Here is a 243,793-nt window from a genome sequence, read left to right as displayed (position 1 = left end):
GGATCTCTTTCACCCAGAGAAGTGGCTTGCAGTCTGTCTAGGGTCAATTTGTGCTCCTTTGGAGAAATGCTCTGGGTGAGTAGATCTCTGTTGGGGCTCTCTCTGTCACAGGTATGGGAACAAAAAGGAATCAATCTGCTCTGCTCCTTTGTGAAGGTTGGAATGAATAATAAGGTTTGCCGTCTCCCTCTGGATCAAGTAGCCTCCGTGATGTTAAACCAGATAGTGTAAGTTTTGATTGTCCAACTCGATTGGCTGACGGCTTCATGTTCAGTACAAATGCCAAGGTAAATATCGGTGTGTACAAGCATTGGTGGCTTGATTTTGTCAGGGTAAAAGAGTCTGGCTTTTGTGTGTATGTGTGTGTGTGCGTGTGCGTGTGTGTGTGCGTGTGTGTGTTTGTGGCCGTTCGAAACATTTTGCGCGCGGGAAAAACAGGACACAGGGAGATAAAGGTTACGACCTACTCACACGGAATTCTCCTATAGGGGAACCCTCTTTTCCCAGTCAACACTATCAAAACACACGCATGCACACATTGACCCAGACGCCGGGTTATGTGTAGGAGAATCACTGCCCCAGAAGAAATCAATGTAGGAAATAATGGAGGATGTCAAACGATCAAAACAGGTACAGGTGCCGGACTCACAAATATATAATAGGCTTCAGGGGTGTTTCTAGCATTCAAAGAGGAATCGTAACAATCAGGAATCAGGAACATTTATATGACATACAAGGAATTTGACATGGTGACAGGTGCATAATATTGGACAATAAAACAATGAGACATTGGACAACAAGACAAATAAACAGTGCAGGAAATACAGAATATTCAATGAATGAATAAATATACAAAATATGAAATAGAAGGATATGTTCATGTGAATGTACATATGGAGTATGAAGGGATGTGCAGGGTAGTGACCTGGGTAACGATGGTGCCCATGAAACAAAACATACAAACCAGAACGCACATATGTAGCATGTTAGAGTTATAAATAACGTATCCATGTGAGAAACAACAGATTAATTAAATGACATTACCAAGATATATATACATATTTTTTATTTTAAACCAATAATGCCAAATTATTTGGGGGTTTTGAAGAATATTTTTTAAATGCCTTACGCCCCTTGTAGGGCATTTTTTCTCTTGGGGAGAATTTTGGAAAAAAATCAAGTAAAATCTTTCAGAAGGGCTTGTTAGATGGTTGCTTTGGAAGTTGCAGACGTGATGAAGAGAAAGAGAAGTATACGCTGCACAGGTAAAGGCATGCAAGAAATGACGCTGAAAATGACAGCCAGGCAGTCACAGTATCTTCTATATCTTCTACATTTTATTTATTGATAGCCAAGCAAGCTTGTTATTTTGCATTTGTCAAACATTTAGTGCTGGAAACCCACTTGTGGATTGCATTCCGTTTTCGTTTGAAGTCTAATGTTTGGTTAACATTGTGCCTTTTAAGGGCGAACCCCACTTTATATATTGCAGCTCTATGTTATCTTTTATATTGTAACTTTCATTCAGTAAAGTTTTATTAGTTTCAATTAAACTCCCTTTAAAAAGAAATTATCCTTAAAATCTATAATAATAATGCACGTCCCAGGAATGTTTCCAATATATAAATACTCCTTTCTCAGGCTTCGAGGCAGCAGTAGGACAGTGTTGGTGCAGCACGCAGTTCAGAGTGGGAGTACAGTGTCCAACCTGTCCTGCAGCCAGGACGGACTATTTGGACAGCTGGCACAGTTTAAGGAGACATGTTAGAGTGTGACTGAGTTTGTGGTTTTAGAGTTGCGCACGAACGTCCCTTGGGTCCGGCACTCTCTGTCTGTCTCAGTCTTGATTTGTTTGATGGCTCCTCATTCTGCATTTCTCCGATTCCTCCCTTTCTTTTCTTTTTCTCCACACTCTCCTCTACTCTCTGCCAAAAAAGACAGCCCTACATTGTAACCATTCACTCTGCAATGCCTGTCCCTCAATTAAAGAAAAGGAAGCCTGGGTCTCTGGCAGGCCATCCCGACAGCGATCCTGTGGCTTTGACATCCTTGGAAAGAATGAGTGAAGGAAAGGGTGGGAGAGAAAGAAAGAGAAAGAGGGGGAGAGATTGTCTCGGATGTTAGAGTTTACCAAAATGCTTCCAACTGACATTCAGCTCCAGAAACGTTCAACTCAACCTTATAATCGCTTTTTCTAACAACCCCTGGACATTCCCTCCATCTCACCAACTCCACCGGTCTGCTCTGTACAATCAGAACCGGGCTCAGAAACGGTGTGTATTCATGTTGCCTTTGTCTTAATGTTCAGCAGCAACCTGTCTGTCTGTCTGTCCGTCCAGGTGGGTACAGTCATAGACCTTATCACAAGTGGACGTTATGATCTTGACATCACCCACTGGTTTGTGGACTGGTGTTATGAAGCCTTGTGTTTGGCAATTTGACCATCACCATCTGTGATTATGTCACTTACCAAATGCTATTCACTACTTACAGACAAGGTTCAAACTGAAATCTTAATAAATGCTAACTCTAAATGCTAAGATCTGCTGGCCACTGACCAATCAGAGCGCACGTTTTTGCTGCACTGTACGGTAATGCAGACATACTAAGGAGGTTACCGAGGTACCACTGGCACGTCTAAGGATACTACCAACATGTCAAACCTAAGATCTGATTGGTTAAAGACTCTGATAATCAACGATATGGTCCCTGTATACTTTAATCTGCAACAATGGTCTAGAGGAGCAGAGAAGGCTCAGCTTACCATGACGGACCACCACTGGTTCAAGCAATTATGGCAAGTTGTAGTGCAATATTTCTATTGATGTTGAACAAGAAGCTGCATTGTACTTGTATAACTTATTATCATCGAATAGCATGTCCATAATGAATGTTGCAATGAGAATCTTTAGTTTCTCAAGCTGTTGCTCAGCCGTGAATGCACACAAATACACAGATATGATTGTAACAGGATCCAGGTGACGACAGCCGCTTCCCACTCTGCTGCTACACACGCACACACACACACACCCACACACACACTAATTATCCACTAGCTGTGTAGCAAGGACCACAGTTTTTCATTGCCTTGGATGCTTTCATTATTTCCCTCATAAAAACTGTTTTAAAGGAATAATATCGTAAAAACCTTTAACATGGCCACCTACAGCTGCAGGAGGCGTTTGTGTACTTTTTTAAGCAACTTCCATCTTCAAGAGGCAACTGATAATGACTTAGTATTAAGGTCAGGTTCAGTGTTGCTTTGAAGTGCTGCTCACTGCTTCGTTTCCCACTTCAACACATTGGAAAACTAGTAAAGCAAGTGTGGTTTATAACAACAGCTTTTATCAGTTAGTTGTAATTTGCTTATGGAATGCCTACCGCTATTAAACAGATAATCACAGACATGTGAATTATATCAACTTTAACAGAAGCAACCTTCCCTTTCATGCATGTTCTCCGAACTGAGGTGGGTGACGTTTTGAATTTCCGAACATGTTGCCAATGACACCATCCTAGATGACATATGTCTGTTGGACTTCAGGATAAAAAATACAAAATAAAGGATAAGATGCAATAATTTCTCAGCAAATCCCATACGAATGAGTCGAGGGAGCAGTGTGCTTTCCATCTCAATACTTGCATATTGCATTTATGGTTTGATTTGCTACATTGATGTCTTATCGTGTCTGGACATTAATAGAGCTATATGACACAGATCCATTTTCTTTTCATGGGGTTTGTTAACTGCAAGAAGAAAATAGATAGAATTCCAAACATCTTCTTATCCAGAAGGCCATTTGACTTTGGGCATTTAGATCTAAACCCTAAATCTAACTTACTGTCTTGCATTAGAAAAGTAATGAAAGTCATAAAAAATAAAGAGACTGACAACCAAGCAGAAAGGCCAGAATTGCACATTAGCTCCTTGTTCAGTGGGCGGCTGGCTTCCTGACTCAAATACAATTTAAAACCAGTGTGAAGGGGGTGGACAAGGCAACAAGGAATAAGACCCTAAAGGAACATTTTAGGGATTTATTGCATAGACGTACTCATTTACAGGCATGTATGGAACCCACAGGACAACAGGACTGTGGCACAGAGAAGATGTTGGGGAATCTGGGCCAATCATAAACTGAGGGAAAGTGGAAACAGGTGAGCAGGTGACAGGGGCAGGTAGAAAACTGAGGGCATCTGGTGGTCCGGTGGAGAATGGCAACAAACAGGGGGGGGGGGGGGGGGTGTAGAATGTTAACATTGTCTTAAATGTTTCAGGTTTATAAAACAAAAGTAAACTGTCACAAGATTTAAAACATTAATGTCAGCAGGTTTGTCCACAAATACATAAATCAAGTCATTGTTTCACAACGATTAATGTGTCTCTTTTTTGTGTTTTTCTCCTGTTCATTGCTCTCTCTCTCTCTCTCTCTCTCTCTCTCTCTCTCTCTCTCTCTCTCTCTCTCTCTCTCTCTCTCTCTCTGAGGTATTCCAGAGGGACACTTTAACAAGGGCTGGAAGAGGCCCAGGCCTCCACATGTCAGACTCTGAACAAATGCCAGCCCCCCCTCTCTCTCTCTCTCTCTCTCTCTCTCTCTCTCTCCCAGTGCCTGACCCTCTCGGTGCTATCGCTCCCTCGGTTCCATCTCAGTCGACACTGCGTGCCGGCAGGAAACCCGGCCAAGTAGGCTTCCTGAACAAGCGGGAGAGGAAGTACAGTAATAAGGGATAAAGGAAGGGGGTGTGGGGTTTAAAAATAACCGCCTATATAAGCCGAGGCAGGAGCCCACTCTGACTCTCACTCTGCAGCGGACAGAGGCTGGCCTCCGCTCTCTTCGCTCTCTCGCTCTCTCACACTCACAAAGAACATCACAGCTTTCCTGCCGTGCGGAGGAAAGTGGAGAAGTCAAAGCAGGTGTTTCCAAGAAGTTTAACAAAGACAAACTATGTGCGCCGAGGAGAGAGACTTTATTCGCAAAACAGGCTGCACCAACTTTGAGAGTCCTCGGTATCACTGCCTTCAGCACATTTTCAACATGGCACGGGCTTTGCTCTCCACCTGAAGAACATTGGTGGAGAATCTGAAAACACGTTGTTGGCTCTTAATGACTAGAGGAAGATCTAAAACAGCTGATCAATCGACTGATGTGAACACATACGGCGCCCTTTCTGTAACAACATCCACTCTATTACACTCTCTCAGAAAAATATATGAAGACCAAAAAGCTGTGGTCATTTGACTTGTTCCTGTAGGCCGGCTGGAAAGCATCCCATTGGGCCCATATTCACGTAAATCAACAAAAGACTCGACGGAGAAGGCCCTGAGTCTTCTGGCGAACCCACTTCTCCTGGAGAACACAATACATGCTTACACCTGCTTTATGTGTCCTGCCACTTGATCACAGTGTGTGTCACAGCACTTATCCGTCCCTTCACTGCAGGGTACAGCATGTCCTGTAAAACCTGTTGAAATTACATAGCTATTAGCTCCAACCATTTAGCATGTTGGCAGATAATATCTAGACACATGATGACGATAAGATTACTAAAAATGCAAGCATGTACTGTACTTTCTTACCTGTGACCTACTATATTATAATAGGTCTGGACTGGATTAGAAATTAAATAAAAAGGCCCTCAGCTTGTGGACCTCAAAGTGCCAAATCAAATATATTTAAGAAATGTCTGTTATCAGAAATCGTGACCTGGGTTCTGGGTGCTTAATGTCACATTGCCAGAACGTTATCTCATAAAATCCTTTTATAATAGAAACAACAACCTGTAGACCTCCAACAACATCAACACTTCCTTCAGTGCTAAGGTTTACTTCAGTTCACTATATTGTGCATGTAGTTGACCACAGTAATTCTCCAAATATTGTTTCCCACTAGAAATTAGTGGCTTCAATGGAGCCTTTCAAATGTCTCGAGCAGAATATACCCAGTGAATGTTTTTATTTGGGAACAGCTTTTAAAGGCAGCTTTGGATTTGTCTAAAGCTCACGTGTTTGCAGCCTATCAGTCGTTGTTTTGCCATGATGAAGCCGAAACGATGACGCAGAGCCAGATGATCGCATGGGAGAAACCCTCTGAGGCTCTCACAGAGAAACACCCAGCCAGCCAGCCGGGACTCACTTCCACATGGAAATGCACACCATGACGTGTGACAACAGGCACACACACACACAAACACCGACTGAGCCTCTTAAACACATGCATACAATTCCATGTCAGATCTAATAGCTTTTGCATGTGGAGTACAGCTGCCACCACTGGCTGAGGAAGCACAAACGACAAGCGGCTCCACTGCTTAACGTCTCAATTAAAGGATCAGATTGCCTTAACGGTGAGACAAAAGAAACAGGGCGCGACGGAGTAAACAGTGCTGCCACGTGTGTGCGTGTGCGTGTGCGTGTGTGTGTGTGTGTGTGTGTGTGTGTGTGTGTGTGTGTGTGTGTGCCGCTTACTTACTTACAAACATAATATTTGACATTTCTGACACTGTTGCCCACAAAAGAAGAATGCTTTTGTGCCTGATGCGTGCATACCAGCCCAGGTTAGGGTGCAAAATTCTAGTATTTTTCCAACCTGGGCCTCAGGTTGGATGGTTCTTTAAATCATGAAGTACTGCCTTGTGTGTCCGGTAAGGAAAGTCAGATGGTTCATCCAATCAGCTGCAAATACATATCTGAAAGGGCCTTCTTTGTTCAACACTGTTTCCAATGGTCGCTTCTCAGATGGTTCTGTGAAACAATCCATCTTGCATTTTAAGTTTGAGGATTCATTGAATATTAAAAAAATGAGAGCCTCATTTATAAAGTTTTTGACTTAAAGCAAAGTTGTGATTTATCAAACGTATGTCTCTTGTAAATGGCTGGCTTATCTATACAAAATAATACAAGGTGATGTGGAAATAGAGTTATAAATGGACAGTTACATTGACTTGCACTTACAATTTATAGATAAGACCTACCACAACGACATCAGCCAAATGACAGTTGTTAGTGAACATCTGGAAGGATATATGTAGATAAGAAGTGGATGTCACCAATGTGATGTTTACAGCACTGAGCAGTTAAACTTTTAAGACAGAAAGCTGTCAGATCGGAAATGCAGCTGCAGCGACGTCACAATCACATGGTATTTTATATAGACCATTATTTTCTAAACATAATGGGGTATTGAAGAAGCCTTGAAACTAGAGGATGAGACCATAAACTCATATTTACAATGTTTAGTGAGGGAATGAATCAAGAGAGAAGTAGAGTCATTAGACTCCTGCTGGTCAGTAAACAGAATGAAGGTTTAAGGCACTTCCTTGTGGGCTTTAGGTTGCAGCCAGATGAGCACATGAATCAGAGCCATACATGGCTTCTCTGATTGCAAAAAACAAAGATGGCACTGGCCCGACCTTGAGATCTTGAGACTTCAAACCAATTTGACACATAACAATAACTACGTCCTCTTGTTATACACAGTCAGGGTTTGCAACCAGAGAAGTCGCCCCCTGCTGGCCATTGCTTTTGGATTTGTCAATTTTTATGTGGAGATTAACATCTCGTAATCCATTCATGGTGGAAGTCCAAAAAAGTCTAAATGAAGTAAATTCCTCAAATCAGAATAGTCCAAATTCTCATATGTGAGTTTGTCAACTGATTCTCGGAAGAGGAAGATGTAAATGGGTTAGTGGCTTTTCAAAAAATTGCTGAGCTGTTTAAATAGCTTTAATACGGACATCTTTGTCTGATAGGGATGGCCAACCCCTAAAAACACTACAGGTACAGAAACATTCATTTCCCCGTACTTGCACTTGCAGGGACAATGGAAGGCCACCAACTCGCCAAAGGGTGCCAAGCCTCAAAAGGTAATTGGCTGATCAAAAGCCAATCATCCTTTAATTAGCATCTCTAATCTGTGTGTACGAAAGCGCAGTATGTGCTTGTCTGCTTCTAACATGGGAACACGGATACTGGCGCTGGCTGCTAATAGCAGTGTTTGACGTTGCCGTTTTTTTTTCATGAGTCATAGGAGGAATTAGTGAAGCCATTGACCTCCATTTGAGAAATACTTTCTGTTTCTCGCTACTCCAAATGTATATGCAATATATATTATCACTAAAACACCACAGGTATAGAGGTTGGGGGCTTCAGCTCCTAGTTTCCCTGGGGGGCTTTAGGGGTCAGTCCTGTCTTGGAGAGAATTAGTCGAAGCAGCAAAAGCAAACTCCTATTCCTGTTCTTACACACAATATAAAGTAAACAATTTTGAAGTGACCGTATGTCTTTGCCAACCACAATGAGCTGCCATTATCGCTTTCAAAAAGTTAACGTTGTTATGTTTACATCGTGGTGATACAATTTATAGTTGAATGTGAACACAAAGTCACAAAAAGACAATGTTATCTCAATTTAATCAACACGCAGATGGTTGGAGATGTTTGGACCACATCTCTTTTTCCACAGCAGTAGGATAGGAGCAGCAGGATGCAGTGAAACCGCCCCCCCCCCCCCTCCACCAACACATTTAAAAATCAGCCTTAGTTATGACGTGTTGTCATATCTTATCAGCAAACCTTCTTATGACATGGAGGTGGCCTCAGCAGTTGCAGCACAACGCTGCGTGCCCACGTGCGTAAAACGCGCGGTCCCGTGCCATTGTATTTGCAGCTTAGTCAGTGGACCCTTTTAGTATCTTCTTTCAACTCCTCTTTGGAGAACAACTTGTTAATGGCGTTTTAGTGTTTTAGTGGTAGATCGTCTGTAGGGGCGGTCTCGTTCTCTTTGCCCTGCCAGTTGTTGGCCAGGTTTGTCGGAGGAGGAGGAGGGCGGGTTCTTCCCTGAGGAGGTTAAGTAGCTGCCCGCAGCGGAGCAAGGAGAGCATTCCGCATCAGTCCTCTTCCTTCTCGACTCTCTCGCCTCCTCTGTCTCTGACTGTCGGGGAAACTCGGACTTATATACCGCTGCTAAATTTAGGGGGTTTGGCCGGTGCGCAGCGTCTCCATCCTGGACGCGCTTCCTTCCCCTGGCCTCGCATTGGTCCGACTTGTGCTGCGAACAATATTTATAAGAAAAGCTGCTCCCTCCAGACGGCACAGCTTGCACATGAGAGAAGACAGCAGCAACTCACCGGACCGCAGAAGAAGCTAAACGCGCTCAATCGATTTGTTTCTTTTCTGAAGACTACGCGGAGATTTACTTTACAACAGAGAAAGTGCATTTTCTAAGGACTTTTACAACTTTTTTCTAAGAACGCATGGAAATGGCCTTGAGTGGGACCATTTTACCATCAATCTCTACATTTGCCATCCAAAAGGAGAAATGTTGGGAAGATGTAAGTAGAGTTTTTATCGTACATATGACATAGTGCCTTCTGTTTTGCTGATGTTTATTACATCACAATTCATACACGGTGTTTGATGCTCATTGATTTTTGACGTTTAAAACAATTTGGAATGATGCAGTTACAGTGAAATGAAAAGTTGTTTTATACTCTGTTTTAGTCGCTCTTTTCCTACACAGTTCTAGAGCTACTTTATCGGGTCAAATGACTTGTTTGAAAGGGGGGGGGGGTGATAAGGTGTACATTTTGAAAGACACTAATTACTCTTAACTCTTCGCTCCAGAGGTGGAAGTGTGACATGAGCGACGTTGCGCTCAACATGGACAGCAGCTGTCTCGGCAGAAAAGACGAAGAGGACCTGGATAAGTTCTTGGATCTTGAGTTTATTCTCAGTAATACTACGGTGTCCGACGGCACGCCGGCCGCGGGCTCGGAAGCAGTGTCCTATCGGCTGCAGGAGTCCGGGGTGTCCGCTTATCAGCAGCACACCGGGATGAGCCAACAGACGGCCAGTTACGCATCTGTCCCAGACATGAACAGCCCGCCGCCGCCTTACAACAGCCTGATGGCGGAACTCCTCCGCTCCGACGTCGACTGCAGCTTCCTCCCCGGCAACTGCGGCGGCATCAACGGGCGTTTCCAGTTCAGCTCCACGCCTTTCCCGAACACTCAGGATTTATTCCCCGAACATCCAATCATTAAAGTGGAGCCCGATTCCATGGACACATACGGACCCGCCATGGGTATGGTACCTCAGAGCTGCGCCAAAGTCAAGCACGAGGGCAGCGTCTCGTGCATGATGTCGTACGAGCAGCAGCCACGGCTCGCCAACTCCCCGCAGGGCGCCGTGGGCAACATGACGCCGCCGCTGAGCCCCGACGACCTGATGAGCTCCGAGTGCCAGCCGCCCCAGATGTGCAACTCAGCCACACTTGCGTTCCAGCAAAGCTTCCACCACGCACAACACCGCTGCGCGTCCGGGGGATTCTCTCAAACACACGCAGGGGTGCAGATACCTTTCCCCGTGGCTCACCACCACCACCACCAGTTCTCCGGAATGTTCGGGGAGGACGCGGCCATGGGCATGCAGCAGCAGCAGCCTTCGGCCGGTCAGCGGGTGCTGCTCACCCCGCCGTCCTCCCCGCTGGATGTGATGGACGCCAAGCCGAAGAGGGGTCGCCGGTCCTGGCCGAGGAAACGCACTGCGACGCACACCTGCACCTTCGTTGGCTGTGGGAAAACCTACACCAAGAGCTCCCACCTGAAGGCTCATCACAGGACGCACACAGGTAAGAATATAGCGGACGCTTCATTCGTTGTGCATGGTTTCACGTTTTGTTTATTTTAAATAAAATATTCTGCTCTTTTTATTTAACACATGTGACATTCAAAGAATGAACAGAAACACGTGCACACAAATGATACACTGTGACGTCACTCACGGCCGTTGTTGTTTTTGTCTACAGGAGAGAAACCGTACCACTGCAGCTGGGAAGGCTGCGGCTGGAAGTTTGCGCGTTCCGACGAGCTTACGCGTCACTTCCGGAAGCACACCGGACACAGGCCGTTCCAGTGTCACCTGTGTGAGCGGGCCTTCTCCCGCTCCGACCACCTCGCCCTGCACATGAAGAGACACATGTGAGGACAGACGAGGACTTCTGTGCGCCGCGTGGACCCCAATCAAAGAACTATAATACACCGATGACGAGCTAGAGGCGGATGCTGTATATAGACGTTCCTGTAGGGATCCCGCCACGGCATAAACAGCATGATGTCTAAACTGTAATGCATTAGAGGGATTTGTATTCCATCGTGTCAAAAGGAGCATTGGGTTGAGATGCAGTGAAATTATATTTTTGTGGAGAGATTTATTTAAATGGTATTTTTATGAGAAACGACAAACACACCACAAATCAAGGAGGAAAAAAACAGCCATTTACGACAGAAACAGTTGAAATCTGTTTGCTTTTTCTTTTCTTTTTTTAACTAGTAGCTGGTACTACTTTTTTGTATGGAATTCTGTTTATATAAATATGACAAATTAATGGATCATTCCACTGAACATGTCAGGCACATGCCTCTGAAGCAACTGGAAGCAGACAATCCTTTTTGAAGAACATTGACATTGTTTTTTTACTTTCATCTACAGGGCCTTTTATAACACATGATTACAAATCCTTACGATTGCCATATTCTCCATGGGCTGAAAAGACAATCAAAGTCTGATCCTGTGTGTTTTAGCGTAAGCGTACTAGTACGCGTGAGATGAGCTTCAAGACAACGTTTTGTTCTGAAACTGCCGTTCATTCTGTCCTCGCTGAAGGCTTAATATAGGAAGTTGCATCCGTGAGTCTTAAAGTCCCACAGAAGTGCAATGCCATCTCAGTGCCACCTGATTGACAAAGGGCTACCCAGTCTTTAGCAAAAAAAAAAGAGAAAAACAAAAACATTTGTTTTTTGTGTCTTGAAGAAATGTACTGCCTTGTAAATCTAATCATTTTTATATAATGTAAATAGTTTATTTTATTGTACATATTAAACTAAATGAACATGATTTCTGAGTCCTGAGTGTGATTGTAAAAGATGAGAGAAATCCATTCATTTAGGGGGATGGGATAGAGGGTTACCACCAGGTAAGCCAACCTTAGAAGCTGCTTCCATCCAGGGGCCCCTGAGACCGATGCTTCCCAGCTGGGACAGAACGGGTGCCAGAGTGCTGCGGCAGTCGCCTATAAATACAAACATTACATTGACATAATTACAGGGGCCCGATATAGATGGAGGCTGTATCGGGGTAATGCAGCTGAAACCGCAATGAGTGGGAGGGTTAGAGGGGTGAAAGGAAAAGAGAAAACCCTGTCTCGACTGAGGAACACCGACTGACAAGGAGAATCTGTACCCTGCTTTTGCTCAAACCGATAAAGTTCTGCAGATGTAGTTTTAAAGCGGCAAACTGTCTTGTTGATTTATGCCGCATGCATCCTTTGAATTGCAAGAAAGACATTAAAAAAAGCATATTCCTGTGGGTAGAGTGCGTTTATTCACCCTCCTGGAAAGCAAGTGTTCGGGTGATCAAGTTTATGTCAGTGCTGTTGTGTTACATAAAGAGAGCCACAGTATGGAAACTATTTCTATGAAAGTCCCTCGGGGGTTAACAGAGGCAATTGAGGGGGAGGATACATCGCTTGATCAAAAGCTGACTTTTCACCTCCTCTTTAAATGTGGTCAATAAACAAGTTGATGTAATGGTTTTGCTGTCATCCGAGCATAACACATCGCACACTAAAGGATGGGTCGGCTGAAGGCCAGCCATTTAACTGAAACAAATTAGGAAAAATCCAACAGTAATGAACGGGGAACTTGACCTTTTCATGCAAGTACACAGGTAGTTCCTTTGTGTTGAAAAACACAACACCTTCACTCCCTCACCGTTTCACACTTGCACACATATAAAAGCCACAGGTCCTGTGTCTATATTTAGCTTGTGAAAGGCCTGAAAAAGGGTGGCCGAGTGCCAGCAGTGAGAAAAAGAGGAACCCCACCCCTCCTCCCCTACCACTATCATTAGTACATTTACTCAAGCAAAAAATCAAGCATTTTCATTTCACTTTTTCAGCAGGTTATACAGAACAGCTGCTGCAGCAGAGCGTGGGAAGCTCCGGCCTGAGGGGGTCAGATGGTGGACAGGTTGGCAGCTGGCAGTGGCTCCCAGAGACTTTTGTGCACTGTGTCTCAGACACAGTGTACCCCCGACGTATCTGAAGAAATTAATATGTGAATTCAAATCAATTAAGAAAATGTTTGGCTAAACTCCTCAGCCTAGCTGCTGCCCACATGTGAAAAATGCTCAATTATTAGCGAGATGAAGAGGTGGTCAGCTGTTGTGTTTATTGCTATAACCGATGTAGCATCAAATCCAGGGCAATTAGCAAGCTATCGCCGCTATATATGGAGTTATATGGAGAGCTCGGTGTGCTTTCCTATGCTGCAAGTGAGTGGATGAATGTTTGTAGATAAAACATTAACTTGTTAGGATTCAATCATTCAGAAGCTGGCTCCTTAGCTGCTAATTCCACCAACCTTCCATACTAGCGTTACACGGGTGAGCCAAACAGCAGGCTTTGTTTCAACTAAATCACACAAAACATGTTTTCTCATTGACTCTGTGTAAATAGCTACGGTCTATGTGTCAAGGTTTTAAGACATCTGTCTGGGATATTTCCACATCCAGTCTGACTGTTTGACTGACACACAAAACAGGTTGATGGGCTTTTATTCTGCACACTTCCAGTGACGGCCACACCTCCGCCTCCACCTCGAGTCTATCAACTCAAACATGTGACATTCCTTAAGCATTCCTCCCTATCCCGATGACTGTTTCTCCCACCCACCTCGCTATCCAACGCTAATATTTTCAGTTGGCAAGAGGCTGTAAACGAGCTCACAAGCCTTTGTGCAACACATCGACTCAGAGGAACTCCCCTTAACAGCATATTCTTCTCAAACTCCAACATAACACATTCAAGAAACCAAAAGTGTGTGGACAGAACTTATAGGGATGTCGAGTCAAACAGTTCTTCTCTGTCGGTGGGGTGCTGATTATTGCAGTGGAAACTTTTTTTCCCAATAAAATGGAGTGAAAATTGGTTGTTCATCAGCTGTTTGATTCTTCTTCAAACGGTTTGCTAGAGCCACGGATGTCTGGCACTAACTAAAAGTGGGAACGTTATTTATGAGAATAGGATGCCATCTACTGGGACATCAGCACAACTGGGAGAAGCAGAACGCACCTGTTGGATTCCATGTCCCTGAACGCATCCTCACACCCCTTCTGGCCACAGCAAGTTCTCCACCAGGTTACGTTCAGATGGATTTCGGATTTTTCCATTTCATCTGCTCATTTCTCTCTTGCTGAGGGGGTTGGGGAGGAGGGTTTCAGGGGTATTAGAGTGATAAATATTTATTTACAAAATACAAACTGAGGGAATGAATGTATCTCGGCTATCTGAACTAAACTAGTTTGCACACAAGGACATGAAACCAATATTTTTGCTGTTTGATAAACAAAGGATATTATGTTTGTGAAATCACTTAATTTGTAACATTTTTACACCACCGAGTTGTCATGTTGTTAGAAAAGGCAGTATGTAAACAAGTGTGTATATGTATAAACAGATATATACTGTACATGTACATATCCATATAGACATACTGAACCCTACCAAAAACACTTCATAGTCCAACTTTCTTCATGAAGGTATTTATTTATTTTAGAGATATAAAGTGTACATCATCTTATGTAGTCTATATAACTGAATGAATGATGAAATGATGGGATCAGCTATGCCTCTCTCTCTCTCTCGCTCGCTCGCTCACACACACACACACACACACACTCTACATTTCTGTATCCATTGTTGTATATCTCACGTCCCTCCCTCCCAACCTGATCATGTCCCCCAGGCTGTGATCCCAACTGCTTTCAATTAGCCCAAGTCAGGAGAGATTTCCCTGTTGCATATGTGTGTGTGTGTGTGTGATCATATGAATACCCACCGTCTAGTCTGGTTTCAGCTCACTTGACAAACTGTTTTCTCTGTATTTAAATTGCTCACAGCCGTGTTGCTTCATGCCGGTTGTAGTTCTTGATGCTGTCTAACACGTTCACTTACACGTGCACATGCAATGGCCCTCTTGTGTGCGTGTGTGTGCGTGCGTGCAAAAAAATAATCCTTTTGCAGCATGCATGCGCTGAATGTTTTTATTCCCACTCTTGTTACAAAAACAGGGTGATTCTGCTCATTCCATTTCTGTGCAAACAGATGAAATCAGATACATGTCAAGTGAGATTTGCACGTGTCTAGTATCTCAAACAGATCGGCTATTTGGGCAGCTGATTTCTGTTAAGCAGCTGGATAGGGTTTGTGCAGACTTTGCAGAGAAAAGCGAGACTGATGTTTGAAAGACCAAGTGTCTGCTGCCACGCTTAGCATCTCCTGGCGGCAGAATGCTAACATTCTTGTGATGACAATTTTAACATACTATATAGTAACATCCAGAGTAGCCTCCATATAAATTACCCAACCACATCAACTTGGTCACCTATTGTAAAAACTAATAGCCTTTGACAAAAGCGTGGTTAATGATGAAGTATTAAGAGTATTTTTCTACAAGGTAAAATGTTGGTTGATAATGTAAAATCGTTTTCTGGACCAATAACACCACCACAGACTGTTGAGAAGTGAACATCTCATCCAGAACAATACATTTTATTTTAAGAATTTAGCTTCAGACTGAAAAAAGCAGGTGTGTACTTTGACAGTGTGAGCGCTTCCACAGCAAAATAAAAATCCTCCAGTTTTATAGCATTTGGTGTGCAAACTTTGAAGTGAAATCAAATTTTTCAAAAGTGTCATTACTTAAAATTAAGCTTTGAATACCTGTTGTTAAAAACACAAAAAATAGGTAAAATATGATTTATATTGTGATTATAAGGTCCTGTTAGATTGCTGCTAGACTCCTTAATACAGGTGACAGCAAACCCAGACACTGCAAGGACACAGTTGGACGGACACAGTGATGCACACAACCACACGGACATACACAATTACAACACAAAATAACATAAGATGAAATACTTGCAACTCTAAAAACAGAAACCAAAAATACAACTACAGTACAGATAGTTCCAGCATTATTATTCTCTTTAAAGAGAGGCCATGGTACGGCCATCATTCCCCCTCTCTGACAGCTGGGTGTACGTTTTCAGCGAATACTGAACGACTCTACAAACACACACTGAACTAACTGCTGCTCAGCGGCTGGCATTACTTTCGGCCGTGTGTACGTTCATGGTCCTCGGGCAGTAAGGGATATCCCACTACTTCCAGGAATTCCCCTTTCGAAAGTGCATGTGTTTTCAGGTTGAAGATAATGGAGCAAGAAATTGTAGATGTGCTGATGAGACGAAAAAAGAAAGCACACTGGTCAGAGGATAGAAGCATCGTGAGGGAAACCCAACATTTATCCGTTAATTCTCTCTGACCTACATTCCCAGTTAAAAAGCCACTAGGCTTTTCATTTCCTCCTCTCCATTACCATAGGGTAAACACAAACCTAGCGGGGAATTTCCTGTTATTCCATAAGGAGACAGTTAGCATTTGCTAACATAGCAGATTGCTTGGGTTTCAGCTAATATCTCCAGAAACGGGCGCTGTGTTTGCACAGCATTCGTTTCACACTACACAGCTGTATCCTTGGAAACGTAGTCGAGTGTAATTCACTGCACATTGTAGCCGTCGGGGAGGGATGGAGCTCTTCGTGCAAGTTGTGTTTAAGTTCTTTGCAAGGCCTTGTCTGCAAGGACTCTTACGAGAACAATTAAACAAAATGTTATATTACAAGACAATACCAGTTCAAAGTAATGAAAAGTGCACGTACAAAGTAACAAATAGTAATTACCGGTGAGAACCAGGCACAACCACACCTGGCTTAGGTCCTCCAGTACACACTTTGCCGTCGTCATCTTCTTGAATGATGACCGTCATGCTGCATTGAGGAATACTTGAAACTAGAGCTTGAGCTAGAGTAGAGAAGTAGTCATTTTATCATTGACTGCTTCACCTGTAACAAATCAAGCAGCAGTCCATTTTCGTTCAACTGAAATGTTTTATTCTAGTAACAGTACAGCACAGAGCGTGTAGAGGATCACAGTTCAAAGTAGACCAGCGTCTGTTCTCTCCACAGCCAATTAGCTCAAACCCTCCTTTTTCTTCTTTTATAGGACAAATATAACAGACATGATACTGCACAGACTGTATACACATCGTAGGCATCTGGATAAGGACAGCTCAGTTATTTGCCGACGTGGGAGGAAGGGCAGTGGAAGGCAGGAAAAACAAAATATTCCACCAAAATAAAGTGAATGAAAAATTTGTGCCGCCTACCATTTACTCAGCATCAGTCAGACAGAACTTCAAGGATTTTCAACCCATATGAAAAATTTACCTTCTTAAAGAAATATAAAATTAGTGTTAAAATTGAGGATAATCAAGTTGTAAATTTTACATTTCTTTATCTATTAATACTTTTAACTGCCAACATTGCTGATAATTTAAATATTCTGAGTAAGGAACATTGTGTTAACATTTTCATTCCCCAAAAAAGTATTTTGAACTGAAAGGATCGTAGATTGCAATCAAAGCAGAAACTTTCCCCACAAGATGAGGGCAGCGGAGTGACCGTTGGATGGTGCATAAATAATCATTATTAAAAACATACACTACATATCAAAACAAAAAAGCAGACTGGTTTCACAGGATACACAAAAATAACAATAAAAAAATAAACATCTATTGCACAATGGAAGTATCAGACAACAGTATAAATGACAGTACCTGTGTAAGCAGTACGCTGCTGACAGGCTGAGGTTAGAAACAGGTGGAGGGTCATATGTGGTGCTAGGCTGGCTGTCCAGTATCAATACAAACTGGTACCAACTGAAAAGTGAAACTGTGGAAAAATAGTACCGTGAGCAGGCATCAAATACCTGGTCAGATCTGTAATACTGTTACTTAGAAAAAATGTAATTTGACCAATTTAAGAAAAATACATTTAAAATGTTGCTTAGTCACTTGTCTCGAATATTGTTTTGGTGTCCGAGTAAAAACAGAAATGTCCAATTGACATCCAGCACTAGTTCTCAAATAGGGTTGAGCATTCTGGAACCAGAAAGTTTGACAAAACATTATTTAAAAGATCCTGTGCTTTCAAATGTCAGATGTGGTTGAATTACTCCTTGAAATGACCCCTGGGAGGTGGGAAGCATTTGGCGCTTTTACATGAAGACTATGAAGCCCTCTGCTTCCTGTTTGGTTTCCATTTACACAATGTGAAAATATCCTGTTGATGCACATACAAACAGCTATGACCACAGAAGGTCACAGTTGAGATTTGCCCTAAAGCTCCTCCCAGAGCCGTTGGTACCATTGCATCCTGTGACTCTCAAATCTTTTCCTACCCATTTGTGTTTGCTTCCAATAATGTTACAGAGTCATCTGAGTTTCTATGGTTCGGAGGTAGAAGGAAGCTCTTAGGAGATGTTAGCTGTGCACAGCTTAGAGAAGCTTACTATACAGGGACACTGCTCTCCTGAGAGTGCACTTTGTAACAGCTAGAGCAAACGGAAACATTCATGATATAAAAACAAAACAAAAATGGCAGGGGAGAAGCCCAGCCCGTAACAGACCCTTAGAAGAGAAAGACAAGTGACTTAAACAGAAGTACATTTACACTGAAGAAATAAAAAAAAGGATGATGCCTTTAGGAGTCGTCGAGGGGCGCCTATATTTAAAAAAAAAAATATTCCAGCCTTCTTAAATTGAATACATGTAAAATTAATTAAAATCTCCAAGTTTCATCAGAAGACCTCCAGCACTGTAATACAGCAAAGTACTGCTCACGGTTCCAACCGGCCTCAACAAATACCAACAATCGCACCAAGTTAAACTTTACAGCCCACTTCTCCACATTTCACAAAAGTTATGGCAATGAAATAATGAGAAACTTCCTACGTCATCCCTTAAAGTTAGTTATGTGCTCCGAGCAGAATCCGCCTGCAGGGCACGCACACGGCTAAACTCTTGTCATGGACAGAATGCAGACTGGCATTTAGAATTATGAAACACATTGTCATATTTGAAACTGGAACACTGGTGTTCTGCATGAGAGTGAAAGTCTTCAGTGACTTAGTTCAGCACAATCTGTCCTCCTTCCGTCCTCCTCACTCAAACACGAGTCCCCGCTTCAAGTAAAAGGGACAAAGAGAGTTTAGTGGTTGTGTCCACGATGAAACCTCAAACTATTGACACATATTTCTAATTCCCAGCTTAACAACTGATCGCAACTACTTCCAAACCTTCCCAAACACTTTTTGCAGCTGGTGCTCGCTGCTCTATGAAGCACCGGATTTGAAATGAGTCAAAATAATACCCAGCTGGTGGAACTGGCATAAAAATCCTCCATCTCTATAAAGAAAACAAGGTCGTAAACATGGAAAAAAGGGATTCCTTATCTCGCCTTTCATGTGTTGATTGTGGTGTGACATCACAGCATCGGGATTGAGAGTCCAGCATAGTTAGCTTTGTCCATATAATATATACACTAGATATAGGGAGGGGGGATGTCAACATTTGAAGCAGTTATTTTAATTTGTCTGGGGAGCGAAACAGTGTAATGGATGTCCATCAGGTCTAGATACATCGTTATATATATCCATATATAACAATATATGTACACGAGGTTGAAAAGTAGTTGCTCTTTGTTTGTTAAACGATTTCCAGAGGAGCCACTGGGAGTGCCTCTCCTGAATGATAAGGAGCACATGCAGTCTTCATGGCCAGAAGCCGGCTCCAATGTATGAGTGTAGTGCCTGGAGGCCCTCATCAAATCCCTTTGTATTGGTAGAAGGTTTGCATATTCATTAACAAATGGGCAATTGAATAAATGACCACAAGTGTCCCAAATAGTGACCACGGAAAGGGTGGATAATCCAACCTCTGGACTTGAGGTAAACGTTTATAATCTAGTAATAGTAGACCCTGGTGTGATATCAAATGAAAACTGATATTTGCTGCTTCAATGTTGAGTAGCATCAGAGAAGTTTAAAATCAATCATCATTCAAGACCCTCAAGTACAGAGTGTAGCCTGTCTTAGCACAAAGCAGAAGGAAACCTTAAGCCTCCAGTAAAAGTAGAAAAAACACCTCTAATAACATGGAGCTTTTCTCTTCTCAACTCAGTCTGGCTTAGTGACAGAATTTCCTGAGAAAAAAAAAGAGAAAAGAGGGATTGAGGAGTGTCAAATCCAGTCAAATCTCCAGAAAAAAATATCCATGTACCACTGCAACTCCATAGCGTTTCCATGGCAGCAACACAACACTAAACGCAGACACAGCTCAAGCCATCAGAAGCTCGGTAAAACTGCGTCGCACTAATCAGGAAGAAATAAAATCCCTTGAGGAAAACCCCCACACAGCTGATAGTTGCTACTGATATTAGCCATAATGCCCACATTGTGAGAGAAGCTAGAAAACCACTCGTTGAAATCCAAACCGTGGAGGTGGTCTGTTCGCTCGTGGGCCCCAGATGGGACCCGTCTCATCACTGTACGGCCGCGTGCATCTGCTCGTTTCCTTCAATCACCTCTCGCCTCTTCCTCCTCTCCTACATGCAGGGTTGGTGGCCAGACTCACCAGGAAGTTCTTTCCGCTCCATTCATTGAGTCACGGCGAGTGGGGGAATGTAAAGTAGTGATGGTGCAGGTCCAGTGTACGTGGGTGGATCAGAGTTTGTGTGCAGTGAGTTGAGTCTACGTGTTTAGTTGTCAGTCATGTTAGTTTGTCTACGCGCTGTGTGTGTGTGTGTGTGTGTGTGTGGTGGGTTGGGGTTCCAGGTCATGCGTTGGACATCTCTGCCTTGCTGAGAGCGATGGCCAGCTCCAGGTCTTCCTGCTCCTGCTGCCTGAGCCTCTTCAGCCGCTCGCGCTCGGCTCGCTCGCTCTCTCTCTTTGCCCACTCCAGCTGCTGAGCCTCGTTCCCAAACTAGAGAGAGAGAGACAGACTGACAATTGGGACTGTGATGTGGCTTTAATCGAATAAAAAGTCTGATGCGTACAGGCCCGTGAGACTAAATTACATTTTAATGTTAGTCCTCACAGTGTGGAATTAAGTTGTGCTGATGATCTCTATCTGCCAATATCCAGTAAAAATGCAATCAGGACAATGTCAACGCCAATCTAATAATATTGGATTGTAAAATCGACAGGAGAGCTGGTAACGGCTAATGGTTGAAGCTCATGGTCACATTCAAGTTTCCCCCAAGAACGCTCTCATCTTATCTGATCCATTTTGATGCGTTCAGAATCTATTCAGTGGAAATAAAGTAAATTGAAATAATGTGTTCAGTTTTCTGCCGTGTATGGACGGAAATCCTTTGGAAGGTGGTTTCTGATAAAAAGGCCGGCTTTAAACAGGAACAAGTGTGGATGTAGCCCTGAGTTTTATCGACTCATTGGTCACTTTAATAAGTTAAATTAACACCTGTTAAATATGAATGTGATTCAATACAGATGTGACTAATTTATTCATCTATTTAGTCTTTTCCTTTACATTCAACATTTATTTTGAGGAAACGTGGTTCTATTAGAACATTAGCAATCTCTAATAGAGAATGGGTGGCAGTAATGAGTCAGAGTGACCCAGCAGCCACTATGTAAAGCATTTTGCACTTCATAGTGTGCTTGTGTGCCAGGCATGGATTAAAGGGTTAATCAAGCATTTTTGCCTTCGTGCCCTGTGAGTGGTAAAAATGGAAAGAATCAGCTCCACAACAATTGTGATATCTACAGTGAAGTAACGTACATTGTTCGCAGAATGTTTGGTGTGTAGTTGCGTGTTCTCTTACCTTGACTTTGTCCGGTCCTGTCAGAGAGGTGGAGTACAGAACAGAGGTATTATAAACAAGGCATTCCTGCACTACATCACACAGACACTGTGAAGGGGTCACCTGCTCTGCTTCGCCTTAGTCCGCTGTCTTCAGCTGCTTTTCATATTGCAAGCTTCAGCCGACGTGCCAATTAGTGTTAATTGAAGTGAGCTACGATGCTATCGCGCTACTGAGATGGGGGTACACACTCGTTGACGAGTGTCACAGGTGAGACGAGGACTGAGGTGAAACGGAACGTGGGGTGAATCCCTTCACATGCTGGCAAACAAAAGCAGGAGCTCGAGGACAGGGCAGCTCAACAAGAGCATCAAACTAGAGGCTAGAATGCTAAAACGTCTGACCATTCAAGGATAAGCCTTGTTGACCTTTATTATGTCCTCAAAGCTATTTACATATACATAGGGCGAAGGTGGCGCATGGAGTAGTGTGATGCGCTGGGAGCCGCAAGGTTGGTGGAATCCCGAAGTGTCCCTGAGCAAGACACCTAACCCCTAATTAGTCCCCAGGCAAAATGTAAGCCATGGGTTAAAATGCAAGGCGCTTTGGATAAAAGCCTCAGCTAGAATACCACATCTCAGTGTTTTGGGAGTGTTAGAAGCCACAAGCTTTAAATAATCAAATATATGTTTGCAACACCTCAAAAGAGATGATTGTGTGGGGGTGGGCTCAAGGTTAGCAGCTTGAATGATTTAATAAATGCACAATAATAATAGTAAAGGCTTCAAGAAGCATAAACTGGTAACGCAGAATGTTTAAATGCAGAGGGCAAAGGGCATTTCTATGGGTTATTGTTACATTTACAGCCAGCAAAGTGGTACAGTGAAGCAGATCAAAGATGTGAGTAAGCTTCACAGTGCACTCTTAGGAGGTTCAGAGGGCTGATGTTCTATCAAGGACCATTTGCTTTTAAGGGAAAGTACGACTAGCGGTACCATTAAGAACCCGATTTATAAGCTTCCCTTCGTGGAATAAATGTGGTTATTAATATTATTTGGTTCCAGTAGGAACCAAAAACTTATTTTATGAGCACAAGCCCCAATTTTATTTCTAAGAGTGTGGTGGTGAGATAAAGCAAAGCGACTTAAGACATGCAGAACAAGAACAGACAGCAGAGTTAAATAGAACACAAACACACGCTCAGAGTTGAGTGGGGATACTGCTGTGTCTCAGGTGAATGGGCCTAAAAGTTGAATTGAGTCGCTGCAGTCAGACTGTGCATTATTAAGAATCAGGTTAGAGAAGCTAAAGCAGGGTGCCACTGTCCTGTTATCAAGTAATTTCATTGTTACGCTCATACAGATGTGTGAGCTGAGCTGTGTGAGTTCACTAAATGATATCATATTTGAGCTTGTTTTCTATCATTTAAGCAACATGATGCTGTAAAAAATATTAAATAATAGATTTTTATTGTAACAAGATGATTTGAAAAACACTAAATATTTAGAAATATTACGCTCCCTTTGCCGCGCAAATAAATGTGTGTTGTCTTCTACCAACAAGGTACCATTTATACATTGTATCAGCTTAGTATTAACATGCAGACTGTATCTGGATACATCGTTTTAACTTAAATTATATAAAACAGGAATCTTTTCTGGTTGACCCAGATAAATTAATAGTTGCAGCCTCCATCTCTATATCGGGCGATGGTCCTCTGCGTTTATGTGGTTATACACAAACTGTGATCAGATGTAAAACATACCTTTCTTAACGGATGGGAGACGAGGTAAAATCAGTGTTTGGACTCATACCCGGTAACACAAAGTCATGCAGCATGGGCTGAGATGCATTGTCACTCCTTCACGCCCTTTAAAAGTGACATGTGGACTGCGGAGTCCACTGGAATGGGAGTTTAGTGACTGTGCAGAGCAGCGTGACCTACAACAGTATCACCCATCTCAACTTACAGAACTGAAGTCTACAAAACCCGAGGCAGGCTCCTTAGGGTCTTTACTTGATGCCGAGGACGGGGCGAAGGGATCTTTGCCGCTGAACGGGTCTCCCGGGCCCTTTTTACTCTGAAAGGGGTCGACGGCGTCCCCACCAAATGGCTGGAAGGGGTCGCACGGTTTGGAGGGGTCCGCTGTGCTCACTGGTGTGCTTTTACCTGAAGACATAAGAGACAGGAGGTAAGCATCGTCCCAGGAAGAGACTTTAAGTGGGTGGTTTCTTTTTCAAACCTTACCGACAAATCCTTGCTGCATAAAACAGAAACTTGTTTATAGCACTCACAAAAAATAACTATTGAGAGTAAGAGCCGTTGTCAACGCGGACGTTTGTAAGCAGAGCTTTAAAGTGGGAGAGACAAGCCAACAGTGTGCAGGCCATCCCAGGCCCCTACGTGTTACAGCACAACATAGACCCATTATGAACAAACAAGAGGAACAACCAATCACAGCCCACAGATGGCTTTTTGTTTCCCCCGTTATTATCCTTCTACGCTACGTATGTAAAGGATACCTACAACATCACAATATCTACTGAGGCCAAGCATCTTGGACAAAAGGAGGAAGGGGCAGGGCTGGTGTTTTCTATGTTTCTACACCCAACATGTGAACTAAGGCCCTAGTGGGAAGAAGCACACAGGAAAGGTGCTTCTGGGATAGCAGAGGAACCATCCGTTTAGTGGCGAAGAAGACGTGCTGGGAGAAAAACGTAAATAGGTTATATCACGGGCTTCAGGTCTCACGTATCTCAAAAGGAAGAAAAGCAAGTAAAAGTGCATGTGTTCACGGATAGCTGGAAGATATAATGACTTAGCACTTTGGTGTGCACAAGTAGTTTTCGCCTCAGTGGACAATTCTGATATCGCATAATCTGATCACGCACACACATATATTTAGTTCCCAAGGCTGCGCCCCCGCCCTGCTTCCCTGCCGCTGTCACCTCAAAGATAGCTAGCAGCTTTAGAAAGCCACACGAGTTTCACCTCCACACGCGGCAAACCAAAGCTGTTTACATCCAACGCGGCGTCTTTCACGTGCGGCACTGACATCCTCCGCTGGGTAGGAAACAACACACAGCGATCAAAAGAGATACTCACAGCCCAACGGCTTCCTGGTTAAACACTTGGGCCCACATTACCAACTGTTGGTTCACCAGCTCGACACATTTCTGTTGTGTTGTTCATGTTCTCAGAGCACACATTCACATTCATGGTAATAGACCACGCTATAAATGCTATATGTACCTGTTGATATATTCCATATGTAGCAGTCTTCTATTTATACCTGTTCATATCTTCTTGCTGCACAGATTCAACTTTAGATTATCATCTACATTGAACCCCAAAATATTCATTTTACAATTTTATAGAGGGAAAAATCTGAAGGATTGGATGAATACAGTTAATGTTTTGTCCAAATGACTTTAACAAATAAAAAAGGGAAAAAGTATAGAGGTATACTCTTAATGGTTGGGATTATAAGGGTCCCATACAGACTTCTTGCTAAAGGGCTGAAGTTCGAAAGCGTAACCTTTGCAAAGGGTTCTATGTGGGACCACGGTTTCAATTAAGAACCCTTTTGATCCAAAGAGCACTTCGGTTCTGCATGGGTTATTGAAAGCATGATGTCAATAGAGAACGTCCACAATACAGACCACAACTCCACCAAAACTGTAGTGGTAAACCATGATTGTTGTGGGTTGTAACTTTGGAGTTCTAGATGAAACCCCTGGAATATAGGAGGGTTCTCTGCAGCCAGTAGCTAGATATCGACTAATGCATTACAGACTCTTACCGAGACCACGTGGTACTGAAGACTTGCCCCGCTGTGCCCGAAGTCTGAACAGTCAGGGACTTGCAAGAACAAATGATATCAAACGCTTTCTAGTCTAGTTTAGTTTATCAGACCTCTGGTTCAATCACAACATTATTGAGCTGTGATGGTATCCGTCATGGTACGTCGGTGTCCTTTATTGACAGAGGGTAGAAGCGGACCCTAGAAGAGGATCGTGGGAACGTTAAGAGCAAACCATGTTGCTTGTAAAGGTGTTAAAACCACAGCACCATGCACATTTAGCTGTTACCCAGAAGCGTTGGCCAATTGGGGTGAGCAGTTCATTTCACACCCTGCGCTGAGCAAAACTGCATGCCTGGCAATCAGTTTTTTCCTCTTTCGGTAAACTGCACACGCGCGCACATACAAACACACTTGAGAAACCACAAACGTGCTCCACCCTGTTGTAAAATAATCCACTGCATCAGTGGCATCAACGTTTAAAGGCCATCACAGGATTCTATGTGAATTTTAACAGCTGCTGGTTCTTCAATTTTGACTGACTGTTTATCAATTTATCGCTGCAGCCGTCACACAGTCAAACCGCTTCGAGTGATGGGAGAAAGTGACAGTGCATTCATATGTTTGTCCATGCGAGTAAAATAGAAGATGAAGCATATCAAGATACAGTTTGCATGTTAATACCAAGCTGAGACCAGGTATAAATGTTAGCCTGACATTCTAAGCGGTGCTTGGCGCGCACACACACACACACACACACACACACACACACACACACACACACACACACACACACACACACACACACACACACACACACACACACACACACACACACACACACACACACACACACACACACACACACACACACACACACACACACACACACACACACACACACACACACGAGAGAGAGAGAGGAAGCTAGTTTGGGTGTGTCTGCAAACAACAGGCCGGGTAAACCACATTATCACTCTTACAACATCACTTTTTATGTGTGCCTACACACAAACATCCGAACAATCATGAAATAAAAGGTCCATATGAAAACCCTTTGAAACAGGATCAAAGCGAACGTGAGCCTGACTGACAGCTGCAGGAGTTTAACTGTCAGCCACGCAGTAACAGACCTTCTTTGCCCCCTTCTACTACCAGACTCCGCTCAGCGTGCAGAGGTGGTGGAAAAGCAGCAAGCAGGGCACCAGTTCATGGAGGAGTGCATTCTGGGAATGTCCCGAGGTGCCGTGTTGTTCCAGGTGGACGTTTGGTCTAATTTTGAGGAAATTCCTTCATGGCAGCTCTGATACACCCCATAGGGACGTCAATAAATAAAAACTTCCAAACTCAAATTTTACTGCATATATAATGAAACTAGTGCATGGCAAGTTAACTCATTACTATCCCTTTAACACATTAATAAATTAACGCCACAATTATTTGATGACGCGCTAGCGCAATTTTTTTTAGACATTTTTACTTTGAAGTCCGTGGCCCTGTGACCTACAAACTCGCAGTGAGGGTGAAATATTAATGGGTGTTGGCTCGGGTGAGGCGTCCTCACGCATTTTTACCTAATGAGAGCATCGAGAGGGCGGGATGAACCCCAAGTAAGGTACGAACTATTATTGTGCATTTCATTTCTTTTTTATCTCTTCCAGATGGTGGAGTTAATAGAACCAAAGTTAATAATAACCACTACTCTGTTTTTAAATACACACAGGACGTGAGAACAAGTTGCTCATGAGTAACTCAGCCATGCCATTCTGCCCCCACCCGAATCCCCCTGGGTCCTAAGTCCCTCCACATCACACATCCACATCAATGCCCCAACATACATTTAAAACAAATACTCCTAGACAGAGACAGCTTATGCTGCTTCTTAATGAAAGAGCAATGTTTCTGCTGGTTCCTGTTGAAAAAAAAAAAAAGATTCATAAAACTTGCTCAAAAGGTGCCGATTACAATATAACCTGTTTTTCTGTAACAAACTAGATCAAACGTTAATGCCCTGGATGTTGCAAAAAAGTTTGCTTTTTTGTTGAAGTTGAGATTTACATATATTTTATATATATATATATATATATATATATATTTTAACTACTACTGGGTAGACTGAATACTGAGGTTAAAAAACACCTTTTTTAAAGAGTACAATACACTATTTTTAATGACCTATTTCATTTTGCAATTAAAACATAATTCATGCTGCCTGTAAACTAGCACTATTGTAATTTGTATACAGTGTCCTTCTATGGTGTGTATCATATGATATGTATGCACCTTGCTTTTCATTGAGGTAAATAAATAATGTATGCATCTAAAGATGAGAGGGAAAGGAATTGAAAAGATGCTGGTGAAATGCATCTAAAGCCACAAAACTCAGTATTCAGTGACACAGGATGGAAAAAGCATCAATAAGGCATGTCAGAGCGCAGTGTGTGACAGCAGTGTCTTCTGAACTCCTCTGTGCCCACACTCAGTCTTTCCTGTTTACACAGCAGAGCAGAGTTTCAAAAAAGAAAAAGAAACTGATTTTTTTTGTACTTTTCATCAGCGCCATACACAACATTAAAGGGTCCATTCAAAAAGGTCCTTTTTGCTGTGATCCAATTGTTGTTGTTTTTTAAATTTAGTCTGGCCTTTTGCATTTCAAACTTTTGAGGTAACATTTTATTTGCAGGATATCTGTTATATATTTTTGATTGCTGAAAAGAAACTAAATAAAAAGAGAAAAGTACTAATATCCTAGGCACCTATCAAAGGCACAATACAAATAATATATACACATGCTTTTTACACTAAATAAAGTTAAACATACAACACCGGAACAATGTATATTTTGCAAACACACACACAAAAACACTGGCACATTATTTTGCGTGACATCTAGAGCCAGATAAGCCGGAATCTTCAACTCCATGTGGCAAAATTTTGGCAGCCAATAACTTGAACATGTCTGTACGTCGACTGTTTAAAAAGTGGCAACGAGAAGAGGCAACTAAGCTAAACTCTCACCTGCCCTAGGGACACTCACCAGTGGGGGGTTTGGGCCTCGGGGGAACACTTTTCTTTGGTGGCAGAGCTGGTGTGTCGTTCTTCCTGCTGAACGGGTCGTCCACAAACGCCGACTGCAAAGAAAGAGTCAGCGGAACATTGTGTGGTTGATTGGCAGTCAGCTGAAATGTCAACGCCACAATCTGACAGTCGGGTACATAACGGCATCAGGAAACACTTCCACTAAAAAAATTCACTCTGGTACCTTCTGGTAGTCAGGCAGCCAGCTGGCCCTGCCTTCAAAAGGGTCTCGGGGTTTCGACATTAGGCTGAAGTCTGCGAATCCAGCAGAGCTGTTGCTGCTGCTGCTGCTGCTATTGAAGGAGCTGCTGCCGAACGGATCCAGGGTACCGAACAGGTCTGAGGAGAGCAACAACGCATTCACATTACAAGCACATCCTCACGCTAACGTCAAATGTTCAAGATGGTTGGGACCACCGCTCTTCTACTTTGACACGTTTGATACCAAAGCTGACTAATATACACGGAGGAGAAAAAGCATGGCAATCGCCTGGCAACGCACAAGCCGCAGCGAAGGTGGCCAAAGAGGGCGACCTGCTGCAAGGAGAGTGGCTTATGTATAGATACTGTACACTCAAAATACATTTGTTGTAGTAAATAAGTAGAGAGAAAGGATGGATTTTACGGCCGAGAGGTCACAGTGACCTTTGACCACCGGAATCTGATCAAGATACCCTTATCCTGAGCTATTGTTTTCACAAAAATGGACGGACCACGACCGACAACCCAAACAAATAATGCCTGATTTCGGTCAGTCGAGCCACCTCTCTGGTTCAAACTGAAATATCTCAACAATGACTGAATGATATGAACTTTGAGTAGATATTGATAGTTCCCAATCAATGAAACCTACTTGAGATTTGTGTCCGGGAATTATGTCCAAAATCTGCACACATTTTGGATCACCATTAAAATGAACGAGCAAATTGGCATGGTAACCCACAAATCTAGGCTGGTGAAAATGGTAAACATTAAACCTGCGAAACGTCAGTGTGTTGTCATTGAAATGGTGAGCATACTAGTATCAAGTGTTAGCATTTATATCTTACTTTAGCATTTAACAGAAGGTTTGTAATTATTCATTACAAGAACATTTTATGTATGGAAGATTTAAAAATCTGTTATGATGATGTTCTTAAGCAGCAACAGCCTGCTAACTGATTTTACTGAATAAGATTCTACGTTACAGTTTTGACCTTAATGACACAGAGTTCAGATCATTTGGACTAACCGGAGTCAGCGTGGATGCTACGTAACTGTAATATGGAGAGTCTGAGTCGGGAAGTGTGTAAGCAAACGTGACACCTTGCCTCTCCAGACGCCGTTCCAACAGGCAAACCAACACGGTAACCTCAGGCTGAGAAAACAAGGGCCCCGGTGTGGTGACAGGCTCCAATTTCCTCCAATCACCGAGGCATTATAGACGACCCACAACGTGCATGTGTTTGTACGGACTGCATTGATATCTTGGAGGAAATGAAAGATCCTGCTGAGGTGAACAAACAGCTGATGCACTGACTGACGTCAGATATTCATTCGTTCAAGAGTCACGCCACCACAAAACCAAACCAAGTCCCTGCCAGAGACAGAAGGATGCCGCAGAACTGACTCCAATCTAACCTCAGAATAGGGCTGGGAAACTCTTGAACCCAGATTCACCACGGCCACACTGACTTTAATACCTATCCATCATTAAGGCATTGTAGCAAATGCTGCAAATCAACGGGCAAGACTATTTTCTGGCAAGATTTCAATTAAAAAAAAAAAAAAAAAAAAAAAAAAAAAGTATGTCTACATTCATTGTAGATGTGAGGGAACACAGAAATAAACCATACCTGGTCCTTTGGGTTTTGGGTTGCTTGAAGGGAATGGGTCATTGCTTGTGAAGTGACTGGTTTGCTGCAGGAAGCATAAGAAGATTGACTACATTAATGAAAATGATTTTATACTGTTGAATGAATTAAACATGGACTGTAGTATTACTCTGTTCCAGTCTTCAGAGCACTGAAAGCGCTTTTACACTACATCTCTTCATTCACACATTCATGCATAGATGATCAGAGCGACAGGAGCAAAGTGCCTTGCCAAAGGACACACCAACATTCGAGAATGGAAACACCAAGCCTTTGATTGAAGCACTCCACTCAGCCACAATAAGCAATAACAACGCATCCATCCAAAGAAAAACGTCAACTCAGTGGGATTGCAAGTGATTCAAATAAGCCAACAATGAGCAGTCATCTGTAAATCTGTAGAGATTTAATATAATTATATGAATCTTGAACTTGTTAATGTAAAACATGCATACACAGCCATAGCTAAATCCCCCCCCCCCTGACTGGCAAATCTTCTTTGGAGATGGCCACAGAAGTTACCACATGTTACACAGTTATGTGTTGACAATAAAAATCTACCCTGACAACAAACCTTACATCACAAAGGAGGTGAAGAATTGTATCAACCACCTACAACTAAAACTCTACAAAAAGGAGTTGAATCAGAGGCAGAAAGAAGCTCGGGAATGCCGCCATAGGGAGGCAATAGAGCACAAGATCCAGGCCATGAACTCCACAAATATGAAAAACACATATATCGCTTACATGTGGTAGATGAACTGACTGAAGCAAATGTGACAGGCAATGACTTCTCTGCTGAATGCAACATGGTGCTCTATGGTATTGCTACTGATGATGTTGACAAATTAGAGATTTACCTTAAATCCATCTACAGTTTTTAGGCAAATCAATGTTCACAAGGTCACTACATCTGGTTGTAGGCCCACAGCTGGACGCCTAGTGGTTTGCATACACACAACAGAGTGGCACCGACGATGCAACCAACAGTACAATGCACCTAGTCACTAAACACCTGGAGAACCCGAGGGCCTATGCCAGACTATTGTTTGTAGATTTCAGTTCAGCCTTCAACACTCTGCAGCCTCATCTTCTCCTGAAAACATCACAGACGATGAATGTTAACCCCTTCATTCCTAAGAGGCATCAATCATTCCTCACGAACGATACCCAGTTGGTCAGGTCAAGGGTCAGGACCTAGTCTGAATCCTTGACCATCAACACTGGCGCGCCCCAAGGGTGCTGCAGTTCACCAATCCTGTTCACCCTGTACACTAATGAACGTATATGCAATGCTGCTAACAATTCCATAATAACGTTCTCTGATGATACAGAGCCATCCTGGAGATTATTTTTGTCCAGTGGTGCGACACATCCTCCTTTCTTATTCATTTATCTTACCTACACGCTACACTACGGGTGTGTTCCACGACGGGGCGTGTGAAACGGTATGATTGCTGGCGACAGCGTGTAGATGTACTGTATGTTTGCTGTATGTTATTGTTTGTATTTCTTAACAGCCGACACTTATTGTCTCCTTCGGGACACTCAACATCTCCCTGAACATGTACCTTGGAAGGCAATGTAGCACTTTTACTGAAGGGGTCGGGTGAGGAAAAGGGATCCATCTTTGTGGTCTTCTTGAAGAAGTCTTCTGACGTGGCCTTAAAGGGATCCGTCTCTTTGAACGGGTCTCCTCCAAAAGGATCTGCAGTGGGAAACAATAGACATCCCAGCTGTAGCGTTTCTTAAAACCTTTTGCTCCATAGACAGATCAGTTTTTCCTCACGCTTTGTGATAGTGCGAGGCCCGAGGAATACTCCCCATTGAGCGCAACCAATGAAATACCAGCTGTTAGTGCAGAGGCAAAATGTTCCTCTTTAACATTAAGCTTTAGGCCCGACCTTGTGATGAGCTCAGACAACACTTTGGATCATCTGTTAAGTTATTGTTAAGTCTGGAGTTTACGTTCACATATGGATGGCAGGAGATTTTTTTGAATGGGCCAATAAGAGGTCACCAATTAAAAACCCTCCGGCAGCACCGAATAACAAATAACTACAGATTTGATTCCAGCAAGAGCTCCAGCACATAATCTCCTCTTCTGCCCACAAAAAAAACAATGTCATGGCTCGGTTTGGAAATTTGACAATAAAAAAATATTTTTGTTGTTACCCCAAGTGGATAGAGTAAAACCTTTAGGAAAAGGATGTGTACTGTGGAGTAGTTTCACTTTTGTGTGAAAAGGGGAGATTTCCATCGCTGAGCTTGTGTGATCCACTGAGCAGAGAAGTGAAACTCCACAATATCGCTGAAGGGGGAAGTGGGCCACAAGGCACGGTTGCACACGCTGGCTTTTCACATAAGTGGAGGGATGTTTGCCAAAGCCAAAGCTCGTGCACGTTACAAACATGACAGAAATGATTACATGTATTTTCAAAGGTCAGGGGAGAATATCGCACAGGTGCTTTAATAAGTCAGCTTTTTGCACCACTATTGGATTATACGTACACTCACCGGCCACTTTATTAGGTACCCCCTGCTAGTAACGGGTTGGACCCCCTTTTGCCTTCAGAACTGCCTCAATTCTTCGTGGCATAGATTCAACAAGGTGCTGGAAGCATTCCTCAGGGAGTTTGGTCCATATTGACATGATGGCATCACACAGTTGCCGCAGATTTGTCGGCTGCACATCCATGATGCGAATCTCCCGTTCCACCACATCCCAAAGATGCTCTATTGGATTGAGATCTGGTGATTGTGGAGGCCATTTGAGTACAGCGAACTCATTGTCATGTTCAAGAAACCAGTCTGAGATGATTCCAGCTTTATGACATGGCGCTTTATCCTGCTGAAAGTAGCCATCAGAAGTTGGGTACATTGTGGTCATAAAGGGATGGACATGGTCAGCAACAATACTCAGGTAGGCTGTGGCGTTGCAACGATGCTCAATTGGTACCAAGGGGCCCAAAGAGTGCCAAGGAAATATTCCCCACACCATGATACCACCTCCACCAGCCTGAACCGTTGATACAAGGCAGGATGGATCCATGCTTTCATGTTGCAGACGCCAAATTCTGACCCTACCATCCGAATGTCGCAGCAGAAATCGAGACTCATCAGACCAGGCAACGTTTTTCCAATCTTCTATTGTCCAATTTCGATGAGCTTGTGCAAATTGTAGCCTCAGTTTCCTGTTCTTAGCTGAAAGGAGTGGCACCCGGTGTGGTCTTCTGCTGCTGTAGCCCATCTGCCTCAAAGTTCGATGTACTGTGCGTTCAGAGATGCTCTTATGCCCACCTTGGTTGTAACGGGTGGTTATTTGAGTCACTGTTGCCCTTCTATCAGCTCGAACCAGTCTGGCCATTCTCCTCTGACCTCTGGCATCAACAAGGCATTTCCGCCCACAGAACTGCCGCTCACTGGATGTTTTTTCTTTTTCGGACCATTCTCTGTAAACCCTAGAGATGGTTGTGCGTGAAAATCCCAGTAGATTAGCAGTTTCTGAAATACTCAGACCAGCCCTTCTGGCACCAACAATCATGCCACGTTCAAAGTCACTCAAATCACCTTTCTTCCCCATACTGATGCTCGGTTTGAACTGCAGGAGATTGTCTTGACAATGTCTACATGCCTAAATGCACTGAGTTGCCGCCATGTGATTGGCTGCTTAGAAATTAAGTGTTAACAAGCAGTTGGACAGGTGTACCTAATAAAGTGGCCGGTGAGTGTATATATATATATATATATATACACCGGCCACTTTATTAGGTACCCCATGCTAGTAACGGGTTGGACCCCCTTTTGCCTTCCGAACTGCCTCAATTCTTCGTGGCATAGATTCAACAAGGTGCTGGAAGCATTCCTCAGGGAGTTTGGTCCATATTGACATGATGGCATCACACAGTTGCCGCAGATTTGTCGGCTGCACATCCATGATGCGAATCTCCCGTTCCACCACATCCCAAAGATGCTCTATTGGATTGAGATCTGGTGATTGTGGAGGCCATTTGAGTACAGCGAACTCATTGTCATGTTCAAGAAAGCAGTCTGAGATGATTCCAGCTTTATGACATGGCGCATTATCCTGCTGAAAGTAGCCATCAGAAGTTGGGTACATTGTGGTCATAAAGGGATGGACATGGTCAGCAACAATACTCAGGTAGGCTGTGGCGTTGCAACGATGCTCAATTGGTACCAAGGGGCCCAAAGAGTGCCAAGAAAATATTCCCCACACCATGACACCACCACCACCAGCCTGAACCGTTGATACAAGGCAGGATGGATCCATGCTTTCATGTTGTAGACGCCAAATTCTGACCCTACCATCCGAATGTCGCAGCATAAATCGAGACTCATCAGACCAGGCAACGTTTTTCCAATCTTCTATTGTCCAATTTCGATGAGCTTGTGTAAATTGTAGCCTCAGTTTCCTGTTCTTAGCTGAAAGGAGTGGCACCCGGTGTGGTCTTCTGCTGCTGTAGCCCATCTGCCTCAAAGTTCGACGTACTGTGCGTTCAGAGATGCTCTTATGCCCACCTTGGTTGTAACGGGTGGTTATTTGAGTCACTGTTGCCCTTCTATCAGCTCGAACCAGTCTGGCCATTCTCCTCTGACCTCTGGCATCAACAAGGCATTTCCGCCCACAGAACTGCCGCTCACTGGATGTTTTTTCTTTTTCGGACCATTCTCTGTAAACCCTAGAGATGGTTGTGCGTGAAAATCCCAGTAGATTAGCAGTTTCTGAAATACTCAGACCAGCCCTTCTGGCACCAACAATCATGCCACGTTCAAAGTCACTCAAATCACCTTTCTTCCCCATACTGATGCTCGGTTTGAACTGCAGGAGATTGTCTTGACAATGTCTACATGCCTAAATGCACTGAGTTGCCGCCATGTGATTGGCTGCTTAGAAATTAAGTGTTAACGAGCAGTTGGACAGGTGTACCTAATAAAGTGGCCGGTGAGTGTATATACATAAGTCATTAGAAAGTATAAGTTTAGCGCTTGGATAATAGTCAAAGTCAAAGTAGTGTATGAAGAGATAGAGCAGACAAACTATGTATAAATCCAGGGACACTAAATAATGATCTGATAAATACTAATAACAAACATATTAGGCAAAGAACAAGGGAGTCAAAACTCTTAATGTTCTGTAAATGTGCTACAACATAATCTCAACTCTAGCTTTATGAATGCTGCTGCGTGCCCCCCTCCCATTTGGAGTAAGTACCTGTTGATGTTGGTGGCTGCTTTGCAAAAGGGTCATGTTGGAAAGGGTCTCCTGTAGGAGAGGAAAACACACAGGACAGAGTTACAGAGCATCTCAAGCTAAAAAAACAACACAAACTGCCTGGAGCAAAAAGACGGCTGACGGTACGGAGCCGTAACCACAGGGACGAAAGGGAGCAGGGTGAAGGATGGGAAGAGAGCAAGGCTCTGTGGGGAATGGTCACCTTTGAAGGGGTCTGTTTTGAAGGGGTCCTCAGAGTGGAAGGGGTCAGTGTGGAGCTCCTGAGGCTGGCTGTTGAACACAGGCGCCTTCACTTTGAATGGATCCTCCTGTGGTGAGGAGGAAATACTTTACAGTCTCAAACACAAAGCATCAGTCAGTCATGATCACATTGGGACATCAACCAACAGAGCAGCCGTCCATTTCGCGCCTCTCTGCTCATCACCACGCACATGTGCAGCATTAAGAGGCGGTTTGGCCTTTCAAGGAGCAGTGCTTCTCACAGCCTCTACCCTCTAAGGGTATCCAGTAATCCTGATCCGTAACTTTTCATCAGGTGACCGATCCACCGCCGCGCCTTGACTGTGCCGACGGACTTCTGTTCACACACTAAGTCCACCCAAAGTTGTAATAAAACACAATTATCCCCAAACAATTTCCCACCCTGAGCCCGATCCTGACGTCGATCCAAGCTGAGGTTATTGTGTTATCAAAAGTAAAGGGACTAGAGAGGTCTAATGATGACAGCCGAGGTTGAGTGAAGACACGGTTGAAATGCCAGAAGAGATGTGGACTTGCTGACTGCTGCTAAGCACCAGTCTAGATGATGATGAGCCTTTCTTGAGCTACGGTCTAAAATGTGTTTCAAACAATTACCAGATAAAAGGTTTGTATAGTTCCTTTCCCTTTTTGATTAAGCTCTTCATGGTGCTGTAAACTGTAATGATGTTCGGGTTATGGATCAGCTATGTCCCTTAACATCACCAGACAGACGGCATGCTTGAATAATTGGATATCCATCTTCTACAACGACAAAAATCCTCCTTGCTATTTTGAACTCATATGATATATGCAATATCTTGTTGACTGACATTTTATGACTACTTCAATACGCGCCAGCATCACCACATACACAACTTTCTTCACAGGCCCTTTTGTGCAGTGCTGAGGGTGGAGCTCTGCTGGAGGTCCTAACCTTTGCTGCTCTCACCATGGCGGGGAACCCCCCGTTCTCTCTGTCGCTGAAGCCCTCGCTCATGTCAGCCAGGTTGGTCATGCTGCCTCCGTGGGTTCCGTTCAAAGTGCTGTTGTACTGCTCGATGCTTTTGGACACTTCCTGTTGGCTGTCCTGAATCTGGGACAATTTGCTCCGAGCCTGCAGGGGACGGACACGCACATAGCTGAGTGACAGTCGGACGCTTGGATACCACGCTGCATGCACTTTTGGTGTGGGCCGCCTGCTGAAGTTTAACTTGTCATTTCAGCTGAATTACAACATCAAAAAAAGACAACCAGCACATACTGGTTGAAAGGTGCAGTCGGAGTACAACCTTAATGCGCTACATATGATGTGCTGTGAATTTAGTCCATCAATTATTGGTCATGTATGCGAGTACAACTGGTAAAAAAGGATACCAGCATAAAACTGAAAAAGTGATTGCTGACCTCTCTTTGTAGGTAGGGAGCAGCAGCACAGTACAGATAAGCTGAGGGTTAATTAAACTCTAAGTACTGAATTACACAGTGCAACGATGCCCCCTGCTGACAATTCTCACACACACAGGTTTCCTACCTGGTTGATCTCGTCCTGTGTTGCCTTCAGGGACTTGATGATGGTCTCCAGTTGGATCTTGCCCGCGGCCAGGCTCTGCTCTAGCTGGTTCTCCTCCTGCTGCAGCCGGCCCAGGTCGGCCTTGGCCCGGCTCAGCTCCTCCTCCTGGCTCTGCAGGTCCGTCTCCTGACAATGTATCTGACTCTGGAGGGTGGATATCTGGAGGCGGAGGAGAGCGGAATCAACGAGTGACAGATGCCCAAAACCGCTTGTACCCTGCTGCCATCATGGGACAAACGACTGGAAACTTCTGCCTCGATTTAAGTTACTCCCAAATAAGCATGTTCTTTGTCCCCTCTGTCCTTTTTACGTTTGGGCCTGCACCCACCATCTGAGACTCCTCCTGACACTTTATCTGGACTTCGTTCAGCATGTCCTCCAGCTTGTGTTTCTGCTGGTCCATCTCCTCCAGGCGGTCCTGGGCATCTTGTTTCTGAGCCTCCAGCTCCTGCAGGCTGGCCGTCTCTCTGTCTAAGTCATTCTGCATCTCCTGAGGAGACAAAAGGGACAAGAAACCTGTGAAGGACAAACACGTTCCGAAGCGAAGTATAATGAGCAAGCTGCCCTCACCTGCACCTCTGCACTCTTGTGTCTGATGGCCTCCTCTGTATCCCGGATGTCTTGCTCCAGAGTATACTTCTCCCTGACACACACACACACACACATTAGAAAAGAGAGAAGAATCATGAAGAACCAGACCACTGCTGTGAACACGTGGACATTGTGAGATTTTGGATTTGATGAAACCTGTCGTCACTCAATATTTGTGTTTATAAAGATAATCTTTTTAAATTTATGAAATTGATCATTTCTAATTGCTATTTTAAAAGGTGCATTTCCACAATTTGAGATTCGATTGCGATCGACTATGTTGGTCGAATAGAAGAAAACATTTTAAAACTTGAACCGGTCAAAAGTATGTGTATATTTTCATTGTTTTTGAAATTGATTTGCCAACTAAGATTTTTATCCTGCTGGTGCAAACGAACAAATGTGAATCCCTCCACGCGGGTAAAAAATAAGGAGGCAAAGCCTGTGCTCCTTCTGTGTGTGTGTGTGTGTGGGGCACAGTAGGTTAGACAAAAGGGCAGCCCAGCAGCCAGGTGTTTACCTGAGAGTATTCCACTGGGTAAAGGCAAGAGTGCTGACGCAGCATGGAGAATAAGTGGTGGACAAACAAAAGGTCGATAAAATACACATATCAAAAGAAGAGTGGTCGGTTTGCTGGATGGATGGACGGATGAATGAAGAGCAATAAAATGAGACCAAGCCAAACATGAGCGATGAAGCTCATACATATGCAATATGACTTAAAATGTACATTCCATTAGTTTTAGTTTTTTGTTTTAATTAGTGATGCTCCACATGCTATTTAAATTATTTGCACTACTGGCATCTAAAGAAAGTAAATTAATATTAAACAGATGTGTTAAGTAAAAATGAGGTTCAGCCCTACGTGCCATTTGGAAGGAGGAGCCTTCACATGATCTAAATCTCAAAATGGCAAAGCCAAAACAAAGCCAAAATGGGGAAAAAGTGACACTAAATGAAATCTTTAAAGAAAACAAAAGCTGCCATTTTAATATTTTAACCTACATGAAGACAAGAATATGCAGCGTAGCTGCTGTTGGAGCAGCACTGTACTAAAGGCACCTTGATTGACCCAATAACATGTCAGCAGAGTAGAATTATGGGACGCACTTGGCGAACATTAGGTAATGGGCCACATACTTTGATCAAGTGGGCCAGACAAGTAAAATCATACGCGATGGTCCACCCGAGGGGGGCACTGTCATGTTCAAGCAAGCGCTGCTGCCTGGACAGACGCGGTCATCAGAAAGTGGCTGGCCTCCCCCAGTGGGCCTGATCCGGCCGTGTATGACACCCCAAAGGATTATGTGTGTTAATAAAATGTTTAAAAGACACAATTTTATCAGAGATTCTGAGAGATTGAAAGGAGCACTTCTGTTTTCTGTCGTCATGTAAAACAAACTGGACTGTAGTTTTAAGGCATTTAATGCTCTGAATAAAAAAAAATTATTTAAACATTTCATTTGGGCTTTTGAAAAGACATGACAGAAGATTCAGGGCGATTCAGTAGCCGAGGATCGCACTGTTGTATCTCATTATGACTACGGACAAATGTAGGAGGCGCAGGGATGCAATTGAAGGGAAAGCTCATGTTAGACTAGAACAGAGAACTTTGTCATATCAAAAACTCAAACTAGTAAATGTCTAGGCATTTACCATTTGATAAAAACACACAAGGCCTACACTGTTGCCATGGTTACTTCATTCATTGATGGCGAAATGGTGTCCTTCAAAATAAAAGTTATGCTGAAAAGTAAGTGCTACTTAAATGCTTAAAATAAAAGTAGTTTCCTGGTGTATCAGCCATTCATTTGTTACCTCTGCAGCTGCGCAATCTCCTGGCTGATGTCATCCAGCTCCTTGATGCCAGTGAACTCCCCTGAACCGACTGAACTCGAGCTGTCCTGGAGAGGGATGTAGACAGCGAGTGGTTGGCAAAGTGACTGTTATCTTGGTGGGAGAAGTGAAGTGGGATAAAGAAACTGAGCCATGGCGGGAACAAGGCCAAAGGCAAAGAGGAGGAAGAGCAGGAGAAGAGAGAAGAGGGGAGAAACCAGTGCTTGACAAGAGGAGCAGCACATGAGGTCATGTCAGTGAGGGGGGGGTGGGGTCGTCACCAACATGTGGAAGAGGTGGGGGGAGGATCTCAATCTTCCCTTGATCGGTCAACAGGGAGAGACAATGTCACTGCACTGGAATGGAGAGGAAAGTCAAATGCTTTCCTGTAACTGTGAGAGCATTCACAGTTGACTACACTGCAGGTCCATGTTACCTACCCACAACTTCAACATTATGGCCTGAGAGAGGAGGAAGAAGGGGCTGTTAGACACAACAGCAGTAACAAACAAGAAGAGTGAAGCCTACATATTTTTGATACAGTTTCCCCTTTAGTGTTAATCCGGTTGTGTTGAACTACAACGCAGAATCTAAATGGATCTTTGGATTTGGATTGAAAGTGATGCAACTGCTCAGTCACGCTTGAAAAAGTGAAAAGGGCAAGAAGAAAACATTGCATCTTTACGTTCACATGTCTCTGTGGGTCACATTTTAAAGTCAGTAGAAGTGTGATGGGGGAGAGGAGAAGTATTGACTCACCCGTCTCATCTCAGACAAAGCCGCCATCTCCGATCCCACTGGGGTCATGTATCCTGACATACTCTGCAGACATAGAGAAATGACCTAGTCAGTGACATATAGTAGTATGTGACCTCTGCAGACATGGAAAAAACAATGATGCGCATGTTATATGTGACCTCTGCAGACAACAATAATGTGCATGTTATATGTGACCTCTGCAGACATGGAGACAACAATGATGCGCATGTTATATGTGACCTCTGCAGACAAGGAGACAACAATGATGTGCATGTTATATGTGACCTCTGCAGACAAGGAGACAACAATGATGTGCATGTTATACGTGACCTCTGCAGACAAGGAGACAACAATGATGTGCATGTTATATGTGACCTCTGCAGATATGGAGACAACAATGATGTGCATGTTATATGTGACCTCTGCAGATATGGAGACAACAATGATGTGCATGTTATATGTGACCTCTGCAGACAAGGAGACAACAAACATGTGCATGTTATATGTGACTAAGAGCAACAGCCCTACAATCACAGTGATCGTACACACTCTCCGGTGTTTCCCTTACCAATGTAACAGGGGGACAGCCCCTTCCTGAAAAAGTGTGGAACCTTTTTTTTCCCCCCACACACGGCAGTGCCATACTGAGCAAAGAGCACAAATGGACCCCCTTCCCCACCTGCTCCCCCCAGCTTTTTTGTTATTTAGCATATCAAGCTTCACAGGAAATACAAATTAGAGGGCTGGGACAAGGACGTCCCACTCCGGAACTTGACTCTACACCAGTGGTTCTCAACTTGTCTGGCTCCGGGACCCACCTTTACACCTTAATGACGAGCCGCGACCCAATTAGATCGGTCAACGGGGGGTGAGGGGGGGGGGGGGGGGGTGCTTCCGCGTTCTAATTGTCGCGCTGACTGAAAACATGCATTAGAGAAAGTCCCTTCAAAATAAAATCCCAGGATGAATTTTTTTTTTTCAACTTTTTTTTTTCCATGCAATGGCCCGCGACCCACTACAAACGGTTGAGAAACACTGCTCTAGCCCCCACCGGTACGCCGGGTTATTACTTAGAAAAGGTTCCATAAGAAGATATCTGTTGAGTCTAGGGCTTTCCACGAATATTCAAAATTCTAATATATATTCGAATAGTTGTTAAAAACTGAATTTCGAATGTGAAAATTAACATTCCAATGTAAAAAAATATTTTTTTTAAACACACACAACAGCGGCTGCTTTGCGGGTGGCAGGATGCTGTACTGCCCTTATATTGCATGAATAAAATAAGACGTTTCATGCCAAAGAAAAGTTCCATGTTTACCACAGCACCGCTCACTCGGAGCGTTCAATGTCGGTTCTATACTATAAACTTCAATTAATATTAATAATATTTGTTTCAATCACTGAATGAAGCCTGCCATATTTGATACAAGAATTGCAACCTTCAATTGCTCGCACAAAACTCTTGATCAGCACTCGGCATTTGTTTATTGTTGTCGTTCAGTTAAACCGCTCTGAGCAGATAGCGCTTTGAGCGATATGAATGTCATTTTTTGGCAATTTTGAGAGCCCTGAGTCTGGCTTTATTTCAGCCATCATCACAATAGGGTGATGGTGCATGACTAGAGTGATCCATTTTGATCCATTCCAGTCTATCATGTAAGAGTGTAATTACATATACAGTACAAACATAACAGAACTCATTTAGAGAGCTGTGGAGATATGAGAGAAATGACTCAAGAATAAATACCATAAAGCAGTGTTTATATCAGGGGCTACCCCTTTCTTTTTGTTTCCTTTTCTCGTGCACGCCACTCTCAGCAGCAGACAGACTTAACTTGGGGCTGAACTGTGTGTGCGTGTGCGTGTGCGTGTGTGTGTGTGTGTGTGTGTGTGTGTGTGTGTGTGGGACCCACAGGTACAGGAGTGCCTCTTTCTGAGGGGGGGATCATGTCGGCAGTCAGAGCCTGTGGGGGGTCGACGCCCTTGCTGACTTTCTGCTGGATGAGATACATGGCAAGGGCAAACTGCTCCCGGGTCAGCTTGCCTATCTGCCTGGTGTCTGCCAGAGCCCTACAGGGAGGAGCACACATACAGAAGATGTGCTTTGGGTTAACCCTGTTACACAGAGCACAGCAAAAAAAAGCCCACCTCAAGAAATCATTAGCAAGGAATCAAACATATAAAACATCTTTACCAAAACTCTTTGAATAAAGCAATCAAACCTGATCCTCTTCAGCCTAGCTTGCTTATTCAGAGTCAAAAAGGCTCATATATTGGTCTTGTTGCATTTCCTCACTTTGCTCACAGTAATGTGTTGTCTAAAAAACATCTGTTAATGATCAGAGCACCAGACGCACAGTTCTCCGGAGCTACACACGAACAATCCGGACAGGCTGAACACAAAACCCAGCTGACCCTGGCCTCTGTCATTTGAACCAGCGCAGTTGGTCAGCAGACACATTTCCATTAAGTCCTTGGAAAGCTGATAGCCATGCTCAGGAAGTGTGACACCTGTCATAAACTGACAGGATGTTCGATTTGAACATAGACCTGTTATGGATAGTTCTTTTGGCACACAGGATTGATATCCAACAGTAAATGGCTGTTCTTTGTGAAGCATTTGTTACAGTCTTAAATATAATTGTACCACTTTCCAAACTGGCAACTCTATCAATGGCTTTTTATTTAGGATCAAGTTTTTGGACCTATTTTAGGCAAACTGTTGGGTTGCCAGATTGTGAAATTCCCCCTGCCTGTTGAGACCAAATGGTCGCTTGCTTAACTTGCAGTAATGGAACATGAGACTGAGCCTACCATATGTGGGCCAGGGCATTCTGAGACAGTCCCGAATGCATGAAGATATCCTTCACTTCATTTCCGCTGACAAAACCGTCCAGATCAGCGTCTGTCTTCAGGAAGATATCGTCATAGCGGCCGCGGTCTGACACTGGGACCACCCAATTCAACGAATGCTGAGACAGAGACGGAGGGATGCATTTGGTGAAGGCGTTCTACAAAAGGTTACTTCTACACAGATCTGTTACCAGTCTGTATGGTTGTTCACAGGAGATCATTGTTACAACTTAAGAGTCATAAGAGAGACATACATGAGCTTAGAATTGTGTTTTTACTGATGTGGGAGTATTGGTAATTACCTGTCCAGACTTGAGGGAGTGTTTGGGCGACAGGCTGCCGGTGCTGTTAAGGGAGTTCATGCTGCCGTGGGAGGGTGTGGAGCGTAGAGAGTCTTTCGCAGGTGGGGGACTTGCAGGCAGCCCGGGCATTGAGCCGGCCACCGAGCCCAGACTCTTCTTCCTCTTTGACAGAGGGATGAGGGCAGAGGGCAGGAGGGCGGGAACGGGCTCCTTCTCTAGGGCCCGGTAGACCAGGTGCATGGCCTAGGGAAGCACACGCTGCTGTTAATGCATACTCACTGGACCAGTGTGAACATTTTGTATATTCTCAGGCGTTAGAGAACCAAAAAGAGCTCACCACTGCAAACTCATCCCTGTCCAGATGGCCATCTTTATCAATGTCACTCAGGTCCCAAACCTGACAGCAAGAAACACACACAAGGCCAGGCAGAGAAATTAAGAGCAGGGACTAAACTAGCAGAGATTGTATGTTGTTACCACAAAGCTGCTTTGAAACGGTTTCACCTGCAGAACACATCTCTGGCTCGAGTAGTTTGATCTTTAGTCGAGAAACCAACGTGCCTATTTTAAAATCTAACAAAAGCTACCAGTATTGAACTTTGTATCTTTACGATTGAAATGCAATGATTCTAAGTTGCTTTGGATAAAAGCGTCAGCTAAATGACATTTAATGTAAAGTCCATACCTTCCCGAGGATATCCAGGGGTAACTTGGAGTTGATGAGCACTGGTTTGACCTTCTCCCCCGACAGCAAGCCGTTGACTGGGGCCAAACTCTCAAAGATCCCATCAAATTTACTCTTCTCCTCGTGCTGCAACGGAGAAGACGCGGCAGTTTTGTAGAAAGATAGATTCAAACATCGTTAGACTTACTGAGCTGTTCTTTGGACCTGATGGAAGAGTTCAAACTAATTCACAAAACGAATGGTTTCCTAAACTGCCACATTGAACAATCCTCGAGGCACGATCAGGGTTTCAATTAAAAACATTTCATGAACATTTAACAGTGTAATCAACAAACTCAGAAAACAGAGTTTGTGTATTCATATTTTTTATAATTATTAAATAAAATTTGTTGTAAAATGGTCCTTTGTCTTCAATGAGCCTAAAGACTGCTTTATCCTGCTGTGTGTGTGTGAGTGTGTGTGTGTTTATAAACACACCCTAACAGCCCAGTGTAAGTCGCCGGAGGCGGATGCTGTGCTGCTTAGAGATGGACTGCTGCTGTCCTTCTGAAATCAACAAATACAGAACTGTCACATGATTCAAAACACTGGTAAAAACACACATCCTTTTTTTTCTCATAATAAGCTTTTCTAGTACAGAGCTGAATAACATGGTAATATAACATAAAAGTAGTTGTAGAGAAGCACTATAAAGAATATCTCCAGCCCTGTTATCAATTCCATGTTAAATGGACTTGAGCTGTCATGATAACATCATACTCACAAACTTGGGAGGAGGGATTGTGAGGTTGAGACTGGACAGACTAACTTCCTGACCGTTCTGGGCACAAGCCACCAGCCGCAGAGCTACGTGAAAGCCCTGAGAAGGAAAACACACAGCAGAAGCCTTCAAGTCCTTCTCTTGTTTTTATTTGAACACTTTAGGAGCATTATTAAAACTGGGGTTATTTTAGTTATCAACTTGAGAATTTGTCATTAAGTATTTCTGCATAATTGCGTCCACAGTAAGATTCTCTTCTCTTTGAGAAGTACACAGAGTACATTAAAGACTTCCCTACCTGTTTGTCCAGATAGCCTTTACCATCAGGATCGGCCAAATCCCAGATCTGAAACACAAGGACAAACACAGAGCATTAAAGACTAAACGAGACCCTAACGAAGGGCTCCTGTGTTTATTTATTAAGTGTTTTTATATCAAACTGCCATTCTTTCATTTTCCCATTAAGCATCATTAAGTCAGGAAACTCAGGGGAGGGTTCATGAAGTGTGGACGGATGAAGCTACAGCAGCTTCACAGCACTGTACGGACTCATCGGTTATGACGCCATCAAAGAGAACCCCATTCGACTTGGGGAACATTCATAAACAGTCCCGTCAGCAGATGAGGGTTGAGGACGCGATCCAGACTTTTTTTTTAAAAAGCTGCCTTTAGGTCAGGGGACGAAGAAGCATATGTCATCAGGACGTCATATGTCAACATGGAGGAGAGACTGTAGGGAGACCTCTACACCAACATTAGCATGTTGAAGGCTCTGAAGACAGCATTTACACAGAGATCATGTCTTCGGACTGTGGGAGTAGGACAAAGAACCAGGAAGGACCCACACTGACATTAAGCACAAGGCGGTCCTCTTTACGGGTCAGCAGGAGAAGAAGATAACGGCCCATTGATATGCCAATACACCGAGAGGTTTAAAATAGACCGTTATGACCACAGGCCAGAGGTGGACCTTCAGTTCAAGATCCACAAACTGATGCACAAAACAAACGCACCTCTTGCGTTCTCTGTGACGTAACGAACCATCATCAGCAACTAGAGAAATAAAACAGTGTGGCTTGAGCCACTAAGTGACCGACCTTCCCCAACGTGGCGTCAAGGAGTCCAGACTTCTTTAAGAACAGGGCAGCCTCCGTTGGGCCCACCCTGCCTGTGTTCCCAGGGTCCACCTGGAAAAAACACACGTTTGAGTCTATTAGAATGTTTTCATGCTTCCGTGTCGTACCCAACAGTAACAATAAGAAACGTACCTGTCTGTAATAGCTCTCGTATACGGGGTTCCCACTCGACAACTGTGAAGAGAGGAAGTCATTGCGCTGTAAACCCATTCCTTCTAGAATGTTAGCTTTAAAAAACTGCCTCATTCCCCCAAAAACGCTCTGTGTGAATTGCACTGATTCAAACGTCTAGATGACGTAAACTAAACCGGACGTTGCCGTTCTTATTCAAACATGCAATATGTTATTTAACGCTAATGTTGGGTTTGCTGAAGGGCAACTAATGAGAAGGCATCACAACCCAACTGCATTAACGTGTTGCGGGACTAAGAGAAGCGCTATCGTGGGATGCCTTGAGCCTGAACATTAACATGGAGACTGGAACAGCGGCATTAATAGAGGCTTAACTCGGGTTAGCCTTCGGTATAGCCTGCATGTAAGAAGCTCATGAGCGTGTTTATCTCCATCCCCTCACTGCTGGGCACCAAGGCTAAGCTAGGCTAGCTCAGGCTTTGCTACATCAAATTTCTAGTGCGTTTTTAATTAAGTATACGCGCACGTGACAGCATGTTTAACGGCATAACGGGTGAGCTAATTGCGTGTTACGCCTCATGTAACGTTGCATAGCTACACGGCTAGCTTTCCTCCAGCTGAGGCTAACGAGCCGCTACCTAACGGTCCTGCAAATAGGCCTTACTCGACCGGCTGACAGCCTTATTTACAACTGCATGTCAAAGCGACCTCGTGGTTTGTTTGAACTGATGTTAAAATACAAATTAAAGCACGAGTCACACCACACCGTGCTAACAAGCGGTTTAGCTTAGCAGAAGTGTGCAATCTTTAATCGCTGCATCTTTACCTGGGAGAGAGATGTGAGAGCTGCCATCTTCCCGGTTGCTGCGGGAACGCGCTCTCTCTCTCTCTCCCTCCCACCCGGGCAACACTCCCCTTAGCGGGCAGCACCATGCCTCACACCCCGGGAACACACCGATGCTCAAACTCATTTTACGTCGCCTGGGTTGTTGAGCAAAATTGGGATTTCTTCAATCAAACATTTATCTGCTGGGTTTCCTTCAGGGCAAGCTGGACCAACCAGACATGGTGGCATGAAAACATTCAGTGACAGCTTAATTTGTTTTATATTTAATTATGTTCATCTGTAGAATCATAAATCGCTTAATTTTAAATATTAGTCATTATAACAAATAAATAGTTGTGTGACTTTTGGAATAACGATAATTTGTAGAATTCACCCAAAATAAATTGAGATCCTGGATTTGACTGTTCACATGTCTGATGATACAAATGCAAACTAATACACAATAGCGCTTTCATAGCTCCATTAACTCATAAAACATAAGTTCATCCAACAGTGCAATTACAAGGTATACATTCACAGATCAATCTTAATAAAACATTTTGTCACCCAATTTGTAAAAGCCATTTATTTTTACACAATGCTAAATAGTTTTTCACAACAATTTTGCTAAACCATAAAGTGTATTTAAAGTCGTAATGTACATTTTTTGATAAATCCCAAAGAAAAGAAATGGGTAAGATAAGGCAACACCACACTGGTGGCTTCATCATTCCAACCCACTGTCATGCTATAAACAGCTGTGTAACAATTGCATGCAACCAAATAGCCCTCACAGCTAAAGAACAGCCCGTACAACATTCAAGTGCTCCCGTTCACCCAAAAGTGTATACAAAACGGCTGGTCATTTCCAGTTCAAACACAAGAAAGAGGAGTCAAGGAAGAGACAAAGTACACGCTAAAAACTAGAAAATATATATGCACTTAAATTCCCTTGACACCACCTTTATAAATAAAACGGTAATCATTAGCAATACTTTGACACTGTGCTTTGCTTTATTGTAAACCATAACTCCTTTTGCAAAATGAAAAGTGTTGAAGTTGTTGACAACCATAAGCCATGAATGAACAATGTCTCAGTGGGACAGCTTTAAGGTGCATAGATGTGACATGAGACTAATAGAACACAAACAGATTGTCTGAAAGTAGTCTTTCTTTGGAGCTAATGACATATTGACAATGACAAAGTTAAAATCAACTTTGATTTTATTTAGTGTAATTTGCTCACAAAGCTTGCTATGTGGCACTTAATAATCACTCTTCAATTTCCTGTATCTGAAGACAAACCCTCCACAGTGAGACCATGCTGACAGTTCTTATGCGGAGACCCTTTCTCCTACAAAACGTATCACAGCACACATTATCTGTGTAGACAACAAGAGATCAAAACACTTCATGTGGGACTGCACAACGAGAACATTGAATGTTCCAAATAGAGTGCAAGGGTTTTTTTAATCAAACTGAAGATATTTGGGTCTGAAAGCCCATTTCTGCCATTTTTTTTAATAGATCAACAATTAACCTGTTAATAACAACCACCACCACCAAAAAGTATACGTCAGGTGATAAAATAAAATACTTTCGGTTATATTAAATGAAAATGATTAAATTCTCCCTAAAAATTGTTGTAAACTACGTCAAATGTTTAGTTTTGCCTTACTCGTATCAAAGCAAAATAGGACAAAGTGAAACAGTCAAATTAAATATCAACCAATAAATCCCCCATTCCCCCTTTTTGGTAGGAGAAACCCTACAGCTCAATTGGGTGAAAAAAAATCTAACTAATAGATATCACCATGAAGCTTCACTAGTTGATTGTTGACATTATCAGAAGTGTTTGAATGTGCATATGAGGAATGATATCATGCAAACCTCTGGTGCATTTAGATTTAGGAGTACGCCCACTGAAACAGACAAAGTAGTAAAATACATGTTTTCTTACCGAGAAGTCTGACAGAAGACATGTTATGGAACCAAAATAGTCCAAAATGTATATGTGGACCATGCATGCATGCATGGGGGGGGGGGGGGGGCTTACCTAAAATCCAAATAACAGCACAAAGACCAAGATAGTCAGAAGAAACAACACTAGGAGTCATTATCTCAACATCTTTCCATTCCTAACATTCCTTTTGTTATGGCAAGAATGGGCGGTAAAGATTGAAATGTATTGAGGTCACCTCGCAGATGTCCCTGCCCTTGGATAGAAGCACACACATACACATCTGCACGGTTGATGAGACGTAAAGCAACCACCAGGATTATTGCTATGCTAAAACATTGGAGTGTTTTTTTTACCAATGGCAAAAGAAGCAGAGTAACTGAAATGATCCACCCATATAAAGGAATGAGTGCTCCTAAACAGCAGTCAACAGCTTGCATCACTTTTTCAGGTGAACTCAACATGCGGGGCTTAACAAACGCACATATTTTCATCGTGTGTTTATACCCGACAGATACATTCATGAGTGCACACACTGTGTGTGTACAGTCAAAGTTGAACAAATGATCTACAGGCAGCATGTGTGAACCCCTTTGAAAACTAAAGCCTGTTAGCCTCTAAATCTGGGAGGCCCATTTCTGCCAGCAGAAGAAAACAACAAGATTTAAGAATTTTGACTTTTTCATCTTGTAATAGTCATTTTTAACTGTTTTAATAACATAATTTTGACTTCATTTATTACTTAAATTATTAATTTTTATAATTGTGACTTTTTGTCTGACAATTCTGACAGTTGTTTCTCAGAAGTAGGACTTCTGACTTTCTATTACGGGCGGGAATGGGCTTTCTTACATAAAGGTGACTCCTGCCTGGACTCTGCCGGACAGGATCGCTGGGCACAAGCGGCGGCGGTAATGATGTCAGCAGCTCGGCTCATCCCGGCTGTGTGGAGGGGAGGCGGCCAGGGCGTCGTCCTTCACACACAGCATTGTACGTGCAGTCACATGGCGTGGACCACGTGTAGTCACCTGCTCTGCGGCCCCAATGCTCCACTACTCGTCGTCGTCGTCCCATGTCTGCTGTAGCAGGAAGTTGGCGGCTAGATTCTCGTTCTTCTCGCAGGCGAAGTAGGCCTGGATGACTAAGCCCTCGGGGAAGCCGAGTGCTTTTAACTGGAAAACAATGCACATGTTCATTTCATGTCTCTCACCCGCACAAGCACACACACAACGATGAATGAACACAATATTGCAAAATGCTGCTCTGCAAATATTCCGCATCAAAACAAATGGTACATTTATTGATTAAAAGGTGGAAACACATTTCCTGCATGAGGTGAGCCGATTTGCAGCCTAAAGCTACCATTAACTACTTGATTGAGTTTACCTTTGGGGGAATGCTCCGAGGGAAACATTAGTTGGTAAAGCTATGAGCGGAAAGAGTAGATCTGGTCTGCGCTGCCTTTGCAAAGGTTGAAAAGAGAAATAGTTTGCCGTCTTGGTTCCCCACCAGACGTCAAGCTCCGATTCTGGGGAGCAATAACCTGCCCTTTCTCTACTGACCAACAGGGGGAGTATGGAAGTAAATCTGTGCCATCGGGGGTTGAAATAAAAAGTTGATTGAATTTCTAGCACTGAATATTTATGCATTGAAATTATGTACCTGAATGTTTTTCAACATTAAAACACCGCAAAAAAATTCAACCTAAAAAAAAAAAATGTTGAAATATTCTAAATGGAGGCTACAATATTCAACCCCAAAAAATTCAACCTTGGCACACCAACATCCGGAGGTAACAATATTCAACCCCAAAAAATTCAACCTTGGCACACCAACATCCGGGACACTACGGAAGAGCAATCGATTCTAGATTCAAGATCAGGAGCGTGCGTCAAGCTAAAGGAGCGAGCACCCAAAACACCTTGGGCTTCGGATTGTAGCCATGTCCAATAATAACGGGGCTGTAGCGACCTGTCTTCAAATAAACAGGCGCTGAGAGGCTAAGTTATGGGTGTAGCGGATTGTGACGCGCTGTACCAAAGAAAAAGTCCGCTCCGATCCAATGATGCGTTTTGACAGGTTTATTGAAGTATTAGTCCAACATAATCCGGTATGCATAACGTGCTCAAAGTAAAGAAAAATCCCAACGTAGCAGCGTAGCAAACAGCGGCGCCGCAGCAGCAAGCAACAGCGTCAATAGCGTTCAACAAGCGCAGATAGCGTTCAACAAGCAGTCAGCAAGCGGTCTGGCTCTCAACAAGCGCAGATAGCGTCAATAGCGTTCAACAAGCTTTAGCGATAGCGGTCAACAAAAATACGGCGTCCCCGTCACTCACCCTCTCTTTCCTTCCTCGCTACTTCCGTCTGTGCCTGCTATTATAACCAGTCCAAAAGTTACCGCCCCCAATTACGGTGATATGCAATTAACAAACCCAACAAAATATAACAACCCAAGTGTCCCAAATATAAACCATTCAACTCATATCCACTATCATTTTATATTAGAAAGAACATATATAATAATCACCTTCGTGGCTCCTACACACCAGCCCCTAATTATTAAACTACTATTTAATAATTACACACAATAGGAGTCATGAAATAATTAAAATAAACAGAATACATAGCTCCATTACATTCTTCTTCTTTTTCTTCTTCCGGTCTTCCTTATTTTGTGAGAAGTCAGTCATTAGGGCCAGAGGTTGCCAGCACATAGCCCTGTGATCTGTGTTCACCACAGTCACTATTAGTCAAACGTCAAAGTAAAGTCATAGGTCTATTCAGAAGTCTAGGCCTTGTCATCTGCCTCACCTCGAGGATCGGCCTCCTGCAGCAGGCATACCTTGGTTATAGGCCGGATCAGGCTGCTACTCTTAGTCTTGACACGCACCTGACGCACAAAGCCCTTTCGGTCCGGAAAGGTTTGTAGGACTCGTCCTACAACCCAGGAGTTACGAGGTGCTGCACTGTCCACTACAAGCACCAGATCCCCAGGAACAAGGTTTCGCTTCGCTCCAGACCATCTCTGCCGCTCCTGCAACTGAGGTAAGTACTCCTTAACCCATCTCTTCCAGAACAAGTCTGACATGTACTGGACCTGCTTCCACCTCCTGCGTGCATACATGTCTGCTTCCTGGAAGATTCCTGGTGGCAAAGATGGTAATGCCTTCAAAAGCAGCAGGTGATTAGGTGTCAACGCTTCCAGGTCATTAGGATCCATGGAAGCTTTAGTTATCGGTCGACCATTGATAATGGCTTCCGCCTCAGAGAGAACTGTGTGAAGTCCTTCTTCATCCAAATTTTGCACATTCAAGGTGGAGTTGAGGACTTTACGCACTGAGCGAATCAACCTCTTGAATATTTCCATATCCCTCTCTGATGAGCGTCGTTGCTGTTCTTCATCCAATCCTGAGTTTGCAAGAACCACATTCAACTGTTTCCTCTTCTGACAGAAAGATAAGAGCAAAGTTTTGAATCTCAAGATCCAGGCTACAGACTTTCTCAGACGGATCCATGAGCTGGAGTGGTGGATCATGCAAGACACTGCATCATAGTCAAAACCAATCCTGATCTTCCTTTTCGTAGGATGGTAAACCCTGTGATGCGGGATGTACCAAACCCCTCCATTACGTTCCAAATCCTCTTCAAGCACGCTTTCTGCATAACCTTTGACGAGCAGATCTTCCATGCGGGTTTTATAGTCCGCATGAAATGAGGAATCCTTCTGAAGCCTCTTCTTCAGATGTAAGGCACGCTGTTCAATGATCGTTCTATTCTTTGGCATACTAACGTCCTTATTCCTCAATGGCAGGTTGATCTGATAATGGCCCTTGACCGGTTTTGCTGAACTTGTAATAAGCTCCATGAAATTTTGTGCCTCTCTCGACATGGCAGGCTGTTCCTCCACGCTGCACTCAGGGAAGTCTGTCTTAAACTGCTGCTGTTCATCTAAAGTCACAACTGACACTCTGTTCACGGTAAACTCTGGCTGCTCACTGCCACAGTCTTCATCCAGAGGCCCATTCACTGTCCAGCCCAGCCTTGTCCTGATTGCATAGGGTCCATCTCCTACACTGCGAATCACTTCCAAGGGTTCCAAGGCTTTGGAGACATTTGTCCCAATCAACAGCTCAATTCCAGCATTAATTTCAGGCAAGTGAACAGGTTTCAAATAAGACCATTTCTGGATATCACTTTGTTTTGGTATGTTTCTTTTGTGAACAGGCAGGTGTGTTTGAGTGTAAGCCTTGGGCAGCTCACAGAAATGCTCCCCAGTCAAGCCGGCAACTTCCAGTCCTGGCACAATGTAACTGCTCACCACTTTCTCTTGGCCCATCGTCCGTAGGAGAATACGGACCCGCTTTCCTGGAACATTAAGTTTTTCCCTTAGTGCCTCTGTGCAGAACACGGCCGTACTTCCTGGGTCCAAGAAAGCATAGGTGGTGACAATCGTGTTGCCCTCCTTGGACTTAACTTGCACTGGAACTATTGGAAGTTTGCAATCGTGATCACCAGCCCCTGTAAGCTCACTTGACATCAGGGCGCTGTCGACGGATACCTCTGACTTCCTGTCAGCTTGGTCCGGATCCTTGTCCTTTTCCTTTTGTGGAATGTGAAGAACAGTTGGGTGTTTGAGACCACATTTTTCACAGGAAATCCGTTTTCTGCAAACTCTGCTCATGTGTCCAACGCACAAACAGCCAAAACAGACACCCTTCTCTCTTAAGAAGCCTATCTTCTCTTTGTGTGCCTTCTTCCCCAACTGTGGACACAAATCCAAAACATGTCCTTCTCCACAACAAATGCATGTTCTCCTCGCAAACTCCACACGCTCCTTTCCTCTAGTTTCGGGCTGAGTCTTGTGTATCACAGGAGCTACAGTGGTGGCAAAGCTGGTTCCCTTAATTCCAGAACGAGTTTGTGAATTTAGCTTGTTCACTCCTCTATTAGTTGTCAGTGATGGAGCGTCCTGTATGCTTCCAAACACTGGGTCAGTTAGAATCCGCACTTGTTTCTCTATGAAAATGGTGAGGTCAATGAATGTGGCTCTCTGGCTGCGTCTATCCTGTAGTTCACAGGCTGTAGAACGCCATTTGTCTCGAAATTTGTAAGGCAACTTTTTTATGATGGTTAGCATGTTAGCAGGTATGTCCAGTTCATGCATATATTGCACCTCTTCCATAACGTTACAGCAACCTCTGAGAAAAAGGCTATAATCGCAAAGAGCCTTTGCATCTTCATTCTTGATTGGCGGCCCTGAAAGAGCCTTTTCCATGTATGCGTATGAAATTCTCTGCTCATTTCCAAACTGCTTCTTTAACAATGCTTTTGCTTTAGCATATCCTCTCTCCGGCTCCATATGCTGGCAACTCCTGATCAGTTCTCTAGGGTGACCCCTTGTGTGCTGTTCCAAGAAATACAGTCTGTCACTGTGATTTGTAGTGTTCCTCTCAACACCGTTCTCGAAAGCCTTCACAAATGCATGATATTTTAATGGATCACCATCAAAGATTGGTATCTCCCTCTTAGGCATAGATGAAAGGCACTGCTGTTGCACCAACAGTGATGTTATTTCATTTTGTTTCCTCATAATGTCCAACATATTGTTTTGATCTTCATTTGGACCAGTGTTTAAAGCATTTCCATCTTGCATCCCTTCTAGAGTACTGTGATTCACTGCATGTAGATTGGGTCCATGTGAATTAATTACCTGAGATGGATTTCTCTCATTAGGTCTTGTTCTTGCATCCAGGTAAGCATAGTTGATTTCATCTGACCTTTGTGGTACAAATGGCGTTGCTTTAGCATTGAGGATCAGTTTTTGTCCTTTTACCAGATAGGAGTTCATTCCATCTGAGCGCTTCGATATCGAGGTTCTCTCACTCAAGATGCTCCCAGACTTTAGCACATCCAGTCTTGCCATGTTTGCTGCAATTTCTTCATCCAACTTAAGTTGTTCCTTCCTTTTACGTAGCCGCTCCTCCTCCTCTTCCAATTCATGTTTATTTTTTAATAATCTTTGTCTTGTCCTTAAAGCTGCCAAATCAGCCTCTGTTTTGAGACGTGCAGAAGAAATCGTGGAATCAACAGACTCTCTTCCTGTGGCAGAACTTTGTGATCTGGACACTCTGCTTCCCACATTTGACACACTGTCATTTGGTTTTACATAATCTTGCAGCTCGTCTGCATCAACAATCAAGGCAGCCAGTTGCTGAGTTTCATCAGGTTTTGGAGGCAACTCCTGTTCCTTCATTTCACCATAATCAGTTTGCTCATGTAACTCAAGCAATTCATCTGGCTCAATCAACCATTGGTTAACACGTTTTTGAAATGTGTTGTTATAGGTCACGATGTCCGAAAACCATTCATTTTGAATCTTCTGTTGCTCTTCAGGGAGTAAAGGAACCAGCAGGTCATGTGACTTGGTGGCCTTTCCACACCGATCAATTAAACTTTCCAAGAGAGATTGTACTTGTGAAACATTTTCCTTATTTGTCATGAATGTTTTCATTTGTTGTATGAACCCTTTAATTTTATCCACACTTTTTCTCCTTTCATTTTGAAGCGTTTCGATTTTGTTTGCCAAAGCCTTTGCTGTGGGCTTAGATTGCCTTTTCTCCATCTCCATTTCAGAACTTGAAACAACCTTTTGACTCTTTTTATTTTTCAGTTACTTCTCAATAAATGTGCATCCACTTCAACATTCAAACATGTACAAAACACGTCATGTACCATAGCAGAGCAGCAGCAATCTCAAAGAGCCAAAGCGGAGGTTCAGTGTAGCATTGAGGTCGGCTACAGTGCATCCAAACACTTCCACAGATCCGGAAACGTCACGCACATTAGCAGAGCAGCGGCAATTTCAAAAGAGATGAAGCGGAGATTCATCATCCAACAGTATGGAGATATACAGCACCGAATCCGCACAATCAATGCCAGCAATCGGTATGACCAACTCAAACGGTGTTCAATCCAATAACGTCCCCAATAGACGAACAACAGCATATGCGCCGCATACCTTCCAATATATACAGCTTAACGCACATGAACACACACGAGTGCTTCTTCCGGATTGAAAGTCAGTGCCGTCTTCCGTCCTTTATCTCCGATGGTCCTTTAACGTCCGCAATTGCTTTCCTAATGCCGTGTTTTGTTGACAAAATGTAGCGACCTGTCTTCAAATAAACAGGCGCTGAGAGGCTAAGTTATGGGTGTAGCGGATTGTGACGCGCTGTACCAAAGAAAAAGTCCGCTCCGATCCAATGATGCGTTTTGACAGGTTTATTGAAGTATTAGTCCAACATAATCCGGTATGCATAACGTGCTCAAAGTAAAGAAAAATCCCAACGTAGCAGCGTAGCAAACAGCGGCGCCGCAGCAGCAAGCAACAGCGTCAATAGCGTTCAACAAGCGCAGATAGCGTTCAACAAGCAGTCAGCAAGCGGTCTGGCTCTCAACAAGCGCAGATAGCGTCAATAGCGTTCAACAAGCTTTAGCGATAGCGGTCAACAAAAATACGGCGTCCCCGTCACTCACCCTCTCTTTCCTTCCTCGCTACTTCCGTCTGTGCCTGCTATTATAACCAGTCCAAAAGTTACCGCCCCCAATTACGGTGATATGCAATTAACAAACCCAACAAAATATAACAACCCAAGTGTCCCAAATATAAACCATTCAACTCATATCCACTATCATTTTATATTAGAAAGAACATATATAATAATCACCTTCGTGGCTCCTACAGGGGCTTTAACTCTTCTTCATGCCATCAGTGTGGCAACGTATGAAGAAATACATAAAAGAACATATAATGTTCACCCTAAACCAAAACGTTTGCTTGCCACTGACGATATACAACTCTTTTAAAGTATACAAATCAACTAAAATCCCATAAGCTCGGTTGGCCGAGTGTGTAGCACAGCCGCTTTGTGGCATAAAGTTATTTTGCGCGACACGGTTCGAATCCCGGTTGTGGCGGACTTTTAATAAATGTTCTTTTATGTATTTCTTCATACGTGGCAGTGAGGTAGTGCTCACTTATACAATCGTAATCGCTGCAATGGATATGGGATGCATTTTTGAACATTTTCAGCACAATATGTTTGCAAATGTCTGACGACTCAAGTGACGGAGGCAGACAAGACCTGCCTGCCGGGGGAAAACAAACACGCACCCGTAGCCAAACCAGTAGTTCAAAAACCAGTAGGCACGTAACACCGTCACTGAAAAATGGGTTCTCGTTTCAGACTTTACGAGCAAATACAGGATCCCTTTGAGATAAATTCTAAAGCCTCGCATTAAGACGTACATCCCTTTATGTAAGACTCTGCGCTACTTGCAGGTCGCTGTGTTGTGTCAGATCCTCAATAAAGTTTACCCATGGCCATGAAGACTCATTTAACGTTACGTGGACTTTGAATGCCGCTTAATACCCAACTGAGATCGGCTTGTGCCGCTCTGAAAAAGGATCCTTCCACCGACGCTACTGCGGTTATTCCTGCATGTCCTGTCGGGTTTATGCATCTGCACGCTCCGTTAAAGCCGCTGCCCCCCCACTACGATACAGCGGCTCATCTGCCTCTTCAAGCGCGTTCCTGGTTTCAAAACTCCGCCAATCACTCCTAACAGCTTGTCGAAGGATCTCAGCATTATTAAATGAATTCAAAACTAGAAGAAGAGGCGTATTGTGAGCGGCTGTACGCTCTCGTTTAACTTCCGCTTAGTTCATGTCCAATACAGTCTGTTAATGTACAAATGTCAGCTGTCTATTACGGAATCTTACAGACACAAACCACACTGATGACATGAAGAAGAGTTAAAGCCCCGTTATTATTGGACATGGCTACAATCCGAAGCCCAAGGTGTTTTGGGTGCTCGCTCCTTTTGCTTGACGCACGCTCCTGATCTTGAATCTAGAATCGATTGCTCTTCCTTAGTGTCCCGGATGTTGGTGTGCCAAGGTTGAATTTTTTTGGGTTAAATATTGTAGCCTCCATTTAGAATATTTCAACATTTTTTTTTTTTAGGTTGAATTTTTTTGCGGTGTTTTAATGTTGAAAAACATTCAGGTACATAATTTCAATGCATAAATATTCAGTGCTAGAAATTCAATCAACTTTTTATTTCAACCCCCGATGGCACAGATTTACTTCCATAGGGGAGACTCCTCTGGTCCTGTAGGATAGTCGCTAACCACAAAAGGTTGGGAACCGCTGGTGTAGAAGTCTATGATAAGATGACTCTACTTTCCTAATTTATTTTCCTCAGTTTCCACAGAGCTATACGGTACCGGTACGGTAATACAGCATCATGTTTATTCAGTAAATTATGGATACAAGCGTGGTCACTTCTGCTCAGTTCACACGATGCACACCTGTGTGTCAAGAAGCTCTCGTCTGTGACTGTGCAACCTACACGTTGACCAACAAGAAAGGAGCCAACTAACCCTCTCAATGGCTTCCTTCTCCTGTGGGGTGACCTGGATGTAGTTTGTCCCTGGGGGGGACCCCTGGCCCTCGGACTCAGCCTCGTCCCCCGCCGGGTCTCCGGCTCGTGGCTCATTCAGCATCTGTACAAAACACTCCTGGTGCTGCGTAATTTGCTGTAAGTCATACATTTAGATGATGTAAATACTACAGTACCAAAAGTTCAAAACACAATTCTTCTTAATCGGCTGAGAGTCTACCCAGAAATGTTCTCTTCAGAGGATCCTTTACCTTGAAGTAAAGGGTTTTTTCTAAGATTAAGGGTTCTGAAGAGTGCGATTTATCTTGTTATTTAGTTTTCTTGTAAAACAATGCTCATGTGTAAATTACAATAATTACACAGTTGGAAACGACAGTCTAGAATTATGTATCATTAACATATAAGAAAACCATATCAGCCACTTAGAAGGGATGTACGCTTACATGGAACGTCGGGATTTTCAGGAAGAGGCCCCACAAGAAATCACATTGGAGGCCACGAGATACGACTGGAGATTTCCTCAGTGTGCTTCTGTTTAAGTCCAACCCAGAGCCAGCTCCGTCCCTGATTAAACACTTTGTGTATTCGATATGTAGAGCCTGGCATAGGGGTACCTGTTGGGCCTGCTTAGAATGTAGTCACTTCTTTGAAGTGTCTGAATGAAATGTGTTTGTTTTACAACTATACATGATATTTCCTGATTAATACTACCTCTGCATTAATGTGCATTCTAACTATTTTATGTCCTGTTGGCTAGTTGGATCTACAGCTATGTATCATATTCTGGAAGATCATCGTATGTCTTTGGCTCAGCTGAACCATGTGTCACTAAAAAGAAAACAGGCGTTTTCAGTGCTTGGACGTGAAACCTTTTAGAGTTTCTTTAGATTAAGAAGTAGAAAGATGTCCTCAAATACAAGTGCCTCAAATGTATGTGCACGTACGTGCAATATATTGTTAGAAAATATTCTTGGGTGTTATGCATTTAAGTCCTTCCTGGTCAAAAAGGTCGATGTGCTACCTGCAGTAGCTGCGGGTTGTCCCTGCCTAGCTGCTGCAGGAGGGCCGGCAGGAGGGCCGGGTTCTGCTGGATGATCTGCCTCATCTGCTGGAACTGAGGCTGGTTCCCCAGGAACTCCAAAGGGTTCCCTGTGGAGACCGAACCCCCCCCGTGGGAGGGAGGCTGGCTGACGGACTCTGGCCCCGCTGGAGAGAGGACGAGCTGGTTATACACAACTACAAACCCGACTGTTCCAGGACAAGCCGGGCACCAGGGGTCCGTGTGGCTGAGAACGGGTATTGTTAGAATTTGATCAATACTGATACTCCTATCAAAACTCTCATTGATTATTTTCCATAAGCAAAAATAAATCTGACAAGAAACAGAATTAATTCATTTGTTTTGTGTTTTTCAGAAAGAAACTGAGATATGAATGAAATAATAAGTAAAGTTAACCAACAGAGATGACACACGTGTGCTCTTACTGTTTGAAGTCACGGGGGGCTGCTGGGGTTCTTGGGTAGCGGGGGCGGGGGGGTCGGATGGCACACTGGGTCCAACTGGCTCCTGAGGTGGCGGATCACTGGCCGCTGCAGGAATGCCCTACAGTTCATAAACATTTACTTCACACACTGGAATAAAGCAGGAATGGACCTCCACCCCCCACCCCCGGGCCCCTCCCCAGGGTGGTTAAATCCTCACCGTGAGCAGGTACTCCACTGCTCGGTCGGGGTTGTTGTAGCTGGCTCTGAGTGCGGCGACTACCTCCTCCCGCTCGTAACCCATAGACATGATCTCCGACACCAGGCTCTCATAGGCAGGACCCGTCACTGTGGAACCCACAGTAAATAAAACTATATTAGTTTGAAAAGTCTCCTATATTATGTCCCTACATTTCTGTTGCTATGCAAACAGTGAGTTCACTTGAGTCCTGTTTTTATAAATCCGCAAAGATCATGTTCAATAACTGATATAAAGTTCCATACCAGCGGTACAGAAAGCCATCCCTCAATGTAACACTCAATGTGGCACAAACAGACACTTCAAAGTAACCAGCTCACTCAGAGAAAGCAAGTTAGAAAACACACTACATGCACGGCCTTTGGATGTCAACCACATCAGACAGACGCTGCTCTGTGTGTGTGTGTGTGTGTGTGTGTGTGTGTGTGTGTGTGTGTGTGTGTGTGTGTCAGGAGAAGAGAGTTGAGCTTTTCACGTCACAATGAGTCTGTTGAGCAGCAGACCTGAGTTTGGGCCTTGAATGGAGTTACTTTGAATGCAGGTCCGTGATTATCTTTCCTTTCATCCAGCTGCTTTGCAGTCACAGCGATACTTTCCCCTCTCTGCTCGCATGTACAAAATAACTAAAACGAGCCAATTGGAAAAGCAATTACATCCATGGCCGGCACATCGGCATTGTCCAACAGCAACATAGATAGAGAAATCCTGTTTCAGTTATCCTCTGCCCCCATTTTTTAAACAAACAGCGTCTCATTCAGCACATCTAGGACCAAACATACAATTGCTTTATCTTCTCATCTTGTTGGAAGACACTGGCAAGTTCATTCACACTATCCACCGGGCACTACATTCTAAAACAACAGGCAAGGGTAAGCAACCTTTACACTGGTGTTTATTCTGTTAAGAGAGAAGGAGATGAAATCCCAGATGCATTACCCAGTATGGACGCTGCTTCTTCTAGGAGACCCAGATCATCGACGAGGCTTTAACAGAAAAAACATACAAACAATTACAATGAGCAAAGAAACAACACCAGACGTCTATCTAGCTCAGAGGCTGCAAAATGCTAAAGTAGAGCTTTGGCTCAATAAGTTTTAAATACATAATTATAGAAATATCTGGTAAAGACACATGCTAATCCTCACACCATGCCATTTGAACTTGTTTAAAAGAAAGGAACTACCTAAACCAGGATTTCAACACGTAAACACGGGTCTCACACCTGGCAGCAGTGGAAAGGACTTCTGCAGGGGGAGATGGTTCGTTCTCAGAGTCGTCCTCTGGCTTTTTGTCCGGGTGGGCCGTCGGTGTGGGAGGGGCCGCAGGGTCCGGTGTTGTCTGGGCAGCCTCGGCAGCTGGGGCAGAGGATTGGGCCGAGTCTGACTGTTGGGCTGCTTCTGAGTCGAGGCCTGCCGTCACTTCGACACAAGCCAGGCCGGTGTCGCCTGTGGCTGGGAGCGGGGCTTCAGGGCAGGGGGCCGACTGTGGGGCCGACGCAGGACCTGGTGGTGCTGGAGCAGCCGGTTGGGGGGTCGGCTGTGGAACAGCTTGAGGTGGAGGGGCAGGTTTAGGCTGTAAAGACAGTGTAGTGCGCACGTAAGGAGAAAATGTCGAAGCTTGAGAGGATACTGGCATCACGTGGCACTAGTGGTACATCCTGTGGTACCGACCTGGTCATTGATCAGGTTGGGGAAAGCTGGTTGGGGCTAAATAATGCTACAAGGTAAGGCTACATTTTAGTCATCTGAAATAAGTAATGTGACTTCCCACCTTGAGATATAAAGAATAGGTTCCACGGGTACCCACACAGCTTCTGACCTTACATCAAAGCCACGCAGTTTTGGTTTAAATATCATTTCAATGTGTTGTGTTTGTTTTTCCCTAAAATAGTGCGATTTATTATTTCTGTATAATGGACACATCAAATGTTGTAATTGCACTCAGGTGCGATGATCTTATTTGTATTCAAATCTAGTGAGAAACACTGCGACTTCATCCATAACTCACAGATAGGGACACATGCACACCTGTAAAACAATATAAAATAATACAAATACAATTGCTACCAAGTTGTAAAGACAGGGCACCATATCATATGGTTGCGCCCAAGAAATTCAAATTAAAGAAGAATAATAAAAATAAATCAAGTAAAACTGATGTGCCATGAATTGTGTTCCAACCACTACACAGACAAAAGAGAGAGAGATAAAGATAAATAGGCTTGTGCTGTCTGAGACATGGTGAGAAGCTGATGTGGCCAGGAAAGGGAAGTTTGGGCTCCTCTGCTGGAGCTGTTTCTCCCGCTTCTCGACATAAGCGGTTGAAGATGTGTGAGGTTGTGTGACTGGTGTAAAGCTCACATCAGATGTCTGTCTGTCCCAGCTGTAACAGGCGCTGCGACCACCACCACAACAATGACACAAGTATGAAAATATAAACGACGAATATCTGTCCCTGGGCTTTATTAGCACTATGGTCGGCCAGGAAGGGAGAGCGCAGTTTGTGAGTGTCTTAAAATAGTGCAGGCAGACTGTATGAAGCCCACTAAACTGGATACAATATACCAGCCTGATCAAAAGAATATGATCCTGCTCTTAAAATGTGGGGAACTACAGAATGCTGTATATTATTGCTCCTCTATTTTCAGTTAAGAATAAAATAATAAAAAACATATTGAAGTAAATCTGTGCCATCGGGGGTTGAGAACCGCTACTGCGGTTATTCCTGCATGTCCTGTCGGGTTTATGCGTCTGCACGCTCCGTTAAAGCCGCTGCCCCCCCACTACGATACAGTGGCTCATGTGCCTCTTCAAGCGCGTTCCTGGTTTCAAAACTCCGCCAATCACTCCTAACAGCTTGTCGAAGGATCTCGGCATCATTAAATTAATTCAAAACTAGAAGAAGAGGCGTATTCTGAGCGGCTGTACGCTCTCGTTTAACTTCCGCTTAGTTCATGTCCAATACAGTCTGTTAATGTACAAACGTCAGCTGTCTATTACGGAATCTTACAGACACAAACCACACTGATGGCATGAAGAAGAGTTAAAGCCCCGTTATTATTGGACATGGCTACAATCCGAAGCCCAAGGTGTATTGGGTGCTCGCTCCTTTAGCTTGACGCACGCTCCTGATCTTGAATCTAGAATATATTGCTCTACCTTAGTGTCCCGGATGTTGGTGTGTCAAGGTTGAAATTTTTTGGGTTGAATATTGTAACCTTAATTTCTGTTGCGGCTGAATATTTCAACATTTTTTTTTTTTAGGTTAAATTTTTTTGCGGTGTTTTAATGTTGAAAAACATTCAGGTACATAATTTCGATGCATAAATATTCAGTGCTAGAAATTCAATCACCTTTTTATTTCAACCCCCGATGGCACAGATTTACTTCCATAAAAACTGAAGTGGAAAAGGGTAATATGTACTTAATTTTGAGACATTATATAATAACAAATCGTAGCACTTAAATTGTAATTATAATGGCACTTTTCTATAACATGTTTTGAAACTGCTTATTTGACGAAATCGTACTGTCTTGTTACTTGTTCTTCTGAGTTTATATCTCTATGTGGAAATGCACTTATTGTAAGTCGCTTTGGATAAAAGCGTCAGCTAAATGACATGTAATATAATGTAACGTAATTAAGACATGACAAATTTGGGGTGGCGAGGGAGGCAGGGGGCCATCAATGTTTCTGTATCATCAAAAGGGGGCTCGACCAATGAATTAATTAATGTGTTAATGCAATATTAATGTGTTCACTTGCCAAAGCCCTAATACACATCTATTAACCTGAAGGAGCTGAAACATGCTGCGATGTGGGAAGTGCAGCGACAGCAGAAAGAACTCATCAACCCAAATATTGTAACAGGACTGCTCGTTTTTTCCTGTTGTCGGTACTTAAGGCAGCAGCTGACGAGGAGCAGTACCAGGAAATAAGCTGGGACACGTTCACAATGTTTAAGTTCCTGGCTTTGAACAGGCCAATACGTTATGACGTGTGAGCACAACCAATCCCCTACCAAACATTTTACAAGTAGAATCGATACTACCTGTACTGGAACAATGCTTACCACTGGGTTTCCACTTTGAACACAATATTTTAATTTGCTCACATGTTTTCAATCCCTTCTACTTTTTTCATTTTTTCAAGCATTGTTAAACTACAGCCATAGAAACTCCTGCACCTCCTGCATGTGTTTCAAGTGCAACGGGATGCCCTTAGGCAGCTGAGTGGCTTTTAATCTGAAAAGTCTACAAATATGTTAGCTTGATAGCAACCATAAACAGAAAAGATTAGACTTGATATATTAGAACATAGAGACTGTATTTCTATTAAGAAAAATGAATCACAGCAGAGTTGAGTATGATATGACAGAAGAAAGAAAAACAATCCAAAGGGACACCAACCTTGGTAACCATGACCACCACAAAGTTTTTCTCATCGATTTTGTACTCTTTCAGCGTGGTTTCATTGTTTAGGATTTTTCCTGTGACATTAAAAGAAAAGAAAAAATTAAGAAGAAAAAAATGAATTGTTTAATTAAAAGCTTCACATGTAAATCTGAAGGTAACAAAGACAATGAAGATCTTAGTTTCAGGTGATTATGGACTAATAAAATATACTGAATGTCAGTCCATTTCCGAATATAAATTCCCTCTAATCCTGCTTACTAGTGCAATGGCTTGAACAGTGTTACAGTAATGCACAGACCTTAACAACAGATGTGACACACGCTCATGATCAAATACGTTCAGCTCTTTTGGGAGTGGAACATCCCCCAAAACGGTGGACTTTTAATAACCACTTAATACTATTAATAACTACTGAATAGTGCAGTGAGTATTTCAGTCTGTGGACACCTCGGATGCATTGAGGCTCTCAGCACGGCAACATCCATGTTTGAAGTCATTTTGACAGGATATTGGTTAGGATAGTTTCACACTTAGGTGCTGCTGCTGCTTTAGCAATTCTTTTTAGATTTTTTTTTAGAAGTTTAAGAGTAAAACATTGAAAGAAAGAAATCATGTTTTGAGTTGTTCTCATATACGATTTTGAAAAACGTGGTTTTGTTGTATTTCTCCAGCTCACCTGCATAGATCAGTTTTTGTCCCGCAGCAGGAAATGCATCTTTTCCTCGGTCCTTCTCTATTTTCTCTTTCAGGGCTTCAACCTGTGAAGAAACATTAATATCAGCATATATGAATATCTTAGAGAGAAGCTTGAGATACATTTGTATGTTATGTATCTCAATCTCATATATACAGTGGACGAGCGGACATCATTATTAGGTACACCTGTTCAATTGCTTGTTAACACAAATTGTCAATCAGCCAATCACATGGCAGCAACTCAAAGCATCTAGGAATGCAGACGTGGTAAAGTTCAAACTGAGCATCAGAATGGGGAAGAAAGGGATTTAAGTGACTCTGAACGTAATTGTTGGTGCCAGACGGGCTGGTCTGAGTACGTCACAAACTGCTGATCTACTGGGATTCTCACCCACAACCATTTCCAGGATTTACAGAGAATGGTCCAAAAAGAAGAAATATCCAGTGAGCGGCAGCTCTGTGGAGGAAAATGTCTTGTTGATGTGAGATGTCAGAGGAGAATGGGCAGACTGGTTGGAGATGATAGAAGGGCAACAGGAACTCCGATAACCACTTGTTACATCGAAGGAATGCACAACACCATCTCTGAACACACAACATGAGAAACCTTGAAGAAGATGGGCTACAGCAGCAGAAGTCACCAGGGCTACTCCTGTAAACTAAGGACAGGAAACAGACTACAATTCACACCACAATGGGACAATAGAAGATCGTAAACCTTGCCTGGTCTGATGAGTCTCGATATCAGCTGAACATTCAGATAGTCGGGTTAGAATTTGGCGTGGTTAAGAGGATAGCATGATAATGTTGTTATTTAACTTTTTAAGGACTAATAACTATTTAGGATAATAAAATGAGACACATAAATCCAATGTTTTTAATCTTCTAAGGAGTACATATCAAAGAGATGCTGTGTAGTTACGGCTGATTTATGGCCTCAGAGGCTGTGAAGTTTTTTTTTTTTTTACTTCTCCACGTTTTCTTTTAAGCTTTCCTGAATCTTAAAAAAAGAGACAGTTCGACCACAGAATAGGGTTTTTTGGTGGTTGGTTTATGGGGTGGTTCTTGCTTTTTGCTGAACTGTGATCGAGAAGATGTAGATAAAGATCTCCGGACTGAACACTTTTTTCTTCATTGAGACTAACCAAAACTTCATCCACTCACTCCACACAGAGATGTACAGAGGTTGGCTATTAGTCGAGTTTTTAATTATCTTCGGTACTGCACCATGTCAGAAAGCTCATATCATCTCAAACTGGTTTATTGAACATGACAATGAGTTCACTGAACTTCAATGGTCTCTAAGTCACTCACTGCAATAGAGCACCTCTCTCTCTCTCTCATATATATATATATATATATATATATATATATATATATATATATATATATATATACACATATATATATATATATACACATACACATATATATATATATAAATAAAAATATAATATATTATCAATTAATATATAATAAATATTAAGAATTCTATCATCACATATATGGTGTGTAATGGCTGTTTTGGGTTTATCACGTGATATCACTTCACAGGTTACTTTATTAGTTAACGTTAAGTAGTCCGTATACGATTTGATAAGAACATTTTTTTGAAAGTCTCTTTTCTACAAAAACTGTTCACTGGCCAGCATTATCATTACTACAAATAGGACGTTTCAAATATCGCATCGTCATTCATGGTGAGACTAAAAAGAAGTCAAACACCTCAATGAAAGCGAAAATAATTCCGGGCAGTGGTTTCAAAATAAACCTCTAATGCTGTGCGTCACAAAAGCGTCTGGGGAACACCAATAATAGCAGTGTAGACAACCAGAGGAATAAGGACCACACATCTTACTGTGCTGTAGGACAGATGAAAACATAACGATGGTTACGTCTTTCTAGAGAGTGCACGGCGTGTTTTGACATGACCGTCATCAAGTTACGCTTTTACTTTGAAAGGAACCTACATTCCCCCACATGAACTCTGCAGAAACACTCACCCCCACCTTTTAAGTGACATAAACGTAACGTTACTTTTTAAAAATAAGCTAAATAACTCATCTATCTTCTACAGAGTTGAGCATCCACTGCCACGGTAGTATATTAATATTAGCTAAACAGCCCGGTATGCTAAAGCGTGTGCGTCTCACTGTGTTTACTTCGGCCCCGTCAACTTGTCCCGTTACTCACCGTCATGTCTGGCTCTATCTCTATTCTGAACGTCTGTTGCTGGAGCGTCTTCAGGGTTATCGTCAACATCTTTCGACGCAAATAAGAGGACTTGAAGGCAATATTCCGCCTGTAGCCGCTCTTTTTTTCTCACAGGACTGAATCAGACGCGTGTGTGACTCAGCTGTCTTAGCGCGGAACAGAGGGGGGCGGGGGGGGCGCGAGCGCCATCTACTGCCGGAAGTGGGGCGCGACACGCTGCCACCTTCAAGTGCAGCCGGAAATACCGCAACGCTGAGAGGATACAATTTGCATTTTTATCTGCTCGCATTTGTTTTTTCTCTCGGCTACTTTGTAAGAATATCCTTAAACGTTGGCAACTCTACTTGATTTTGTCTGTTGTGTAGGTTAAATTACAAAGACAATGGAATTTAATTTTGTGAAAAAAGTAATTCACAGAAAAAGACATCCAAAAACTACAGGACTCTACACAAACATATATTTATATGAGACGTATAATTGTTGCAATGACAGAAACTGACCTGCGGGTTTTCTTTCGCTTTAAGCATCAAGTAATTTTTTTCTTCACTAATCTTTCCTTATATACGTCGTCCTATAGCTCACTAAACGGCGACTTCTCATTTTACGTGAATGGTGTATTGTCCCCACTTATTTTTTCCTTGCAATAGATACTTTAGATAAAACCTAGACTACCCACCATGGATTAGACTACTAACGTAGACATGAATGGCAAAGCCATGCATTGAAGAGGCACTGGAGGAAATGCACCACCCACGAGTACACGAATGAATTCATGCTAAAGGAACCGTTTAGCCATCCAAATTGTGTCAACCAGTGTGAGCCGTTTAAATTAAATTCTCCCGCAACAGACTTGATGTTTTAAGTTATCTCGTACATGGTAGAAATGTAACTGCAAAACTAAGTACTGACCAAAAGTTGACAAAGTGATTCTGAGGCTTGTGTACTTGTTCATGAATCTTCCATAACACCAAAAACATGAGTCAATAAATCAAGTAGGCATATAAAAGTAATCAATTGCCTTTTCTGTCGGTTCTGTCCTGAGCACTGCTGAATGGCAAACAGTGCTGATAGCGTTACCCGAGGTGTGACGTTGTGCTAATCATAGCGCTTTAGATGGGCAATAGTCCTATCCACCTGTAAAATGTTTCCAAATTTATGCAAAAAAAGACACTGAACCACTGTGAAGAGATGTCAGCTTGTAGAGTGGCTTCAAATTTATTCACTGGATGTGAACATACATTCACAATGAGAAAAATGCAGATTGTAAGGATCAGTTTGTTGAATGCAGAATCTTTCACAAACAATTGCACATCGGACATTTTCCCTGAATAGGAGCTGTAGAAACTGACATGTTTTCAGGGAATCAATATAATGATTGAATAAATTATGAATGTGTTATTTAAAAATAAAAAGATCCTACATCAAAGGGGTAATAAAAGTGCATGAACCAGACATCAGACCCTGGATTTACTGGATATCCCAACAAAGACAATATTAACAATGAACTGGCTCTGCAGGATGTGAGCGATCAGTGGGTTGCATTAAATCAGAACACTGCAAACACTAGCAGACAGAAGGAAATAAACACCAGATGAACCCCTCTCCCATCTCATTTGAAAGCTAAAAAGAAAAGCCAAGGTAATCAATAACATAAGAAATAACCTGACCCCACCTTCCATCCATCCATCCATCCCTCCCTCCCCCCTACACCTGAATAAAAGGCTGCTGTATTAAAGGCCAGAGTTCACATGGCTTCTGCAGATTTCCTGTCGTTGGTTTAGAAGCACACAGCAGTCAGTCAACCGGCTTCGCTTCTACAACTCTGTCTTCAACTCTGTCTTCTTGGTGTCCTCTTCTGTCCCAGCGTCCTCGTCTGTCTGCTCGCCCTCTTCCTCCGCATCATCACCATCTTCTTCTTCTTCTTCCTCCTCCTCCTCTCCTTCAGCCTCGTCGTCGTCACCCTCAGTTTCCTTGCTCGTGCTCTTTGCCTTCTCTTCCTCCTCCCTCAGTTTCCTCTCCATGTCCTCCTGCTCTTCCTTCATCTTCTTCTCTGGTCCCTGGAGGACAAAGAAAAGTTGTCTTGAGGTTTCAAACAGGTGTTTGAATTGACAATACTGAAAGGCAGGCATTTTGATGCCAACGATCCTTCACATTTAATTCACTCAAACACTTTTGGGGGATTTGTGTATAACATCTGGTGTTCTTTTCACTAAAAGATGGCCATCTTGTTTAGCATGTGAGCTAGGCCTACTGGGAAGGGGGGGGGCAACCAAGCAGGAAGCAATGCTGCCGGGAATCAGACACACTGCATAGGACCATAGGTTATTTGTGCGTTCACTAGATACTGTAGAGGACCGTTAAAAAGGAAAGAAGGTATTACACTGTTCAATCGCATAGCACCTTGAACATTGAACTCCCAGGTTATCAATATGGCAACAAAGAAAAAATGATGGCTGCAGCTGGACATCCTGGTATTTAGCGTATTACTGTGTAATGGGACTAATCTCCCCTGCCATACAAAATAGTGTGGCTGTATAGAAACCGCAGTGTCCTTGTACTACCTTCCTTCACTCCCAAATGAACCACACTGAGTATTTAAGATTAATAATTTGCTTTACAACATAGTCAACTCTACATAAGGCATTGATAAAGTCCTACCATAGTAGCTCCCCATGTTTGCTTCCCGAACTCTTCTGCCTCTTTGACATCGTCGGTGATCAGAAAGTTGTCAAAAATGGTGCCGGATTTAACCTGAGCAAAGGCACAAACCATGAGCGTTAATTCCTCACCGAGTCCATGTATGAAACATGACTTTACACATGTTCAGTAACTCCGTTATTACAGCTCTCATTACCTGCCACAGGTCCAGGCCCAGCACTCCAATGTTATCAAACTTGTATATTGTGGCGTCCTCTGTGTATTCTGGGTTGTCGATCTCAGGGTGGACCCACGCCCCTTTGTAGTTTGGGTTGGCAATCTGCTTGGGTTTCCACTCCCCCTGCAAAGGTGACACAAGAGAGCTTAGGACTAGTGAATGGTGCAGGGTATTCGATTATTTCCACGATAGCAGCATGTCTCCACGTAACCATAGTCTTTAAGAAAAATTAAAAAAAACACCAGCTTTGTTCTCAGCTATAAAAGCGCCTCACATTGTACTCTGGGTTGGTGATCATGGGAGGTTCCCACTCTCCGTCCATGTCCTCGTCCCAGTCGTCAGGCTTCTTGGCATCAGGGTCGAGGATGGTCTCTGGCTTGTCCCATTCCTGGGAAGGGAGCAGAAAGAGTTCCAATTGAAGTGAAGAAATATTGGCCCCTTGGCCTTGATTGCAGTTTATTGGACACTAGCCTTGATTGCTCAATTTTTTCCCAAATCCTGTGTAAAATAAGGTACTTAAAACTAAACATATGACCAAGCGTAAGCAAACTAGCCTGCGCCATACGAGGATATTTCACATCCTAATGCTAGTTTCAGGTGAGTGACACGTTTGCCGTCTGCTCATCATCATCCTAATTTCACTTTGCTTTGATGCAACAATGGTTACAGGAAATAAGCCCAACACTGGGCAATCTCTCCAATAGTGTTTCACGCAACTGCTGAAGGGGTAAACCGAAGGAAAAATACTGTGAAAGCTCAGAAATACCTGATCACGATATACTATCACCGTGAACTCTATCTGCCTCAGCGAGGTGTTACCTGGGTCTGAAAACCAGCCAGTGAGCTGCTCTAAGAATCCGGACTATGACGTTATGACTACCTCAGGCTTGGTGTCGCTGGGGTCGTCGATCATGGCCTTGTCGTCCCAGTCACTGGGTTTCTTGGCTTCTGGGTCCTTGATCTTCTTCGGGGGGAGCATGTCCCAATCGTCCTCCAGTGTGCCAGACTCCACCTTCTCATTGTCGATCTTCACCTCGTATGTCTGGTCTGGATTCAGGATCAGGGTGTACTGGTGGCTCAGCTCGTCATCCTGGAGAGAAGGGGGTTGATAGAATTTAGGAGGGCACAAGAATCTTCAAATGTATCTTCAAGAAAGTAGATATGTTCACACGGGCTTTACACAGTAGCTACCTTGCATTTGATGTCCTTCTTGATGAGGTGGTTCTGGCCCTTGTAGTTGAAGATCACATGAACCTTCTTTGTGCTGTATCCACAGATGTCAGGACCTGAAGACAATAGGTTACTTATTTAATTCCATTTTCTTAACATTAGCTCAGTCCTAGCTACATTTCAAAACAGCAGATTGTCTCAAGCTTCATTTCAAGTGCACTTGCCTCAAACAGTTGGGTTACTGCTCTACTCACCGAACATGATGTAATACTGAGAGTCTCCGTGCATGTTGCTCTGGTCCAGGTCCGAAGGAAAGACCTTAACGTATCCGCCTCCGCAGTCGATCTTCTGCTCGTGCTTGATGGTGAACTGGATGACCAGGGGCTTCCCCTCGTTACTGAAGGGCTCAAAGCGAGCAGACAGGGCGTAAAAGCGGGCATCCTGGCTGGTCTGCAGACCTGGAAAAAAAAGTTGACAGGGGCAGATTTAGTTGTGACGTTTTTTTCCCCCTCTTGACCAGGTTTTGCATCTAAATAAAATCCTGAAGTTTTTGATTTATTGACTTGGTGTCTTATAGTGCTTAAGTTACAGGATTACTTTGTAAAATGTAAATGAGTGAACATGGGCCCAGGGAGCATTCCAGCACAAAAAAAAATGGGACAGATGCATTAAGGGACGGGGCCAAGGGCGAGGTGACTTGTCAACAGGGGGCGGGGGGGCACCGACATAATCACCTAAATTACATAATCACAAAGGATTCTGTACGATTGCACATGCGTGATTCATTTCAGTCTGGAGAGCGATTTGTGCTTTAATGTCGGACACCAGAACAGTCTCAATAACACCAGGAAGAGTCGCTGGCCACTTATGATCGAAAGTTGTGTTTGTGGATCTCTGGCCTCTTGTAGTTCTTCCTGCTTTGACGTTTTCCGTGAAGCAACGGAATTCCTCTTTTGTAAAATGTTACAACCACGACTGCGCTCTGTGTTGAGGTGTAAAAATAATATCTGCCGTCTGCCAGAGGAGCAACATGTGAAAAACTAATTTACCGCAAGGAATTCTGCTACCCGTTTACCGGTTGAACCCGGTATACCGCCCAGGCCTAGTTAGCACCACTGGTTTGGAGGTAAAGGAAGTTGAAGACACTGCCAACTTAACTGACTGGCCAAGGATCGTCTCAAAGAGGCTTATTGCAACATCACCATTTCTCCTTGTCTTGCTCAAATCTGAATTGGTAGACCCTGATCTACACGATTCACATGGATGACGCGTTCTCATTTCAAAACGGCAAATTTTGCCTTAAAAGCAACACTTTTGCAGGTACGAGTTGTGGATTTGATCTCCAAATGCCTTCTCTTTGAAGCGACTGTCACATGCACAAACCTTTTTTGCCTATATTTGCATGACAACACCCATGTTTCAGTATTGTGTTAATCAGTGGGCTGACATAATTTTAAAAACAAGACTTACCTTTATCAGCCTCTGCGTCCCCGTAGAACTTCCCTGCAGTCAGTTTCCACTGGCCGTAGTCGGTCTTGTGCTTGGACTCGGTCCACCGGCTCGTCCATCCATCTGAAACAGAACAACCCAACAACTTAATGACTGACTTTTCCGGTTAGTGGAGTCACTTCGATGCAATCCTACAACATCCATCGCATCCGGCTTTACAATAAAAGCGCATTTATAACAAATACTGTTTTCGTGAATATATTTTTTATAAAAACATCGAGGTTCTGTTTTTATTTTACCCGGGTTAATACTTTGAGGACGTTCATTATGTCACCATTCGTCCTTTTGAACGGAAAAGCGAAAATACTGCACAATAACCGAATGGAATAGACATGAATATGCCCTCATCACGGTTGAAAGAAATATCAAAAGTGAAAGAATATGTGGACTCGCATTCGAAGGTGTCAGCTAATCCATTCATCTTCGTTACCTATTGTATGCACACAATAATATTAACTACTACAATAAGTTGCTGAGTCGCATACATTGTTTTAACTAACGTTAACCTTACAGCACTTTTAGCGAAGATTACCTCTAGATTGATTACTAGACATCACGTGGCCTGGCCTTTTGCAAAGGATTAATTAAATGCAGTACATTTCGTTTCAAAGAAACGTTTTCGTTTAGAAAGTCCAGATATGGATAATAAACGACCGAGCAGCTAACGTTACTTTTACAACACGACCACACACAGGACAAGACGTGAATAGTGAAGATTACCGCACCTCCGTCTAGAAACTGTTCCTTGAAGTGCACGGTGGCATCAACGGTGACAGATATCGATGCAATAACAGCGAGAATGGCCACTGACAGCTTCATGTTGGAGCTTCTCACCGGCGCCCAGGTCCAAGAGAGCAGGTCGGAGGAGGAAATCAGCTAATAAAGGCTCGACGAGGGGAAACCTGACAATTTCAACGGTGACAAGCCCTGCACAGATGGCCGCGGCTCATTGGACGAGCGCTGCGCCAATAAAATGAGACCACGAGTTACTCCTCGGAGAGGCTCGGCTCGCGTCGGACGGGGATCGGAAAGGGGCGGAGCCACGAGACGTCTGGTCATGAGGGTGAAGTGGTTACTTTGTAGGCCTACCTGGAAATTGCAACATCTCTACAGCGAATAGGCCACAAAAGCGGTTCGCTAGCCTGTAGCCTAAAATATAATATCGGGTTTATAATGATGGCCACCAAATACTACAAGTGTTTGACTTTTGCTGCCACCATATGGATTTTACTATTTATTTATTTTATTCAAAAGCCAGGTATAATTAGTGCGACTCAGGATTCATTCTTTCTGGTTTTTAGAGAGTTTTTAAAGGCCACAGGTTGAATGTAAAGATTCTTTTAAAGGAGTCAGCCTGCTCTTCTCAAATGCATCAAAAAATAATTTGTAGGATTATTTTAAACATTTCAAATGCATCGCTTGAGTTTTGTTTTTCAGGTGTATTATTTTATAGTGGCCTTAATGATCGTGTGGATTTAGTTGTCACTTTTGCTGTATGTCGTTTGTTGTTTATGGGTTACATTGAGAGAGTCATGTTTGATCCTCGCATGAGTTTAACTCGCTGTGATCGTATAGTGGTTAGTACTCTGCGTTGTGGCCGCAGCAACCCTGGTTTGAATCTGGGTCACGGCACTCTTAACCAGAGTCGTTAAATTCACAGAGACTACAAACATTGGCAAAGTGACTGCAATGAAGGTGTTTTATCGGTGCTGTAACCTTAGCGCACTGCTAAAGGAACCAGTAATAAATATGCAAAATACCAGATAATGAAGAAAATATCTCTGACAACGTGGAAAGCCCAAGTAGATATAGAATCGATGTGACATAGTACAATGGAATCGCTTTTCATCATATTTTAAAGGTCTATGTCTTTTTTCAGTAAGCCCGTTCCTCCCACACAAAGTCCTCTATCACTTGACAAAAATTATACTTTCTTGTTACTTATTCTTCTGAGTTTGTATCTCTATGGTGGAAATGCAGTCGTTTTGGATAAAAGCGTCAGCTAAATGACATGTAATGTAATGTAAATTAAGCCTTGAAACTATCCTCTTATTTCTAACATCTTCTAATAAAATAAGTGACTCCTAATAAAATAAGTGACTTGACTCAGGCATACAGTTGAAACCAGAAGTTTACATACACTGTGCAAAAAGACATACTTTTTGTCTCACTATCTGAAGTTAAATCAGACTAAACCTCTCCTATTTCAGGTCCGATAGGATTACACACGACATGTGCACATCAACCCCAGAAAAAAAGCTAAAGACCTTGTTAAGATGAGAAGCTGGTAAAGTGTCATTATCCACAGTAAAACGAGTCCTGCACCGACATGGGCTGAAAGTATGGAAGTAAATCTGTGCCATCGGGGGTTGAAATAAAAAGTTGATTGAATTTCTAGCACTGAATATTTATGCATTGAAATTATGTACCTGAATGTTTTTCAACATTAAAACACCGCAAAAAAATTCAACCTAAAAAAAAAAAATGTTGAAATATTCGAAATGGAGGCTACAATATTCAACCGCAAAAAATTCAACCTTGGCACACCAATATGCGGAGGCTACAATATTCAACCCAAATAAATTCAACCTTGGCACACCTGTCAGAGTCCCTCCCTCTGGACCCAGGTAAAGGCTGGTTTAGGTCTCCCTCTGGTGGATCTGGGAGAGGTTGGCTTCGCACGCACCTGTCTCAGCTCTGCAATCGCACACCTGCACCGGAGCCACAATCACCAGGGGATAAGAGGGAGAGCCTGACAACCGGCCGACGTCGGATCGTCACTCACGTCACGTATGTCGACCTCAGTCTTCGCGAGTCTCAGTGACCAGCACCCAGTCGAGCCGAGAGCCGAAAGTAGTTCTCTTGTCATTCAGTTTAAATCCTGTTACTCACCTCTTGTCTCACCTCCTTGGTTTCAGTTACACCTGTCTGTTCCTGCACGTGGGAGGACCACCGGGCACCGCGCACTGTCAAGGAGATCATCACCCGGGACCCCCTCCTTCACCTGCACCCCTCACGCCCGCTCCTGCTGCACCTCCAGTCGTGTTGATTAATAAAGTATTCACTCACCTCCTGACGGCTGTGTCTGTCCGTTCTGCATTTGGGTCCAGCCATGTCCCAACCTGACAGAACGATCCGACCATCAATGGACCCAGCAAACCTCGACACGGTACGTCAGGCGATCTCGTCCCAAGGAGCCATGTTGGGGCAGCACCAGTCCTCCCTGCAGGGAATAATGGCCAGCCTGGACTCCCTGTCTAACAGTATCGCCGCGATCCAGGCGCACCTCAGCGCACCACCCCAGCCTCCGGTTCAGAGCCCGCCTGAACCCGTTTCTGTGGTCATGTCCATGCCAGACCACGAGCCCCAGGTCCCCACGCCGGAGAGATATGACGGACACAGCGGCCGGTGCCGCTCGTTTCTGATACAGGTGGGACTTGTGTTCGAGCAACAGCCCCGCTCCTACCGGAGCGAGCGAGCCAAGATCTCCTACATCATCGGATTATTGCGCGGGGAGGCTTTGGAATGGGCATCTGCCGTGTGGGAGAAGCAGGGCGCACTCGCCCAGTCATGTGAGTTATTTACCGCGGAGATGCGGAAGATATTCGATCACCCCGTTCGGGGAAAAGACGCTTCAAAGCGATTATTATCACTGCGGCAAGGGACACGCAGTGTCGCCGATTACAGCATAGAGTTCCGTATCCTAGCTGCGGAGAGTGGTTGGGATGAGGAGGCACTACAGGGGGTGTTCTACAACGGATTAAATGAGGGCATTAAGGACAGTCTGCTCTCCTACCCGGAGCCACAGGGACTGGAGGAGCTGATCTGTCTCACCACACGGATTAATAACCGTAATAGGGAGCGGAGGCGTGAGCACGGCTCGGCACCAAGGGGAGCGCCGTGCGTCAGAGTCGACACTCCTGAGACGGTTACAGACCCCGAACCCATGCAACTGGGCCGTTACCAGATTTCGGAGGCGGAGCTTCTGCGCAGACGAACAACTAACAGCTGTCTATATTGTGGCAGGTCGGGTCACTTTCGCTCTCGTTGCCCATTAAAGGGGGGAAACGGCCCCGCTCACTAGAAGTAAGGAGGATTCTAGCGAGCGAGAGTCTATGCCCCTCCCCCCACACATCACGGACTCCGCTGAAGATTTCAGTCAGCAACGGCACTGCAGCAATGGCAGTGGAGGGACTCATAGACTCCGGGGCCGATGACAATTTTATGGACCATAAACTTGTAGACCAATTAGGACTCCGTAGAATTCCGTTAGAGGAGGTTATTGAGGCTAACTCCCTAGATGGCAGACTACTGGCCAGAATCACGGACAGGACGGAGCCGGTCCAGCTGCAAATCTCAGGTAACCATTTTGAGCAGATCAGTTTTCTTGTTTTTAAGTCCCCTCTGGTACCGGTTGTGCTGGGCTACCCCTGGTTAGCAAAGCACAATCCTTCAGTTGACTGGTCCACCAGCTGTATTCTGAGTTGGAGTGATTTCTGTCTGGCTAATTGTTTACAGTCTGCCCGTCCCCAGGGTGCCCAGCGGGGGAGTTCGACGCCTGGTCCCGACCTCACTCTGGTACCACCCGCTTATCACGACCTGGGCGAAGTATTTAGTAAACAACGGGCCCTATCACTACCTCCTCATCGGCCTTACGATTGTCACATTGAACTGCTGCCCGGGGCCTCCCTACCCAAAGGCAGACTCTACAATATCTCCAGACCAGAGCGAGAGGCCATGGAGAATTACATCAGGGACTCATTGGCAGCTGGAATCATTCGCCCCTCTTCCTCTCCGCTGGGCGCAGGGTTCTTCTTTGTTAAGAAGAAGGACGGCACTCTCAGGCCGTGCATAGACTATCGGGGGTTGAATAACGTGTCTGTCAAAAACAAGTACCCGTTACCTCTGATGAACACTGCGTTCGATTCTTTACAGGGTGCCACTGTGTTCACCAAACTCGACCTCCGCAACGCCTACCACCTGATCCGCATTCAAGAGGGGGATGAGTGGCTCACAGGGTTCAACACCCCCCTGGGCCACTTCGAATACTTAGTTATGCCATTCGGGTTAACTAATGCCCCAGCCGTTTTCCAATGCCTAGTTAATGACGTCCTACGTGACATGCTAGGTCGCTTTGTTTTTGTATACCTGGACGACATACTTGTCTTTTCACAGAATCAGGAGGAACACCAGAGGCACGTCCGCCAGGTTCTTCAGCGGCTGCTGGAGAACAGACTCTTTGTGAAAGCGGAGAAGTGTGAATTTAACACCAGGTGCACAAGCTTCCTGGGTTATGTCATCGCCGAGGGAGAGGTAAGAATGGACCCCCAGAAGGTGCAGGCCGTCCTGGAGTGGCCCAGACCCAACTCCCGCAAGGAGTTACAGAGGTTTCTAGGGTTCTCTAACTTTTATAGGCGGTTCATCCGCAACTACAGCCAGATTGCAGCCCCCCTAACAGACCTTACCTCCAATCTTAGAGCGTTCCGGTGGTCTCCTGGGGCAGAGTCCGCCTTCCAGGAGCTCAGGGAGCGTTTCACGTCGGCACCCATTCTCGCCCAACCGGACCCGTCTCTACAGTTCGTGGTAGAGGTCGACGCATCGGAGGTCGGAGCTGGGGCAGTACTCTCCCAGAGAGCCAAGGAGGACAACAAGCTCCATCCCTGCGCATTCCTCTCCCATCGGCTGTCACCGGCGGAGAGGAACTATGACATCGGCAATAGGGAGTTGCTCGCGGTGAAACTGGCCCTGGAGGAGTGGAGGCATTGGCTGGAGGGGGCGGACCAACCGTTTGTGGTGTGGACGGACCACAAAAACCTTGAATATATCCGGAGTGCCAAACGACTAAATGCCCGACAAGCTAGGTGGGCGCTATTCTTTGGACGCTTTGATTTTGTTCTGTCTTACAGACCCGGATCCCAGAATGGGAAGCCTGACGCCCTGTCCAGGGTCTTCTCAAAGGAGGAGGAGACGAGGACGCCACCAGAGACCATCCTGCCATTGAGGCGGGTAGTGGGAGCCCTCCAATGGGGCATTGAAGGAACGGTTCGGGCAGCCCTTAGGAAGGACCCGGGCCCGGGTAAGGGACCTCCGGGGAGGCTGTTTGTCCCCGAGGGGACGCGACCGGCAGTGTTGGAGTGGGGCCATGCCTCCAAGCTGACCTGTCACCCGGGCGTCTCACGTACCATGTCCTTTCTGCGACGACGGTTCTGGTGGCCTGCTATGGGGGAGGATGTTCGGATGTACGTGGCGGCTTGTCCGGTGTGCGCACGGAACAAGGGCTCTAACCGGCCAAGCATGGGGCTATTGAGGCCATTGCCCATCCCTCATCGTCCCTGGTCCCACCTAGCCATGGACTTTGTCACTGGACTTCCCACGTCCAGGGGTAACACGGTGGTGTTAACGATCGTGGACAGGTTCAGTAAATTTGCTCATTTCCTGCCCTTGCCCAAGCTCCCAACGGCCAAAGAGACAGCGGACATTATGGTGAGGGAGGTATTCCGTATTCATGGCCTGCCTACCGACATTGTTTCGGACCGCGGCCCTCAGTTTGCATCAGCAGTGTGGAGGGCCTTTTGCACGGCAGTGGGAGCTACTGCCAGCCTCTCTTCCGGGTTCCATCCTCAGACTAACGGCCAGGCAGAGAGGGCCAACCAGAAGATGGAGTCTACCCTACGATGCCTGGCTTCCTCTGAACCCTCCACCTGGTCTGAGCAGATCCCTTGGGCGGAGTACGCCCACAACACGCTTCCCACCACAGCGACAGGTATGTCCCCATTCCAGTGTGTTTACGGCTATCAACCTCCCTTGTTCCCGTCCCAGGAGAAGGAGCTGGCCGTACCTTCGATACAGCAGCAGTTTCGCCGATGCCATCGGACCTGGCACCGCGCCCGGGCATCCTTGCTGAGAGCCTCTGAGCAGTACCAGCAACAGGCTAACCGCCGACGCACCCCGGCACCCTCATACTCTGTTGGAGACAAGGTATGGCTGTCAACCAAAGACCTGCCCCTCCGCACGGACTCCAGGAAACTATTGCAAAGGTTCATCGGCCCCTTCCCCATCGAAAGCATCATCAACCCCACGGTGGTCCGTCTCAAGCTCCCTCGGTCCCTTCGGGTACACCCAGCGTTCCATGTGTCCTGCGTTAAACCGGTATCGGTTTGTCACCTCCTTCCCCCCCCACCTCCTCTGCCGCCTCCCCGAATTATTGACGGGGCCCCAGCCTATACAGTAAAGAGGGTTATGGACTCCCGACGCCGAGGAAGGGGCTACCAGTTTTTGGTAGACTGGGAGGGTTATGGGCCGGAAGAGAGGTGTTGGGTTTCCCGGCGCCTGATCCTGGACCCCAGCATGATCCGGGAGTTTTATCGGCGGAAGCCGGGGGCTCCAGGTGGACCGCCTGGTGGCGGTCGTGGGGGGAGGGGTACTGTCAGAGTCCCTCCCTCTGGACCCAGGTAAAGGCTGGTTTAGGTCTCCCTCTGGTGGATCTGGGAGAGGTTGGCTTCGCACGCACCTGTCTCAGCTCTGCAATCGCACACCTGCACCGGAGCCACAATCACCAGGGGATAAGAGGGAGAGCCTGACAACCGGCCGACGTCGGATCGTCACTCACGTCACGTATGTCGACCTCAGTCTTCGCGAGTCTCAGTGACCAGCACCCAGTCGAGCCGAGAGCCGAAAGTAGTTCTCTTGTCATTCAGTTTAAATCCTGTTACTCACCTCTTGTCTCACCTCCTTGGTTTCAGTTACACCTGTCTGTTCCTGCACGTGGGAGGACCACCGGGCACCGCGCACTGTCAAGGAGATCATCACCCGGGACCCCCTCCTTCACCTGCACCCCTCACGCCCGCTCCTGCTGCACCTCCAGTCGTGTTGATTAATAAAGTATTCACTCACCTCCTGACGGCTGTGTCTGTCCGTTCTGCATTTGGGTCCAGCCATGTCCCAACCTGACAACACCAACATCCGGGACACTAAGGAAGAGCCATCGATTCTAGATTCAAGATCAGGAGCGTGCGTCAAGCTAAAGGAGCGAGCACCCAAAACACCTTCGGCTTTGGATTGTAAACATGTCCAATAATAACGGGGCTTTAACTCTTCTTCATGTCATCAGTGTGGTTTGTGTCTGTAAGATTCCGTAATAGACAGCTGACATTTGTACATTAACAGACTGTGTTGGACATGAACTAAGCGGAAGTTAAACGAGAGCGTACAGCCGCTCACAATACGCCTCTTCTTCTAGTTTTGAATTCATTTAATAATGCTGAGATAACGCTGTATCGTAGTGGGGGGGCAGCGGCTTTAGCGGAGCGTGCAGACGCATAAACCCGACAGGACATGCAGGAATAACCGCAGTAGCGTCGGTGGAAGGATCCTTTTTCACAGCGGCACAAGCCGATCTCAGTTGGGTATTAAGCGACATTCAAAGTCCACGTAACGTTAAATGAGTCTTCATGACCATGGGTAAACTTTATTGAGGATCTGGCACAACACAGCGACCTGCAAGTAGCGCAGAGTCTTACATAAAGGGATGTACGTCTTAATGCAAGGCTTTAGAATTCATCTCAAAGGGATCCTGTATTTGCTCGTAAAGTCTGAAACGAGAACCTATTTTTCAGTGACGGTGTTACGTGCCTACTGGTTTTTGAACTACTGGTTTGGCTACGGGTGCGTGTTTGTTTTCCCCCGGTGTTACGTGCCTACTGGTTTTTGAACCTACTGGTTTGGCTACGGGTGCGTGTTTGTTTCCCCCCGGCAGGCAGGTGTTGTCTGCCTCCGTCACTTGAGTCGTCACACATTTGCAAACATATTGTTCTGAAAATGTTCAAAAATGCATCCCATATCCATTGCAGCGATTACGATTGTATAAGTGAGCACTACGTCACTGCCACGTATGAAGAAATACATAAAAGAACATTTATTAAAAGTCCGCCACAACCGGGATTTGAACCGTGTCGCGCAAAATAATGTAGTGCCACAGAGCGGCTGTGCTACCCACTCGGCCAACCGAGTTTAAGGGATTTTATTTGATTTGTATATTTTAATAGAGTTGTATATCGTCAGTGGCAAGCAAACGTTTTGGTTTAGGGTGAACATTATATGTTCTTTTATGTATTTCTTCATACGTTGCCACACTGATGGCATGAAGAAGAGTTAAAGTCCCGTTATTATTGGACATGGATACAATCCGAAGCCGAAGGTGTTTTGGGTGCTCGCTCCTTTAGCTTGACGCACGCTCCTGATCTTGAATCTAGAATCGATTGCTCTTCCTTAGTGTCCCGGATGTTGGTGTGCCAAGGTTGAATTTATTTGGGTTGAATATTGTAGCCTCCGCATATTGGTGTGCCAAGGTTGAATTTTTTGCGGTTGAATATTGTAGCCTCCATTTCGAATATTTCAACATTTTTTTTTTTTAGGTTGAATTTTTTTGCGGTGTTTTAATGTTGAAAAACATTCAGGTACATAATTTCAATGCATAAATATTCAGTGCTAGAAATTCAATCAACTTTTTATTTCAACCCCCGATGGCACAGATTTACTTCCATATGAAAGGCTACTCAGCAAGAAGGAAGCCCTTACTCATAAAGAAACATAAAAAGCCAGATTACAGTTTGCAAAAGAGACACCAAGACAAAGACCTTAACTTCTAGAGACATGTCCCGTGGTCTGATGAAACTAAAGTGGAGCTGTTTGGCAATAATGACCACCGTTACATATGTAGGAAAAAGGGGAAGCTTGTAGACCTGAAAACACCATCTCAACTGTGAAGCATGGAGGTGGCAGCATCATGTTGTGGGGCTGTTTTGCTGCAGCAGGAACTGGAGCTCTTCATAAAATAGACGGCATCATGAAGAAAGAACATTATATGGAAATATTAAGACATCTCAGGACATTAGCCAGGAAGCTAAAACTTGGGGCGCAAATGGGTCTTCCAAATGGACAATAACCGTCAGCATACTGCCAAAATAGTTAAAAAGTGGCTTGAGGGCAACAAAGTCAAGGTGAGTGGCCCTGACCTGAATCCCATCGAAAATTTGTGGGCAGATCTGAAATGGCGTGTGTGAGGGAGGCAGCCAACAAACGACTCGGTTACACCAGTTCTGTCAGGAGGAATGGGCCAGAATTCCAGCAGAGTACTGTAAGAAGCTTGTGGAAGGATACCCAAAACGTTTGACCCAAGTCATGCAGTTCAAAGGCAATGCTACTAAATACTAAGGAACTGTATGTAAACGTTTAACCTTGAAGAAAGTAATGAAAATTCTCATTATTGTGACATTTAGCAAAAGTTAAATCATTTTGGTAATCCTAACGGACCTGAAACAGGAGCGGTTTAGTCTGATTTGCAGAGGTGGGAACAAGTCACTGTTATGCAAGTCACAAGCAAGTCTCAAGTCATTGCCCTCGAGTCCCGAGTCAAGTCGAGTCAAAGACGAAGCAAGTCGCAAGTCGAGTCACAAGTCAAATCCAACAAGTCTCAAGTCGAGTCACAAGTCGTACCATTTTATTTTCGAGTCAATTCAAGTCATTTTATTATAGTGGGGACGGGGAACCCTGGGTGATGGTGCGCTGCCTCACAGACCTAAACTACGTAGGGAAGGGTAATGGTGGATGGACTGTGACTGTGTTATAGTACTGTAACGCTCACCCCAATGCTGCAGCGTAAATAAGGAGGCGATGACTGGCTTGCAACTCCGGTGCATTTATTTATATAAAACAACTCAACTTCGGTCACTGTTGGCCGTCACCACGCCGAACGAACACTTCTGCATACACGGCCCCCCAAAACTCGGGTTGTCTCGCGTAACTACAGCTGGTAACAGAGCATAACGTGAACACATGCAACATCTGCATAACTGATTAACTAATAACATTAACTCAGCTCATTACACTACTTTAAAACGGACGTTGACATAATGTTGGCGAGGATTCCCATTGGAGTCTGAATCCGGGTTCAAAAATCCCGATGTTTGTAACCATGAACAAGCTGTCTCGTTGATACGGTCAAATGGACTGCAGTGATTGGATGTCGTGCAGGCAGCGCGCGCTCTCTGCATACAGGTAGCGCACATTTTTTGACAGATGCAGATAAACAGAGCGGCGCGGTGGTGTGAAAATGTTTTCCCCCAGTTTTCATGGGAAGTAGCAAGTCTTCTCGAGTCAAAAGGCTCGAGTCCAAGTCAAGTCACGAGTCATCGGTGTTCAAGTCCAAGTCGAGTTGCAAGTCTTTGTACGTTTTGTCGAGTCGAGTCTCAAGTCATCAAATTCATGACTCGAGTCTGACTCGAGTCCAAGTCACATGACTCGAGTCCACACCTCTGCTGATTTGACTTCAGACAGTGAGAAAAAAAGTGTTATGTGTCTTTTTGCACAGTGTATGTAAACTTCTGGTTTCAACTGTAACTGGCGATATTAGCATTACATATTGTTTCCTGATGACCATTCTTTAATCAAAGCTCTGAAAGCAACTAATAGCAATTTTCCACCCAGTAAATCAGACATAAATATGCAGTATTTGATTAATAATAAGCAACAGCTATGCAATAAGATATGTCAAGCTCATAGCCGGGCAGTGTAATAATATCTGAATGTTGCCACAATATCAAAATAATCCCCTCAAAAACCTGTCTCCAGCTAAAAGATTTTCAGCCAAACCACAGTTTACTGCACACCTTTTATTTGATAATTAACAAAAAACTGTTTTATTCCATTTTGTAATCTTTTTCTTTAGGCACCCAGGCCTGATAGGCCTGTTTACTAATTCATCCATAAATGCATACTGTACTATTACATTCTCATTCAATTCAATGAAAAAGTGTCTAAACTCTTGACTGTTTTTGTAATTATGTATATATAATTATAAGGTAATATTTATATGCAAGAGCTATGGAAGTTAAAGTTAAACTGCAACTTCTATTGTTACCATTCATTTAACATCCAGATTAATACTGCCGGCCCAGAGGTAAAGCCCTTCAGCTCATAACTTAAAATATAACAGATTGTGCGAAGGTTGACAATGATGCGGTTTAGGAACATAAGAGAAGTCTGTGACACACGACTCCACTAACTGAAAGGCACAATTGTGCAAACTCTACCCATGTAGACTGTTAGCTAATCTGACCCTCAAGTGCATCGACACTAGTACAATGATGTACGTCACGTGTGACTGGTTAGAAACTGTGGATATCGGTGCGTTGTCATAACACTTCAATTCAACGACAGAAAATGTGTCGCCACCCGGGAATGATGCTGAGGCCTGTCATGTCACTTCTTTCCACAACATGAGCCCTGACAACTGCCAGCTGTCACAGCAAAGCACTGAAAATAAGAGGAGGCAGTTCAAAACGGAGTGATATGCAAATAGACAGCAGGAGGACAATACTGTGTGATGGTGTGTGGAGGAAGTAGACAAAAACAATGTGTGGATGAAAGAGTCAACCTGACTGAATGGAATGGATAGGGGTTCCAAACGGGCTCCTCCTGAAGGGGTGAGGTTTGACCCAGAACCATTTGCTTTTGAAGACCAGGTTTTACTTGATAGGACCAGGAGTTCAATCGATAACTACTTTCACCCAAAGAAGCCACTTTAGAGCAAAGAGTTTTTCTTTAAAAGCATGGATGTCAAAAGGAAACGACCACAGTCCACTCCAGAACCCCTGAAAGCGGTGACTGTGAACCCTGACCTCTGTGGGAGGCACTGCACCATCACTCCAGGCCCTTAGAGAGCAATAACAAGATGTATGCTTCGACATGAAACCCGTGGAGTACGATTTTCTCAATGCCTGGTAAAGGTTCTAGAGGAAACCCTTGGAGGTTTTTAGAAAGTTGAGTTCCATGTAACCCCCTTGGAAAGAGAAAAAGTTCTGCTGCTGCCATCATGTTGGTTGTCTTTGAGATCTGGGTTCATCCAATCCTTTGTTGGATTTATTTATTGACACATTACAGCAGTAGTTATTGTTACGGAATCACTGAAGTTAAGAAATCTACAAATACAATACTATGCCTGGATTTTCTTCAACATTTATGGACAAGGCAGTTGGCTAGGTGATTAATGTTTAATGGGAAATAAGATATTAAGAATATTTGTTATATCGACATGAACATAAAATAACGGAAGATGCATGTATATTATATCCCACATTAATGGACTATAATACATTCACTGATGCTGCAAAGAGCTGGAAAGAAACAAACCTTTTTCTTTGTAAATACATCTTTGTTAAGAGAAAATTGTGGCGCAGAACTCATGCATTTCACAATATGAGCACAAGAAATTGTAAATAGCAAGTAAATAAAATACCACTTATAGTATAAAGCGCAATATAACGCCATAGATGCATTTACATGTTCAACATGGTTCCCTTGTCTGGTGTCGTCCAATCAAATTCTAAGCTGGCAGAGGTTCTATTCAATGACCACATGGGGTCTCAATTAACATACACGCACACACACGCACACACACATGCGCTCACGTGGCTGCGTGTGTTGTTTGAGCGTTGCTTTCAGATATAAAATAAAGAGAGCTTTGATATTAGCATAAGCTTTATAAATGAATGACTAACTAACTAACTAACTCACTAACAAAGTGAACAAAAAGAGCACAAAAAGATGCCAGAGTTGTGGATAATAATTCAACGGTATGGGGAAAAGCAAACAGAATATCATTTGGAAATATTTTTCCTCCTTCAATATTTCTATTGTTAAATAAGTGTGATGAGCTTAACAACCTAACTGGATTTAAAGGGAAGCAGAGATTAGTGAAATCAGGCCTGTCACATGTTCATGTTTCAGCACTTACAAATTACTTAACTTTATTTTAAATTAGAGATATTTCAACCTCTGGTCCGGGGCCACTGTAGGTCCCTCATGTACAATCGAGCCGGTCATGACGTATTGTCAGATAGATTCAGTTAAAATAACTTTTATTCAAGCAATAAGACGCGACCTGTGTGATCTCTGCTGACCACCAGGTGGCATACATGTTATTTCTAATAAATAATGGACCATTTATAGTCAAATAGACTTTAAAGCAGGGTATGCTTTACCTGTGATTGACAGCTGGCTTCTGACTTCAACTCATCGGTTGAAAAAAAACTACCGCATGTAATCCGAAATTCACGAACTCGAGGCTACAAACCGCCAGTCCACAAAAAGCAAAGTGTGACGTCACCATTAGAAGTCCTCGTTGTACAGTCTATGGTCATTGTTGATTGACAAAGTGTTTAATGTCCTCCTCAATTCCACAGAGACAGACAAATATGTTTACGACTAAGATTAAATGGATCGGACTTAAAGTGGAAAAGCAGTGGGAAGACAAGTCTACACCCCTTAAAGCCTCCAGTGTGATTTACGGAAATGTAACCCTGAATAAATCCCAGTTGGATTAATGCTGGCAGGCGGTGAGTGTAAACACAATCTATTATTTGATTCACGTTATATTGTTTCTCTGTAATTTTAATTAGAATTCCCTACATATTTATAATTAAGTTAAGTACCTCTAGTTTTAGTAGAACAAAATTGTAATGTTTAAGTAGTTTGACTACTGGTTTGTTGGGGGTTCTCGTGCTTTCTCTGTGGTCTCATGGGTTCCATCCCGCCGTCTCCAAGTGGTTATCATCTGTGGTTTGAGTGGGAGGCTCTGTGTTTCTGTGGTAGACCTGCGATGACTGGAAGGCATGTCCAGCTACAGCAGCAAAGCATGCCGGTCCGGCTGCCACCCCATGAACCAGTGATAAAGGTGGACAAACGGAGCCCTGCGCCCGATGCCTTTGATGAGCAATATATTCAAAGCCACATACACAGTCCTTTAAATTTGAACATGAATGCGTCGCGCTTGAATCAAGCAGTGCGCGTTTACCTTTGTATAAAGCTCGCCAAAGTCAGTAAGGCTAACACCGGAAGTTGTTGCATGTTAAGTTCAATTTTAAAATGTACATGCATAATATAAAAAATAGAAACAAAACGTCAAATGTTCACGTATATGAACATTTGTCTTTTTGTTTTTTCGCACATTTGTCCATGTGCATCAACGTATAACTACTGCCAAACTACCCTTTCTCTCTAAGATGACAGTGTAAGCACAACCACGGAGCTGTTACAAGAAGAAAACATGTAAAAAAAGAAAACAAATGTACGCCCTTTTAAGAATGCCATTATTTCCATTAACTGGATAACCATATTAAAGAAATGCCATGTTGGTGTGGTATGGATGATTGCCAAGGTACTGATTTATGTGGTTATGCAAACAAGTCCATTATTGTCTTATTACATGTCTTATTTTTTACCGGTCCTGTATACAACCAACAGGCTATGAGTTTGTCTGCCGAGTCTGAGTATTGTATCCCGTTTTATATTTCCACTCCTATACTTCTAAACTAGGTTCCACTGTCGGCCGAGAAGCTTTTATTGCTAAGGTTGTGACCGGAAGTGGTATTCTTCACTATCGTTAGGTTGATAGCTCGTCTGGGAGGAGTGACTCGTTGACTGCGGCGACCGCAATTTCGGCAACATGGGAGCCGTTCTTGGATTTATTCTAAAGGGATTTTAAAGAACCGACAGGTGAAAATGGCAGAGAGGTGAGTCCGGCCACGTTCACAATGTGTTTCTGTCCTCCCTCTCGCCAATTTATTTGATACATGGTCTCGGAGACCAGAGAGCTAGCAGCGGCTCCTCTGGTCGCCGCGCCGAAGCGAGCGTTAGCTAGCTCGCGACTTATTCGTTCTATCGATAACAACAATTCTCCATCACGAGAAAACACGTCAATGTATTCGACTCTGTTTCCGGCCCCGCTGGCAGGCATGTTGGCATCTGACTCGGCCCATTTCCCCCGTGTGGGTATTTGTCAAGGTGGAGGGAGGCTGTGTGCGGTGCTGGGTGGTGATGCCGTTGCACCTGTCGGTGTAATCGGTGTAAATCGCTCCCTCTTTGCTGGAATGCAGCAGACCTGCTCCTCCAGCTGGATGCTAGCAGCACAGCCCCCCCGATCCCTGCCGGCGGCGAGGCTCAGCTAGCGGGGTCCTCCCTCGCAGCATCCGTGGGCTCCTCCGCGATGGATGGAGGCGCCTCCCATAAGAGGTGGGCATGGGCGAAGCGTGCCACCGTCATGTTCAGCCTTGGGGGGGGGGGGGGGGGAGTAGCATTGGGTACCCGGCTGTGCCCTAAAGGGTGGCAATTCCGTATGAAGTGGTGCACTGGCAAGTCTTTTATAGCCCTTAGCTTTACAGCCATGTTTGGGAATCAATAGCTTTCCGTGGGAAATTGATCCACAACATCTATCAGTGAAGGACATGAAATATTACTGGAATAATGGCCGTTTCCCCGAGCTGCTCGTCGCTATAATCTCCCACCGATGGCGAGAGGTGAAGATAAGCAGTTCCACTTGTAACGTCCCCGTGTTTACAGCTTCTCGGTGGATTTGAGCCGATCGCACACGTCGACGAGGACGAACCTTTCCCCACGTGAAAGGCGTGTTTAACTCGCCCCTGCTCGCGTAAAACAATGAAATCCTCCGGAGTTTGGGTCGAGTGCGGTGCTACAGAGAGGAGCATCTCTCGCGAACCTCCCCCAAAGTGAGTGAGGGTGTGGGCCGCATCTTCAACACAGACAATGACAGTTCCTTCCCAGCAGCTCATAAGCCCGGAGTTAATAATTGATGGCTGTTAAATTCATGTCAGCAGGGGGGGTCAGCAGGCATCGTGTAGACCACTGCTGTGGGTCAGCCCCGCGGGCTCTGCAACACCAAGCCCCGGCATGTTAGACGAGAGGCCGGGCAGAGAATCTGTCCGCTCGGCCCGTGGACCCGGTCACAGTGCACCGTCATCCTTCCAGAGAGCGCAGAAATAATTGATGACTTGGAAGGAAGCGTTTGGACTCGTGATCGGAAGTCGAGGCTTCGCCAGCATAGATGCGTTCCAGACTACACCTGCCTCATGCAGGGAGGTGGTGCAAGGGAGGGTGGAGAGATGGGGATGCAGTTGTAGCTTGTGGTGGAGGTTAGATGATGCTGTGTTTTTACATTTCACTGGCGACAAATTACACTGTTTGAGAGACACCATTTATTGAACCTGTGTTTTTTTTCTCTCCAGACAACAGAATTAGTACGAAACCTCACAACTTCAAACTGATTTGTATTTTTGGTTTGCAAGAAGCAACAGAGGGTCACTGCTTGGTTTAAGTGCAGAATGACCATATATAAGACTGTTAATAAGATGTGGACGTGGTCATTGTGACGTCACTGTTTGTTTTGGGGACTGCTGTTTTTGAAGTCTCCACGTGTGGCGTTTTGGTGTCACCATATTGAATTACTGCCATTGCCGTGTTGTCTTTTTTTGCAATGATGCACAGGTCTCTGTAGAGGCGGCAAATAGGGCTCCGCTAGTGGCAGCAACCTGCCAGTCGCTGTGGCCCCGCCCTAAAGCATACCCTGCCTCATGGTCTATTTGACACTAAATGCGCCCTAGTTTACTAAATAAACATCTTGCTGTATTTGGTTCGTCAAGATACCAAAATTATGACTTCCATGCAATACCTGCCATAAATATCACAATACCCGATACATTAAATACCTCAAATACGATATGATACTGGTATATTTAGATATACTAATAATAGATAAAACACCTTTTTACCACCTTGTTCCTGCCCTGCTTTTTGAACACTTAACATGTGTTATTAATATTAGTATTAGCTTACAGCAGGATATACATTAAAGCTACATTGTGCCATCATGGCATTGACTCTAGACGGCTAGGTAATGGAGCCAAAGTACTTCAACATTTCACTTCTGGCATCTTTTTTTCTAACAACAACAGACGGTCGGCAAGAGCTTGTGCACTTGAGGCCATGGCCAATCCCAATCTCCCCCCTATGCCCTAACCCGATTACAACATTTTATATTTCACGAATAGATGAAAGAACAATTTTTTTGTGTCCATCTTTGATCCTGGATGTTTTATATGTATATATTTTACTATGACAGTCTAATCGCACGTGTGTCGTCGTCTTTGTTTACCTATATTTACACCTCATGCTTTCACTGGTTCTACTGTTTTGACATCACATTGAAATGACTTATGCGTAGTTCCACTGGGCTCAGCATCCAACGCTGATTTACAGAATGGGTTCATAAAGAGCTCAAAATGTCTACCAGGGAGCCCTCATACACTCAACAATTTGACAGTGGGACAGATCTAAACCCTCACAGAGTTAGCAGGAGCGTGCCTCAAAGTCTGTAAGGATGCAGATTTGGATTGGGGGCATGTTTCCCCTGCAATCACGCGCTGCGAATGCGAGCCCCCGCTGCGTAGCCCTGCCTCCTTGAAAGTCAATGCGTGCAGGCAGCATGATGGAGGCAGGAATGGAGCCGTGAGTGCACTCTGATTGCGCGCAATACCAAACATTTAGAGAGAATGCAGCCTTAAGACTATTCAGCACCTCCGTCGCTCTGCAGAACCAGAAGCAGCTGCCTGGAAGGGATGCAGGGTTTATTTGAAGTGAGGATATTTACACCTCAAGTTTCATCACTTTTGATGACTACCCTTGGTCGGATCCTTAGTTATGGGATGCCATTTCCCAGATTTCATTGTCATGACTTGTTTGATTGAAAACTAGCTCGCGAGCTGAAATGGTGTGGGCACCCCTAGTGTTGGTTCTAGGGATTGATTTCACATTATCATTAATCATGGAGGCCGACAACCACTTTCCAACTTTAGCGCAGGGAACCGATGTGTAACTTCAGTAGGGCTGCAACAACGAATCGATGAAATCGATTAAAATCGATTATTAAAAGCGTTGGCAACGAATTTCATTATCGATTCGTTGTGTCGCGCGACTATTATGTTTGAGTATTAAAAGAAAGTTTGCGCGCCGCGCAGAGCTGAGAAAAAAAAAGTTGAGCGCTCGCGCAGCAGAACAGAAGAAAAAAAGCTCCGCCCAGCAGAGCGTTGCTAAGAAAAATAAACAAAGAGCAGCGCTGAGGTAGATGAAAGACCATCGGAGAGACCCGTAATACTGTTCTGAAACCAATGCGATCTAAATCCTCCCAGGTATTTCACACTGAAATGGGGGGTGCGGGTCCTAGCGGGCAACGGGGGGGGGGGGGGGGTGCTGCGGTTTTCTTTGTAGCGCCAGTAGTTTTACGTTCTAATCGCCGCGCTCGACTTCAAGGTGTAACCTTTATTATTGTTCGGTCTGAAACAGCGCGCTCAGTGACGGATGGTGCAGCAATATTGTTGTCCGGGTGGAAATCAGGAGAAAGGTCGGTCCGGGAGATTTTCGGGAGGGGCTTTGAAATTCGGGAGGGTTGACATGTCTGATTGTAAGATATGCAAAAGCGACATGGCCTGGCACGGGAGCACCACGGCAATGATTCATGATTTTGTGCCTAAAATATTTAATTTGGCGGCTGTAAAGTATACATCATGCAATGTGTGTATGTTTTTTGTGTTAGTCCATTTTATTTGCTTACTTAGGGATGTTCAAGGAGCAATCTGTTAGTGCAAAAGATATTTAGGAAGTGCACAGTCAGTTCTATTTTTCAATAAAGGGTTGGAAATTAATGTTTTTACATTTTTTATTTTTTTATCTGATTCATCGATTAATTGAACAAATAATCAACAGATGAATCGATTATTAAAATAATCGTTAGTTGCAGCTCTAAACTTCAGTAATTTATGCCACCTCGCGTTTGTTCTGTGTTAATTGGGTATTACTCAAGACGTGTATCTGTAGAGATACTGCTATGGGCGGGACATCAAGTGAAACTACACACAGAGACAGGCGTCTGCATTAGAGCCAATGTAGCACATTTTAAAATGTTTTTGTTTTATTGGTAGATTAAAAAAAACAACTGCCCCCTGGCAGGTTAATGTATCTCTTGATGCAGCTGCTCAAATCCCCACATGTTCAGTCTGTTCAGTCACTGTGAATGGAGAAATTCTGAAAACTTATTCTGTGCAATTCCTCACAGCAGGATTGTTGGAACAAGGCCCCTCATTAACAGCTCTGAATGAATCTCTTTGTGATTACAGTGGAAATAATATTGGAACCTGTTATCCTAAAAAAAAAAACAGAAGAACAACAGTACATCAACCCAAGCATGAGAGCCGCGCGCTGCACGTGTCTGCGCGTCTGGCAGCCGGCTTGACATCTGATCCCAGCAGAAGGGTGGGGCACCGAGCTTATGTGTGTTGTGGCTGAAATATTCACATTGGCAAGCTCAAAGCACTAAGCCGCCGCCGCATCCATCACACACACTCACGTTGCCCTAAAGAGGGCAGGTTAACACAACTGGTGAGGAGGGGGTCCAGCCTGACTGCACATGGCCGCTCAGCCCTGTGGTTTGTTACGAACTAATGGACAACTTGAAATAGTTAGTGTAATATAATGCTCTACTAACCCATTTTAGCTTAATACAGTTAGCATTATGGAAAACAATGCTTCATAATGTAATTATGGCAGTGTTTCCCCCACCGTTATATTATGGCGCGTTTCCACCGAGCTGTACGGTGCAGATCGGGTCGGTACGGGTCGGGTCTGTTAACCATGATTTGGCGAGCGTTTCCACCGCCAACAGTACCCTTACTTGATAGACGTGGTGTATTCCAGAAAGTAGTGGTAACGTCACTTGATAGTCGTGGTATTGGACGGAAAGTAGATTGACGTCATTCGATTGCTCGACAACTGAAAGCTAACCGCAAACAATGGAGGACATACCGCCGATCCTGTTCTTGCTTCTCGATATGTGGCTGTTAAAGTAATGCTGTGCGGCGACATTATTGAGACGGTGTTGTAGTTTAAAAATAGCGCCTCGTGTGTTGTCTTTCCCCTTGCGACACTCTTTCAACCAATCTCCACCCTTTAGTACCAAACAACTGTGCCAGGTACCCCAACGGAAGGGTACCCAAAAAGTGGTACGGTATGGATTTTTGGTACTTTTCTCAATGGAGACACAAATAAAAGGGTACCGACCCGTACCGTACCGCACCCCTCGGTGGAAACGCACCATTAGGGTTACCTAATACCTGAGCCTTCTCCTGATGGTGTCAATTTTGGAGGTCCACCTGAGCTCCAGGAGGTTGGCGCTTAGATCCCCCGACTCATGCTCATACTCATGCTGAAGCATCCTCGAGCAAGACCCTGATGCTTAATGCTTAGAACAGGTTAAAGTAGAGCTGGTTCAAACCGTATTAGGGTTGCCACCCGTCCCTTACGGAATTGTCCCGTATTTGAGCATGAAATATCGCGTCCCGTTTTGAATAAATACGGGACAGGGTTCGTCCCGTATTTTCCGACTTGTCTTCAATGCAGATTCCCATGCAAATAATCACACCCGAACTCTGAGAAGACTCTTCCTATTGCCCTCTGATTGGGTAATTCTCGCTGCCGTTGTTGGTTTGATTGGCCGTGAACCTGAAACAAACCAATCAGAGTCAGAGGAGGGCGGGTGTCGATCGGCGTAGGCAGTCTGCTGAGCCGCTGCTATTGCCTCTGGTGACAACACTAGCAGCCACGATGAGCTAACATGCTAACAAGCTAACTCGCCGGCCAGTTGCGAGGAAGTTGGCCGGCGAACAGCTGATCTGGTAGCTAGTGTTTACTTACCAATAACATAACAATACCGTAAGAATCTTTTTTAATACCGTGATATGGACTTTTGGCCATACCGTGCAGCCCTAGGTTAAATGCAGAAGTCTGATTTCAAGCGTGTTCAAATGTTGATCAAATTTGTTTTAAAGATACATACATCAGTCGGGGTCAGTTATTACCCCTGTGTTATTGTACCCTCTGCATTCACCGTCATGAAACATGTTCATGACAGGTATTCAAGCTGAATTAAGGGATGTTCCCGTTAAATGTTACTGCATTATTGTTTTAATCAACCCTCATTAAGAGCTTCTCTACTTTGTCAAAGTAACTGCACCTCCAGACAGAACAACTCCATGCTGGAAGTCCAGCTGGCAGGTACCTCACCTCCTACCCGGACATTGACTAGGTTTTCCTGCACTCCCCCGCCCCACCAAGAAGGTCTGGAAGGCACATTGCGACACGTAGCGGGTATTCCTGTTAAAGACAAGCTGTGTGCGTCACACGCAAACCAACCGCAGTAAAGACTACAAACCCAACTCCTCAAATATGTTCCCTTGCTGCATCGATGCAGAATGATCCGTGTCTGCGTTGCAAAGCGTTTTAGAATCGAGACGTTTCCACAGCTCTTCTGTCCTTAGGATGAGCAACACAGGAACATGCGAGCTTCCCAGGGGGCCATCATAAAACACACCACAGAGAACATTAACATTTTCCTTTAAACCTTTGAATCGGGTTTTCGTCATCGCATCCTATTGGAGATGTTTGACCTTTTCTGTCCAATCCCCTGTCAGTAAAAGAAAAAAGTCAGTTTCGCTCCCCAATAAAACTGCAGCACGCCTCTGCAGATGCTTCAAACATGCCAGTGGCACGTCACATTTCATCCGTCACAGTGCACAATCATTTGCTGAAGTGGTTGCAGTTCTAATCTTTCTCGCTGTTAGCTCGTCTGTGTGCTGGCGGAACGCCAAGAGGGAAGGGGGGGTGGGGGGGGGGGGGGGGGGGGGTTGGAGACAGGAGGGTGAGGAAACCAAGCTATGAGGGGATATTGACAGGCAGTACAGCCACCGTCTCTTCCATTCCAGATGATGACCCCCACACACATCTGTTGAGCCGTCTAGCTCTCGGGCCAGTTCATCAGCAAAGCACCGTTTGAATCCGAACGGAAAACAGTGAGCGGAGATAGCAGCATACTGACAGTGACGTGTGCGTGCGCCTGCGTCTGTGTGTGTGTGTGTGTGTGTGTCGGGGAGGTAGGGATTAAAGAATAATAAGCAGCATTGCATGCATAAAATGGAGAACTCAGACGGCAAGTTTGTTTCTTTTTCAAACTGCCAAAGTCGTTGTCAACCAGCACCGGTGAATTATTCTGCTGACTTTATCAAGGTGGAGCTAAAACCTTTACAAATACGTGTCCTTTCGGCCACAGACGACTGAGCAATGTACCATCGCCTACGGTAAGTCATTACTAACTATTAGTTATTTTTAAATGATTTAGTTAGCTAGCTCTTATTAGATATTTAACTAGATATTATCAAACACGTGGCCTGAGGGAAGGACAAGGATGCAGAGATGGGTTGACTGATACGGATTTATTCCAACACTCCACTATTTAACAATACTAGCAGTTAGGTAACAAATGATAATTCTCCTTGGAAACTATGACGCGGGTGTGAATACATTTAACATGCAAGACACACTGGCACAGGACAAGGGGAGACGCAGACTATAAGTATCCATGAGGGAGGTGAGAGAACAGGTGGACACAATTAGGAATCAGGGAAGACAATCAACAGGAGACACATGAGGAAGGGCAAGGCACCTGAAACGAGAGGAGAATTAGACACCAAAATAAAACAGGATGTTCAAAAACAGACGCGACGACAGGACACAAACACAAGCTTGACCTCCCGGTATGACAGACATGAAGGCATGCTAGCCAGCTACCGTCAGCTAGAGTGCAGACAGTGAGAGATATTTCCTCTTCTCATAGGTTACTGCCATCTTTTGGTTATCCTCTATTTGGGTAAAATACAATTATTTGAGACTGCACTTGATTCAAGGTTTAAATGTTTTGTTCTTTGCTTTTACAGAAGCATGGAGTAATCAGCTCAATAACAGAGCCAGCTGTGGAAGCTGTGAATCTGATGCAAAGACAGCGTTCTGGACAATGGTCACGTTGTTTGACATTGCTTAACATATTGTTAAACACGAGAAACTAGAAAGAAATCAAAATAAAATTGAATGATGATCCGTTTTCAGAATCTCGTATTGCTGCCATTTGATGACAATATATTATATATATATATATTGTATATACACAAAGCCCAATAAATTTATTATTTTTACAAAGGTTAAATGTTATACCACAAGTTTAAATAATGCCCCCTAAATAATATGTACATTTCCTACCATGTGTTTCAACCTTCCTGAAGTAAAAAACAGTTGCTGAAATAAAAATTCAGTTTTGGTGCAAACACTTGCTTTAATAGGGATAAAAGGAAGCCAAAAGGATCCCAATTCCTTATATCTGTATTATGTAGCTGTGAAAACATCACAACATCATGGAAATGAGCTGGAATCGGTCAGAGCCATGTGGTCAATATTCTTACCGTGGGGCAAACTGCTGTACCCACCCACCCTACTGGTTAGTGTGTGGGACCCAATGTAGGCCCTAATTAAGGTTCGATTTATGGGCTTTTTTCAGGCCTAATACCAATTCTTAGTAATCACTAATAGATATTTGCAATGAGGAGGTGCAGGTGATTGGACACAGGAGGGAAAAATTAGGGACATAGCAGATAATCTCAAAGGAGGGAAAGCACACTAGGGGAGGAAGTGAAGCAAAAAATGCAAAATAAATCTAGGGCAAAACTGTGAGCGAAGGTATATTAGAAAGCTAAGATTGAAATGACAATTACTATATTTAGTGAATGAAACCTCGGGCTGATTGATAATTTGGTCTCATTTGTCCATCTCACTTTGTGTCCTTGCCGTTGTCTCACTCAGACAACTGAACATCTAGGAACTATGTACTTCTATGAATTGTACTTCCTGCTCCAGCTCGGGGAGTACAGTTTTATTTATTCTTTCTGCTTGCTTTCCTAAAGTTTGTGATATTCATACTAAATAGTTTGATCCTGCCGTACACCTGTTCTGCTACTTGCAATTACTTGTATCATTTCAGTTAGAGAAATTGAATGTATTTTACATCTTTTACATTGTTGATTCTGTACACATGACATCCATTGCAGTTTGTCCATCCCGGGAGAGGGATCCCTCCTCTGACGTTCTCCCTAAGGTTTCTTCCCTTTTTTCCCCATTGAAGGGTTTTTTCATATTTTGGGGAGTTTTTCCTGTGCCGATGTGAGGGTTTCGGGACAGAGGATGTTGCATGTGTACAGACTGTAAAGCCCTCTGAGGCAAATTTGTAATTTGCGATTTTGGGCTATACAAAATAAAATGAATTGAATTGAATTGAATCACTGGTCCCTATAAAGGCACATTGTAAAGTGTTTAAATTAATTCTTATTCATTCCCTATACTGCCGCTTATGCATATTGTACTGTCTAATGTGAAAATCAGCTCCACTTTGCCCAATAATCACATCACACACATGAATAAATAAATATCCTGTCGTCATTGAGACATTCTGTCCTAAGATCCCCTCCGCTGAGTTTCAGCACCGGGGACAGCGTCACTCTTTTCTCTGCACACAACAACCAGAGACTTCCTTCTGAGAATAAATCACCGCAATTCATGTTGACAGTTAATGAATAATGATTCTTTTCATGTATATAAATATACTATGGACGGGTATATGGGGATGCTGCAGACGTATCATCAGTTCAGGGATCAGGGGCATCCTGTGTTTTCATTAACACCACAGGGATCCTGTACCGTCATTGGATGGTTATTGATTGGTTGTGTTGGTGATGCGATGATGTGTAGTAGGCGAGGGGGTGGGGGCTGCATTGTGACCTCTGCTGCAGCTAACAGCTCCATTGAGTTTGACACATGCCGGGGGGTGTACACACTTGATGTGAAATGCTTCAGAATAAAGTATTCATACTTCTCTCAAAGGCTTTAAAAGGTATACGTGATTGAGTCACTTGTGGAATTCTTTGCTGGAACATGGTCTATTCTTGATGGAATCTATAAAATATCAGAACCACAATGTACACAGAGCGCAGAGCCCTTGCCGAGGAGTGCAGTAAGCACACAGAGCGCGCTCGCTCTCTTTTGATTGGTTAGGTCCAGCTTTCCATTTTTTGTCCCACTGTTTAGTTCAAAGCTTTTGTTAATAACTGATAACTGTACATTTAGATGTTATGAATTTACTAAAGAGATGACATGCTGTGTCTTATCTCCTTGGAGAAGGTAGCCAAGTATGACACGTTTAAAGTATTGAGCGAATAGGATTAAAATCCATATTTCATGTAACGTTTTGTGGGCTTTGCAGTGTTGTAAATAATGTTAATACTGTGGTATTTGGGAATGGAGAACTATTCAGTACCACCCTATTCATGTCATGATCATAATCTTTCATACATTTTTGTTAAAAACCTGCATTTCTATTTTAAGTCTACGTTCAATTACTGTATGTGCATTTGCTTAAATTTGTGTGTGTATTTGTGTAACTGACATTACACACACAGTGACACAGTGTAAAACACAAAAAACTTCCACACACTGTTTTGCTACATTAGATTTGTTGAATTTTGTCTCACAGATGAAGCCTGAATTTAGCTCGTCTTGTACCTTTGTTGCCTTGTTAAGTACCGTTGAGGAATGACTTTAATATGTAGAAGAACAAAGCTCTCGTCTGGCACCATGTGTATAGCAAAGCCAAGATGAGCGGTCTTAACTCGGAGTAACACACACAACGTGCATTAGCACAAATCAATTTTTGATGTCAATCCTGAACAACTTGTCGTTGTGTGTTTCAGGCAGCTCTCAGTTAATGGTGAGTCAGCGAAGCCTCGAAGCCCTGTACTTTGACATGCAGCAGGCAATTTAATTAGCCACGCTGCTGCCGAACAACAAATGAAATATCCCCATTAGGAGGGGCCCTTGTGTGTGTGTGTGTGTGTGTGTGTGTGAGAGAGAGTGGGGGGGCAAGATAAACACACACATAGTCTAGCGTCTTTCAGTTTTCTGCTGTGAAGCAGAATTGGTCACTGAAGAATTGAATTTGACTTTCCCCCGGGGTGTTGACATAGATTACTGTATATTTCTGCTATCGTAACACCTTGTTTTTTAAAACCGCTTACCTAATTTACTCTGTATAATACCAGGATATTTCAGTGTTTCCCCTAGAGGTAGTAGTCGGGCAAAGCGGTTCGGCCAAGCTGCAGGGGGTGTTGTCAGTCTGCTGGTGCTCTGCTTTGCTGATGTTTGTATTTTTTGATCATGAAAACACAATTGAATACAAATAATTGTAATTTAATTTATAAAAACCCTCTTGGCATCAGTAGTTTTAACGTGGTATTATGATCTGCTTAGAAGTTGTGTTTATAATTATAATTATAATATAATTAATAATTCATCGCTAATATCTATTTTAATTGCTGTGAAAACATTTCCCCAAAAACCTATATTTATTCAACTTTCTCACAAAATTTTAGAAGACTGCAATTCAACATATATCCCAATAGCTTAATAATGAACCTGTGGTCATGTTTCATTTTTACTGAACAGACCTTTAATGCATCATCATTCTAATCAATGCTACAAAAGGTGCTTACTTACTTTGGACTTATTAGAGACAAATGGTGACCGTTACGTCTTCTTCACTCATGCTGGGAGACTTCCACACACACAGACGGGTTGTGTCTGTCTGTGGCTGTGACGTTTAAGTGCAGCCCGTGTGTGAATGAGGCCGTATGGGACAGCGTATTTGTCCCCTCGAAAGCCCAAACTTTAAAGGCTTGACGATGAAGGGCTCCAGTAAAATGTCCCCTTATCCACCCGGGTGTCCTCCAGCCGGGCCTCTTAATGGAGCCCGTCCAGGTCGTGGCCTGCTTTCCTCCCGCTCTTGGTTCACACGGTGCAGGCTGAGGGGGTTCACGGGGGTCACACACACGTAAGTGTTCTGCTTAGGATTCAGGAAGTTTAAAGCCACTCCAGATCGATTGAGTGAAGAGGAAGTAGCTCACTTTTAATACCTGCAGTGGCCGTGTGTTGTGCTGCTTGTTTCCAATGTATTCTATTTGTTCCTCTTTGTTCAATTAAAGTCCAGAAGAACATCCTATACACACTTAGGACCACTTGATCCAGAACAACAAAGTTGTTTGGGCCGTCTCCCAACAGGTTCCTCCTGTTGTATGGTTAATAACTTAAATTAATTATGAACATTTCTAGTAATAAAGAAAAAAATAAACGCATGCAATGAAGCATACGTTGTGTTAAACACACAATTAGCATTAGTAGCATCAAAGCATGGTGGCTTGCCAACTAGCCAGTTGTCTGCTACTTAGCCGGCTAGCTTGCTGATTCCACCATGCTTCAGTGCTACACCAGTTACAGAGCAGAGATGTCACCTGACTGTTGGCCGCTGTCACGAGAGCATGTGATGCGGTCACCATCGGTGTGTTTACAACGTTTGGTAGCAGGCACTCGGTTTACAGACAAACCACCAGTGTGCCAGGACTCACGGGTCAGAGAATTTTGAGCGGAATGTTGCTAGGAGACCACTTCCCAACGTTTTTTTTTTTTGCAAGCGCCTCCAGAATTAAGTACAGCGTTACACCCACACACACACACACACACACACACACACACACACACACACACACAGAGTGTGCGAATGAAGGCTGAGATTGGGATGTTTCTAGCTTTGTTAAATTATGTACTGAAACTTTTTTTATTATTTCAGTGATTCCCCTACCATTCAATAGGGGGGTGCCTGCCCCCCAACCAGCACAATTATCCATTGATCTCTGCACACGGGGGAGTTTTGTCCCAATGGACAGAGTGCGTGTTGGAAAACGCAAAGTGTCAGCTGATTTGAGCGGTCAGTAGTTCATAAGAGGCCGGATCAATAGATTGCACACTTTAAGCAGCCGGTTATGCTACAGGCAACAGTGGGCTCCACAGAGCTGCTGTTATGAGGCGGTCGGCCTCCAGCATCTAAGCACGCTGCTGCTGTTATTTTTAGTGTGTGGGTGTTGAGAGGTCCAGAACAGTCTGTCTGAGAGAGAGAGAGGGAGAGAGAGAGAGAGAGAGAGAGATTTTTTCTCATAGACTTCTATACAATCAGAGGAGTCGCCCCATGATCGTCAGTAAAGAGAATTCAAGGGTAAGGCACTTTAGTGTTGGCTTAACTCGGCAGAATTGCTGCAACCTGTCAATCACACGCATAACTTGCTTCATGGTCGTTTTTTGCTTCACAGACCGGTTTCAGGTTAGAGAGTATTTTGCAGACCAGTATTGAAGGTGCGGCGGGAAGGGGACGTGGACGCTGCGCACGGCAAGAGAAACGCTTGGGTGGCTCTTGGGAAACAAGGGACAAGGTCACACCCACTCTTTCTATGTAGTTTGTTTTTTTCCAGTGAGCTTACCAGCAATTCCTAGTGTTTTTTTGCCGTGTCTCGATCAGTTTCTGTGTACCTGTGAGTTTTGCCTAGTGGATTTGGATATTGGACAGTGTGACTCACTACCGGTGTACCGAAATTACAGACAAGCGCATGTAATTGAGAGAGAACTCACCCAACCCACCAACTACACAACTGAACCGCACAGCACCTGTCTCTCTCTGTACATAGACCTCAGATATGACAGTGTGTCCTGCTGTGAATCCAGGTTACACAACCTGACTCCGGATCAAATTGTAAACCTGAAAAAAAACGTTCTTGTTAAACCGACATTTTGTTGTCTTTTATAATAGCACGGGCGTTGAGGTCTGTATGCGTCCATATCTGCTCAGCAAGAAGATCATTCTCTTCATTATGCTGCTGTGGAGAGCACAGACGGATAAAGTTGCGAGCGTGGCCTCTTCAGAGTGACTTCATCTGAATATGTCCGGTGTTGAAAATGTACCTTAACTAGGCCTGTCACAATATGCAATAAATTGACATATCGCACACTCTCTGAAATCATGCATTCATTTTTGGTGCTGTACCATTTTATATATACAGTGGGTGAAATAAGTATTGAACACGTCACCATTTCTCTCAGTAAATATATTTCCAAAGGAGCCATTGACATGAAATTTTCACTAGATGTTGGTAACAACCCAAGTAATACATACATACATACATGAAATACAAATACTTTTTCCATGTGTCATTTCCCATTATTACACATAACTTTATTTCTGAACTTCTTTGTTTGGATTTCTTGCATGCATGTATTACTTGGGCTGTTACCAACATCTGGTGAGAATTTCATGTCAATGGCTTCTTTGGAAATATATTTACTGAGAAAAATGGTGACGTGTTCAATACTTATTTCACCTGCTGTAAATGAAGGTCACCAACATTTATGTTGATGCTGCTGCCTCTGTCCTTTCTCCTTGTGGAAAGCGGAGGCGGGGTTTAGGCAGTGTGCACACAGATACAGAGCGGACACGGACGCTGAAGAGAACCAGTGAATCCACCATGTCGTCCTGCCGGCGTTCGAAGCCCCGGGTTAAACCTCGCCGGCGTGCTTTTCCGCTGGACACATTTTCTCGAACCTGACCGCATCGCACCAAGCCCTCAAGTGTCTCTTGCGCTCACAATTTTTTTGTTTCATTTATATTTTTAATATATTTTTTCACATTCCGATTCTAATGTCTAACTACTCTGACGAATAAAACGTTCTTTATTCTTTGAAAGAGCGCACTTCTATTATTATGCTATTATATTGTCATTATGTTATCAGTGGAATAAAATGGTCTGAAAATTGCAATAATATCCCAATAAATGTTTATGCAATAAACGCACAACAAAAAATTGATATTGTGACAGCCCTAACCTTAACTACACATATTTGTACACCCCACAAGTTTGACGTAAATCCAACGAAGGTTGTCCAGATATGGAAAGGATACACACACTTAGTAGTCTCACCTTAAAAGATATAGGGCCGGTTTCGGAGACAGGGCTTAAATCAAGACTGAAGTAGGCCTAAATCAGACTAGTTAATCCTGGCTATTTAAGTATTAACTAATGAATGATATCTGCCTTCATAGGTTCTATGGAAGAACATTAAACTGGGATTAAAAAAAGAGAATGCAGCAAGCAGAAGAGAGCGATTTATTACAGGTGGTGGACCACCAATAAAGGACACATGTGATGAATTGGGTGACTTGCTGTCTGGTATAATAGAGCACCAGCAACCTCTGGATGGTATACCAGACAATGACCATTTGGACAGTGAACATGGAGAACTGAGCACAAATGGTAAATATACCTTAGGAAGTAAATTGGTTACAGGACCATATTAGTTGATTTGAGTTTGGAACAGTGGTCTTTTTTTCCAGAGGAAACCAATCAAGAGCCAGTTCACAACGAGCCTGAACCCTCCACATCTGCTATGGCACCCCTGGGAGATGAAGCTGCTACCATCCAACAGAGACCAAAAAAGATAACTATGCATGAAAAGTTAGCCAGAGAATTTCATGAGCGTAAAATTGAATATTTAAAAGAAGAACATGAAATGAAAATGAGAATTCTAGAGGTTGAACTGGATATGAAATTGGGAGAGAGGGCTATGCTCCAAAAAAGAATTCTGCATACTAGTAGCCATGGTGAATATGAGGAATTGTGAAAAATAAAAATAAATGTATTGTCATTTGGCGTGTGAGTGAGTATTAATCATCACAAACTACATTTTACCCGACTTGGTTCACTAGTTTAATTTTGCTACATTATTGTAATTTTGTACAGAAACAGTATGCAAGCACCACCATACCATAATGGATACATTCCATATTTAAATGCTGAAGTGCTGCACTGTGAAAGCAGCTCTGTGTGCAAGTCCTCGCTGGTCATTGGCTGCCTCTGCCACCATGGGCACATCTGCATCATCCTGATCTTCCATTGGCAGGTCAGGACAGCCATGCTGCTTCAGGTAGTTGTGCAGCACAGCTGTAGCAATGATCACTTTGCAGCATCTTCTTGGCTTGAAACGAAGCGTATTTCGTAAGCACTGGAATCGAGTTTTCCATACTCCAAACATACGCTCGATCATCCCTCTAGTACGGATATGAGCTCTGTTGTACCTTTGCTGCTCAGCTGTTGTGGGATTTAGATGTGGTGTGAATAAATAGTTACTCTGACCATATCCACTATCACCAAGTAGTAGTCCACTATGTTGTCCACTCTCAAATTGTGCACACAATGAAGAGTTGAGAAAAATCCTTGAATCATGGGTTGCACCTTTCCAACGGGCAACAATGTTTGAAAACTCCAAATTAGGAGTGCATACACCCTGAACATTGATTGAAAAACAGTTCTTACGATTCCTGTATTCCTCTGCATCAGGAGTTGATGGACACTTGATGGGAACATGACATCCGTCTATACAGCCAATCACTCCTGGAAAGTGCCCATATTCATAGAATTGCACTTTATAGTTGGCTTGCCCAGCAGCATCAGGGAACTTGATGTAAAGACTCCTCAGTTCACAAATGGCACTGCAGACTTTGTGAACTATTCTACATACAGTTGGTTCACTGACACCACACAAATCACCAGTTTCACGATGAAAGATTCCACATGCCAAGAACCTCAAAGTGATCAGAACTTGCAGTTGATTGGACACAGGCCTTCCTCTTTGAGACAGAGAGGAAAGTCTAGGCTCAAGCAAAGTAATTATCTCCAATGCATTTTCCTTGTGCATACGAAAGCGGTCTCGAAAAGTTATTTCATCAAACTGATTCAATGGATCACTCCTATCCAGCAGTATTCGTCTGGCTGGCCTTTGTCGTGCATGTTGGTCCTCATTTAGATATTCCAAATAGTCCATGCTCCCAAACAATCCAAGCTCAGTTTCACAAACAGTAGCCTAGCCTACTAAGCGGGAGTTAAACCTGCCTCCTTGGCAGATTAGTTTAAGCTTCAATTCAGTCCAATTTAGTCCTGGAGTAGCTCTAATGCTCAATTTTGCAATCGGCTTTGTTTAATCCAGAACAGGCTTAATCCACGAGTATTTTAAGCTACGTCTGTGCAAGTGAATTTCAGTTAAGCCAGCTCAAACAGCATTTTAGTCTGGAACTAGGCTTGAGCCTTGTCTCCGAAACCGGCCCATAGTGTCACGGTTTGGTCTCTCTTCCTGTTTTAGTTTGAAGTTTCATGTTCCTTGTGGTCCTGGGTTAACTTCACTTCCTGCCTTGTCCTGTGATTGCCTGAGTGTTTCCACCAGAGTGTTGAGGGTGCAGGTTGAAGGCAGGCAGGCAGGCAGGACTCAAATGCAGGATTCAGATTTCCGGAATGTGCTCTTTATTTTGCACCAAAATGAACACGAGCCAAAAGAACGTGCACCAACATTGACTGACATTAGACAATGACGCGACCAGGGACAGGCACACGGGGCTTAAATACACAAGGGAGGTGCAGGTGATTGGACACAGGTGGAAACACTCAGGCAATCACAGGACAAGGCAGGAAGTGAAGTTAACCCAGGACCACAAGGAACATGAAACTTCAAACTAAAACAGGAAGAGAGACCAAACCGTGACATATAGTCTTTTAGACAAGAAAATGTCTGTTACCACAGTGATGAATCGCTGTAAAGCCTCTACCCGGCTACACCTATTTCAGTTAATATATATTTATATTATATTGTTTGACAATGTTAATGTGAGTAAAATAATCACTGAGATGAATTGTGAGGAAAAAGTCAAATATAGTTATAGTTAGTACTGTCCGTCACATTAAGATTGGTGACCGAGAGGAAAGTGAAAGAGCGTCCATACATTACCATTGCGCAGTTTGTTGTTTGGGGGGGTTTGCGGCTTCACCCCAAATAAGGTAAACGCACTGTGATGTTTCATCACGCTGGGCCGTTTCTGGTGGTTCAGTCCTGCAGACAGGCAGATATCCCACTGGGCCCTGTGTTTGTGTGTGTGTGTGTGTGTAACACAGATGCAATCTGCAGTGCTGTTAAAGAGTAGCCTTGACATTTCACACTGCTGTGGTACCGCACGCTACCAGACTGAACGCTTTTACTGGGCGTTCAGACCAAAAACGTCACAATAAGAAATAATTGGAAGGAGTTGCTCATACTGTTGTTGATCAAAGCGGTGAACCAGAAGGCTTTGTGGATTTATTCATACCTAAGTAAAGGCAGTTCTGTTGTTTGAGGTTTTAAGACAAACAATAATCTTCTCCTGAGCCCTGTTCAAATTCAAACGATACCCAAACCTATTCCCGGACCAGCAGGTTCAGGAACAGCTTCATCCCTGCGGCTGTCATTCGACTGAACTCTGCCCCCCACCCCCCACACACATCTCCCTCAGTGACTGTACTTCCCCCCTCCACCCTGGCTTGACTGCCACTAGGGTTGGGTATCGTTTGAATTTGAACGATTCCGATTCCGATTCCTTGTTTCGATTCCGGTTCCCAGCGATTCTCGATTCCGATTCTTTTAAGAGGCAGGGTCAAAAAAGTTTAAGTTTAAGATATTTTAAATGAGCTAGCTAACCAAGGGTCTTTCTGAAGGAAATAGTCTGACCTTCTCCATCAATGTTAATTCTATGAACTTTTTATTAACTTTACTATGAATTTCTAACAGGGCTGTTTTCAACTACAATATAAATATCAAACTATGAACTTGATTATTGTATAAACATTATAAATTATGAATATATTTTAACAGGGGTACACTTTCCTCCAGAGAGCTTTATTTTTGAAACCTCACAAAAACACATTTACACGTGAGTGTATGATACTGCAGGTACTTAAACGTTACCTTGCTCCCACCGATGGGCGGTTTAACCCTTGGAATCAGAGGAAGAGGCAGCGCGTCAAACACGGGGCACACGGAGGGAGAAGGGGGGGTGGGGGGGGGGCTGCCAACTCTCCCAACCCCAAATCAGGGACACTTTCGCTGACGGGGGGGCTGCTGGCGGTCGACGCGGGGAGTGCTAGCACAATCTTTTTTTTTTCTTTGCAGCGCCAGCCTCACTGCTCATTTTAACAGATAGGACAGCTCCGCTCTGGCCACCCGGCACCCGCGCGCGCACTGGTCTGATGCATCACAAATTCACAACAACCGGGAGTTTTTTGCCGAGTTTTCGGTTTGTTTTGAGAAGTGTAACCACTTCTTCGATCGCGCTGTTACGCCAACACTACCGGTGGACGCTTCTTCGTTGGTGTTCAGCGGTTTCTATTTCCGGTCGGCGCCGGCGGACTGAGAATCGAAACTAGGAATCGAATTTTAAACTTTTGAATGATACCGGGTAAATCGCAAAGCTAGTTCCGATTCCAATCGATTCTCGATACCCAACCCTAACTGCCACACACCTTCCTCCAGCCACTGAACACTTGCACTGTTACTGCACACTATTTCTTACTGTACATATCTATTTATTCACTATTACACTTTACATATGAACATACTCTGCACTTTTTGCTATTTTTCACTTCTGGTTGGATGTTAAACTGCATTTCGTTGTCTCAGTACTTGTACCCTGTGCAATGACAATAAAGTTGAATCTAATCTAATCCAATCTCCTGAAGTTGTAAACCTAGGAGAAACACGGGTATTGCTGCATTAATAGCACAGTATTCATCTGTTGGTAGAACCTAGGACTTCTCTTGGGAAACAATGTCCTGAGGGTCCTGAGTAAGTGGCCCTGTGTAGCTGCTCTGGTTGAGTCGGGCAGCAGGTGGTCTTAGGGGGGGGTCACACCTTCAGAGCCCCGGAGGGAGTGCCAACAGTCGGTTTGGTATGTGCACACTCATGTGTTTGTGGCAGCTGAGGAGGTGGTGGGTCCTCACAGCAAAGGACAATAGCACATTTATTTTACTCGTTGATCTGCTGTTCACAAGTGATGCGAACTGTGCGGAGTGATCCGAGCCGTTCGGATCCGTCGCACCACTACCTCTTTACCACAACATTTCCCAGCTCATTCTGGGGGATCCTGAGGCATTCCCGGGCCAGTTGAGAGATATAATCAGTCCAGCGTTTCCTCCTAGGTCCCAGGTCACCAGTTTGCCATGCCTGGAAAACTTCCAGTGTCCAGCAGGCATGGTGATTAGATGCCCCAACCACCTCTACTGAGGAGTGACTACTCTAAGGGTTCTCCCAGCACGCAACGGAGGGAGCTCATTTCGGCTGCTTGTATCCGCGACCTTGTTCTTTTAGTCAAGACCCAGAGGTGATGACCGATATTTAAAAATTAAAATATCTTGGTTAGTCTGTATGTAAATTCAGAGCAAGTGACTTTCAAAATATTAATAATTAGGAAAAACTACATTAACCGGCAATAAAATAATCGTAGGCATTGATAACTTGCTGCTAAATTGGAGTGCTTAGCACGTTAACGCATTATTATCACGTTAATGTGTCAAGCAATAACCCTTACCCATGAGGTTATATACATTTTTTTAAACTAAACAACTGAAATGCAGGAAACCCGTCAGGTTAAACAAAACAAAAATAATTGCACATCAGAGTGGGGAAACCAGACAAACCTTAACTACACTGTAAAACACAGTTACTACAGTAATGATAGTTTAGAGAGGTGGAGTTTGTCAACTTTAGACTCCAACAATTGCTCCCTCAACATTATACTATTTTGACAATGGACGATTTGACAACACTTGACAAAAACAATGACAAAGACAAGTTATAAGTTACAAGTTATGTGTGTGTGTGTGTGTGTGTGTGTGTGTGTGTGTGTGTGTGTGTGTGTGTGTGTGTGTGTGTGTGTGTGTGTGTGTGTGTGTGTGTGTGTGTGTGTATATATATGATAATTTGGTATTTGAGGTGGAATTCTAAGAATTCCCAGGGGAGATTCTTCTGCTTGTAGGAATGTCTGGTGTGCACCGGTGACACGAAGCAGGTGGATGTGGGTCGGGGGATTCTGTTGTTTTATTGAAAATCTGTTGGCCCCTAAGACAGATTCTTAACCAAACAATTGACATCCATTATACATTTCCATTTGCATGGTACCCTGTAGCACCTAACGAGTCCTCCAGTCTCCACCTCCTCTGCTCACGACGGGTCCTGGCCCTCCAGCATCAGGCCTGCTGGGCCCTCATGGGGACACGATTAAGCCAATTGAGGGCGGGTGAAGTGAAACAATGGTGGGAATGAAAGGAGAGGCCCCCAGGTCGGACTCATGCCCGGTGGAGTGTGGAGGAGGTCCTGATCCACGTGGAGCAAAGCTCCATCTGCTGAGCTCCCTTTCAAAATAAAGCTTCATGAGACCTCCTTAGATATACGCAACTAAAGGAGGACCACTTGTTACAGTGTGGCTTTAAGAATAGATAAGCGCTTGCCAATTTGTAGAGTTATTATTGTACAATTACAATGGAATCCATCACTTAAATGGCAGCCTGATCCGAGGTTGTTGTTTGATGCTTTTGACTGCTAATGTTCGAATACATTAAAGGCCTGATGTATATCTCATGTGGGCCTGCTTTCTCTGCTGGCAGACCTCTTTGACCACCTCGCTTTGGTCGAGCAAGGAGGCACTAATAAGGGGGCCGGCAATTTGATCCCTTCGCTCTCCCGGGCCTAGTGTCCTCGGGGAGATGCTGAACCCTGAATTGTTTGATGTGTTTATCGCTCCTGGTGAGCAGGTGGCACCTTCCATGGCAACCTCTGCCTTCAGCGTGTGAATGGGTGAATGCTGGCTGGCCTTGTAAAGCACTTTGAGAAAAGCGCTTTTGAGAGTAGTCTATTTAAAGCATACAACATTTGAGTGAATGCTGGACACTCAAAAGGGCTGTGTTTGGGTCCGTGGAGGGCGGATCGGAGCAGAGAAGATAAAGAAATACTAAATAAACAGTAGAGTTTCAGTTTGCTGGCTAAAGTGACTCTATTTCAGCCATGAGGTAAAATAAAGTCCCCCCTGTTCCTCCCCATCACGTCTGTAGACTGGATGAGACTGACATTGACATTTGTTAACACTCTGAACACCCATCACATCCGACTATGGCCTCGCTGTAGGATCTGCACCTCTATGGAAACTATGTCTATGGCTAGAAGACGTTGTGTAGTGTAACGCAGTTACAATGCCGTAAATCTTTTTTTTAAAAGAGAAGTTTAAAATGGGACAACACTGGTAGCTATACGAATAACATTTCTCCAAGTGTCTGCAAGTGTGGGGGAGAAATGGAGGTCTTACAGGCTTTTCATGCTAGACACATTGAGCTATTTAGATATCTTCTGCTTTCCTTTGTGTTCAGCAGAAGTTCGGTCAACTTTTGACACATTCACGTTCATATGCTTTATTTAGAGCCAGATTTTAAATAAGTGCTGCAAAGTCAAATGATTGAAAATAGCATGGTTGAATTCTTGAATGTATTTGATTAAAGCAATACTGAATTGTTTTACTCAAGATTAGCTTTGACGATGTATATATAAATATTCATTGAGTCTAAATGTCGCTTTTCTGCATGATCCCTTACAATGGGCATAAAAAGATATAAGTCATGAGTCATATAACACCAAATCGATCATATTTTCAAAATGAGTTACGTGCAGGCTACCAGCTGACTCAGGATCACAGCTGACATTCAGGGAGGAATTCCAAGAATCCCCTGAGGAGATTCTTCTGTGTAGCAGTTGCAGTTTTTCTAGCCAATCGACACACTGGGAAGTCTCCTATGCAAAGCCCCATGGATGTGGTCACAACTGCTGGTCACATCGGTGCTGTATGCAGTGTTGTGCCTGAACGCGTTCATTGAACGATAGTTGGGTTGCCAGATAGCTATAGAAAACACACCGTGAACGCGCCTTAATAAGAAAACACCCAATCTGGCAACACCAGCCTCCAGCGTCGCACCGCCGCTTGCGTCATCTAAAAAAAAGAAATGCATGGAGGAGACAGCAGCGTGTAGCAAAGAGACGGCGTATAATAATTTAAATGAGTTTTATGAAGTTACTGACAACGTCGGTGAGGATGGGAGGAATCTGACCTTTCTTTGCAAACATTTGCACCTTAATGATAACTGTCGTGTTTTTATTCCTTGTTTAAAAAAGACCATTCAAGCAGCATGTGTTTGAGAATGTACTGTAGGGGTGAACGCTGCAGCTGCTGCTAGTGTGGAGTGAATGGACAGCAACATTAAAGCAACAATGGGGAAATGCTGTCCCCTCAATGCTAATGTAAACCCTGGTTGGATAAGGATTCAAAATTGGATATGAAGATTAAATCTGATGCATAGCTTCAGTGTTAAAACTGATAAAACAATTGCTGTCTGTGGTTCTATATGGGCTGTGGCAATCATTTTGAAAAATAATAGCTTGCAGCAACAGCAGAAAAAAAGAACTGAACTAGTTGGAACTGTGAACTTAGTTCAAATATTTTGAAGTTTGAACCAATAACTGAACTAGTTCATTTTAAAATTTGTGAACTGAACTTTGAACTAGCTCATTTAGAAAGTGAACTTTCCCAACACTAGCTGTATGCCTTCTGAACTCTCTCTCACACACACACACACACCCCCACACACACACACATCTACATAAATGCAAATTGGACCCTCGGTTGCAGATGCGGGAGGCCAGGAAAATATCCATCCTCCATTGTCTTTGATTTCACTTCGGCCTTTCTGTCCTTTATCCTGCCGGCTGCCTCATTCATCTGCAAATAGCAGCTCCCTCCCCCTCCACCTCCATTCTTCTCCAGCAACTCTCTCTCTACCTTTCACTAATTCTCCCCCAGCGTCCTCCTCATCACTGCCTCTCCATCCTGCTTTCTTCCGCCCACCTGGGAAGAAGTAGGTAACAAATTACTAGATGGCTTGTTAAAAATATAAGAAGAAAAGTAACCATTTTAATTACTTCATCAAAGTAATATATTGGATTGCTTCTATCGCAAAGTGTGAAACTGCGCCACAAAGCTGGATGTTGGCTCAGGTGTTACGTGGAGGAGTTTACTTTTCTCCAAGTAACTGTAGAGGGATGTTTGAGCTCAGAAACTCTACTGCAGGATTGAAACACACGCTTCATCACAGCCTTATTCAGTCACAACTTTGTTATTAACGCTGATATTCAACTATTTGATGATGGATGTGGTTTTTCAATCTTTGCTTATGGTGAGAATAAGATGTAACTCATTTTGTCCTGGGTTTTGTTAATATATTTCATTATTGAAAACACAAAAAAAAATGACAGGACAAAGTTAACCCTAACCCTGCTAATAGCACCTCACACATCGCTTGTTGCTCGTGGTTACATTGAACATCGGCGTCACATCAGCACTGTTGCGTTGTACCCTCGCGTTGATCTTGCTCTGTGAGCAAGATCCCCTTCCTTGTCAGTCACTCTCTCTCTGAGCAGAAGGCTGCTCTCCAGTAAGCCGATGAGTGCTCCGGCCACATGTGGGTCAATAGCAATAGAGGCTTCCGGGCTGACGGTGTGTGCTAAGCTGGAGCTGTGTCCGTCCCAGAGACAGTCGGGGGATCCGATCTAACAGCCGACCCCCATCAGGCCTTCTTCCTCTCTGCCAAGACTAAAATGCTGTTAATGGCAGGGAGGGCAGAACGGGGCTCAAGGCGCCCCTGGAGAAGGGCAGTTACCTTTTTTAAACAAACAGTGCATGTCAGTGTGGATGTAACCTATGGGGATAGAAAACTTCACAACACAGGCTGGTGAGACAAGTGGAATGAAAAAGTGCATTCTTAAATGTTTTATCCTCACCAGAATTAGCCTAATAGAAGGTGGAAATGTGGAAAAGTGTTCCTTTAGTTGTGTTAGGCCATCTTCTCTGGCGTTTTTTACGGCATCTGACCAGATAATTAACACCATTCCACTGTGGCTCAGTGGAGAGCAGGGTTGTCCTCCCATTAGAGGATCAGCGGTTTGATCTCCGGGTCTACCAGTCTGCATGTCGATGTGTCCTTGGGCAAGACTTAAGGCAGGTGGCTCAGTGTATGGAAGCTCATTTTATCAGTGTGTGAATGGGTGAATCATGACATTAATACAGCTCTGAGTGGTCGTAAGGCTAACTGCCTCCTGGCATTATTTTAAGCATCTTAACTTACTGTGTACTTAACGCACACAGATTAGTCTATGTGTGGGAAACAATGAACATAATAATAATTGATAGAGAAATAAAGAAAAATACAAATCAGAAAATGTAACCGTGTGTCTCCATTTACAGCAGAGGTCACTAGCTGGTGGACTGCGGTCTGGATCCGGACCCAGAAGCCGCCCCATCCGGACCCAGACCAAAAACTAAAAAAAGACGGTTGTGATTTAAACGTGACTAGGCACTTTTAACGGCTTTGGTCGTCTTTGCAATGGTGGCTTAAAGCACAGACCAACTGCATTCAAGTTAAACCATCCCACGTGATACTACTCGACCAATCGAGTCAGGGCGATATCGTCTCAATACGGACAGACGAGAGAGGTAGCGGCAAATTACAATTGAAAAGACGGTAGGAAGAAAAGAAAGATGGCGATGTTTGAGAAAAAGACGAGTGAGCCGGAGAAAGAGAGAGAAAGGGAGGGGTGAGAAAAATGAGGAACCAATGGATAGCGACAGTAGAGCATTTAATCCATAATGGACGGACATATTTGTGTTCATACTTCCCACTGCAGCACTAAACCAGTGTCTCATATGTTCATAAGCCGTTGAAACGCCATCATGAGGCGCAATGAGCTCCTCCACGTGAGGAAAGTGTGGAAAGGAAAGTATATATATTCTATTCACCTGTTCAATTGTTAAAACGTGTTTAGATTTATTATTTATAATTTTCTGAAACTTTCAAGTCCAAATGTGAAGCAGAAAAGGGGAAATTCAAGCTTTTCTTCCTGGTTGAATGTGCAGAAATTTTGACTTTGTTTATTTATGCAGCCCTACTTTAATTTAGTTAATTGAGAGAACCTTATTTGATTTGTTTGTCGTGTATCGATTAAATGCAAATGTTGATAAAACTCTATCCCTCTATTTGAGCACACTAAGTAGTCACATTATGATCGAGTTTTGCTTTTGAAAATGTTCTCTAACTGGAGCTCTTCACATTTTGTTTGTATTCCCCTGCTTTACATGCATAAGATAACCCACAGTATATGCGCAAACTGTATGTGACAGCATTAAAGTACAAGTTCAGCACATACAAATATATTTGTCAACAATAATCGTCATCAATTTTGACAGGTTGGACTTCTGAAGTGTTTTAAGAGTGATCATTGCTTCCTTCTCACTCAAGAACCGTGAACACACATCTCACTGGGACAGAGGAGGCGGTGGGGGAGAAGCCTGGTTCGGGTCATGGACACTCTCCACGGGAGGAATGTGACTCCCTGCTGCCCTCAGCCCTCCCCCTGACATTACCACCAGGGTCGAAGGTCAGCTGCTGCAGCCGGTTGCACATGTGCGTTTGAAAAAAAAGATCAGATTAATGGCAAGGCAGCAGAGAAGAGCACCCTTGACTGAGGACCTGGTGCTGCTGGGCGGTGATCACCTTCTAATAATTTTGTCTATCACTGAACTGCAGTACACACCACCAGTGTGACCGCAGCATTCAATGTTTACGGCAGTCAGTGTTGACATTTTATTTATTCCTTTTTTCATTGACAGTGTGATTTGGCCTGAGGATGACAAGGACATGGAGCGATTGTGCTTTTTCTCCACTATGCTAATTTAGACAATCCTTGAGAAGGCGCGTGACAGTTACCATGGTTACTCCTCCGGATACTCGACTCTGATAGCTTCTTTTGGTTTGTGTGCAGTGGGCTGTATCTGTCCCTATGGAATAAATCCTAAATAAATAAATGTGTGTTCACTGCAGCAATTTATCTCACAGAAAACTAAAGGAAAACCAAGATTGTAGGTGGTCACCAACATCAGAAGTTTATTAATCTTTTGGCCTTCCTATGATGTTCGCTTACAGAAGATGCTTCACAGCTGACAAGTGAAATATTTAGCCAAACAGACTTCTTTTACAATTTAAATGGGAATCTGGTTATGGCTAATAACTAGTACAAGCAAAAATAAAACTGTGGGTTGATCGCTTCAGTAGTAGACAGGTAACGTGTGGTATGAAAAAATTAAATATGCGCACCAGAGATGTGCACATAGCTTTTTACTAGTGATTGTCCGACGCTGGGCATCCTTACAACCCAGTGAACGCCTCATGGGCAGCAGGGAGGCCATTGATTAGCTGTTATTGATACCTTATCCAGTTACTGACCATTTCTCGAGTCCCATCCCTGCAACACACATGCAGCATTTTTGGGCTGTAACAGGAATTTTTCTATATTTATATATATTATATTTATATTTGAAGTTTAGTACGTGGAGTTAAAAAGAAACAGACGTTGCCAGAATGTCGCAGGTGACTTTGTTCCTTCGTCGTTGATTTAAAAGCTGCATTTGGTCATGTCGTGTTTCTGTCCATGGAATTGCTGTCATTCTACAATATCCTGTCACTTTACCTCAGATTTGGTCTCCATCAATCTATAAGAAGGAAATTCAGTTGCTAAATGCTCCACTATTTCTATATATTTATCAAATATAAATAATAATAGCGGCTTTAAGTGTGAAATAAAAGTCAGTGCGCCCCACCAAGGAGAGGAAATCAGGTAACACACGGTTCCCTGTCTGAACAGAGCAACAAACACTACTTCATCTAGATAAGAATCAGAGTCTGAATACTGCTTAGCAGAGCGGAAAAGAGAGGGAGGGAAGGAGTACAATGACTGGAGAAATACTGCAGGAACAAAGTAAAGCAATTAATACTCACATGTCAAAGATAAGAAGATACAAGACCAAAACATAAAGGAATATAGCCAGGGCAGCCTCACAGAGTCACAAAGCTTTGTGCTGCTTGCATCGTGTTGAGTCGCGATCTGTCTGATCACAAAATGTATAGTTTACTCACCTTTAATTTGACCACTACAGCCCTGATTATATCCTAGTAAAAATAGTACAAAAACAAATAAAACAAACTATAATATAACAAATAATAGCTGACAGTGATTAACACAAAGTTGAAAAGGCCTTCCTGCTAAAAAGCTATTTAATCCAGTCTTAACCTGTAGGAGGACTGATGATATTCCCCGATGATCCTGTATGATGTTCTTTTTATATATATATATATATATATATATATATATATATTACCACCAGGTTCTTGCACAGTGTTTGGTGTGTTTTCAGTTTACACATGCTGTGCCCAAACTGCCAATTGGAACAGAGAAACTCTAGAGACTGATAACCCGAGGGGGTTCCCTAAACTGCTTCCTCAGACAATGACTGACATGTGATGTGAGCATCCATCGTGCATATGTGTTTACCAGCGCCATCACCAACACCGTCTGAGAGGGACCGGGAGAGCACAGCACATGGTGTCTAACCCCACACTCTCCATGGAAAGAAGGAGCTACATTACAATGCATCTATGCCTCCGAGGAGAGAGAGTGCCACAGGAAGGAATGTTAATGTGCTACACCATACATATATATTATAGGGCAGTGAGTCCATTTGTTGTACTTCCCCAGAGGGCTTAGTTTGCATATAAAGGGAGAGGTGTTCCCCGGCCCCTTGTTCCTTCTCATTTCCGTTATAAATTGTTGTTCATTTCTCACGATGCAGCGGTGCCAGTCTCAATCTGGCATCTGAATAGAAGATGAGGTTGTCTGTATGAGGTAGAACTGCAGCACGCTATTTAAGGAGACAGATGGACTGGAGTGGAGCGATGGGTGCTCATACAACACACAGGGAGTTTTTTAAAAGTTGCAATATCCTTCATATTTCAACAACATGCATCTTGTTTATTGTCCTCTTTAAATTCCCTTGGGATAACAGTAATAATGTTGGAAGAGAAATAGAAGTGTCTTAGTTTGTGCATCACTGCTCTACATACATTCGATTTAGCTGATGCTTTTATCCAAAGCAACTTACATTGCATTTTTAACATTATTTTTACATTTTCAACCCATCGCACACAGTTGGAGTAGTGTGCTGCCAGGCGCCCAGGGAGCAGTTGGGGGTTGGGTGTCTTGCTCAGGGACACTTCAACATCGAGCAGCCAGGGTTCGAACCACCAGCCTTGCCTCTCTCGATGCACCCTCTCTACTCCATGCAACACCGTCACCGTTGTAAGTCCCTTTGGATAAAAGCATCGCATAAATGACATGTAATGTAACGTGTGAAAACCGTCAGCTTGTCCAGGACACGGGAGGGTTCTCCGATGGGTTTGAAAGTGAGAGATAAAACAAATAAGCACGGCACCCGGCGGATGAGGAAGACGCTCTCCGTGGACACCGTAGCGCTGCAGGCTATGGTGCGGACACAGAATCCACAGTGTGCATTACCGAGCTGTGAACATTTCCCTCACAACTGAATCCCAAAGGGAGTGAGCAGCTGTCGCAAAAAAGGAGAAGAATCTCCTCCGTGCAGCAGTGTGTGTTGTTGTGAAAGCTGCCGACTGTTCCTGTGACAATAACAAAAGGCTGTCAGAGACTCCTGACAGTTAAGTACAAAATGATATCCCTATCATTTAAGTAAGATGAGGTAAAAGGGTTTGAAGCAGTACCTCTTGTAATTCAAAGATGGAAGTATCTCTGTCACCACGTGGGCCTCCCATCACTGGCACGATCTCATTGGATGAACACTGGAGAGGGTCAGAGTATTTCAGGACAAAGCTGGAAAATGATTGATTATAGCCCCAAATGTCATGCTTCGGTTCAATAAATATCCAGTGTGTGTATGAGCGCTGAGGAAAGCAGTCAGCCATGTTGGATGCATTGTAATGACCTGGTTACCGTACGTCAGTGCTCTACATGCAACAGACCGGCTGCCCCAACCATGGGACCATACACTTGTAAAAGTAAAAGTGCTAACTAAAAGCATGTAGGAACCGTTGCCTTCTACAGGAGAACGCTCTTTGGTGTCGTTTAGAACCTTTGATAAAGGTTCCCCCTGGAACCCTTTCACAGGATTCTACCCACAACCTAAAGTGTTACAGCTAGAACAGCTAGACTGCACACAATCTCCCGATATAAGACTACATATTGCATGGGGATATTTATATAATAATATGCAGCGATTGGCAGCAATACGAGTAAAACCACATTTCTCAGAAGCGTGGTGGAAGCGGTGTTGCCTGATGCCTTATAGTAGCTCAGTGCTCCTATAGAGGTGGGGAGGCAGTGTCATGCTGCGTGGTCCCATAAAGTCACAGGGGTCGGGGTCAGGAGTTGACGTCACTGCAAGGCGTGGCCCACAGAAGACCTTCCTTGTGACTGGGGCATCACGCACCGAGACACACAAGTAAGAGGCCTTGGCAGCATGTATGGCGGTCGAAGGATGCTGGAGATAAGTGTCCACTGATGAATTTAAACTATACTATAACTATATAGTAAGACATCAAGAAAACATGGAGGAAACTTGTGTACACTAGGTAAAAGCTCAGGAATACCCAATTTGAAAGCACTCTATAGAAAGTCATGAAACATCTTGGAGGACCTTGTTGTTTTTTTCTTCAGCTCTCCTTATAAGAAATTAACTGAATCAATTACTGTTTTATTATGATGTTTTTTTTAATGGCAGGTTAATCACACCGACCTTTCCGTCTACCTCTATTCCCACCACTCCCTCTCCTCATCCGTCTGTCTGTCCTTGTCAGAGACCCCCATCATCCTATTACGACTAACAACACAACCCATGCATTAAGGCACCTTGGCCAGTGCCTCAATCAGTCACATAACCCAATAACTTCTCCACCTAACTTCCTGTGGAGAGGGAAGTTTGTTTTGTGTGTTAGGTCTGGGTTAACCACAAGCTGAAGACATCTCAATGTCTTTAAAGACTGAGTCATGTGAACTTTTCTTTACTTCAAGCAGAGGTTCGGTACACGAGTAATCAATCAAGGCAGACGGAGGAATCCAAATTGGTCGGCAAAGAGTCATGGTGGACTAAAACGGGTGAAAACAGGGGAAGGCACACCAGCGTATATCGCTGGTAAGCTTGTGGGCGTTAAAGAGACAACAGTTGCTCTGCCCATGATGCCTTAGGGCAGGGATATCAAACTCATGACAGCTGTCACCAGCGTACGCACTCCAGCGGCGGGCCGCACTGGACGCACCGGCGGGCCGTATGTGGCCCGCGGGCCGGGAGTTTGACATATGTGCCTTAGGGGGTTCGTTACATACACACGTGAAAATGAGCATTAACATCAGAGGCCGCAGAGCACTGCACAGCTCGGTGTTATGTAACGTGTTGGCAGTGATTAGCTTGATAGGAACAGTGTATAAGGACGGACGTAGTCGTCTTCACCTCTCCTGATGGTTTGTCAACTGAAGTTCGCCAATTTGGCCATCGTAGAGATTGAGACCATAAACCTTTGTTTAGTGAGGGAATAAATGATGAGAGGATTAGTCCTTTTCATAGACTTCTATACAACCCGTGGAGTCGCCTCCTGGAGATTAAAGATTGTGTTAAATAAAGATTCAATGAATTCAAACTCATGTAGAGTATTACGATTCTAGTTTGACAATAAACTTCAAGGACTAATACATGGAAATACTTGAAAGCATCTGGCAGCATCCGCCACTTCCCTAATTTCTACCTTCTTCTTCCCGCCCCAATTCTTCGCCTCCCTTTAAACTTGGCCATCACAAGCCTGCATATTTTCAACATGCTAAAATGCCTTTAAAAATGGCAACATATGTCTTGAAAATACAGGCTAACAGCGTTTAAAAAAGAAATACATTTGAAGACCTGCTTTGGGTTTGTAAGCAATTTCCCATCGCCATCAGAATCTCTCCGAGCACAGCGCTAACGGTGCACAGAGCCCCGTCTCTGCTGGTGGAGGGAGGAGGGTCACCAGCTTAACTGGGTCACTTGGAACACCAACACGTCGAGCAATTATGGGCAATTAATCCTACTATCTCCGCTCTGGATCTCTCTATTTAAACCGGCCCGTTCTGCTCCATTTGACGAGCACTCTCAGCGACAGCCAATGTGCCATTTCTTTCTCTAGTCTTTCTCCACCCCTCCTCGCACACAAGTGCACACAGCAGCTAGCGCTAACCGTGGCTGCCCCGACGCTCAGCGAGCATTTAAGAGCAATGACGAGGCTCGCTTTGGTGTGATGGAAAAGTCTGGAATCAGCAAGAAGGCGCCAGTGAAAACAATAAGAAACGTGGGGGTCATGAGGCCTTTGGGTACTTCGCTCCTATTTTCACCATCAACAAGCAATTATTTAAACCATTTAGTCTTACAGGATCAGGTGCATCATGGGTATTGACTTGTCCGGCAGCAGTCGTTCTTAAGTCTCCCCCTGTGGTCCATCATCTGTCAGGACTGCGGTCAGAAGAGGAGAGGATACAGCAGATAAGCCGTGCTGTCAGAGCGGCTCAGGCCCCAGTGGATCACAGGATTCAGACGCCCTTCAGATGCGCTCAGCAGCTGTAGTGTGTGTGTGTGTGTGTGTGTTCACTAGGATTTGTCAGGGGTGGTGGATCTCAATGAAGCCTTCGTCTGTCAGATTAGTCACCAGCTTTTGTTGATATCTGGAGTGAGGCCACGTTCAAACTGACGCAAGCTGAGCTTCAGGGAGGGCTCCAAGGGCCTCCAGGGGGGTCCAGGGACTGCACTCATCTGCAGGGACCGGTTTCATCAAATGAGACTTGGCCATGTTTAGCCAAGTTTTATTGCTCCTTTAAATATCAGGTTTACTTGCTGTAATTGCTCCTTTACCAGCACAAATGGACGCACACCATGTTTTGATGGTTCTACTGTTGTACTGTGCTGTCACTAAATGTTATCAGGGACGTGTCATGTGGGACGCTGAAATTGTCTGTGCACTACGGTGTGTGTGCACCTTTAGTTTTCTTTTCCCTCATTATGCCCATGTTTCTGTGCCTACACTTCATGGATGTGATGACTGAAAGCCAGAGCTAACTCAACAAGTCCACCGTTACCCAACCATACCCAGACTCACTCAGCTTCTCAGAAATGTCCAGTAAACGCCAAGTTCAGAGTCCCAAATGGAAAGTCCCAGTCTAGGGTTCCTAGAAGTCCGGAAAGTGTGTAGGCTCTCAGTGTGGGACCATAGTGCAGGTTGTGTCCTCATCTCAGGCTGCTGGACCAAAGGGCGCAATATCTGTTATTCTTGTAAAAGGAACATTAGAATTCCAACAGGGCATTAGAATATTAAATATACTTCTCTCTGAATGGATTGTAAATAAAAAGTGACAGCTCCATCACCAAGGTACATACATTCTTGGTGGAAGGTGCATGACAGAAGACAGTACAATAATGACGACATAGTGCAAATAAGATAAAAATAAAATAAAAGTATAATAAAATATAAAATATAATCTATGGGTCAGTAAGCTAACAACTAAAGCTATGGGTTAGTAAGTTAGAGGAGATAAGATAAAATTAGGAATAAAAATAAAGATAAAGTGCACCAGCTAAACAAAGTGACAAGTGACAAGTGAAAGTGACACAGTGATGAATGAACATGGGAGTCAGAGTCAGTCAGGGGGGGCCCGGGCTCTGTTGATGAGCCCGACTGCCGAAGGGAAGAAACTGTTCGTGTGGCGGGAGGTCTTAGTCCTGATGGACCTCAGCCTCCTGCCGGATGGAAGGGGCACAAACAGTTCATGTCCAGGGTGGGAGGGGTCGGCTACAATCTTTTTGGCCCGCTTCAGGGTCCTGGCAGCGAACAAGTCCTGGAGAGACGGAAGATTGCAGCCAATCACCCTCTCCGCAGAGTGGATGACACGCTGCAGCCTGCCCTTGTCCTTGGCTGTGGCTGCAGCGTACCACACGGTGATGGAGGAGCAGAGGATGGACTCGATGATGGCCGTGTAGAAGTGTACCATCATCGTTTTTGGCAGGTTGAATTTCTTCAGCTGCCTCAGGAAGAACATCCTCTGCCGAGCCTTTTTCGTCATGGAGCTGATGTTCAGCTCCCACTTGAGGTGCTGGGTGATGATGGAGCCCAGGAAACGGAAGGAGTCCACAGTGGTGACGGGGGAGTCACACAAGGTGAGGGGGGAAGGTGGGGCTGTATTCTTCCTGAAGTCCACGACCATCTCCACTGTCTTCAGGGCGTTAAGCTCCAGGTTGTTCTCGCTGCACCACGTCACCAGGTGGTCAGACTCCCACCTGTAGGCGGACTCGTCCCCACCAGAGATCAGTCCAATGAGGGTGGTGTCATCAGCAAACTTCAGGAGCTTGACGGACTGGTGACTGGAGGTGCAGTTGTTGGTGTACAGGGAGAAGAGCAGAGGGGAAAGAACGCAGCCTTCGGGGGAACCGGTGCTGATGGACCGAGAAGCAGAGACGTGTTTCCCCAGCTTCACGTGCTGCTTCCTGTCGGACAGGAAGTCAGTGATCCACTTGCAGGTGGAGTCGAGCACGTGCAGCTGGGAGAGTTTGTCCTGCAGCAGAGACGGGATGATGGTGTTGAAGGCAGAGCTGAAGTCCACAAACAGGATCCTGGCATAGGTTCCTGGGGAGTCCAGATGCTGGAGGATGAAGTGGAGGACCATGTTGACAGCATCGTCTACCGACCTGTAGGCGAACTGCATGATTATGTGCATGATATCATTTTACTGCAGTTCCCTATCAGGGAACTCGAGCTGCGTAAAGACGCTGTGGGAACGCCCCTGCGTGACCGCGTCATGAAGCACGTGTGAAAATTAACCAATGGCGAGCTGGCAGAGGTGGGACAAAGTCATTGTTATGCAAGTCACAAGTAAGTCTCAAGTCGTTGCCCTCGAGTCCCGAGTCAAGTCGAGTCAAAGATGAGGCAAGTCCCAAGTCGAGTCAAAAGTCAAAGCCAACAAGTCTCAAGTCGAGTCCAAAGTCTTACCATTTTAGTTTTGAGTCATAACCGCATGTTTTATTTGAAACTACTCTTTACTCATATCAATGTTGTGTTAATATTCATTGTCTATTGTACACTAAGGTATACGATAATACATTTCCGTTTATGCAATATTAATAATATTTTCACTACTTCAAAAGCCCTTCCCTCAAGAAACCGAAGTCATTTGCTTTAAAGCAAAGTGGGGACGGGGAACCCTGGGTGATGGTGCGCTGCCTCACAGACCTAGACTACGTAGGGAAGGGTAATGGTGGATCGACTGTGACTGTGTTATAGTACTTTAAAACGGACGTTGACATAATGTTGGCGAGGATTTCCATCGGAGTTTGAATCCGGGTTCAAAAATCCCGATTTTTGTAAGCATGAACGAGCTGTCTCGTTGATACGGTAAAATGCTCGTGAGTTACGGTACATTCGATAAGGTGCTCAGCATTCGTTCAAAACTTACCTTTCCTTGTGCAACTTCAGGTGTCGAACAAAGTTGGACGTTGTGGCAGCTCCGTCTGTAATCTTCGACCCGCATGTTTTGCAAATAGCAACTCGTTTTTTGTCGACTACCTCGTAATTTTTATAGCCAAACGAAACTATCTTCGGTATCATTTTTCCAACTGGCGCGTTGTTGCGCTTCATTGGTTGTCTTGCAATGTGCCTGTTTAGATGCTGTTGAATCAGAACCAGGTGGGACTTCAGTGATTGGATGTCGTGCAGGCAGCGCTCTCTTTATACAGGTGGCGCACATTTTTTGACAGATGCAGATAAACAGAGCGGCGCGGCCGTGTGAAAATGTTTTCCCCCAGTTTTCATGGGAAGTAGCAAGTCTTCTCGAGTCAAAAAGCTCGAGTCCAAGTGAAGTCACGAGTCATCGATGTTAAAGTCCAAGTCGATTTGCAAGTCTTTGTACGTTTTGTCGAGTCGAGCCTGAAGTCATCAGACTCGAGTCCAAGTCACATGACTCGAGTCCACACCTCTGCGAGCTGGTACGTCATAGCGGGGACGCCGGACCAGGGCGCTATAAAAGGACCCGAAGGGCAGGACCATTCATCTCTGAAAGGCCGAATCGAGTGCCACGGGCAGGCCGGGAGTATGGCAGAACGTTTACGCAGCGTCTCGTTCCCTTCAGGGAACGAAGGTTACATATGTAACCGAGAGACGTTCCCGATCAGGGAACTCGAGCTGCGTAAAGACACTGTGGGAACACTTTTACCCACTCACCATCTGAGCAGGTGACCGTGGTGTGAAGTTTTTAAAAAAACGCACACTCGACGAGAGCACCCGTGCTCAAGGCGAGGGTCAGTCCCCGACAGGAGGGCTTCTGCAGCCGCCATAGCCCTCCCTGAAGCTCAGCTTGCGTCAGTTTGAATGTGGTCCTGCCCTTCGGGTCCCTTTATAGCGCCCTGGTCCGGTGTCCCCCCTATGACGTACCAGCTCGCCATTGGTTAATTTTCACACGTGCTTCATGACACGGTCACGCAGGGGCGTTCCCACAGTGTCTTTACGCAGCGTCTCGTTCCCTTCAGGGAACGAAGGTTACATACGTAACCGAGAGACGTTCTCCAGAGGGTGAAACCTGAACCCCTCCTGACTGACCTCACTCTCTCCTCGCCGTCTGCCTTCCTGAGCATTACTAGTCCTCATAGGGATACATTTGGATGTTTTCTTTATGCTCATTCAACATTCAAGTTTCTGCCAGAAAAGTAACTAATATCTTCTATTCATTATTCAAATGGAATAAGTTCTAGTTATCCTCTTTGTGATATAATTTTTTTCAAATTGCTGTGTTCATCAGTGGGTTCAGCAGCAGATAATTAGTAAATCCCATTAAAGACCCAAACAATATGTCTGACTTCCTGCCTGTGGCTCTCAGACCAAGAACATCACAGATGCATTCGTAGTTCATTAAAAGAAGGAGGTTCAGTAATGTAATATCTGGTTTCTTCCATTATCATCATACCATTTGGATTGTTGGTTCTTTAGTGAGGATGAAGCACAGTTTGCCTTTTGGCCATTCCTCTAGACTCCGTTGCAATGCACCCTCACCAGTTTGTGCATGTGTAGGAGCAGGCTGCGGAGTACAAATATGTGCAACTATGCTTATTCATAATGCTGCGTGGAATCCTTGAGCAGTTTAGTGAAACAGCCCATTTTACTAGCTGCTGTACACTTGTATCTTCTTTTGCTGCTTTGACTGAACACAGCCCGGATCACTGAGACATTCAGCTACTGGACTCAGACAGGTGAAGGTAGAACAAGCAGCTGAGCGTCTCTTCCCGGGAACAAGCGCTGCGTATCATTTTTCCGAGGCCGATTAGAAGAGCAGCTGCTAGCATGCACTCTCCTGTGCCCCTGGTGTTGTTACAGTCTGCTAACAGGCGGATTAAGGCATTTATTGCTGAATGGATACTCAATGGACCTGTACTTGTTTAGTGCTTCTGTACGCGCTACAAAACTCAAGTGTTTAATGCAAATGATGACAATTCCACAGGATAATATGAGGAAGTGAGGACATTTTTGCACAGACATGTGTTAAACTGCAAGTGTATATATGATTAGTGATCTGTCATATGAACGTATGCATGTGTTGTTGTCTAGTGTAGAACAATAATGCCCAGATTGTTTCTGAACTGAAAACCATGACCTGTCCCTCGCAGGTTGGAGTGGGTGGAGATCATCGAGCCGCGCACGCGGGAGCGCATGTACGCCAACCTGCTGACGGGCGAGTGCGTGTGGGACCCCCCACAGGGCGTCTGCATCAAGCGGACCGGCGACAACCAGTGGTGGGAGCTGTTTGACCCCAACACCTCGCGCTTCTACTACTACAACGCCTCCACCCAGCGCACTGTATGGCACCGGCCCCAGGCCTGCGACATCATCCCACTGGCCAAGCTGCAGACGCTGAAGCAGCACACCGACGCCACCGACCCCCGTCCCGCAGGCGGAGGAGGCGGGAGGGCGTCGGCGGAGAACAGCCCGGGACGCAACAGCGGGGTGAGCCGCGAGGGCAGCACCTCCTCCTCCCTGGACCAGGAGCTCTCTGAGAAGCAGGGAGGCAGGGACGAGGCGGACAGGTGAGTCCTCACACTGAGCGGGGACTGCTCCTCACACAGGGGTCGGAGTGCGTATGACCTTTGTGGATTGACACCCTGCCTGTAGGCATTTTCTCTGAATGGAGCAGGTACTGAGAGGAGTTCTGTATGTCTGCACTCTCAACATCCTCATGTTGTCTGGTGCTGAAGAACAGTTCCTGCAACGCACTGATGATAGATATAGATATAGATTCTCAAAAAACGACAGTGCGCCTTATAATCCGGAGCGCCATATATATGGATCAATTGGTTGATCCATACTGGTTAACTAGGATCCATTGGAGGGAAAGTCTGGTGCCAGCAGCCACGGTAATTTCAGCTCCAATAGCGTATATTAAAGCTGCTGTAGTTAAAAAGCTCGTAGTTGGATCTCGGGATCGAGCTGACGGTCCGCCGCGAGGCGCCACCATCTGTTCTAGCGCTGCCTCTCGGCGCAAGATGGACGAAAGCATTTGCCAAGAATGTTTTCATTAATCAAGAACGAAAGTTGGAGGTTCAGAGATATTGTTAATATCCACATTAACGTTTGAACAACGTTACCATGGGAGTTTTCAGAACGCTTAATAAAGTTTGATTTAGCACAGCCCGATCTAGTGGATGCATAACGCAACCCCGTTTTACTCCAGTATCTTCTACTCTATGCGCCTTATAATCCGGTGCGCCCTATATAGGAAAATAGTTCTAAAATAGGCAATTCATTTATAATCACCTCTTCGTTTATTTCTCTTCTCATCAGTCCAATGTCCTCACAGTCTCGGTCCATTAATTTCTGTCCTCACTCACCTTCATAGCTTGTCACCTCTCACTACCCCCCCAACACCGCCACACCAGGTTTGCTTTAATCTGCTGCAGTCTACAGTGATCGGCTCGGGTCACAGTGTCCTGTAAATGTCTTCTTTTGGTCCAGTGAAAGGACACATAAACACACACACACTTACTCACTAGCTAGTACTTCAGTCTTAGTGACTTAGGACAAGTATTGACATTGACATGTTCCGTCCGAGCATCTCCAAATTTGAGTTTTCCAACAGGACTTGTGTACTCATCACAAACAAATATATGCTACAGACTCAGTGCAGCGGTTACACTACACACTACAGCCTTTTTAGGCTGTGAATAATAATGCAATCCAAAATATGGATGTCCCCCTTGTCACAATATGAGCAGATGATGGCAAAGGAGCTCGTTAGACTAGTAATGTAATCCCAACATTTCCCTCTGCTGCTTCATAATAAAAGCTTCATGTTGATAAATATCTCAGAGGCTTTATTTGTGAAAGAAGCAAAAAGATTAATTGTTCAGGTCACTTTTAGAAGAAGAAACAGCGACACGCTCCACCCACAGTAGTAGAAGGTGGAGTCGGATTTACTTTTTGTATGGAAGGTTATAGTATGAAAATGACGATGATTCATTATTATAAAGGACACACATCTGAACCTGCACAGCCCCCCGGTCAGCGGGTCTCTTCAGCGCATATTCCACATAGATCCAGAGTGCACAACGTTCTTTCATCTCATTGGTTCATCCGCCCCCAGCGCTGCAGTAAGCAGTCTGTTTAGCGGGGAAGTGGAGTATCAGGCTGAAGACGGTCTCTGGAGAGAGTGAAGGGTGTTAAGGAGAGCAGTCTGTTATAGAGCACACTGCTCTCCTCTGTGACAGATGGGAGCGTTTGACCTCCACACAGCTCTACCAAGGAGCCCATTAAAGGAGGCATGAATGGGAGAATCAGGGCAAAAGGAGAGAGAGAGAGAGAAAAAGAGAGAATGTGTTTGTGTTCCTCTAAAATGCAGCGCCTGAATCAGTCAGTGCTGAGACGCATAGTATGATGAATACATGCTGATATGGAAGATTTGAGCCGACAATGTGGTCTGTGTGATAAACCCATTTATACAATAAATGCTTCACAGTTACAAATGAAAGAAAATATATCAATTAAATCCCCTCAATTAGCAAGCACAATCAAACTCAAGCTTAAATTTAGTTAATGTCCTCAACGTCCAAAGCATTTCTCAAAGCAGCCACGTGTGGAGTGAGACAATGCATTACAATACAGGAAGTAGAGTTTGACTAAGAGATGGAGCAGTTTATCAGATGAACTCAGGCATGACTAAAGAACTGAATGTTGAATAGGGACTGTGCCGCTAGCCGGAGGCAACAGTCGTCAAACAAAGACCTTTTGAAGTGAAAAGAAATGGCTCCGTGGTACAAAGCTGCAATTCACCATGTCCACACATGCACTACGTTCAGGAATATTTCCCTCCTTTCACTTCTTCACACACTCCTTTGCAATGCCGGAATAGAAGAGACGAAAGGGGCGGCCTGGCAGATGGCAGCAATGCAGCACCTATGGCTGCCATGCCATCTTCCTAGCAGAAGAAGAAGTGGATGCCGCGTCAGGATGTTTGTGTCGACGGCAGAAGACGTCTCTTTTGATCAGGACCATGGCGGATGAAGGGCTGTAGTGTTTTGGGGCCATGCAAAGAGAAAAGGTCTCGATGAGTCACAGGAGGAGCTTAATACACGTTCCTTGCTTCCTAAGCACATTGAGCTACGACAAGAGAGAATAAAGAAGTGTATGGGGTGACTCCCCCAATGGCTTGTTTGGTCCATCTTTAAACAATGATGTCAAAATGCACAACAGATTTCAAGTTGTCATTCTCGTTTCTCCTTCCTGCACTCAGTCTACCTTAATTCTCTGTGTCTATTATTGTGAAAGGAAATTATTCATGGAAGGTCCAAGACACTCTTTGATGCTGCATTTGTGCGTGCTTGTGTGTGTGTTTGCGTTTGTGGGGAGAGGCCTGGTGGCACAGCTGCAGACTGTCAGTCCAGATGGCTTTGGAGATCTGCTCTCACGCATGCCTTATTGGATCTGGTTGTGTGTGAAGTGTCTACCAAGTCTTTCAGTCTCCCGAAAACATATACACACACTCTCACACACAGACAGGAGCAGGAGTGGGCATTCAGCCAGTGGAGTCACAGATACCATGTGGTCTGGACGTGTGTAACCCTGATATAAATGAAGCCTTTTTATGTTGCGTGTATGAAATGTTGCAGCAAGTGCAAATGACGTTCTTTATTCAGAGGACAGGTTCTGTCTCGGTGGAGTATTGTGCATCTCTTTATCACTATGATCCATATTGTGTACATTTTAAACAAGCATACCATTTGCACAAACATTTTTTAAATCGATGAATCTCTAATAGACAATCCTGAAGCTTTGTGTTAACCTCAACTGAGCTATTGGAATGCAGAAGAGAAGCCGGGCCGCTGTCTTTAGGCGCCGCAGGTCGAGGCGATCTGGAAGAAGGCCCGGATGAGTGGATCGATTGGAAGGTCATTGATTGTGTATAATGAATGCTGATTAAGGATCAGCAGAGGCTGAGCAGGGCACACAGGTGGGGATGGATGAACACCTGATGAACAGAGGAAGACGGAGAGAGAAAGTGGGTCGGAGTATGGGCTGGTAGTGGATCAATAGATGCCAGCACAGCCCGGTAATGCTTAATCCCGGCTCCTTCACCCCCCCCTCACAAGCAAACACTCTCACTGCCACCAATTGAGCACCGGCCCTGAGGATCAGTCTTTGGAAACGGAGGGGCGGCCAAAAACTGTAATCAATGTCACACTTTCGTCCCTCGCGGCCACTTTGCTTCTTGTTCCAGCATCCACCCCCCCCCCCCCACATCCTCCCACATCCTCCCACTCCCCCTTCTCCAGCGAACTGTTCTATGACAAACAAGCCCCCATTTGAGAGGAGAAACTTAATGAATGTGAATAAACAAACAAAATGAAAAGGTTTTTAAAAATGAAAAAAAATGAAAAATGAAAAAAAATCAAAAGAAAAATGATTTTGAAAATGATTTTGAAATAGTTTTGAGTTGAACACTTGAGTTACGTGAAGAAGGTAAAGAGATAGAGAGAGGCTTGTTGAAGCAGTGTAAATGATTATTACAGTTGGCACAAAGGATATGATAATAAAATAGCTTCTTTAACTGCCAGGTTGTGTGGTTTAAATGTCTCTTCATCCCCCCCTGAATCTTAATCTTCTGTCTTCCTCTCTCAGAACTTCTCCCTTCAGGTGGAACACGGGTACCAAGGAGCGAATGCTCATCAAGGTGACGGACAGAGAGCCCAGCTTCTTGGCCCACCAGGGGAACGGTTATTCCCCCTGCGACCCCCCCACACCCGGGCCTCCCTCCGGAGGGGGCACCACCTCACGCACCCGTCGTTCCTCCGGAGGAAACCCCCCACCGGAACCTGATGGCTCGCCCGTCCTCTACACCGACCGCCGGCAGTCCCCCTTCCTGAAGCGGGCCGAGCTGGGCGGCACAGGGACCCACCGCCGCTCCTCAGCCGACTCCCAGCCCCCCTCGCCGCGCTACGGCTATGAACCCCCGCTGTACGAGGAGCCGCCGTCAGAGTACCAGCCCCCTCCCATCTACGAGGAGCCGCCCACTGACATGCACCTCTCCGAGGCCTTCTACGGCACTGGCAAGTCACCGGCCCGCAAGTCTTCGGCCCCCCTCTACCACTCCCCCAAGCAGGCGCAGTCGCCCTATGGCCAGCTGGTTTTGACCCACCAGAAGTGTCCAGAAAAGACGCAGAGTCTGGAGTACAGTCCTGTGGGGAAGGAGTACGTCAAGCAGCTAGTGTACGTTGAGCAGTCCTCTTCCAGCCCCCGCTTCAAGACCGCTGACCGCCTGCTGCGCTACGGCACTACGGGGGGTTATGGTGGCTCGTATGGGGGGTCGTATACTCTGCAGCACAGCCAGTCTCTGATCAGGGACCCCCGCCTTCTGCTGGACTACAGCGGGGAGAGTGGAGAAGGAGGCCAGAGGTTGCTTTACGAGGACTCCATCTCCTGGTCGTCCAGTCAGACCCACTCACTCTCCTCTTCCTCCACCGGCGGTCCTGGGGCTTTCTCCCCCGGAGGTAACCGCAAACGCAAGAGCCGCAAGCCGTCCCTCCCCCAGGAGCTGGCGCGCTGCGCTGGGCCGGAGGGGGAGCTGGCGGGCACGGCGTCCGAGGCGATGCTGGCCGAGGCGAGGCTGGCGTGGGAGGCCCAGCAGGTGATGAAACAGAGGAGCAGCTGGGACTCGGGGCAGGGCGGCGGGGTCGCGGCCCACGGCGGCGGCTGCAAAGACGGTTACGAGAGTGACGGGGCGCTGCCTCTGCCGTTGCCGGGGCCGGTGGTGAGGGCGTTCAGCGAGGACGAGGCGCTGGCGCAGAGCGACGGCCACCACTGGAAACGCAGCACCTTCGATCGACTGGGCTTCCCCCAGGCGCTCCTGGAGAAAAGCCTCTCGGTCCAGACCAGCCTGGCCTCCCCTGAGCCTTACCTCCACCCCTCACAGGTACAGCTGCATGCTAGGAGTCTTTGTCCATTTGGGTCTTATTTTGGTCTACATACCTCTCCTCTAATCATCATTTGGCCTCTAATTTGTAATTGTGCTCACCTTGTTCAAAGATATTACTTTGATGAGGAAAGTTGCATTATATCACATTTAAATAATAGATAAAACTACCCACCTTTTGATGAACCACATATATTGTTTTTGGATATCAATACCCATCAGTTTATTATGAAGTAGTCTCAGCTCCTTGGCTACTTAGAAACGTGACTTTCCTAAAGATCCCGTATGTTATTGATTAACATAGTGTAGGTCATATGTAAGTTCTACACCACTGCGGTGGCTTTTGACAACGTGTTTTTGAACGATTTCTTTCTGGAGAACTGCTGTGGTCATTGTACAATCTGAATTATAAATGAGAGCAGCTGATCAGCCAGATAGCCACAGAGCTGAAGCCTTACCCGAAACTACAGTCAATGAAACATCAACACACACCAGCAGGACATCTCCAGTGATTAATTTAAGGCTACTCAGCGTCAGATGGGCTTATGTAACAGTCACACTGCCGCCTGGTCCACCGAGACACTTTCACTGCAGACAAACACACACACACACACAGAATAGTAAAACAAAGGATGTTCAAATGTGGTTATTGCACCTGTTTTCACAATGTTCAAATAATACACCACTATCCGGTGAACAAAGAAAACGTCATCTCTAGCTAGACACAAAATACATAATACATCCAGCACTGTAAATGGCTCCATAATCCTTTTGTACAACATGAACTCCCTAAGCATAAGGAGAAGTAGATGCTCAGACTGAAAGTGCTTTGCAAAAATGGAAATATGAACATCTATATTTTCCCATGGCAACCGAGAAAACTCACTGACTTGAACTCATCTGACACAGTCATAGAAATAGTGTAGTGGTGAAACAAATGTGGAACTGTTTTCAATTTGACTAGTAGAAAAATAAATAATGACCCACTTTAGCAGCCTGTAAAGTGTTGTAGCTCGCCGCCAAGAGAAACTCAATGGTCGCAGTGGCAACAGTACACTTTAAAAATCATGCTATGATGATTTGGACTTCTGCTCCAACATTATTTTAATTCATATTGTAATGTTGCTTTCAAATTGAACTTGTGACCTTGTGATTACAACCTTAAAACCTCACATGTGTTTGCTGTGTAAGTTAAGTTTTGAGAGCATAACCAAGATGGTCTCTATAGCCCATGTCAAAAAAACAACAGAAGCTAACCAATTAGTAAGTTAACAAGCAGCTAGTCTAATGTAGGGAATGCGTAATGTCAAAATATATCAACATTTACTTCAGGAACTAAAAGAGGAAAATGGCCCAAACCAATTTCCGAAACACGTATAGAGAAGCTTAATAAACTTAATGGCCAAGAAGCTGCTTCATGGACATTAAGGTGAGATTGTTTTGTCACTTTCCTTATATTTTAGCACTGACCGATTCTTTGCTAACAAATAGTTCCACTATGATTGATATAGTGGCTTCATAATAAAATCCTCCTGCTGCTTTATAAGGTGAGATGTGGCAGTGGTAAGAACTATTTTACAATTTGTGCCCCCCCAAATATGGAAGACCGAAAATTACTAGTATAAATAAATTCATGGATAAATGCTTAAATACATGTATAGATGAATAAATATATAAATAACGGGTGAAATACATAAATAAAATCTATGCTGAAATAAATAAATGCTGAAATAAATATGGAAATAAATCAATAAATAAATGTGTGAGTTTAATATCAGAAATGCCTGCGTCACCGGCTGCATGATGCAAGGGAAAGTTAGAGAAATACTATGATGAAGCCTAGTTCTGAAACCAGTTTTGAATCAGATGGTTATTTCCCGAACACCTGTTTCACATTTCTAAAAAGAATAAAACAAAAGTAGACATAATGCTAATGACAACACTGTGTGATTAATAAACAGTCTTTACTGAACTTTTCAACTGAATATTTTTTCTCAAAAGACACAGCAAATATTCGCAGCATCAGTTTGCCTTCTTGTCTTCCTTCTTCCTTCATTGTACAGACCAAACAATCTTGAAACCTCAGCTGAAATCAAGTGAAGAGGGTGAGCTATAATCAGTAGAATAAGATGAAAATAAGTATTTAGTATTTAGCAACTGCTGTTGTCTTGCTGCTTAAACGTTTAAACAGAAACGTACAGTTCTCAAGCTGCTCAGATACATTAGCTCATTGACATACGGACTCCTTACCCAAATGCTGCTGTTTTTTTAACTCGTCAAGCCAATTCAAGCAGTTTGCACATGTGGATGGCACAAGGCTGTGGGTAGCTCACCACAGGAACACTACGATGTCTTCATCCGAGTTGATGAGATCTGTCAATGTGTCACTGTGTGGGATGTGATGAAGACTTCCAGTATGAGAGTACTGTGAATTTGCCCGAGAAGCAGCCCATCTGTATTTCTGCATAAAACAGCTGTTGAAGTGTCATGTAAAGAAAGGGGCCATGAAATGAAAACACAAGCACCAGTTGCTCTGATGACATGCGTCTTCACGCCAGTCCTCCGAGAAGCCTGAGAAGCACTTATAGGCTGTCGCTCCCATCTCTGTCTGTCTGCTGCCACCATTTTATTTCACTGGCTTTGCATTTCGCTTGGGGTTAGCGATGGGGGTCTGAAGCGAGGAATCTGCTGACCGGAATCAAACAAACAATCATTTTAATCAGTTAACTGAGAAAGACTTCCAGACAAGTTGCATGTAAAAATGGCCGCCAGCATTATACAGCGTGGCAGCCTTGAGAGAATCTTAAGACACCAACGGACAGGTCGTTGAATCATTTAATTACCGTAGCTTATCAGAGAGCAGATTATCATAAAATGTGTTATGAATAAGCACCATTTTAAAATAAAAGTAGCTCTCGTTAGGAGGATATTGATGTTTCGACTAGGACTCTATTGGAGTGAAATGTGGTGACTTATGAGCTTTGTGGCATGGTGCATTATCTAGCCTGAAGTGGCCATCAGAAGAAGGTACACTGTGGTCGTAAAGGGATGGACATGGTTAGCAACAACACCCAGGTAGGCCCAAAACTGTGCCAACTGTTGTCTTTCTCTCCTCTGACCTCTCGCATCAACAAGGCATTTTGCTCCACAGAGCTGCCGCTCACTGGATATTTCTTCTTTTTGGACCATTCTTTGTAAACCCTGAAATGGTTGTGCTTTAAAATCCTAGTAGTTCAGCAGTTTGTGACGTACTCAGACCAGCTCGTCTGACACCAGCAACCACGTTCAGTCACTTAAACTTGAACTTCAGCAATTGTCTTCACCTCGTCTACATGCCTCAATGCATTGAGTTGCAGCCATGTCACATGTGATTGGCTGATTAGCAACTTGTGTTAACAAGCAACATTTTTATTAGGGCCGGGACTCGATTAAAAATATTAATCTAATTAATTAGAGGCTTTGTAATTAATTAATCGAAATTAATCGCATTTTAATTGCATAAATATTTCACCTGAGAACAGTGAGAAGTAATTTTTTTCACATGGATTTTTATTTTTGTTCAACCAATTCCAGCAGACAAGTGTAGAAATAGAAATATTTAGAAATATAGTACTTTCAGAAATTCAGGTAGCCTATAGGTGTGTAGACCTTCTGTAAACTAGGTTTTTTTAAGTAGACCAATACTTTCAAGTACATTCAGAACATTGGTTATTTTTTCAGACGTGGACTTAGTTACCCTGGTCCTTAAACCAGTCATCTGGTACAGTGTGGGTTGGGTGTGGGTCCTTGTACTCGGAGTCGGGCTAACGTCCATGCTAGCTGCTAATTGTTTTGCGTTGAGGTGATACTTGAGGCTCGATGTGAATTCCTTGTTGCATAGCTTGCACACAACCACGCTCTTATCGACGCTTCCATCCGTGTGTTTATTATAATAAGATTTCCCATTCACGGGGCCACCCGACACGGTCTCGTCAGCTTCTTCGTTCATGTTCCCTGTGGTTTGTTGTTGTCTGACGCTAATTGGTGCTCCAGTATAATCGGTCCTCCGAAACTCATCCAGTGAGAAACGCTCCACGGTGCAAAAAATAAGTGTAAAAATGCATAAAAAATGTTATGTGTATGTGTTATTTTTTGTGTAATTAATTAATCTTAATTCACATTGTAATTAATTAATCGTAATTAAAGCGCTAAAGTCCCAGCCCTAATTTTTATATTATTCACAAGATGCCAAGGAAATTAAGTACATGTATATCAATTATGATGTACCCTCAACAGTTAGTGTTCTATAAAGAGGTCATTTCTAAATGACCGTTTAATATTATTATTATTATCAGTTATCGCTGGGGAAACAATGGACCAAATAATGTGTATGTATGTATAACCAAAAATAAATATAAAGAACAAAATATTCAAACAAAATAGCAACACTACTATAATATTTATTTTGATGTCTTCATTAGTATATAATCCCTCACAATAGGAGTCCTTATGTCCTTACAGGCACAGCTACCCCTGCTCTTAACCCCTTGTAAAGATTGCCTCTCAGCGTTGCCGTGGTTTCGCACTCATCTTCCTACACACTGGACCTTTCCATCTAACATTGTCACGAAGGCACAGTGAGGGTATTAAGAAGAGTTAGATAAACACAATGATCCATCAGGTTAACATTGTCATCCGCCTACCAACACAAAAGATGTGTGCACCTTTTACCAGAATTCAATGAATCCTCAACAACCATGTCTCCATGGCAACACTATACTTCGTATGGTACTTCCTTTGTGTTGGCTGCCTTCTACACATTATGTATGGGCTCTTATAGCTTTCATGTTATTGGATGCCTTTGAGTGACTTTAGTTGTGTAATTCTTTTGTTGTTTGGATTTTTTTTTTAATCATGACACAAGGTATAAAGGGACTCTTTGTTACACTGCAATAGCCTTGTGCATATTGACGTTTTAACACGTCAGTATTAATCCCAGCCAGCTGCCTCGGAGCGCGACAGAAGCTCAAGCTGCTCTGAAAGGTCTGCAGCAGCAGAGATGACTGACATTTTGTGTTGCCTCCTCTCTCCTCCGTATCTCCACCCGTCAGTCGGAGGACCTCGGAGCCTGCGCCCAGTTTGAGGCCAGCCGAAATGCCAGGAACATGATGCCGAGCGCTAGCTGCGGCATTTTTCCGGAGTTCACCCTGAGAAAGCCCTCCTCGGAGACGGACATCGAGAACTGGGCGTCCAAGCACTTCAACAAACACACACAGGTAGTTTTTAGGATGTGTGTTTGTGACTTTCGGACAGGGCTTTTGATGTTTATCTCCATTGTCATGTAAGTGTAAGTGTACTGCTTAACCTTTTGGCTCAGATGTCACATACTGTACAGAGGAAATCTACTGTTGATGTCTGCCCGGGGAACACTGCTTGGTTTCAGTTATCAGCTGATCACTAATAAGGTTTAGCAGCTCAAAACATAATACATGAGTGGAAAGCTCTTAACACAAGGTCCATCTGGTTTCTGGCCCCAAGATCCAGCCTCAGAAACAATGGGACAGTGTTGAGAAAAATAGGTGAGCTGAAGTGACCTTTGGATTGGGGTTTGTATTAACATTTTGCCCAAAATCCCGATCCAAGTTTTGGATTTCAATTTCACCAAAACCTCTTTTTGTTGTACTTCCAACAATGACAGCTAACAATGCATAAGCTAACCGACACATGAAAAGGGGAATTTATGAACTACAAACTAGACCTAGGTTTTATCTTCATGGCTCAAACTCCCCATATATTCAGGTAGTTGAGTTGAGCAGGTATCAGATGATCACCACAGCAGCTTGATTCCTTCCAATTGGCAGGAAGTGTAGAAATGGCCAAAGCAGGAGAAGCACAAGCATATGATGTCATTAAGGAGTGCTCCGTCCCATGAAGTGCCTGAGTAAGCCGTGTCAGTGAGCATGCTAACCGAAATGGAATGCAGTTGTCATGAATGTTAATAATTCCCCCTGGGCTCTGTCCTCCATTGGCAAGTCAAGCTGTCTGCTGTATTAAAGGGTCTGTAAAGGAAATGAGACAGAGAGTGGAGCGCTTAGTTACTGACGTGGTGCCGCTATGGGGGGGGGGGTAAAGGTTACGTATGCGTCTTGGAGAGACCGGTGCATAATTTATACCTTTTTAACATACCGTAATTTCAAGACTATAAGGCGCACTTTTCTCCAAAAACGCGCCTTATAATCCGGAGCGCCATATATATGGATCAATTGGTTGATCCATACTGGTTAACGAGGATCCATTGGAGGGAAAGTCTGGTGCCAGCAGCCGCGGTAATTTCAGCTCCAATAGCGTATATTAAAGGTCGTAGTTGGATCTCGGGATCGAGATGACGGTCCGCCGCGAGGCGCCACCGTCTGTTCCAGCCGCTGCCTCTCCGTGCAAGATGCACGAAAGCATTTGCCAAGAATGTTTTCATTAATCAAGAACGAAAGTTGGAGGTTCAGAGATATTGTTAATATCCACATTAACGTTCGAACAACGTTACCATGGGAGTGAAGAGTTTTCAGAACGCTTAATAAAGTTTGATTTAGCAGAGCCCGATCTAGTGGATGCATAACGCAACCCCAGTCAAAGTATCTTCTATTCTATGCACCTTATAATCCGGTGCACCCTATATAGGAAAGTAGTTCATTAATAGGCGATTCATTGAAGGTGCGCCTTATAATCCAGTGCGCCTTATAGTTGCAAAAATACAGTACGTGTCTCAAACCACCTCACAAGCGGACTTCAATGCGTCCAGTCAGCCCAGGATGCATGAAGCCATCCACATAACAAAGCCTTCCTTCGCACTGCAAAGTGCTAGAGCTAAGTGCCATCCTAAGTGCTAATAAAGCTAGTGAAGTGCTTGATTTATTTGCATGAGAACAATCCAAGCCGATCGAATGGCCACTCGTCTAATCCCCTAGTTTCCCTCCATCCCCCGAATGGTTTCCTCAGGGTCTGTTCAGACGGAAGGTGTCCATCGCCAACATGCTGGCCTGGAGCAGTGAGCCCATCAAGAAGCCCATGATTGTGACCTCGGACCGCAGCGTGAAGAGGGAAGCCGTGGACATCTTTAAACTCATTCAGACATTCATGGGAGACCGCCGTGCCAAGGTTGACTCCCTCGGCGTTGCTCTGGAGGTCTGTGGAACGCCTGAAACACTGTCCTTACACCCATTGTCTCACTAATGTCCCACCTTGGTGGGACTCCACAGGGGTCCTTGTTGTGAACCTTCTTCAGGCACCTCTAGGTGTGAGCGTCATGCTTCATTTGGGACTAACTAGTGTAGGATCCATAAACAGCGGGCTCTGCTGTGCCTGCAGGATCACTGTACTGCCCTTCCTGTGCTACTGCAGAAGTGTGCACAAGACAAGCTGTGTGTCCTTGTTCCCCGTGTGACTTTGAGGGGAAGCTTTTACAACCACAGGGGCCTTGTTTCATAAACTGTGCTCAGGATCTATAGCAAAGGTTCACATGCACTCAAAAGAGAAACATACCTCTGATACATAACAGATATTAAAACAACAAAGCTTTATTGGAATCTGCAGCACTACCGCTCGTTAACATTAAACCTCCTATTCTAATTTCCTAAATCCCAGAGGTGTTGAAGATGTGCTCATGTGAAGTCTCATACTCTTCCTAACTCAAACCTCAACAAAAAAAAATCCATCCATCCACACACCGCTTATCCTGTACTCAGGGTCGCAGGGGGGGTGGAGTCTATCCCAGCCAACTTTGGGCAAGAGACAGGGTACACCCTGGACCAGTGGCCAGCCACGGGGCAACACAGAGACAAACAACCACTCACACCCATACACCTACAGGCAATTTAGAGTTCCCAATCAACCTAATCCCCAGAACATGTCTTTGGACTCTGGAAGGAAGCCAGAGTACCCGGAGAGAACCCACGCAGACACAGGAAGAACATGCAGACTCCACACAGAAAGGCCACTGGGTGGAGTTGAACCCAGGACCTTCTTGCCGTGAGGCGACAGCGCTAACCACCACACCACCGTGCCGCCCCGAGTACAAAATCCATCTGGAATATTGAGCTACATGCTGACCTTGTAAAAAAACATCTTCAGCTGCACTGATGTAGCCAATCCAGCTGCTCCAGAGGCTTGGAGGCCCAATTTTTAAACACAGCATTGACCGATCAGTAACACGTTGGCACATCCAACAGACCCTTAGATGACTTGAGTCCAATATTGTCAGCAGCTGATGTGCCCGTTTCCCGTCAGGTGGTGGTGCGCGGATGGAGCAACCAGGGTCTGCGGGACGAGCTGTACATCCAGCTGTGTCGCCAGACCACGGAGAACTTCCGCTACGACAGCCTGGAGCGAGGCTGGGAGCTGATGGCCATCTGCCTGGCCTTCTTTCCCCCGACGCCCCGCTTCCACACCTACCTGGAGGGCTACATCTGCCGACACATGGACCCTCTGAACGACACTAAGGGTGAGCGTGCGGCGCACACCCACACCACGCAGCCACTGTCCGTTCCATCCAATCAAGGTGTTCAGTCACATCGTGCCACAGAAATATATTGAAACCATTTGATTTAAACTAAAGCCTTGGTTGTGGTGAGGATTTAATGGTGGTTTTGTGTATATATCTCAGAATGGTTATTTAGTATATCTCATAACCAGTGTTGGGAAAGTTCACTTTCTACATGAACTAGTTCAAAGTTCAGTTCACAAATTTTAAAATGAACTAGTTCAGTTCATAGTTCAAACTTCAAAATATTTGAACTAAGTTCACAGTTTCAACTAGTTCAGTTCTTTTTTTCCATATGGCGCTGTAAGCTATTATTTTTCAAACTTATTGCCACAGCCCATATAGAACCACAGACAGCAATTATTTTATCAGTTTTAACACTGAAGCTATGCATCAGATTTAATCTTCATATCCAATTTTGAATCCTTATCCAACCAGGGTTTACATTAGCATTGAGGGGACAGCATTTCCCCATTGTTGCTTTAATGTTGCTGTCCATTCACTCCACACTAGCAGCAGCTGCAGCGTTCACCCCTACAGTACATTCTCAAACACATGCTGCTTGAATGGTCTTTTTTAAACAAGGAATAAAAACACGACAGTTATCATTAAGGTGCAAATGTTTGCAAAGAAAGGTCAGATTCCTCCCATCCTCACCGACGTTGTCAGTAACTTCATAAAACTCATTTAAATTATTATACGCCGCCTCTTTGCTACACGCAGCTGTCTCCTCCATGCATTTATTTTTTTTGATGACGCAAGCGGCGGTGCGACACTGGAGGCTGGTGTTGCCAGATTGGGTGTTTTTTCCGCTACTTATTAAGGCGCGTTCACGGTGTGTTTTCTATAGCTATCTGGCAACCCATTGAACGATGTTAACCTGAAAGAACGTGCCGTTCACAGACACCAGAATGAACGAGTTCACAGTAACATTCATCGGGGATTAATACAGTACGTTCAGTTCACGTTCGCCCAAAATATGAACGAGTTCGTGAACTATCGTTCAATGAACGCGTTCAGGCACAACACTGCCCATAACCACATAGTGTCAGGTGCCTTCCCAATTAAAGTCCCTGACAGGGTGTTCGTTAAATGTTATAAAAAGGAATCCACACAAGTAGAAACTCAGTACAATCCAAGACAATAGTGCAGAAGTTAAAATGTAGGGATACACATGAAATAAATGTGTATCATAAATGTTTGGGACACTTGACATGCATTGTCACACCTTTCGCAAATCCATGTATTACAAAACCGTAATAAAAAAACGTTATACTGATAAGAGAAATATAACTGGTTTCTGTTTTTTGAAATGAGTATCAGGAGATCTCATACGTTGTGAGGTGACAGGATTTCAGGGGCTTGGACACTGTGTCCCTGCTGACCGGGGATATGTGGACAATTCCTCGAGCACTCCTTAGTAGACGGAAGCTGCACTGTGTCCACTATTGGAGGTTTTTCTTTGTTTGAATAACAATTGTCAGTCTCCCACCATCCCAGCAGGTCTCTTCCAGCCATGAGATACGGATTCAAAGTATTGTTCTCCCATTACACAAGCTCATCTATGCAGTTACACACATTCTGCATCCACTCTGCCTTTTTTCATATAAACGACGTGGTAGTGTATTGATTTTAGCTGCACAGAGGAGAGTCTGTCGGGAACTCCAGGATGAAATATCGGAAAAGAGGGAAACCGATACAGACGCACAACCAAACAAATCCGTGTAGAATATCATTTCCTGTCAAAAGCTTTGCAATGACAGGACGCTCCAGATTACATCCCAAAGCCAGCCTCCGTGAGCAGGAGACAGGCTTTCTGTGTGTAGGTCCAAGGTGGGCCTGTTTCTGCTCTGCTCCTGGTGCTCTGCTGCCCCCTACAGGGGCACCAGGAGAACAACTGCTCACCATCCACTCCCCTCACAGTGCTCAGAGAGAACACGTGCTGTTTAGCTTGTCTTGGTCCTCTGAGGAGTTTCTTTCAAATGAAGAATGAAGTAAATATTGAAGTGATGACCACGTATGCGTCTATCTTTAGAATATTGCTTTTAAATATCGCCAAATATCTAATTGTTAGTTTACATAAAAAAATATTAACTCTCTAGTAAGGCTAAACTCTTAATATGGTTTATGAGCTTTGATATATTTAATTTACTCTTGTAAGACACCAACAGTCTTAGGGCAATATTTTTTATTGGTATAATTACTGGATGTCTGTGAGCAACAATCAGAAGTATTACTGTGAGTTGTAACTCGATTGAATGTGCTCGGCTGAACGTTAGAGTTCAAATTGATCAATTGGTAAACTGGTGGTGACTCACAGGCTCTTCTCTGCATGCTGCTTCACCTTTAACCCCGTGCTTATTAACTATTCACAGTTTCTGCACTGTTTCTTTTCAACATGCATGCAACATTTAAAATACAGGAAACCATCTAATGGCCTGAATACATCTGTTTTCCTCCAGGAGTGGCCATTAGCAGCTATGCTAAATACTGCTACAGGAAACTGACAAAAGCTGCTCTGACTGGTGCCAAGAAGGTAAGCATGGATTGGATTGGGTTTGTCCTTTTTATGAAGGAAGATGTGCTCACGTTTCTGTAATCCTGTAGTTGCTGTGAGTTCGACACTCTGTCCCAACATGCAAAATAAATGTTTAATACTGACAGCGGGAGGTAATATACTCTAGGTACAAGGAAAATGGACTGCCCTCAGTCTCCAGCATATATAGACCGTGGATATATCCAGGAAGTAGCGAGAGCGCTTCATTTCAACATTTTATTATGTTACAGCCTTATTCCGAACTAGATTAAGTTCCTCAAGATTCTACACACATACCCCATAATGACAACGTCATTTGCAGATCTATTAAATACAAAGAAAAAAACGTGCAAGTATTCGCAGTCTTTGCTCAATAATTTGTTCTTGATTAATCACTCAAATCTCAAATGTAGCCTCCAGCAGGCAGCAGCTTGGCTCCCAGCCCTCGCACCATGTACCTGTTCAGGTGCCAGAGCGCCAGCAGGTTGCTGACGGACCTCATTTGTTGCTTGTAGGACTCCACAGTGTTTGGCTGCAGTTAGCCCGCTGACCGCTAGCAGCACAGCGGGTTCTCTGGATGGGCCGGTGTTCTTCACTGCCATCTGAATATGTGACTTTCCTCCCGCTGCTTTCTGACCCACACCTGTCACGTACTCACGCTGCCCTTCACCTGCCTCTCTGTATTAAGATGCACACCTCTCTCTCTTCAGGGCCTGCAGAAGCCCTGTGTGGAGGAGATCAAGCACGCCAGGAATGCCATCTTCAGTCCCTCCATGTTTGGCTCCTCCCTGGATGAGGTGATGGCACTCCAGAAGGAGCGCTACCCTGACAACCAGCTGCCCTGGGTGCAGACCCGCCTCTCCGAGGAGGTCCTGGGTCTCAACGGAGACCAGACTGAAGGCATCTTCAGGTGAGGGGAAGAGATTGGGAGTCGTTAGATGGAAATCCGATGCTGGTGGTCACAGTTTGAGCATCTACACCTGAGGTGCATGACCAATCCACCACAACTATTGAATCCACTTTCCTGTGTGACCCAGTCCTCTCCTCCCACCGTCTGCAGCACTTTTTGAGTTTTGACTCCTACATCTATGTATAAATATAGAGAGTAGACCAGGAATGTAACCATCTTGTAACCTTTGACCTCCAGGGTACCAGGGGACATTGATGAAGTCAATGCCCTCAAGCTGCAAGTAGATCAATGGAAAATCCCCACTGGACTAGAAGACCCGCACATCCCAGGTTAACACACACACACACACACACACTGCTGAACAGCCTGACACTCACCTGGTTCTGGCTCCACACTGCTTGATGTCATGCACATGCAGTGGATAACTTGAATGCTCTCACGCTGTCCCGTGTCTCCCCGTGTCCCCAGCGTCTCTGCTGAAGCTCTGGTACAGGGAGCTGGAGGAGCCGCTGATCCCTCATGAGTTCTACGAGGAGTGCATTAGTCACTATGACAACCCGGAGGCCGCTGTCAACGTGGTGCTGGGCCTGCCGCACATCAACAAACTGGTGCTGTGCTACCTCATCCGTTTCCTACAGGTAACACACACACATACAGTGTGTAATCACAAAGCAAAGACATCCAGTAATAAGGCTACTTACTTGTATATTGTGTTTGTGACTTTGGAACCCAAATAATACCACCATGAAGTCATAACTTTTGACAATGCTCACATCTTTTAAAAATGGCAAAAGAGAGAACCGTGGAACTGAGGTATAAGAGGAGATGTCTTATTAAACCAAAACAGCTTTTGGTGAAGACAAATATTCTCACGATCACAAGGTTATTATTTTTCTTTGTTGCTGCGATTTTTTTGCCTATTTTGGAATACAAAATTAAGTGAATTTAATGGTTGGTCAACCGCAGCAACTACTTTGTACCAGCACACATACAGTAGTTCCTAGTAAACCTTTTATAACTGTGTATCCTCCAGAGGCACATTAACACTAAATCGATTAAGAAACATCCTATCTATTTTCTTTAAATGCAATATTTTATTCTGTAAGCAGCACATGCTAATTTCAAATCAGCTCCTTTGTTTCCATGATGGAGAAACAGAGAGTAGCCATGATCTGTATCTATGTATATGTTTTGTGACTTGTTAAGAACCCTCTTAACAGCAGTCAGCTGTGGACATTAAGTATTGAGTGAAACTTTACTTAAACTTGAACTCAAAAACAAGCAGCACCGAAACCAGAGAATCAACTCAAAGTCAACTTATACATACGAAGCTCCCCAAAACCATTCAACTTAGCAATCATGCTAATTAACACTCAACAATTCCGCACATACAGCTACTGGGAACTATAAAAATACCTGTAATCGTGTTTCAGGTTATGTTTGAGATCAAAATGGTTCAAATTCAAAGTGCTGCAGCAAACTTGAATTTGACTTAAGGAATTTGACTAAAGGCTGTTTTGCATTTGTGGTGTTCAGGTTTTTGCCCAGTCTGCCAATGTGACCATCACCAAGATGGATGTGAACAACCTGGCCATGGTCATGGCCCCCAACTGTCTGCGCTGCCAGTCCGACGACCCCAGGGTGATTTTCGAGAACACCCGCAAGGAGATGTCCTTCATCCGCGTGCTCATCCAGCGGCTGGACACCAGCTTCATGGACGGAATCCTATAGCCCCCCCTCACACACGCACACACACACCGTCCATACTTACGCCTCCACTACGCTCCCTTTAACCCCCTCCATGACACTCCCCCAGCACAGGAATACATACACACACCTTGCCTCTCCAACATGTTTACTTTTCAGGAACTAACAAAACTGCCTTGTTTGGAGTTTCACCACAGGACATTTAGAGTTGGACCAGCTGTTATCTCTTTCTATTGCTGCCAATGTAGGTCTTTAATTGACATTTACATACACCAGTATTGGAGTTCCAAGGTTTTCATATGCTTACAGTACTGTGTGTGCCTTCACATGCATTAATACAGTGTACACGTACAGAATGAAGGACATCGCAGGGATCTCATCATTTCATTGTGTTTGTTGTCAACGGCACACTCAGAGTTCAGGACCTGAAGGGTCATTTGAAATCCAGCTTCTTTGTTTTTTATGAACTGCTTGTACTCTTGGTTTTCCTGTGCTTCAACACACATGCATTGGCACAAAGACAGCGACACAAGAACATCAGCTCATGCAAACACATTGGAGGTCTTGCCCCCTCCGGCGATTCCACCTTAACACACCATCGCAACGCCAGCGAGATTTGTGATCTGTTCATTTAAACATGTATTACGCACACGTTCCACCACAGGTGTTGAAAGTACACGTACACAGGCCAAGCCATGCATTCAGAGGGTTGGGCTCCAGATTTTCACAAGATGTAAAGCCTTGTTAAAAGCCTTGTCTGAGCGTCTCAGATACCAGGCGTCTCCATGTTTTACGCTGCCACAACTTAGTAGATGAGGTCCTGCCTGAGGACGGCAATCTTTGTGCTGTCTCAATGAGGACAGGATGCTGCCTGTTACAACGAGGTGTAGCTGTGAAATAAGACCGCAATAAAGGGAAACCAAATTAATCTTAAAATTAAGGCGTTCAATCAATGATAACCAATTGATTGATTTTCTTATACCCACAGACTTTAAGAGGGATTGTTTCATACATGTAATAAAACCATCCCTAGCTTCAGTAAAGCTAGGAAGCTCATTGGCTCCCAACAGGAGGAAGTCCATTTAAGAATTCATCTAAAATTGGTAATCCATGACATTCATTTTCTGAGACTATTCTCTATGTTCCTTATTATTATTTAGTGTTTACTGTAAATTGGGATATAAATATAATAGCGAATTATTCGACACACATTGTTCCTCTAATCACTGCCATTATACTCTCACACCTATATACCACAGTGACATAGGAATTAGATTGTACGGGGTAATACACAGGTCCTTGGTCGACCCTGTTCATAGACGTATTCTCCATAATATTAGTGAATAAGACCGATGAAGAATTTCGAGACAGCTATAAACTACTTAAACCTCTTATCATATTAAGCATTATTATGAGCAGCAAGTGGGAAAATAAAAACACTTGTTTTCTGCCAAGTGAAGCAAATGCTGAGCCAAGTTAAAAGCTTAAAACGGCTTACTCTCTATTGACCACCAGGGGGCGACTCCTCTGGTCCTATAGAAGTCTACAAGAAAATGGTTTTACTTCTCTCCTGATTTATCCTCTCAGTAAACATGAGTTTTTTCAGCACACCGAGTGTTGAGTACTGTTCAGAATAGTAACTGCTTTTGCTATATATAACCGTGTAATCTTCAACATTGGGTCATCTTGAGGAAATCTGGTCCTGTCCCCCATGAAGCAAAAAAAAAACACGAGGCCCGACGCTTTACGTTCACATACAGCACAGCATGCTCATACTTTCTGGGAGGGATTCGAAAAGTGCCAGAAAAGAACCCCAGGAGAGCCCGCCTGACCCCAGAGTCCAGCACCCCCACCGAATCCCAACAGGCCTTCCTGCTCACTAATGGTTTGTGAATGTGTCTACCCGCTTGTCCATCTGTCTGTCAGTCATCATTTACAAAACGTACCTGTCTCTTTGCATCCATTCAGTCTTCGTCGATTTTTTTATGTATCTAACAGAATTTCTATGTTTTTTTAACCCATTCTTTTTATATGATTTAATTTATTTATATTTATTTGAGGAGATTTCCTTAATGCCTCCTCAAGATATTGTATCGTAGGCTCTAGTGCGTTTGTGTATGTTTTTGTCAAAGTACGAGTGTGTACACGTAAGATTGTATGATTGCATGGATGTGCGACTGACTGATTTTCAATTTGGGAGGGCACATGCGCCTTGATTTGTGAATCTAGCGGTTTGATTCATTTGCGTTTCTTTGTGACACAACTGAAAGGACAGTCTGAAATGCTCCAGGGAGACGCACACAAACACACAAACAGACACACACATACCATGCTGGAAAAAACTGACTTCCACCGTTCAGCTTCAGAGGACACTTAGTCGCACAGAGGCTTTTTTCTGTTTTGTGAAGAGTGTCGTTGTATGTGTGTGTATGTCTGTCTGTGCATCTCACTCACTCTAAAATACACTTGACTCCAAATAGATAACATGTACATTGATACTGTACAAAATATGTAAAATAAGTATATAGAGAAGCAAGAGAAGAAAAAGTACCATATATAACAGTTGAAATTGACATGGAAGTTATTGTAACATATTCACCCATCCCCTTCTGCCAAGTCTTGTCAGTATAAATTTTCATCACAATTAAAGAAGTTTAAATGTGGCAATTTACAACCATCTCCAAACAGTCTGTGGACTACACATCCATGCAACGGCCACAAAGTGTTTTAAGCCCCCATCCTTCTGACTGTATTGCTGATTCATACTCCAAAAGAAGTGATTTGTCTTGAGGAATCTGCAGGACTATTTTTAGTTGCACCAGAAATCGCAGAGGAAGATGCCTTGACATGTCATTTCCAGCACCCTGGAATAAACTTTACTGGGTAACCTCAGTAGTGTGATACCCCAATAAATCCCCTGTTGCGGTCTGCCACTCCACAAGCACTGTCCCCGACCTCCATGTGACCCCAAGGTGAGCGCCACTAAATTCCAGGAGTCCAATTTCATCCACCCGCTGCCATGGCTGCAGAGTAGCTTCATGACTACCTTAGCAACCTCTGCCAGAAATATGGACAGGTCTTCTAAAGTCTGCCTCAGAGCTCCTCACATTGCTCTTTCACTGCCCACCACTGTCCCCAGTACAAGTTCTCTCCCACTGAACACATCTTATGCCCTTCTTCCCCAGTCGGGTTGTCTATACATTCATTAGAACTCCTGTGAGTCCAACCAAAAGTCCTTGTCTTTAGTTCTTGAATTCCTCTCATACCGGGGGGTTTGGCAGCCCTTTAGGCCAGCCGGTGCCTGTCTGATGTTGGCAGAGACCCCAGGGCCAGCCAAGCCAAAAGGCCTCCCTCTACACCTTGACAACTATTGACTCACAATGGACGCTTTGAACCTGTTTGTATTCCATGTCTCCATCCTCCCCTGGAATTCACAGGAAGTTCTTTTGGAGTAATAGGTCCTTGGCCAGTTGATCCCAGTTAACCCTCACTACTGTACTGGGTTTAACAGGTGTGTCTGGTAGCCATCATCTGAAACAACTCATGACACAATGCTGCGTATCTTATGGTGAACCATGATGTCGCTTGCAATCGCCAAGGACGATCTGTTACCTGTTCCACGTATGAACTGTCATGGTGTTTGTTATGCACAACTAGAACCTTCTACTTCTCTGCCAGCCAGAGAGCTGAGATGCCACAGCCAGGGTCCAGGGGTCCACGTTTTTACTTGCTGCACGGTTCCCAATGTACCGAACCCCAATGCCTATCCCTGTGAGTGTTGGGCCCACACAAGACTGTGTCCAAACCCAATGCTTGTCAATGGCCGTCCACCAAAAGCTTGCCAGTGAGCTCCCCTTTGTGGCTGATTAAAACAGGGTCAGTGAATTACTTTTGGCCTTGCCCCTTCGGGTGGAGGTCAACCCCCATTTTCTCCTCATTAAATTAGCTGACCTGTCCTCATAGTGGGGTTGCCAGGTTTAAACGCTGTTCTCGCTCTACACAAAATGACCTTGGTGACTAGCTTATTTACTAAAGAGAAACAAAGTGTTAAATACACAGGTACACTGGGTTACCAGTTAGCTTCCCTTCCTCCAACAGAGACATTAAACAGGCCATCCTGTGCCATCTGCAGCTGTCAGCTTGCTGCGGCCCTTTTACATTTAAAAAAGTATTTAAACGTTTTTTACACGAGAGTGAGCTTATCTGTTTGGAAAATCAACAACAAAGCCATCCCTCATTTGACAACTGACTTCTTTCTGAGGTTTGAATATGGCCAAATATTTGAATAGATTTTTGGTTGAATCACAGTGAATGATAAGCCCTAAGTATGTATGTATGTCGTGTGTTTGTGAGAGTGTCTTTGTTTTATGTAAGAGGTGGTTGTAGATAGACCCAGCAAATCAACAGATTAGCATGCAGACATAGGGTCTTCACTCTCTTCAACTTGAATTTACTAAAATATGATAATATACAAGAAAAACATAATGAATTTACAGAAAATAAGTGTTACAGTGTTTAGCTTTAAAAATCCACTAAGAAAAAAAGATTGAGCTCTTTTAATCCATTTTTCTGATTGTTTTTTCTACTTGGTTCTTACTAATGATGATTTGGTAGTCGGTGTCGATGCTGTTCGTCCAATGTAAAGAAAATGACAATGGAGAAGAGGTGTGAGAGAGCTGCTGTGAAACCGCTCTTCACCTCAACGTCAACCCTCCAGGTTTTTTAAGTTGTATCTTAATGTCCCCTGTCACTCACACTGCGAGGGAAGACTCTGGAAGTGTAACGGCCGTTGGTTTAATAAATGATTCAAATGTCTACAAAACCGTGTTCTTTTCTTTTCTCCAACTGAGCAACTCAACAAGCTGGCTGATACAAGTGAACAACGTCATTGTTACATTTTATACAAACATACATAACAACATGTGTAGAACATATCAATGTGTCACACAAGTAATTACAAATCAAAAGAATGTATGTTCTACATTAAAAGGTAATGCAATATCCACAACATAAAACTCTTCTTAAGGCTTCATCCACTTCCCTCCTTAAGTCTAAGTACACTATGTACACAGACATGCTCCCATGTTGCACTGTAGATCATGATGATTGAGACTGAATTGAAGCTGTGTGGCTGTGGTCCTGCTCTGCCAGGGTTTCCTTGTACACTCACCTCTCTGACCAGCCAATCGCATAGGAACCTCCAAGAAGGCAATAAAAGACAGCACTTTGGGGGGGGGGGGTGGGGGGTTCTCTCTGGGGCACAAGCCTCAGCCAGACTTCAACCAACTGAACTTGTGTGGTGGGATAAAACGGTATCTGGAAAGTGTTTGTGTGGCCTCCCTTTTGGTTGCCGGGTGGTAATAATCGGGGGCTCGTCCGGGATCTTTGCATAGGTCGGCACTGACAAGTACTTAAATGTAACTGCTTCCACTCATATTTTTTGGGTTGAATTGTATTTTCTGATCTGGGGTTTGCAGTGCAGACTTTGGAACCCTTTTCTGAGACATATTGCTTGGTTCAATCAATGGTTCTTACATCAAAGTTACCTGTAAGGGGCAGGTGACATTAGAGGGATTAAGTAAATAATCAGACAATATACGTTTTCTGATAAACTAACAGCCTGTTGTACAAGTAGCTACATTAATTCAATTAGTTTGGTGTCCCCTTACTATAAAAATAACAGAGTAATATGCACTTACAGTAATTGCTTATTGTGGCGGAGGTTTGACTGAATAAAGGGAGACCTACAAAGAGAAATTTGTTTTGTATATTTTAGTAGACTTTAGTAGTGCAGAAGGACCGAGCTGAATAGTTCAAGCAACTGCTCCGGAATCGGTACCCAGAGCATCATAGCCAGAGTTTTTATATGCTCAAAGACAGTAAATCAATGCAGACATCAGAGGAAGACAATTAAATGATACAGGGATGTACAGAGAAGGGGTTTTCAGTCTGTGGTACTTCCCAAGGCCAACGGCAGTTTTTATATGAGTTTAAATGGAAAAGAGTTCTTTGGAACCTTCTATTATACAAGTGATTTGACAGAACTCAGCACAACCAATTGACTGATAAGCCTTTTCATCAAAGGCAAAAAGTCGATGGGAGGCAAGTTCAACAGTTCAGTTCCGTAGCTGGGCGGATTGGACAGAATATCACAGTACTGTCAAATCCTGTTACAGAAATAACACACATACATGTTATGATAAGGAAATCCAGCCACAAGGAAAGCAAATGAGTTATAGTGGTTAAAGTAATATATCGTGAATGGTTACATCATTCACAGGGAAGCAAACATAAGTGATATCATGTCATTAAGATAACACGTCATCAATCCAGTGAGGAAAAACTCAATTGGATATATGCCTCTTTGAGCAACACAAAGGTACAGTATTATTGCTAGCAGGTTTAAATGTTGTTCATACATATAATCTCCTCAGTATCCATAGTGATGTTTACAGGTTCCTCAGTGTGACACCCAGACTGGGGTGTTAGGGGTGGCTCTCGTTTCAGACACCACAAGCCCCGCCCTTATTGTTTCCACCTGTGGCTCCTTCCACTCTATTTAGTCTGTCCAATGCTTGTTTGGTGCCAGTTCGTCTCTTTTGTTTCACGAGCCTAGCAGCGATTTCCCTGGGTGTGCCGTCACCTATTATGACCCGTTTCTGTCCACCGGTGAATCTTTGCTGATTTGGATCGATCCGCCTGCTCTGTCTGACTACCCGTGTACCGAACTGAAGTAAAGACATTGTCTTTTGACCCTGACTACCTTGCCTTGAATCTGTTTTAGGCGGGTTAGGCGTATCCGAGAAATGCAGAAGCAATGTTATCACTATCAAGTGAATAGGTAATCGGGTAGGAGAGCAATAGTGTTCATGACTTAAGTTAGCCTATGGTTGGACTGTTGTGACCTTTGGACCACAAAGGAGAACAGTTTCTCGTGTCGGCACGTGCTGCCATAGACACATACATAGTTTGCTGTCTGTTTCTTGTTCCTGGCCGTGCCTGCCGTCCATTGCCCAGCTTCCACTCATCTTCCCTTTTGAATCTTGCATGGGATTTGTGAGTACGAGTAGCAGGTGACGCCATGGGGTGGCGCTCTGAATTCACGGCTGTGCCCCTATAAAATATGTCTGGCACTTTGCCAGGGAATGCCAGTTTCCTATTGGGTGGCCAGTGTTGCTGGACCCACAGCAGTGTGGGGAAATCCCACTTCTTTGTGATCGGGTAAATATGTTTCTAGGTTGATTTTTTTTTTTTCTTCATATATACAGGTTGCATATTTTCAAAGTACTATTAAAATTCTTTGCTGGTGGTAATTTTGTATTGTGCTGCAGTCATCATCCCGCTACTTGCTGTCCTTTATTAATCCTTAGGTAGTCTGTTCCTCGTCCATTTTATGTTGTTCCCTTCATGCTACAGATGTAAGAGCGGACTAACTACATGCATTTTTGTTTGTCATCTAGGCAATTTCCCTACATATTTCGGTACTTTCTGCAGGGCGGTGTGATTTAAGCGGGTTTGGCCGCCGTGTGGTGCATGGATTATTCAGGTGTCGCTCAGAGCTTGTAATGTGTCAGAGTTGATGTGGGGCCGGATTAGATTTGTATTTATGTTTGCTTATGTTATGTTTATATTCGGGCTGTCAAAAATAGCGCGTTAACGACGTTAATTAGTTGTTTGTTGTTAATTACGTCATTTTTTTAAACACATTTCACGCATGCGCAGAGTGACAAATTATTCAGGTCAGGAAAGTACCTCTTCCTCTAGGGCAGTGGTTCTCAACTGCTCTGGCTCCGTAACACACCATCACCCCTTAATGACAAGCGGGGGGGGTGCGGGGTGCTAGGGTGCTAGCGATGTCGAGGGGGGGTGCTAGCGGTTTTCTTTTCCCGTTCTAATTGCCGCGCGGATGGTGTAGCAATATTGTTGTTCGGGAGAAATTCGGGAGAATGGTCGGTCCGGGAGAGTTTCCCGGAAATATCGGGAGGGTTGACATGTCTGGTCCTCGCATCAGGAGCACAAACTCGTTTTGCCGAACTTATCAAATAACATTGATTTGATTATTTTCTGGAATGAATTATACCAAGTCAAATATCAATAACATGTATTTATGTAAAAAATAATAATGATGATAATAATAATGATAATTATGTATCTGTGTCCTGTTATTTATCTTTGGTATGCATTTCAGAAAGAAAAAATGGTTAGAATTAAGGTGTAATTGCAAATAGTGATTAATCCTGATTAATCCACTGAAAATTCTGATTAATTTGATTAAAATTTTTAATCATTTGACACCCCTAGTTTATATATATAAGTTAAAATACTGACATATTATATTAATGTTCAAGTGTAATAAATTCCAAAAGTTTTAATCAATGCCTTTTTGAAGTCTGTTTGCTGTGAAGTCCAGTCAGCGGAGGGCAAAAGGCCAAATTGCCCCAGTGAAATATCATTTTGATATCACAAGGAGAGGGGAAAAAAATGTTCCCATAATTTCCTCCAACAATTACAATTTAGTTAATGTCGGGATTTTCAATCCCCCCGAGTTGGTTGATGAGAAAAAGTTAAAGTTAACATTTATTTAAAAGAGGAAAAGCTACTAAATGAGCAGTTTGCCGCAGGTGCACCTGGAGACTCTACACATCCATCCAAGAGTCTGCCTGCTGTCAGACTCTGACCCTTTTTATAATCTCATGTCCTTAAATTAGTTTGAGCTGTTAACCAGGATGTTTTGGTGTACCCCCTGTACCATTCTGTGCTAGGAGCACTGTGTCAGATAGTGATTTATCTTCACGCTTCCTGTGCTCCGTCGACACAGAACAACATGCACTGGGCTTCTGTCGGTCAAGGTCAACTACTGTTTTTGCCAATACAGATAATACTTTTATTCATAATTTCATCACTCATCGCAATTCCTTGACTAGTAAATCATCGTTTCATCATTTTCATCGTCCTGTAAGGGCTCTTACTTTGTCAGCTTGGAATCGTTTGTGCTGACAAGACTGTCTTTGGTTGTTGTCCAAAAGAGTTAGTTATTTAATTCTGGGGGTCTTCAGACTCCCCAAATGAGTCCTGGTTTCTTCTACTCCTCAGACTCCTGTCGTCTCTCGTTCAGATCATTCAAGCATTTCGTAATTGTCACGGTTTGGTCCCTCTTCCTGTTTTAGTTTGAAGTTTCATGTTCCTTGTGGTCCTGGGTTAACTTCACTTCCTGCCTTGTCTTGTGATTGCGTGATTGTCTCCACCTGTGTCCAATCACCTGCACCTCCCTTGTGTATTTAAGCCCTGTGTGCCTGTTGTCCTTTGTCGCGTCATTGTCTAATGTCCCTCGTCGTTGGAGCACGTCTTTAGTTTTGTTTGAAATGAAGAGCACTTGGTTCGAGAAACTCTGCGCTTGAGTCCTCCCTGCAACCTGCCCCAGCCCGATTGTGACAGTAATGTTCATTGATGGGGCTGTAGTTATTGGTTCTTCTTCATCCTTGGTGTGGTGGGAGGTTGGTGGTACCGAAGGAGATCACAGCGGGTGGCGAAGCGGAGTCCAATTCAGGATCCACTAGAACATGTTCCTCATATTTTACTTTATCTTATTAATGTTTTTACTTGCATCACACAAACCATTAAAACAAATTACTCTGTGTGTAGCATATGTGGCAATAAATGGGTCCTGATCCTGCATGAGGTGGATCCAGAATGGTCTCTCTCTGCTTGTTGATTGTTGGTGTGCTCGGCCCATGTCAGGCTCTCTGTGGCCTTCATTGGCCAATAAGGAAGCTTCTGTGGAGGAAAAACATTGATCAGAAAACATAATCTCTTGCCAAATCTTATTTTTCTTAAATATTTAAGATAATGAGTTCCATCATCTAATTGTTCAAAAGTTAGAGCCCTCTAATTTCTTAATTAATTGTACAATTTATTTGTTTCATCAGTCCTGCAGACTGGATAAAAAGAGCAATGATATTTCACATTCTTCCCAAAAGTAGAACAGATCGGATACGTTGTCACTTTGTGACACAGTGTGTTTACTGGTAAAAACCTTCCCTTTGGTATCTCAACCCCCCAAACATAATTAATTTGGAAAATATTTCTATGATTGTCAGACAATTCTCCTCTTTACATTGATTTAGTTCAATGAAGTCCATACTAATGTTTTCTCGTATTTTAACCTTTGGTTTGTGTTTTCCACAATCAATGCATGCCAAAAATGTTTTTATCAGTACTTCCATTCCTCCTATTGAGCATGTGTTAATTCAACCCAATAGCCAAATATTCACATAAGGGTTTACCTTTGTCTTATCTCAGTTATACTTTTCCCCATTGAGCTTTTCCTTAAAGTTGATCAGGTGGTTTGTGGTTTCCTGTTGAAACGCTCACCACCAAGTGTTGCTGTGTATTTAAACCTGCGCTGTCCTTAGGCAGTTTACTTCATGCAGTAGGTGTAATACCAATCATCTATCTTTTTTAAGCTCTAAAAGTCCATTTATTGCTTGCATACAGGAGGTCAAAGCACATATTATGGTGCTCTGCAGAGATGGTGTCTCCAAGCGGCCACTGAGCTTTTATACACACATGAAGGCCATCCTCAGTGGCAGGTATAAAATATTGCAAACCAAGATATGAACGGTTAAGATGAGAGTAACAGAGTTCCTTTGTTCAAGCATTTGTGTGAGAGCAAGTTGACTTGCAGCGCCAGTCTCATCTTTTTCCGTACTAATATTATTGTTGTTCGGTCTGAAACGGCGCGCACAGTGACGGATGGTGGAGCAATATTGTTGTCCTGGTGGAAATCGGGAGAACTTCGGGAGAAAGGTCGGTCCGGGAGATTTTGTTGAGAAAATGTTGAAACGAGTTCCTCCTAGTCTACTTGGGGGGTATTTTTAAAATTAAAAATAATTGTGAAAATTATAGGTCTTTAGTGAAGTTTTATATTTATAACAATAATTAATTTATTTCTTAGCGTGATTGGGCAGTAATCAGGGCAGCTAATGGCATCACAGATTGTTGTTGTGGTCTATGGCGCAGACAAACTATATTTAAAAAAAGATCGGAACGATCGGGATTCAAACCCTGTGGGTCAAAACATCCTAAAGGCAACAAGCCCACTGCTCCACACAGTGAGCTATGGAAATTTACAGATTTACCTGTGTGATTATAGCCAATCCACTTCTCCAGACACCACTACAATACTGGGACTAGCCCAAACCATGAAAAACATCCCACCTTCAAAATATGTCAATATAATTTTGCCTGCAGTATATAGTGTGGCAAGGTAGTCTTCAGTATTTTTTATAGTTACATTTTAGGGGACCCTCCAAGAGTCCTAAGTCATTTCGATCCCTGGGGGGTTCCATGGGCTCTCTTTAGGTAGCTGACTACCAAATCACAAATCAATACTAAACGAATGAAACTGAAGCAAGCAAAAACATGAGAAAAACCATTGCGACACAAACAAGGGGTTTGCCAACTTTCTTTCTTGTTTATACTAAGTATAGTGAGTAGTTAAAAGGAAAATATAAAACTGGCCAACCAAACTAATTGAATGTTTTTGATAGGTTATGTTTTTTTATGCCTTTGTATTTGAGTGAAGTGCATAATCCAATTATATCCCAGATAAATATTTGCACTCAGGATTCATTTCATTGAACAGTCTGTTCTTGAATCTGCTTGCTCCAAAAGAGGAGAAATACCCTTTAGGGGGCCCTTTTGGCCCCACTGTTTCCCCTGCATTCATACAGCAACCCTCCACATCTGTCCACCGTTCAGTGACACGTCAGTTTCTCAAAACCCTTTGTGGTTTTCAACAGATTCGTTTTAGTCTTCTCTCATATTTGTTTTAAAGAATGCTTGTGATATAGAAACATTTCACTGCACGTCACCAATTCTTATTCTCAGACACATTGAGAAGTTACTTCATATATTTCCTTTAGCCTTTGTGTAACTAATTAGTTACCCCTTATAGTTAAACCAAAATTGCTTGTTGAGTTAAACTCTTTCACATCAGTCACTTATGCTTCATCCCAACAGCTTTCATTCATTTTGACAAAATAGGTTAACTAAACAATTCTGTCAGGTATTTCAACACCGGAACAGACCTAAACACAGATTGAGTCGGTGAATAACTAAGGATTTACAAGCACGGAACAAATAAGTGACAGGGTGGTGATGGCGGTCCCGGTTTCCAGGTGAGGTGCGGGAAAAACATGGCCTGTTCAGGTGCCTAGATCGGAAAAAGGGAAGGACAGGACACGCTCCTAAGTACCTCCCCTGATTGGGAAGGCAGCACCAGGTGGGGGATTGTTGACGTCAAGCAGCTGGTCGCTGCTCTCACCTCAGTGCTGACATCCGTCCTGTTGGGTTCTGCCACTCAATTGGTGGGCATTTTTTCTAAGGATTTTCCTGAAAACGTTGCCCATGTGCGTTTGAGTGAAAGCTTTTGTTGTGCTTCCGATTGCTCTACAATTTCCATGAGAGCTTGATGCTGACTCACAAACGAGACTAACAATCCGGCAGGAATGAGACTTCAGGGCCGCTCCTAAGTACCTTCCCTGATTGGGAAGGCAGCACCAGGTGGGGGATTGTTGATGTCAAGCAGCTGGTCGCTGCTCTCACCTCAGTGCTGTGGTCCATCCTGGTTGGTGCCGACCCACAAACACCTCCCGAAGGTGGCGACCTGACAAATTCTATGATAATACCAGTTGTCTCATTTGTAAACCTGTTTTCTGGATCTATGATCATTAATTGCACCGACACAATTCGCTAATAAAACAGATGTCATCACTCTCCTCCAACTCAAGCAGATCCTGGCCTCACAAAACCAAACTAATTTAACGCACCAGGGCAGAGACTTTGAGAAGAGTCATAGACTCCCCGCGCACACTTTTAGGTCCAAACCTTGAGAGGAAAAAGAGTTCTTGAGATCCGGGGACCAATTATGTTAGAAAAAGGGAAGACACGTCTGCCACTCAATTGGTGGGCATTTTTTCTAATGATTTTCCTGAAAACGTTGCCCATGTGTGTTTGAGTGAAAGCTTTTGTTGTGCTTCCGATTGCTCTACAATGTCCATGAGAGCTTGTTGCTGCTCGGATGTGTGTGTGAGAGTTTGCGCTCATGCAGTTAGTGCAGAAAGCGTTCTTCATTGCAGTGTGTGTGTGTTCCATTTCTCTTATTATGTGAGATCTCCGCATGTATTTTTACCGTCTCCCCTTCAAATGCAGCCTTCTTCTGTGCCGACGAAGAACCCCTCTTTTTCCCATTTCCACCAGGTCTGGCGACATTAAATATGCATGTATTATTGTTGTATCAAGAGATGCCTGTGTGTTATCACAGATGATAACTAGATGGAAAGGATATCCAGAGCGTCGGTTCAAATTACCATTCTTATTCATTCCTAGTTGTGCAATTTCAGAACAAAAAATTGCAGTTAAAATGATTTCCGTGCTGTGGCTTTTTAAAAGGTGTATTGATAATGAGCTTGAGCTTTCTTTCCATTGGAGCTCCTGAAAGGATTCTAAAGTAACAACATGTGAACATGAGTCCCTGCAGCTGACTCACTGACCACATGGGATCCAACCAGTCTCCCAGTGGAGTTTGACCTCACTAATATCTCTCACTTTGTCTTCAGATTTGAAGATCTTCAGAATATATTTTATTGGGGAAAAAATAATCTCATGCACAGTGAGTCTCAGGAAATCAGTTTGGAATTTGCGATGTATGTTGGATTCGAGCTGCTCCACATTTCATTTATTCATTTCAAGAATGCACTTATTGTTATGTCGCTTTGGATAAAAGCGTCAGCTAAATGACATGTAATGTAATGCTTTAATTAACTTTCATTAGTTATGCATAGTATGACATTTATTTTCCTACTGCGGTTCCTAATACTTATACTACCTAATAAAAAACACTCTACCCATCGTGACGTTCGCTCGTGGAACCGGCATCCACGCAGAGATTAATTTTGGCTTGCCACTCTCTCCGTACCGAGTCGCAGGGTGCAGGGTGCTACCGGGCACTACTGGCAGGATCAACCGGGTAGCCCAAATGGGTACACTTTACCTACCGGGGATCGACTGCAGCAGCCGCCCGCCGTCCGCACGCAGCCCGCGTCGATAGCTCGCGGCCAACGCGGCGTCCGCACGCGCTGACGGCTTCGAGGTCAATTTGAGGAATAACGGTATCCGTCCGGTAAGAGTGTGAACGGCTCGCCCCCTGTTAGTGCCGCCTATTGGCTACCTGATACAGCGTTATTACACTCGTGACATGCCATGTTGTCATATCCATGCCGTGCGTTTCCAAGTGTTTTCACAAGCCGGTTGTGACCGTAGCTAACGAGCTAGCATTACTGTGGAGACGGCCGAGTTGCGGTAACCTAGCAGCTAGCTGCAATGACATGCCTGCGCTTTATTCCTGGGGGGGTCCGTCATTGCTTCTCTAACGCTGCGTTCGCCCTCTCGAACGAGACGGGGCTTGTCCGGTAAGTGGAGCGATGGGACGGGAGCGGTTCAGCTCGTTCATCTGGTTGACTCACCGCGGCAGTCCCTGTTCCGACCTGCTTTTCAGCGGCACGTTCTATTCTGCCAGTCAGTTACACTCGTGACGGTTGCGGATGCATCTCCTCTCGTGGATCCAAATGGGCCTCCGAACACACTGGGTTTGTTTATTTATTTGTGTGTTTATTTACTGCGTTGTGCTCGTGTCTAATCAAATGTGAAACCAACCGAAGAAGATATAAAGAAATGTTACAACCGATGCTGTTAAACAGTTGGTGTGTGTGTGTGTGTGTGTGTGTGTGTGTGTGTGTGTGTGATTTCACCAATCGTGTCACATGTTTTATCTCCACTAGAATAAAATAATTGTAGTAATATAAGTTTGTATAACAATTTAATAAATAAAAAATATATATAAATTGTAAAAGGATTGCAAATTATTCTCTGTAGGCTGTATGTAATCTCTATTGTGTATAATACGAAAAGAAGCGAATTGCGTGATACATGTTTCTCATGGAAACAATGTGGTCACAGTTCTACCTCCACTTTAATTGAACTAAGGAGCGACATTGTGGAAGGACAATCCCAGTAGTTTTATATGTGCAAAGAATGCTGTCCTGCCTTGAGCCACCGTGCACAGAGAAAGGGCCTATTGCCCTTACATTTCTCCCACTTTCTCTGCATCTTGTGTTAATGTTATGACTCCAGTCTACTGTGCGACACAGTGAAGAGATCAGTTAACAGGTGCTATTTGTCTCCAACTTTTAATTTGTTTGACATTCCATCATCACAAAAGGGCTAACAGGCACAGATAAATCACTCGGATAGTAGATAACGTGGCATATCGTTATTTTTCAGCAATAAAATGTTCCTGGGGCGCTGCATCCGATCCGATGCCAATATGCCTGAAGGCATTCTTATTTTTAGTTTATATCACGCTTCACTGGTGCACATAGGGTCTCGGAACCAAGTGGGCCCTTCGTCACTAAGCCACTGCCCATCTCCCAGGGAGGATCGCTACGCTTAGGATATCCTCCACAGGAAGGCAGGGGAGGAACTTGACACTTCTGCTGACTGGTGCAGAGTCGCAGGAATTTCGTGGGGGATTGTGTTAAGTGACAACAAGCCATCTATGAGCACTGAACTAACACAATTATTCCCCTCACAAACAGGCACGGCTGGCCATGCACGCTGGCTGGAGATGAGAATGAAACCCAGTCGCCAAGTCTTCCTGGGCCTATGCTCCATGCTGGCCCTGGGATTCCTCTACTACTCTGGGAGGATCAGCTTACGAGGCTGGTCCGGCGATTCATGTGAGTATTTCTCCGATGAAATAATGCCATGTAAGGTATGACCTCCATTCATTTATTTCCTCTACATTCTGCAACAATAACTCAGGGATTCTCTTCCTTTATGTGAGAAGTGAATGTTGTCATGGTGACGTCAGCCATTGGTTTGTGGACTGATGTTTTAAAGCCTGTAAATGGACCTTTGGTTAGTAAATGAACATCATGCTGAGTTGAAGCTAGTGATTGAGACCATAGAGTCATGTGTTTGCAACGTTTACTATTGTACGCTGCATCTCATGTGGCTGAATGCAGCTTGAATAAAGGCAAGGCGAGCAATATGACACAAGTAGATTAGGAAACTCCACTGAAAAATTAATTTGTTAATCAAATTAGGAATGGGATGATGCGATTATCGAAAATAACTGCGATACACAAGATTATATTAAAAATTAAAAAAACATGCTGGAATTAATTTATACATGAGCTGTATGTTGTCTGACAATGTAGAGGTGCTTCCTTAAGGGAACTTGCATGCTGTATAATCGTCTCCTTGACTTTACATCTGAGCATTAGCATTAATCGTCGGCTTTATCAAACATTTTCAGGTGTTTTCTTCATTTTGGTGTTATGGATGACTGATGTTTACAGTCTACAATACACCCAATCTGTCACGGTTGTTCTAAAACATGCCACGATATATATCTTAAAAATGAATAACTTAATTAATCAATAATGTAAATACTTGGCCCTGTTAGTGTTGTAAGCACTATAAGAGTGTCATCATCATGATGTGACTTTCTACCAGAGGGGGGAGCCAGTTTGTTTACTGAGAGACAGGATGCTTCATAATTGGCTTCAGATCACGCTGCTTTAAAGAAAAGCAGCGGACATCCGTCCCTTCCAGTGAAATACAGGAAACGAGTCGACTTATTGTCATTTGGTGGTGGTCATTTCTTTTCAGGCCGTTAGTTGTGGCTATTCCCTGATCTGATTTGAAAGGCGCATATATCATTCAAAGATAGAAGATCCTATCTGATGTTATGTAATTAGCCAAGAGGGATTCCATCAAATTATGCAGACATGGGCTGCTGTTATAAATATACACATATGGATATTGCTTACAAAACACATAAAGGAAAAGAACTACGACAATTTAGTTAAAGCTGATATCAGCAAACTTATAAGAAAAAAGTTGTTGCATGTTATTTGACCAAAACCCCAACTGAGGCTTGATAGAAAGCTGCCACCTGTCAATCACAGTAGTCCCGCCATAGAGCATACCCTGCATTATGATCTATTTGGCAAAATTTACCAAATGAATATCATGCTGTGTTGAAGAGGACTTTAAACTAGTCATTTTCTCATAGACTTTTCTAGCCAATAGAGAGAATGTAGCTTTAAGACTCAACCTTCCCCTTGCTGATCGCATTTGCTCCTCATACTGGTTCACCCCAAGCAAGTGGTGTTTTGGTCCTCTCAATCCGGCTGCCATCACCTTTTGAGGAATACATGCAGTGTAGTTATGAACAAGTGGACAATAAACCAAACAGAACCACTGCTGCCTTGTCATCCTCCCACTGCAGAGTTAACAGATATGCTTGTGCACAAATAGCTATGAGATCCTAATTTCTTCACCTCTCTTTGTCCAGTGTATGACCATCAAGGATTCCTTCTGAAGCCGGATGGCGCTACTCTGTAAGTATACATTTGACTACTTTAATACTATATTTAAACCTCAGGGGCTTGTCTTCAGATTCCCCCTCAAAGGAGTGTGTGTGTGAATATTATATTATAATGTGAAAATTCAACCCTTGCTTGACTCGACCCGCCCCTCCCCCCATGTCTACAGGCCGTTGGAGCTGGTGTACAAGTACGGCAATCTAAGCGAGGGAGCCTGTAAGCCTGGTTTTGCCGCTGCCAAGATGACTGCCATTTATCCAAAGTAAGCATATGCTCAAACCATGGATGTGAGTTTGATGGAGATCACACACAGTTGTTAGACACAACTTGATCAGCGTAAGCCTGGTGTTACCACCTGTGAAATCACTGGTCCGTCACATGCTGGTGGTAATGTTGGTGGTAACATGACACCTACTTGGTCTGGTAACTTATCTAGTCTACAGACGTCTCCTCAAATGCATGATGTGGAAGGTGTTAAGATAAAGTTAAAATGAGCCTTCCTGATGTGAATGCTTCTAAGTTTTAAGGGCTATATAGTTTTAAACGCTGTAACATTGTTTCTGTAATGCAAACACGGATAATGTGGCCTTTGCCGTGTTGCGTTCCACTGGTGGTTTTTCCACACCCTTAATAAGTTCAATACCTTCAATATCAATGTCAGTAGCAGCTACAGCAGCGTTGGGAGTGTCATTGTCGGATTAAAAATGCTCCTGCCAAGAAAAGTGGCTTAATAAGGCTTAAAACAGTCATACAAGTAATACAAGCAACGAGCATCGCATCTTAAAGCAGCGCACTACAGAACGCTTCTGACAACATTTCCGTTGTATCAGTCACAGAATCTTGATTCACATTTGACTTGTTCACAGATTATCTGTTGTGACAGTTTGACACGCCCGGAGGACCCTACTTTTTCCTAGATAGTACTACAGTGTGAACAAAAACATCTGCATTGACCTCAGCAGGATCAGTGCTGGTTAACGTCAGCATCCTAACATTACACTATGATGCTTTAATGCTCTATTGAGAGAAAACATATTACTGGCTGAAGGTACATTTTAACAATTTTTGAATGTTTAAATGTCAACATGTATGTTGAGGTTTTGGGCAGCAATAACAATATACAATAAATAATCAAGAAGATAGTATGGCTGCACGGTATGGCCAAAAATCCATATCACGGTATTTAGAAAGATTCTGACAGTATCCAGGTATGTGATGGTATTGCTTTTTCAAGTAAACACATTAATTCATTGACCCCAAAAAGACCGCTTGCTACCCAAACAGCTGTTGGCACTCGCTGGCCAACTAGCTCATTAGCGCTAGTTAGCTAGTTAGCTTGTTGTGGCTGCTAGTGTTGCCACCAGAGGCTCGACAGACTTTGCAATCAATGGTTTTCTGATATAATGTAACTTACTCTGGATCTTGGGCACAAGTTGTGTTGGTGCATCTCTGGTCTCTTGTTTTTGTTCCTCCTGTATCACTCTTTTCCACGTTTTCATGTAACACTTAGTTACTTCTTGTTGTGAGCTGTACCCAGCATACAGTTCGGCGGGGTAATAAATGTACAATTATTAGTGTTACAAATTGTTTGTGTCACAAGCTGTAGTGTTGTGGGGTTTTACTCTGTTAAAGAACGTATGTTGTGGGTTATTCATTGTTGTAGCTCCGTCCGCTGCATGATTCACGATGAGGTGTAAAAATAAATTCTGCCCAAATTCTGCCGAAGAGCAACATCAGTTGTTCTGTCGATATGAACGATCTGATCTTATAGCGGTATACTGTTTGAACGGAATACCACCCAGCCATAGAGGATAGTATGAGCTGTTTAGCTTTCTAAATATTACTCTCATAATTCCCCCGCTGCATTCTTAAAAAGTGGCCTACATCAAGTACTCTCGCTCAAGCTGCCCCTTTTTTTTATAGGAAGCTCTCTGAGCTCAGAGTGGTAGAGCAGAGATACTTTTGCTGCCTCTGCATTATTAAAGATCCAAGAAGTCCCCTGCCCCGTTAAAGGCCTTCACCTACACATGATCATGAATGAGTGAGAGGGCGCAGTGGTCTGATGGGGCCACAGTGTGGTGCAGATCTATTTTTGTCCACTTCTGCTCTGCCGTCGTCCCAGTGCGTGAGAAAACCTTCGGGCCGGTTCACAGACCCCCTTACTCTCTGAGCACCGGAGACACGCAACCCACAGCGCCGCTAATGAAGTGTGCTCGCAGAGTCCAGATTGTAACATGTTAAAACAACACAGGGGGACTTTCCCCAGGAGACGGGAGCGCTGAAACGCCCAGGGCATCCTTGTCCAATTTCATCTGCTGCCTTTGCTCAGCTGGTTCTTCCTTGGCTCTCCGACGGGAAATACTATATAAATAAAAATACAGAAATGTGCTTTGAGGAGCTCACCGGACAAAAGGAACGGTTCCCTAAAAAGGATCATCACATTCACATAGGAAGGTTCCTAACTCTGAAATGACCTGGAGGTGGTGTAAGTGGCCGCCACGCTAATGCTTAGGAAAGGAGCTTCCATGCTCCCCTACTTGGCTCCTTTAGCATAGGAAGCACTGGCCCAACCTTTACGAAAGGAAAGGGGATGATTCCCTCCCAAAATTCCTCGCGGCGGCACTATGACATATCATTTGGTGTATCATTCACGAGAAATAACGATCACGACCGAGAAACGTGGATCATGTGAGTAACCGTTAGCATTATTAATTTCTATTACACCCTCGTTAATAAAGTAAAACTTTGAATCTGGTTGTTTTATGTCATCTGCATGACTCTGCACTGAAACAAGACATGAAGGCATCTTCACTAACTTGCATCTCCCGTCCAGCTTTGTCTTTTCCTAACTCCTCATGAGGTCAAAGAATAGTGGTTAGGAATAGACATTAGGACGTCATTATTTTCACAATTTGAATCCAGCCATTGTTTGGCATGTGTTTAATTCTATGAGTATATATGAACATTCACATGTCGTCATACTACCGAATGGTGACTTTGATGACAGAAAGCAGTGAGAACACTGAGGCCACGTCTCTACACTGAGAAGTTACTCTGTATTTTGAAGGAGCTTTTGTTGCACCATTTTGAGCGTCATATCTTATTGTGAAGTTCAGAAAGTTAAATCAGTTGAAAAGATGACATCGCCATTTGGTCATTTTTTATATTGCTGAAAACTGCCCTTGGTTAGTTCGTTGATAACTAATTAAAGCAACGTGGTTTTAGAAGACCTTTTATTTGATTTGTCACATTAACAAATGCTAGTTCTGAAAGTAACTATTGATGTCGTAGCTGGTAACATATCGTTAGCCTGTGTGTGGAGGTCATTATATTAATGGGAAAAGGCAGGATAATTATGAGCAACAAGCTAACGGCTAGCTGTGCATTCCAATGGCCGTACTAGTATAGCAATGTAAGATTCAGACTGTCGCAATAGTTAGTATGTTCTATAACATCCTGCATTTTGAAGTTTGGCATGGCTTTCCAGACATATCGGACCCCAATACTTAGATAATGAGCAATTGGGTCAAAGTTTAAGGTGCCATGTTGGGAGGAAAGTTATATCCCAGTTAAAAGCATACTAACATTGGGTAAGGGTATACATTTGAAATATTCTTCATCCCGTCCAATAGCAGATTACTTTGATTTGTTCTACAAATCTATTTTCATGCCCTGAGTGCTATATGCCAATGATCTTATCTCATGTTATGTGTACTTATCTAATCTCAGTTTATGCTCTCCTGTTTTTGTATGGGTCAGAAAGGCGAGATGCATCGTTAGCAGCTGATTTCTTTACCACGTTGAAGTGTTTTCGGGTTTCTTCCAACATTGACTGATTAGCAGCTGTTTTGTGTTTCCAAAATGAGCGCTAATTTACAGTTCATTATGTGATATTACACATGAAGGGAACCGGCTGCCAGAGCTGCAGGGGTTGACTCGGTTAAAGAAACAGTTTTCCTTCTGTTTCAGTTTTTTCACAGCAAAAGGTTATGCTGCCTTTTGGATTCTACTTTTTTTCAAAAATCGACAATTAAAGCCAAATGTACTCTTTGTACAACCTTTCAAAGGGACATCGTTAACAGGTTTTGATAAGGAGTCCTTGTGGTTTTTAAGTGTTAGGGAGACTTTTTCACACAAAAAAGTTTGTGTCTTTTCTTTTATTAGTTACAAACCATTTTAAGGGTTTTTTTCTGATGTCACTTAGATGTAAATAACAAATTCTGTCACAAGGAATGTGGAAGCCTGAGGACACTCAATGGCATTGTGATCAATTTTTTGTGTGTCATTGTTTTGTTACCTTAGCCGGGGGATCTTGACAAAATGTATTGAAACACACACAGCGTACGTACAGTACATACATGTCCAGTGGAGCCTGATCCCCCCCCCCCCCCCCCCAAAAGTGGAGACAGATGTAAAGATTAAACAGAGCGTAGTGTGTTTCATGTGGTGGAGCAGTAGACGGACAGAATTCACTTAACTGTGTAATCTTTTACATTCTATGTTGAGCACACCTTCATGAGCGATGAGTAGAAAGGTGATGGTTTATGCCGAGTCAATTGTCATCTTTATTTGTTCGTTAACCCGTATTATTACAGTTTCTGTACACCCTTCAAAATTAATATTATGTATTACGGTATTCATATTGCAAGTTTTATAACTATCTTACAAAACTTCTTTTCAAACTAGTGCCCGCCAACAAACATCCGGACCACCCTCAACCCACCTTCGGTTTTGGCCTGTGTGACCTCATTGATGCTTAAGCTAGACCACTCTAAATCCTCTCCATCCTCCCACATCCTAGGAATTCTGTCACAAAACCAGCGACACAGACGCTGGATCGACCAAGACCTTTTCTTTGTTCTCACTTATTGAACATGTTTTCTTTTCTATTGACAGGTTCATCAAACTGGCTCCCATGTTCCTTGACCAAAACTACAAAAAATTCTCCAAGATCAGGGATTATTTCCCTCCGTTTGGTGTCAAATCACAAGGTACGATTACTGTGAAGACGGTCTTGTCTTTGCAGCATTAGGTAATTCACACAACACTAGTTAAGACTAGATTGTTTGTTTGAACCACACACTGGAACAGTACCCTAGCACCCCAAGCCCTCAGTAAGCTTCAAACCACTCTGTAAAACTTGTGGACATTTGGCGACTATGTGTTTTACAGATTCTGAGTGGAATACAGTAGTCTCCTCCTGACTGCATGATGCAACTGTCAGGGTGGAGGTGCTGGTGCAGGTTGAAGGCAGGACTCATATGCAGAGTTTCGAGGTTTCCAAGAGGTGCTCTTTATTCAGACACACAAATCAAAGGACCGTGCACCACCAACGACGACGGGTAACATAGACATTGACGCGACGAGGGACAACAGGCACACAGGGCTTAAATACACAAGGGAGGTGCAGGTGATTGGACACAGGTGGAAACAATCAGGCAATCACAGGACAAGGCAGGAAGTGAAGCTACCCAGGGACACAAGAGACATGAAACTGCAAAATAAAACAGGAAGGAGAACCGTGCCAACAACCCTCCTGAACTTTCTCTAACAAATAAAAGAGCACAACTCTTATGCACAAGTATTAGTGAATGCACGAGATGACGCGTCTCAAAAATAGGACTTTCGTCACAGAACAATTTTAAACAATCTTTTTTCCCTGCTAAACATGTGTGTGGGGTTTGCTGACTGGCACTAGTAGAAATATAGCAGTATAATAGTATAATAACAGCAGCTGATAAATACCATAGGGTTGTTTTGTTAAAGCATGTTTTGTTTAGGCCTAACCGTAACATCATAGTGTTTACAAGTCAAAGAGTCATCAGTGCTACAAACAGAAGAAAGCACTAAAGCAGTCGCTCCCACACAAATCAACTGTGTTCATTCAAAGCGCCTCTTCGTACCCGAGCGGGTCAAATTTAATTTGGTTAATTAAAAAATTGACATAGAATTGGATGATATGTTCTGGCTAAAAGTTATGTTGAATGAAAAAAAAGGCTTGGGGATGGGAATAAACGCTTTGCCAGCTTTTAGTTTCATTTTAATGCTTCGTAAAATGTTTTGGTACAGTATATCTTAATTTGGGGAATTTTTTGCTAAATGTGATTGAAACTTTTAATTCAACAGATTTTATTTTTTATTAAATTGTTTTACATTGTAGATTACTATTGAAGTATATGAAGGAACACATAGAATTATGTGGTGATCAGAAAATGTTTTATACTGTAGACTCTTGGCATGCTTTCAATCAGCTCCACCAGGTGGTCTCCTGGAAAGGTTCTTGAAGGAGTTCCAGAGGTTCTGAGCACTTGTTGGCTGCTTTGCCTTCACTCGGCGGTCCAACTCACCTCTTTAAAGAAGTATAAAACATAAATGCTGGTTTGTTAAGCATTCCTTTGTTTACCACATGATTCCATATGTGTTAGTTTATAGTTTCAATGTCTTAGATATTTATTTACAATGTAGAAAATAATACAAATTAAGAACAACCATTGAATGGCTTCTGACTGGTACTGTATGTGTGTGTATATACACATAAATATCTTCAAGACCCTCCCATTCGGTTCAGCGGCTCACTCCATATACACAGCTGTGATCTGCGATCTATAGCGGACTGACTACGATCCCCCACCTTGCTCGTGCCCTTCTGTAACGCTTGTATAGCATTGTGTGACATGCAGCAGTGTCGGCCTCATCCATCACAGATAGTCCAGTCTGTGCCGGCGATGCGTGTCTCACTCACTTGTTTTCTCTGTCTGCCTCTGACTCTGTGCAGAGAGGATCATAGATATTCTCCTGGCTGCCACTAAGAGATACGGCGTTGGGGAAGAAGTTGACAGGTGAGTGGGTGTCCTGTCATGCATCATGCTCTGTCCAAGGCAGGGCAGTCCTCACAATAACCCCTCACAACTAAAGAGTCGGCTGCCTTTACAAACATTTACAAATAGTTCACTGATCAAAGCACTATTTACATGTCTTAACAATTATATATTTCAGTTAACATTTTGTTCCCTTCAACAAATGTAATACTTTACATACTTTGATGCAGTTCTTGTATAAAGGCAATTAAATAGTCCATGAATTTGAGATATGATAGTTATTAAAACCGTTTCCCGCCATTGTGGTTTATTGCTTTTTGCCAGTTGTGATTTTGCACTATATAAGGTCAATTGAAATGAATTTTTCTGAATTTCACTCATTGTTATGATTCTTCACAATACATGTTTCTGCACCGTGGCGTTTTGAATAATGCAGCCAGCTGAGCATAAAGGCCTCCGGTCACGCTTGGAGCTCACACGCTGTCTGAGGCTCACGCTGCAGCAACTAGAAACAACAAACAGCAGAATTATTGATGGATAAGTGTCATTATTGGTTTAAGATGGTCCTGTACTAGTTTATTAAGCACACAACATATGCTGTTTGACGTAAGACAGATGAGTTGTATTTCAAAATACAAAAAACTGAAAAAAAAAGTTGCATTCATTGTTGAATACGTATGTGAACAATTTGACCATAGGTGTGATCCAACATAGCTCAAAGTGAAGTATTCACTTATTCTTAAACTTCAACTTATAGAAAACTACATTTATTTATTATTATTTTATTATTAATGATCTTTTAAGAGACAAATTAAAATACAATTGCCAATAAATGTAAAATATACAGTAAAACCGACACTTTAGAAATACTATGTTTATTTTGAATTTTTCAATGCGTAAAAAGGTTGAACTGAAAAGTAACATATGTACTTAACTCAAATACAAAAAGCACAGAGACTTGAAGCTCTTTTCTCTACCACTGTGTGTTCATGTGTATACCTTAGGCTAACGCCTCAGTCAACATCAGTTACCCTCAACCTGTCCCTCCTGGTAGTACTAAAGCTCAGATTGTTCTCACCCTTTGTCAGGAAGCATGGTACCCAGAATCCTGTTCTTCATGTCAGTGTCTTGCACCTAAAATGCCTGATATGGAAAACAAAATCCACAAAATCATTCATGAGCGGATCCCAGATCAGCTACTCAAGTAACAGCGTCGTTTGACTTGTCTTTATATGGACCTCAGCCTGGTGGACACTGAACACCGACCCTCGGTTTCATTAGCCTGCTAAGAAAATAAGGAATGTGTTTATTTTTCCACCCAGAATTAGGCAGCACAGACTAAACACTGCACACATGTTGTACTGCGTCTGTAACACAATATTATGATCATAATATGAACCAAAGTGCGACATATCATTAGCTGTGGAATTAATAGTCCTCTTTTTAATATTTTTTATATTAGGGTCTCAGTGGCTGCGATAAAGAATGAATACATGTAAGAGACTTGGTTGATTTTTTTACTGCAGCAGGCAGATATGTTCCTTCAAATTCAGCTCATCTCCTTAAAATAAACAAAAAAAATAAAAATAAAAAATAAAATGCAACAATTATCCAACAATACTTTGAACGTATGTGGTAAATGACTCCAGGAAATGATCCCCTCTGTGTTACAGCATGAACTGTAAGACGTGCATCGTTGTGGGCAACGGAGGAATCCTGGCTAACAGGTCTCTGGGACAGAGGATCGATGACTTCGATGTGGTGGTCAGGTACAGGAGGCTTCTATCACTTTGCTGTCTTGAAGAAATGGTACTTTCTTAATTCTTGTGGTTCTGGGTCTGTACCCTCTCGGTTGAGTACACTTATTGAAAGTTGCTTTTTAAATAGAATATGTAAATGTAACATATTGTAAAATCTTATTTTAGCATTACGCTGAGATTGGGAAAATATGAACTAGTGGAGAAACCTAGTTTTAGCTGGTTAAGCTTTTACAACTGCCAAATAAAAGCATCCAATGCAAAGTTCTGAGCATTTCTTAGGATTCAAATTTCACAAGGTTCTGATTATTGTTATTGGTGTAATACTGTATATCATTGTGACGCTATCAAAGTGGAGCTATTAATAGCATCATAGAATTATGAAGTCAGTTGTAAGGGCATTTTTATAAATCATATTCCCTATTGCAACGTTTAAGTTTAAAGGTCACATTCTGTATTTCTCAATGTGATTTAAATGTGTCTAGTAGAGGGTTTTTACCCCTATTTCATACAAACTCTTTGTAAAATGATAAACAGTAAGTAGACTATGCTAAATAAGTTTGTAACGATTGAAGACAGTGAAGATGCTGTAGAAAGACAGCCTGAAGTGAAATTATTATTATCTGAGCGCCATTCTTTGGGAGAGGCATCTATGTATTTTTTCATGTTCATCTATTCATGTTAATTTTTACTTATCGATTTCCTTGTTTGTTATTTTTTTATCAAAATCATGACCCACCTCTCTGATATACAAATTATAAAGCAAGATGACGGACCATATCAATTTAATTAATGAAATGTGACTTGTCCACTGCCCCTCTTTGATTATTTTGGGCGGGACAATTCATGATTGATTTCACAGCTGCGTGTTGCAGGTTGAACGAGGCCCCGGTGAGAGGCTTTGAGAGAGACGTCGGCTCCAAGACCACTATGAGGATCACCTATCCCGAGGGGGCCATCCAAAAGACAGAGCGCTACGAGGCTCGCTCCCTGTTTGTCCTTTCAGCATTTAAAGCTCTGGATTTCAAGTGGCTCCGACACATGGTCTTCAACCAGAGGCTGGTAAGGCAGCAGAAAGCAGTGTGCTCTCTCTGTCACTCCCTCATGTAAAGTGAGATAATTACAAATAGAGTGATGCTGTTCATTGCAAACTCTCACTTTCAGTAAACCTTGGAGAACCTTTGAATGTTTGTGAAAGCAATAATTACATACCTGCCTGGTTCTGAGCTTTCAGTAGTTACATAAGCATCCCGCCTTTCCGAAAGCGTCCTCCTTTGTTTCTGTGGCTCCAGGCTTTATGGTTGTACCAATGTATGAGGGGGAATTTTACACATTCCTGCAGCCCAAGTCACAAGTCAATAGATTTCTTTTTTTTTTAAACTAATTAATCGCCCATTTTGAAATTCCTCAATCTAGATTAATCACGATTAAAAGTTTGGTTATTCTTTTAAAGAATAAAACTTGTACAGGTAATAAGTAATCACTTTAGACAGCATGTATTTTACGCACTGTTGTATTTTAAACGCAAACTACACACGTGATCATCTTGGAGGTGGAACATGTTTAACTAGCGACTCTTCCTCTCTTGTGCACTTTGCTGTGCTCTCAACTCTCCATCATTTGACGGCTGCCAACAGTCTCCTGACATTTAGACAAGATGTTTTCCAAAGCCACTGTCTTCTCGGGACACAGTGGTGGTCCTCTGCACGGTAGATTTTGAGATGTAGTTGCCTAATAGCTAACTTAGCGGTACACGCTTAATCACAATTAATGAATGTTGTTGATAAATGTTTGCTTTTCAACTAAATACTAAATCTTACAAGTAGTGAGTAATAACTTTAAACACTGTTGCTTAATTGTTATGTCATGTTATTTTAAACACAAAACTCCACACGTGATCACATGTTAGCTAGCGACAAATTATTAGTATTAGCGACTCCTGCGGTCCTTGTGCACTTTGCTCTCAACTCTCCGGGGGTGTTTGAAGTGCCAACAATCTCCCCACATTAATCCAGAAGGTTCCCTGTGCAGACCGTGTGCATTGCAGGGTAGATGGGATGGAAGTAGCCAGGGCCGGGTCTAGGCAGGGGCAAGAGGGGGCCTGGCCCCCTCAAATAAATGTTATGCCCCCTCAAACTAAATCCCTAACTAAAAGGTGCTGGAGCACAATGCCCCCTCAAGATTTGTGGCTGCCCCCTCATACATGCCTGTCTAGACCCGGCCCTGGAAGTAGCCTAGCAGCTAGCTTAGCCTAGAAGTGTGTAAAATGGTCCGTTTGCCTCATCACTCATCTCCCTTCTGTTTGACCCGTAGAGGACTTCCTCTGCACAGTTCTCTTTTGCATGTCGCGCCTCTGTTTATTTTACTTCCAATGCGAGAATCTCTCTGCATCGTCAGCTAGCATCTTGCTTTCTCCGATCTAACTGACCGCAACAAGCGGCGGTTTTGTTTCCGGGGCAGACTGGAATTAAACAAAGTTGCGTAAAACTACATAAAGTTTTTCATCACATTATCTCGGCCACATTAATCGCAAAGATTAACGTGTTTATGTTGACAGCCTAAATAAATAAGACATATATCTTATTTCATTTTCATGATGAACTTTCACGAGACCTTTGCTGAGTATTAGACACTTATCGCCCTGGTGATGCTCCGTTGTAACGCACGCCGCTCCAGACAGTGAGCAGCGATAGCAGTGAGCTGCTCCTAAATGCTTCAGGTGGTCCTCATGTATGTACCTGCATGGATATGGAAATTGTGATTATTATTTCAAATAATAGAGTAGCAGTGCTAAAGGACTTTGAAGCAGATGAGATCAGCTTAATTTAGAACAACACTTGAGGGCATGTGGGGGGGGGATCAAATTCCCTCCCCGTCTGCTGTGTGCAGATGGGTTTTCCTCAGTCTGGTGTCCTACTAGTGCTACTAGTGTCCGGTTTCCTGCACGGATAGAAGAGCAAAATGGTGTCAGATCACCACCTGATCCATGGGTTGAACAGGGCAACATCTCTATGCCAGTTAGTTAATAGGTCCTATCACTGCTGTCTCTTCAGCATACCTGAACAAACTGAGAGGCAGGTATCCCAGTAACTGCTCATAAATAGAAAGGCTACTGGTAATTAGGTTAATGGCCTCGTGTCTACTGATACAGGGGCTTCCTCTGACTGCCTTTGTTTGCTCTGCTTGTTTTTCATCAATGTTTTAATGGAGTTGACCCTCCCCACTCACCCAGGCCTCAGCTCAGGCTATTGCTTTCTCTGGGCTGCTTAAGCTCCATGATACTTTCCACCCCTGTCCACTTGCACACTATCCGGCCATGCAATGTTAGTATGAACTGATAAATGGTATTTATTCATCTTTAACATGTATGATTACTGACCACTGATATCAATAATCTTCAAACAAATTTAAAATGTTGTACATATCAGCAAACAACATAAGACCAGAGAAACATTGTTAACTCATTTACAAGAAATTAAAATACTTGAAAAAGGACACTAGCTCCTGGGGTAAATTTGTAGAAGTGATTTGTGGTGGATAAAGTTATTTGGTATTAGCTCATGACTTCAAAATTAACACGTCAGTAAGTAATTGAGAAACATTGTCAACTGTAAAATGTTCCCCTCATCATGTATGGGCTTGGGTACATCTACATTTTGCAAAACTAATTGAATACCGCTTTGTCTCTCTGTAAGCTTCACATTGGAAAAAAACGGGAGAGCAGTCGTTGTCCAAGAATTGTTCTCAAGCTAATAACATGGAGCTCATAATGGATGTGGGTGGTCCCAGCTCTGTGCCCCAAGTGACACTTAAAGCCTGGAACACACCAAGCCGACGAACTAGTGGCGACGTGAGCAGACTGCGGAATCGGCTCACGTCAGCAGCATCTGGGTCCAAAGTTGCCCTGTCACACCAAGCCGATTCTCAACACCCGACGGCCAAGTTGCAAGTCCGTTCTGCGCCTGCCGTTTTTTTCTTCTAGTGCAGAAGAGCAGCCAATCAGAATGATCAGAAGGCCCGACTGACCGACAAGCCCCGACGCCGATTCAACATGTCGAAGCGGCCGTTACAAAGCCGACGAGGACCGACTTCGGCCGACGGTGCGGAACACACTGAGAAGATTTAGTCTGCCGACGCACGAAAACTGCCCGACGGCCGACCGTCGGCTTGGTGTGTTCCAGGCTTAAAGCCGCATTAAATTGGCCGGAATCAAGATCAATAAAAGTTCTTAATTCACACGTCACAAAGAGCAACAATCTTGACTCTCCTTTTAGCTCTGCTTTTGATCTCTAGCAACTTCTGAATCTGTCTAGCTGCTAAATAATGTACTGCACCCACCAACTGGTCCTTATCTGGGACGGTCTGCTTCTCCTCTGTGTCCACTGTACAGCTAGTCGGCTTTAACAGGCTTTTACTATAGTACGCTAACGGGAGCTGTGAGACGCAACCAAGATGGTACATTTGTGATTAAACTATTATGAATATCTGTAACAGATTATATTTTAGTTTATGTAAGTCGGTAATTGGTAAATGTATTGAAGTCCTTGACAATTTTTTATTTTTGCTCAATGATTACACAATTATTTTCTATTTTCCTTCCTCTCTGTGTCTCAGCACAGCACCGATGGCTTCTGGAAGTCCGTGGCCAGGCACGTTCCAAGGGACCCTGGCGACATGCGCATCCTGAACCCCTATTTCATCCAGGAGGCCTCCTTCAAGCTCATTGGCTTGCCTCACAACCGCGGACAGATGGGCAGAGGGGTGAGAGGCCTGCCGTTCACGTAGCCGTCACTTCCCGTTCAGCTCTCGGGCTGAGAAGTAGCAGGAACAGCGTGAGCCGTTTCTCACCCGGCCGACAGCTAATGGTCCGGACTGGTGCCTCTGGTAGTCGACTCCACTGTGTGTCTGTTTGCATTACCGAGTCCTCTGTGAACACAGCGCAGACCCTCCAGGGAGCCCACAATGCAGTCTGAAAACAATGTGTTACCATTAGGCTGTTGTAAATAGAAACATTCCTACATCTCACATCTGTAAGATCTCCACACAATAACTACGCAGTTCAAATAACGCCGTTTAGAAGGGACTCCACGTGTTCTGAGATGCAAGTCCTGGCCCGCTTTCAAACACAATTACGCCTGTTTTTCAGAATATACCGACCCTTGGGGCAGTCGCCATAACAATGGCCCTCCATAACTGTGATGAAGTAGCAGTGGCTGGATTCGGCTACAACATGAGCACCCCCAATGCTCCACTGCACTATTATGAAAAGATCAGGATGGCGGCCATCAAAGAGGTAATTGGTGGTGCCTCTATGAAGGTTCTTAAAAGCCCTCCTTCTGTCCTATTTTTAAATCAATTCTCTGTATATGAGTGAGTCTTTTCCATTTCTCCACTATCCGGCCTGTGTCCCAAGGTGTGAGGATTCGCTCATTTCTCGCCCCTGTCTGACAGAACAGCCCCCTGTTTTTTGCCCTCTGCTCCAAGAACTCTGGAACTACTTTGTCTGTCTGGACAATTCTTTTCTGTCAGGATAGAGGGGAATCCATGTAAGTGCTCTGGTGTGTAAAAATCAGTTACTGGTGGTGAAGAAATAAAATATTATATTACATTAAATACTAAATATTTCATCGGATTAATCTCGGCCACATTAATCGCATAGATTAAAACGTTCATTTTGACAGCCAGGTTCAGCTTCAAGATGAGTCCGCCACATGTCGCTCTAGAAAGCTATTTTATCAAAAAAGGGTGTCAGCCAGTTCCCAGTGCTCTTTAGAGATGGAAGTACTTAGACGAGCGCAACATCGCACACGCTTGGCCATTATATTGCTTTTGTCGCTGGTAGAGTGAACACGGCTTTAGAAGCACAACGAAGTTTCATCCTTTTCAGAACAAATCGAATATGGACTTCCGGCATCAACCTTCCTAGTGTACATCTTGGACTATTGTAATAGTGTGTGAGAGCCAATCCGGAGAGACTTGTTGAAGTTTGAACACTGCTTTATTATAACATGAATATTGATATTTCAATGTGTTTGGGGCTTGGACTCCATCCTGCCGTAGGATAGAACAGGGGCCGGGATGCTGAGGCATATCCCCCCCATCGGGAGACCAGACACTGGTGATGGTGGTAGAGAATAAGTTGCTCCAATATCCTGATGTGCCAGGTACTGCTGTAGATTGGAGGTGTCAAGGGTGGTGGCGGGTCGCCTTTGGTGCGCGCTGAAATGACAACTGACAGCAAAGAGAGAACAGTCTTTTATTGTTTGCCAGCACTAATGCAATTGGTTTAAGGTAACCCACATCACCCACATCTGGTTGGCTGGTACTACCTGACCCCGCCCCTAATCAGCTGGCCGTGTGCCCCCAGGGAGAGAGGAAGCCTACCGGGAATGGCAACGCCTGTCCAGTCTTCCTGACTGAATTTTCGCCTAAGCTTCATTTCTATGGAGTTAATACTCCCACACAATATCACAACCCCCAAATGTGTTTGCATTCTGTCGACCAGCAGCCTTTTTGTTAGTTTTGTAAAGGTTACGGCTGCACTGAACAGTTTACTGTGACCTTTTCTCTCCAGCGTGCAGCGGTCTGTGTATGAAAGCTCAAGTGCAGTCACGTTGCTGGGTGCCGTTTTTTTAAAAGAGTCCAAGCGCAGTGGTGCTCGCTCCACTTCAGCGTCTCTCAGTCTCCAGCCCGCTCATAAATCACTCTTATCCCAGGTTACTGAGACAGACATGCAATCCCCTTCATCCTCCTTTTCCTTCGCCTCCCACAGACTCTCAGCTTGGAGAGGTACAGGGCCACTTAGCACTCTACCCCTGGCATGTACTGTATAATTGGGACAGGAGGGACATTTCTACGCTCCTCCATTAGTCAAAACGGACTGACCCAACCAAGACACCAGACAGTGCCCCAATGTTTCTGATCTTTTTAATCAGAGAGCTGGGAAAATAAATAAGTAATTTAGTATTTTGGTATTAAAATCAATATTAGATAAAGGGAGTTTTCCAAGAGACACAATTTTAAATATAACTTATATAACAATAAACACTTTGTCAAAGAAGAATGTGGAACTGGCTTTGAATTAATGATGTGAAGACATCATTTTCAAACAGTGGTTCAACAATTTCAACTTGATGTCGCAGCCTAAAGCGCACACCAACTCACACAAACGATGAATCACCTGCTCCAACCTGCTAGAGTGGTTGTAACAGTGATATATTTAATTGTAGCTTTCTATTGTGTCAGTGCTCCTCTAATTGTTTCCAAGGAGCTGAGTGAGTGAAGCCCTTTTTTGCAATGCTGTGCTGGATGTCCCATGTAGCGCTAGTGTCAAATTCCCTCCAACCAATGAGTAGTCGGCAGTGTTCCAACTCCACTTCAAAATGGATTTTTAATGAAATGTTGAAAGCGAGACACATAGAAACCTGATTTGAGTGCAACAATCCAATGTGTCTCTTTGCCCTCTGCAGTCCTGGACTCACAACATATCGAGAGAGAAGGAGTTCCTGCTCAAGCTGGTGAAGGCTGGAGTCATCCAGGACTTGACCAACGGGCTCTGCGGTGCAGGATGCTGATGTTGCGCACTCACCATCACGATGGATGGACGGATGGATGGACACATCACTGTGCTCACCTTCCACCTGCTCCAGCGCCTAAGGAGTGAAACTCTGCGTAGGCCTCGTTCCAGCAGCGAGCAGCAGCTGTCCCACAGTGCAGAGGCACTGTTTGTATGAGGCTCAGTGCCAGAACACACAGTGTTGGGTATTGACATATTGCCAGCAATGGGCGTCTGTATTTATCTTGTTCTACTGGCTGGTCAATGTACATTTACATGGCTTTTGGTGCCCTGGCTCAAAGGGGTACGTCCTCAGTGATGGGGATCAAACCAGGAAATGGACCAGGCTGCCCTCCTCATAGAGCTTCTCCCGGCTGAGTGAGGGGGTGGGTGAGATGTTGGGTTTAAGTATTGAGCCTGTGCCAAGAATACCTCTACAAGTGTCCTTCTACCCAAGTATCTGAATGTAACCTGCATCAAACATATAGTTTTTTTTTTAATGTCTTCCAGTTGCTGCGTGACTCAGCCGTCCTAGTCCAGACGTCCGTGGGTGCACACACTCTGTATCATAGCAATTACAAATGACACCAACATTGGCTAAAGTACTCCCTCCTAAATAATAATAATGATAAAATAATAATGACACTCAAGTACAAAGTCTGGTTTACCACTCTGGAATACTAGACAGATCGCACCGTCTTTGTCCAGCATTATTGTCCAATCAGTCTCCTTGGGAATGTACATATTTATTGGCACTTAACTAATGTTTATGATATGATGCGTGTAATTCGCTACTGATTGTGTCTTAACATACACTGTTGTTCAAAAGTGTGAAATCAGCTGTTCAATCACAGAGAAGTGCAGTATAATAAAGCATGACCCTCATCATTATTGACACACAAGAGTGCAGGGGCTCCTGATTTTGGGTGGAATTGAGTGTCCCCTGAGCCATCTAAGTGCATCTTATCAAGATTTTGTGGGTGCAGATTCCAAATGTTTGAACAGTAGAAACATTTTCTGTCACCAATCATACAGACTGTAATTTTTTTTTTCAGTTTCACGTAAAACACAAACAATATTAAAATGTTTGATAAATAGTCATTGAATATGTAAAGAACATGAACTGTAAAGGAGGCACGAAGTAGTTCCGGTGCGACTAGACGATGGCTGCCTCCAGCAGACATGACAAGGAGTAGAACATCAGTTTATTTATGAATGAACTGCATCTTGAGTTCCACTGTGTCGGCTAGACAAATGATAAAGTATTATAGAATACATGCTGTGGGTCACACTATTTCACGAGTATATCTTATAATAGTGAATCACAACTGTTTCTATCAGCCTCTCAGACACTCACAATCATTTGCTTGCATGACTGATGTGTAAATCTTCTTAAAAATTCTTCAACACTTGCATAAAATGTATCTTCAGCTAGTGGCATATCAACGAGCGCTTTAGGTCAAGCCGTGTTGTGAAAAGTTTGAAGTGGCCCCCAAACATGAAGTTGGTTTTAAATACAAGTGACTAATGTGTGATGTGGTCATCAACAGAACATATCTGTACAAGTCTGATTTGATATGAAACCCTTAGGATCTGTTGGAACTGAATTTATATAGTGCTTTTCTACTATTTTTACCCCCATTGCCCTCTCCTGGTACCTCTGGGACAGACTATATCTCAACCAACAACTGCAGATCAACAAAGTTCTGGTCACCGATGGTGTCCCCCAGGGTTTGGTGCTCGGTCCCCTTGTATTGTATTGTACTCTGACAGCCCTTTCCCTCCTGGTGCCTCAGGTCTGTTGATTTCTTCCTCCTTTGGGGAATATGATCACCAAATCACATTGAAAATAGCCCCACATTGACAACAATTAAAAGGCCTTCAAAACACACCTCTTCAGATCTCAGGCCCCCACCCTCATATTTTTTATTTTGTCAGTTGATACCATTTTATGCTATATATTTACTTTAAAGTTTTTTCCTCTTTTCCTTATATAATGTGTCTTTTAAACGTTTGAAAAGCGCTATTTAAACCTGATTTATTTTTATTATTACTACAGAAGCAGCATTTATGTGATGTGGGCTGCAGGGGACACTGAACTGAATGACCATTTCCCCTCGATGTGACTTCAGAGCGTTGGGCAGAGTTCTACTGATGCTGGCTTCAAACTCACTGTGATCTTACTCTCTTCTCATCATTGTCCAAAGTAATAGCAGAGCCCCGAAATGCAGGGGCCCTGCTATGGGCTGCTATCTCAGGCTCCCAACCATCGTCATAATCAGTGCTACTACCACAGACATGAATTGAGCTTTATGAATCTCTATATATACTATAGTCAACTGAATTGTGAAATTTGTTTGTTTTGCGTAATACACTCTAGCAGTTGTTTGTGCTCACCTTGTTTGTGGACTTCACGCTGGTCAGAACTCCAAGCCAAAGTATTCGTATATTTATTATAGGCTGTGCAAAAGAACATGTTAAAGAATAAAGATTTAAGTGATGCTGATGTCTGTTTTTGTTAAAATACGGGCATTGCAGCATGAGAAATAAAAGGTTTTTCAGGAAAAAAAACAAGAATCAGAAAGACTTTGCACAACTATTTGTATATTATGTAAATCAATATAGAAATTTGTGTTGACAGCACAGCAGATAGTGTTCAAGTACCAGTAGCCAGTCAGGTGATACAAGGGCCGCAGTCCTTTGGAAGTTGTTTTGATTTGGCAAAAATGAATCTCTCCACTTTTCAAATGAATGAATGAAATTATCTGGAGGTGAAACTGAAATATTTCAATTAATCCCTCATTGTCCTATACAAAACTACAGAAAGTTTCTGTTGTCACTTGTTCTGCTTCATTTTCACCCACTGAGCATAAGTGCATAATTCAAATGGTGCTGCTATAGACAGACAGGGTTAGGCGGGTGGGGGTTCTTGTTTATATGTCTTGGTTATATATCAATGAATATATCATAGACACATCTGCAGCTGCATCCAATCAAAAGCATCATCTGTCCCTTATGGTATTTGTCTCTCCATCCTTTCCTTGCGTTTCAGTTCCCAAGCTTGTTTGTAGGTAACACTTGTTACACAAGATTTTAGGAGAAGCTGTTTTTTGTGTAGAGAAGCCCGCAGTTAGCCGACTTGGTCCGATATCCGGACCCAGGAACAGACCTACCGAGCTGCAGGATGAGGATGTTTGTGTAGTTCTGTCGCCTACATTTCAACTAACGTGCCGTCGCTGCAGTTAGCCTGCGATGTCCTGTTGTTCAAACTCCACTCGCAGTATTCAGGTGGTGTTTTATAAGCAGTAGTCTGCTGTTTATAAGTGGACGAAGGTAAACATGAAGGCCCCGGTGAGTCACTATGTGTTCCACTCTTAATGAGGATTAGTGAAAACAAACAGCCAAACTGCTCGCCATCATTTTAGTCTTTGGCATCACTCACTGGTCTCATGAAGTGACTCCGAGACCCTTGACTCAATACTTGGGAACATTTTACACAGTGGTCTCACTCCATGGAAACATATGGACATACAGGACATATGTGTTTTAACGTGCTTATCTTATCAGTTTATATTGTTTTCATTTTTGCTTGTATGTTTTTATTCAATTTTACTTCATCTTATTTTATTTTATCCTTAAATTGCACCAATTCATCAAGTCAAATTCCTCTATTTGTAACATATCTTGCAATGAATGCCTTCTGATTCTGATATGATTTAAGATAACAATGTTTTTCAAACCTCTACAGCGGGCAAAGTTAGCCCAATAACACAAATGCAGGGCGTTAGTAATGAAATGGAGTGAGGTTCTGTCCCATGTCGTGGCACTCCTCATGACGCCCTCCGGAATAGAACCCTTAAACGTTTGACAGCCTCTACATGTTGGTGACATCGACCAATAGTAGCACAGATGTGCAAATGGAGAGGAGAGAGTGAACGGGACACTCGCAATCACCTCTGCTCACAAAGCATCTCGCGTGGCTGTGGAATCTTGTTGAGGGATAAACTGTAAGTGTGTTGTATCAACATCATTTCCACCCATGTGTTGGCTCTGCACATTCACATTATAATCCAGCATGACCTTAGACTAACTCTGCCTAGTGGAAAAAGGCGGATTACTAAAATAATCCTAAAATACACTGCAGTGATTTCCAGCTTTGGAGGTAATTGGTGACTCACAGAGGATGTTAGCAGAAAGAGAACATGCGACTAAGCGAGGTCCCTCTGTACACTGTTTGTAATTTAAAAATGTAGAAAAACTGACAAAAGACAAATAAATTCATTCAGTATGTGTTATGCATGGTATTTTAGGACCGACCTGGCACAAGCCTCATGTGCACTTGATCCGACATGCAGCCTAAATGATTGAGCTGCTCCAGCACGCGCCAACATGAGCCTTCATACAGTAGCTCTGCAGTTAGTGAACGTTAAGTGACAGGGAGGAAAGCTCCTCTAGGTGAGTGACGATAGATCAGGAAAAATGTGGGGCAAAAAAGGAGTCAGTGTTTATTATTGCATCAGTTAGAATTTAGATGAGAGGGACTCCTCTTACGTTTAGGTTTTACGTTTTTTACATGTTTCTTTTGTATCTCCCAGTGTCTCTATGTGCTACGTCCCAAGGGGTTTAGTTCCCCATGGTTGTATGTACCTAGGGTTCCGTACCTAGAGTTTGATGTTGCCAGTTTTCAATTTCCCCAGGGGTATGCTGGGTATCTCTGTTGGGTTTTAGGTCCCCATGGTTCAATGTTCACACATTTTTTAAATCTCAATATCCTCGTAAAATTACACATGAAGGAGACCTTAAATAACTCTCTGGAGTATGCTTTCTTCTTCTTGTTTCTTCACTTTAAGTTGCTGAAAGGACTTTTAACCATTCAAACGAACCAAGGGAGCATGACCCCATCTCTGTGGTACCTGCCATCTGAGGTTTGTTGTTGCAGCCTTCATCCTGGCTGCGTTCTGTAGTGCTGCAGTTATAGAAAACAGATATAGATTTAGTGAGATCACAAACAGCTCTGCTATGGACAGAATGAGCAGGTGGCCCCTATTAAAAGAGGATCCTTGACCTCAACGTCTTCTCAGGCAGTGTGTTGAGGGGCTGGGGAGGGATAGAGTTGGGGGGGGGGTCACTGGGTGAGTACACACAAACAGAAGCTCCTCACTACTTTGTAGGTGGCCTGAGTATGACAACATGGGAATGGTGAGTACAACAGAGGGACAGCGTTCACATACCAAGCTGCGCTGACCAGCCTGGCTCCAGTTCATCTCATTCTGTCCCCTTTTTCATCTGTGGAACCTGAGCCGGGTCCGATCAGCCCAGACCATCATTCAGTTTTAATTAATCCTGGACCTGGAGGCCGGTGGAGCTATGTTCTGCACAGGCTGTGGCTGCACAGGCTCAGGTTGCATTCCTCTTTATTCCCACTGACAAGTGCATCTCCCCTGTGACAAACCTGCGCTGCACAGCAATGCACAAGGGAGCTCCTGCAGATGGAATCCATGCGGCTGTCTTTACATGTCTTTTTTTTTCACTACTATCGCTATTAACTGAGACACTTTTGAGCAACAATGCAATTTTCACTCACTATCCAATGCAAGGTTCCAACTAACTAGGCAGTGAAGTCTACATGTTTTTCCCACGTCTCTGTGAGTCTACTTCAGCTGCTCTTGTTTCACATCCAGTTCAAAGAGACGGCCATTTTGAATTAAGTTCCATCTCAACAATACACATCAGGCCTCCACACGTTTGTGCAGCCAGAAGTGCGTTTGCTGGGTCCAGTTTGGAACATTTGTATAAGCAAAACCAGCAAAGAAAATGGTTAAAATAGGAATATAAAATGCTTTTGCGTGCAGCCAAGCCTGGAAGTGATGGTCAGTGGACTGTGGTGGGTGAGCCGTTCTTTGAATCTAATTCCAGCCTAATTACACAGCAGGTCGAAAAACAGTTACGATATGTGACTATTGTATCTATGGGTTTTGTGTACATGGACACCAATTTTCTTTTTTGTCATTAAGGACAAAAAACACAGGACTTGAAATCATATGACCACGTTCAAAATCGTGTTGTGGTTCATTGGTTGTGGGTTTGTTGAGTAAACATAATGTTTTTGGCAGTTTTCCCAAATATAATAACACTAAACCTAACAATTGTGATAGATTTCCTAAAAGAAATTACCTTGTTTGTTGCTGGTCTCAAACTTGCTCAACCACGCCTTTAGCACTATTTCCGTTTTCTACATTTCCATAACTTTGATGGACAGGAGACGCTCCGAGAGAACCTTACTGATAAGTGACCCTGTGGTCTTGATCCCTCTGTCTCACTCACGCAATTTTTTTTAGACAGGGCAGTTTGCAGATGTGAAGGCAGGTGTTTTCTATATGTTCAAACTCCCAAGTGCTAGTATAAACTCTGTATCCAGAAAAGCCCACCACTACATTTTGAAGGAAACTCCAACTTTTTGTGAAAGTCTGTAAAGTAGCACACTAGTGCTTGAGACTGAAAGTGTTTTTAATTCTGTAATACTGCCTTTCTAAACCGTGAAGACAGACAATCAGCTCCAATTTGCAGCACAAATGCTTGTCCACATCCCCAGCTCAATAAACAAGCTGATGATATTCTACTTCAGTTTGCTTGATTTTTGAACATCCAACAAACATAGTATGTCAAATCAGGTGGCAGCCTAACTGGGCCCAGGCCTCTGAGATACAGGGCCTTTTGGCGCGTTTCCACCGAGCAGTACGGTGCGGTACGGGTCGGGTCGGTACGGGTCGGGTCTGTTAACCATGATTTGGCGAGCGTTTCCACCGCCAACAGTACCCTTACTTGATAGGCGTGGTATTGGACGGAAAGTAGATTGACGTCATTCGATCGCGCGAACACTGAAAGCTAACAACAATGGCGGACATACAGACGATCCTGTTCTTGCGTTTCGATATGTGACTGTTAAAGTAAATGCTGCGCGGCGACATTGTTGCGACGGTGTTCCTTCGTGTGTTGTCTTTCCCCTTGCGGCACGCGCAAATGAGGACACTCTTTCAACCAATCAACGTTCTGCAGTGAGTCTAGCTCCACCCTTTAGTACCAAACAACTGTGCCAGGTACCCCAACGGAAGGGTACCCAAAAAGTGGTACGGTGCGGATCTTTGGTACTTTTCTCAGTGGAGACACAAATAAAAGGGTACCGACCCGACCCGTACCGTACCGTACTGCTCGGTGGAAACGCGCCATTTAATGGATGTTGTGAGGCTTTAGAACAGGATTCCCCTTGTGTCTCTGTCTATCAGCTCAATGCTAGGCTGTATTCGAGAAAAAATGAACTCTTAACGTCTATTGGTTTCCTAACCACTAACGTCTATTCCTAACTAAAAACGTCAAGGAAAGATGATTATTAGAATTCATGAGGAGTTGGGAAAAGTCAACGCAGTGTTTAGGGAATTTCACACCACTTTCACTAAGCTACGTACCGGAGACGTAAGCATCTATGGTGCCTTCGTCCATGTGTTGCTACAGTACATGTTGTAATGTGATGTTGTGTTGCTTGAGCTCTCTCTCAGCCCAACTGATCATCCCAAATGTACCTGGATTTACTGTTAGCCATCACCATTTACTGTTCCCCCCAGCAGCGGATGAATTTCCGCAAAAATGAAGACAATGGATAGTGCAGAACCAATGGCAATGGCTGTTTGATTGTGTTCTATAAAGTCCCTGCTGTGTTAAAATTACTTCAAGAAACCATAAAAGTGGTCAGAAGTGAAGCGCCAGAGTCCAATCATTGAAAAATATTTATGCTTGAGTCCAACAACCTCAAACTGAGACCCGGGAATGTAAGTATGGGCAGATGTCCTGACCTGCATTCTACAACCAGCAGGACACTATTAGGACCATACTTGACCACCCAGGGTAAAGGTGACCACGTGTCACCCCCTGCTGGAATCGGTGACAAAAGGGTTGGCCCAACAAAGTGACATTAAAATATCAGGTCCTTCACAGGTACTGAGAGACTCCTTGATAGAGCCGCGGTATGTCTCTGTTAGAGAAGAGTCCCATTGAGATCCTGGGAGGTAGAGCTTGAGCATTGGCGGGCCTTGACCCCAGGCTGTGTGCTGATTGCAGGGTGACGTTCAGCTTGTGGTGATGATCAGGGGTAGTCTTGTCAGGGTGCTTCTGCCCATGCCTGCCCGCTCCCTAACATCAGCTGCCAGTTATAATTGGCCATGACTGAAGAAGCATGTCGTTTTGGCCGGCTTGCATATACGTCACTCATTTAATTTGCTCTATAAAACACATGCGTTCTTTAGGGTTCTGACTTAAGTAGAGGCTTACAAGCAAAAAGAACATAGAAATAGCTCGGACTTTGATGGAAGGTGAGGTCACGCAGGTTTGTGAGACCTCTTCCCAGATCCCATTTCCTCCACATTATTCATCCCACGCAAACACACTATTTGTGCAGCTGATAACCATACGCTCGAAAATACATCATACAGCCGGGGCTAAACTGAGTTTAAACGGGTATTGAAATAAACATTATTTCAGCCATCAATCCCTTTTTGAATGGTTAACCCATCATTCTTGTGAGAAAAAGTTAATTGTATCCTTTGGGAAGTGTCGGGAAAGGATTGATGATGCACTTCTCTGTGTTGGGTAAAGAGTAATGGGGAAATAATCAGGTGCAGCCGGTCAGAGTCACATAGTAGGATGAGAAGCTAGGGCCTGGCAGGGAAGTAGAGTTGAGTCGGGTAAAGACGGAAGGTATAACTCACTCACGCTGGATGTAGGAAAACAAATCTGTTGCCTGAAAGTAACTGTGCTCTCAAGAATTCAAAGCTGCCCGAGGCAAGGTTTTGATGTAATTATCTGCTCATTATGTCAGCTTGAATGATGAAGAGCAGCCTATCCCCCATTTGAAATGCAGTTTGCTCTGTTGAATTCTTCTCCAGGTACGGTCACGGTTAAAAAGCCAGAACATATAGTAAATCAAATCAATTGAGCTGAATCAATCGAAAATAAGGACGATCAAAGTTCACAAAACAACTTAATTTGTAAATGTATAAACATTGAGTTTGGTATCAATATTCATTCTCTTTGAATACCAAAATATTGCAGGCCTTCAGACCTCTCGTCTTGTAATAACTTAGAGTCTTCTGGGGCTGCACAGTCATCTGGTAGACCTTGGACTCTTGTTAAGAACTAAATTGGGCTGTCAAAGTTAAAACGTTAATCTATGAGATTATTGTGGTCGAGATTAATGCAATAAAATAAGTAGCGCAAAAGGAGACGATATGAAGGAAACAACCAGCCTCTCTTCTGTCAGAAGGAGCATCATTCTTGCCCATTACCCTAGTGGCGTCAGCCTGGGTTGCTTTGGAATCAAATTAAATGGGTCTGTTAGTAAGCAAGGACCGCTAATTAGCATTAGCATTAGTTTCAGTCATCTCTCGCGGTAGACTGCGCGTGTGTGACATGACGTCATTTTTTTAATCGATGGCAAGCGATCGACTGGTACTGCCTTCGAGATCGACTGGTCGATCATGATCGAGCTATTTGCCACCCCTGACCTAGACCGTAGTTGAAGATGGGGAGAGCTTTTTGCCTTGGAAGTAACACAAACAACAACCTCATAGTGCAGAGAACTGCAGAGGAATTCCTCCATGTGTCAAACGGAAGGGGGGTGAGTGGCAAATGGATCAATTTAGCCCTGATAGTGTCCCCGAACATGTTCCATCTCAACATCCCTGCAGAGGACCTCCACTCTGTCCCTAAAAGACAGAGGTTTGGAAACGTCCTGGCTAAATGTCAGAGTTCGTTGGCACTTCAAACACAGCCTTCAAAAGAGTTGAGAGCACTGCAAAGTGCCTCCAAGATGTTTCCATGTGTAGTTTAGTGTTTAAAATACAAGTGTCTCATTTACACACTGTCTAAAGTGACTACTTAATTTCTTAAATATAGTCTTTAGAAGAAAAACAAACTTTTAATTGAGATTAATGAATTTCAAAATATGCGTTTAATTATTATTATCATTTTCATTTATTGATAGAAGAACTTTAAGTGAAACAGCATTTTTGTCTTTTTGTCCATTGTCTTACTGTCTCACTGTTCAATGTTATGCACCGACCGCCATGTCAAATTTGTTGTATGTCTATCAATGTTCCTGATTCCTGATTCCCTTTAAAGTGTGAGCACCGCTCTCTGTCTGAGCAGCTGGCCGGTGTGGGTTTGGTCAGCCTGAGAATGGGACTACCTGCTGTGGATCATGGCCTCTGCTTGTGCAGCCAGACATATATTTTCTTGGAGAGCAGAGGTCAGGTAGAAACTCCAGCCTCACGTCCGGAGCGCCAGCAGCACTGCCTTGATCAGGACTGTAGCCGTCTTCTGTTTCTCTCAGCCTTTTGGTCATAGGTCACCTCAAAGAGTGTTTGCTTTCAAACGATCATTGGTTTCCATTTATTTTGCTCCAGTCAGACAATTCAATTAAAGAAACTAGCTTGAGTGACACAAACAATTTCTTAAATCTGCATTTCCAACTTTGATAGTTTCAAGCCCCTGTGGTTGAATGAATAGAAAAGAAGACAACCAGCATGTGTGATGGCCAAACATCATCCTGGCACGTTAATAGTTTCTTAGGATAGAGTGCATACATAAAAGTAATTATACCTCTCCCCAAACACTGATTGTCTTCACAACAATAACAGAGTGAGTTCCCTTGCAGTGTTGAAGAGTTAAAGACATGAATAACGCTGTGAAAAAAACAGGTGTCATTATGTTTTACGCCAACATCCAATATTCTGAATATGATCCTCGAGATGGCCAACACGATACAAAATAAATTGGAGACGTGAGAAGATATATGTGACTCCGTGTCTCTCTAGATGGGTTGTGAAGGTAATTCAAATGGGAAAGTTCAAAAAAGGTCTCTGGTTTGTTTTGGGTGTTTTTCTTTCTCCGCCTTTGTTCCCAAGTTTTTACAAGTGTCTTTGGCTCATCCAGCTGTGGCAGGTGGTCCTTCCTGCGTAGCAGACGCACCTCACTGAGCAGGTTAGTCATGAATAAATGTGTGCTCCGATAGGTGCGTTCCAGGTCACTCCCCCGGTGCCCCTGTGAGCTGCTGTCTCCCGCCCCGCTGCCCCTGCCAGGCCTCTTCCCCCGACGTCCTCCTTTCACCCCACCCTCACCCCCAACCTTTAGACAGCCTTCCACGCTGAGAGGACACCCTGGCTGGCGGAGGGTGGCGGGTTTGCGGGCTCCAGCAGAGACCGAGCAGCCCATAGAAGGAGCTGCAGCCTTCAAAGGGGGGTTTTAATCTTGTGTTCTTGGCTTGCAGATGCTTTTGTGGAGGAGAGAGAGGTGGAGGGTTGCAGGGGGTCCCCCTGACTGCAGAGCCACAATCTGAAGAGGGGAGGTTTAAAAAGCTGGATGGGAGTTCTGCTTGAGCCGCGGCCCATCTTGATTATTCACACTGGATTGAGGATTGCACATCAGTCCTTGATAATGTCTTCCTAGTGCTTTCAGTGTGCTGTACGGGCACACTGTTTGTGTCAGAGACTGTGTGTATATCTATCTATGTATAGATCTATAGAATGTGGGACCCCAAACACTATGCTCACATTCTATCACCTTCTATCAGGACGCACTGCTATCATGCCGATGTCTAAAGAGTGTGGAGTGGACATGAGTTCCGTCTGTGTTCCCATGTTGTGGAGTTGAGTTTTATGCCACACCAAAAGCAAACGTGTGTTGGAGGAAGAGGCAACAAGACCCCTTTCGAAGTTCTAAACACACACACACACACACACACACACACACACACACACACACACACACACACACACACACGCACGCACACACATCTGGGCGTGGAGATTCAGTCAGGACGCACGCACGGCACGGCACGGCACAGGACGGGTCGCTCCTCTCACAGACGGACAGCGGCGGTACTCAGCTCGGTCCCGCGGGATTCACACTGCTGTCACTCTCGTGACATGCCTCCAGCCGTGAGGAGGAGCGCCGGAGTCTGGACTGCCCCGCCATGCCCCAGGATGTAACCGGGGAACCGACGCAGAGCTCCGCGGACGACATCCGAGTGCGCGCGGATTATCACGGCGGCTGGTTCCTCACGCTCACGTCCATGATCGGGGGGGCGAGCACACCCGGCAAAGGTAAGCTCGTTGTTGCCCGTCTGACCCTCACCTGAGTTCAGTCTCTGAAGTTTCCGAAACCCGTCGAGCCCGTGATGACCGATTGGAAGGTCCAGGTGGGATTCACCATGTTGGACTTCGTGGATTAAATGGATTTAACTTTAACAGCTTGCATTGTTTTTCTAGGAGCCACGTGGGAATGTGGGAGATTGTAAACAGGTTCATTTGCTTCAGACATGCATTGACTTCAATTAGGCCACCACGTCCATTTCATTTAAAACCAATCTTTTAAGCATGTGCATACGGTGTTAATGTGTGAGGTGATTTGGTGGAATGAACTGAATCATATCAAATTACAACAAAATCACATTTCCAAGTTCCAGAGATGAGAAAGGGAAAGCACGCAAATGGAATGTTGTCATTGTTGGTTGATTTAATTGATTACGAATGTATTGGTTCAACTAGAACGTTTGCTTTTCATTTGGGGATTGAATATCCAATTATATGTTTCTTGCTGGTTGCATTATCTATTGGTATAGGCACGGATTAAACAACGATGGATTAAACAAACAATACAGGTATTTGTTAACTGGGAAATCCTTGCCTCACTTCTCATAATCCGGGATTGCTACGAATTTGAAACAAAAGTAACAGACCATGTACCAATCTAGAGTAAGACATTATTTTATGTAATTCAATAAAGATTCAATAACGAAATAATTATAATATTATAAAATTATTATTATGTTATATGTGGCCATTAAAGTTAAGTTTTAGATCCTCAAAACAATGTGGCAGCAACCGAGCAGCTTCGTCTGTTTCTTGCACCGTATTTTGTGAGAATATAGATAATAAGTCGGCCTCGTGTTGAGAGGGTGGATTCTGATGAGATGGAAGTGGAGAGGGAGTTTGGAACACACAATGATTTGTTGGACCACGACTTGCTCCCTCGTCCAAGTGTCTATTTTAGGTACATGGCTGTGATGTGTTGAGGCAATATTTAACAGCTCTCTGTTTCCTGAATCCCTCAGCCAAGAATTTAACACAGAGAGGAACTTTTAACAAGCTCATTTGGACAGGATGACGGAGGTTACAAAAGGGACAAATGGACGGGTCCTGACAGTTGTAATATTGTGATGATTAAGCTCTATTGATTCATTGGTTTCTAAAGATTGTGTAATCAAGAAGGCTTGTACTGCATTAGATCTGTTTAATTAAGCAGACGTTATGGCACCCAACTCTGCACTTCTCACAGCTTTGTGTATCTTCTGTCTTTTAGATCATTATCTTCTTCTTATATTCAGCAAATGTCCCGGGTTAGTCCTCAGCACTCCTTTTTAGCAGCCACCCTGTGACAATCTCACTCTACATCATATGTTCAACATCAAAGACCATCGGGTGAGCAAAGTGAAATCCTGATAAAATATCACAAAGAGGGGGAAGAGAGCTTCAAGGTCAGGGAAAAAGGGCCCAGTGCGCCACTGAAAGTCTGTTGGGTGGGTATTATTCATTTACGCTAGCAATGTTGTTATATTTTTTATGTCTATCAGGTATTATTTGACATGGGCAATGACGATGAGGTGTCATCGCCAAGAGTTGGCCGGTACAAACTGGAAGAATAGCAGTGCTTTATTGGATAAATGTGCTAATGATTAGCAAAGTTTGAAAGGCATAGAAGTGCCTCCACAGGTCAGAGCTGCTTTTAAAATACAGAGACTTGGAACAGAGAACAGTGGCCATCAATATTTAAACAGAAACAATGATAATACAATTTTAACATGCCTTAGTTTCTCGGAGGATAAATTATATCTGCTAAGTCATTGTGAGTTTTAGTGGTTTAGCAAATGTTTAGTATTTGGATGTCACAGAACTTGTGGCTTGTTGGTCTCATCCTCTAAGAAAGTTGATGAAGTCTGTTACTTGTTTGTATCTCTACGGTTGAAATGCACTTATTGTAAGTCGCTTTGGATAAAAGCATCGGCTAAACGACGTGATGTAATGTAAAGTCAGTGATAGTGTAAGTTCAGTTTACGTTGGCCCAAAAAAAAATGCAGAACCCGAGGCTTCAAAACCATACTTGGGAACAATGTAACAATGCACTATAGATGGTCTTCAATCTAAAAGCTGGTGGCGTGTGATGAGAATGAATTCCAGGCTCTTGACCTGCAACTACTATAGCCAGCAAGAGCAACAAAAAGTTAGAAAAAGCTACACTGACTTGGTAAGCATATTCTGCCTGCTTAGCAACATCTGCTCGGTGCCGGTCACGCTCCCACGCTGGGAAATCTAAACACCCCCTTTTTATTCATAAAAGCTCAATTTATATAAAAATGTCTTCTGGACATCTTGCAAAAGGTCCAGACAGGTATGCTGTCCCAGCCATCTCATTGGACGCATAAACATTTCAATCCGGATTTGGGGAAATAGAACTGACTTCAGGGAGCTTGGTGAATGGCGATTTGACCCTCTGACCACAGTAGACCTACTGACTTGGTCATCAAAGGCTATTTATAAATGTGCCTATAGTGAATGTCTACGCATGGTTAGTTTGTCCTTACCATCAGTGTACAAATGGGTGTGAATGGATAAAAAAACGTTTTGAGTCAAAGCGCTTTGAGTTAGACTTTGTACCTTTGACAGTTCTTTTACCAGTCCGTCGTCGAACGCATTCATCGTATTACTAATGGTTGTCCACGCGAGAAAACTACAATTCACATCTACAATGGAAAAAGAATAAATAGATTTTGATGGAAGTTTGGAACTCCCTCTTCTTGCACACTCACTTAAGACCCGGCAAACAAAGTTATGAGAACTATCGGCTACAATCCTGCCCAATAAGACTTGTACAAGAGTTCCCTAAATCTGATCTGCAGATTGCATTGAAATCTAATGATGATGCTCTACAGTTTATTTCTAATTCTTCTCATTAAAATAACCATAAAATGTAATATTATATTTGATAATTGTCCATTTAATTGTCCTACTGATGAGTCTTTGTTTTATCTACGCTTTATTATTATTTTAAGATACTTCCTCATTCTTTGACTTTTCATTGTATGTGTTCAAAATTCCTCTTGTGGATTTGATGAATGTAAAAAAAGGATTTTTGCTGTAAAGTCAATAACAGAAATGCTCTCAGATTTTTGCATGAAGGTTACAGGCTGAAGTTGCCTTGTGGATGACAGTTGAGGGGTTCAGTTCATGGTTCCTTATCAGAATGTAGCAACAGGACTAGTATTGCCTCAAGCATTGAACTTTCAGAAGCGTTGTCTGAATGCTTCACATTGTCTTGCTCACTGAGATGTATCCAGTGGACATATTTGTAAGGCAAAAATGAAGTGTTTGTAATTGATGAGGTCTGGCGGGCCTTCTTTATTCATTTGTTTTAACTCACAGACATTTACAAAGTTCCAGAGTTGAGTGTTGGTGTGTGTGTGTGTCTGTGTGTATGCGGTTGCTGCTGTCAGTGTAGTGTTACTAAGAGATGCAATCATGTACAAACATTCCTGTGTGATAGCAGGAGAGGTTAAGATTCCTAACGACATGTTCTGTAAAAAGGTTTACCGGTAATCATAGATCTAGTCCTAAGTAGAAAATAACAATTTAAGATATTAATGCAATTAACATATTTGGCAGTCTTGCGCCAATATAAAAAGGGCACCATTTGCACTATGTAGGGAACTAACATAGATAATCAAGATAATCTTCATAACATTTTCTCCAGTGGAAGAGCTTTTTACCTTCCAAGAGGGACCACAAGACCACATGTAGTACTGTTAAACAATTAAATAACTGTTGCCACAGAATACACAGTAGGCTTCTAGGACAAGAAAAAAGTCAGCTTAAGTTACACCTCACCTTCTTCTTCTGTATCCTCAGTCTGGTGATTTCTAAACTGTTGTAGCTGTATGTCGACTTCATTTTAGCGCATCATTGCAGGCAATTATTTACATGCAAACACACACAGGAGCGTGTTGTGTAATCGGATCCAGATCTACTATACCCCACTCAACATCCAAATCAGTTTAACTTGACAGAAGTGGAGAGAGGTAAAGCCAGCAAGTTGTAAAAAGAACAAGAAAAAAAGCTAGCTTTTGGGACTTTTGTGATGGTGTCTTTGTTTCTGCATCATTCAAAGGTTCCATAGTGTTCAGAAACTTCTCATGGTTGTAATTCATTTTTATTACAGGGAGTGAACTTACAACATCTGTTATTTTATCATGCTATAAAACGATTACATGTTTTCTATTAAATATTTTGGAGTTAACCCCAGATCCTTTCAAGGATTTTACTGTTGAATAAACTTTTGATCAAGTGAATCCTCACACAGTTAAACCTGGTCTCATATTTCCTTTAATTCAAGAGCTGCGTCCAGCCGAGTCATCAAGGAAATCCACCTCCTGTTCTGCCTGTAACATTCACTGTGGGAGCTGGTCTAGAATCTGCTAACTACAATCCCAGATCTATAAAGCAAGGAATCTCTTCTTCACTTTTTTACTCTCTGGAGTAAACAAGCAATATGGGATGTGACAGACGATTGAACTGCCACACACTTTTGGATGAGTTGAACTTCAGTTATTGTTGTTGCAACTCATCTTTAGGGTTTAGAGGGTTCCTCTTCTGTGAATGGGAGACATACTGAAACATAGATCATACCACTTCCAATGTGGCTTAGGATTTCTCCAAAAGAACACACCATCTGAACGCCAAGTGTTCCTAACATTGATTGGTTATATTTAACTGTATATTTTATATTTCCTGGACTGTTATTTGTCTTATTGTCCAATGTTATGTACACCCCCCCATGTCAAAATCCTTGTATGTCTAATATACTTGATTCTGATTAATGTCTATGGTTGCCAAATTTTTTCACTTCCAAATGCATACGAATGTACATATCTCACACACACTGGAAACATTTTCTATTCTCCCTTGTTTGAGTCACGGAAAGAGCGTTCAAAATATCACACACAGTCTTTGATTGCAAAAACCTCATCTCACCTTTTATTCAAGTGCATTGTCTTTACAAAACAGGGTTGCTGATGCTCAGATAGGTTTTTTTTGCAGGAATTGGCAAATTTACTAAATGTACTTATTATTAAGAGGAGCAATGCATTTTCGTCCTGGTCTTGGAACGATGGGCCAGCTCTTTACTCTTTCAAGGATCAAGGAGGCGGCCTGGGAATAAGCTCATCCAGTCTACATGTGTTTTGTGGGCCTGGAGACGGCGTATGACTGAGTCCCCTGAGAGATAATGTGGGAGGTGCTGCGGGAGTACGGGGTGGGGAGGTGCCTACTTGGGGCCATATAATCCCTGGACGCCCAAAGCTGTGAAAAGTCGAAGACGTTTCTGGTGGGGGTTGGCTTTCGCCAGATTGGGCGAGTGCTTTTTGCAATTTATGTGGTGCTAATGGCATCTTCGGTCTCTGACCTCCAACTCTGCGGCTCGGTTCGCAGCGGAGTATTAAACGTGTTGGGATGAATATCAACACCACTAAATCTGAGGCCATGGTTCTCAGTAGGAGACCGATGGATTCCGATGTAATGTGTCTTTACCCCAAGTGAAAAAGTTCAAGTAACACGGGCGCTTGTTTGTGGGGAAGATGGAGTGTGAGTTTGGCCAGAGAAGTGGAGCAGCGGGGGCGGTATTGTACTCGCTTTACCGCTCCTTTGTAACAAAAAGAGAGCTGAGCCTTAAGGCAAAGCTCTGGATCTACCGGTCAATCTCAGTTCCTACTCTCACCTATGGTCTTGAAGGATGGGTCATGACCGAAAGAACTAGGTCACAGATAAGAGCAGCCAAAATGGGTTTCCTCAGGCGGGTGGCTGGTAAGGCTGGGCAGTATACCAATTCAACAGTATACTGGTATAACATTTCCGTACGGTATGAATTTCTCACTTACCGTTCATACCGGTGTAACGCCATAACAACTGACGTTGCCCTTCAAAAGGCGGCAGAATTAATTTTTCGTAATTGAGGAGCGGTCGGAGCTACTTGGTTGTGTTGAGCTTAAGTCATGGTTATAACTTCATAACAACAACGAATAACCCAAACATCCAAACAGCTTGTGACACATAAACAATTTGTAACACTAATAATTGTACATTGTACAAAATTACCCCGCCAAACTGCATGCTGGATACAGTTCAAAACAAGAAGTAACTCTTTTGCCATATGGCAACACGGAAAAGAGCGATACAGGAGGAAGACGAGACCAGAGATGCACCAACACAACTTGTACCCATAAGAGGATCTGTGTCTGTTTGGAGGGTGTCACGATCGGGGAGCTGGTGCAGGAACCGGAAGGGAGGACTCATACGCAGAGTTGCAAACGAAGACCTCTTTTATTAAACCGAACAGTGAATAACGCCGACAGGAACCAAAAGCCACCGCATGTAACACGCAACAACATGCAATGACGCGACAGGGGACACCAGGCACACAGGGCTTAAATACACAAGGGAGGTGCAGGTGATTGGACACATGGGAAACAATCAGACACGGCAGACAATCACGATACAAGGCAGAAAGTGAAGCTAACCCCAGGAACAAGAGACATGAAACTACAAAATAAAACAGGAAGAAGACCCAAACCGAGTGTTTTTGGTTTTGGAAAATCCAAAGTAAGTTACGTTACTGTAAATTCCGATTTTGATTTACCTACAATTACATTTACAAAAATGTAAATACAATTACATTTGCTGCAAAACTGGTGGAGGAACATCCGTGACATAAAAGAACAAAATAAATAACATGGTACACATTTTTCCATGAGGAATTGCTCCATCGGTATTAAGGTTACTCAAGTGAGAGCGATCAGGCTAACTGTTAGCTACTGAACTGCTAACTAGAATGACAAATCATTAGTGTCCACTTAGACCTAATGTATGTAGAGTAGAGGATATAGAATACCTTACTCTCTCTATATATATATATATACTATGGTTGTCCAAGTGAACGTCTTGTGTGTGGTCCTTCATCCCGGCGGATCGCCTGAATCCATTTTCATTGAACATTTCCATCAACGGAGGGAATGAAACGACTGAGTTGGCTGCTTTTGGGAATAGTAATAACAGCTAACAATTCTTTCTTGTTGCTTAGGCATTTTGTTTACCGTTGCCCTAACCAGACAGGAAGAAGTTTACCACAACGATTTCCGGTAACAAATACGGAAGTTGCCTTGATTTTGACACATGTGTTGTAGGGCAATGGAATGGACATTCCATTTGGAGTGTTGGAGTTATTCTGTGGGTGTTCTTGTGACCTGAAAGATCTGGTTCCAGCATTCTTTATTAGCATTCCCTAAGTAAATGACAACGCAGAACAGTGCGGATAGGAGGATGATAGCAAAGCAGTCAAGGAAGTCCGCTACAAGCAGTGGAACTCTTTTAATAAATGACAATTAAAAGAAAAGCATATCTTTCTTGTTATTACAGTGAAGGAAAGCTGGTATTCCTCTATCAAACAGGCATGTAAAAAAAACGAGTTCTCAAGACACTGAATAAAGAGTGCCTTCCTTTAACTGGACCACCTTACCACCATTTTGTTTTTTTCAGATGGAAAAACCTGGTGGAAGCTGGAGGCGTCGGCTCCCCAGCATCACCTGAAAAACTGGAAGGTGAGCACCGCTCCCAAAATGTCACGGTGTGTTGTACTGTCAACTGGACAGAGACGCAGAGGTCATTGAAGAGACTGATGCAAACCTTGAGATTGTATGAAAATCCGATAGAAAAGGATGCAGGCAGCATCATACCGGCCTACTGTCGGCATATACGTTTCACCGCCAGAGCACTTTCCACTACGCTGCCCATTTGATCTGCCCATGGAGCTCCTGCCAGACTCTGCAGAGGGACTCATTTCAAAAGTGATGTTAAAATATTAACCATACCCGCACAATGGGATGGTGTCACGTGTCAATTAAGTAAGTAAAGAGGTGCAGGTGTAAGGCTGCAGGTATTCCACAAGGCCGTGGAGACGGGGCCCCATACACCAAACGATGCAGACACAATTTCCACCTCAAAGAGCTGATAGAACAGGACGGCTCCCCTTTCGGTTGCCACAACGTATGCAACACATATCTCTTAATTAAACGCAAATACCTACAAGTGAATGAATTGCCATTGAAATTGTTTAGACATGAGGCGATGAAAACAAAACGTTTTCATCCAGCTGGTTAAAAGATCTTGCTGTCTATGGAAATATCACCAAATACAAACTACCATGGCATCCAGCAGACTTTTGGAAGGGTAGCAGCATTGTGCACCAATGTTTTTGTTACTTGTTTTGTCAGTATTTAACACACTCTGGACTAACACACAATGAAGGCTAATTCTTCACTTCTGCGTTTGAGTGGGTATTTCTTAACGGTGGATTGGCAAATCATCAGTGTTTTTCTGCAGCTGAGCATGTTAGCCCATGTCCTCAAATCTACACGCATTCTAAATTCAGAGAATTTCTGTTGCCGCTACGTGGCTCTCTGACAAGTTCTTTATTTCAGTAATTCCATTTTATGTTTCTACAATTAAGAGACAATTGAGATATATAGCACTTTTTAGTCCACTGCATTTATTAATGGGTTAACTTCAATGCAGATGCAGATTATTTATTAAGAATATATAAGTATGTTAATAATTTCTACACTCTGATATTGCTACCATTTCTTCTACCACAAAGAAAAGGGAAAAGGGAATCGTTTAACACTTTTTCAATGATGCTTCAAGGTGTTGCTGTGGGTGGTGGCGTCATTGCTGACACTAGTGGAAGATGTGTTTTCTGAAGAGGACAATAAAAAGGGTCAGTCAGACCTCCGCCGTGTCCTCGGGCAGTCCTCCTTATCCCCTGCTGAGGATCTTGAACAGGACAGCACACACTGGCTTAAAGCTCTCGGCAAGTATTTCATCTTTATTTTATATGTGATCAGTTCTCAGTCAGGCTTGTTGTTTTACTTCAATGAATCATTAAACTTGAATCCTTTCCAATGACAGATTTTCAAATGGTTTTGTGCAAACCAATCTGTGGTTGTGGTTAAAAGAAACCCAGGCTGACTCCTGGTAGAGGGAACAAGAATCTAAAGGCTGTCTTACATGTCAAAAGTTCCACACTTTGTTGACCTCTTCACCCCAATTTCCATTCCAGCCGGCCTGGCTGTGCGGCTCTTTAACACATTCTGCCTTTGCTCCTGATGGAGATTATTGTTACACTGATAAGTATTTTTAACCTTTGGACGTGCCCGTTCATTTGCATCCTTCATTTGAACGTGAATCGTTTTCTTTATATTGTGCGGCTAAGACGCTGAAAAAAAACTGAGACGGAGGCTATAAAATAGCAGCATGTTACTCCTGAATGGATGGCCTCTGGAAATGATGAATCCAGCACACAGGCCTCTGTCATGCATCAAGGCAAGCAGAGGAATATGATGAATGACTGAATGTCTGTTTATTTTAACAATGAACTCGGTAAGTAGCTAAACTCCAACAGTCTATTTAACATATCTTAATATGTGCAAGCCATTTAGAAAACAGTAAGTAAAAACAAGTTTCATAGTAAACGCCTCTTGACACTCTTGTCCTGTTCTGTTGACTGAGTTATTATTGAATCAGTTTAAAATGGACATAAAGTTTTGATGAATAAATAATAAAAAAATATAAAAAAGTATCTTTCTAGAATTCATGACTCAATTACTCTGGATTATTCAGAGATCGTGTTGGGTGCACGCCGTCTCATTGGTTAACGCTCAGGACAGCAGTTCTAAGTTATTGTGCACGATAGCTTTTCTTATTCTAGCATCTAATGGGACACAGTGGAGTCACTGCATGAGACATGCTGATATTTCATTATTGTGGTGCTGTAAGCTGCGTTTCTCCGTCCGAACCTTGGAAACTTGGGAAATTATAACGGCAAGCACAATTGGACGTGATTGCCCCGAACATTGTCCGATTTTAATGTATCATTGAAATAGCTGTATAATTTCATGAAATTATGCAAACCCGTGTGGCGTGTTTGGACATGGCTTAATATGTACCTCAGCGGGGGGGGGGGGGGGGGTGAAGTGTGGTGCTCCACGCCTGGGGGACATTTGTATGCATATTTCCGTTCTCGTTTTTTTATGATTACAAGGTTTTTTCTGGAAACTTGAGGCATGAGCTGACAAGCACCTATCCCGCTACGGTGGTGCTGAAAATCCCCTCTGGACATGGCTGCACGGAGTCATTGAAGGGAGAAGTGCGAGGATAAAGCCTTCCCCGGTTCAGGAAGTATAGTCAGTCAAACACCTGGACCAGTTTTGCCCAGCGGAGCGGCTGGCGTTGTTTGAAACGTTCCTGACAACAGAGAAAACTTCTTTGGCTCCAGTTGGTTGTCAGCCAGTCGCTCCACTAGCTAGTATTGGTTTGTTATAAGCAAATGAAATCTAATTATATTCAAATTCATAAACAAATTCAACAATGAATTTTTGATTATAAATTTAAAAATTAATTAGATTTAAAAAAATATTTTAGCTAGGAGGAATAGTTTTTAAAGACATTGGAGTAGACATCAGTTGTAGCAGTGGGAGTTTGTTCAGGTCTTTACTCTCTTCTGGACCTCTAACATCTTTCAGACAGAAGCACTAAACTGCGTTGAGAACGATGACCATATCAAAAAATCATTCACTGATCCCCAACACTCTAATCAGTGCCTGTGGTGAACAAAGACAGATTCATCCTTTCCATCTTACTATGGGGCTGCTTTCCATCATATTATTGCACTCGCACTCTGTCAGGTGAGAGAGAACATAGCAAAGTGCAGTTGACATGCCAAACATGTTTACATACACCAGGAATATTTGGGCTGAGCAGAGGTCGAATCCAACCTCTCTAACATATGGCTAAGTGAATAAAAGTGATACAAGATGTCTTTGTGAACTTATGATACCCTGTGCATAAATACCTGGTCCTAATAAATCATCAGATTGTTTCTGCACAATAATAAATTACTTTTAATTACATCTGCATGTTAGGGTGTTGTTCCAACTTTACTTTGGTGGGACTAGAGATTTCCTGAGATTTCCTAGTATTGTCTTAATAATGTGAGAAACATTACCATCCATTTTTCTCTTTTTCCTCATTTTGACCAGTTACAAATTTGAATTTTAATGAACCTTTTACCATTTGATCAACACAACATGCATATTTTTTGAAGGTGCAAAATACATTTTTCTGTGACACAAACCATAAGGAAAACAAAAAGTTTGATATCTATTGGGTGCAAAGTAATGACCCCTCTGAGTCAGTACCTGGTAGAACCCCCTTTCGTTGTAATTACAGCTGCTAGTCTTTTGGGGTTTGTCTCCACCAGCTTTGCACATCTACAGATGGAAAAACAGTCAGATTGGATGTGATCAGAAATTTTCAAATCTTGCCATAGATTCTCAATTGTATTGAGGTGTGGGCTTTGACTGGTCCATCTTATAACATGAACATGCTTTGATCTAAACCATTCCATTGTGGCTTTGGCTGTTTTTTTAGAGTCATTGTCCTGCTGAAAGATGAATCTCCGCCCCAGTCTCAAGTGTTTTGCAGACTGAATCATATTTTCCTTAAGGATTGCCATGTATTTGGCTCCATCCATCCTTCATTCAGTTCTGACTAGTTTCCCTGTAGCTACTGAAGAAAAGCATCCCAACAGCCTGATGCTACCACCACCACTTTTCACTGTTGGGATGGTGCTCTTAGGGTGATGGTCAGTGTTGGGTTTCCACCACACAGCGTTTTGCATTGAGGCCAATAAGTTTGGTCCCATCTAACCAGAGCACCTTCGTCCACTAGTTTGCTGTGTCTCCCACAGGATCTGTAATGGTTTACTTTCAATAGTGACTTTCTTCAACAGATTTGTGGGATAATTGAACAGATACCCCCCCAAATAAATTCTTTGGGTAGAAAAACTTCAGCAGTGATCTCATATAGCACTCTTCCAAATGAAATCACTCGGTTACTGATACCCCTTAGTTGTACGTTCAAAGTGGAATTTGGTAATCAGATTTTGTTACATTTGTCGTGACTTTCTTGTTATCCCAATAACAACCAATGAATGAATCCGGTATCTGTGGCTGGTTCAGGATTGTAGTAAGCCTCTCCAATCATTTCAATCGGCTACCAAACTCTCTAGCCAATCAGATTGTGCACATTACCAAGTCTTACAGAAGATCCTAGTTTAGCAGTAGTGAGTATGAACAACAACAATATTTGTTGTTGAGGTAGTGTTTTGGAGGGAGGTCATACAGTGTCGATCTTCACCCTAGATTTATTAACTTGTGGAAGCATTTATTTTATTTGGTAGAGAGAAACAGCGGCCATGACATGTCACACGCTTTGCCTGGTGAGCTATGAGGGCGCCCTCGTAAAAATCCACCTCACTTTATTTTTGGGAGCAAAATGTTCTAACTGTCATCCACAATGTCTTTCTTTGTACTACCATATAACTGTTAGGAACCAAATAATTTAAAGCCAAGTGTCCCGTCTGTGTCTTCTTTTGCCTGTAGAGGATTGGTCTCTGATGCAGGAAGAGGAAATCCAGCGGAGCAGATGGCGGCGCTCCCCTCGTGACCCAAATCCGTCCAGAATTTCACGGAGGAACCGCAAGAAGACCAAGAGCAGTCCCGACTGCCACCTAGAGAGGAAGCAGATGCGAGTGCGGAATCTTGGTATCGGCTACGACTCGGATGAAATAATCCTCTTTAAATACTGCGTTGGGACATGCCATGGCTCCCGGAAGAACTACGACCTGGCTCTGAAGGCTCTGATGGACAACGGGAGCATCTCCGGCAAGAAGGTCAGCGATCACCCATGCTGTCGGCCCACCCGGTACGAGACTGTGTCCTTCATGGACACCCAGACTACCTGGCAAACTATTAAGTGGCTCTCGGCGGCCAACTGCAGCTGTGTGGGCTGAGTGCAAAGAAGAGTGTTCATCTGCAAAGAGGGAACGTTATTGTGCGACAAAAGGACAAAACCTTAGTTCATACGTTCTGAGGCAAGCGGGCCTGGACCAGGATCCTCAGCACAGTGGCCTTGGCCTTCACTCCGCTACCAGCCTGGATCGGGATTCGACTTGCAACACCTTGAGACAGAAGCATGTTGGCTCTGTTTGTCAACAGCCAGGGGCTGGGGAGGGGTTTTTTTCAATACCCCCAGTTATCAGCACAGAAGAGGAGCCGTCAGTACTGTTCCAGTCCATAATGAGCTGCATGCTGGGTACTTCATTGAGCCGCTGAGGGCTTAAAGCAGCGATGTGGAAGATCTTCAGTTCTTTGGCTAAAGAGGCTCTGAGTAGCTAATCGTGTTTTTAAGCGCGGAGCTTGGCGGCCTTACTGGAATTCAGTGGGCCTTTCAGTTGATTTATGAAATTTGTTCTTTTTGATTGCCACCTGTCAATTTTAACATTAACCTGCTCTTCTGTTTGTCAGAATGTTATTGCACCGTATCAGCTCTCCAATTAATTTGTTAGCTAGTCCTCTCGAAAAAGCTAGCAATTGTCTAACTATATGCATATATTAGTGGCAGAAACACATATTATTATGCGTTTAGGAATGATTATCTTTAATCAACGATGGTGCCAATTAATGAAATGATTAGAAAAGTTTTTATCATTATCCTGCAATTGATGTCAAAGATAACAAAACTTTGAGCATCAAATCCCAAACAAGAGCTTCTGCGTGTAAGCACAGTAAAACATCTTAATATCGTCATTATGTTCTTTTAGTTAGTGAGCCACATCCATCATTTGTTCAGGTCACAGTATCTGCGTCTAAAAAAATCAAATCAACCCTACGTTTTAAAACTACTGACTTATACATCCCCACTGCAGCATTTTTAAAACATTTATATTTGTCTAGTATTAGAGCCTATACTACCTATCCATGATTTGCCAAAAGACAGTTCTTCAGTTAACCGTGTCGATGGAGCCAAATGTGATTTCTGGATGTTTGTAAATCAACTGCAAAGCACATGACATGAGCAGCTCAGAGCAACCAAATAACTCAACAGATTTAAGACCAAATATTGTTGTGTAGAGATACGTTAGTACCAACTTAGAGGTGTTTGGGAGTTTTTCCTATTTTGTTTTTGTAAATACAACGGTCTTCACAAGACAAAATTAGTTTTTGATGTGTAAAACAACTCTACCTTTTAACACGATAATGTTATGGGAAAGTCACAATGAAAGTAGCTGTAGTCAGTCTTCCACACACAAAGCATTTTACTTTGTTTATTTTAGTGGACAACGCTCATAACCCTTGACGTGAGCCTAGTGGCTTTCTAAATTCAGCAGCTGGGATCCTAACGCGCTGTCCTCTAGCGAGCCAACCTACCAGAATGCTAATTGTAAATGCCACAGTAGCTCTCGGGGTGTTTGTTGTTTACATCTCTGTCACCGGTCTATTGTAGGACGCCACCGCAAATATAGTTGTGAGCCAACCATCACTCAGAGCGACAGCTTTTCACCGCCTGGTCTATTTCCACATTAGGTGTGATACGATACCTCTCACAGCCACCTCACATGTGATGTGGTGCCATGGAGACATTTAGACATCACGCAATGTGAATTGCAACTTAAATTGAGAGTGTGTTATTCATTCATGTTGCAATAAGGTTGTTTTAAAAGTAGTAGTTGTATCCATGATACGGGAAATACTAGCAGCGTAAAATATTTACAATGAGCCTCATAATTAAGACACAGGATAATTAAGAGATTTATCATGGAAATATATGAACAATCATATTCCCCAACAATCATTTCATGTGTGTATATGGCACAAATGCCAAAGACAAAACAGTTTAATTCAATCCTTTTTTTAAATGTTTTATTCTGATTTTGTCCTTACTGTTGAAAGGCTTAGCAAAAATATATCTAGGAAAAGAAAATGTGTTGCACTAACTTTGGTTAGTTATTAGAATATTTGTCGTGATCTTTTTCATAAACCAATGTGATAGCAGTCAATAAAATATACTACACAAATATATACAAACGTATCCATTACATACTACTAAATAGTTACATTCAACATTATGTGTTACATTCAACATTTTTATGATTGTATTTATTTTTATTCATTATATGCTGATTATTTTATTTCAGTATCTAAAGTAATTACATGTTGTGCAGTCATGACATCATATATTTTCATGTCTTGCTATTTCTTGTGGTGGCAAATGTGAATAACTGGCTGTAGTTTTCTAAGAACACCGGGCCGGTTATAAACATAAAAGTGGTACTAGCGACACTTTGTGCCACCTGGATCCACACGCCCTGCACTGCACATGTTTATGAGACTTTGAGAAAAACTATTGGAGCTTGTGTAGCGCAGTCCTTCCACATCTGACCAAAAAATAACATTGCAGCCTGTAAACCTTGGACAATGAAGCTTCAAGTGTCATATGATAGAATATTTATTCTATGAAAAAGCATACTAAAAACAGTATTTTGTCCTCTAAAACAGTATTCATACATGCAATTTGGTGCTCAGCTCCATTAAAATCTCAAAATACCCAAGTGAAGCAGTGGCCTGGATCGTTGCGTGTGTCTGAGCAGTAAGTACCTCAGTGAACAGTGTTTCCATAGATAACACTGAGATAACAAAGCCCTGCACACTCCCGACTCTTTGGTTGCTCTTGTGTTATTGGGGATCATCTGTAGAACGCTCACAGCCCGCCTTGCACACAATCTCACATTTGCTTCCAATTACACCAGCTCACGTTTTTTGAGGTTGTTCTGTTAAGAAGCAAAAAATAAAAACAGAAACTCTCCAGAGCGTTTTCAGACCAACTTATGACAAACAAAGGTCCAAGCACATTGTATTAGCCGATGGAGTGTGGCCAATCTCTCAAACTAACACACATCCTCCATTCACGTCTTTTACTTGCAGATTTTTAGAAAATACTTCACAAAGTGATACATTCAAGCAGCACAGCTCTGGACTTAGTGGAGGGGAAATATGAAGGAGCTAAGCTAACTGTTTTGGGTTAAATGTAATTGTATTCTTGTGTAATCCCTTCCACTAGACTTGAAGAAGCAGGAGAAATGTTGGCAGGAGAGAGGATTCGGGAAAACAGGACGTTATCAGGCAACAGTGTCTGATGACGTCACATATATCTGTGTACATACATATTCACATCCCAACAATGAAAATACCCCCCACCCACAAAAACAACACTTACGTATTTTACTGTAAGTTTAGTTAAGTTTAATGAATAATAAAACATGTATTACCATTGTTTGATGTATCAACTTAACAAAGCAAAATAAATTATGGAGTTCATTTTGAATGCAAATTTAAGAAGAATTTAAGAAGTTGATCATCGCTTACTAGCTCCCCACCCACCATCCGTCTGCAGGTGTTCACACCTGTGTAAGCCTTTGAGTTTGAAGTACATTGATTAAAAGCCAGTATTTTGTATTATATCCTCTAACAGGTCCTGTAGTCTGTAAAGTCGCTGCAGAAAAGACAGCAACACTTTAGTTATTTATTTATTTGTGTCTGCATTTATCGGTATGACAATTGTCTATTCATTATGTAAATATCCAGGTTGTGGTATGATGAGAATGTAGAGGGTATTAAAGAAATTATTTTACGGCATTTGTGTTAAGGAAAATGATCTTAATATGTCTCACACTTTAATACAATTCAACAAAAAAACAAATGTTTAATTGAAATGGATTTACTGCAGAAGGACAGCATAGTCCTCCTCCTGAGTGGGTGACCTGTCGTACCAGCTAAAGTGGGGAAAAGAGTGAAACATTTCATGCTTCTTTTATTAATCAGACATAGAGTGGCCACGAATTTGATCAAATATTCTTACTAATGGTGCTATAGCTTGTGGACATGCAGTAGTTGAATGTGGCGCCATGCCTGTATCATTCCTGAGGCCTTCTCATTTTACATCTTGTCTGTTCCTACATTCTCTGTTAGATGCTATGCATCATGTTGCCATAATGTGCATAAGAGTATTTAATGTTTAAATTATTGTATTTATTCTTCATTTGTATTAAAGATGTTCTATCTATGTTTATTACCAATGTAGTGTCATTGTATATTTATTTTTTCCATTCTTTTTTTGGAATAGTCCATACTGAGTCTTGAATATTTCAACTCCCGGTCCCAAGGAATGTTATATTTTCTGACCATTAGACCTGGTGAATTATGAGTACTTTAGGGGCTTGCACAATGCGAGTGGAGGATGAGAGATTTTTTTGCTGCTCTCTGATTGTTAAGCTGCCACACACTTATACATTGATACATATATCCTTTAAAAATAGCCATATTCGAAATAAAGCAATTGTTGTTCCTGAGTGCCGTTCCAATAATGATTGTCTGTCACTGAGGCCTCTACAGGCAGCTCATAGCTATAGGCAGCTGTACTGTACCGGTTCCTGCTGGCATTTCATTGACAACCAAATCCATTGGACTAAATAATAAGCTGGTTAACAGTTCATTCATTATTATCTGTTCTTATGCCAGTGTGTTAAATGTGTAGGTTGTGGTGCGAGCTTGTAGTTAGTGAGGAGCACAGCATGTCATGTTTCAGTCTCTAATCTCCATGGATAATATTTAAACTCCCCGACTGACGCACAGTTTTCACGCAGATGTTTCCCATGAAACATGAAGTGGCAGGCGTTTACTCGGCCACCAGCATCAGAAGAAGGGCCATTGTTGTTAACCCAAACACCTTCAGGAGAAGGGTGTGTGCTACACAACAAAGTGTACTGTTGGTTGTAACATCTGATGGTACGGGTGTTGAGCATGAAAAGAAACCTGGGTGGAAAGAAGGTGAAGCCTCCACCTGCTGGTGGAACCTGGTTGTTATACATGAAGCTCCTTACAGCACCATGGTACCTGGGCATGAAGAGTGTGGTCCTAGTCTGCACTCTGATTACATGGATGCACTTCAAACTCAATATTGTTTTTTTTCAGTTTTATGGCTCTATATCTAAGTAATACGCAAAATAAGTATTCATCGAACATTATGTAACAGTAAACAATGTGTTTTTAACAAACAGTATTGTTCCGCAATGTCGTGACACAAAAGGAAGAACCCACTTAAGTTGGAGAATTGGCATCAGTAGACAAAATCATATCACTAACGTGCTAAAAGAGGAACTCGGTGCCCCTCGCAGTAATAACGGGCAGTGTGTTCGGTGTGTTTTGGCCTCTCCTGCTAGCCGTAGTGTTGTAGAACATTTAGCGCGAAGTTTGGTAGGAACCGTAACATAGCTAAACCGAGGAGCAAGTCGCAGTTGGTTGTATGAAAGTACCGTTAAATTCAATCATACATCTTCTGTGGTGCTGACATCACGCTACTTGACCATGCCGTATCACTGGTAATACGTATTTGTTAGGCCACTTATTAGTTTTATAAAGTAAAAGCAAAAACAGCAGCACAGACATGGGAGACTTGGAAAGGAAGCAGCTAGCATGCTAATAACACGGGCAGGTGACGAGTCTGTACTAGGAAACAAGGACAATGGTAAGCATCATTGATACATATTTCCATCAGGCTTTCGACAGCCTTCGGGTGTTGAATACCGGCTTGAAACTACATATCTGACAGCTAACTCTATAAAAACACAATCCCAGAGAAGGAGTCTTGCACCCAGCCAGGTGGCCAAACGGAAGCAACCAGGAGATTCGTGTGAAGATGAAGACTGGACATGTGACACTGTGAGTGAATTAGCAGGACCGGCACGTCCACGTTGTAGATGGACGTTATCTTCATCACAGCTGTCCCATCCAGAGAGGACTGTAGATCTCTGTGATCGCTGCACCCTTACTTTGAAGAGACACCAGATTCTGTCATTATATCTGATGGTTTAGCATTGAATGCATATGCACAGACCTTCACGTCATCTTCTGAACGGCCAGCAAGCACTCTGCCTTTATTCTGTCTGTTAGTATCACCTGAGTCACTTTAAAAAGCAACTGATCTCTGAATCTTTATCACCACTAAGAATAAGGATCTGTATCACTGCGGCTGGAATAAAAGAAATGTGTAACTCTATTTTTCATAGGAGAAAAAAAGAAGATGTGATAATGAGATCAGAGAAAGTCATATTTCGCCCTTCAGAAAGCCTTTGAGTCAGCTCAACAAGCTGCAGCCGCCATGTGTGGATGGTGACAAACATGTAAGCATTGTTGAGCTCCATCAAGGTACATCGTCTGTGTGGGATTTGTGGCAACTTGAGTCCATGACTTGGCTCACTTGTAAATTTATTTTTACAGGAGGCATTTATTCGCAGTATCCTCTCCAAGCCATTTAAAATCCCCATTCCTAATTACACAGGTAACCATTTTCTTGTTGCGTGCTTCTCTCTTGTGTTTAATACAGTGGTTACTGTAAAACTGGTGTCTGGATGATTTGCCCACAGGCTCACTGGGAATCAGGGCTCTCGGTCTGAAGCGTGCAGGTGTGAGGAAAGCCCTCCACGATCCCTTTGCAGAAGATGCTTTGGTCCTCTACGAGCCCCCGTCTCTGAGCGCTCATGACCTGATCCAAGCTGAAAAGTAAGTCCTCTTAAATCCTTGATTCTGATTAGGTAAATGGGTTTATAGACAACTGTCAACTGTGGCCTGTGAAGCTTTGAGGTAACTCATTGTTGTATCAGGTCTAAAATAACCACAAATGTCGCTGTTCTTTGTTCTTTTCCAGAGAAAAACTACCGGTCCATGTTGTTGTGGATCCAGTTTTAGGAAAGGTTCTCAGACCCCATCAAAGAGAGGTAAAGATAATTTTCTTTCTAAACATACCCTACTGAAAAATTATGTTTCTAGATGTATTGCATTGATCAAATAATAGTGTTGAATAGTAGAGATGCAGAATAAAGCGGCCTCACGTTGTTCCTCTTCAGAAACTTTCAACTCGAATAAGAAGTCAAATATTTGTCTTTTTATCTCTTGAGGGGGTGAAGTTCCTGTGGGAGTGTGTGACGGGAAGACGCATCTCGGGCTCGTACGGATGCATCATGGCCGACGAGATGGGCCTGGGGAAGACCTTGCAGTGCATCGCCCTCATCTGGACACTGCTGCGCCAAAGTCCGGATGCTAAGCCGGAGATAGACAAGGTCATTGTGGTTTCCCCTTCCAGTCTGGTTCGCAACTGGTACAATGAAGTAGGAAAGTGGCTGGGAGGACGCGTCTCACCGGTGGCCATAGACGGAGGTTCAAAGGATGAAATCGATAGACAATTAGGTACAGTTTACCTCTCTGCACCGTGACATCATGGTTATTCACAGCAGACTCCTGCTCTTCTTTTCATTGATTTATTTTTAAGCAGTCAACTTTTTTCTCAAGAGCCAAACAAATCAGACATCACACTGCCATCCGTTACGATAATTGCAGCGTTACCTGTATTGTCTCGCTTCTTTGGGGGATAAAACATCAACCACGAACCTTAACTTCTATTGCATGTCCACCCCTGGTTCTCTCTCGCCACTATTTTACTGTCTCTCCTCGGCTGTATCCTTCTCATAGTCATTACATGTCCAAATCAACTTCAAATGTTTGTCTATTTACACAGAACAACCTAATGCAGAGTTTATAAAGTATGTCAGATGTCGTGTTTGCATCTCATCCGGCTGGACCCACAGAGTCAAAAGTAAACTAGTGCAGGTTTAAAGCAGCAAAGATTCCAAAATTACAGAATAAAAGTAATTTTATGTGTCAAAAATACTCCACAAACCTCAAAAAAGTTCTTGGACAATATCTGGTTTAATAGTGTTGATTTGTTTTCAGGTAAACGTTCCCTCAACGTCCTTCTGGAAATTATTAGTTCATTCATTGTCTGCTTAATATATAGTCTTTTTTTTTTTTTTTTTTTTTTTAGTGAACTTCATCTCTCAGCATGGTTTGAGGATACCAACCCCGATCCTGATCATCTCATACGAGACATTTCGGCTGCACGCCGGGGTTCTGCACAAGGGCAAAGTCGGAATGGTCATCTGCGATGAGGTAGTCGCCTCATTGGTCGTACCCCACAATCGTCGAGTGAGGACCGCTGACGTGGGATGTAATAGTTGTGCGTGCTCTAGGGTCATCGGCTGAAGAACTCTGACAACCAGACATACCAGGCTCTAAATGCCATGAGTGCCCAGAGGAGAGTGCTGATATCCGGCACTCCCATCCAGAACGACCTGCTGGAGTACTTCAGCCTGGTCCACTTTGTGAATGCTGGGATCCTCGGTAAGTCGCCTCACACACAAAGCTGCAAACACATTTGAGTTGTGTCTGAAGGATATCCTGATCCCCTCGATCCGCTGTGTTTCTGCTGGAGTGCAGGTACAGCCCAGGAGTTTAAAAAGCGATTTGAGCTTCCCATCCTCAAAGGGCGAGATGCAGATGCTAGTGATAAAGACAGAGAGACGGGAGAGGGGAAACTTAAGGAGCTGATCAGCATCGTCAATAGGTGAGCTCAGAGCATGCAGGCTGCTCCATCATTCCATCTCCTTTTCAGAATAAAGATGCTTCATGTCAATGATTCATTATCTATATAGATATATTCGGTTCGGGCGCACATACACTTATGCGTGCTAGGGAAAAAATAAAATAAAACACTGCAATAATCACTTAATCCTCTTCATCCTCAGACGGAACTGTGTCTAACATGTTAACTGTATTCGTAGGGAATTATGCCCCCATAATACTGACCACATGTTCCTCTCCAGGTGCTTGATTAGAAGAACATCCGATATCTTGTCCAAGTATCTTCCTGTGAAAATCGAGCAGGTCGTATGTTGCAGGTAGGTTGATTCCTTTTGCTTTCTGGAGGGAGACAGTTAAGAACAGTGGGATGCAAAGTAGATGAATATTCAAGCGACCCTTAAGCTGAGTTTTTTTGTTGCGATGCCACATTTTGACTTGTAGTCAATCCCTTACTTTAAGTAGAAGTAGCGATTTTTTAATCAAATCTTTTGTCTATTTACCAATTTCTTATTTGATTAGATAATAATATAACGGAGTTTCAAGTTGAATTTAGCTTTATTTCAATCAAGACACGTGGCTACAGAAGCGTCCCAGCATTTGACTGTGTCCCCGCAGGCTGACTCCTCTGCAGTTGGAGCTCTATAAACACTTCCTACGGAAGGCCAAACCCATTGAGGCGTTACAAGAAGGCAAAATAAATGTCTCCTCCCTGTCTTCCATCACATCACTCAAGAAACTGTGCAATCGTAAGTGTGCCTGAACCAAATGTAACGCAGTGCCTCTCCTGCTTGGTGGAAAGCCTAACCAGTGCTCTGCGTCCCAGACCCGGCTCTCATCTACGAGAAGTGCGTGGAGAACTCCGAGGGCTTTGAGGGGGCCCTGGATCTGTTTCCACCTGGTTACTGCACCAAGGCTGTGGAACCTCAGCTGTCTGGTAAGAACATGGAAAATACTCTGATGGTATAAAAAATACTTTTACAAGGACATTTTCAGTGTGTATCAACACACATGTATAAAAAATAGGAGCCCACATATTAAAAGTTAAAGATGAATTTGACTGATTGCATTATTGTTATTCTTTCTTGAGATATTGCGATAACATTTTTTAACAGGAATTCTCTTAAATTGGTATATAGTGACAGTCCTTATTATTACCCCAACCTTCAGCATGTTTTTTTGTGTGCAGATTAATCAAACAAGATACAGAATACAGAACTTTGCTTCCAGAAATTTGCATCACCTTTTTAATCCAAAAACTTCCATCCATATTTTTTGGCTTTTCAAAAACTACTTTGAATGGGATCAGAAAACTGTTTGCTCTCCTGCTTGCTACACAGAGAGGCACAAATTGTATACAAGTCTACAAGAAAATTACTCTTTATTTCCACATTGTAAACATGAGTTTATGGTCTCAGTCTCTAGTTTCAAGTCTTAAATACAGCATGATGTTCATTTAGTAAATGATGGGTCCTTTTAAAGTCAAACAGACCATAAAGCAGGGTGTGATTGACAGGTAGCTACCATGTGTACGCCATCTCTACGTCACTCCTCCGCTGTGCAAATAGTCACTTCCAATTACTGGTTGCAAAAAGGCAATGATTGAAATCCTGGAGGTGAAGGCTCCAAAAGGTCAGCTCGTGATCCAGAATCAAATTTATTGGTCATATATGCCTACAGATGCATGGAATTTGCCTCTGTTTTTTCCTTTACTCAACGAGGTTTTCTTTGACAGGTGACTTGAGGTAAAAGAGCAAAAGTAGGTGCAGTATGACTGGGAGACGGATTATGAACACATGCCAACTGATGATGTCACAATGACTTTGTCCACTTTTTTTATATAGAGTCTACGGTAATGAGTAGTCTCTGTGTTCACACCTTGTTTCGGCTGCTTCACTTATTGCAGCAGTGGCAGCAGTGAGACTGTGATTGTGGCGCACACTCCCATCATTGGTTTATTTTCTGGTAATATATTGTTTCCTCTGGTTGCAGGGAAAATGCTTGTCCTTGACTACATTCTGGCAATGACGAGGACTACATCGAGTGACAAGGTGGTGTTGGTCTCCAACTACACTCAAACACTGGACCTCTTTGAAAAGCTGTGCAGATCTAGAAGGTGATATTTGGGAAACCGTCGTTTTATCATCTGTATTGTAGGATTTGTCAGTTAAAGTGGGCAGCAACCCTTTTCTTGTTGCTTTTTTGCAGATACCTCTATGTTCGTCTGGATGGCACAATGTCCATCAAGAAAAGGGCCAAGATTGTAGAACGATTCAACAGTCCATCTGTGAGTCGGATAACTTGGTTGCAAACACCACTGAACTATAAAAAGAAAAGAAATCAAAACATCGTCTGAATGCATCTGTTTTTCTCAGAATCCAGAGTTCATATTCATGCTGAGCAGCAAGGCTGGCGGATGTGGCCTGAATCTGATTGGTGCTAATCGCCTGGTCATGTTTGATCCAGACTGGAACCCAGCCAATGACGAACAGGCGATGGCACGCGTGTGGAGAGACGGCCAGAAGAAGACCTGCTACATCTACAGACTGCTCTCTGTATGTTCCATCAAACGCACACATGAAATAAAAAAAATGATCGGCGCAACGTGTTAGAACGAGAAGAGCTCAGTGTTGACAATTTATTTGAAATCCAAAAGATTTATACTGAAAAGAACATGCTAACCAGTTAGCAATCGGAACTGAGGCACACTCCCCCCCGTATTAGTCTCCTGGCAGAGAGATGGCAAAATTAATTTAAAAGACTATAGTTTACATTTTGATGGTATGGACTCTGATTTGAGTATTTGGCCGGTTTTTACATGTTTGACTCCGGGTTTGCAACGTTTCCTCGTTCTGACCGGTGTGTTTGTGTGTCTGGCAGACCGGGACAATCGAGGAGAAGATCCTCCAGAGGCAGGCCCACAAGAAAGCCCTGAGCAGCTGCGTGGTGGACGAGGAGCAGGACGTGGAGCGTCACTTCTCTCTGGGCGAACTGCGAGAACTTTTCACCCTCAACGAGGAGACCGCCAGCGACACGCATGACCGGTACACCACTTATTTATTCCCTCTGTAAACACCTGGTCTCAATCTTTTTAGTTTCAAGTCTTCAATACAGCAATTATGGTCCATTTAGAGTCCAATAAATCACCAAACTGTGGATGCATTAGAGCGGGCTTACTGTATTGAATCGAGCCTCTCCTCTTCCTCTTCTTCCTCCTTACGGTGATGTCAGGTTCCGTTGTCGCCGCTGTGTGAATGGCAGAGAGGTCCGGCCTCCGGACGACGACTCCGACTGCACCAGCAACCTCTCCCAGTGGAACCACTGCTTCGACAAAAAGGGTCTGAGGGACCAAGTGTTGAAAGCCTCCTGGGACGCGGCTGTGTCCTTCGTCTTCCACCAGCGCTCTCACGAGGACCGGAAGGGTGTAGTATAGTGGCAGAAACTCAACAGACTCTTTACCACATAACCACATTTACTGTAAATCCTGATATTTATTTGTTATTCAGTTGTTGTTTTTAATTAAAAGTAAAGAAGAATGACTGGTGTTTTATCTGTTACAATTCATTAACTTCTACTCATGGGTAATGGCTCTTACTGGAATCAATTGATGCACCACACCAGATTGCAGTTATAAGCTGGTTTGCATTGATTGTGCCGTGGCAAGTTGAATTCTGATGTATGAATTGTAAATGTTTAATGTGGATGTTTCTTTTTTTAATTGTATTTTACACAAACTCATCCAACACAGATTATCCAGCAGAAGAGATATATACATATACATAATTATATATACATAATTAAAGTGGCAACCGACACAGAGGAGGTAGACCTCCTGCTTAGCATCTGTCAAAATGCATGAGTGTGTTGTAGAGCGCTTTGTCCATCATTGTAGTGAACCTGTGTTTAGCCATTACCAACGTCAGTGTTGTAAAGTAAAGTATTTAGTCCTTTCTTACAGTATTTCACTATGACCGTAGCCTCCCTGATCAATATAGCAGCCACTGAGGAAGTTATTGCTTCAATTGACTATAATAAACATCTGCTATTCAATTATTTGTGGGATTGAATCCAACACGTGAAACATCAAAGTTGATCTCAATTTGTAAATGTTAAGTTGTTACTTTAGAAGTATTGGTTAACAACTCCAGACTGATTCTTATGAACTAATCAATCAAGCATCAGTAAATAGTTCACGGACGATAAAGTGAGAAAATTATATTAGCAATTTTTTAGCTGAACTCAAGAATGTAGTTTTGACTTTTATTCAACCATTACAAAAGGACGGTTTTGAGTGGACGTGAATAAAATATCTAAAACATATTCAGCATTCCATCCTCTTCCGGGTTGAAGCGGGCTCAGCAGAATAGACGTGGCTGGCCCAGGCCAGTCGAGAAGTGACTTCATTGAACTTGAAAATGTAGCCCTTGTGTTTCTTGAAATGTGTCTTTTTATGTCCTGTAGAAAACCACTATTAGACAGTCACATCTAACCATGCATTTCAACTAATAGAAGTAGAGGTGTCGCCGTCCAGAGTTTAACCTTCATATTTGGAGAAGCATCAGTATCAGAAGTCCCATGGAAGAAATGTCGGCATATATGGCTACGTTTGGAGGGTAATGGTTCAAAACGAGACGTAGAGGAAGTATCTGCTTGGATGGGGTGGGGTGATTCACGGAGTTTTTCCCGGTATTTACAGGCACCAGGTTAAATATTCAGAATGTGATCTCTTCATTCAATCGTGATGCTGTAAACTCGGGGTACAGCAGATGGTGGCGTTCCCCTTCAGTCCTGTTGCCCGTCATTAAAACTCAAGAAGAAGAAGAGCCTCAGCTACGCAATGACGTAATGCGCCTGCACACCGTCATGGAACCGCAACACCGGGGTACAGGAGGAGATCGACCGTTAGCTCGAGCCGGTGCCCCCGACGTGAGCCGTCACCGGGGCCGAGTCCAGTTGCGTCACTCTGTTCAAATCTACTGCTCGTTACAATGAATAACGTTAGCAAATGATAACACGGAGCGGTGCTAAACATGGCCATCAGTGCAAAGGGGGGTTCCTTGTGTCTGAAGAAGATATGTTTCCAAGGTGTCAGGAAACATTTCTCTGCTGTGGGCGTTGAGGCTGTTCTCGGTAAGTGCGCGTGAGCTGTTGCTTAGCCTCGGCTTCAGCAGCGCGTGAACGACGCGAGGACATCATGCTAACGTTAGCATGTTCTTAGCGGCGGCTAACGCTACACGGCTCGCAGGAGGAGAGCAACAGAAACATTGAAAAACATTTCTGTTCCATGTGGCTATGTTATTGTTGTTTAAAGTGTTGTCTGATCAAGTCACATAGCGATACACAGCGTCACAAGGAATCTGACTTGTCATGTTCACTGTCGCGTTACTGCGGGCAACTCCGCTGACACACATCTTAGTGAACGTATACATTGACATTTACGGTACACGCATCCTAACCGATTAACATGTATAAAACGTAACCTAAATGTTGTCATGACAACGCAGCAATTACTACAAATAGATAGAAAACAAACCACTTTTAGTGTACCGATTGAGAGATGTTCCAATGTAAAAGTCCTTTATTTGTTCAGAAAACAGGTAATTTCTGAGTATTTGAAGACACAATGACTTGTGTATGCGCGTTCAGGACATATGGGACCACACATGTACTGTACCTGATATGATCGTTCAAAAAGCTCTTTGCTGAATGTTTGAGTTCTGATTTAAAAAAAAAAAGATTTCTAAACAATGACGATGTATTTGTGTTCAGGACCTCTGTACCAATTAAGAGTATCCCAAAATAAAAGTCCTACATGTGTAAGTTCTAAAAGCTATTGTCTTAATATTTGAGGTCCTATAAAAACAGTTTGAACTATAGATGTCATGTAGGACATAACTTTGAAAATCTCTCAATTGATGCAGTAAAGATGGTCAGATTTTCAGTATGAGTGGTCAGATATGTCCTGAACACATATGCATGAATTATTGGTTATATAGCTTAAAATACTCAGAAATAATCTTTCTCTGTAAAATACAGGACTTTGACATTACCTGTGAGCATTTCTCAATTTGTATATTACATTTTTTTTGTAGTTGATTGTGTTTTTTATCACCCATTTCATTTGGAATTGGTGTCCATGGTTGGAACGTCCTAACGTTTTGCAATCTGTCTTAACGCAGGTCTTCCGACGCCTCTCATTAAGGACCTTCTCCCTCATCTGACAGTATGTCAGCTGGATGAGCTGCAGCCTGCCCTCAACCAGAGAGGTAACAGCTGACGCGCAAAAGAAAGTCTCCTCCATTTTGGATTCATGATTCAAATTGTCTTCTTTTTTTTTTCTTTTTCTTTGTGTCAGGGTTGTCAACTCATCCTGGGTGGATTAGAGTCCTACAGGACATGTGTGGACCTAACCACGTAGGTGCAATGCCTTTGCATCACACTTACTGTAGTCACATCCAGAACCCGGAAGTGACGTGTATCCTCTGTTGTATTTCAGGTAACGGACTTTGACACAGAAGAGGAGGCCAAACACGAAGTAATGAGGATGCTCTTTACTCTCGTATTCTATGGCTTCACCAACCCCTTCGTCAAAAGGAACATTGCAAATTTGAACACGCCGTCCTTCCTGTGGGCGGCAGCTAAATGCATCAAACATTTTTTGCTCACCACGCCGGTTGAGAGTTTAACCGCCGAGCGGCGACCTCTTCTGAACCTTTTAGAGAAGCGTATCTGGAGCGTTGGCGTATCTCAGAGCATCGACATATCAAAGAGGAGAACCCAAACTGCGTTGTACGTCCTCCATCGCCTGCTGGACCACGGGGTGGCCAAGAAAATTGTGGTTCATGTGCAGTGTCCCATAGTGCTGGCCTGGATCCTGCATGGCAGGGGATCACAATATGTCAATCCGGACCTCAAGGAGCTGCTGGAGAGCAAGAAGGCGAGCTGTGTGTCACAAACCGCTTCAGCCAGTGCCGATGGGGCCAGCTGCGGTTCAGGCCTTGCGACCGGGGCTGCGGAGGAACAAGTCACTCCCTGCAAACGCTCCAAGCTGGACTCTGCAGAGGAACCGGGGAGATCAAACTTCACGCTGGACCCGCAGGTGCTCTGTCGAACCTTCACTCCACGTGACGGCCTCTCAGTGGGGGCGTGTCCATGGGGACGGATCGATTGTCTGGACATCAGGCAGTGTGGGTCGGACTCCCTCAGAGTGCTGAACTCGGCCCTTCCCACATTCTTCTGCCTTCGCTCTCTAACTCTCCACAGCTTCTGTAAGTTTGTTAACTAGCGTGGCGGTTTAGTGGGGGGGGTTCAGGGGTCGTCCTGGTCATTGCACCGTGTGTGCCTCCGTGGTATCAGCAACATTAACACATTGAGGTCTTATTCCTTCCAGCCTGGTGTCTGTTGACTATTAAAACCGCCTGTTTTTGTTGTTGAGGTTGGACAAAGGTGTTCAATACCTTTCCTTTCTCATAAAACCTTTGCAGAAGTCCATAGGGGTCTTATTTCTCGCTGCCCACGTTGCCTCATTGCTGCATGTTCCTCTCAATAAAAGCTCACCATTGGGTCAAGAAATATTTTGAAATTCCTAAATAGCCTTTTCTGGCCGATGCTAGTTGTGGAACTGCAGGAACTATTGGTGTTGCTTTGTTTTTGCAGTGACCTTCAGAGACTCGGATGTGTTATCGTTGGCCAAAGCCCTGAAGCAGCTGTCGGACAGCTCTCACAGCTCTCTGGCCGACCTGAACATCAGCGTCCTGCCGTGCACCTGGCTCGTGGAGGTCCTGCTGGATGCCAGCCCCAAACTGACCTCCCTGACCGCCGAGATCCAGACTCTGATGTGGGGGCAGCGCCTCCTGCCGCAACGACCAAGGGCTGCGGCGTCGGACGTCTCAGGTGCTGAGAAGGTTTCTACTAAAGTAAAGTTTCACTTGATGTGTGTATGATTGAAAGGGTGTTATGTTGTTGGACTAACTAAAGATATTTTTTAAATGAATGTTGTCTCCTTATTAGAGACTTTATTCAAAATCGATCAGTACTGCAGAGTGAGACCAAGCTTTAAATACAAATGCTGCTCGTACCGAAGCAGTGAAGGGTATAAATGGTGTAAGGGGATGTCTCCTAAACCCTCAGCAGAGCGTCTGCCCCTGGAGAAGCTGGACATCAAAGTGGCCGAGCTGCAGACAGATCTGCGCTTCGTCACGTCCGTGCTGAGACGCTGTCCACAATTCACCTCGCTCCGCCTCGCCGGGATCAGATTACCAAGCGGCTCCTCCCTTAGCCAACTCTTTACCACTCTCTCAGGTATTTGTGCGACTACCGTCTACGAGGTCCACAACAGTGAAACGCTCCGACTACCACCGAATGTGGAGTCAGCAGAAAATAGTCCCTGTCAGCAAAGTGTGTATCTATTTATGTGAAATGATGTTCACACTGCTGTGTTCAGCCTTTTACTGGATTTGTTGCTTATGTCGAAAAATGTAGAGTAGTACTAGAATGATACTTTAAGATGTACCAAACATTTGAACCAAATTACAGGCCAACTTTAAGGCAATATATGTTTTTATATGTATTTGGTTCCATATGAACACTTTAACCAGTGGTTCCCAAACCTCGTTTGCACAGTAGAACTACGAGAGGAGGATGCAACTTAATCACCAACCATCCACACACACACACACACGGGTAAAATAATAACAAAATTGTAAAGTTTAGTTCACTATATAATATGGCTGAGGTGAGGTAAAAAAATAGTTATTCTAGCTGGAAAACAAATATTTTGTAGTTTATATATTATCATGCGTTTAATTCAAAACAAGGACAGTAGGACCCATTTGGGGGTTTTAATGTTCCTACATCATCAAATGGGGGATCAACAGAAAGCGTTTGGGAGCCACTGGCCTAAACAATCCTCGAACAGCTGTTTTTGAAGTTAAAAAATGATTTCGTCAGTTCTCTCCCAAGAATTTCTGTGCTGTAGTTTCCTGTTGGTCGTGATTTGGCATTAGCGCGAGCATAGATGGATCTACAATAAGTGCATATCTGACTGAACAAAATGTCTAAACGTTTAGACTCCAATCCCCTGTTGAGGAGTCTAAACTTGGAGGACCTGAAGCTGTCTGATTGCCTCCCGGAGATCCTGAATCTATTGAGAGACTGCAAGTTGGAAGGTAAGAGAAGGGGAATGACTTGCAGGAGAGCCATTGATGCAAACACCCGTCACTAGTCTGGTTCACATCCAAACACATCCGCGGGGAGTCCAGTGGGTTTTATCAGGTTTTCTTCTTAATGTTGTCATTCTTCTTCTTACTGAGTCTCTAGAGTTCATTTTAACTCCTGTCATGTCAGCCTTACTTCACTGTTGAAATGTAAGCCCTTTCAAAGAGTCGATCCTTTGTGCCACGTCAAATGAATCAATTCCTGCACTTCCTTCTCTGCTGTTGATGAGTGTTTGCTCTCAAATGCCTAAAGTGCCCGGCAATAACTGTAAAAAAAAAAAAGAACCCATTTGGTGAAGTGTTTCTCCTTTGCTCCTGCACTCAGAGCTGCGCTTTAATGACTGCCGCCTCCTGGAGCAGTGGAGCAACAAGGAGGAGAGCCTCCAGCGGCTGGTGGATGCTCTGAAGGCGGTGCCCTCCCTACACGCACTCAGCCTGGCTCAGAATCGTCTGGGTAAGCACGTCCTCCTCGTCTCTTCACTGGGGGACAAGGAGGAAGCGGTGTACAAAGAGAACCGTAAAGGCAAACTATGTCTTATAATTTCCTTTTTACTCAAATTTGCTGATGTGTATTATTGATAATGGTCCTGAGTTGGTGATTGATGATCATTAGATTAAAAAAAAGGTTGCATAATGTCCAGATCCTTATCCTGTAGTTGTGGGATTGGTATAATGTTAAAACAGATCCACACTCGTCATTTTGAGCATAAGCTACTCTAAAGCCATTTTTTATGAAAACTTTTAATACTTTTGAAAAAAATCAAAATGCTTACATCTGACTAAATGAATTGAATTAGAGAAAAAGAACCTTGTTAATATACTGTGCAAAACGTTTATCCAAGATGAGAAACGGTAACACATGCTTGTGATCAATAGATTAAAAAAAAAACAATCAAATAAATTGATCAAAAGTACTGTAACTTTGTCCTGCAGTTCCTGTCATAGACAATATTTTGACATGACATTGTTAATATGAGGAGACTCTGTTCAAGTGAAATCCATGAGAACCTTCCTCAAGTGGAGACATCAGGTGGATACAGATTTTACTAAAAGGCTTCTGAATGTAACGTGTGTGTATGCCAATTAGGCACTGCCTTGTTTAATATGTGCATATTATTATTATTATTATATGTGCACATTACATGTAATTTAGCATCTTGAAGCTTTTAAAGCTTTAAAAACAACTTTCTGCAACAACTAACAAACTATGCAAAGTGCATTTCAACCGTAGAGATAATGTAGGCTGAAGCCTGATTTGCTTTTTTTTTTTTTTTTTGATATTTCTTTATTACACCATTTCAGAAAATCTTATCTGCATGTTCCATAAATCCGTCTAGTACTGCTTTATAAACTCACCCCTCTGTAATCAGTGTTGTGCCTGAACGCGTTCATTGAACGAAAGTTCATGAACTCGTTCATATTTTGGGCTGAACGTACTGTATTAATGCCCGATGAACGTCACTGTGAACTCGTTCATTCTGGTGTCTGTGAACATCACGTTCTTTCAGGTTAACATCGTTCAATGGGTTGCCAGATAGCTATAGAAAACACACCGTGAACGCGCCTTAATAAGTAGCGGAAAAAACACCCAATCTGGCAACACCAGCCTCCAGTGTCGCACCGCGCATGCGTCATCAAAAAAAAGAAATGCATGGAGGAGACAGCTGCGTGCAGCAAAGGCGGCGTAAAATAATTTAAATGAGTTTTATGAAGTTACTGACAACGTCGGTGAGGATGGGAGGAATCTGACCTTTCTTTGCAAACATTTGCACCTTAATGATAACTGTTGTGTTTTTATTCCTTATTTTAAAAAGACCATTCAAGCAGCATGTGTTTGAGAATGTAGTGTAGGGGTGAACGCTGCAGCTGCTGCTAGTGTGGAGTGAATGGACAGCAACATTAAAGCAACAAAGGGGAAATGCTGTCCCCTCAATGCTAATGTAAACCCTGGTTGGATAAGGATTCAAAATTGGATATGAAGATTAAATCTGATGCATAGCTTCAGTGTTAAAACTGATAAAATAATTGCTGTCTGTGGTTCTATATGGGCTGTGGCAATAATTTTGAAAAATAATAGCTTACAACGCCATATGGAAAAAAAGAACTGAACTAGTTCATTTTTGGGAACTGTGAACTCAGTTCTATATAAGTATATATATAGGTTTGAACTATGAACTGAACTAGTTCATTTTAAGATGTGTGAACTGAACTTGTAGAAAGTGAACTTTCCCAACACTGTCTGTAATACCTGAATATAGAGATCAATGAAACTGTAAGGTTTGGTGTATTTAAGTGCTGCCGAGGGTGGGAAAGCTGCTGACATTGTTAAATTGTACAATTACAGACAGCACAGTAGAATAGGTTAACAGAGTTCTAATAGAAACAAACATGACATTTCTAAATTGATTATGGAGAATGGGATAATAGAAATGGAGAAATACAAAGGATCAACTGTTTTCTTTTTACTGTCCTGATAACACTCACACACACTCTCAGCAGGGTGAGCTGTGCTGTTTGTGCATCTCTGAATCACAATTGCAAATGAAATCCCCACTTTCGTGATAATTCACGTTCTCTGTGTTTGCGTCAACAGCCAAGAACTTGTGTGTGCTGGCCGAGCTGTTTTCAGGGCCGGCGCCGAGCTCCGTGAAGCGACTGGACGTCAGGTGAGAGGTGGTGCGACGCCGCCCCGAGCCCGAAGCCGGTGCCAGCGAACCTCATCGCCGCCTAAAAGCGGCCGCTTTCCAGCTTTATTTGAACGCGCTACCTTTTCTCCCCAACAGTTCCAACTTCATTCAGCCTGCTGAGCTGCTGGTGTTTGCCAAGAGGTTGAGGACCCATCGTCCACCACACCGGCTGACCCTTGACCTTAGGGTAAACCCAGGGGACAGAGACCCTGACACGTGGAACGCCGCCCTGAAGAGGCTTCGTCCGTTCTGTGTTCTACTGGTTAAAGGATGGAGCTCCACTGACACGATGGCCGACCACATCAGCAATATGTGAAGAAAGCTGTGCGATTGTTAACGCACTGTAAAAAGTTACTACTGTCTGTCATAGTTTATCAAGAAATGCTTTTACATTATTTTGCTTTGTAATTACTCATGTGACACATCGATATGGTCTACGCATGTTATTTTTTTATCAAATGTAACATTTTCTTCACTTGTATCAGCCAACTTAATGGCTTAGTTGGAAAATAAAAGATCGCAGCGTTAGTTTTGTAGACGTTTGAATCTTTTCTTAAACCAACATCTGTTATAATCGCACAGTGTGACTGACATTAAGATACAACTGAAAAAACCTTCAGTGTCATTTCTTTACATCAAACTGTGGGGTGTGTCCCTCTAGTGGGTTGCATTGCTATTACAGGTAGGTGGCATTAGGAATTTCTGAAGTATTTTATTTGACAAACTATATTAAACTTCACATATTACAAAAGTAAAAAGTACACAGACGAGTATTGCCCTTTCACAAAACTAAACACCGATCCAAGTTCAACAACCAACCCTGTTTTGAAAAGATTTATAGTAGCACTCTCCACTGGTCACATACTGAATGATAACTGTGACATCTGTATGCTGCTGTATGTGTCTTAGGAAATTGTATGCTGATACTGTGTGCTGAAGTAGGTGCTGCATAGAGACATAGAAAAGAAATGTGTGTGCTGAGCTAAAATACCACTACATGAGTACGCTAAAAGTAAACATAGGGGCCAAAGCCATAGAAGAGCAGAAGCTTCTGCGCTTATTTTGCTTGATTTATTTATTTTCCTTATTTAGGGAAATAGTTATATTTTAATTCCCTTATTTTGTTTAAGTTATATCTTGATTTCCCCTAGCAGGGCGCTTAGGCATTTATCATGAACTTTTAGCTTTTTTGTGTTTCACCTTTGTGACAGAGAGGTGTCTTAGAAGCAGGCTCTCGTATGCCTTTACCAAGAAACTGTTTCCGCGCGCACCTAGAAGCAAAGCGCTCATGAACTTACCACATGCTTGCAAACCGAGAGTTGACTCAGAAAACAGGGCCTGTACGCACTCACCAAAAGCTTGTTATGCAGGTTGTTGCCCAACTGGTGAAAGTACGCACACACATACATTGTGCATCTTGCTCTGATGAAACAGTATAAATACGAGTGCTCAACATCCGCCGCGATTGTGGAGTCGCTGATGGAGGATCTGAGTACAGAGGGCTCCCTGCACATTGGATTGAGTTTGCTTTTTACTACCGTTATAATTCATTTCGCATTTTGTGTTCGATTTTTTCTTAAATAAAATTGACAAAGGCAAAACTTTTGAGGACAACTTTCTTCACTCCCCGCTCTCTCCGGCCCGATGGATGACCTGAATGCCATCATTGAAACAACGCTAAACGGGTAAGTGCCGAGTGTTATTGAGCCAGCCATTGTCTAAAAGAGGCTAGACCTGACATTACCCAGTGAACATTTTTTGGTTGAAAAGACGTTGAATCAACGTCTATGCCCGACGTTGAAAAGACGTTGCAAAATGGTTTAAAAGTGAAAGTTGTTTCAACGCCTATTCGTAGACGTTGAAAAGACGTCTATGTTTAGACCACATATCAACGTGATTTTTCATACGGTAAAATGTCGTCCTCTACTTTGTGCTATAGCATTATTTTATAGGTGTAAAAAGAAATGACGTCCACATTTGTGCGTTTACCACCGATATTAAAAATCACGTTGAAAACGGGTCTATTCGTAGACGTCTTTTCAACGTCTACGAATAGACGTTGAAACAACTTTCACTTTTAAACCAATTTTCAACGTCTTTTCAACGTCGGGCCATAGACGTCTTTTAAACGTCTTTTCAACGGCAAAATTGCTCGCTGGAAAAGTACAAGTTACACACAATCAACTGTTGACAGTTGTCAATCATGTCAACAGCCCTTAACAAGGACAACACAATTTGATTAATGTGTATTTATTCATATCAATATAACACAACACTTTTCCTTAAAACAGAATACAAAAATAAATTATATTTTGTGAAAATAAACTATGAAATTATAAGTGGAGCAACAACATGAACCAGTTAGTTTAGAATTTAGTGTTTGTAAACCATTTTTCTGAATCATTGGCACTTCATTTTCAGATTCTGTAACAAGATCTGGCTCTGAGTCACTTGAATCCGGATCGTATACCTGAAATCAGCTCCGTCTCCCTCATCACTTCAATGACTCAGAATGCGCAGAACACCCCTCAGTTGCAGATTCCTCTAGTCAACAAGTTAATTCAATTCAATTCATTTTATTTTGTTCAACCCAAAATGAAAAATAAGCCTGAGTGAGCTTTACAGTCTGTAAACATGCAGCATCCCAAAACCACACATCGGCACACGTAAAACTCCCTTTAACAGGACAACCCTTAAGGGAGAACAGCAGAGGAGTAGGTGTGTACAGAGAGAACAACTTAAAGATGTACAGTATTCAATTCCTACGACAGAAATTATTCAAATATTCAGAGTAGTACACCAGGTGTAAGGCAGGACAACTGCAGGGATAAACTCCATCAGATGTAACCTCCATCCACAGGAACCTGTGAGGAGGGAAGAACAAAGACTTTAGGGAAAAGGCAAAGTGTGTAATTTGGGTTTATAATGACAGTAATAAAAAAGTTTAATAATGATAACAGCAGCAGGTGTTTGAGAACCATTATTTATAGATTGTTTACTTATGACATTATAAACAATTTATGGCATTTCTGGAGTAACATTTCCAGGTATATTACACAGTACCATACTTTACAATGTTGCTTTAAGCATGCAGTAACTTACGATGTGTTGGCTAGCTTGTTTACAGGCCACAACTTGTTGAATTCACCTGCAATCTGTGTTTAGGCCGCGTTGCTTTAAAAACGTGTATTTTCTACATGAAATTGGAACGGCAATAATAAGATATGGGTACAGCAACAACCTAACGCATAAGCAACACCAAACACACGGAAAATACTCTATGAGGTTTACTTTTGGTCCAGTTCATGTTGAACGCTAGCATGCTCCGAGCTAGCATGCTAACTAGCAAACGATCTGCGCTAACGCTAACTAGCTTACCAAAACAACAGTCTTTCCGTATCGAGTGGTCAGCACAAGTAAAATAACTGGTAATAGTTCCAGGTGCTTCATTCAAACACACACGTACTTACAGAGTATTGGGGCCGGTAGCCGTGGTTGTATCAGCCCGTTCACGTCGCTCTGCTCCCGGACACACTTCCCCTCGCGCTGCACCTGGTGGAAGCTCTGCAAGCAAGAACTTGCGCATGCGCGTTACAGATGTGATCAGAGTTAGGCGTTTTCAACTAATGTTTGAAACGGCCCTCAATATTTTGTCCTTAAAGCATATTGTTACGCCTCCTCTCCCGAGCCGGAGTGGAGGCGTAACAGACACACACTCTGTATTTCCATATTCATGACGTTTTAAGAAAAATCTTAAATGCGTTGAAATCACGTCTTTGCGTAGACCAAATTTCGCCAACCAGTTCATTCATTATTATGATAATATTAATGATATTATCGTCTCTCTTTCAACCTTACGTTACAACATGACACATAATCAATAAATTTACCCGTTTCTAGCACGTTGATGTTTCACGCACTTTTTCGCCGGTTGAAAAGACGTTGAAATGAGGTCTTAGACGTTCAGACCTCATTTCAACCCGATTTCAACCATATTTCAACGTTGAAATAACGTCTTGTGCTCACTGAGTAGAAGTACTCCCGCCGCTTGGAGGATACGATGGGATAAGGTCGTGGGGTTATGAAATATTTATTGTACTTACACAAAGGCAGAGGATAGTGAGATCTCGAAGGAGTCACACCGCGTTAGATATTTGGGGATAAGCAGGGTTCGAAATGAGCGGGAATTTATTTTTAGATTTTGGGGGGTCCCCGACAAATATTTTTAACATTAAAATGATTGTGAAAAGGTCTTTAGTGACGTTTTTTGCCCATTAGTCTCACCTTAGCGCACACACCCACTTCTCACATAGTCTTCCCATCCACCTGCCGCTCATTTCAATCAGTGCCCGCCCCGTTTGCTGTTACACCTGTTTCTCGTCATGTCTAATCACCCTGTCTATATCTTGCATGTGTTCCCTTTGTGTCTTGTCGGATTATTCTTGTGAGTCAAGCCCTTGCCCTGTCCAGCAGCCTCAAGACCACCTCTGTTTTTGCGCACAGCCAAGTCCTGCTCGTCCGGTCTCCAGCGTCGTGCCGCGGGGGCTGCATCCTGCGGGCTCCTGTCGAGCTTCGCTCTCCAAGGAGGAGATTCCCCTGCCCGGAGGATTATTTTTCATTTTGCCTTTTGCCTAGCTGGTCTCCTAGAGAATGAATTTTTGTTCTATGTTTTTGCCATCGAGCTCGGCTCGCTGTTTCTGTTGAACATTAAAACCCTTATTTTGTGACCTCCCGCCGCGCGTGGATCTTTGCCGCCCGATATCGTGACAGAACGCGACAAGCACATGAAGGCATGAGTGTTTCAGCTACTTCCACCAGGAAGCCCCTTGTAGAGCAGGAACACAGCCAGTTGAGTGGGAGGGTCATGTCAAGCTGCTCATTTTAATAGTGAATTGTTTAATAATAACAGAAACATCCCATGAGATCCCCAAATCAATCCCTGAATAACACAACAAGGTTGAGTTTGTTGCAGTTAGTAACGTCAGTAAAATACACAAAGGTCTTAACTTGTACATTTCAATATGAGTCTGACGTAACTGCCGCTCAGGCGTGATATTTCTGCTTAGCGGAAGTACCTTAGTGTGTATGGGTGTGTCTCTGTAGAGCTGCTCCCTGCCGTAGTGAGTGTTTGCCCTTGTCAAACCTGCACCAGTTTGTATTGTGTCAAGTTGTCCTTTCAAGTCTTCATTTTGTTATCTAATATTGACTTTTTGTCCATTTTTCCGGATGTCCAGGGTTTTTGCCAACTGAGAGAAGAAGCTGAGATACAGAAAATGTCCTCCTGCCTTTTACATCATCTAACCAAAGAGAATTCTGGATTCATCTGCTTGTGACTCCTGTCCAAGCGGGCTGTCAAGATGTGGAGAAGAAGTGTTTGAAATCAGGTTGAACACATTGCAGAAGGTAAGATTTCCACATCCTAGAGCAGTTTCCATTTCAGCTAAATTTCATGTGAATAGACCTTCTTACAATTAAATTCTGTTAAGAAAAAATGTTGTACCTGTTGTATTCCACGAGGGGTGGTCAGTTGTTGAAATCAATTCTTACGAGGCCTACAAAGACTTCAGATTGGGAGATATTCCCTGACTTCTAATGTGTAAATGCTTTGAAACACGTTTTTAATCCAAATACTGAACAACAATTTCTGTATACCGTAAATCCTCAAATAGTGGCCGTGGCTTTTATTTATATAGGCACCGGCCTGTATTAGGGGCAGGCCTTTATTTCTTACTTACCCGTATCTTCTGTTATAGAATTATATTATTTAAATAAAATAATGGGCTTAATTACAGTATATCATTCATTGCATATGCGTTCAGCACTTCCTGCAACCATTTACCGGTAGACTGAAACCGGTAGACCTAGAGCTAATCAACTTTCTGGAGACTAACCATTTAGAAATTAATCAGTTATAAACCATAGTGTCAGTCTTAAGATACATCGTTAATTGCAGATATTTTCCAATGCTCTCAATTACAATCAAGCAAGTCAAAAATTTCACTCGGCCCAAAAAAAGGTTTAGCGCGTATAGCGCTTTATTTGCAGTGTCAACGTAACAATAAATATCTGGTCCTGTCAAAGGACAACAATCACAGAACGAACGGGAGACAACCAAAATTTAACCAAATGACCAGGACTTAGACTAGGTCTGTCATATTACGCAACTAACAAATTCATCAGCAACATCTGAATGGGCACAGCCATTAAGCTACGGTCAAATGGAGCAAACAAACTCCGAACTAAATGGACCTTGCAAAATAGGTCTACATCTAAACATAATACTTAGGTCTAAATCCGAAGCTCACCAGTAATGAGGCAACATTTGTACAACTATTCGGCGTCCCCCTCAACATCCTCTTCCCCATCCTCATCATCGAGAACAACAAGTTCATTATTAAGCAGCTCCTCCTCGTCGTTCTCCTCATCCTGGGATACTTGCGTGCGGTTCTCCTCCCCCCCGCTGCCGGAGCTGCGCCAGCGCATCCCTACCAGCGGCGCATGGCTGTCCCGCTTTGAAGCTATGGATGAGACGCGCCGTCATGAACAATAACAAATTCGCCTAGTAGGCCTACGTGGTAATATGTCTTTTTTTTATTGCCAACAGTCCATGAAATTAGCCAATAACATTAAACATAAGGAGAACATGTATTTATGAAATATTACTTTTACATTTTTTTATTTTATTTTAAACCCCTGGCCTGTATTTGGGGCCCGGCCTTTATTTGTCCGTATCAACCACGCCCCCGGCTACTATCTGAAGCCCGGCCACTAATTGAATCCTGGTCTTTATTTGAGGATTTACGGTATATGATTTGTGTAAAAGGAGGTTTTGTTAAGAAATCGCTAAATGTGTCAGTTAAATTGTAGGTAGAGTGCGACAGAAAAGGGAGGAACACTGTAAATAGATAGTGCTCAATGTCAGATACAAACATGACTGTACATGAATGCACCACACCCTGTCAGGATTGGTGGAGACCGACATGCACAGGCTGCAAGGAGTAGATATGCATGCAAATATGACGTAATAGAAATGGGAATATCAATGGGAGGGACACAAATCGTGTTCGAACATGACCATACATGAATGCACCATACCCTATCATGATCAGTGGAGACCGACATGTTTGAGGGGCCGTTTAGGACTTAACTTCCGAGACACTCATGCCATCTCACTAGTGTCCGTGAGAGCATCTCAGCATACAACATGACAGCATCTCACTATACAACATGACAGCATCTCATTAGACAGCGTGAGAGCATCTCACTAGCATACGGAAGGCATCTCAGTTACACCGGAAGGCGGAGGGCAAAGAGGGCTGATTTTGAACAGCGCAAAGCGCCAATCTTACGCCCTTGTGTAGGGACAGAATGTCATTTCAGAAATGTGTTGTTTAAGCAACATTTCTGCAGTTGGTTTGTCAACATTCAGCCGTCACCCACATCATGTAAATGTCATGTAAATCATTTTATGTTTGTCACTGAGAGCTTTCAGTTGTCAGTAGGTTGCTATATGACTACGGCTCAATACTGGCCATTAGGCATGGACTCTAATCTAAAAAAAAAACCGACGAGAGTGACGTCTTTGTGTGTGGAAGTCGTTGGTTTATTTATTTATTTTTTTCCCTGTGCATCACCACTGCTGCTTTTCATAGCATTTTTTTGCTGACATATTTGTCCTGTATTTTACTCCACAACTTTGTAAACCCCTCGACTGGCAAACCGACATTTGATCTGCGTCCACTGTAAGGACGCCATCCGCGCGTCCTTATATGACGGGTTGTATCAGCAGTCATATTTAGGTTTTCTTTTCGACAAAAACTCTTCAAACTGATTCTTTCTCTCGTAAATAATGTTCATTTTGATAATGGCCTAATTATGCTATGAAACCGGAAATGTGAGACTCCTGAAAGGATGTAGTTAGCAGACCAATCACTGCCTTGCGAGCTGCCTGAGCTTGCGTAGCTTTTGACGCAAGTTTAGAAAAATGGGTCGACGCACACAAGCACAGGGGGTGAAAAGGCAGCATGGGGCTCTTGCGTCTGCGTGTCGTTGCGTTTCTCTGTAAACGCTGTTTGCCGGTTTTGACAAAATTTTGTTTGCTGACAAAACCTTCCGTGTAAAATGGGCATTTATAATTTCAAACGTGCACGTTAAGTTACCTTAATTAACACATGCATTGGATGATTGGCTTATAATTACAGTAGTGAAAACGCTGATAGCATCGGAAAAGGACGTGCTCAAGCACAAGATTACAGACGTGCGCAAGTTTACAAAAAGCTTTTCCTGCGAATGACTCTCCCCTCCCCCTATTAACGCTCCTAAAAGATGACAGGTCTAAAGCCACTGTTTCCTAGTTCGTGCAGTATTTTAACTTGGTATTTTTTTAAATATCATGTTCATTACCACATTTCATTTTTCATAATCATTCCACCATAATTCACTACATTTGATTATTTTATCATTGTAATCTTTTACACAACTCCCCTCAGGTTGATCCAAAACAAGACGCTCAACAATGGAGCTGCCACCCTCAATTGAAAAATGGACGATAGAAGACGTCCACCATTGGCTGATGCAAGTGGTCAAAGTTCATGAGACGTATGCCAACAGATTCCAAGAAGAGGAAGTGTCCGGAGATAGTTTTCTTCTCTTTACAAAGAAAGACATATTGGATTTGGGAATAAATCATGGCCCCGCTGTAAAAATAAAATGTTATCTAGAAAGTCTGAAAGAAGGATCACAACATCAATCACAGTTCCCTGCATACGTGAGAACCTGGAGCAAGGAGCAAGTCAACCAGTGGTTGCTGCAGCATGTTAGATTATATAGCAAATATGCAGAACGACTTCAAGAGGAAGATGTGTCAGGAGATTGCCTTGTTTGCTTCAAAAAGCAGGATTTTCTAGATCTGGATTTGAAAAGTGGTCCTGCTGTGAAGATTCTGGCAGAACTCGGTCAGCTGGACAAGAAACCGGAGCCAACACTGCAACCAATCGTTCACACCAGCACAGAGCAAATGGAGTATCCAGTACACAAAGCTATCACACAACCAGATTCATATTACACAACTGAATCACGAACAGACAAAATGGTGGAAAAAAAACCTGATAAGTCTCAGCTACCATTCCAGAACCTTTCAGAGATGGAGGGAATTCAGCAGCCAAAGCAACAGGACTTGGGGGCCAGAAGAAAAACCGCTATTGTGGTAAAATCTTTATGATTTGTAATAGAAACAGAGCCTTACAGTTAGGACAAACAAAGAAAGCAAACTTTTTTTTATTAAGAAGTGATATTTGTGAGTTTTTACTTCTGTTTCTTCCTGCAGAGCACCGTCCCATCAGACATACCAAAGATCACTGTGGAGATCCAGAAAACTCTAGCTAACCTCTTAAAAGATGACTTAAAACATTTTCATTTTTACTTACAAGAGTACACTAAATCAAAGGAAAAAGCTATTCCTCGAGGCAAACTGGAAGGAAAAGACAGCATGGACACCGCTATGTTAATGACTCGTCACTACGGAAACAAAGAAGCTTTACAGGTTACAAAAGACATTCTTCGAGATATCAATCAGCAACAACTTGTTTGTCAGCTGGAAAAGAAAATGGGTAAGCAAACCAATGCCAATATTTATTCAACTCGTCATATGGTTTCTATACTATATTGTTGACACTAACTGACCAATTTAGTTAAGACATAGTATCAGCAACAACCAAAACCACTGAAACAATGAACTGAAAAACAATGTTTTTTTCTTGTCCAATGTTTAATAAAAGCTAGTTGACATGTTTCTTCATCACCATTAACACACACTGTATGTTATTTTGACTCTTTCCTCACACACCGTCCTACTGGCTTAAATACTCGCTAGGGCAACAAATGTGGATGAAGATAGACACATTATTTTCTGTCATTTTGATAAAGAACTATATTGATCAGATTTTTTAAACTTTATTCAAATTTAACTTATGCATATGAAGCCCCAGACTGCAAGGGCCTTTGTGGGCTTTTTCATTAAAAAGTGTATGCATTCAAATTAAATGTTTAAGACATATGTCTTAAACCCTAGGGTTAGCTCAGAGGGGAGAGAAGACACAGTACAATGCACAATGGTTTTACTTTTCTAATTGGATTTGGTGACAATAACAAAACCAGCCTTCACCTAAGATGTTGTTCATGGAGTTTCTGCTTTCACTAAAAATGCATTTACTGTTCATACAGATCCAGTGGAACAGAAGAGGGTTTCAAAAGGCCTTTTGAAGAAAGAAGCAAACCAGGGTGACAAACTTAAAAATTTGTTAACTTGCGGTGGGAACTCACTGGACTATGCCTATTTTATTGTTGTTGTCAACAAGAGCAGCCCTGATCAAGTGCAGTATTTTCAATTTTTGAACAAGCTGAAACTGTTCTGTGTGTTGGACTTTGACCCTCACTCTGTTGATCCGGGTGGATTGTGTCATTCTTACCGTCAGTCAAGGGTGGCCAATCTGCATTCACCAACACAGTACAAAGGACCAACTGACTCAGTGATAAAGAGTCTTAACCTCTACAAGCAAACCAGCTGGGTCTTCTGCAATGGCAGATCTGACCTTGACGGTGACTCAAACAAGCAGTTAGACTACAAGAACTGGTTGAGGAAATCTTGCAAAGATGTAGAGGAATTGGTTTCATTCATTTGCAACCCTGAGGTTATTTCACGTGGAGAAAGTCTCATCATTTTCCTCTTACTTTCACCTGTTGACACAGAGAAAGACCCAATCTTTGACATCTACAAGTCTTTCATAAAACACATGGACGAGGAAAGCATCATCAATGTTTGTGAATCTCAGATCATGTATGAGAAATGGCGGGAGCTTGTGCAAGAGAAGTGTGACTCTGACATCGACCACAGATCAATATATGAGCTGACCCTCAGTGAGGTCAATGGAACAGTAATGGCACTGGGACCATTCAGTCAGTCATCTGAAAGGTTTCTTCCCTCCTATGGTTCTAGTTTTGTTGTTCTAAAGCAGAAGGATGAAGACTTGTTGACAGCTCTGGATATTTTGTGTCTGAATCAGTGTGAAAACACAATCGATGAGAATAGTGCAGAGTTTCATGACCATAGAATCAGAGTTGAGGAGGAATTCTACAAAGGAGGAAAAGTCAATTGGTGGAACTTCTACTTCTGTTACAAAGACAAAGAGAAGCCATTTATTAAGAGGGATAAGTATGAAAATGTGAAGAAGATCATTAAGTCTCAGTTGAGAGATTCCAAAAACATGTGTTCGCTACTCAATCTGTTTCATCATCCAGGCTGTGGAGGGACCACTTTAGCAATGCATGTGATGTGGGATCTCCGTCAAGAGGTCCGGTGTGCTGTGCTGAAAGACAATACACTGCCAAAGAAAGAGGTTGCTAATCAAGTCAGTAAGCTCATGAAACTTGAAAGTGAGAAACCATTTTCAGTTTTGCTGTTAGTCGATGATTCAAAAGAATCCGAGAATCCTCACGAACTAGTGAGCTGCATAGAGTATGCATTAAATATGAATGTGGGAGACACACCAAGCTGCAGAGTCATCATTATTAACTGTGTTCGTTCTCACAACCCAAAGGAGCAATACCGACAGGACAACACAAGACAAAGTCAGTACATAACTGCTTCACTGACACAAGAAGAACAGGAAGAGTTTGAAAAGAAGCTCAGAGAGCTTAAGGAAACCCATGAAAAACCTGAAAACTTCTATAGCTTCATGATCATGAAGAGCAATTTTGACAAGAAATACATCAAGGATCTTGCTCATAACATGCTGAAAATGTTTGATTACAGCTCAAAAGAGGCTAGACTGTTTGCCTACTTAGTGCTACTAAACACCTACTTGGCAGGATCTGAAATCTCTCTCTCCCTCTGTCGAGATTTTCTGGGGATGAAAATGGTAGAATGGAAGCAGGACTGCGTACTGAGCAGAATGGAGCCATATTCAAACTTTCTCATCATAGACACAGTTGAAGACTTGGGAAGTTACAAAGGAATTCGAATCCTTCATCACTCCATAGCTTCTGCATGTCTGGAAGAGTTGGAGAGAAGCTGCTCTTTAAAAGTAAGCGACATCACTATGGAGATTCTTCAATGTGATCTCTTCTTCAGTGTTGGAGGTGTCAAGCACAGATTCACAAGATCAATACATCAAATGCTGATCGAAAGGCAGCGCAAGAAAGATGGAGATGAGAGAGAGCCATTTTCTTCACTCATAGGAAAAATCCACGAAGACCATGGGCGACAAACAGTCCAGGATATCTTTGTTAAAGCATCATCCAGGTTTGTAGCAAGTGCATCCATTCCTCAGGCACTGGCAAGATATTTGTGTATCATGCAGAGTGACTTCCCAGAGGCTCTGCAATGGGCAGAAAAGGCCAAGAATATCAAACAAAACCCATACACATTTGACACTATTGGGCAGATTCACAAAAGCAATTTAAAATCCAACAACCTCATAGAAAAGCAAGAGACGTACCGCAATCCAGAAGACTTGAAAACAAACATCCAAATTGCAGAAAATGCTATCGCAGCATTTAAAAGGGCTCAAGAGCTGGCAAATGAAGAGGATGAAGCTGAGAGAGAAGCTGTTGATGATGTGTCAGAAGACTACCCCAGAAAGTCATATAATGTGTGTGGCTATGTGGGTGTTCTGGACATTGCCTTCCTGGTCTTTGAGATATTGAGCAGATTGCCGTTCTTTGAGGAAAGTGATCCAATGAAGAAGAAATATTTGCAGAGTTTTCTTAAAAAAGCTATCTTGATCACAAGTGTGCACAAGGAGGACAACGAGCTCAACAACAGATATGTGGAGATCATTAAAGAACACCAGCAGTTTCTACAGAGTTTGAAAACTCAAGTAAAAGACATTTTTGAATTTCTTTCCTTTTACTTCACAAATATTAAAAAATCTGAATCAGATTTCCGTGCAATAGTCAGTGGGCTTTTTAAAAAGTATGTAGCTATTTTTGGCACAAATCCAGAAGAAAGAAAAAAACAACAGCAACACAATCCACAGCTCAATTTAGAAATGGTTATTGAAGAGCAACGATTGTTTCTTGAAGAAAATTTAGCAGATACATTTGCAGGAATTCTTCAGCATTTGGACAAACCTGCCATTGAGATTGAGAAGATCACAGAATCCTATGGCTTCTTGCAACAACAACAATTCATCACCCAAAAGCAAAAGACAAAGGAAACAATCAATTATATTTTGTCAAACATAGTTCTTTACATGTTTAGATTTTGGTTTTAAGAGGTAAAGAGTCACAGCTACCTCTCTGCTCTACTTTTGAAAACTCTCCAAGACGTAGGACTTGGGTGCCCCTTCCCTGATCCATACTATCTGGCTCTGCTGTTACTCTGGCCAAGTCCTGGGCAGGAAAACACAGAAATCGGGACATATGTCAGAGCTATTCGAAAGTACAAGCGCATGATCTTATCATTTCGAATAAGAAACACTATTGCCATCCTCTACCTCGGGAATGGTGAAGGACTCAAGAGGCTTGTTCCTAAACGGCAACTAGATGAGAATTTTAAAGAGATGCGTCGTGACAACCTGGCTCAACTTTGGCGGAATGGAGATATATTTAAAAACAAAGCCATCATCAAGCGGCTTCAACGAGTCAGTGGAACAACCGAACAAGGAGAGCTGTTTGCCAATTATGGCAAAGTGAAAATCCCTGTGCGTCCAGCTTTAATTGGTGGTATAAGAAGTGGATCGAGCACAGAAAAGGTATCTTTCTACCTTGGTTTTGCCATTAATGGACCCCTTGCATACGACATCCAGTATGAAAACTAAGGTGGCTGATTGTTAAACCAGCGCATCAGAAGTGCAAAGACATGAACTGTTCAGTCTGAAAAGATCAGTGAACACATCTCATAAAAGCATATGCGCATTTGATAACCATGTAGTCATGAAGCTCAATAAAGATCTGCTGTTGTTTTTGAGATTATTTTTATGATATCTAATCTTGTATTAACATTTATGATCTACCGTTCAGAGAGTATAGGTTGTTTTTTTTGCTGACATTTGCCAAACTCTGTCTTTTTATTTACTTGATAATCGTGACTTTGTACAACCAGCTGACGCATGAGACGAACCTTTTGGGAAATAGGTGTGGCAGAAAGTGAGAGAACTTTAAACACATCTCATAAAACAGCATGAACATTTGATTGCAGGATGAAATGATAATCCTACAGCTCTATCTATGGATGTTTGTTTTATTATTTTTTAGGCCATTTGGTTATTCATTATTCACATTTTCCATGTTTTTTCTTTTGATATTGTTATCTCCTGCAGATGTTGCGCATTGTCTAAACTATTCATTTATCTGAAAATGCCTTTTTTATAAACTATAAATGTATCTGGGGCAGTTATAGCTACCCGTAATTGGCAACTCATTTCCTGTTTGCTCTTATGGAGGGACAGAACCATCAGAGAAATCCTCTTTGGATCATTTTACATGGTAATGTAATGTAAACACTTGAACTTGAAATAAACTCAACTGTATAGCAACCACTGTGTACTTCTACTTCAGAGGTAACCATTGAATTTCTTTGGAGGCTGTTCTCATCATATTTAAGTTTCGAAAAGAAATCCACTGCAATTCACAAGGTCTTTCCTGTTACACATGAAGTCAACATTTTATTATTTAAAATGTTGCAGATACAGATTTAACTAACTTTCGAAATAGAAGTGAAATCTCCACCTTGAATGTTTTTTAATTGAAGTTGATTGGCATTCTCAAATGCCTGTCTTTCACTCTTCACTTGATGTACAAATGTTAACACAGGACCACCACGGTTCTAAAGTAGAATTAGCTGAGGTATTATGCTGTGTTTTTTAGAGTTAAAACTCAATATTAAGCCTTTGGAGCAGAGACAAAACACACCCAAGTAGAAAAAACGCCGAGTAAATACGTTGTGGTTAGACGCTGCTTCTGGTTGACTTCCTGCCCCCCTATTTATACAGCATCCATGTTACCCCTGAAGCCCCAGACTGCAAGGGCCTTTGTGGGCTTTTTCATTAAAAAGTGTATGCATTAAAATTAAATGTTTCTTCTGTCCAAATAACACATTCATATGGAAGCCCATTTCCACCACAAAAAAGTAAGAAATGATGACTTAAAAAGTCGAAATTATGACTTAAGAAAGTCGAAATAATGAGATAACAAATTATGACTTAAAATATGCGCATGCGCAGTCTCCTTCGTTTTTTGGTAGATTGACTTTCCAAACCCTATTGGCGACTTTTTATCAAAAGCGACCAGCGACGAATCCAGAAATCTGGATTAATTAGAGACTTTTGTGGTGTCTGACGTGAAAGCACGTGTTGTTTTGCAGTTACTGTCCTCAGAGAGTCTCACAGAAACCTCGAGGCTTGCAGCAGTCCAGCTGCATTAAGAGCACAGAGGAGACACACGTCACGTCCAGACTGACGCCGCTGATTCTGTAGCGTCTTTCCTCGTTGAGGACTTGAGAGAGAGAACGTTCTTAAGGGCTTTTAAATCGTTAATAATCATGACAACTACTGAATTACCACCCGGACTGTACTGACTCGGAAATACCGAAGATAATTTAGACTCCGCTAAAAGCGGATCACTCAGACAGACATCCCTGTCCCTCGATGTTGGTTATGCGGTGTGGACTGAGTGGGTGCAAGTGTCCGTAGAACGTTTACAGTTCGGTAAAGTTGGCAAGATATTCACAAATTCAGACTTGACGGTTCAAAAGCTTATCAGCCAGACGTTGTTAAAACACGAATGACAGTCTCTGTGACCGTAGTGACAATCAGCTGCAAGGAGCTTGCGCATGCGCATATCTTAAATGGAAATGGGCTTCCATACATTCAAGTTCAACGACCCATACATTGGTTTGTGCAGAGATTTATTGAGACAAAAAAGAACTAAAGAGCAGCGTCATTGTGTATAATAATGATGACTTTAACATAGGTTTAGGTTAACAGAGGTTTTTTATCCCCTAGCAGTAATTATGTCTGTCAGTGAGTGTGAGCCGGTGATGAACAGACAAATGTGTGTAGAGTTTCGGGGGAGCAGCCTGTGGAGATCCAGCTTCTGGGCTTTTCAACTAGCACGCAGTCCGACCCGACTCCAGACTCAGACCCCCTCCACATGTAGAAGGACGGCGTCCGACCGTCATCCCACATCCGGCGACCTGGACCCCCGGACGGACCTGAGAAACATGCAGCACTATAAAACTCTCAGCCTAAATCTGCCTGAACATGCTATTGTGAAATAAGGACAGTTTTTGCGGAACAGATGAACAGAAGTTACCATATGTGAAATGTGGAAGAGTGACGTAGAGACCATAAATGGCTCTGGTACCAGTAGCAACCCGTCAATCATAGTAGTCCTGCCCTAAAGCAGGCACTGCTTTTACTTTATGGCCTATTTGACTCAAAATGGACCATGATTTACTAAATGAAAATAATTAGAGATTGAGACCATCAACTCATGTTGACAATGTTTACTTAGGGAATAAATCAAGAGAGAAGTAGAGTAATTTTCTCACAGATTTCTATACAATCAGGATTCGCCCCCTGCTGGTCAGTAGAAAGAATGCAGGTTTGACGATACTTCACGATCAGCTTCACAAGCAGCAACCATCAATGTTCCGTATTATTCCGTTAAGAACCAATCTGTTCCTACGAAGGATTCTTGTATGAGGCCCGTAATTTAAAAATGAGAAAATAAACAGATATTTGGATGTGTAGGCTTTCAGCATGCTTTGATAAAAAAAACAGCTGCTCACCGATCCAAAATGGCTTCCTTCCTGCAAACTTCCACAGCCAGGTCATGTCTCTTCTGGACCGCACGCTGGTCAGGCTGCTGTTAAACCTGACACACAATGTTAAGGGTCAGACACACATAACATGTACCTTGACGGATGCACAGTCACCTGAACTCAAGAAGCATTACAACACATCTAATGTGCGCCGTGGAAGGATTATTTTCTCACACGTCAAACCAACGTCTATATGATTACTTCTACAGCTGGATATATAGAAAAAAAGTCTCTAAGGGGGCAAATTCCTTCCCAATGCAAAACAGATCCAAAGGAGTGAAAATATGGGTGGAGCTATAACATCTTAGTTTGGCTCAAAGACCTTTGACAGTAAAACAAGTGCATGAAGAGTTAGATATTGGAGTGTATTGCTTTCATAAGCCTTTTTAGATAAAAACTGTTCATATTATAAAATCCTCACACTGTCAGAATGAGACAATTAGAAAGACAGAAAAACAGTGTTGTGTTGAACCTTAAAATCCTGCACACTTATTATTACTTGTTATTTACAGCAGAGAGCAGCTCCTGTGGGCGCGGGCCCAGCTGGCCACCGACGAGCCGGCTATGTAGCAGCGTCTCCTGTAGTGAGTCCAGCCGTCAGCACAGGAGCTGCTGATCGCCTTCCCCGTCTGAGAAAAGACACGTATTCATTTAGCCATGAGCCTTGCTCATACAACGTGTACAGGAGGGGAAAACACGGGCGTGCTGAATGATCTTTGTAGAGATTTAGAGGAGCTGTTTTTGGCATTCATGGTGTGTTCACACCTTGCGCTGGCGGGGCTCCGGTTGGTGCCTGGGCTCCGGAGGATCCATCTGAGGAGACCCTTCGACCCGAAGGTCCAGCAGAGGGCGACCGTGAGGCGACCAGCTCCACTTGGCGTCACTCGGCTTCAGCTCCTCCACCGAGAGTCGAGTCAGACTATGAAACTGAGGAGAACGGATGTTAACACATATATGAGTGTTTTTATCCAACTGTGGACAAACAAGCGAGTCTTACCATCCAAACTTTCTCTTCAGTCCTACTCTCTCCGGACTGATGGACCTGACCACAGATCAAAGAAATGAAGCATTTTTCAGCATGAACAGCTTTCCCACAAAAACATATGTATCTCTGGCACAAAACTTACTCAGACATCAGGATGTAAATAGTTTTCTTAAAACCAAGTTAGAAGTGTGCATAAATATGGTGCAAAAGATACAGGTGAATTAAAGCTATTCCAATAACAGCCTTATTTTTACAGTTTCAAGGTTGTCATTTATGTAAATGAGTATAGTTTGTGTGTTATGTGCATGATTCAGCTCGTTTGTTTACCCTAACAGTCTAACTTGGTGGCAGTAGTCAATCTTTGTTTTGTTTGTGTTTAATTGGTTAGTGCTGACAGTGCAGCCAATCCGGCTCCGTTCTCGGGAAAAAGGGGTGAGACTTCGGCGTATACGGTCAGGTTCAGTGTAGCGGAGTGAGAGAGAAGAGTCATTCACCGTTAGGTAAAGTTGCAATGATCTAAGCGGAGATCCTATTAATAACTTGACGGCTGACGACCAGTTAGCCTATGGTTTGGATTGTGGTGACCTGCCCGAGGTAAATATGATGTGGTTGTGTATTGTTTGCTATACTGTGACTAAATGTTGTAGTGTAAACAAGTTATGATGCTAATCGCGATTATCCATTAGCATAAGCACAATACAGGTTAGCTCGGCTTTCATACTGTTAACTTTGCTGTGAATTCAGTTGATGAGACAAGTGTTGCTAGATTGACATGACGTAGCAGAT

General features: G+C 43.3%; 11 protein-coding genes across 18 annotated transcripts in view; 7 read left to right on the top strand and 4 right to left on the bottom strand.

Annotated features, from left to right (window-relative positions):
• The first annotated feature begins 8,850 nt into the window (after nt 1–8,850).
• Nucleotides 8,851–11,889, top strand: LOC119217024 (Krueppel-like factor 2). The gene is made up of 3 exons (XM_037470311.2): nt 8,851–9,326; nt 9,619–10,624; nt 10,802–11,889. The coding sequence occupies exons 1-3, from the start codon at nt 9,249–9,251 to the stop codon at nt 10,975–10,977; spliced, it is 1,260 nt and encodes a 419-aa protein (XP_037326208.1). The 5' UTR covers nt 8,851–9,248; the 3' UTR covers nt 10,978–11,889.
• A 6,803-nt stretch (nt 11,890–18,692) lies between these two features.
• On the bottom strand, nt 18,693–47,888 carry LOC119216159 (epidermal growth factor receptor substrate 15-like 1). 5 transcript variants are annotated; one of them, XM_062563553.1, is made up of 26 exons: nt 47,458–47,888; nt 46,632–46,673; nt 46,461–46,550; nt 45,662–45,709; nt 45,367–45,462; nt 45,081–45,149; nt 44,604–44,729; nt 44,256–44,315; nt 43,919–44,161; nt 43,578–43,735; nt 42,677–42,833; nt 40,761–40,823; nt 39,984–40,069; nt 38,145–38,217; nt 37,903–38,064; nt 37,536–37,733; nt 36,939–37,118; nt 35,967–36,072; nt 35,744–35,794; nt 32,082–32,218; nt 30,493–30,556; nt 28,842–28,996; nt 28,617–28,710; nt 23,794–23,946; nt 21,798–21,814; nt 18,693–20,935 (listed from the first exon to the last, which is right to left on the bottom strand). In XM_062563553.1, exons 1-26 carry the CDS (start codon nt 47,482–47,484, stop codon nt 20,789–20,791), a joined length of 2,802 nt encoding a protein of 933 aa, XP_062419537.1. In that variant the 5' UTR covers nt 47,485–47,888; the 3' UTR covers nt 18,693–20,788. The 5 variants fall into 5 exon arrangements, with proteins under 5 accessions (XP_062419537.1, XP_062419538.1, XP_062419536.1 ...); XM_062563554.1 differs by having other exon boundaries at nt 36,954–37,118; XM_062563552.1 differs by lacking the exon at nt 47,458–47,888 and having other exon boundaries at nt 23,747–23,946; nt 46,632–47,229.
• A 137-nt stretch (nt 47,889–48,025) lies between these two features.
• Nucleotides 48,026–68,115, bottom strand: rad23ab (RAD23 homolog A, nucleotide excision repair protein b). Of its 2 annotated transcripts, XM_037468620.2 has the most exons (10): nt 67,928–68,115; nt 65,715–65,796; nt 65,033–65,112; nt 61,846–62,195; nt 61,560–61,606; nt 60,585–60,712; nt 60,368–60,485; nt 59,904–60,088; nt 58,863–59,018; nt 48,026–50,589 (listed from the first exon to the last, which is right to left on the bottom strand). In XM_037468620.2, exons 1-10 carry the CDS (start codon nt 67,994–67,996, stop codon nt 50,470–50,472), a joined length of 1,335 nt encoding a protein of 444 aa, XP_037324517.2. In that variant the 5' UTR covers nt 67,997–68,115; the 3' UTR covers nt 48,026–50,469. The 2 variants fall into 2 exon arrangements, 1 of the variants encoding a protein (XP_037324517.2); XR_005120101.2 differs by lacking the exon at nt 48,026–50,589 and having other exon boundaries at nt 58,887–59,018; nt 59,326–60,088.
• Nucleotides 68,116–69,131: 1,016 nt separating this feature from the next.
• LOC119216825 (calreticulin-like) lies at nt 69,132–74,411 on the bottom strand. The gene is made up of 9 exons (XM_037469974.2): nt 74,228–74,411; nt 73,464–73,565; nt 72,248–72,451; nt 72,015–72,109; nt 71,704–71,913; nt 71,098–71,211; nt 70,803–70,946; nt 70,607–70,699; nt 69,132–70,005 (listed from the first exon to the last, which is right to left on the bottom strand). The coding sequence occupies exons 1-9, from the start codon at nt 74,319–74,321 to the stop codon at nt 69,763–69,765; spliced, it is 1,299 nt and encodes a 432-aa protein (XP_037325871.2). The 5' UTR covers nt 74,322–74,411; the 3' UTR covers nt 69,132–69,762.
• Nucleotides 74,412–88,951: 14,540 nt separating this feature from the next.
• Nucleotides 88,952–148,111, top strand: arhgap39 (Rho GTPase activating protein 39). Its single transcript, XM_037469456.2, has 11 exons — nt 88,952–89,071; nt 126,685–127,101; nt 131,186–132,476; nt 137,567–137,731; nt 139,449–139,634; nt 140,736–140,949; nt 143,451–143,524; nt 144,235–144,434; nt 144,672–144,763; nt 144,903–145,072; nt 145,971–148,111. Exons 1-11 carry the CDS (start codon nt 89,061–89,063, stop codon nt 146,163–146,165), a joined length of 3,015 nt encoding a protein of 1,004 aa, XP_037325353.2. The 5' UTR covers nt 88,952–89,060; the 3' UTR covers nt 146,166–148,111.
• Nucleotides 148,112–160,081: 11,970 nt separating this feature from the next.
• st3gal3a (ST3 beta-galactoside alpha-2,3-sialyltransferase 3a) lies at nt 160,082–182,225 on the top strand. 2 transcript variants are annotated; one of them, XM_037470076.2, is made up of 11 exons: nt 160,082–160,323; nt 161,798–161,938; nt 163,564–163,609; nt 163,764–163,856; nt 168,491–168,585; nt 170,370–170,433; nt 172,086–172,181; nt 173,045–173,231; nt 176,784–176,930; nt 177,316–177,462; nt 179,639–182,225. In XM_037470076.2, exons 2-11 carry the CDS (start codon nt 161,827–161,829, stop codon nt 179,741–179,743), a joined length of 1,092 nt encoding a protein of 363 aa, XP_037325973.1. In that variant the 5' UTR covers nt 160,082–160,323; nt 161,798–161,826; the 3' UTR covers nt 179,744–182,225. The 2 variants fall into 2 exon arrangements, with proteins under 2 accessions (XP_037325973.1, XP_037325972.2); XM_037470075.2 differs by lacking the exon at nt 160,082–160,323 and adding an exon at nt 160,345–160,789.
• LOC119216626 (uncharacterized) lies at nt 179,765–205,301 on the top strand. Its single transcript, XM_037469646.2, is given in 7 exon segments — nt 179,765–179,892; nt 191,710–191,876; nt 199,413–199,474; nt 199,810–199,834; nt 199,837–199,919; nt 200,577–200,742; nt 204,374–205,301. Coding segments are annotated over 7 exon segments (1,041 nt in total). The 3' UTR covers nt 204,784–205,301.
• Nucleotides 205,302–210,026: 4,725 nt separating this feature from the next.
• rad54l (RAD54 like) lies at nt 210,027–216,837 on the top strand. The gene is made up of 18 exons (XM_037468909.2): nt 210,027–210,353; nt 210,464–210,547; nt 210,895–211,008; nt 211,106–211,166; nt 211,252–211,387; nt 211,533–211,602; nt 211,783–212,071; nt 212,706–212,830; nt 212,911–213,061; nt 213,158–213,284; nt 213,544–213,618; nt 213,917–214,047; nt 214,125–214,235; nt 215,291–215,414; nt 215,507–215,585; nt 215,674–215,853; nt 216,179–216,342; nt 216,530–216,837. Exons 1-18 carry the CDS (start codon nt 210,351–210,353, stop codon nt 216,729–216,731), a joined length of 2,226 nt encoding a protein of 741 aa, XP_037324806.2. The 5' UTR covers nt 210,027–210,350; the 3' UTR covers nt 216,732–216,837.
• A 1,001-nt stretch (nt 216,838–217,838) lies between these two features.
• Nucleotides 217,839–225,728, top strand: lrrc41 (leucine rich repeat containing 41). Of its 2 annotated transcripts, none has more exons than XM_037468911.2 (10): nt 217,839–218,428; nt 219,478–219,564; nt 219,654–219,712; nt 219,795–220,566; nt 220,955–221,191; nt 221,432–221,599; nt 222,367–222,465; nt 222,839–222,967; nt 225,107–225,179; nt 225,297–225,728. In XM_037468911.2, the coding sequence occupies exons 1-10, from the start codon at nt 218,329–218,331 to the stop codon at nt 225,514–225,516; spliced, it is 1,944 nt and encodes a 647-aa protein (XP_037324808.1). In that variant the 5' UTR covers nt 217,839–218,328; the 3' UTR covers nt 225,517–225,728. The 2 variants fall into 2 exon arrangements, with proteins under 2 accessions (XP_037324808.1, XP_037324807.1); XM_037468910.2 differs by having other exon boundaries at nt 217,851–218,428; nt 221,429–221,599.
• Nucleotides 225,729–225,849: 121 nt separating this feature from the next.
• On the top strand, nt 225,850–239,744 carry LOC119216625 (sterile alpha motif domain-containing protein 9). The gene is made up of 5 exons (XM_062563253.1): nt 225,850–226,885; nt 230,435–230,603; nt 233,690–234,405; nt 234,526–234,808; nt 235,422–239,744. Exons 3-5 carry the CDS (start codon nt 233,716–233,718, stop codon nt 238,469–238,471), a joined length of 4,023 nt encoding a protein of 1,340 aa, XP_062419237.1. The 5' UTR covers nt 225,850–226,885; nt 230,435–230,603; nt 233,690–233,715; the 3' UTR covers nt 238,472–239,744.
• Nucleotides 239,745–239,848: 104 nt separating this feature from the next.
• Nucleotides 239,849–243,793, bottom strand: part of frem1b (Fras1 related extracellular matrix 1b) — a 41,522-nt gene continuing 37,577 nt past the window's right edge. The window contains exons 32-36 of the mRNA XM_062563252.1: nt 243,020–243,064; nt 242,788–242,949; nt 242,533–242,651; nt 241,990–242,075; nt 239,849–241,410 (exon numbers count right to left, since the gene is read on the bottom strand). Coding sequence (XP_062419236.1) covers nt 241,217–241,410; nt 241,990–242,075; nt 242,533–242,651; nt 242,788–242,949; nt 243,020–243,064 — 606 coding nt within the window. The 3' untranslated portion in view covers nt 239,849–241,216. The remainder of the gene's footprint in view (nt 241,411–241,989; nt 242,076–242,532; nt 242,652–242,787; nt 242,950–243,019; nt 243,065–243,793) is intronic.

Source organism: Pungitius pungitius, chromosome 7 (genome assembly GCF_949316345.1).
Source record: "Pungitius pungitius chromosome 7, fPunPun2.1, whole genome shotgun sequence".
Taxonomy (NCBI): Eukaryota; Metazoa; Chordata; class Actinopteri; order Perciformes; family Gasterosteidae; genus Pungitius; species Pungitius pungitius.
The sequence above is the reverse complement of the archived record's forward strand: the minus strand, read 5'-3'. Positions and strand labels throughout refer to the sequence as shown.

Excerpts from the sequence above, each read along its gene's own strand:
- LOC119217024 (XM_037470311.2), top strand. The coding sequence starts at position 9,249 with ATGGAAATGGCCTTGAGTGGGACCATTTTACCATCAATCTCTACATTT. Across the intron at positions 9,327-9,618 it reads AGGAGAAATGTTGGGAAGAT|AGGTGGAAGTGTGACATGAG; the intron begins GTAAGTAGAGTT and ends TCTTCGCTCCAG. Across the intron at positions 10,625-10,801 it reads TCATCACAGGACGCACACAG|GAGAGAAACCGTACCACTGC; the intron begins GTAAGAATATAG and ends TTTTGTCTACAG.
- LOC119216159 (XM_062563550.1), bottom strand. The coding sequence starts at position 46,745 with ATGAGGCAGTTTTTTAAAGCTAACATTCTAGAAGGAATGGGTTTACAG. Across the intron at positions 44,316-44,603 it reads CCCTGGATATCCTCGGGAAG|GTTTGGGACCTGAGTGACAT; the intron begins GTATGGACTTTA and ends TCTTGCTGTCAG. Across the intron at positions 32,219-35,743 it reads GCAGCCACCAACATCAACAG|ATCCTTTTGGAGGAGACCCG; the intron begins GTACTTACTCCA and ends TTCCCACTGCAG.
- rad23ab (XM_037468620.2), bottom strand. The coding sequence starts at position 67,996 with ATGTTGACGATAACCCTGAAGACGCTCCAGCAACAGACGTTCAGAATA. Across the intron at positions 61,607-61,845 it reads GTCCTTTCCACTGCTGCCAG|CCTCGTCGATGATCTGGGTC; the intron begins GTGTGAGACCCG and ends TTTCTGTTAAAG. Across the intron at positions 50,590-58,862 it reads AGAAGGAAGCCATTGAGAGG|TTAAAAGCACTCGGCTTCCC; the intron begins GTTAGTTGGCTC and ends ATTGTTTTCCAG.
- LOC119216825 (XM_037469974.2), bottom strand. The coding sequence starts at position 74,321 with ATGAAGCTGTCAGTGGCCATTCTCGCTGTTATTGCATCGATATCTGTC. Across the intron at positions 72,452-73,463 it reads GGACGCAGAGGCTGATAAAG|GTCTGCAGACCAGCCAGGAT; the intron begins GTAAGTCTTGTT and ends TTTTTTTTCCAG. Across the intron at positions 70,700-70,802 it reads TGGGCCTGGACCTGTGGCAG|GTTAAATCCGGCACCATTTT; the intron begins GTAATGAGAGCT and ends GCCTTTGCTCAG.
- arhgap39 (XM_037469456.2), top strand. Across the intron at positions 144,435-144,671 it reads CAGACTGAAGGCATCTTCAG|GGTACCAGGGGACATTGATG; the intron begins GTGAGGGGAAGA and ends TTTGACCTCCAG. Across the intron at positions 145,073-145,970 it reads ACCTCATCCGTTTCCTACAG|GTTTTTGCCCAGTCTGCCAA; the intron begins GTAACACACACA and ends TGTGGTGTTCAG.
- st3gal3a (XM_037470076.2), top strand. The coding sequence starts at position 161,827 with ATGAGAATGAAACCCAGTCGCCAAGTCTTCCTGGGCCTATGCTCCATG. Across the intron at positions 161,939-163,563 it reads AGGCTGGTCCGGCGATTCAT|TGTATGACCATCAAGGATTC; the intron begins GTGAGTATTTCT and ends CTCTTTGTCCAG. Across the intron at positions 172,182-173,044 it reads GACTTCGATGTGGTGGTCAG|GTTGAACGAGGCCCCGGTGA; the intron begins GTACAGGAGGCT and ends TGCGTGTTGCAG.
- rad54l (XM_037468909.2), top strand. Across the intron at positions 210,548-210,894 it reads AAGACTGGACATGTGACACT|GAGAAAAAAAGAAGATGTGA; the intron begins GTGAGTGAATTA and ends TATTTTTCATAG. Across the intron at positions 215,586-215,673 it reads AACGATTCAACAGTCCATCT|AATCCAGAGTTCATATTCAT; the intron begins GTGAGTCGGATA and ends TGTTTTTCTCAG.
- lrrc41 (XM_037468910.2), top strand. The coding sequence starts at position 218,329 with ATGGCCATCAGTGCAAAGGGGGGTTCCTTGTGTCTGAAGAAGATATGT. Across the intron at positions 219,713-219,794 it reads ACATGTGTGGACCTAACCAC|GTAACGGACTTTGACACAGA; the intron begins GTAGGTGCAATG and ends GTTGTATTTCAG. Across the intron at positions 222,466-222,838 it reads GAGAGACTGCAAGTTGGAAG|AGCTGCGCTTTAATGACTGC; the intron begins GTAAGAGAAGGG and ends TCCTGCACTCAG.
- LOC119216625 (XM_062563253.1), top strand. The coding sequence starts at position 233,716 with ATGGAGCTGCCACCCTCAATTGAAAAATGGACGATAGAAGACGTCCAC. Across the intron at positions 234,406-234,525 it reads GAAGAAAAACCGCTATTGTG|AGCACCGTCCCATCAGACAT; the intron begins GTAAAATCTTTA and ends TTCTTCCTGCAG. Across the intron at positions 234,809-235,421 it reads TCAGCTGGAAAAGAAAATGG|ATCCAGTGGAACAGAAGAGG; the intron begins GTAAGCAAACCA and ends CTGTTCATACAG.